This window comes from Delphinapterus leucas, chromosome 11 (genome assembly GCF_059928025.1).
Source record: "Delphinapterus leucas isolate spDelLeu-1000000601 "Yukka" chromosome 11, BTC_Dleu_Yukka2, whole genome shotgun sequence".
Classification (NCBI taxonomy): domain Eukaryota; kingdom Metazoa; phylum Chordata; class Mammalia; order Artiodactyla; family Monodontidae; genus Delphinapterus; species Delphinapterus leucas.
Window position 1 is genome coordinate 98,005,576 of NC_143139.1, and position 284,708 is coordinate 98,290,283.

Sequence of the window (284,708 nt, forward strand, 5' to 3'; positions counted from 1 at the left end):
ACAACACCACAGGCAGCATCTGAGCCAGGTGAAGACAGGGCTGGGCAGGGCCAAGTGTGCTGGAAGGCAGCCCCGCCGCTACCCACTGCCTAACTGCCGGCGACGCACCAACGCAGACCCCTGAGCCAGCTCAGTGTGGCACGTGCAGGCGACCCCCACCCCTGCCTGTGCAGAGGAGTGACCTCTGCAGCGCTGGCACCCTCGGCAGTGGCAATTCCCAGGCTGGACTCACCCGCCCTCCCTATAACTGTGGGCTCGGCGGGCAAAGGTGGGGCTGGGCACCTGTGTGGTCAAGGCTCCCCCGGCTGCTCTGGGGAACGACGCCTTGGCGTCCGGGTCCGGCCTCCACTTCAAGTGTTCCCCTCCTTGCCCCCAGGGCTGGACGGGACGGAAGAGGGTGCTAACACACCCTGGGAGTCTTCCACTCATGGCATTTCCTCATTCAACACCCCTCACCCCGTGCCCACAAAGCCTGTTACAAGTCCCTGGGACGTGGCCCTTCTCCACACACTGCAGCTGGATTCAGGATTTCAGCCTCTTGCAGGGGCCAATGAGGGCTGGCCGGACTGGCCCGAGGCACCCAGCACGCAAGGCAGACCCACCCTCCAGAGTCGGGAAGATGGAAAGAAGGGGCTTTACATTTCCACCCTGGGCGTGTCCACGGTGTGTCCACCACTGACCGCAGGTACCTGCAGGCGCCCGAGGGAACCAACGCAGCCCTGATTACCTCCAGGACAGGACGGGCAGCCGAGAGGGGGCCTGGCCTTCGGGCAGTCTGGTTTCCCCACGCTGTCCCGCCCGCCTGCCCGCTGGAGAACACAGACCCACCCATGCCCCCGCCACGTGCCCAGTAGACACTCTGTCCCCTGGGTCCCAGTGTGCCATGATTTGAGGCTGTGCTGACCCTTCACACACAGGGGTTGGGTCTGTCTCCCTGCTGGACCGAGGGCGCCCTAAGAGGTGCTACATCCTACAAGCCTCGCAGCCCACCTGGGCACTGGACAGGCGCCCCACAGCTGCAGACAGACAGAAAGGAAGCCAGCTCGGATCCTCGAGGCTAAGCACTCCCAGGTTTGGGCGGGGAGGGTGGGGTGAGGAAGAGGGTCCCGCGGGCTCACGACGGTGCTGCCCACACTGCGGCAGCCGATGCTGTAGAGTGAGCTCTGATGCCACTTCGTTCACACTCGTGAGCTCCCGGAGCTCCCTGACGGACCACAGCTGAGTCTTGGGGGAGCCCTCAGAGCAGAAAACATTAATGAGAGATAAAGGCTGGGCTTTGAAATTCAAATGCCTTTTCATTCTTCACCGACTTCTTCCAAGATGACTATGACCTCAGGTTGGTGTTTCCAGAACTAATCGCTTTGATGTTGTTAATGAAAATATGAAAGGTGATTAAGGAGAACTCCTTTTCTTTTTTTTCCTTTCTTGTTTTATTTCTATTTTTTGACTTTGGGAAAATGTATAATGAGTTGTGGATTTAGGCATTTTGACCTATTATGCTTTTCATCATTTTGTTAAGGGGGGGGGGAACCCTGAAAAGCCAAACAAGTCTGGAACCTAGTCCTGGCTGAGCTGACTTTCCGAGTGGGTGGAGGAAACGGGTGGGGCTCTTACGGCCCACAGGGTTGAGCCCAAACTCCTCTGCGTGGCATAGCTCAGGGGTGCTCTGGGCAGAGCCTGGTGCAGAGCTGGGATGTGCAAGCCCTCACTTAGTCAGTCAACAGACACTGAAGGAGCACTTCCTCCGAGCCTGGCCCTGGTGGAGCTGTCCCCCTGGGACTAATATGATCCCAGCCCTTTCCCTCTCCAAAGCAGTGTACCAGCTCCACCAGAGCTGTGTGGGTGTTTGCCCCGACAGACAGGGAGCTCCTTACTCAGCAGGGATGGTGTCTTTGCTGCCAGACAACTGGGGCCCTAGTACAGCCTGGTACCTGGCAGGTCAAAGGAGGGGAGGCAGGGGATGGAGGCAGGAGGCTGCCTGGACACACAGACAGACAGGTGGCTACAAAGAATCACAGCTTACCAGGAGCAGAAGCTGGGCAACTGGGTACCGGCAGGAACACTATAAGGTAACTTCAGCAAACTGCTAGAAGCTGAGTGGAGAAGAGTTTGAGAGCTAAAAACTCCTAGGGGCCAGTCTAAGGGTGGGGCCCGCATTTCTGGGTTTTACCTCCAGGAATCCCATCAGGTTCTCACAGTGAACCTGAAGAAAAGTCCTCTCACGTTTGGCAAGGGGAGGGGGAAAATAACTATTCCGAAATATAACGAACACATATTGAGCACCTACCGTGTTCCCAGCTTTGGCAAGGCACCATGAGAGGTGGATGGGGCACCATGGGAAAAGAATGTGGCCCCTGTTCCCAGAGCTGTGCAACCAGCAGGGGAAGACCTAGCCCAGCACTGTGCAGTCAGGGAAGACTTCTCAGAGGCGGTGCCAAATCAATTTTTAAAGGATTAGCAGGGGGATTTCCCTGGTGTCTCAGTGGTTAAGAATCCGCCTGCCAATGCAGGGGACGTGGGATCGAGCCCTGGTCGGGGAAGATCCCGCATGCCACGGAGCAACTAAGCCCGTGCGCCACAACTACTGAGCTTGCACTCTAGAGCCCACGAGCCACAACTACTGAGCCTGCGTGCCACAACTACTGAAGCCCGTACGCCTAGAGCCTGTGCTCCGCAACAAGAGAAGCCACGGCAATGAGAAGCCCGCGCACCGCAACGAAGACCCAACGCAGCCAAAAAATAAATTTAAAAAAAAAAAAAAAAAAAAGGATTAGCAGGTATGTCAGAAGAGGCAGGAAAGAGACAACACAGGCAGAATGAGCAGAAACAGTACCGGGTGCATATGTTTTGGACACTTGATGAATCATCCGAGTCTATGGCTTGGCAGGGGCAGTTGTGTCCGTGGAGCCCTGGACTAAGTTGACCCCTCCTTGCCCAAAAAGCACCATCAGCTTTGGGCTGGGGTCACAGCAGTTATGACAACAGACACGAGTGAAACATCAGTTCCACTCTTGGCCCTGAAGTGTTGGTGTGCGATGGTGTAAACACGCATATGTGTAAGGACACAGGGGTCTCACGAACATGCCCTGACGTGACCCACGCTTACCTTCTCACGGACACAACCTGCACACCCAAATATGCTGGTGCCACACAGCACTGGCTCCCTTGGACTTCGGTTGAGTTTTATCGCTAGACAAACACTGCCCACAGCTGGTCACTTCCAGCCCCTGTCACCACCTCACCAGCTCTGACTACAGCGTATGACACGTCAGGCCAGAAATCAAGGAGAAAGAAGGATAGGTCTTCAAACAGCAGGAATCCTTGCACCCACGCTGGGCTCATAGTTCAAAACAGAGCTGCCCAAGTGTGAATGTGATTTAGACTTCATAAGGCCAGGGTGGGATATGGAGATGAAGATGCCAACCACCTTGTTTCAACTGATGGAATGTTTTCCTTGCTATTGAGAGTCTACGTCATATGATACGCCCAGTACCCAATCATTGAACAAATAAATAAAAAAGAAATGTGCAGTAACAGATGGGTGTTGTTGTGACTAGAAACAGATGCCCCAGAATTTAAAGCTGAGGGAATCCCCTCCTGGACGGACGACTCCCCACCCTCGCCTCTGCCCTCATGCCTCCTCCACCTGCTCCCCAGCCGCACGCATGGTCGAGGGCCTTGCTCCTCCCCTCACTGAGGAAAGAGCAGAGAACTTTCCAGAAGCTGCTGCCACCACCGCTGCCGTGTGCATCAAGCCACCCTCTCTGGAGACTGATGGTCAAGGGTCCAAGCTCCTGGCCGGGACACCTCTGCTCCCTGCACCTGCCCCACCCCTGGGACAAGCCCGAGGCGACGCTGGCACCTTCCTGGCCTCGTCCTCCTCTGGCCACCCTGAGGCTGGTCCTGAGCAGGAAGTGCAGGTGGCAGACGGGCAGGTACCTTGCAGAGCGACAGCAGGGCTCCCCTCCGCCCTGCCCCCTGTGCCAGCAGCCTAGGAAGTGTGTGAAGAGCCTGGTGACACTAGTCACCACTCATGGTGTCCTCCACATGTCACATGACTCCCAGAGGCAGGACGAATCTGGCTTCTCCCACCCTGACGTGCTCACCCTCGCCCCCATAACCATCCTGTCACCTAATTAGACACTTCACAGAGACACGTGCTGAACCCACCTGTGTTGGGGAAAGGAGCCTCTTCCCCTCCCACAGCACAAAGGGTTTTCTAACCAGGACACCCACTCCCAGAGCACACGCTGGGGACCACGGCAGCAGCTTCCCGGCTTATCTCCCCTCCAAGGAAGGCAGGAGGGAACTGAGGCTCCAGGGCCCTAATATGCCCAAGCCCAAACAGCTAACAAGCGCAAGAGGCAGGATGCCAACCCAGGGCTCCAGGCTCCAGGCATCCTCATTGGCAAAGCTGCCCCACTCGGCAAGGTGCGCCTGCGCCAAAGCAGGGAAGCGGGGTCGCGGGCGCTGTCCGTGGTGCTGAACCAGCGAGAGAACAGCCCTCCTCCCGCTGGAGTCGCCAAGGCTCCTTCTCACCTTGCCCAGGAGGGGGCGCTAATCAGTTCTGCTTCATTTCCAGATACATCTTGGTTAAAAACAAAACTTTTAAAATGTGGCCTTTACGCTACTTTAGGAAAAAAAGCAAATTTATGACTTATGTTTCACCATATACGCAGCTGGCTTCATACACTTTTGACCATTCTGCCTTATTTCCAAAAGTTACACAACTTTTTTCCTCTAGGAAGCTGGAGGTGCCCTGTCCCTGTAGGTTTTATGGCCAAGGACAGCCCTGACCCATCTGCCTGCCTAAAGCACATAATCTCACAGTGGGTTTGAGGCAGGATGCCCCATTCCGCAGGTTCACTTTATTAAGGTTTTTATTAAGTACTGAAGAGATCCTAGAGATAATAAAGTGCATGGCATTTAAAGAGTAACAATACCATCTGTGTACAAAGTACCAGCTTAAGAAAAGAAAATGAGGGACTTCCCAGGGGCCCAGTGGTTAAGAATCCGCCTGCCAATGCAGGGGGCATGGGTTCGATCTCTGGTCTGGGAAGATCCCACATGCTGTGCAGCAACTAAGCCCGTGCGCCACAACTACTGACCCTGCGCCCTAGAGCCCGTGAGCCACAACTACTGAGCCCACGCTCCACAACAAGAGAAGCCACTGCAATGAGAAGTCTGCACACCGCAATGAAGAGTAGCCCCCGCTCGCCGCAACTAGAGAAAGCCTGCGCACAGCAATGAAGACCCAATGCAGCCAAAAACACACAAATTAAAAGAAAAAAAAACACTAGCTTTGAAACACCCCTGCCTGCCCTCCCTACTCCCTCCCACATATGAGTAACTATTATTTCGTATTTATCATTCCCTGACTTTTCTTTATGGTTTACCAAATGTTTATAAATATAATATACATTTATATATATACATTTTATATATCATATATTTATATGTATTTATAAATATATATAAATATATAAACATATATATATTGTTTTACACGGTTTGAACTTTCTATAAATGGACTCATACCAAAGCATTTTTCTGCAACTTCCTCTTTGGACTCAAGTACACTTTCCTAAGTTCACTGTGTCATTGCACGTAACCCGGCTCATCCCTTTCTGCTGCTACACGAGCCAGGCATGTAGCTGTTTATCAATTTACCGTCGGGGGGCATCCAAGTTCTCACCGCTTTTATTTGTTGGGAATGTGTGGGTCTCCTGGTACACCCGTGCAAGAATTTCTCTAAGGTATATACCTAGAAGTAGGATTTCTGGTCACAGGGTGTGTGTATCTATCTTCAGCTTTACTAGACGACTCCAAATTGTTTTCAAAATTAGCCAGTTTCTGGCCCACAAGCACTGCATAGAGCTCAGGTGGCCCACACGCCCACCAGCCCTGGACACCTTGTCAGCACTTTCCACCGAGGTTAACGTGATGAGGAGGAAATGGAATCTCACCGTGGTTTTCACCCGCGTTTCCTGAACTCAGGTAGGGCCGAGGGGCTTTTCACATGTTGATCAGCTATGCTTTTCCTCTTCTAGGAAGGCCTGTCCAATCCCCCAGGTCCGGTAGGAAAGCTCTGGACCACGGTTTCATTCCAAGGGACCAAACACGTGTCCTTCGCGGGACTGTACAGGCTAGGGTTCTGTGTGGGCTCTGCACAGAGTCCCCTAGCGAGGCAGGCCACCCACCCACCCTAGGGACCTCGCTTTACAGGAGAACTCGTTTTCGCAGTTCACAGCTGAACATTCCTTTCGCTGCCCCCCCCCCATAATAATCCCTTAAACTGAAATTGAACTTCAAGTTCACAAAGCATTTCCTCAAGCTGTACCCCTTCCAGCTCCCCTGACACTCCCACCACATGGCCTCGGGCAGCTCTGGACAAACAACGCCCCTGCCCGGCTCCCGTGGGCAGACCACATCTGTCTTTCTCTGCTGCACTCGGTCCGGACCCTCCTGATGGCTTGGGGGCTGTGGGGGTGGGGGGAGATGCTGTCTGGGGGCCGCCCCTCTGAGCAGCCCTGGCAGATGCAGCCGCTGAGGCCAAGTCCACCCGTGATGCCAGGGAAAAGGGTGGCCACACTCCAGAGGCTGCTCTGGTCCCTAATGTGCCCAGGCAGCCTGGGGCCATCGGGGCAGCCTCCTCCCAGCCATAAAGATGGCCCACACTGCTCCCTTCCTGCAGTCCCTGGAGGGCAGCCAGGAGCAGAAAGGAAACACGGTCTTACCTCTGCCGGCTTTTCTCTCCACCTCTCCCCCAAAGGATGCACCGCACCTCTGCGCCTGGGTCTTCCCTGCACCCCAGGCCTCATGGACACGCCTCTCCCCTCCTCTCCCTTCCAGCTCTTTCCCACCTCAGAGGCAGACTCGGCATCCATGATCATCTCCCCTTACGAGCGCTGAGTTTTCAGAAACTTTATCTCACTAAAGCCCCTGAGATGCGCCCAGTTTAGTGTTTGGACTTCCAAAATATCTCTTGGTGCTTTTTTTTTTTAAATTGAGGTGAAACTGACATAAAAAGAACCATTTTAGGGCTTCCCTGGTGGCGCAGTGGTTGAGAGTCCGCCTGCCGATGCGGGGCACGTGGGTTCGTGCCCCGGTTCGGGAGGGTCCCACATGCCGCGGAGCCGCTGGGCCCGTGAGCCATGGCCGCTGAGCCTGTGCGCCCGAAGCCTGTGCTCCGCAATGGGAGAGGCCGCGACAGTGAGAGGCCCGCGTACCACAAAAAAGAAAAAGAAAAAAAAATGTTAAAGTGAACAATTTAGAGGCATTTAGTACATTCACAAAGCTGGGCAACCACTACCTCCCATCTAGTTCCAAAACATTTTCATCTCTCAACAAGAAGCTCTCGGCTGCTTCTGCAGGATGGCTGCTTCTCTGGCGTCCCCATCGCAAGTCTGGAAACTCCTGGAGGACAGGTAGAGTCTTGGGCATTTCCATCCCATCCTCCATCTTTGTCAAGGTCACTGACAACACAAGTTGAGGTCAACTAACTTGTAAACATGCGGTTACATAGCTCCTGGTGTCTCCTGAGTCTATGCCAGCACCTTAAAGCACTACTGGCGTGCACCGCGTATCAGCAAAGGCACCTCGAGGTCCTCGCTGCAGCCCTGGCCGGGCCCTGGTCTCGGGGAGAGAGGCCACAGGTGAACCTGAATGAACAGCGTTGGGAGGGGCTGTGTTATGACAAAGGACCTATAAAGAGATGCGAAAGGAACGAAACCATCCACGGCTGCTGTCATCAGGGGTGCCAACGCAGGGCAGGCTGGGAGGGGCTCAGACTCCCCCAAAGTCAAGCCCACTGCCCCCCAAACATCACGAAGTCACTTTACACAGTACCAGCAGGTCTGGCACACGCCTGTGTGATGCGACTAATTAGCTGTTACTCAGACTTGCTGACAACTGGGCTGGGGTCCTAGGCGCTCCGGGGAGCCGAGTCCCTTCACAAGGGTAGAAGTGCCCTCCCAGTCTAACCCAGGACCAGGAAGCAGCATCTGTCACCCGGCACTGCCACCCAGAGTCATCAGCACAGCTAATTACCGCTAATTGTAATATCGTTTCTGTCTTGCTGCTAATACATTTAGACTTGCTAATCAAATCAAACCATTCCACCTTGCCGCGCTGCTTTCCAATAAACATTTCTGCAGAGCGAGAAATAAATAAGTAACTTCCGAGCTTTGTTCTCTCCCTTCTGTAGCCACTGTCTGCAGAGACATGGGGGCGGGTGCCATTTATTTGTCTCTGGGACCAAAGGCATAGAAGGAATCTGATGCGGAACCAGCGTTTACTGTCCAGAGCTTCCAAAGAGACAGAAAGAGGGAAAGACACACCTGGGGACTGGGAGGGAAGGGGGGAAGTAGACACAGAAGGAGGGAAGGAGGGAGGGAAGGAAGGGAGGCAAGAAACTGTCACAATGGAGCCTGCATGATCCGTTAAGCACCCTTCCTGTGTCACCTTCACCCTCTCGGGGATGCAGTCTCCTGCACCCCTGGCTGGACCGGTGGCTCCTTCTCAGGACCCCACAGACCTCTGAGCCCCCCACTTCCACTCACCAGTTGGGCTGCTCTGATCTGTCGCCAGACCTGGCTGTGAGCTCGTCGAGGGCAGGGGCCCCGTGCTGCTGGTCTGTTTTCCCAGCACTGAACAAACAGCCTCACGACTAGGCAGATGCCCCTCTGCCTGCCTGCAGATTGAGGAGACTGAGGGGCTGAGCATGCTAAGTACCCGCCTAGCATTTGTGATCAGTAAAGAGCAGGACCTAAGAGTCAGTCCTGGGCACGTCTGGCCCTGCACCTGTGCTCCTTCAGGAAGGGGAAGGGGGAGGAAGGTGGCGCTGGCTCCTCCGTGGGCCTAAACAATAGCCACACAGGGACCAATGAGGAAATGAAGGCTACAGGGTGCTCTGCTCAAGGACACACCGGCCTGATTCTGAGAATTCCGGAAAGGAAACTGACAAAGGGTTGACCATGAATGCAACTTAATATAAAAGCACCCAGTTACTATAGCGATCCTGCAGAAGAATTTCCTCACCCTACACATCCACCCAGTGCTGAGAGAGGGGCAGGTGATCACAGAGCTTCCCAGCCACGGCCCTCAGCCGGCTCCCTTTGCCTCGGAAAACGCCAAGTCCGACCACCCTGCCAGCTTCGAGAGCACAGGAGTGGGGTTGGTGGGAACAGGTCCTCATGGATGGGTCTGCAGGCCCGGCCTGGACCACGTCATTCCCCCACCCCTAGGCCAGTGCTTGTGGCCAGACGACAGGGACTGTCTGGCGTCCCTGTCCTCTCTGCCTCCTGTCAGCTTCTGTTTATCTGGCAGCAGAAGTGAGGGAGGGAGGGAATGAATGAAACCATGGAGACTCTGCAAGGCTGGTTTGCTGCAGGGAGAGTGGGGAGGGAGATGGGTGAGACCAAGCCCGGACCACTGACTCTGACCAGGCACATCCTTGCCATCACTGGCCAGCGATCCTGGGAGGCTGCTATTCCTAAACCCATTTCACAGATGAGGAGCCTGAGGCTCAGAAGGTCATCCAACCACCAGAAGAGGAGGCAGGGCTGCCAGCAGCGACTGGGCAACCCCAAACCCATGTTCTTCCCACTCCTGCATGGTGTCCTCCAGCAAACGCCCCCACCCGGCATCTCGCAGGCACGGCTTCTGCCCAAGCAATACCCACACGGCTCAGATACATAACTGAACAAAGAAGCAGCACAGCCTGCGTCAAATGAGGCCGTCGATTTTCATTCATTTCAGACTCTGTGCGTTTCTGGCAATTATCTGTAACAAGGTTTACAGAGGACATTTAAAATTAACTGTGATTTTTATCTAGAAATCAATGCTTATTTTTTAAGTAGCTCATTAGGGGTGAGTATGTATTACGGGAGCAGCATGCTCTGTGTCAGGAAGGAGGCACGGGGGGTGAGGCCAGCAAGAGAAGACGCGTCATCTGCGACGGCGAGATCAAAGCCCGCGGAGTTAGGGGATGAAGCTCCAGTGGACGAGACAAAATCTGATTTGGGTGGAGCAAAGGCAAAGTGGGGGGAAACCTTTTCAATAACCTAAAAGGGGAAAAGAGAGCCGGGCTTTCACTCCTCAGCCTTGGCTGGCGACGACCAGCCGCCCAAGCCACTCGGCCCGGGGAGCTCACCAACCCGGGCAGAGGCTGCGGCGGTGGCAGCACCGTGAGCGGCAAGGCCCCCGCGAGGAGAGCAGAGCCGAGGCTGTGAGGAGGGGCGGCCCGCGGGTACCAGCGGCCAGCCTGGAAGAGCCAGGACGGGGACACGGGACCCAGGCCAAAGGGCAGGTGATGACGACTCTAGATTATCTTTTGCACTTTCTGTGTTCGTTTTTTAAAGTTTTAAAAGGAATCTTTTAAAATTCAACCTAGAGGGACCGACGCAAGTGAATGGAAATGTCTAAATACATCAAATATAAGGGACAACAGCCTGACATCAGATTGTTCACAAACCGCTGGCCCTCCTTCCACCTCTCCCTCCTCACGTAAAGATGCCACACGATTAGAACCGAGCACGGTCCTCTGAGTTTGAACAATAAACCCACTAATATCTGCAGAAGCCTTACAGCTCGTAAAGGTATCGCTACTTCCACTTCGCAGGCAGGGCAAATGCGGTTCAGGAAGTTTCCACGCCTTACCCAAGTGTGTGAGGCGAGTAATCTGAGGACTCAGCTGGCCTCTCCTTCCAGGCCCTAATCTCCTCAATCTTTCCCTGAGGTTATAGCAAGGGATGACATCACCACCATCACCACCACCATCACATCACCACCACCACCATCACCACCTTCATCAACACCGCCACCACCATCACATCACCACCACCACCATCACCACCATCGCAAGCACAGAAGAGGAAAAGACCCAGTAAGGGCTGAAGAAGCATGCTGTCCATACCTTTCCGTTTGGTCAGGTGGCCAGGGGAAGGGTTATCCTCACCCTGAGCCCTGGTTCTCACACTTCAGGGGCTCCAGAATCTTGAGGGGAGCCTGTCACACACACTCTTGGGCCCAGTGGTGAAGCTCCTGGTTCCACAAGTGTGGGGTGACACCAGGCATCTGCTGGCAAACGAGCTCCTGGGAGATTCAGATGCAGGCAATCAAGGGGCAGGCTCTGAGGGACCCTGAGCGAAGATTCAAGCAGGGCCCGAGTCTTTGCCAAGCCTGAAACCACTAGTCAAGAGTAAAGGGTCACCTGAGAGTTAAAAAAATGTTAAGTAGCAATTATTATCAGTGAAAATACTTGTCAGGTATACTCATCTGTATTAAATCTTGCTCCACAATTTATCAAGTACATTTTTAAGGTGCAGGGTTACTTATCTTGTTGTTGTTTTTCACTTAAAGTTTTAATTTTCAAGAAAAATCATACACCATTTTCCACGCCTGTGATTTCCTTCCGGGACCTCAGCGGTGCCCACTGGCGGCCAACAGAACTGCAGGCTCAGACAGAAGAGGAACAGACAGCTTCCAAGGAGCTGGCCTGGGATGTTCAGACCTACTGAGTGACATCAAATGTCACAAACATAACTGCAAAGAAAGACGCGTTTGCATTGAAACACGCGATCTGAGCCCCACAGTCTTTCAAAGTAACGTTCGCAGCATTTTGTGTTTTACGTCACCTTGTTTTTAACTCTGTAGGGGGTTCCCAGGTGGTACACAAGGGGCTTTGTTGCCTGGGTGTCCACATCTTAAAGCTTTTTCCTTCTTCTTTACACAAACATCTTGTCTTCAGGACATAATATAACAGCAACAACGCTTCCACCACGTTTACCGTTTCTAAGGCACATCCACTAACCGTTAATTCAAACGTAACTGCTGTGAGCCTGTGTGTCAGACACGGACATTTCACTGAGTCTAATCGCCACCGAGTAATAAAGCCAAGACCGAGCAGCGCTAGTACCCGACACGCGTCTCTGTTCCCTCCAGTGTATAGCGGGGATGACGTTTCCTCATAGGGATGTGTTGTGACGGTAAGTAAGTTAAACTGGAAACGCTCAGACCTACCACAGGAAGTGGCCAATACTTGGTAGTTCCACCGTCACCACTGATGTTATCATCACCATAGTCACCATCCCCTTTATCACCACTAGCATCATTACATCACCATCCTCACCATCCCCTTTATCACCACTAGCATCATTACATCACCATCCTCACCACCAGTGTCACCGTCCTCACCTTTATCACCACCATAACCACCAGCATCACCATCCCTGCCACCCCCTTTGGCCCCCCCACCATCAACACCGCCACCACCATCACCAACACCGCCACCACCACCATCACCACCGTGACCATCATTACCACCAGTAGGACCCAGTCCACATGAATCCGGAGGTGCCTTTCTTGAGGGTAAGGAGCTAATCTGGGCTTTGGCGGGTGGGCAGGATCTTGTTCAAGAGAAGAGGGCAGTCCAGGCAGGAGCGCTGCCCTAGGTTAAGACCGGTGACCCACAGGCATTTAGTATGTCTGGGAAATGGTTAACAATTCCGTGTTGGGAGATGAGGGTGAAGAAGTTATCCGAAACCAGAAAATGAAAGGCCCCGTCTATTGACTGCAGAGAACTTCTGAACCTTCCTCCTCAAGTTACTGACTTACAGACTGTGTTCCCCGCTGCCCCAGGTGTCTCCACCTGCCAGTGGTCCTGGAGCTGGACCTGAGGCTGTATGGGGGGGGGGGGGGCTCTAGGCCCGGCCCCAGCTTCAACACAGCAGCTCCTCTGTGTGACTCAGCTCACCTGGCCAACAGGTTAAGGAAGATGTGAAGCTCTTGCTGTGGGCAGTGGGGTGTGGGACATGCTTTTTAAGCACAGAGAAGTCCCCGAAGGACTGTACTTTAAAAAGACAACCTTAGTGGTGGTGTGGAAGACAGACCCCAAAGGCAAAGAGAGCAGTCAGAAGGCTGCTGAGAGGTGAACTGGAGTAGCAGAGGCAGGAAAAAGTGAGAGAAACATTTAGGAGGTGAAATTGACAAGACGGTGGCAGGGATGAGAGCTGAGGCCAGTGGGACTCCAGAGAGATGGGTGTCTCCGAAACTCAGCAGCAGAGGATAACGGCCTGGCCTGGAGACACACGGTGAGAACTCGTTTCTCCGGAGCCCTCACTGTGCACCAGGCTCTTTGCTAAGCTCCTACCATCCATCACCCTGCCCCATCCTTCGAGTTCTATGGGCAATTGCTCGTATTATCTCCGCTTCTCAGGTGAGTAAAAGGAAGCTGAAGGATAGTCAATAACCTGCTCAAGGTCACAAGACGAACAAGAATCAGAGATGGGGCCTGAGAGTTGAAACCACACGGAATTGTTCAGGGTCAAGGTCTAGAGCAAGAAGTCTCCCCGTCTTCTGACCTCCTGGGGCACAGCTGGCTGCCATCTCTGGTCATCACATCCTGATCCCAGGCTGCTGCCTAACTGCCCTCCATGGTAATGAGTGGCTCCCTGACAGCAGACATTGTGGCTTACGGCTCTTAATTCTATGGAGCTCCCAACACACACACACACACACAGACACGCACACACACGCACTCCATTGCCTACCAGTCAGTCCATGGATCATAAAGGTCTCCCCCAGTGGGTAGATGGATGGATGGGAAGTATGAGAACTGATGGGCCTCAAAACAAGGTGGACTGCCCTGAAACTCAGAGCTGTCCAGGCCTGGGTGGACTTGTCAGGAGGTAGTAAGCTCCCTGTCACAGAAAGGACTCAACCAGCGGGAATGATGAAGAGGGAATCCTTGGAGAATTTGGTCAGCATCTGTCAAATTTATCTAGAAAGCAGAGCCTAGAGATGACATACTGCAGAACACCATGAACTACTGACACATCCAATCCCACCAAGAAAAGACTTTACTGTAGAAAACAGAACTGCATTTATCTGCACGTAAAAACAGACATCCTCCGAGTCTTCAAAATAATCACAGCCAACTGTACGTTTCTGTCTGCTACTTATGTCATTCTGTCCTCTGCTAGAGCCCAAACAACAAAAGTTTAAGAAACACTAATGCCAGAAAAAGAAGTTTAATTGCGAAGAGTCTGGATTGCTACTCTTTTCTGCACATCGGGAGGAGGCCTGTGTACAAGTTGGCGGTGGCGTACCTCACCCTGGGCCAGGCCAGGCCAACACAGCGAGGGAACCCAGATGAGGGTTCCCTCAAAGAGCCAGCCACTTCATTAGCAGACTTGGGGAACCTTTCAACAATGACACCCCTGAACCCCTGGTCAGGGAATGGGCAAGACTCGGCCGTGGTGACAGTGGCTCCAGGAGGCAGCCTCCCAAGCCCATGGGCCTCCCTCCTCTGGGTTCTTGCCCATGGGGGCCGTGGGCATGGCTTTTCACCCGTGAAGCGTGGCCTTCCAGTAGGTTAATATACGTGGCGGTGCTGGATACACCAAAACACCGCTGTATACGCGTTAGTCGTTAATGACTGAGGGGACCCCAGGGAGTCGGTCCCGTATCTGCATTAACTAATCATTGTAAGAGGAAAAAAAAGGGAAATAAATCACATACTGTAACGTCTGCACAAACTACCACAAGCAGGTTACATGTTTAACGTCCGTTGTTTTTTTTAAAAATCTATTTATTTCATTTATCTTTGGCTGCGTTGGGTCTTCGTTGCTGCGCGCGGGCTTTCTCTAGTTGCGGCGAGCGGGGGCTACTCTTTGTTGCGGAGCACAGGCTCTAGGCACACAAGCTTCAGTAGTTGTGGCTCGCGGGCTCAGTAGTTGTGGCTGGCGGGCTGTAGAGCGCGGGCTCAGTAGTTGTGGTGCACGGGCTTAGTTGCTCCGCGGCATGTGGGATCTTCCGGGACCAGGGCTCGAACCCGTGTCTCCTGCCTTGGCAGGCAGATTCTTAACCAGTGCGCCACCAGGGAAGCCCATTGTCCATGTTTTTAACGTCAACACAAAACTCTAGCGGGAGAAATCCTTGCCGACGCGAACTCCCCTTTGTAAAGTGTGCTCTGAAGGAGCCGACAGGCTCCATGGATGCTTCTGCTGCATCCACATGACCCACACCCACCTCCACGGTGCAGAGACTGGCCAGGGACTGGGAAGCCAGCGGGGACACCCCAAGCTCCCTAGAAGATGATGATGTCGAAACTAGGGATCCCAAGGTCACAGGACGTCGGTCTGATGGAGGGGGCTGACCCTAGACTGTCTACGCTCGGGACGACCCAGGCAACTGCTCAGGCTTCTCTCTGCCATGGGTTTGTCTAGGATGAAAAGCAAAAGTCCAGCCCAGCAATTACACTTCAGGTATGTACCCGAAATAACTGAAAGCAAGGACTTGAACAGATACCTGTATCCCCACGTTCACAGCAGCATTATTCCCATGAGCCAAAAGGTGGAAATCACTAAAACGTCCATCAGCAGGTGAATGGATAAACAAGAGGTGGTGTATACATAGGATGGAATGTTATCCAGCCTTAAAAAGGAACGAAGCACTGATACAGGCTACAACATGGATGGACCTCGAGGACATTATGCTCAGTGAAATAAGTCAGATACAAACGGACACACACTGTTATGATCCCACTTAGAGAGGGACGGAGAGTCATCAAATTCAGAGACAGAAAGTAGAATGGCGGTTGCCAGGAGCTGGGGGAGGGGGAGGGGCGGGGGAGCGGTGTTGAGTGGGGACAGCTTCAGTTTGGGAAGAGATGACGGTGAGGGGTGCATTAACATCGTGAATGTACTTAACGCCACTGAACTGTCCACTTGAAAATGGTTGAGATGGTAAATCTTACGTTTTATATACTTTTCCACAATGGAATATTCAGTGTTACTTACCAAATCCATGGCGTGTTAACAAAAAAAGAAACGGCAAAAGCCCACTAACTGCCCGTCCGAGGCAAGCTCTGTGCACCTCCGAAGGGAAGCTGCAACGGTCAACGGTGGGGTCAACACGGGTCCCCCTCCTGAGCCTACTTCTGGGCCTGCCCACCCCTCGGGGCTGTCACGGGGGACGGGACAGCCTCAGCTGCTGTCCACAGCAGTGCAAGCGGGCCTTACTCCAGCTGGGGCACGAGTCAGTCATGAACGTTTGTCATTCTCGCCTTTTGTGCGCCAAGGATGTGAAGTGAGGATGGTGAACCCGCCTGGAGAAAGAGGGGTCTTTCCAGAGGCCGTGTCCTGGCTGGCGGCTCTGTGCTGCCGCTCGCCTCCCCCGCCTCCCAGTTGTGCCCCATGTGGCCCCCTCCTCCAGCCTGACTCTTGGCTCTGCTGGCCTCCATCCAGGCACATGGCAGGAGGACTCACCTAGGGACACGGGACAGCGTCCCCACTGGTTTTTCTGTGCTGGCCAGGGGGTCAGCTGGGTTTGGAGGGGGAAGGGGCTGCCAAGAAGCCTGGCCTTCCCTTCCTTTGGTGCCTCCCAGAATGCACTCAGTAACATGTCGATGAGGTAGCTAAAGAACGGAGCCGGGGCCGGGGTCACAGACTGCTGCGCCAACTCCTGGTCGGAGGGGATCCCACTTGGCCCCGTCTAACCCCACGTGCAAATACCCCCAGCATCCCTCACTGTGGCAGAAGCTTGTTACCTCCCGGGGTGGCCAGCTCTCTCCATGCACACCCTGATCCTTAGAAAGTTCTTGAGGTTAGGACAAAATTCAGCTCCGTGCAGTTCCCGTCCCTCCACACCCTCTGCAGTCTCAGGAAGTACCGCTAACTTCCCCTCCAGGGAAGGATTCTGCAAGGGTTTGGACAGAGCCACTTGAAGCTTACGTGGCATGTAAGGACAGTGCTGCCCTGCCTGCCGGGTCAGAGGGGACGCTCGGGAGGACGGTGGTGATGGGCGCGCAGCAACGCGAATGAGCTGCAGCCTGAACTGGACTCTGAGCTGGGAGGGGCGCAGACAGCAGAAAGGGAAGGGAGCGGGCAGTGTGAGCACGGCCGAGCCAGCTCGAGGTCAGGACGGCAGGGCTCCTCCAACCGCGGCTGCAGGCCTCCTCCTCTAGCACAGCCCAGGGGAAGGGAAAGCTCTGGGGTCGAAGACCTGGCTGGGGGCCTGGAGCTGGTGACGTGGGAAAGTTACTTGGCCTCGCAGGGCCTCAGTTTCTTCATCTGCAAAGTGGGGATAAGAGGGCCTCCTACGGTCAAGCAGGTGCTTCCGGAGTCCAGGCGCTGCCCCTCACTCGCTGTGGGCCTCGGGCAGGTCACCTCATCTCTCTACCTTTCGGTTTCCTCATCTGTCAAATGGGCAGATTCACACCCTAATGCTTCCCAACAAGAACTGAGCGCCACCACCCCTGCCGGCAGCTTCACCCCAGAGGCTTGTGCCGGAGCCCCTGTGACATGGGTACAGCTGCTGTCGGCCTGCTCGCTCCCCCTCCCTCCCTCCCTCCCTCTCCCCCCAGCTCCCTCTCACTCTTGTTCTCAGAGGCTGTGTCTCGTATACATCCAAGTCCCTGACATCTGCCACAGGGCAGGACCTAGAGAATGAGGAGGGGTGGATTGAGCGGGGTGGGGGTAGGGGTAAAAGGACATACAAGCACCTACATGGGGTAAAGCAGACTTTTACCGATGACACCAATATTGATAATAACCATGACCCCAGACCACCTCCTCCTCTTTACCTCTCAGGCCACGGTCACCTGGCGCCGAGGACACAATGGTCACTCACTGAATACCGGCTGAATGACCAACTGAACGACCAATAATGGTCTTTCGACAAATGTTTCCGCAGGTCCACACTGAAACACCTGATTAAAGAGTGGCCCAGGGGAAAAGGATTCCTTTACAAACCACACACGGCCAGTCCCCCAGGGGCCTGGCCATTGGCCAGCTCCTGCAGTGTGCCCAGAGCCAGCGGGACAGGAGAGGCCTCGGGGGGGCCCTACCTCACGCAGCTCCCACTCTCTAGTAATCACTGGAGCAGCAGCATTGCGGGGGGGCGGGGGGGGTGGTACTGGAGGCAAAGAACGGGGCCCAGGGCAGTGGGTGTCAGGGAGGCACTGCCTAAAGGACGACGGTTGAACCCTGACCTGTTGGCAGGATCTGGGAGCCAGGAGAGCACACGTGCGCGTGGCCTGGGGCACAGGGCAGAAGAGGTCTCTACGGCCAAGACTGCAGAGGCAGAGGCAGGACGTGGACCCACGTGTGTCCACTAGGAGGCAACTCCCACAGCTCATCCTGAGTCTCGCCTGGACTCCAGGACCTTTCAGGGGAATGGGATGCACACGTGCAAAGGAGCCACTTGGGCAGGCGACTTGCTGGGCAACCAGCTACACAGTTTGGCGGGATGACATCCCGCCCTTTGTCACGTGACCCTTGGGGCCCTTGCTCATCCTGTGGGCCCCACACCCAGCCCTCTGAGCCCACAGGCTGGATTTCCCCTTGTGTTTTTTCATCTCACCCTCACAATTACCCTCTGAGGAAGATGGTAAAGTGTTAGCCCATTTTACAGATGCAGAAACTGACTCAGAAAGATCAAAGCTTATCCATCAGCCCTGGGGATGTGGCAGGGATTTGGCATCCTCACCCTCAGTGCAACAGGGATCCCCCCAGTCCCCCACTCGCCGAGGTGCCAAGGGCCACACGGCATCAGATACGGGGAAGGGGGGCGTTGGTGAACCTCAGATGCCGTACACACGTGTGGCGTCCCTGGGCTGGCAGCACGCTGGCCCTGCTGGCTGGGGCCAGCTGCTTGCGCAGGCTGGGTGTTCTGTCTTGGTGGCAGCCGGTATGATACACAGTCGGTGCAGGGGCCGGGGGCCCAGAGCACCCCGGTTCATGTCAGCCCAAACTAAGCCCCTGGATGAGTAACTGCACCCCTCTGAGCCTCAGTTTCCTCCCCTGAAAAATGCGGACGGTGGAAATCCCCTGGCGGTCCAGTATTTGGGACTCCGCGCTTCCACTGCAGGGGGGCCTGGGTTCGATCCCTGGTCGGGGAACTGGGATCCCGCAGGCTGTGCGGTGCGGCCCAAAAAAAAAAAGAAAAGTAAGAAAAATGGGGACGACAGTAAAGTTGTTGGAAGAAGTAAAGGCACATTCTCACCTGCCACAGCGGGGTGCAGGCTCCATCCTCCCACCCACAGAAGGTAACGTGTTCAGCAGACACAGCCAGCCCACTCCTGCAACGGGGCAGGTTACCTTTGTTTCTCCATCTCGGCTCCTGGCTGTAGGGAAGGCGGCCCTGGCAGGGTCAGCAGGGAGCAGCCTCCACCTACTTGGACCCCCAACCATAATCTGAGGCAGGCGTGACTAGCTTCAACTGGTAGATATAGTGGGTTAAACAGTGTCCCCCCCAGAATTCACATCCACCCAAAACCTCAGAGTGTGACCTTATTTGGTAATTGGGTCTCTGCAGATATAATTAGTTGAGATCATACTGGATTGGGGGGCCCTAAATATAATGATTCGGGTCCTTGTAAGAAGAGAAGACACAGATTCAGAGGGAAGACGGCCACGTGAAGACAGGGGCAGAGACCAGAGTGGTGCGGCCGCGAGCCCAGCAGCGCCAGCAGCCCGCAGGAGCTGGAAGCGGCAGGAAGGATCCTCCCCTTGGCTCTGGAGGGAGCGCGGCCATGCAGGCACCTGGATTTCAGGCTTCCGATCTCTGGACCAGGAGGGAGTACATTTAAGCTGCCCGGCGTGTGGCGCTCTGTTACAGCAGCCGCAGGAGCCTCATACAGCAGACAAGAGGGAGTTAAGACTCAGGGAAGGGAAGTACCGGCCGAGGTCCCTGGGCTCAGGAGCAGCCAGGCCGGAAGGTCCCCCCAGCCCAGTGCCCCGGCCCCGCTCCTGTGCTGCCCTCCCCCATGTCCACTTCATCTAGAACACCGCCCACCCCCACTTACAGGCTTGCTGATTACGAGGAAAGATTTGCAAATGTCCCTACTTCCGCCGTATCCAAATTAGTGTCAAAACAGGAAAGAAGTCCAGATAAAAATACCCAAACCCAGGGTGCGCTGGAGAGGGATTCAGCATGTCCACAAGGCAGCCTGCGACACCGGCATCCGAGCTGGGCGGCCGCCCACCCTCCAGGCTGGGGCCACCGCCCCTCCTGCCGGCCTGCAAGGTCCCCTGCTCCTGGCACCCTGTTTGCCTTTTTCATCAACTAAACAAAGCAGAAGGGATGCAAGCCCAGCCATGAAAAATCGGGTCAGTACATTCCTCCCTCCAGTCACCAAAGAAAGTCAGAGTGGGGGGAGCTGGGGGGGGATAAATTACCGTGCCCGAGTCCAGCTGCACCGGGACGTAATAAAATGTGTTGCTAAGATACAAGTGCCAAAGAAGTTCATTAAAGGACACTTTAAACCAAGCTGTCAGACTCTTCTCCCTTTAAAGCCTGCTTATTTGGTACCGTCCCTCGTGTTTATAATTAGATCCGCGATATGAGAGCGCAGCCCCCATTCAAGCCCACTCAGCAGGCTCATTAATAAAGTAACTTCAACAAGCCACCAACTTGGGCCCGGGCTGGGGGCGGGACTGTTTTATTTACAGAAATATATTTGAGCGCCACTTCTTTATCTAAATGAGAGATGAAGGCTCTTGAAGAAACACAGCGGCCCTCTAGTCGCAGCATCATCGACTGTTCCCCTTATAACAGCGCTGGGGGCTCCAGGGCAGCGGGCTCGCTGGACCTCAGGGCTCACGATCTGACTCCAACTCGCCCCATAGCTCTGAATGTAGGTACCACGCGGGATGGTGAGCAGGGGACACGGAGGCAGGGGATTACCAGATCACGGCCAGCCTGATGGAGCCGGACGAGGGGACTCGGAAGGGCGACCAGAGGATGCAGGTTCGGTCTGGGCTGCGGAGTGTCCTTTGGGCCAATGCGTCTAGAAAAGGCCGTAACGTACCACCCACACCTAAACTGCAGATTTCTCATATGCATGGGTTTCTGGCTCCTCTTGAAAAAAAATCAAAAAAGCAGGCTGCCTGGGGCCCACACCAAGTGATGGCAGGGGTGGCGCTGGCCTGGCTGCCCCCACCCCCCACCCGTCCCCTCACACCGCAGGGCATGACTCCCCAGCAGGCCCGGCCCTCAGCAGGACCGCTCTCCGGCCCGCCCACAGCGTCAGAGTCTGTGATCCTGCGAGGGTCAGCGCATCTCAGGTTGGGATTGGTCAGGGATGGAACCCTGATGAGCCTGGGCTTTTCTGAACCACAGAACCTCAGCACAGGGCCAGCCAGCCTGACCTCCCATCCAACTGGCGTTGGTGTCACTTCCCCTTTGCTATGAGGTGCTGGCTTGGCGGTCAAAGGTCTCAGAACAACCAATTCTAGCCCCAGGCAGATCCCTCTGTAAGGGAATTCCGCCAGCCCTGGAGCTGAAATTGGCCTTCTAGTACCTTCCAGCTTCTAGTCAAAATTCCGCCCCACGAAAGGGCCGCTTTCTCTTTTTTTTTTTTTTTTGAGGTACGCGGGCCTCTCACTGTTGTGGCCTCTCCCGTTGCAGAGCACAGGCTCCGGACGCACAGGCTCGGCGGCCATGGCTCACGGGCCCAGCCGCTCCGCGGCATGTGGGATCCTCCCGGACCGGGGCACGAACCCGCGTCCCCTGCATCGGCAGGCGGACTCTCAACCACTGGACCACCGGGGAAGCCCCCGCTTTCTCTTCTTCATCACGGCCAGTCGCTGATTTAAAGGTGGGGGTCAGCCGTGCTGGAGAGACCAGTCGCCGCCCTGTTCCATCAGCTCTCTGACCTCCCCCCTCACACTCACCTGTCACTCACTCTCCCGGCCGCACTGGCCTCCGTGGGAAACGCCAGGCATGACCCATCTCAGGACCTTTGCACGAGCTGTTCCTTCTACCTGGGACACTCTTTCTGCAGAGAGCCACAGGGCTCACTCCTCCAGCTACTCCTGCAGGCCTTGGCTCCAAGGCCTGAGGCCCCTCTCGAACACACTATTTAAAATAGCCACCTGCCCCCAGCCCCGCGCGCCTTGCCCGCTCTACCTCTGCCAGGGCACTGGTCACCTTCCCACCAACTCCATAACTCATTTACGATGGTTTTTGCCTGTTGCCTGTTTCCCCTCTCGGACTGTGAGCACATCTCAAGGGCCTATTCTGTCCACTGCTGTGTCCCCAGTGCCCAGCACAGACTGGGCGCCCAGTAGCATGTGCCAAACGTCACAACTCGGTACCGAGCTGTGGCTGCCACCCTCACCATCCAAGCGCTCACTTCTGCACACGCTGGTGGGCACACCCCGGAGGAAACACAAAGGAGCATGAGACACAGGGGCTCTGCCACCCTGTCCCCTTCCAGCCCCGGACGCCGCACCTCCCTGGCCTCCCAGGCCCCAGATCCTGCTCTAAGACCCAGCCGGGCACTCTTTGCCACGTGCCCACTTCCCAGCGCCTGCAGCCGTAAGAGCGTCCAGGGCCCCTCCGACCTCTGTCCACAACAACACGGCTGACTGTTTTGTCACCTCTCGTCGAGCCAGGACAGGCCCTTGGAGGACGCTCCCTGAGCCTGTGTCCCCTTGGCAGTGACGGCTAGGAGAAGGACGCTGGTGCTGAAGGTACAGAAAACTCTGCACTCAGCGGGGCCGTAGCTTAAGGAATAATGCGGCGTTCACCTGGGGTGCGTTCATCACCACTGAGACGCATTAATCACGGAGAAGAGTTAGTGTCACTGGTTGTAAGGAATGCGGCTTGTCACCTGGTAACCCGCATCTCACAGGAAATTCTGGATCACAGTCTCTAATATGTATATATTTTTAATTGCATTTTCAAGTTCATTTACATGTGCAGATTGGCTTTCCGCCTGAGTTACACTGAAAAGAAACACACCCCTCTCCCTTCCTCTCTCTGCCTGCCCCATCCCTGTCTTGCTCTCTTTCCTGGGGCAAAATGCTTCTCCCCAAACTGATGACGGTGTCCCCCACGACGGCCTGCTGGGATGTGTCCCCCAGGGAGGCCCCACCAGAACCCCCATCTGCCATTTCAAGTAACTTTCTGCTGCCTCCACCCAAGAGATCAAGAGGCAGCCACTGTTCCCCCTAAAGAGGGACCCCCCAAATTAGTGTTTTTATCACCTTTTCTACTTTGGAGGGTGACTTTGCAAAATCTGATAGACGCTTCGCTGTTCGTGAACGTGTAGGTTACGGCCTCGGCCATACACACGTCCACAACCAACCTCCACCCCCCAGTGCAGACACGCGTGCAGGCGGTCTGGGCGGCAAGCAGGCGCTCATCTTCCTGCAATGTACCTGCACCTACAGATTGACAGTCAATCTGATGCGGTAAGTTTCATTAAACGGACAGTTCCAGAATGCACCGTGTCCTGCTGGAGCTGCCACCCCGACTTGTGCCAACCGGAAGCCAGCTGCTCTGAAAGTACGACCACCTTCTGAAAACCACCGTGCTGTGCCCCCAGCGGCCCTACTGTCGGCACGAGGACATCGTGCGTGGGACCCCAGCATGTCTCAAACAGCGGCCACCCGTGTGGGCGAGCCGCTTCTGAAACAAAACACCAGCGAACAGAACTTAAGGGCTTAAAGGAAAACCACGGGCTGCCCGTGTGGCTGCGCCGCAGTCAGGAAGACTGGAGCCCTGGGACCCCCGGGTGTCATCACCACCTCTACTCAGGGCCGTAGTTCCAGTTGGAAAAAGGGGGCTTGGGGAGGTGCCCCGCAAAGGCCCCCCCGGCCTTGCACATCCTGTGTTTTACACCGTCAGACCAAGTCTCGGGTCCAAAGACCAAATTCCAAATTTAGGGCCCAGTCCCAACTGCGGACACACCCGTCCGTGGAGACAAAGAAGCAACCCAGAGGCCTCTGTCCCAACAAAAAGCTACAGTTGCCCGCCTACTTCTCCACGGCAGTAGCATCTCTGGGGCACAGCCAGATCGCTGCTTCTTGTATGACTGTTAATAAACTATGCTGATAACAGCTCCCCTATCACTCAGCTGCCCCGCTGCAGGCCAGCCAGGAATTACACCTGGCACTCGAGACACGCGTCCTCACTGACCCTTGGGACAACCCTGCTTGGGAAGTAGCACTGTCCCCACTTTGAGACAAGGACCCACACAACCTGACCTTATCTTACCCGGGGGCTAAGGACCGCTCAACCCTGAACTAAAGAAGAAAAATAAAGAAATCCCCCATGGACGTACTTCTTTCTGCTGCGCTTTAACAAGACCAACACCGGTGCCAAGCCAAAAAAAAAAAAAAAAGCAAAGCGCAGCCCATCTGAGGCTTCAGGGACACCCGCTGGTGGCAGTCAGAGGTCATCACCAGAAGAAAGCCACACCAGCGTTTCTCATCACACGCTCGGAAACTACTACCAAACAATAAGTGATGACCCAGAGGGGGAAAAAACTTAAGGAAGCGTGTTCGTTCCTTTGGAGAATACAGGCCGTTTCCAAATGAGAAAGATGCCTCCACCTTAAAGTAGAAAACAACAACAACAGTGATAACAGGAAATACTGAGGTAGCCAAGCCAGAGAGGGGCTCAGGCCACAGCAGGGATGACAAAGCAGGGGGTGGAGGAGTATTTGCTTCGGGGTCAAGTCCAAACCTCCCGCCTGCCGCCGGCTCAGCTTCTGCACTGCCGAGACCCCTCACTTCACCCAGCCTGCCCCACGCTCCCCAGCCCGGTGCCAGAGGCAGAGACCGGATGCAGACCCAGGCCCCCTCCCACGTTCCACGACGTTGCACTTCAGGGTAAAATTCCCACTCGTTATCACAAGCAGTTGCTAGCCTGCTGGTGGCGCTCTCTGACGTACCATCTCCACCTCCTTTTACTGGAACACATGCCCTGGAGTTACATGACACACCAAACTTTTCATACGCAGGGCACAAAGTGTTGTCATGTCTCTGCCACATGCTCCAGCATAGGCGCTAAGATCGTGAGGCCACAAGGGCCCAGAACTGGACTGCAGCTCCTGCCCTTGTCAGCCGTGTGATGTCAACAAGCCACTCAACCTCTCTGGGCTTCAGCCGCCCCCCAAGTAAAACGGTAATTAAGAGCGGGCCTTCCCTAAAGGGCTGTGTGAACAGTGACCGACTTGGTCCCTGGAGAGCTAGAAGGGGCCTGGCCCAAGGTCAGCATCAGATGGGAAAGCTGTGACTTGTGACGCCCGCATCCCACCTGTTGAGGGCTCACCATGGCCCGAGGGTCACGTCTCATCTCATTTAATCCCACCAGCGCTACGTGCGTGTCGTCTCCCGAGCACCCCACATGCCAGCACTCGGCTGTCTCACGGGCGCTGCACTGTTACCCCATTTTACGGCCTTTGAAGCGCGGAGCGGGGTTTACAACTCCAGTCTACCCAGTTGTAAAGCCGGTGCTTAACCTCTTTCTTACATGCTTCTCGGAGACAAAAGTGAAAAGCCTTCTTAGCGGGACTCTTCTGCAAGTGAAGGCAAACTCAGAGTCCTATTTCCTGAAAAGCTGTAAATTCCAACAGTGTGGAGAAGGTGAACAGCAGCTGCACCCTCCTCCAGAAAACCGCCTCTGCCCCCAATGCCCTCCCGTGTCTGCGGCAAGGGCCTTGGAGGGCGAGCCAACACACACCCCGCAAAGGGGCCTCCTCGAGCCCTCCGTGCGTGACCAGGGTGTGCCCGGGACGCTGCCCCGCGGGCAGGGCCCCCCACGTGCTCAGGCCCCGAGCCGGGCTCGCTGGAGGACCGGACAGCAGCCATGTTCAGGCATCAGCTCGCACAAGTGGAGCAGAAACGGCGGCAAGCCCGCGATTCGGTCCTGAAAAGACAAAGGCGTTGGAGGAAAAACTTGCTAAATCACAGGGCTAACCATCATGGCCAGCAGCTCTAATGAGGCATCACGGGATTTCCACAGTTATCATCAGAGTCGTCGCCTTGAAAAAACTCAAAGTTGATTGAAATCAATTGTACAGTTCCGAGAGCAGGTGTTTCAAGAGGCTAACGTACCAGAGCCAACTCCTTGGACTGGCAGAGAAGGCGGCGCAGTCACCGTCAACCTCTACCAGGAGGGACGAACAGCATACGCCCCGAAGAGGGACCAGCAACAGTGCAAAGGCTCCAGCCCCCCGGGTGCAGGGCAGGGCGTGGCAGGAGTGTCCCGGGGTCACTGATGCAGCCAACACAGTTCTCTTCAAATCAACCCCTTTGCTCTGCTCGGGAGTTTAGATGCACTTTCTCATCTTTGATCTGATTTCATCTCAATAACCCGGTGGGGTAGCTTTTACAACGACCACACCCACTTTACAGAGAGGAAACAGAGCTCAAGGAAGCAGAATGACTTGCTCGAGGCCACACAGCCGGAGGCAAAGAGCTGGGATAGGAGCCCTGGTGTCCTGACTGTCGGGCCTCTGCTCTTCCAGCTACGCTTTGTCAGACCCTAGAGGCAGGGGGCCAGCTAGACGCCAGGCAGGGACTGAAACAGAGGGCACCCTCTGTGGGGTCCCAAGCCGTCTGACCTTGGGAAGCTGCCCTTCTCTCACCTGCCCCGCCTGACCCAAGCCGTGAGATGATCACGACAATCAAATAAAAAGACGAGATGGAACAGGCCCACCGAAGAATACCAGTGCTGCAGAGAGCAGGGCGGGGTGTGCAATGTCTCTGCTTCCCCACAGGTGCAAATGTCACCTCCTGAGAGCAACCCCATGCACCTCATCACAGCACATCACCCCGTCTGCTGCTGGCTGAGCCCCCATGCTAAACCTCTCCTGCAGAGAGCTCACGGGAGGGGTAACGGTGGATACGCCAGCCTCCCCAACTACATGTGAAACTTTCTGCAAGCAGAGACCAAGCAAAACCACTTCGCGAGGGTAAAGCCTTAAAACGTGCGATGCCGCGATTACTAACCACAGCACATCACCCACCATCACCGCCGCATCCTCCACCAGGCAGGAGCCCATCATTAAACATTTGTGGAATTAAACTGCGTTGGTCCCAAGAGATGTCCGGAACACAATGTCAAGGGTCAAAAGCAAGTTTAGGCATAGCGTGCTTGGCAGCGTATCCACTAAGCATGTTTATCCATGTTACAGACGCCGCGTGCGCACAGAGCACATCCTACGAACGCACCTCAGGGCCAGCGCTGCTCTCGTCCACGCGTAGGATGGGGCAGAAGAGGGGTCACGCTTTATGACTCTCACATCTGCGCTGCGAACTTTTCCCCAACGAGCAGGTGTTGCTTTCACAATAAAAACTTTGTTAAAAGTCGAATTCTTCCTTAGCTCCTAATGTTACAGAAATAATAGCAAGAATCACCGCCTCCCTCGGCAAGATTTTACTTTAGCAGGGGCGTGGTAGTTATTTTACTTTAGCAGGGGCGTGGTAGTTATTTGTCTTATTTCAACAAATCCTTCCTCTCATTTTAGAAACATAATCCTGGACAAACTGTCAACCGATGTCATATACACTGCATAGACTTCACGCGTATTTACTGGCACAAATCAATACACAGTTGACCCTTGAACAATGTGGGTTTGAACTGCGCGGGTCCACTTATATGCGGGTCCACTTACACACAGATTTTTTCAGCAGTGCATACTGCAGTCCTATGTGATCCACGGGTGGTTGAATCCACGGATACGGAGGCCCTGCCTTATATGTAGGGCCAACTATATACACAGTGTCTGTGCAGAAGGTCGCCACCTCTGACCCCCGCATTGCTCTAGGGTCAACTGTAATTACTACTTGTTATTATACACTTTATAAATAGTAAAAAAAAAAAAAAAGTCAACAATAAAAATATAACCTACACGTGTAAATGTGTTATATACACACACACATTTTTTTCCCTTAAACCAACCGCGCAGAGATGCTCACCGAGTCATCTTCTAGAGGGTTCCAGAAGTGTCCCCCCACTAACTTCTCAGCTTTAAGAAGCTCTGGTGAAGGCAGGAGGGGGAGGGTCCGCACAAGTCCCTGCCCTCACAGCCTCTTATGTGCCGGTCACCCAGGGTCCAGCAGCCTCCCCTCCTCTCCCACGTCACACACGGGTGCCACCATCCCTGCAAGAGCCTCCTACGCAGGTGACAGGCATCAGGGAGCTCACATGGCCGGGCCAAGCTGGGAGTGGGTTCAGGCCTCCTTCACGCTCCTCCCTTCTAATCTCCCCTCAGCACCAGAGCCCTGACAGCCCCCGGCCATTTCCCAGCCCTGGCACAAAACCCAGGCCCTTCACCTGGCATTCGGTGCCTTCCTGGCTCCGGCCCCAGCCTGCCTTCTCTGCTGTCTGTCTCTCTCCCATGGTTCAACTGCCAGAAACTCGCCAGCACCTGCAGGTTTCCTCAGGCCATCAGCCCTCAGCTGGGCCACCGGCTCCTCCTGTCCATGACCCCAGGCGCCCTTGGGGACCCCCCTCCCCCAGGAAGCTGTCTTCCATCCCCAGGGGCCGCAAGGCGTGGTTTTCACAGAACTTCTCTGGAATTTCTTTGACACATGGTTACCTACACCACACTGTCCTGTGAGGTTTCCGAGACCAGGGAGCTTCCAGTCTTACCCATCTCTGCCTGCTCGTTCCAAACATATGATTTTAAGGCTCTGTTCACTGCAGGCCTAAAAAGGACGGCTCCCAGGGGCTCCAGTTGGGCCCCGCTGCTCACCACCACCGATCACACACCTATCTTCTTACGGTCACCTGCTCGTTCACCCCATAAGCATCCAGCCCGACAAGGCACTGCTCTCGGATCCCAGGGGGAGGGGCGGAGCAGCACGGCCCCTGATCCTCAGGGAGCTTACGGTCCAGCAGAGACGTCGGACGTTCATGAAAAGATGAGGACGGATGACGGTCAGCAGCCTCCAGGACAGGAAGATGCTTCCGGTACCCGAGGCCCTGCTGGGTAACAGCCAAGGAGCCGCACTGCTGGGGGCCGAGCAGGGGGGCAGGGTCAGCCCCCGCAGAGAGCGGCGGGGAAACCACTGGAAGGTCTCAAGCAAGGGAGCGCCGTGATCCTGTTCAAGTTTTAAGACACTTACTCTGGTGGAGGATGAACCAGAGGGGGCATGAGGAAACGCAGTACATTGTTCACAGGAGCCTAAAGGTGGAAACAAGCCCAGTGCCCATCAGCTGGTGAACGGATGCAAAACGCGGCCTCCCATACAATGGACTATTATTCAGACATAAGAAAGAATCGAGTACTGACACGCGCTACAACTTGGAAGAACCCTGAAACATTACGCTCAGTGAAAGAAGCTCGTCATATAAGACCACACGTTATATAACTCCATTCACATAAAAGTCCAGAATGAGTAACTCTATAGCGATAAAAAGTAGATTTATAAAGACAGAGAGTAGCTTAGCGGTTGCTTAGGGCCTGGGGGTGGGGTGTGCAGCGGGGATGATACCCAAAGGGTTTCTTTCTGAGATGATGAAAATGTTCTAAAATCGATGGTGGTGATCCGCTGCAAATATCTGTGAACGTACAAAACAATACTTAACTGTAAACTTTAAATGGGTGAATTATGCGATATGTGAATTATATTTCAATAAAGCTTTTTTTTAAGTGGATGCAGTGTGGAGGCTACTGTAAGCTTCCAGCTAAGAGATGATGCGGGAGCGACCAGAGGGGTGGACAGATGGAGGGGAAGAGGGGCCCCAGGAATATGGCTCAGATCAAAGTGTGGGTCTGGGAGACTCTGGCTGTGGGAGGGGGAGTCAGGGGTCAAGGCCAAGCAGGTGGCAGCGGGCAAAGCCAGGACTAGGCCCCTGCTGTCTCAACCCCATGCTCTTTTCCAGAATGTGAAAGGCGGAGCTTGGAGAGACAGCATTAGTTTTCTCTTTCACATGTAATGGTGCTATTTTAAGAATGCGATCTTGAACTCTAGGTCAGGAAGATTAAAATTTAGCCTCCTGGATGAGAGCAGACTCGGGGGCAGAGCTTGGACAATGGCACATCCTTTTACTGAAGGACTGAAAACAACTGGGGAGCTTTCAGAATAAACCCACCCTGCAATTTTGTTTGGTGGACGCTTCCACTGTGGAATCCCTCTGGTGTCCAAGGTACAATAGCTAGTGAATCAGTGAAGATGTGATGCAGCGCCTGGGCGAGTGCCACATACGTAATACCTTTCAAGAAGACGTTTTTATTGCTGCACTTGAGGACATCCCCTCGGAATCCGGAGTCCATCAAGTCGATGGATGGAGCGGCACACGAGGCCCCAAGTCCACTGGGGCGGAGGCCGGTGCTCTCTCTGCCACGCCAGCTCGGTCTGCAGTTGATACAGGAGGCTCCTCTCACAGCTCTGTGGGGAAGCTGGACTTGCGTGAAGTTCAGGTCTGAAGATGCCTGCTTCCCGTCGCAGCTACATGTTGTGCCGAGAACTCCAAAGAGGGAGGAGAAAAAAACACAAACCCTCCAGGATTTATGACGGGTCTGTTATTTACATGTGCTTGTTGCTTGACAATTTAGATGAAAATGTTACTGCCTCTCTGCATGTGCTGCAAATTCACGGCGTAAAACCACTGGAGCAACTAATGAAGTCTTCACACATCATATCTTGTTAAAGACAAGGAAGGGGTCCATCTTCCACCAGAATCACAACCCAGTGGTGAGGGGCCGCCACACCTGGGAATGCAGCCTGGCCAAAGTGGGCTGGCCCACAACTCAGATCTGACCAACTGCCCCACAGCTCTCTCATTATTTTTTTTTTAAGGAAAAAATATGAACTCTGTTTTCAAATAGCACGGTCCTATGGAAGCTGGTTTCTTGTTTATCCCCTAGTCCACCAATGGTGGGAGAAACGCTGGACACTTACACAGACTTTGTATCTCTCTACTGCTGACCAACAAACAACCCATCTTCTTCTAGGAGTCCTTGATAAACATCTTTAAGCACCTGTCCGTGTTTCTAGAAGTAACTAAATAAATTCTAGTGCCAAGGGCATGAATGGGAAATTGGTGGCTAGGCACCAAAAGGTGTCACTTGCTGCTACCGTATCTCTAACAAATGTGGATAATGGGGTCATCTGTCCGTTTTACTATCAAGCTCATCCTCCCCATGTGCACCTTTAATTGAAACGTAACCTTTCTATCCCATATTCCAAGCGGGAGCAGGACAAAAAATCCACATCTCCCGAGAGGAAGATGGTGTGAGTTCTTCCCCAAGCACATCACTAAAGGGACACTACCTTTACTCTTCTGTTGCGTTAAAAGCAAACTCTGAAACACTGGCTTTTTAATCCCTGATCCGGCATTTCCGCTCCTCCTGGGCAGGCGCTGGGGTAACTAAGCAGAGCCTACTTCTCCTCTTCAAAGCCCTGGGTGCAGCCCCAATCACCTCCAAGAGCTCATGCATCGACCTTTCCCCAGCCAAGCTGCCAATCTCCACCAAACTCTCCCAAGGAGAGAAAGACAGTAAATGTTAAGTCTGTCCAACTCATTTCATAGGTGACCTCTGAAGGATTTCACCGCGGAGCTTGGGAGAGACAAGGCAGCTTTATTAACATGCTACACCACAGCCCCAGGCCCTCCCTCCCTCTTTTATGAGCCCTTGCTATATAAAATGCCACAAAGGAAAAAGGAAAAACAACACACTTACAGTTACAAACACAAGTTCCAATGGCCACGACAAACGCCGGATACTTACCAGATGTTATTTTTAGTCATTTAAAAGAGAAATATTTTTAAAAGGCCAGAGAACAAAAGTTTCTGTTTTTTTCTTTCTTTCTTTTTAAACACACACTCTCACACACACAAAAAGATGGAGGTACATTCCGTTAACAAGCATCCTTCTCCGAGTTCAATTTTAAAGGCAAAGGCAGCCTGGAGTAGGACAGTTCCTTCGCCGAGCGGCACCGCAACCTTCAAACATGATTTTCAAATGTTTCTCTCTGCCTCATCTAAATTCAAGCATGACAGATAATAAATAGCCACTCATTTACTATCATCATAAAAATTTAAACAGCCTTGAAATAGTTGGCTACAATACAGAAATGATCAAACCTAAGCTCCGAAAAGCCACTCCAAACAGTAAAACTACTGCCATGTAGAAGCACACATAAAGAGACATTGTTGCGATAAAAGCTGCCGGATTATTGGATTTCCTCTCTCCTCTCTTTTAAATCTTCTACTCCGAGCATAAAAGTCAACAACTTGCCGTTTTACCCAGTGGAAAAAAGGCTTAGTAACCCTCGGCTATCACACTGTACCAGATTTGGTGGTGGATTTTTTTTTTTTTAAAGAAAGTATTTGATTTGATTCCATACAGTGATTAAACATCTTTGTGCTCAGCGGAGAAGGGTCTTCCAACCCCTCCCCCTCCAAAAATGGCATCAAAGCAATCAAAATGGTAATGCCGGGCCTGGGTCCCCTCCCCCCGCGAACTCCCCGACTTCGCCGGGGCCGCGCGCCGCCCCCCCACCCTCCGGCGGGAATGGAAGCTTCCACTCCTGAGCGGGGGCGCGGGCCGGGCGGGCGCGCGCGGCCGGGGACGGGGGCCGCGGCACCGCCAGAAAGGGGTTAATGCATTCGTCCCAACCCTCCCGTCCAGCCGGGCGCCCCCGACCAGGCGCGGACCCGCGGGAACAGCCATCTTTCTTTCCGCAACCCCCGGCCCCCTCCTCTCCCGCACGCCCCCTCCCACCACTTTTCAACTTTAAAGACTCGAAATGAACACCCGGCCTCCGAGTTCTCCCCCGCCAGTCTCGTCCACGTCTCTCCCCGCACCGCCAATCCCTCCAGGGAGGGGGCTTCTGCACGGGCCGCCCCCGCCGGGAGTTGGGGGAGGAAGAAGGGGGCCAGCTCAGCGGCCGGTGGGGGGGCGGGGGCCAGCGTGGGCCAAGTTTGATGCTGACGGCGGCGGCCGGCATTCCGAAGGAAGCACGATCGATGGCCCGGGGGCGCGGCGGGGCGGGGGCGGGCCCGCGGGGCGGGCGGAGGAAGGGGAGGGGGCAGCGGGGAGGGCGCCGGCGCCCCCGCCCCCGCCAGCCTCGGAGCCCCGAGAGCGCCATTGGCTGCGCCGCTCAAAGTTCTCGGCTCGGGGCGGCTCGGGGAAGGGGCGGGAGTGCGTGTGCCGGCAGGGAGCGCAGGGGGAGGGGCGGAGGGGGAGGGGAGCGAGCGGCGGGGAGGGAGGGGGCGGGGGCGCGCGGCCGGCCGCGCTCCGGCGGCGGCATCTGTTCGTGGTGCTGAAACCCCTACCGCTGAGCTCAGCGCAACTAAGTCACAATGGACAACTTTTCCTCGCCGAGGGGCCGGGAGGGGTCGGCGGGCGTGCCCCCCATCGCAATGAGCTTCTTGCGTGTCCCAGTCTACACCTGATGCCCGGAGACCAAAGTTGGGGCAGAACTGGGGGGTCCTGGGGGCGCCTTTCTTTTGTTCCCCGGGAGCTGGCGTCAGGTTCCAAGAATAAAAGTGATGCTGGAGAAGTGGAGGGGAGGGGGGCCCGGAGGAACGATTCTTTAAATAAGATTTGCAACGGAACCCAGAAATCGCTTCCAAGTAGTTTGGTGTCCAGGCCCGAATTACCGCCCCCTCTCCCCCCACCCTCACAACAGCGTGAGGCGGGGGACACTGAGCCGGGAGAATTTCCACATTCCAAAAACATGTCCACCAACTCAAAATGGACGCCGGGCTGCTCGCCGCCTTTTAAGTGCAGCTTCTCTCTTTCGGCCACCGCGGGAGCCGCGCTCTCCCCCCTCGGCCTCCAAGAATCCGGCTCTTTCTTTCCAGAAAAGGGGGTGCGGGTAACTTTGAGGGCTGGAGAGACTCCTTTGGGAGTCTGAGCGCGCGGCGCCGAGGCCGGCACTTTTCAGGGTGCTGCCAAAGTGCCCGGCGACCCCTCCTCCCCACCCCGGGCGGGAGGCGGGGGGCAGGCTCCAGCTCGCTTACTTGTTTGTCGCTGAGCGCGGCGATCCGCGGCTGCCTCTCGTGGAGCTGTTTCTTGAGGTCGCCGTTCTGCGGAAACACGGAGAAGCGGGCTCAGGCCGGCCGCCCCGGGCGTCAAGCGCGCCCGGAGCCCCGCGGGCCGCAGCCCCCGGCCCGGGCCGCCAGCCGCGCGCCCCAAGTTCCCCCGGCCGCGTCCCGCACGCGCGGCGGCCGGGCAGTGCCGCACGGGGCCGCTTACCTGTGGCTGCCGCCGCATCTGGGCAGCTCGCGGGGCGGGGCGGGGGCCGTGGCCACCCGGCGGCGCGGCCCGAGCCGTGCAAGTTTGCAGGCCGGGGTACGTGTGCGAGTGAGTGTGAGTGTGTGCCGGGGGAGGGGGGAGGAACAAAGAGCCAAGTAAACACGGCGAGTCCGTGTCGAGCAAAGCTCATAAATATTCAAGTCGCGTCCTAATCTCCCCAACACACACACGCGCACGCCGCAATACCGCTCGGGCTCCGGCCGCCACGCCGCTGCTCGCCCGAGCAACAATCGCCAAAACTACTTTTGCAAACTGTGCAGGATTGCACCGGAGGATGGGGGCCGGAGGGGGTCGGCGCACACACTCTCACACGCACCCCGGGCAGGCGCACCAAGGGGTCCCCTCCCGGGACCCCTGTCCTGCAGACCCTGCTCGAGAAAGAGAAGACTCCAGGCTCGGGTCCCAAGGGCCCTCGACCCCCAAACTGTGCAGGATTGTACGAAAGAAGGGGGCAGAGGGGAAGCCCAAAGGGGGGTCCGTTCATGTACATACGCCCCCCGCCCCTGGGGCAGGCTCAAGGAGGGGCCCCTCCGAGCCCCTCCAGCCCTGAAGACCCTGCGACGGGGAAGAGGACGCGGGTCTCCGGTGCCTGGAGCCCCGACCCCAGGCCCGCAGCCCCCGACCGCCTACCTGGTGGCGCGCGAGTTCCACGGCGAGCGCCTCGGGCCGGCTCTGCAGCTCCATCCCGGCAACTTGGGCAGCACTTTGCGCTCACTTTGGCCCCGGCTCCGGGGAAGTTGCGCGGCTCCGCGGGGGCTGGAGCGGACGGGGGCCGACCGGGTCTCCGGGGAGGGGGGACACGAGCCCCCTCCCCCACGGCCAAAAGGGAGGCGGGTTCTGGCGAGGGGGAAGAAAGGCGGCCGGGCGCCGCGGCGCCGAGCCCGCGGCCGCCCCAACTCCTCAGGCTGCCCGGCAAGTTGCGCCGGGTCCCCAGGCTGCCGGCGCGGCCCGGCGCATGGCCCCCCGGCGCCGGGAGCCCCGCGCAGCCCCGCGCGCGCCCGCCCCGCCGCCGCCGCCGCCGCCCGCGAGAGCCGCCAGCCAGCAGGGACTATATTTCCTCCGGAGCGCGCGCCTGGATCTCGCTGGGCCTCGGCAAAGTTGTGCCTCGGCGCGATGCTAATTCGGCAGTGCCCGGATGGAGCGGGCCGGGGCGGCGGGGGGCGGTGCCGGAGCCCGCCGCCCGCCCCGCCCCCGCCCCCGCCCCGCCCGCGCGTGCGCACTGCCGCCCCGCCGCGGCCCGGCGCCTGGAGCGCAGAACAAAAGTGGTGGCGCGGAGGGGCGCAAACTCCCGAGCCCGCGGCGTGGGGCGCCAGCCCCCGGACCGCTCGCGCCGGCTGCTCCTCCTCCGTTCTGCCCCCGCCCCCAGCCAAACCCGAGGAAAAGCGGACGCCCAGCTTGAGGCCGGGGTTGGAGATACTTTCCGGTGGGAGGGGAAATATCCACTTTTCCATTTCTGTTCTCTGGCTCTCGCCGATCCCTGTTTCCCGCTGCTCCCTCTTTCTCTGTCTCCGTCCGCCTCCCTCCCCTACTGCCTCCTGTGCACTGGCGCTGCGACTTGGGAGATTAAATTACTCATGTCGCCAGATTCCGCCACCGCCTGATGGCCACCGTGTTATTTAAACAGTATGAAAATTGATCTCTTGACTGTTCCTTTAATGATTTTTTTTACACTCACAATTAAACTCTCAACAGATGTCATTGGACTTTTTAAGACTGTTGTTAAAAATCGTAAACGTGCCCGGTCAATGTGACATTAAACAATTATAACTACAGCTGCCGAGATCGCATTTCAAAACTCCCAGCCCCGCAGCCAGAAGGTTAATGTCTCCGAGTCGATTAGCATCGTGGAGTTACCATCTTTACCAATTAACGTCGGAAAGCTTTGTGCCGTATCGGCAGCATCCTGGTATGTTTGAGAGATGCTGGGGAGAAATGGTGCAACCGTATTACTCAAAGTAAACGTTAAACGTTTACACCGATAAATCATTATAGCTTCGTATTCCTCTGCAGCACAAAAAATACCCAGGCACAGGCAGTTAACAAATGGCCCCTTTCAGCATGTGCCAACGTGCCGCCCCTTGCTTCTACCGTCAGCAGAAGTTGTTGGAATTTTTTTCAGGTCGGGACCCCAGTGTTGTTCTGACCTCCTATTCAGGACATTTGCCACAAGTGACTTGCTGTGTTTCTTGGGCCCCCCCGAACACCAGGGTCTTCTCCCCACCCCCAGCGCCTAGCCTTTGGGAAACACTCAGTGAGGAATCACTGATTACTTTGTGAGCTTTGTTAAAAACTCAAAAAACTAATGCGTGTGCTAAGTGCTGTCATCGGTTTCGTCTAGCGCCAGCTGGGGAGAAGCAGGGCTCACCAAATGCAAAACAAAAAGTCTGACTCTGGCTCCTTCCACTCCAGGTTCAGCCCAGCTTGGATGGTGTCCCCTCTACTTAGCACTTTAGCTGGTCTGGACGCCAGCCAGGGAAAGTGGACTGCCCAGGGACCAGTGTTCCCAGGGCCAGAGGGAGAGTGCATGCGAGAGGGTTCCTACTGTAATCTCTGTAAATGTCACTGGCTTTTTAGTAAAATTTCATGATCATTTCATTGGCCATGTATGTAATTAAATCAACAGGGAGGATATTCAAGCTGTCCGTGAGCTACACAGCCTCAGGCAGACGCTGACGGGGGGATGGCGCTGTTGGCAAGTTTCCGTCAATGATCCTCTTCTCTGTTGTTTTCAGTTACCTAATTCCTGAGCAGGTGACAAAGGCCTAGGGCTGGGTGCTCTCTGACAGTGAGGGAACTGGTCATGTGGAGAAAAAAGAAAACAAAAACAAAACCTACAAGGAGTCCTGTGCTGCTGCTTCAGACACACTTTTCCCTGAAAGCGTCCTGCACGCCGGGACACCTGCCCTTGGCCCATGCTGTCCATCTGGAATGCCCTTTCTCTCAGAACCCGCTTTTTAAAATCCTCTTCATCCCCCAAGAGTCACTTCAAATGCCACCTTTTCTGGGAACTTCTTCTCATTTCTACACATCAATTCTTCACTCCTCCCTCTGAAGACTCACCATGAAGAGCTTACTTAGCAAGGGGGACATTCCTCCCCAGAGTAAAGGTAACTGCTTCCCCGCTGGAGCCTGAGCCGACTCTGGGTCTGGCTTGTGGGCAGAGCACAGTATACGGGTGTTGACGGAAGGCACAGGGCCCTGGAGTCAAGTAGGTGCTTACCTGATGAATAAGTGAGCGAGGGGATGAATGAATGAAGGCTGAAAGGAAGGTAGGTTCCATTTTTGGAAAGGTGAGCTGTTAATCATGGCCATAGACATGAGCCATGTCTGCAATTCATCCCAGCGTCCACATTTCTCTCACTTGCATTGTGGTCAGGTGGACGGGGGCCTGGACTGGAGCCTGGATATCTGGGTTCGAGACTTGGGTCCACCTCTTGACAAGTTACTGAACATCTCCTAGCCTCCATTTCTTCGGATGTAAAATGGGAATTATCCACCCAACCACAGTTACCCCCAGACCCACTCGGCGCCTCCTGGCCCCAGACCTTGGCTGCTTGCTCAGTGGAGAGCCCCAATCACAGTCTCTGCCCACCCCCAGCTTAACTGGCCTCGAAGTGAGGGCTGGAGCACAGCCTCGGCCACGCTCCTGCCACAGGGGGAGCTGCAGTGGCTCCAGCACCGTGTCCAACCCTGTGGACCCTTAGGGGCCCTGCTGCTCCCGCCTGTTCTGGCTTCTGAGTGAAGCTCTGCACCTTGGGGTGGACCGACCAACGGGCTGAAAAACACAACTCAAAAGTCCAGGGGAGCGAGTTACTTCATCAAATGAACTTGGACCAACTAGAAACAGGATTCAGGAAGGAGCCAGCAAATCAACATCGCTCCGTCCCTAGCTGGTTAGAATGCTCTGGGGCCCAGTGGGCCCACCAGGAGGCCTGTTAAACATCCCACAGAACCCAACAAACAGCTGTCATTCGTGGGAAGTGGCGGACAGCCCAATAATCTGTCCCCGTGGTTTTTCTCTCCTTCTCTTTCCCTTACTCTTGCTGCCCTAGGATTGCACCTCAGAAACAGACTTTAAGCTCGATTTGCCCTCTGCTTTGGAAGGACCCGACTCAGAAGGGGAATAGCTGTAGCTCTCATAATGCAGCGTTCTGGTGAGGGTTAATGAGAGCCCGTCTACAAAAGCCCTTAGTCCACTGGAAAGAACCAAACATCTTTGTGAATATTCTCAGACTAAAGAATGAGTCTTCAGTTTCTTCAGTCTTCAGTTTCTCTTCCTGGGAAAGATTCCTAAAAGGCCAAGGTGAATGTTGAGAAAGGACTTCACAAGCAGCGCAGGGAGGCAGATTCCTGGGGCTACCACAGACTTGGCACAGAGGAAGTGAGGGTTTGGGGGGGCTTGAATGTCTGAACAGGCATATGAGTGAGTTCTCAGGGAGGGTACAGATTTGACTTCCATTAGTGTTACTGTTGTAGGCACCGTTTTCTGCCCTCTCTAGAAGGCATCCTGTATTTCATTTGATCCTATGAAGGGGAGTACAGCTATGCCCACTTTACAGATAAGCACACTGAGGCTCAAAGTGGTTCAGTAACTTTCCTAAGCTGCAGATGGGGTATCCACACATGTCAGGTGCCTAGGACTGTCCCGTTTATGCCTATTGTCCTGGGTAATATTTAACAGTGCCCCCTTCTACTCTCAAATGTGTCCCTGCTTGGATGATGAATTACAGGGTCAGCCAGCTGTAGGGATGGAGACAGGATTCGCCCTCCAGTTTTCGTGACTCCAGGGACTGCTGTCTTCCCAATGCTCCACTTCATCTTACCCTGGCACAGTTCCCCTTGGTCCAGAGCAGTGGCTAGAGGTCAGGGACAGCGCTGTCTAGAGCCTGGGACGCTGGTGCAGAGGACTCAGGCCTCACTCGCGTCGAGCCATAGAGCCAACAGCAGCATGACAGACTGTCACTCGGCTTCCTGCAAAGTGGGTGGCCAGACCCTGTCCAGTCACTTGCCTACCAGCTCAGAGGCTGCGCGATATCGTACCTGGGAGACACCTGCCGGACACTGGCAGGCTCAGACCTGTGCCCCAGCTGCCCCGGTGCATCTCCTTGGAGGTTGCTGGGCATCTCCACTCAACACATGCTAGTCTGAGCTCAGCAGCCCCACAGGGCATCGGCCCCACCCATCAGTTCCTGGAGTCATCCTCTCCTCTCTCCAGCCCCATATCACACACACTTCTGGTCATTAGTTAAGATGAAGTTGTACTGGATCAGGGTGGGCCCTAAATCCAATGTGACTGGTGTCCTTATAAGTAGGGGAGCGGAGAGAGACACACAGGGAGAAGGCCCTGTGACGACGGAGACAGAGGTTGGCGTCTGTAAGCCGAGGAACGCCAAGGATTGTCGGAACCACAGGAAGCTGGAGGAGACTTGGGAAGGATTCTCCTCCAAAAGGAACCAGCCCTGCTGACGCCTTGATCTAGGACTTCTGGCCTCCAGACTGTGAACAAAAACATTTCTGTGGTTTTAAGTGCCCCCTCCCCAGTCGGTGGTACCTTGTTACAGTGGCCCCAGGAATCCCACACACAGTTTAGTTCCAATGAGCAGGCACAGGCTCTACTCCAGGTCCCACTGCCCCGCGGCTCTCTGGCCTCTTGGGCGGTTTCTGGGACCCTCGCTCCTGCGTCTCCTCATTAGAAGACGGCGCGAGGTCTAGCAAGCACCCAGCACGGGGCCAGGTACGTTCTGATACACAGTGACCAAAATTTCTCAGATTTTAATAGTCACCTGAAGCGTGTACCAAACATTCCTGACCTCTCCAGCGGGTCACCTCGTTCCTCAATAATCAAACCTCGGTATTTCCACAGCCAGATGCACTTCTACTCACCAGAAGTGCAATGAGAGCAGTGAAGAGCCTCCTGTCAGCTCAGGGCAGGGTTTCCTGCCAAATAAGCATCCCACTTGGTGGTGGAGGAAACTCAGGACGTTTGGGGCCTCAGGATTCCCCCCTGGGGGGCTGTGCACATGGACGGCTCGCCAGAAACGCGTTGATATCCCTTGTCAACTCCACGCCCTGGCCCTCGGAGAGTCGCTGGATGCCACCAACACGGCAGCTGCAGAGGCCTGGGAGGGCAGGAGTGATGACCACCCCCCAGCGAGTGAGGAAACGCAGGCACAGTGGAGCTACCAGGACCTGCTCACGGTCACGGGGGCACGACCTGGGGCGCCACAAACGCCCTGGACACACGTCCAGCACAGCACAGTCCCCACCCCTTGGACCCTCGCTGACGCACTGGAGGGAGGGCTGCCCATCCCCTCCTCCAGGCACCGGACAGGACCCACTCGCCCTGCAGTGTCCAAGGCCTCTGCTCTGAACGCAGACTTTAGATGTATTTTTTCCTAAAGGTGCTGTTTTCCAAAAAAACAAAAAAAAGGAAATGATCTCCAGAAAGGAAGTTCTTCCCTTGAGCATCTGTCCCCTGCTGGTGCTCACTTAATCCCTCCCACAGCCTCTCAGTGGAGGGATCCAACCACCCTGGATGCAGCCTGGCTCAGGTGAGTTTGAGGAACTCTGTGTGGCTGATTGCTCCAGAGCAGAAATTAACACTTACTACGGGGCCCCTGTGGAAGTTTCCTGGGGCTGTCTTAACAAAGCACCGCGCACAGGGAGGCTTAAACAACAGACACGTACTCTCTCATAGTCTGGAGGCCGGAATCCGAGATCAAGGTGTGCACAGGGCAGGTTCCTTCCGAGGGCTCCCAGGGAGACAGTTCCAGGCCTCTCCCCTGATTTCTGAAGGTTTTCTGACCGTCTTTGGCGCTCCTTCGCTTGTAGACGCATCACCCCGACGTCTGCCTAGGTCTTGGCGCGGCCTCCACCCTGTGTGCCTGTGTCCAAATCCCACCCACTCCCCCCACCCCACGCTTTTTTTTTTTTTTCATTTATTTTGACCACGCCCCGCTGCACAGCACGGGGGATCTTAGTTCCCTGACCAGGGATCCCTGGGTGGTGCTTCCCCTCTCTGACCTGTAAGGGCCCTTCCTGCCCCAGCACTCAGTGGAAAGACCTTGTTCAAGGTCAGGGGAGAGAGGGACTGGAGCTCCGGCCTCCTGGGTTCCCCTCATGGATATCAGCCAGACGTTGGCTGACTACAGTTTGAAATTTTTGTTTCAAATACACTTATTCCAAGAAGTCTCAGAGCTCTTCCCTGCAAAAACCTTCGTTGATCCACAGTCGCATTTCTAAACTATACACCTCTTGATAAGTCGGCTGACAAGGAAGGACGCGTCCTCTGTGTTGTGGATTATAGGTTGACGATCAACCAGACCAGGTTGTTCCTGCAGTCCCAAGTCGCTTCACACACACAAGGCTGCTCTGGAGGGGCAGGATGGGGGAGGTTCTGATGGGTTGAGATGGAGGTCCTGAGGGTGCCAGTCTGAGGCTGAGGCTCCCTGGGTATTTAAAGAGGGAGAGATGAGAAAGGAAACCAGCATGGATGGGTTACCCATCACCATATGTGCCCACCCCCCCAGGCCGACTAGACCGTTTCACTACGTCATCATCTAAGTAAATCTCATGCCTCCTGCCCACCCGGGGGGCAGATGTAATTACTTGCTTTTTGTAAAGGACGTTTTAGAAGCCCAGGGAAGCTAATAACTTGTCCCAGGTCTTGGCCAGAGTGGGCTAGAGTCAAGATTCCAACTCAGCGGACTTCCCTGGTGGCACAGTGGTTAAGAATCCGCCTGACAATACAAGGGACTGGGGTCCAGGATCTTCCCTGGCCCAGGAAAATCCCACATGCCACGGAGCAACTAAGCCTGTGTGCCGCAACTAAGCCCGTGTTCCACAACTACTGAGCCTGCGCTCTAGAGCCTGTGAGCCACAACTACTGAGCCCGCTCGCCTAGAGCCCATGCTCTACGACAAGAGAAGCCACAGCAACGAGAAGCCCGCGCACCGCAACGAAGAGTAGCCCCCGCTCGCCACAACTAGAGAAAGCCTGCGAGCAGAAACAAAGACCCAATGCAGCCAAAAATAAATAAATAAAAATAAATAAATCTATTAAAAAAAAAAAAGATTCCAGCTCAGGGCTGTCTGATTCCAAACCCAGGGCGTTTCCACCATCTCTGGCCACCTGCCCTTCTAGTTGGGTCTCCTTCCTGGTGTTATTACAGGTTCAGGATCAAAAGCTTTGCGGAGGTGGGGTAGCTGTTTTCCTATTACACGTGCATTTTCTTACCTACACTGCAAGCAACAGTATGATTTTCAGAGGCAAATTTAAAACCCAGAGAAACCACATTATTGAGGTATGACTGGAATACAAAAAGCTGTATATATTTCCTGTGTACAACTTGATGAGTTTTGGAGATAAGGATACACCCATGACACCATCGCCACAATCGAGACCATGAACTTATTCATCCAAAAGTTTCCCTCCGCCTCCTTTATTAAAAACTTGTTTTTCGTTTACTTTTTTCTTTTGTGGTAAGGGCACATGACACCAGATCTACCCTGTTGGCAGGATTTTAAGTATTCCATACAGCACTGCCAATGATAGGTGCCAGGTTCTACAGCAGACCTCCAATCCGTTCCTCTACCTCAGCCCCAGTGGACACCTCTGTTCCCCCAAAACAGATGTCGGCTGGGCTGAGGTAGAGGATTAGAACCAGGAAGGTGGCGGCTGGGCGGGGGAGGAGACTAGAATTAGTGCTTGCAGAAGACGTTCAAGTGCTAGCACTGACTAAGTATTGTTACCTACGTTATTTGATTGTCTCCTCATAATAGCCCTGAGAAATAGTAACATGATGCCCCATTTACAGATGGGAAAACTGAGGTGCAGCGATGTGAACCAACCCAGCCACCCAGCTGTGTGTTGGGAGCCCTATATTTGAACCCGGGTCTGCCAGATCCCCAAATGCCAGCTCTCAGTAATTCGAGAGGAGGTAGCCCCAAAGGAAGACGCTCTGGGACGCCCGCCGGGACGAGCACGGGGAACTGGAGAGACTGGGGTTGTACGCAAGGTGCGGCCGCCATGCCCACAGCCTCAGGGGAGCATCCCCGCACCACCTCCCAGCACAAACTTCTCTGGGAAGGACAGAGTGGGAAGGTGGTACCTGGTCATCTTGGGAGTCAGAAACTGCTTTCAAGGCCTGGTTCCCCTGGTAAAAGTGGCTGACGTGCATCAAGTGAGAAAGTGCCCAGAGAAGGATAGGTGCTCCCCGGGCGCACCCCTGATGGCCCGCAGCCCCACTGCGGGTACCGCAAAGGCAAGTGCAGTCCCCACGGGAGCCGAGCCTCGGTCCCACCTGACACTGTCTCTGTCCCAAAGCTCCTATTATTAGAGCTCCATCCTAATTAGTACTTTCACACCCACATCATCAGAGGCTCTAAGCCAGCTGTGCAGTTCTTGTTCAAGAATGTGTCCATGTGTTGCACATACATGCAGGATGACCCTTATAAGGAGGAAGCGAACACGCAGGCGGGGAGGGGAAGGCGGACAAGCCCTCGGTCTCCCTCACCTTTGCACGTGCGAGACCGAACGAACCCGAGAGTGGAATTGGTTCTCTGGTTTCCTCTCTCATTTGGTGATGGTTTTACTTCCAGACTTATGACCCAGCTGTGATTCTGAGCCTGGAGGCTTTCTGCAGAGCAAGAGAGGAAGTTCTGTTTTACTTGTCTGACCCCAAGCCTGCTTCTCCTCTCCGTGGACTAAGCCAAAGTGCTTCCAGGGGAGTGATTTTCGGGGAGCAGAGTGAGAAGGAACTGGCTCTTGCTTCACGTGACAGGTGTCGTGCTGGAGGCTATGGGGACATTGGTACCTTCAAGGGGCTCCCAGGCTGACGGGGACAACACCGTCAACCCACCACCTCAGAAGAGGGCCCAGGATAGATGCCAGCAAGAGGTATAAACAGGGTGGGGAGCACCGAGAAGGCAGTCCCCATCTCCACTGGCGAGCCTCACACTCTATTATCTCCCTAACCCCTCACGACACCCTGGGGTGATTGCCATCACCTCCACTCTGCGTGGGGAAACTGAGGCTCTAGGCGGTTACTTTACTTGCAAGTCATCTAGTTGGTGGATGTCAGTGACGATTGAGATCCTGGAGGCTCGGGCTTGAGTCTGAGCTCCGTTGCTTTCAGAGTATAGCTGTGGGGCAGGGCATTGCAGGGCGAGGGGCCCAGTGAGCCCTGGCGTGGAGGAATAAATGCACAGGTGGGTGTGGACACAGCTATGCCAGGAGAGGAAGGAGGTGGTGGCTTAGCTTGGATTTAAGCCAGAAGCTGACCCTGAACTAGGATTCAGTTGAAGGAATTTAGCTGGGAGGTGATCCCCGGTGGTGATCCCAGGAAGCACCTGTGGGGTCTAAGAAGGAAGTCCAAGCAAGGTGACTTAAGGAGCAGTTTACCGCGATGGGACCCAGGGTTCCCGGCTTGTCCTACTCAAGGGGAGAGAGCTGAGCTACTTCTCTCTTGTTGATTCTGAACCCATTGGCCACGCCCACCCGGGAGACTGGAGCGTCCCAGGTGATCACAGAAGCCTCAGGGGGCACGGGAGGGACAGGGCAGGGCGGCAACTGCCCTATCGAGAGGATAGGAGATGTGCCAGGAACAGAGGCAGAGGCCAGACGCTTCCCAAAGCAGTTGGGTTGGTCTGTAGGTGAGGGGAGCCATTGACACGTAAAGTGCCGTGACATTGTCACTGTCTGCAGATTCCAGGTGTCAGGGGATGTGGGTCAGGGCGACAGGTTAGGATGCAGCCCTGGGAGGACGGGCCAGATCTGGCCCTGCCCAGGTGGAGAGGCAGGTGGGTTGAGGGGGTGAGGGGGTGCTTAGAGCTGAGGCCAACCTCAGGCGAGACCACGGGGACAGAGGGGACTCCCCGGTACTCCTGCGTGTCTGACCCGTGAGCCCAAGTGGACAGTGATCTTGCCCCGAACAAACCGGGTTGATGGGCCGAGAGGCAGGTCAGGGAGGGTTTGCGGCCGAGGGAGACTCTGATGGTTAGCGTATCTGGGTGGGATCCCAAGCAGGGGCTGCAAGTTTGGTCTGAGCACCGAGAGAAGAGCTCAGTAACCCTCTGTGGTCCCTGATGTGCTGCCCCAAATCTGCCCAGGCTTCAGCCTTTTGGGGGCTGGTGACGGGGCCCCACAGAGTGACGGGTCACTCTGGGATCCTGCGCGTGTCTTTTCTGCTGGCTGAGGCTGGGGGGTCTGAAGCTTGGCTGTCACCCACTGGCTGAATGATGTGAGCTGTTTGCTCTGAGTGTCCATATCTCCGTATAAAATGGGGATCATGCCCTTGCAGACAGTTACAGGATATGCACTGCGTGCCGGGGGAACGTTAAGTAAGCGAATGGAATTCCTCCTCCCGGGCAACACTGCTAGGTGAGCTGTGCAGTGGGTGCTGGGATGGACCAGTGCCCGGGCTGCAGTGGGCAGGAGGCAAGGTGGCCCCCACCCCTGAACTGCCAGTGCTGGGTTCAGCTGGATCCCCAAAGCGCACATGGCACCCCTGCGAAGCAGCCACCTGGAAGAGGTCCCGGCATCAGAGGCCAAGAGGACAGGCCTTGAAGGTTTGGGGCGAGGACCTGCTGGTCATCAGCAGTCACTCAGCCACCACTGGATGGAGGGGTTTCAGCCCCCGACCCTGGAGGCTGCGACGGGGACCCAGGATGGAGCGAAGCAGTGGGACCCATGGGGTAGGAAGGGTGAAAGTGACACAGGTTGACAGGGGAGGGGAGGGGAGCGAGACAGTGGAGGGCGTCCAGGGCAGCCTCAGGATTCTGACGTGAGGGACGGGACAGTGGAGCGGGTTTGCGTGAGCGGGGAAGGGGAGGCTGGGGAGATGACAAGGTTGGGGTGCTATGGTCCCGCCCTCCCCCAAGCTTGTTTGGGGGACATTTTGTGAACCACAAACGGCCGGATCCTGGTGCAGGGGCAGGCACGGGGGGAGCAAGGCTTGTGGTCAGCCCCGCTTGTTCCTTCTCTCCTTCACGTTCCTTCCTGTATGGGGTCGGATATGTCCCCGAAAAACTCACAGCCTTCCCAGAGCCTCAGAAGGTGACCTTATTTGGAAACAGGGTCTTTGCAGATGTTATCAAGTTAAGATGAGGTCGTCCTGGGGTAGGGTGGGCCCTTCGTCCAGTATGACTGGAGTCCTTACAAGAAGAGGAGAGACACGGAGACAGACACCGAGGAGAACGTCACGTGACATCGGACCTAGGACTGCCGGCAACACAGAAGCCAAGGGAGAAGCACGGAGCAGATTCCTTCCTAGGGCCTTCAGACAGAGCATGGCCCTGCCAACGCCTTGATCTCAAACTTCTGGCCGCCAGAACCTTCAGAGGATACATTTCCCCTGTTTGAAGCTGCCCACCGGAGGACTTCCCTGGTGGTCCAGTGGTTAAGACTCTATGCTTCCAATGCAGGGGCGCGGGTTTGATCTCTAATCAGGGAAAGGAGATCCCACATGCTGCACAGCTCGGTCAAAAAATAAAATAAATTAAAATAAAGTAAAGCTGCCCACTGTGGGACTCCGTTATGGCCACCCCAGGACACCAATATGCTCCCCGTCTTTCCTTCCTCAACCAAGGCTCACCCCTCACCCTATCTGAGAATTCCACCTCCTTCTCGGAGCCACCCTGATCAAAGTCCTAAATCTCCTTGGTTGGAGGGTTGAGGCTGGACCTGATTCTCCTAATTAGTGTCACCCCGGCCTGGCTTCGTCAGGTGGTACTTCCCATACTCTCCAGAGGGTTGGGTTTAACATTCTGCCTCTGGTCGTGATGAGGGGGTTCTCCCACATTCAACCTGGATACTCTGCTGTCCTCAAATCCCGCCACCTCTTCCCTCGGTGGCTGATGTATGCAGGCATAGAAAGCGAGTTCAATTATTCATTCATATATTCAGCACATATTTTTTTCCATAGTTCATCAAAAACTTTCAAGGACTTTCGAAAAAATCTCTTTTATTCTCTACCCATTCAGTTAGCTGAATGCCAAAGCAGCAGAAGAGAAGAGGGCCTTGCTTCCTGTCTCACCCACCCTGTCTCCCTGCTTCTCATCTCGCACGCAGATTCCAAATTAGAGAGCCCTTGTTAGCACCCGCCGTGTGCCAAGTACCTGACAGGCTTTTAAAGTTATCATAAGAATAAGCTGCTTATTGAATGAAGTGCGTGTCAAATGCCAGACATGACGCTAAGGGCTTTCCATGTTGTCTCATTTTAATCCTTCACAATGATCCATTGAGGTAGGTGTTAGCAACCCCATTATACAGATGAGGAAACTGAGGCCAACTTATCTAATGACTTAGCTAAGGAAGCACAGCCGGTAAGTAATTGTTTCTGACCGAAACTAGCCCAGGTTGATACCATGCAGTCAATAGGAGGAGATTTGGACATAGTACCCGTAGTGGGTTGAGCGGTAGCCTCAAAAAAAAAGGTATCCACATCACAACTCCTGGAACCTGTGACTGTGATCTTATTTGGAAAAAAGGGTCTTTGCAGATGCAATTAACTTACAGGCCTCAAGATGAGACCATCCTGAGTCACCCCACGACAAGTGTCGTTGTAAGAGACACCCAGAGGGAGCAGGGCAGGAGGCCATGTGAAGACAGAGGCAGAAGTTGGCGTGAGGGAGCCAAAAGGCAAGGAACTCCTGGGGCCACAGGAGCCGGAAGAAGCAAGAAGCATCCTTCTTTAGAGCCTCCGGAGGGAGTGCACCCCTGCAGACACCCTGATTTCAGACTCCTGGCCTTCAGAACTGTGACAGAGTAAATTTCTCTTGTTTTAAGCCACGAAGTTTGTTAAAGGCAGTCCTGGGAAACTAGTGCATCCCTGGAGCAAGAATTCAGGTGTTCCAACGGATTTCGAGTGCCAAGATGGGAGCCCCACTTATTGATGAGACCAACTGGACCAGGCAGATACAACCATTACCCCAAAGGTACACACAGGTTGAAACCCTTGCCCAGGGCCAACAGGAAGGGCCCACTCCCCCGCAGCGGCCTCCTCTCCAAACCGGGCCGGGGGCGGGGCAGGTCTTTTTCAGGGGGTGGAGTTTATGATGCTCGGTTCCTGCCTTGAGGGCAAAGATTGCTAAACTTGACAGAGCCGAACTCCCCTGAGATTTGAGCTCAGAACCCTGAGATTTGAGCTCAGAATCTGGGGAGTAGCCCCAAAGTACAGGGTGGAGATTTTAACAGGAGTTTGCTTGTTATCAAAGGGTTTGTTTTTCCCTAACTCCAGGTGAACAGGAGTGGATACAGTCGGCACTATATTTAGGAGGGAGGGAAGGAATTTAGTTTATTAAAAGAAATGAGGGCAGAGAGATTTGGTAGTTCTTACGTTATTTAAAGCCTTTCTTCTGCTTAATATTCTCCGTATGATATCGGATGTGTGACAACACGTATCCAGAGAAGAACCACAATGTAGAAGTCAGTCCATTTACACAAATCCAAGTCAAGCAGCCAGTGTGGACATGTCGGGACTTCCCTGGTGGTCCAGTGGCTGGGACTTCCCTGGTGGTCCAGTGGCTAAGACTTCGCCTTCCAACGCATGGGGTACACGACTGATCTCTGGTCAGGGAGCTAGGATCCCACATTTCTCGCGGCCAAAGGACCAAAACATGAAACAGAAGCAATACCGTAACAAATCCAATAAAGGCTCTAAAATGTTCCACATCAAAAAAAAATCTAAAAACAAAAAAAAAATGAAATGACGTGTTGATAGGCTACCAAGTAGAGGCACATAAGGAAGTCTTAGAGAAACCTGGGGCAAGAATCACAAACGGATTCCAGGGCTGAAGGGCGCAAGGTGGAACCAGAACTTCCAGGCATTCTCAGTCACAAGCGATGGACAGATGGATGGGGCAGGGGAGCCTGGGCCAAGGCAAGCGAGTCTGGTGACATCCTACCCTTGGCGGCAGTGTTGTGCTTTAAGAAATACTTCAACATCCTTCTCCTTTCCTTCACAAAAAGTCCCGTGAGCAGACGGAGGAAGTATCGTTTCTATTTTACACAAAAGACCCCACCAAGCTTCAGGTTAAGTGTGATTTCCCCAAAGTCTGATTCTAAATGGATGGTGTGGGAGATGGGGCTTGGATGACGTGTGAATTCCAGCCCAGAGAGTGGCCGAGAGCAGCAAATCCCCACTAACTGCAACTCCACGTCATGTTCTCTAGACTTTGAAACTTGAATTCTCACCAGAGCAGATTCCCCAGAGCTGCCCCGCCACACGGGAAATCGTGCTCCCTTCCTGTCTCAGGTGTTTGCCCGCTGAGCCGGGGACAGCCAAGGCACACGGTGCTTCAGACCGTCCAGAACTGTGATATTTGGTCCCATCTCACGCTGACCGTGGGACTCAGCCTTCCCACCTGGAAATAGAAGGTGACAGGAGGACCTGAAGGCCTGAAAAGTTTCCCAGCTCCAGACCTGCCCCAGGAACCCTGGTTCTACATGGAGAAGATGTAGACAGCCCCGCGTTCAAACACTTTCCGTGTAAAGGGGTGGAGGCTACACCTCACCAGGATCTTGAAGGCAGTATCACTCACTGCCCCGCTCCAGGGACATCGGCTTCTCTTTTCCCCCCGTTGTACTGATTATACTAGTTTTGTTTTATTAGTGGCCACCTTGACTCCTTTCTACAAGTTGGCAAGTTACAACTCCAAATACATGTGTGAAAGGAGGAAAGGGAGGAAGCAGGGCAGGTGGAGAGAGGTGTGTGGGCGGAGGGAGAAAGGGGGGGAGAGGGAGAAGGGGGAGAGGGATAACAGGGGGAGGGAGAGAGGGGGGAGGGAGAAATGGGGAGGGAGAGAGGGGGAGGGAGAAATGGGGAGGGAGAGAGGGGGAGGGAGAAAGGGGGGAGGGAGAAGGGGGGAGGGAGAGAGGGGGAGGGAGAAAGAGGGGAGGGAGAGAGGGGGAGGGAGAAATGGGGAGGAGAGAGGGGGAGGGAGAAAGGGGGAGGGAGAAAGAGGGGAGGGAGAGAGGGGGAGGGAGAAATGGGGAGGGAGAGAGGGGGAGGGAGAAATGGGGAGGGAGAGAGGGGGAGGGAGAAGGGGGGAGGGAGAAGGGGGGAGGGAGAGAGGGGGAGGGAGAAATGGGGAGGGAGAGAGGGGGAGGGAGAAAGGGGGGAGGGAGAAAGAGGGGAGGGAGAGAGGGGGAGGGAGAAATGGGGAGGGAGAGAGGGGGAGGGAGAAGGGGGGAGGGAGAGAGGGGGAGGGAGAAAGAGGGGAGGGAGAGAGGGGGAGGGAGAAATGGGGAGGAGAGAGGGGGAGGGAGAGAGGGGGAGGGAGAGAGGGGGAGGGAGAGAGGGGAGAGGGAGAGAGGGGGAGGGAGAGAGGGGAGAGGGAGAGAGGGGGAGGGAGAAAGGGGGAGGGAGAGAGGGGGAGGGAGAGAGGGGGAGGGAGAGAGGGGGAGGGAGAGAGGGGAGGGAGATGGGGGAGGGAGAAGGGGGGAGGGAGAAAGGGGGAGAGGGAGAAGGGAAGGAGGGAGGGCACACAAAGGCAGCAGCATCCTCTGAGCAGCCCCGAGACGCTGTCAGAAAGCCTCCGTGTTCGTGGCAAGTGTCATCTTTGCAGGCATCAACCAAAGCAGCTGTTAATTGAGCGCCAACTGTCTGCCAGGCGCTGGGCTGGGACCTCTGTACTTATCACCCCTCCCTACAACCAGCTGCCACCTCAGAGCTCTTTTTTTTAACATTCATTGTTTGTTTTATTTGAACTTTCTTTTCTTTTTTATATTTCTTATTAGTCATCAGTTTTATACACATCAGTGTATACGTGTCAATCCCAATCGCCCAGTTCATCACACCACCACCACACCCCACCCCCGCCGCTTTGCCCCCTTGGTGTCCATACGTCTGTTCTCTACATCTGTGTCTCTGTTTCTGCCCTGCAAACCGGTTCATCTGTACCATTTTTCTAGGTGCCACATATATGCGTTAATATACGATATTTGTTTTCTCTTTCTGACTTATGCCCATCAACAGACAAATGGATGAAAAAGCTGTGGTACATATATACAGTGGAATATTACTCAGCCATAAAAAGGAACGAAATTGGGTCATTTGCAGAGACGTGGATGGACCTAGAGACTGTCATACAGAGTGAAGTAAGTCAGAAAGAGAATATTCATTGTTTTTTAAAGAATATTTATTTAAGCTGCGCCGGGCCTTAGTTGCGGGCCATGGGATCTTCACTGCGGCACGTTTAGTTGCAGAATGCGCGCGGGATCTAGTTCCCCGACCAGGGATCGAACCCGGGCCCCCTGTATTGGGAGTGTGGAGTCTTACCGACTGGACCACCAGGGAAGTCCCCAGCTCAGAGTTCTTATCCTCACTTTAGAGGTGATGAAACTGAGGCTCAGAAAGGTCATTGTCCAAGGTCACAGAGGTACGAGAGATGGAGTCAGGACTGCAGCTCGGGGCTGCAGGGACATCACCGCCTTCAGAGGCTGAGCTGTGCGTAGGACAAGGACCTGGGACAGTGATGTGCCTGGTGGGTCGTGTGGACCCACACGTGGGCCCACACTTGGGATCAGCTGAGCTGGACTGGCCTCTGGACTTGGGGGGTGCTTGGGGGCACCTCTGAAGGGGAGGATAATTCCTGCCCCCTCCCACCCACAGACTACAGCGAGGGTTGAAATGAAAACTGCTTTGGGAACCAAGAAGTCCTGAGGCTGCCGTGACCTTATTTTCGCTAGAAACTCTGAATACTCTGTGAGGTGGGGAGTCTGGAATGAATTCCTTCTGTCCCACCCTCCAAGGGCACCGAGACCCCGGGAGGCTGGCACGTCCTCGAAGTGAGCTGACGGTGGACCTGGGCCGGGGTCTGGCCTACCCTGAGCCCACACCCCATCCTCCCCTTGGACTACCACACCAGCCTTCCCCGATGAAGTGGTGCACCTGGGCAAGCTGCCTAAACTTTCAGCCCCAGTGTCCACTCTGCAAAATGAAATCAGTGAGCAGGGGGCCTGCTGCATAAGAGGGACTCATCAAAATGTTATCTCTGTGTCCCTTTGGGGGACGGAGGGGCTGCTGAACCCCATGGCAGTCGGAGGTCTGGAGTAGACACTGAATTCACTTCCTGATGGCCGCTAAGGGGTGAACGAGAGCAGGGGGCTGGAGCCAGGCCAGCCCAGGGCACTTGTGCTCACAGCGTCTGTAAGGACTTATCTTACCCACCCCTGGTGGGGTCTCACGTGGGGGCCCAAGTCTCCCACCTGCCCGGGAAGGCGGAGACACTTGGAACAGGAGCATCTTGGTCAGGAGCTCTTTCTGTTCAGCCCATGGAAGGAAAGTCAGTTCTGTCCACATTCTGCAAATTTCCGCAAAGGAAACCAGATCACTGGCACCACAGCCTGTCCCAGCACGAAGAACATTCCTCGGCAGGTGCACGCGGAGCCCTGTTCCGGGCCCTCTAGTGAATGGCCTTGATCTTGGGTGATATTTACATGCTGTTTTCCTGGGCGGCCACAGATGCGTGTCACACCAATAACTCGCCTGGCGGCTCATCCTGGGTCTGCTTGACCTGGTGCGCTTTGAAAGGAGAAGAGGACACTCCAGTTTGCCAGCAACACCCATTTCCCTTGGGAACAAATGTTTGCATCCGGCCCTTTGTGTCCTCCCTTGTTTGGCTGCCTCTACCAGAGGAAGCGGCCTGTCCCCGCATTCTGTCCGGGTGGCCCAGGGCCCCTGGACAGCTTTGGTCTGGAACTTGCACGGAGGACCGCCCAGGCACCCCGTTTGGTCTGATCCCCATGTGACCCCGCGAGGGTTCGGAGCCGGAGGGGCCTCCGAGCCTTGCGGTCCAGGTGAGAACGCTGAGGCTCGAGAGATGAAAGCATTTGCCAAGGTCCTTGCAGGTAAGAGGTGCAGGGGGCAGCACCTCCAACTTCCGCCAGCACAAGGCCACGGTACCTCCCATTGCAGGACACGGCTGGGGACCGAGGGGGCGGACCCCGAGCTCGGAGGCTCCCCTCTGGTCCCTGCACCCTCCTTGCTGGGAGACTTTAGAAATGCTCTGCTGTTCTCCCCAAGCCAGGCTCCTCGTCTGTAAAAGGAAGGGGCCTGGCCACCGCCAGGGAAGCTGCATCACCCCTCCCCTTGGCCGTAGCCACTCCTGCCTTATTTTCTCAGACCAGCCTGCTCCCCCAAAACCACGGGCTGCCCTCTCCGCAGCCCCACAGGCCAGCCTGGATTTCTCTCACTGTCTGGCCAGTGACAGGGAAACGGAGCTTGGGAACAGACAAGGGACACCCCGAGCTGGCCAACACGGACACACAGTAGCTCTTTCTGAATGAAAAACAAAAGGGGAGAGATGCCACCTATCAGCCTGTACCCCAGGACCAGGGAGGGTAGTGATGCTCTAGCACTTCTGCATCTCTGACGATGGACTGGCCGTAGCCAGATGTGGGTCTCCCCCACCCAGGGGAAGAGATGGCCCTGCTTGTCCCATGGCGTCCGGGGGTCCCACACCGTCTGGTCTGCAAGAGGCTCTGGTCACGCGGAACTCTGGCTGGAGGAGAGAGGAGCAACTGTGGGAAATGAAACAAGTGCTGTCCTGACCCACTGAATAGGGCCTTCTGGCTTGGGGCCCTCAAAGCAGGTTCTCTGTGACACCGGGGACACAGCTTCTCCCCCTGAGACCTGACTTGGACCAGGCCCGTTGGACCCCTTTTCCCTTGACACCTGTCCCTCCTGCCCCGATCCTGAGATGTGATGGAGTGGGCAGCAGGTAAAGTCTTTTCTCCCCTCAACGCGTTCTACCTTCAGGACCCTCTGAGGGTCAGCCATCCGCAGGTCTTGTTTGCAAGCCTCCTACGTGCCAGCCCCCAGGGCCTCCGCCTGCCCGGGCCCCACTGTTCTCCAATGACCGTTACAGCGCCTCTCAGCTGCCCGCAGTTCCAGGATCCTGAGGCTCTGATCTGCCTTCCCATGGGCAGCTCTCTTCCTAGAACACAGCTCTGGGGGTGACACTCCTCTCTCCCCACTGCCCTATGTCTGCCTCCTCAGACTAGCACGAGGACCCTTGATCTGCAGCTAACCAAGCCGACCCCCCTCCTCCCCACACACAGGCCTGGGGTCTTCCCAGAGTCCCCCCCCACTTTCAAACCTCAGCCCCTGTGACAAGCTCCTCTGTCCCTGGAATTCGCATTCCTGCCCGCTTCCGTCTGGCAAGCTCCAGGGCATCCCATCGGGTCCCATCTGCATCTCCCCTGCTTTGGGAAAACGTCCCGGGCTCCCTGGGTAGTTGCACTCTTCCCTGGGCTCACACGCCCCCCTGTCCCCTTGCTCACCGCAGGGCGGGCCTCTCCCAACAGGCGGAGCTCCTCTGGGAGGGACCACCTTCTTTCCCTGCCTGGCCGGCCACAGTCCTTCCAGAACACTGCAGGGCCGACACCGAGTGGGAGTCAGCGCGCTGGTTAAATGAACAGACCCGGGAGGACTGCGTGTAAATAATTTTTAATATGTTGAAACATATTAAAAATGCATTAGGAAAGCGGGCTATTTAAAGGAATTCCATAGGGAATCATTTTCTAAAAATGAGAACGTCTTCTTAATGGGAATAATCACTCCCTAATTCAAATAGTGCCTGTGTTTGAATCTTCATTGACAATGTTGCCTCTCTTAATGAAAAGAACGCCTTACAAGGACATCCTTTGTTGCCAGAAACTTTATTCCCAGGGACAGCAATAACACTTACGAATGCTTAGGCCAGAAAAATGCAATGAAGTATTTACCAAAATTATGTCAAGTGTCCAAAAAACTATGACGTTCATTTCTAGGTGTCTTTGCTGGAGGTAAGGGGTTAGGGCTGGTCAAGAACCAGTGGCATAATTTACAGGGCTCGGTACAAAATGAAACGCAAGCCGCTTGTTCAAAAGTGATTAAGAGGGCTTCCCTGGTGGCGCAGTGGTTGGGAGTCCGCCTGCCGGTGCAGGGGACGCGGGTTCGTGCCCCGGTCCGGGAGGATCCCACATGCCGCGGAGCGGCTGGGCCCGTGAGCCATGGCCGCTGAGCCTGCGCGTCCGGAGCCTGTGCTCTGCAGCGAGAGAGGCCACAACAGTGAGAGGCCTGCGTATGCAAAAAACAAAAACAAAAACAAACAAACAAAAAAAATGATTTAGAATTTCAAGGCAGTGACAGCAGAGCATTCAATCCAGCATGGACTCCTTGTGAGTGCCAGACCCTGTGTAACTGCCCAGGGTACACACCCATGAGGCTGGCGATTGACCAGGAAGGGTTTGAGCGAGCCTGCTCCCAGGACCCCACAGACGGGAGTCCTGCCGCGGCTCGGGAGCTGCCTGTAGGCACTGTTGTGTCGCTCTCAACACTAGACTGTGACAATGATGAATGTCATTGGCACTGAGATGAGAGAGGGGTCCGAGTGGAGCCTTGTCAACGCCTTGGCTCTATCCCATGAAACTGATTTCAGACCTGTGACCTCCAGGGCTGTAAGAGAATATATTCGTGCTGTTTTAAGCCACTGTGGGGTTTTTTTTGTTTGTTTTTTTAATTAACTAATGATTCTACTCCTATGACTCATCGATCATGTTTTTAGCTATTTATATTTGTCCACTTTTTAACTGAAGTATAGTTGATTTACAATGTTGCATTAATTAAGCCACTGTTTTGGATAATTTGTAACAGCAGCCATAGGAGACAAACACAGATCTGGGGTCCAGACTGGATGTGGACTATGTGTGTCCTTCCTGGTTTTAGGGTCACTCGGGCAGCCCCTCACCTCTCAGTCACCAGCCTCTGCCCTTGCAAACTGTGGACACCCTTCAATCCCAAGGTTGCCTTTCCCTGGAATTCTGACCACCCTGGAGAGCCTTACTCACGAGGAGCTGGCCTGGCTTCCCTCTGCATTGCAAACGTGGAAACTGTTTTCTGGGAGGGGCTCCTGTTTTCTTGTCCTCTAACTCCACTCAGTTGCGCACACAAGGCTCTCCACCTCCGCCCACTCTGTCCCACCACTGGCCTTGTCATCATCTAAAGGGCCCTTCTGCTTTGCACGCCAGCCCTGGCTCAGTCAAAACTCACTACATGAATTCCTGGAGTTGGCCCTGTCTGCCCAGGACAGCTGATCCCAACCTCAGGGAGTCAAGGTCAACTACAGAGTATGAGGGAATCTTCTACACAAGGCCATCCTCCCCTCTGACACCAACTGCAAGTTCAGGGGTTCCCCAAATCACCACCAGTTTCAATAATTCACTGGAAGACTCGTAGAGCTCACTGGAAGCTGTTATACTCATGGTTATGGTTTATCAGGGGAAGGTACAGACTGACACCAGCCAAAGGAAGAGATGTGTGGGGTAGAGTCCAGGAAAGTTCCAAACTCAAAGCTTCCATCGGCCTCAGGATGCATTACTGGCCCAGCATCCATGTGTGACAATGCGCACGTAGCACGGTCAACCTGGGAAGCGCAACCAAGCTTCAGTGTCCAGAATTCTTACTGGGGCTCCATTCTGCAGCCCATCGTGAGCTTCCTTTATCAGCATAAACTGCAAGGTGTGGTCTGAGGGAAACTCCAGGAATAAGAAAGAAATTTATATTTCTTTAGGGAAATAAAAGAATTAAAGTAAAATAAAATAAAAATCAAATTTTACTCTCGGGAAATTCCTAGGGTTTAGAAGAAATCTAAAGTTTTGCCGGGGACAAAAGCCAGACCCGTCTTTGGCCAAGGCCAAACTCTTTGGTACACGATGACCTTGGGCCAGTCAGTTCACCTCTCTAGGACACAGCTTCCTCTCTGTTAAACAGAGATCAGATCCAACCATCAGCATGGTTCTTCCAATTCTAGGATTCCATCACTCCACATGCCATTGTTCTGGACGCTCTTTGTTGAATCATAACAGATAGCTCAGCGTCATCATTTTATCAGCCGGACGGCGTTATTTCCCCTCAAGCCACGAAGTGATGCTTGCGGACCTGGGGCTCCACTGCCAGCTCCCCACCCCCCAGCATCCTTAGGAGGCTGACTGAGTTTCTCCCTCTCGGCTTGGCAGGTCATTCCCAGAAGAGAGAGCAACAGGAACTCAGGTTTTTCCAGAGGCTGGATTAAATGTTAATCACTAGGAAGGGCCCTCCTACAGTCATACTTCTTGGAGGCTTCTCCAGAGAATTGCTTGATTATTCTGTCCCTTGTTCCCTGACTTCACACCTTTCTATTTATAACAGAAAGCTTTTTTCTTAAAATAAAGTTTTGGTTTCTTTTCTTGCGGTACGCGAGCCTCTCACTGTTGTGGCCTCTCCCGTTGCGGAGCACAGGCTCCGGACGCGCAGGCTCAGCGGCCATGGCTCACGGGCCCAGCCGCTCTGCGGCACGTGGGATCTTCCCAGGCTGGGGCACGAACCCATGTCCCCTGCATCGGCAGGCGGACTCTCAACCACTGTGCCACCAGGGAAGCCCCCCAAAAAAGTTTTTGGTGAAACAACTTATCTGTGGATTTTTTAAAAATTCATCAATATAGAACTTAGTTATACCCTGTTCACTATTTATCCACCACAAAACAACTCATATGCGTTACGTTCTATTTCTTTATTCAGTTAGAGATTATAATAACTCTGTGCTCTTTCCACAGGTCTGCTCTTGCCTTTGCATAAACTTTTATTTCTTGACACGCAGATCCCTGCAGGCGTTTATCCCAGCTAGACCCAGAAGTAATCTGGGCACCTGTCCTGCTGAAAGGCCAGCTCGCAAGAGGCTGTTCCTCAAATTCTAATAAAAAATGTCTAAGGTCTGTTTGGCTAAAGATATACCAAAAGAATGAGAAGGTACGTATCCCACTATTCACCCCAAAAGTTAACTCTTTTGAAGGTTAACTGTGACAGGCGGTGTGTTAGGTGATGAAATAAAAATTCATATTTTGGGCTTCCCTGGTGGCGCAGTGGTGGAGAGTCCGCCTGCCGATGCAGGGGACGCGGGTTTGTGCCCCGGTCCGGGAAGATCCCACGTGCCGCGGAGCGGCTGGGCCCGTGAGCCATGTCTGCTGAACCTGCGCGTCTGGAGCCTGTGCTCCGCAACGGGAGAGGCCACAACAGTAAGAGGCCCGCGTATCGCCAAAAAAAAAAATAAAATAAAATAAAAATTCATATTTTAAGGCAACACAAGAAATATTTAAACATAAAATTTTACTCGGCCCGTTTGGGCCTCCTGCCTGTCCTCTAGTGTGCATTGTGCATCTACATTAGCCAGACGTCCCCAGCGGCAGAAATACCTGCTCAACCATAAAAATCCATTTTTCTTCTTCTGGCCCCAGCCATGTAACTCCTTAAGAGATAACATTCCTTTCTCAGTCATGATGGGGTCGCGATGACCCACCACTCACCTTGTACGTGCAGATATCTCTGGTGAGCTTTACATACAGTGCCAACATAACATTTCCCTTAAAGATAACGACTGGTGCAGAACAGACTGGTCAGATGACCTGGGGAGATACTGGGCTGCACCTAACTGAAGTTCTTAGCTTAAATACTTCCTTATGACCTAATTAATGTCACCAGCTCTATTACTTGTATTCTGCCTATTTTGCATTACCAAATGCATGATTGTTGTTTCTTTGTTTTGGTTTTTTTTTTTTTTTTTGGCAGTACGCGGGCCTCTCACCGTTGTGGCCTCTCCTGTTGCAGAGCACAGGCTCCAGATGCGCAGGCTCAGCGGCCATGGCTCACGGACCCAGCCGCTCCGCGGCATGTGGGATCTTCCCGGACCGGGGCACGAACCCGTGTCCCCTGCATCGGCAGGCGGACTCTCAACCACTGCGCCACCAGGGAAGCCCTGATTGTTGTTTCTTGCATCACCAAATGTGTGGCTGAGCCTCAGATAAAATTAACGATGATCAGGCGACTTGCAATGATTGACCAAATATATAGTCCTACAAGATCAATGACTGTCATAGTGTAACTCTAGCTATGGGAAGGGGCAACGAGAGGGAACCATTTCCTTGACAGGCTAGTAAGACAGGTGGTTCAGAGGCTTGTGGCTGCTGTTAACAGTCTACCAACAGCACATCGAGTGGCCCGTCAATGAAATCCTCACCTGACCTGGGAATGAGCATTCCTAGGCCAGTGGGACAAACTGGTGGAGAAATGTCTCCCAAACTTTGGTCGAGATTAAGATCGAAAGGGAAAGGATTATAAACTAAAGAATGCTGCCCACCCTGCAGTTCTACAAGAATCAAGGCATTATGCACTGTAGTGGCCACAATACACCCTGAAAGGAATTCAGGGCAAAGATCGGGGTGAGGCCCTTTGTGCTCTGGGAAAACTGACAGAAGTGGCCCTCAGAGAGTTCGATATTTTCAGGAGAAATTTTTTATGAACCTGGATTCTTGCATCCTCCCATACTCAGAAAAGCACTAAAACCATTAACTAAGGTATCTGTTCCTCGAGAATAGCGGTAACCTTCTTCCAGGATGTGCGCTTGATGGTACTACCCCTTCGTCAAAATCACTAAGGGCATAATTTGTCATGTTAATGAGGCACCTTTTGGAAACCTAGGGCTGAGGCTGGTTACCAGGGGGTCCAACTGTGTGTGGTCAGAGGGTTGGAACTTCAAGCCCCACATCCAGGATTTCTGGACCAGGCAGAGGGGCTGGAGGGTTGAATCAACGTCCAATGCCATGATGTAATCAACCGTGCCAAAGCAATAAAGCTTCCATAAAAATCCAGGACAGGGTGCAGAGAACATCCAGGTTGGGGAACCAGAAGGCTTCCACGATGCAGGGCCCCAAACTCCACGAGGACGGAAGCTCCTTTGCTCGGGACCTCGCTCTGTGTATCCCTTCATCCGGCAGTTGACTGGTATCTGTTAATGTCCTTTGTGATACACTGGTAATCTAGCGAGTAAGCAGGTTTCCTGAGTACTGTGAACCACTCTAGCAAATTAATTGAACCCAAGGAGGGGGTCATGGGAACCTCTGATTTGGAAGCACAGGTAAGAACTTGGACTTGAGATTGGCACTGAAGTGGGGCGGTCTTAGGGAATGGAGCCTTAACCTCCGTTGCCATCTCTGGGTAGATAGTGTCGGAACTGAGTTGAATTTTAGGATGCCCCGCTGGTGTCGGGGCACTGCTTGGAGGGGTGGGAACCCCACTCCACGTCAGAATCGGTCCCAGAACTTTCAGTCACCTTCACGGGATGCAGGGGTTAGGATGTGGGCATATCTTTCGGGGGCCACCATTCTACCCACCACGGATGGCAAAGCCGGGGAGGAAACAAGGAAAGCCAAGCCTGTATGGTGTGCCATAAGGGTGGGTTAGGCTAGGGGGACTTACCCCAGGACACTCTGGGATATCTGATGTGAAGAGCGCTCGGGAGATCACCAGGAGGCCCCTGCTTTCCAGAGTATTTCATTTTGCTTCGCGTCAGGAGACAAGCAGATGAAGTGCTGAGCCAGAGGGATGGCAGGGCAAACCTCCATCACCTGGAGCAAGCCGGTCCCAGTGGCTCTGGAGTCAAAGCAGGAGGGGCCCTTGAGATGCAGCGAGGATGAGATGAGTAGTTTAAAGGGAATCAGGGGACTTCCCTGGTGGTCCAGGGGTTAAGAATCCGTCTTGCAAGGCAGGGGACGCCAGTTTGATCCCTGGTCAGGGAACTAAGATCCCACATGCCGCGGGGCAACCAAGCCCACACCGCAGCTACTGAGCCCACGCGCCGCAACTAGAGAGAAGCCCACGCACTGCAACGAAGAGCCCGCGAGCTCCAACTAAGACCCGATACAGCCAATAAATAAATACATATTAAAAAAAAAAAACAAACAAACTAAAGTGAATCGGAAATGGTTTGCCTCGAGCCCAGGATTAAACAAACAGTGCGGGGTTAAGCAGAGCAGAGCCAACTCAAGACTCCGGGCAAGGGAGCTAAATCGTGTACAGGAATTTCTTTAAATCTTGTTCTAAGTTAAAAATTTTTAAAGATTATTTAATATTTATAAATTTATAATATGTATTAACATATAATAGACAATATATTAAATTTAAGTACTTATAAACAAAAATTTATAAATAAGTATAAATATTTACATGTTGATATATATATTAAAGTTAATATTGCTTTCAGTGCTGTCATGTTTGGCTGTTAGGATTTTGTCTGAACTGGGGGAAGGGAAATGACCATTTGCTACCAGATCTCCGTCTCCATGCAGGTGGCCTCCCTCACGTGCACTTTCCAGGTATGTCTGTGAGGATGACCGCCCGGAGAAGCAAACAGAATGTGTCTAAAACAGAACACCCCGTCTCCCCCAGCCCCCTCCTCCCCCTGCATCTGGGACCTGGGTGAATGGCCCCCCACCCATGCTCTTCAGTAGCCTGGGCCAGACAGTGAGGCCCCAGGTCTCACGGCAAAGGGGCTCTTCCCGTGCCCACGCCTACCCAGATGCTTCTCTCACCTGGAGACCTCCTGTGGCCCCGCTGCCCCGGCCCCGCCTCCTTTCAGCTCAGTCACCACATGGGAACATGTCCCTCCCTGGCTCAAAGTCATCAGCCCCAGGATGGAGAGCTTCTGAGAGCTGGCGCCCTCCCGTCCCGGCCTCACCGCTCACTCCAGCTACACGGAACACCAGCGGTCCCTCATGTTCCCCAAGCTCACACTCATGTCACCCCTGGGCCTTTGCACTGTCTTCCCTCCCTCCCCCTCCTCCCCGCCCGCGGGGTTGCTGCTGCTTCTATTTGATTTCTGGCTAAGTGGTGGTTTCGTTGCAGAGCACAGAGATCTGGGTAACCCAACAGCACAGGAATCTACAATGGATTCTGCCCGTTGGAAGCGCTGTAAACACCTGTGACATCAAGGCGTGTGAGACAGCAGGCGGCCGGAAGGGGCGCGGTGTGGTGGCGGGAGCTTCGGGGGTGATACTGGTGGCCCTGGCCCGCCTGCTCCTTCTGCAGACCCGCCTGGCAGCAGTCTGTCCCCTCCCAGGCACATTCCTGTTCCTTTTCAGCCCCAGCATGTAGGTCTCTGCTGCCCTTGGTCCAGCTGGCTATCACCCCACCTCCTCCCAGCCCCCAGTCAGCAAGCACAGACATCCCCAAATCCTCATTCATCCAGCATGGCCCCCTGGGGCCCCCCTCCCCAACGACTCTGAATTCCACAGTTGTCCTCATCTCCCCCAGACGGTGGGCATCTTCACCTGTAAAACCGGCAGGGTGGGGATGAGATTAAGGTCCTTCCTAGCTCTGAGATGCTTGAATCAGAGCCTCACTCTGGGATGGAGGAAGCATGGCCGGCAGGTTCAGTTCAAATCTGTCCAGCTGTGTGACCTTAAGCCGTGTGATATCTCTGAGATATCAACCCCTAATCTCTCTCCACCTTTTCTTTTTTTAAAAAAAATTATTTATTTATTTTTGGCTGCGTTGGGTCTTCGTTGCTGCGTGTGGGCTTTTCTCTAGGTGCAGCGAACGGGGGCTACTCTTCGTTGCAATGCGCAGGCTTCTCGCTGCGGTGGCTTCTCTTTGTTGCGGAGCACGGGCTCTAGGCACGTGGGCTTCAGTAGTTGTGGCTAGCGGGCTCAGTAGTTGTGGCTCGCGGGCTCTAGAGCGCAGGCCCGGTAGTTGTGGCGCACGGGCTTAGTTGCTCCATGGCATGTGGGATCTTCCTGGACCAGGGATTGAACCCATGTCCCCTGCAATGGCAGGCAGATTCTTTACCACTGTGCCACAAGGGAAGCTCCCAATCTCTCGCCCTCGCCCTCGTCCTCGCCCTCGCTCTCGCTCTCTCAATAATAGTTCCTGACTTGCAGAGGTGTTCTGGGAAGCTGAGAGAATGGAAGTGAAGTGTCTAGTATATCATTGGTACTAACTAAACAGCAGCTGTAATTACAATCATTATAAGAACGCTGAGCTATTTCAACACCACCATTAAGGGGGGGCACTTTAAAAGTTCAAGGCCATTTAAGGTGAATCAGGTACAGTGCACACTGCCACTGTCTCCCAGGGTGAATTACTTGTCCTGAAAGGGGTGATCGGCAGGGATTATTAACTTGCAGAGGGAAATAGGTTTCAAAGAACCACAACAGCACATCTACTCTTAATTAGGTGCCATTTTTCTCTGTTCACCTAGAAAGAACTAGCTCCTGGGTGTGCAGGGGTGGGGTCGATTGCAAAGGGGGAAATAGCTTAGAGGGTTCCTGCAGGTTAGGAGGAGGGAGGGACTGCGGTGGGGAAAGACGTCAGGAGAAAACACTGCTCTCCTCCAGGGGTGGGTGCTCCCGCAGTGCTGGCGTCGCCGTCCCAAGTCACCTGTGCTCAGCGTCTCCTCTTCTTGGGACATCGGCGTGTTTCAGACACAGGACAAGGCTCCGTGAGGTACACGGTTTGCAAGCCCTGTGTCTCCCACTGACTGGCACCGAGGTGACAGGCACCCTGAGCTTGGGCTGCAAAGTGAGCTGCTAGAATGGCAATCGGGCGGCCCCAAGCACAAGCTGATGGGGCCAGTGGTTCGGAGGGGCTTCTGTCCCTTTCACCGATTTCTGGGTCCTCCACTTTCAGGGCCATTCTTCTGGCACCAAGTCCCTTATCCGTCTCCTCGGGCCAACTTCGTGGCTTCCCAGGAAGGGGACGCCCGTCCTTTTCAGGGCTCGACACACCTGTGCCTCCCTGCCGGGGCCTCTCCTGCTGCCCTGTCATTGCCCCATTGCAGCTCTGTCAGCCACACCAGGCTGCGGGCCCCTGGAGCCCAGGCACTGTGTCTGCAGCCCCTGGCCCCAGCCCTCGATAGATTCCAGGGATCAGAGAGGGTTTCCCCAAGGGAGTGGCATTTAAATTGAGATTTGAAATATAAGATGACTGGGGGAGAAGTTCTGAGCAAAAGAACAGAAAAGGCTCCAAAGTGAAATTGAGAATGGGGGTTCGGCAGGGAAAGACATTGGGAGTGGCGGGAGTGTGGAGTTGGCAGGGTGGGGCTGGGAGAAAGGAGAGCCTGGGCCCTGGTCCAAAAGCTATGGACAGTCATTGTAGGTGACAGATGCTTGGCCCGTTCAGGAAGAGAAGCACTTGGAGCATCAGAGGTTGGGGTGTGGGGCAAGTCTGGTTCCAGGTCCTGCAAGCACAAGAGGCCCTGCTAAGGGGCTGGTTTTCTTATCTTATCTTATCTTATCAGCCTTGCAGCACATGGCTTGCAGGATCTTTGTTCCCTGACCAGGGATTGAACCCCGGCCCTCGGCAGTGAAAGCTCAGAGTCCCAACCACTGGACCACCAGGGAATTCCTGGGGCTGGTTTTTAAGCAGGCAAGAGACAGGACCGTCCCTGCCTCCTGAGTCTAAGATTCAAAGATTCTACAAGTCCAGATCACTGTACACACCTGGCTGTGACCCAGACTCCATCCTGGGGACCCCATGTGGTATTAGGAGAGCCCCTGAGAGCATTTCCTGGCTTGAGGGCGTTGGGGGGCTTCAGAGCAAATCCCAGGGAACTGAACTCCAAGTCTCTTTGCTTGGACCACCCCGCTGCTCTGGTCCAGTGGGGGTCTCTGCTCAAAGGGAAACATCAGAAACATTTCCTTAACCTGAAAGGAAACCTCAAATCCCCCAGAGCTTCTCCCCGCCGGGGGTCTCCCTGGGGGTCTCGGTACATCCAAGTGGCATTTTTTCTTTCCTTTCTGTCCCTGCGACCCGCCTACCACATCAAACCTCAGGTGCTGGAGTCCTTGAATTAAGACCGGCGACTTTGCCACATTTAAAAGGAAATGAAATTGGTTTTAAATTAACACAGTTACGGGTTTTATGAAGATCACATACTAAAGCACATAGCACACGTTAGTTCTCTCAGCTTCCAGGAAAATAAAAACACCCCAGGGGCCTCTGCTTTGCCAGTTCCCCGAGAGAGAGGAGAAGGGAGAGCAAAGGACCGGGAATGCTTGTTCAGCGTAAGATTCCAGGAAAAAGCAAGCTGATTCCAGCCTGGCTGCACCGAGCAGCAGCTGGGTGTGTGGGGCTCTGGGATTCAGACCTTCCTGTGACCCATGGGAGCTGCTCAGTTGCTCGGGTTGCAAAGGGCCTGGGGTCCACCGCTGCCTGAGCTGCTGCTGGCCTCCTCGTGGCAAGGTTAGACGCCGCCTGGTGCCGAGCCCACCTGTGTAGGGCCCTGAATCTCTGCACCTTCTCCCCAGCATCCTGCGATACTCACCCCTCTTCCTTTCTCCTCCTCCCGACCTCTAAGGCTCAGGTCACATATCACTTGCTCAGTGGCAGGTGCCCATCTTCTTGTATCATCCAGGACTGGGGAGCGAAGGGACGGTGGTGACCAGTCACTGTACATCGTTAATCCTCGTAGACCCAGAGGGAAGGTAGGTAACGGGGGTGAACGGTCGGTCACTCCATGGACCAATCTGCTGTGGCCAGGGAGGCAGGTCACAGGACACACTCAGAGGGCCCAGGGACCACCCTAGTGTACCAGAGCCGTCTGTGAACCGAGTGGGCCACCCAACCTACACATGTTCAAACGGACGAAGCCACCACCCAGCCGAGAGTCTGGATTGGTACGTTGATTGACCAGTTCCCAGTACCTTTGCACAAAGGCACAAGTGGATTTTCACAAGCAAGCACGTGGCAGTATTTGTGTGCACTTAGATGTCAGGCAAGTAAAACTTCCTCATCCGGCGCTGAAATTGCCACTGTATCTTAAATACATAACCAAGACGTGTAAGGACCAACAGTATTTTCTTTGCAACCCCTTGGACCTTCACCTTGGCAGTCCCCTGAAGCTTGTAACAATGTGAACACCTGGGTTTTGCTGCAGCAGATCCTAGCCCTTGGTAGAAGCACCTTTGTGCCTCAGTAAAGAAAGAAGGATTCCAGGCTGTCCAGGTCCACTAGGAGAGTCAACCTCAAGGCTGGTGTGCGCCTGGCCATAACCACCTGTTCACTGTGTAGAGAATCTCACGATGACCCATCAGACACACTGGCAATCGGTCCACTGCAGGAGGCTTGCCTAACGGCTAGTTTCTGTGTGCCAAGCACTGATTAAGGATTATTCACAACAATCGTGATAGCAACCATCTGTGTAAAGAGGTCCTTTGTCCCAGCCACACTATAAAGAGGCAGAGATGATCCCACTGACAATAGGAACTCAAGCACCAGAGAGGTTTAGTAATTACCCAAGGACACAAAGCGAACAGGATAGCGGCAAACCCAGGAGTCAAACTTCAGTGTTTTTAACTCTATACCCCTCTGCTCCGCTGCCCTTTCCATCATGATTCAAGATGACCCACCGGGAGGGAGGGGAAGAGAGAGAGAGAAGAGGAGTATAATTAAACCCCCATGGGTGGGGTGGGTACTTAAGAATGATGCTTCACAGCCGGTTGACAGAGTGGAGATATTCTGCAGGCGCACGTGGACATGAAAATAAAACTAGCAGAAACACAGGTCTCCTTATCCCCTAAAGAAATTATTTGGAGGGCTTTCCCCAGGGAAATTCAGACAAAGAAATAAAAGGACAAAAATTAAGGAAGACAGAAACTGCTGAATTTACCGTTGCGTCATCCTGGGAGCTGAGGGAAATGCCATTTTTTTATGCCTGATTTACAAACTGTTTTTTTTTTTTTTTTTTTTTGCGGTACACGGGCCTCTCACTGTTGTGGCCTCTCCCGTTGCGGAGCACAGGCTCTGGACGCGCAGGCTCAGCGGCCATGGCTCACGGGCCCAGCCGCTCTGCGGCATGTGGGATCTTCCCGGACTGGGGCACGAACCCGTGTCCCCTGCATCGGCAGGCGGACTCTCAACCACTGCGCCACCAGGGAAGCCCTCAAACTGTGGTTTTTATTAACCAAAGAAAAACACATTGAGATCAGACATGGTACCTGTGAAACAATCCTTGCGTATGGACCTCCAAAAATAGTGAAGTATAATGAAATACAGAAACTCAAAGAATCTGCTGACGAAATCTAACTCATACGTGTAAAATGACAAGGTTAGAAATACAAGCTCCTTTTTAAAGAAAAAAAATTTTTTTAAATCAAAGGAGATTTTCCACTGGAATTTTTAACAAAGCAGATTCAGGAATGAGTGAAGGGGACGATGGCGGATGCTAACGCGTAGAGACGTGGATTACAAAGGTCGTGATCCAGAATGTAAAGGAGCCTCCCCACGGGTCTGATTGTTGAAAGTTAACTGCAGGCTGTGAGGTTTGGAGTCTGCCAAGCTGTGACAGTCACCCTGGCACCCAAGGCCTTGCAGGTGACCTCCACTCACCTCCCCAGCCTCTGGGAGCCGCCCTGCCCTGCCTGCATTAACGGTGGGCTCTCAGGCCTCATCCTCGGCAAGACCTGGACTTGAGACACGGCCGAGCAGAGCAGGACACAGGCCCAGAGCCCAGCTCCGGAGGATGGGGGGTCGGGGGGAGGGTTCTGTTAGCCCAGGGGCGATAGGAAGCTATGCGGCCTCAGTTTCCCCAGTGCAGGTGATAATAGCCTCCACCTCACAGGGGTGTGAAGGGCTTAAATGAATTATTTCACACATGGTGCCTCAGACAGTGGCTCGATCACTATCACCACAATCACCACCAGTTTACTCACGTCTGAATAGGTTTCGACATTTACTTTTTGCAAAATCAGCCAAGTAAACAGAGGTGTAGAGTACAGACTCTCCGCCAGCACCCTTGTCACCTTCCCGCCACACACACAATAGGTAACCAGCTTTTCCTGGTTTCTACCTTCTGTATCCTCCCAGGATTTAGAGACGAATACGAACACCAAGCCCCCTTGTGTAGGATGGTTACTTGCTGTATTCGCTTTCTGTTCCTCTGTGCTGAATCCCACGAACTTGGCAAAAATGCGCACGTTGGTTATCTCACAGCTTCTGCGGGTGGGAAGCCGGCTCAGTGGGCCCTCTGGTCGGGTCTCACAGGTGCCACCAAGGTGCCCGCCAGGCCAGGGTCCTGCCTCAGGCCCGTTCAGTGCTCTGTGGCTGCAGGACTGGGGTCCCGTCTTCTTGCTGGGTGTCAGTGGGGGATGTTCTCAGCTCCCAGAGGCCCCTGCAGCTCTCACTCCGCATCCCCTGCAGACCCTCTCAGCTCGGCAACCTATTTCCCCAAAGCCAGTGAGGGAGGGTCTCCCACTTCCTCTGCCCAGAGGGAGTCTTAGGCAAGGGGGTATAACCAAGGGCGTGACATCCTGAAACCTTTGACAAATGACTATCCCGATCCCAGGACGGACACTGTCTCCATATTCTGGGGAGAAGCGAGGCCCAGGGCATACCTACACCCAGGGAGAGGGGATGAGCCAGGGCAGACCCAGCGGGGGTCACCTCGGGTGTGTCTCTCTGCGGTCACACTATGCAGGAGTGTGAGTTTCTTTTTCATCTACATTCATCTACATTCTTTTGGCGGTTCCCCAAGTCACACCTACCCTCCAAAGAAAAAGACGTGATCCATGAAGAGATAACCGAATATGTTGCAGGCTCTGCATGGCCCCTTGAACAAGAATAGAGGTTGGTGTGTGTGTGTGTGTGTGTGTGTGTGTGTGTGTGGTGGGGATCTCAGTGGCCCCCAAACTTCCAGCTCATAAATTCCAGGATTCCAAGTTACTGGTTTCTGGTCTGGGATGTGAACACCTTCCCTCCCCATTTGCAGAACTTCTTTTCATGCTATGCTTTGTGTTCTAAAGACACTGATGTACTTAAGTAGAAAGGATGAATCACTACACAGAAGACATAGCATCCTACAAATAGTGCAAGCTGCCGACAGCACGAGTCCTACATGGACGGCTCACCCCCCCAGCCCAAACCCCGGTCACCTGGCTGTCATAAAGCTGGTCCCTCAGCCATCTGGCAGCCCCGGCTCTCCTGCCCCTGAAGGACCTGGGTGGGGGCTGGATGGGTGTTGGCTGCAGAGGAGGAGCTGGCCAGGCCCCCTGGGCCCCTGTCAGAGGGTCCCTGCTGTCACCAGGTGGTGTCTTGTGGCACAGGCAGTGGGTTCCCCGACATGGGACACGTTCACATAGAGGGGAGGGGGGTCCCTAGAGCTTTTCTTCTTTATCTTTCAAATACAAACGTCAACACACAGGGGAATGCACAGATCTTAAGAGTATAGTCCTATGAGTTTCGACAGATGTACACACTCATAGAATCCACACCTCAATAAAGATCTAGAATATTCCCACCACCCCAGAAAGTTCCCTCGTGCCTCTTCAATCCCCTCCTCCCCGGCCCCTGCACAGACAACCACTGTTCCGATTTCTGTCCCCATAAATTAGTTTTGCCTGGTCTGGGAACTTCACATAAGTGGAATAATGCAGTAATACCCTTTTGTGTCTCGTTTCTTTCATTTGACATAATTTCTGGGAGATTCATCCATATTCTTGTGAGTATATTTAGATCTTTTCTTAATTATGTTAAAACTTTATGATCTATTGAGTATAAAGTTGTATAATCTCATGGTTCTGCGAGTCTAATACGAACAGATACTTGCAAATGTAAGATTTGAAAGCACCTTAATGCTGTACCAATTGTCAACAGAAAATCTCAGATCGGAGCGTTACAAGACCTTCAAAATCTACGTGTCCAGACTGAACTTACCCTCACCAAAAAATCCAATGAGCGACACTAACATCCCAATCAGGGTGTCCACTCTCCACCAAGGACCAAGCAGGTGTCGTTCTAGTCTGACCATCAGCCAGAGCAGGATGAGAAAGGCACGCACCTGGCTCCCAGGTGTAGTGGACCCACTTACCTCACCTGTACAATGGGAACAATACCATCTTCCCCAATTACCTCGACCAAGAATATGATAATGTGGGGAGAGCCAATGGCGTGGAAGGGCTTTTACAGAGCATTAGAAGTCATAGATTCTACTTGTCTATGCATCTGTTCATGGAACAAATGTTTGCTCAGTGTTTATAGGGTGTCAGGTGCTGCACTAAGAAGACAGACCCTGACTGGGATTTGGGACAGAGACAGAAATAAGGGGCTATGGCGGCCAAAGGAGGGGCCGGGGATCCCCACCTGGTGGGAAGGTTGTGCTTTGTGAAGGTGGGGATGTGAAGATGAGCCTTGAAGAGAATGCCAGGAGTTTTCCCAGCTTGGAGAGAAGTGGATGGACTGAGGACCAGAGAGAAGCAGATTGCAGGGACTGGAGGATGTTGGTGGGAGGGCGGGGGAGAGGGGAAGGAGCGTGGCGTCTGACACTGGGGTTTCCACCGAGGATGATCCGGGCAGCGGTGGATGGCGTCAGGGCTGCACTGCGAGGGGCTCTCAAGCCCCCTTTGGGTGGGGAGTCACTTGTTCGTGTGGGATTGGATCCCGACCCAGGGAACAACCTCAGGAGGGTCTCTTGCATGAATAAATGAAGAGGTCTCAGCGGCAGGGAGAGATTTAGGATAGATTCGGGCATTCTCAGCCATGGGCCAGACAGCATGGAACCACACAGGAGGAGCGGGGTTGGCTGGGTGGGGTGGGAGAGGGGTCCCAGGAGGGGCCACAGGAGGGAGGTCACAGAGGGGCAGCCAGGGGGCTTTGAATCGGCGCTGGCTCGGCCTCAGGCTGCCCTCACCACCTCATTTCCCTCCTCCTGGCCTCCCCAGCGTCCCTAAGTTTCAAATAAGGGACGTCTGGGCAGGATGGTTTCCAAAGGCACTGCCTTGCTCTGTGTGCCATCTCTGACTTTTTTTTTTTTCTTTTAAGAATTTTTTGATGTGTGGGACTTCCCTGGTGGCACAGTGGTTAAGAATCTGCCTGCCAATGCAGGGGACATGGGTTTGAGCCCTGGTCCAGGAAGATCCCACATGCCGCGGAGCAGCTAAGCCCGTGCACCACAACTACTGAGCCTGTGCTCTAGAGCCCGTGAGCCACAACTACTGAGCCTGTGTACCACAACTACTGAGCCCGTGCGCCACAACTACTGAGCCCACGTGCCACAACTACTGACCCCACGTGCCACAACTACTGAAGCTCGTGCACCTAGAGCCCGTGCTCCACAACAAAGAGTAGCCCCTGCTAGCTGCAACTAGAGAAAGCCCACACGCGGCAATGAAGGCCCAACACAGCCAAAAAAAAAAAAAAAAAAAGATTTTTTTGATGTGGCCCATTTTTAAAGTCTTTATTGAATTTGTTACAATATTGCTTCTGTTTTATGTTTTGGTTTTTTGGCCCCTAGGCATCTTAGCTCCCCAACCGGGAATCGAACCCGCACCCCCTGCACTGGAAGGTGAAGTCTTAACCACTGAACCGCCAGGGAAGTCCCCCCATCTCTAACTCTTTACGGCTGGATTTTTTTTTTTTTTTTTTTTTGCGGTACGCGGGCGTCTCACTGCTGTGGCCTCTCCCGTTGCGGAGCACAGGCTCCAGACGCGCAGGCTCAGCGGCCACAGCTCACGGGCCCAGCAGCTTCGCGGCATGTGGGATCTTCCCGGACCGGGGCACGAACCCGCGTCCCCTGCATCGGCAGGCGGACTCTCAACCACTGCGCCACCAGGGAAGCCCTGGATTTTTTTTTAAACGAATCTAATGATTATGAAGCAGAGTGCAGCAATATGATAGTCAAAAACAGCCTAAGAAGATACCAAGTCTATTATCGACCGAATAAATAAATCCACAAGAAGTACATTCATATTCTCATCAACTGCATTGTGGATACCGCAGTTTCAGAGGGGAAGGTTCTGGAAATCAAGAGACAATGACAGGCTCTCTTTCTTTGTCTCACGCACATGCGCACGCACACACACACACAGATGATCTTATCGACTCAGCCACTTATGGGCAGAATGATGCTAGGTAATGCATTTCATGTCTCCGAGCGTCAGTTACCTCATCAGAGGGCTGGGGATAAGAGCAGATGTGGAGGCCACAGGGTGGTCGTTAACCAGACTAAACTCGTGAACCCAGGAAAGCACTAGAGTCTGCCGGGCACACGGTAAGAGCTGAATAAATATTAGCAACCATCAGCGTTAAAATCCTCATTCTAACTACAGGCGCCATGCATGTTGTTACCTGAATTCTGTGCTCACCCATTTCCACCACCTCCCCTGCCCCATCCCTCTCCTCTCCTCTCCGTCTGCTTGAGATTTTATCATTTTCTCTTGTTGGATTGTTCTAGTTAATAGTAGGGCTGGTTTTAAAGGCTTGTTAGTAATGACCAGAATCTTAAAATGACCCTGTTTACTAAAAGTGACAAAAGTGATCTTACAGCCCACATCTTCTGGATTTTCTCTAGGAGGGAGGTCAGGGAGTGGGGCACAGCAGGGCCGAGTCCAGGGGGCCTCAGAGCCGCATCTCTGCATCCGGGTAACAATCCCGCCCTACCCAGGGTGGATGGGATACCCTTTGACTCTCCTTCCAACTCAGGTCACTGGGCTCTCAGAGTCATTTTGTTACACTTTTCAGTACTTTATTTGGCCCTTTATGAGGAAGGCCCGTGCTGTTCGGGATGCTTTGCACTCCCGCATGCCCTGCCCCTTGGGGCCCCCCGACCGCGGTTGACGGGAGCCCCTTCCGTCTCCATGAGGATAGCACTTGGTGCTGCTCTCAGACCCAAGGTCAGGGAGCACCGTAGGTTCCTGTTGGGGCGGGTGGGGCAAAGGACGGCCCCTCGGGTGATGTAGTGGCCTCCACTTCCCACCCATCAGATAAGACCTCAGTCAAGAAGGACAGGACAGTCGTGATAAGGGGGTTTACTGGTGGACAGCACATTATTCTCACAAAGCTTCACAGCCACCCTGGAAGGCAGCCCGGACAGGAATGTCCTCCTCTTTATAAATGAGTACTCGAGGCTGACGGACTGTACGTGGCATATTCTGTACGACATAGTTGACCTGCCACGTCACCACTAACTTGTACCACTCCCGGTGTGGGAGGGAGGGGCCTTGCCGCGTGCAACTGACTGGGCTGCAGCCACAGGCGTCCATCAAGGGACCGGCTGGTTTGCGGGTAATGGACAAAGATAGCCATGGGCATTGTTCATTTCAGGGAAGCCTTGTCTCTGGCCACAAATAAACTGTTGCTTCTTCATTTTGCTCACAGACTGCTGTTTCCTGGGCCAATGTTTCCTTTTTTTTCTTGGAAAGTTTGGGGGGTGGGTGGTGACATTTTCAGCTGCTATCTTCACGCATCATTCTTAGTCACCGTGGGCAGCTTAGCAGCCAGCAGAAAGCCTTCCCACCGCCTGGGGCTGGTTATTCCCGACTCCCGGGCACTGGCTCCCCTACCGGCTGGGGACAAGCGCGTGCTTCTTCTCCAGGGCCCCAGGAGGACAGGGGCCAGAGCGGCACCTCCCAACGCAGGCTCAGGGCGAAGCCACCCCCAGAGTGACCCCTGGCCTCAGGAGACCCACCATCAGCTCCCTCACTACCTGGAACATTCTCTAGAACTGGAAATAGCAAAGACAGGTTGCTAAACATTCACAATAGACGCTCAGACCCAAACCTTGAGACTCACACACAGAACTCCCAAGAGGGCCCCTCCCGGCTCCTACTCGAAGCATTTATTTTTATTTTGGAGATAAGTTAACGGTTTGATCCTCTCACGGACGGCAGATTTCCCAAGCAACAGGTACCTAACATGCTACCCTGCACTCCTGCTCTGGAAGACGTGAAAGCACCGAGTGGGCGACTGTAGTAGGTGCATCCTGACGTACCGTTCGGTCTCCGTAGTCCACGTTCCCAGAATCCTCGGCGTACGTCATGATGAAAGAAATGTACATAATGCATAGAGTTTTATAATTCATTTCTCAACCCCCAGGAAACCAAACCTTTCTACAGATATTATAGTGATTTCAGGGCCTTTACACTCCCTCATCTTCTCTCTCCCTGCTCTTTCTTCTTTTTTGTCTTCCTAGAGAGACAGTTTGGTCCCTCAGAGGGAGCCCTGGAATTGGGTACCACATCTCGTATAAACGGTGTGACTTTTGAGTCGTCACCTAACTGCTCCAGGCTTGTCTGCTTTTCTGTGAAATAGAGATCCGTGCATCCACCAGTATTTATCGAGCAGGCACTGTGTGCCAGGAGCCCTTCTGGTCCCTGAGGAAGTGGGGAGAAGCAGGGCTGAGCTGCTCTCTGCCCCGTCGTAGCCCAGAGAACGCAGGGCGGCATCGGGGGCTGGAGGCAGCTGGGCGAGACGATTTCGGGTAACAGCACAACAGTGCGTGTCGTGAAGGGAATAAGGCAGGTCAGTGGGGAGGGGTGCGACCCCAGACGTCGTGGTCAGGGCGTGGGGCCACGTTGTGGTCACAATGGTCAGAAGGAGAGCTGGGGGACCCGCACTCCAGGCAGACGGTCAGCAGGGCAGGCATGAGTGTGGGGTACGCTGGGGGCCTGGGGGGGAGTAACAAAGCCTCCCACCCGAATGGGCCCCCAAAGGGGATGAGCCTGCTTGCCTGGGGTCCCAGGTGGCCACTCGGTGGCACATCGAGGGCCCAGGCTCCTTCCCAGTCTTTGCTCTGCCATCCGATGTGCCGTTCATTCATTTGTTTGTTTGTTCGTTTGTTCGTTAGTTCAACTGATAAATACATATTAAGGCCCTACTGGGGATTGAGCAATGAACACAACAGATTGCTCAGTCCTAGAAATCTCGTTCCCGTGAGACACAAGAGAGCAAACGCAGGCTGTCGGGCATGCAGCGTGCTCTGAGGAATTACGAGGCAGGAGGCATGTTAACCGTGACGGGGAGGGTGGGGGGCTTTGGAGTGGTCAGGGCGGTCTCAGTCCTGGGGATGCCTGAGTGGAGACCTAAAGGGAAGGAAGGATCCTCACGGGCTGCTGGGGAAGATCCATCCAGCTGGGGGGACCAGTGAGGGCAGGGCCTGCGGCAGGGGAGAGGGCCCTGGGGATGGTGAAGAGTCCCCGAGGCCAGAGTGGCTGGAACCTGGCAGCATCTCATCCAGACGGCAATGCCCCAAGGGAAAAGGGAACCGATGTGTCCCTTTCTATAGGAGCGTCTTGGTCTGTGCAGGCTGCTCTAACTAAACACCAAAGCTGGGGCGGCTGAAACAACAGACATTTATTTTCTCCAGTTCTGGAGGCTGGGGGTCCCAGATGAGGGTGCCAGTGTCCTATTCAAAGCAACCCATTAGGTGGCACGTGACGTCCGTGTGTCTGGCTACCCATAGGACTCCGATTGCGCACATGTCAGAACTTTCCAGCACATCCTAGACGCCTCAGAAGCTCTTTTCTAAGACTTCCGTTCCCTTTTCTCCGTGTGTCACTCGATACTTTATGGAAATGTGCCTTCCAGTTCATGAATCCTCTCTTTAGCTGTGGACGATGTGCTACTAAACCATCTATTGAGCTCTGGGTGTTAGTTACGGAGCTTTCCAACTCTAGAATTTTCATTTGGTTTGTTTTATAAATTCCTGTTCTCTGGTAAAATTCTCCACCATTACCTATATTCCTGAACATATTAATCACATGTACTTTGATTTTCACATCTGATGACTCCAGTTTCTGGATCAGCTGTGGGTCTGTTTCTATGAGTCAATGTTTTTCCTTCTGCTCCTGTTTCTTTATAGACCTGGTGATTTTTTTTTTTTTAATTGAATGCCAGACATCGTGTAAAAACTTCAAGGACTCTGTGTTCCCCCAGAAAGAAGATGCTTTCAGTTTCGGCAGGTCGTTAGATAGGGATTGAGCTGCTTTGTGGCTGTGGCTTGGTCTATTTAGAGTTTACCCTTTCCCCTAGGCCTCCCTTATACCTCTCCGTGCACGCCTGTCCCTTGGTTCAGGAAGAGGGCACATCACTGCCTGCCTGATGTGCCCTACCTGTCTCACCGCTGAGCTCGGCACACTAGCCTCCCATGCCCCTGGCTGCTGGCTGTCTCTCCCACAGGGCCTTTGCATGTCCCTCCTTCCGATCTCCTGCCTTCACACCTGGTCAGACTCCTCTTTACTCCCTGACCACAGCAGCTCCGGTGGGATTTCATTTTCTCCTGTTCGGGTCAGGTTGGCTCTCCTTGTTGACCCTTCCTCCCAAGTGCCTTCTGTCTTCCACATTGCTTTACTTGTCTGTCTCTCTCTTCCCTAGACTGTCGGCTCCTTGGGGACAAGGACCATCCTGTTGTCGCTGCAAGTGGGTGCCTGCACCTGGCAGAGCGCCTGCCACGTTAGCACTCACGAGGTATTCACTGAGGAAGCGCGTGAACGGGTGAGCGGTGAGCCAGGTGGTGATGTAGAGGGAGAAGGGAAAGGGAGGGGAGGAGATGGAGAGGAAGGGTGGAGGGGAGGGGAGGGGTGGAGGGGAGGGGAAGGGGGAGGAGGGGAGGGAGGAGGAGGAGGGGAGGGGAAGGGGGAGGCGGAGGGGAAGGGGACGGAGGAAGTGGGGAGGAGAGGGGAGGGACGAGGAGGGTGGAGGGGAAGGGGACGGAGGAAGTGGGGAGGAGAGGGGAGGGACGAGGAGGGTGGAGGGGAGGGGAGGGGAGGGGAAGGGAGGGGAGGGGACGGAGGAGGGGGAGGGGAGGGGAGGAGTAAGGAGCATAAACCCTCCTGAAGACACCCTGGCCCAGCTGGGGGGGAAGGATGGACCTTGCTGTCCAGCCTCTGAGGCTGCAGCCACACTCCTCCTACCCCCGGGGAAGGCCCCCTCCGGCGGGATTTGCAGGCACAGGTGGCGGCAGCAGCTGCACAAGGGCGCTCTTGGCTGCAGCTCCCGGTGTAGGGCTCGCCAGCGTCCTTGAAGCGGAGCGCGAGAAGAAAACCGGCCCTGGGCCAGGGGGCTGCCGGCTTCCATGGGGACGAGGGGTGAAGCGTGCAGGCTGCCTGGGTTCCGGGAGAAACTCTGCAGCCCTCGGGGAAGGGAGGCTCTACGCAGGAGTTCAGTCCAGTTTCCACTTGGACGGGTCTTCTAGAACCTTCTGCAGAGCCAGGGGTGCCGTTCTCAGCAAAGCACGAGACCGTCCCAAACACGTGGCTGCCCCTAATCCTTCCCAACTGTTCTCTGTGACTGATAACCCTGCTCTTTTCTCGGGTCCCGTTGACAGAGTCTTAATTAGGTTCCTGATGTTACAGTCCTTCTGGAATAAGGGGTGGGACCCCGTCCTCCCCTCCCACCCTGCCCCCCACATTTGTAGGGGCTGAGGACACACCCCTTAAGCCGTGAACGCTGGAAGCTCCAGGGCTTCCCCCTCCGCGTCTTTTCCTCTATTCTTTGTGCCTTTTCTCCAAAACTGCCCACAACCAAACTTGATGTTTTTCTCCCATCAATTCTGCTTCCCTTCTGCTCTTCCCACTTCAGTAAATGGAGTTCCACCCACCCAATTACTCACACCAGAGTCATCATGACAAATCCCCTCCCTCTACCTCCTCCCCCCCCCCACACAACTCCACTGGGTCCTGAATGACACTGGGATCCGCCTGCTTCCCTCCATCCCCGCAGCCACCCCTCCCCCAGCACATGCTGCCATCCTGCTTCCTGTCCTACCCCCTTGTCCAATCTGGCCCTGCTCACCGCAGCCAGAAGGATCTTGCTGAAGGCCCAGGAGGGCCTTAGAAGAGGCCTGTGCAGGTGAGATCACGCTTCAGAGCTTGGACCTTCCACAAACTCCCGAGGATACCCCGATGCCCACCACCGGCCCCCCCTGCCCAGGCCCCTGTAAACATCCTTCCTTCCACCCAGCTTGGCTCCGGCCTCATCTCTCCCTCCACTCTACAAAAGGCTTTCTGTGTTTTGTTGTTTTTTTCCCAATGAATCCTTACAATCCTGGGGGGGTTGGGGGGGGCTGTGATCATCCCCATTTTGTGGATGAGGAAACCGAGGCTGAGTGATAAACACACGTAGCAAGGTGGCAAGTTAGTAAGTGGTCAAGATGAGATTCAAAAGACTCAAGCCCCGTTCCCCAGCTTAGGGCCCCAGGGCTGAGCCACCGTGGTCTAGTCTAAGGTGGGCACATCCCTGCCTGCCAGCCTACTGCCCTCTGCCTGTTTTGTTTTACAAGTGGTCCTTGAGGCCCTACTATGTGCCTGGCGCAATCACAGGCACTGGACAACTTGAATGCCAGTCACTCCAACAGACTCTCCCTTCTGACTAGGACTCCACGTGTTTCCTCCATCTCCTTGTCAGTTTGTAATTGGCGTTGGTTTGCTCGACTCCAACTGTGTGTCTCCCTTCTAGACTGTATGCTCCAGCCAGCCACAGCCAGATGTCTGGATGCCACATACACAGTAGATTTGATGTGACACAGGGAGGGGCTTCCAGAAGGGAGGGAGCCCAGGGAGGACCTCCCCCTTTCCCCCCCGGGAGGGTCAGGAAGCAGAGGCTTTGGAAGGATTGGATGGAGAGGTTGGAGTACAGCAAATCCAGCCTTAGGAAAGAGGGTTAGCAGCAAAGGCACAAAGAAAGAAAGCACAGAATGCACCCAGAACTGAGCTAAGACTTATGGAGAAATGAATAGGCATGGAAAACCCGATGCGGACCCGTCATTCCGTGCTCACGGCAGCCCTACGAGGGGACAACCCAGGGGAGAGGAGGAGGCCGGAGAGACTGAGTAACTTGCCAGGGGGTCCAGCTGGGAGGGGAGGGTCCAGAGTCCAAGCAGCTCTGCCTCGGTCTAGAACCCACACAGGGCTGCTCCTTGCTCGATGGTTGAGCGGGACCATTAAGTAAAGGACACCCAGGAAAAGAGAATGGTTCGTGTGAGCTTTGCGGGCTGGTTCTCCATGTAGGTCAAGCAACTAATGTGGAATTCTCCCCAGGGACCCCGACATGCAAGGAAATGAGCCAGAGGAGGCACCGGTCTCTGATCTGGGGACCCAGCCCCCAGGCCCACAGCTGGAATAACAATTCTGCCAGCAAAGCCTTGTGCCCAGTGCAGCAATGCCCCTGAGCGGCACTCAGGTCCCCAACACAGATCTTCATAATTGCTTGCTTGTGGAGTTTTATCTCTGCACACCACGTGATGTGGAACTGGAGGACAGGACCCCAGAACCATTGTGTGATACAGAGGGATGGACCACGTGTCAGTGGGTGGGAGAGGGGGATGGACCATGGGGACACTTGTGGGACGGAAGGATGGACCATGGGGACACTTGTGGGACAGGAGGATGAACCACGGGCACACTGATAGAATAGGAGCAGGGACCATGGGAACACTGTAGGAGGGGAGAATGAACCACAGAGATACTGTGTGGGACAGGAGGATGGACCACGGGGACACTTGTGGGATGGGAGGTGGTCCATGGGGCCACTTGTCAGATGGGAGGATGGGCCACAGGGACACCAATGATGAATAAGAGCTTGCAGCTGGAAACAGGCTTCAGCAGGTCATTGAAGAGTGTCATCCTTTCACTTTTCATTTCTGTGACATCACATAAAGTCATCTGGGCTTGGAGTCCAGTCACCTGGGATGGACAGATAGAGGGTGTTGGACTCCGAGTCCGGGGGATGGTCCCAGTCTGGTTGTTCAAGTCCACAGAGGGTCCTTGAGAGCAACCTGCGTCACCCTGGACCTCCTGTCCCTCCTGTAACATGATCCCTGTCCCTGGACCAGATGCTGGGAGACGCCCCCAGGGAGCCTCCCGTCCTACCATCTGCCCCCTCAGCCATCGAAAAAGGTCAGCTCCAGCCCCACTTGTCACACGACCGGTCACTTGGCTGCAGCTACGCTAGAGCCTAACGGCGGCATTTAATTTGTCTTCTCTCACATGAGTGGGTGTTAATCATTGCGAGGTGACTTCCTGCGGAGGAAAATCTCTGCAGAGAAGCCTGTGAAGCCTTCCCAGCCTGTGAAGCTGGGAGAGGGCCCTCTCCCCTCCCCTTCCCCCAAGTCAACACCCCTGAATCTGAGCTGCAGAAGCCCCACCCCTGACCTTCCCTGAGGGAGCAAAGATGCTCACTGTGTCCCCCAGGGAAGGAGCCGCAGGGACAAGCCCTGAGGGTGGTGCAGCGGGAGGGGCTCGGGCTGTGGCTCAGAGGCTCCAGTCCCGGCTCTGCCACGGGCCAGCCCTGAACGAGGGCACTTGAAGCCACGCCTCCAAGCCTCAGCTGCCTATTGTGAGAATGGAAGCAGGAATCCGAAAGGGACCAGGTGGGCTGGTGGGGGGACTGGGACTGGAGACGGGTGGTGCAGACAGAAGCTGGGCAGTGTGGAGACCAAAGGGGAAGACGGAGGGAGGGGTGGTTGAGGCCCTGGCCAGAGTCCGGCCTGCAGAGGGGCATCACACATGCCATGCCCATCACACCTGGATGTGGGGAGCCTTGGGGGCTCTGACCCAATCCACACATCCCGGTTCTCCGTTGCGGATGGAGATGGGTGGGTGGCGAGCTTTCCAACAGGAGTCTGAGCCCTGTGGTTGTGCGTCAAACTGTTACCCCAGGGCTCCCCCAGACCTGTGGGGGCAGAATCTCCACAGGCGACACTGGGCATCTGTCAGGTCAGGGCAGCAGGGCATGAGAAGCACCCACACGTCTCAGGTGTCCTGCAAACATAGCCCACACCGAGGCTGTCAGCAAAGCGAATGGAGCCACCCTGAAGCCTGTTCCCCACGCAGGCCACCGCTGCCTCTCTCCACTTCTAAATGGTCCACAGCACGTATGTCCCCAGATCAGATCAGCACCCCAGCCATCACCCTTGTAACTCACGCACGGCTGGGGCCAGCGTGAAGCGGTTCCTCCACTTAGGAGAACCACTGCAAAGTGTCTTCTGAAGCCAAACACAGGCCCACCCAGGACCCTCGGCTCCACTCAGGTTTACACCTGAGAGAAGTGAGCGCTTACATCCCCAAAACACACGTGCCAGTATGTTCCTAGCACTTTACCCACAAGAGCCAAGAAGAGAAACAACCTACGTGCCCATGAACCGGTTAATGGATAAAGTGCAGCACGCGCGTACAATGGGACACTACACAGGAATGCAAAAGGGATGACCTGCTGCTACGTGCGAGAGACCGGATGAATCTCACAGACGTCGTGTTGAGTGAAAGAAGCCAGCGTGAAAGAGTACAGACCAGACTGCATGATTCCACTGACAGAAAGTACAAAATGGGTCAGACGAGCCAACGGCTGCTGGTCAGAACAGCGACTCCCTTTGGTGGGGAGGCTGGTGACCGGGAAGGGGACAAGCCAGCTCTCTGGGGGCTGGAGATGAGGGTGATTAGAAGGGTGTATACATAGGTAAAAATTCATCAACCTGTAGATTTAAGATTGGTGCCCTTTATGTACTTTCCAGCATGTATGTTATACCTCGATTTTTAAAAAGTTCGACGGTCACGTCCAAGCTGTGCACCCAGCCCTCCACAGCCCAGCCTCTGCCCGTCTGTCCAACCTCGCCTTCCACGCCCTCCCCATCTCATGTCCTGTCCCGGCCACACTGGGTTCCCCTGCACACCTGCTGTCCTTTCACACCCGCCCACCTTTGCTACTGCTACGCCCAGCTTCACCCCTCCCCCATTTCCACCTGGAAAGAATCAATCTCCGCCCCCATCCCTCTCTGTCTCTGCCTGCCTGTCTCTCTCATACACACACACACACACACACACACACACACACACACACAAACCAGGCGCCGTACTATGATCTTCAAAATCCTCACCTGACCTTGTCCTGACAGCCACTCTCGGAGGGAGACATCACTGTGACCATTTTACAAGTGAAGAACCAGCCTCAGAGAAATCTGTGACCAGTGCAGGGCCCCAAAGCTAAGAAGGCGCTGAGGGAGTCACGCCCAGGTCAGCCCAGCAGGTGGGTGTTGAGCGCATGTCTTTGCCGGCCGGGCAAGAAAGTTCAAGCCCACCCTTGTCTTCCGCGAGCTTCCGCTGAGCAGAGGAGGCCAACCGCCAAATGGAACATTTCGTACATGGAAGGGGCATGAGCGCTGGATTGGTCCCCATCCTACCACTGGACAAGTTACTGTCTGTTTACCTGTTAGGATGGTGATGATACCTCCCTGCATCTTGCCATCAGGTGGCGGGTGAGTGACAACTGACAGCAGCATGACTGCTCATCTTTCTGACAATATCCTCCCGATCCATCAAATCATCTAAGGTCAAGGTCACATGCCACCTCCTCTACGAAGACCTCCTTAGCTCTGCTCCCTTTCCAGACCCTGATCACCCTCCTCCTCCCTGTAACAATAATAATGAGAGAACAACAGCTGTCTTACATAAGAACTTACGATGGGGACTTCCCTGGGGTCCAGTGGTTAGGACTCTGCACTCTCACTGCTGAGGGCCTGGGTTCGATCCCTGGTCGGGGAACTAAGATCCTGCAAGCCACGTGGTGCAGCCAAATTAAAAAAAATAAAATAAAAAAGAACTTACTATGTGTTAAGGACCACGCACAGTGCTTTACACACATCTCACATGTGATCCCCATAACAACCTTGCGAGGTAGTAACTGTTGTCCCTACTTTTTTTTTTTTTTTTGCGGTACGCGGCAATGGGGAGCGGTGGGGAGCGATGGGGGGCGGCAGATGAAGCTTCGCTCGCTCGCCCGTCGCTCACCTCCTGCTGTGTGGCCCTGCGGACCGGTACTGGTCAATGGCCTGGGGGTTGGGGACCCCTGCTCCAGTTGACTGGCTGCCTCAAGGTCATTACTCAGCCCTCCACTCACACATCGATCCTCCGAGAGGCCTCCCCAGGCCACTGACCCACACCAGGAGTGCTCTGTCCCAAGACTTACTTTCCTTTTCTTTACAGCATAGATCTGGGTCTGTGTTTATCTTGTTTGTCCAAGTATTTATTTCCTTTCCCCAAGTTGAACGTCGGCTTCTGGAGGGCACGTCCTGTCCCGAGAGCCTTCTGTCCAGTGTCTGAAGCCAGACCGGCCCCGTGGTAGGTGCCCAGTCCCATTAACCGACTCACTGACTTGCCCTATTCTGAGCAAATAGACGGATACTTTCCAGCTCGCGGTGTGAGACAAAAGTGCATTCAGTGGGGGAATTATATGGAGGTCAAAGGACCTGGCTTTGGGGTTGGACATGAGTTCCAATCCAGGCTCACCTCGTTCTTGCTGTGTGATTTTGGGCAAGTCTCATAACCTCTCTGAGCCCCAGAGTGAATAATAATGTCAATCTCACGAAATTGTATAGGAGTGAATAAAGTCATGTGTATAAAGAGCCCAGCCCTGCCTGGCACCTAGTCACAGCTCTTAAAATGAGCTAAGAAAATAGAGATGCCCAGAGCAATGCTTTCAAAACGTTTTGAAATTATGCCTTGCTCTTTATTCCCTGTAATTGCCACGTAGAGAGTTTAAAAATTCTTAGTCATGTTGGCTCTGATCTCCCTTCCCAGCCCACTGGCACATCAAAGGGGTGGGCTGAGCACAGGGCTGTGAATGGTGAAGGTTAAGACGAAGAAGCACACGCCCAGCTCCCAGGCACTGTGAGCCACGCTCTGCCGCCTCCCGATAAAGGCACCAGTGACTCAGTCGGGAGTAAAGCAGTGGCTGCAAACACGTCTTCCCAGAAAGGATGATCATCTTTTGTTCTAAGACTTGACTCACAGGCCCCGCGGTATTTGCCTCTATAATTCTTTTTTTTTTTTTTTGCGGTACGCGGGCCTCTCACTGCTGCTGCGGCCTCTCCCGTTGCGGAGCACAGGCTCCGGACGCGCAGGCTCAGCGGCCATGGCTCACGGGACCAGCCGCTCTGCGGCGTGTGGGATCTTCCCAGACCGGGCCACGAACCCGTGTCCCCTGCATCGGCAGGCGGACTCTCAAGCACTGCGCCACCAGGGAAGCCCTGCCTCTATAACTCTTAATGGTAGCTTTGCAAAGAATCAGACAGGGAGAAAGTGGTGGAACCTTGACACTCCCGGGAGGAAGCCTGGGCCAGCCCACTGGGGATGGAATAGCATGTGGAACCGTTGGCCAGTAGTCCAGTCTAGGCCTGAGAGGCGGGAGAGAGACAGACGAAGTCAGCAAAGCTGCCTGCTCACCCCGGGGCTGCATGCCGCCGACGCATGAGAAGATTCCAAGAATGGAAGAACCACCCCGCTGAGCTGTAGGAAAAAGGAATGGCTGTTTTGAGCCCCTGACTTTTGGGGTCATTTGTTAGCCAGAGCTGACTGAGGCACTCAGCTCCCCTGAGAACACCCTCGTGCCTCGGTCCTCCCTCCCTGAGAGCAGCCAGGTCTGGCCATGGCCAGGGCAGGACAGGCAGAGGGGCCTCACTGGAGGGTTGTCTGTGCCTTGTAGATGAATGTGGAGTCGTTTTTCCCGTAGATAAAGAGAATTCGCAGTTAAGAGAGTTCCTTCCAGGGCTCCCCTGGTGGCACAGTCGTTAAGAATCCACCCGCCAATGCAGGAGACACGGGTTCAAGCCCTGGTCCAGGAAGATCCCACATGCCACGGAGCAACTAAGCCCGTGCGCCACAACTACTGAGCCTGCACTCCAGAGCCCGCGAGCCACAACTACTGAGCCCACGCGCCACAACTACTGAAGCCCACGCACTGCAATGAAGAGTAGCCCCCACTTGTTGCAACTAGAGAAAGCCCATGCGCAGCAACGAAGACCCAATGCAGCCAAAAATAAATAAATTAAATAAATAAAAATTAAAAAAAAAAAAAAGAAAGTTCCTTCCAGAACATGGATTGGCAGAGGGTTGGGTGGTCAGACAAGCCAGGAGGTTGTTGAACTAGTCTAGGCAAGACTTGATGAGGTCCTTACACATGATGGGGACCTTACGGCTGATGGGGGCCTTACAGATGTTGGGGTCCTTACACACGATGGGGACCTTACAGATGTTGGGATCCTTACAGATGGTGGGGTCCTTACAGATGGTGGGGTCCTTACACTAAGACTCTAAAAGTAAGAGGGAAGGATGGGGAGAGGTGAAAGACACCACGTTGTCACAGAGCTGGGGACAGACTGGCCAGGGAGCAGGTAGGGGAGGGGCGTTGGGAACCTTCAGGCCAGGGCGCCCGGGTGGCTGTGGAGTAGTTCGGGAAGACAAGGGCTCTGGAAAGAGCCCTCTCCAGGGAGGACGGTGAGGATGACAAGCTGATACCAGCTGTCTCAAGCGGCCCCCACTGTGGCCCTCAGGCCCTGGGAGTCAGTTCGGTTTGATGCTGTGTGGCCCCCTCTCCACCTAGAGCAGAGTCTGTCTCTAAGGAGATGCTGTTAATTTGGCTGAGACATATTAATTGGTATTTAAAAGCACTTACTATGCACCAGGCATACTCTAGCACTTTATATATATTTACTCATTTTAATCTTCAGATGGAATACTACTCAGCTTTAAAAAAAAAGAACAAAATAACGCCATTTGCAGCCACATGGATGGACCTAGAGATGATCATACTAAGTGAAGTGAGTCAGACAGAGAAAGCCAAATGCCATATGCTATCACTTACATGTGGAATCTAAAATATGACATAAACTGAACTTATCTATGAAATAGAAACAGACTCACAGACATAGAGAACAGACTTGTGGTTGCCAAGGGGGAGGTGGGTGGGGGAGGGAAGGATTGGGCGTTTGGGATTAGCAGATGCAAACTACTACACATAGAATGGATAAACGACAAGGTCCTACCGTATAGCACACAGAACTATATTCGATATCCTATCATAAGCCATAATGGAAAAGACTATATTAAAATAGAACGTATAGATATGTATCACTTTGCATACAGCAGAAATTAAACAACATTGTAAATCGACTCTACTTCAATAAAAAGAAATCCTCAAATGAACTCGGTGAGGATGATACTATCATTATCCCCACTTTGCAAATGAAGAGGCTGAGGCACAGAGAGGTTAGGTGAATTGCCCACCGTTCCAAATCTAGCGAGAGGCAGAGCCGCGATCCAACCCAGACTTTCGGCCCCCAGAGCAGGCTTCTCCCCTTCGGCACTGTTGACATCGACTGTTCTCTGTGGGGGGCCGTCCAGTGCACTGTAGGTCATGGAGCAGCATTCCTGGTGTCCACCCCCTATGTGCCTGTAGCACCCTCTGCCCAGTTGTGACAACCAAAGATGTGTCCAGACCCTGTACATGTCCCCTGGGGGGCAGAATGGCCCCAGGTTGAGAGCTCTGCTCCAGAATCGTCTCTGTTTTTCTTTCTTTCTTCAAGCCCCTTCCGTGGAGGAGAAGAGGGAAATGCCCTTCTGCCTTAAAGAGGATTCGCAACTGAGGAAGTCCACTCAAGCAGAGGGACTGGAGGAGGGGCCGGCAAACCAGCCAAATACTCACAGGATTCAGGAAACAAAGGTTTGAATGTGTGCGGTGCTACCCAAGGTCGCAACTTCTTGAGTAAGATAACCCACTGCACTTGAACTTTTTAGAGGCTGAAGGTAACTTCCCAGGATACAGAGGCAACCTCTGAGGATTCCTCTCTTGGAAGTATTTGCACAGATGGTTTATGATGCAGAATAATATCTGCTTTGCTGCAGCTGTAAAAGAGGGGCCCCCTCGTCCACATCTGGCTGAGGTCTCTCTCCAGCAGTCAGGAGAGGTTGTTTCAAAGCTGCGTACAGATGTGGTACCACCTCACGCCGATCAGAATGCCCATCATTAAAAAGGCTACAGGGAAAAATTGCTGGAGAAAAGGGAACCCTCCTACACTGTTGGTGGGAATGGAAGTTGGTGCAGCCACTACAGAAAACAGTAAGGAGGCTCCTCAGAAAACTAAAAATAGAATTACCATATGATCCAGCAATCCCACTCCTGGGCATAGATCCAGACAAAACTATAATTCAAAAAGATACATGTGCCCCTATGTTCATAGCAGCACTATTCACAATAGCCAAGACGTGGAAACAACCTAAGTGTCCATCAACAGATGAATGGATAAAGAAGGTGTGGTACGTACATACAATGGAATACTACTCAGCCATGAAAAAGAATGAAATGATGCCATTTGCAGCGACATGGCTGCAACTAGAGATTATCATACTAAGTGATGTAAGTCAGAAAGAGAAAGACAAATGCCACATGATGTCACTTCCATGTGGAATCTAAAATACAACACAAATGAACCTATCTACGAAACAGAAACAGACTCACAGACATACAGAACAGACTTGTGGTTGCCAAGGGGGTGGGAGTTGGGGGAGGGCTGGAGGGGGAGTTTGGGATTAGCAGATGCAAACTATTATATATAGAATGGATGGACAACAAGGTCTTGCTGTATAGCACAAGGAGCTATATTCAAATATCCTGTGATAAACCATAACGGAAAAGAATATTTTAAAAAGAATGTATAGATATGTGTAACTGAATCACTTTGCTGTACAGCAGAAATTAACACAACATTGTAAATCAACTATACTTCAATGAAAAAAACAAACAAACAAAAAAGCTACATACTGGGACTCTCTTAGCACTAACAGGAGAGGGGAAGAGACAAGGCTGGAGGCTCCGAGCATCTAATAAGGAAAGGAGACAGTACAGAGGAACACTGATACACTGAATGCGGCTCACGAAGTGTTTTGCATTGACGGTGGTCAACAAATACTGGTTAAGTGAACAAGACAGGAATTCAGGGACATAGGTCCCCAGGTCCGAGCGGAGCCTGCAGCACTGACCGATCGCCCAGCCACACCTCCGAGCCACCCACGAGTCTTGTTATGCTGGGGACAGGTGTGTGCAGAGTCTGAGCTGGGGATGGACTTCCACGTCAGTGAGTGGACCTTCATTTCTGTATTCCCTCTTCCCGCCTAGGAACAGCTAGTTCCAAGATGTCTTTGTCACCTGTCACTGCTGCATTGCAGGACTCAGCAAGTATGACAAAAAGCATGTAAAATACCTCATTTATCATTTCTATGTGGATTACACATTGAATGGATAATATTTTAGGTGTACTGGGTTAGATAAGATAAAGATTGGGACTTCCCTGGTGGTCCAGTGGTTAAGACTCCACGCTTCCACTGCAGAGCGCAAGGATTTGATCCCTGGCCGGGGAGCTAAGATCCCGCATGCCGCGTGGGGCAGCCAAAAAAAATAAATAAATAAGATAAAGGTTAACATTATTTTAACCTGATTGTTCCTTTCTTGATGTGGCTCCCAGAGAGTTTTAGGTGGCCCACAGGGCTCATGTTACATTTCCGCAGGACGGCGCAGGTACAGAGGGTTCAGCCCAGCTGTACAAATCTTTCTGACCTGTTTTCGGCCAAAATTTACTTACAGAGGACAAAACCTCTCCTGCCCTCCCCCCTCAACACATTAAGGCTAAAGGCAAGCAGAGAGGACTAATTAGCAAGTCTGATGGTCAGAATTTTTATATTTCATCTGTCAACTTGAATAATTTGTTTGCACTCTGCTCTCCCTGAGAACTGTTTGCATTTCCGGAATGGGCAGCTCTCTTAGGGACTTCTGCCCCATTGGGTTTTTGTAGGTTTGACCTTGCAAACAAGTTAACAAAAGCTTATCACTCACAACAAAAGTGGAAACAATAGAAAAACAACAACAAAAGTGGAAAGAGTGCCCAAGCAAGTAAGTGATTTTCCTACTGGTTCTTTCTATGGATATAGTAACCTCTTTGGTTCCAGTGGTCAAGCATATGCACACACACACATCCCTCCATTGGAGAAATATGTGAAATTCATACTTTCAGTAGTAATTTATGCACCGATTTTTTTTTTTTAGTTTGCATCAAAATGCACTGCCCTGCAAAACTTGGGTCCTAATCAATAAAACTAAAGTCCAGTTCCAGTAAAATCTATGGCTGCTAATTAAAATCACCTTAATCGAAACAAAAATACCTCTTGATTCTTCTAGCCATTACAGACGGATTATTTCATTTTAATTTATCCTAAAGCTGGATCTTACTTGCTGCCAATGATTTTGCGGGACCGTTGAGTGATCTGGTTTCCTTGGACACACACACACACACACACACACACACACGCACACCAGTACCCTCACACACAGCGGGTGGACTCCCAGAGCTCGGGCAGGGAGGTGTCTCTGGGGATTTGCTTCTGACGACATCACTTTACACTTTCTGATGGGACTTGTTCACTGGGTGTAGAGGCCTAGAGGTAGAGTCTGGGCCAGGCACAAAGTCTGAGTCAGCAAAAAGCAAGCTCGTGGCAAGGAAAACCACACCAACAAACAGATCTAGAGACAATGCTGTGTAGACAGGGCAGCACCGGTTCTGTCCTGCCTCTGCCTTTGCCTCTAACTCACTGGTGACCTTGGACCCGTCCCTAACTCTGGAACTGCTTCCTTTCCCAGACAGCAGGAGAGCTGGTCTAGAGGACCCATTGGATCCCTGCAAGCACAAATACTGTATGTTTGCTTCCTTCTCATTCAGTCAACAAGTAAACGCCTACTGTGTACCAGGCATTGAAGGTACTCAGACATTGCTGACATGTGGGTAACACAGAGCTGGAGAGGCAGACCTGCAACACTTGGCCACCACACAGAGTCTAAGGACAACAATGGAACTTGAGCAGAGGGAAGAGGAGGCAGGAGCTGGGTAAAGAAGGGGGTAAAGTGCCCCAGGCAGTGAGAGCCACAGCTTCTTCCAGGACGGCCTCCTGGGATCCTGAAAGCCTAGCACGGTGCCTAGCACAGATTAGGTCTCATAAATATGTTAAATAAGTGACTATAAAGTCCCAGAGGCAAGAAACAACATGGTGAGTTCAGGGAGGTACAAATTGTTTTGCTAGGCTGGGGGAAGGGGGGAAATGGCTTATACGGGAGGGATGGGGATGAGATAAGAAGTAAACAGGAGTCAAATCTGGAAGTTTTGTACACCAAGCTAAGGAACATGTATTTGATTTTAATCACTAATGAATGGTTCAAACAGGGTGTGACGCACTCAGAAAGACACTGGTGAAATACCGGCTTTATTTCTTCTTTTGGTTACGAAGGCTCTCTGGGCATAACAGTTTCTTTATCGAGAGGACTTTAATTACAAATTGTTTAAAGGATTATTCATGTTTTCTATCTCTTCTCCTGTCAATTTTGATAAGTTGTATATTTCTAGGAATTTTTCTATTTTTTTCCTAATTTATTGGCATTTTGTTCATAATATCCTCTATGATCCTGTTTTCATCCCTAACATTAGGGATTTGTCCCTTTCTCCTTTTTCCCTTTTCAATATCACCAGGGGTTCATCAACATCATTGGTCTTTTCCAAGGTGCACCTTTGGCTTTGTTGGCCATCACTAATATGTGTTTATTTTCTATTTTGTTACTTTCTACTCTCATCTTTATTTTTCCCTTCCTTCAATGGGGGGAGGGCAGATTAATTTGTTCTTTTTTTTTTCCTAATTTGATAACATAGCTTATCTCATTGCTTTTCAGCCTTTCTTCTTTTCTAAGATATGCATTTGAGGTTATAAATTTCCCTTGGAGCATAGCTTTAGCTGCATCCCACAAATTGGATAATATTGTCTTCAGTATCATTCAATTCAAAATATCCAGGTCAAAATATCATTTCAATATCACTCCATTCACTTTTCCATCACTCTTTCTTCTTTGGCTCATGGGTCATTTAGAAATGCAGATCTTAATTTCAAAGTAAGTAGAGATATTTTAGTTATCTTTACGTTATTGACTTCTCTCTTAATTGTGTCATTATCAAAGAACACATTCTGTATGAATTCAATCCTTAGACATTTGTTGAGACTTATTTTATGGACCAGCACGTTGTCTACTTTTAGAAGTACTCCTACGTGTGCTTGAAAAAAAGGTGTATTCTGTAATTATTTGGTACAGAATTTGATATATATCAATTAAATCAAGTTTTTAAATCACTGTAATGTTAATGTGTCAACTTGGCTGGGCCATAGTGCTCAGATATTTGGTCAAATATTATCCTATATGTGAGGGTGTTTTGGAGTGAGATTAACATTTAAATCAGTGGACTTTGAGTAAAGCAGATTGCTCTCCAATCAGTTGAAGGCTTGAATAGAACAAAAGACTGACCTCCCTGAGCAAGAGGGAATTCTGCCAGCAGATGGATTTCAACTTAAACTGCATCACCGGCCCCTCCCTGAGTCTCCATCCTGACAACCTATCCTTCAAAATTTGGACTTGTCAGCCTCCATAACCACATTAGCCAATTCATTAAAGTAAATCTTTCTCAGAGAGAGAGAGAGCGAGAGAGAGATATCCTATTGGTTCTGTTTCTCTCTAGAACCTAACACAATCATGTTGTTCAATTTACTGTACACTTACTGATTTTTTTGGGTCTGTTTGTTCTGTCAGTTACTTAGAGAAATGTGTTAAAATATTTTTGCTTTGATTATGAATTTGTTTATTTCTCTTTGTATTTCTGTTGATTTTTGCTTTATATATTTTGAGACCATTTTATTAGATGTATACAAATGTAGAATTATTGTATCTTCTTGGTAAGTTAAATCTTTTTATCATTATGAAGTGTCCCTCTTTGTTTATGGTAATGCAGCTTGCCTTAATGTCTTTGTCTGATATTAGTACACTTACACCAGTTTTCTTTGGGTTAGAGTTTACTGGTACACCTTTTTCCATCCTTTTACTTTCAAACTTTGCATATTCTGCTCTTTTTTTATGATTCTTTTTTTTTTTTTTTTTGGTATGCGGGCCTCTCACTGTTGTGGCCTCTCCTGTTAAGGAGCACAGGCTCTGGACGCGCAGGCTCAGCGGCCATGGCTCATGGGCCCAGCCGCTCTGCAGCATGTGGGATCCTCCCGGACCGGGGCACGAACCTGTGTCCCCTGCAATGGCAAGCGGACTCTCAACCACTGTGCCACCAGGGAAGCCCTTTTTATGATTCTTGAAAGCAACATATAGTTGGGTTTTATTTTCTTATTCAGGTTGACAGTTTTTGCTTTTAATTGGAGCATCTAGTCCATTTACATTTAGTGTATTTACTGATATATTTAGATTTAAATCTACCATCTTACTATTTTCTCTAATTTTACCATCCTTTTATATCCTTTTCCTCTCCTTTCTTGCCTTCTTTTCTATTAGTTGAATATTTTATTATCCCAACTTTCCCAATTAGCTTGTTACTGATACCATTTTTCCTATTCTTTTAGTGATTACTCTAGAGATTACTGCATACATTCTTGATGTATTGAAGCCTAGCATAAACTGGTATGTTTGCCACTTCCCAGGCAATACAGGGTGTCAGAACATTTCAATTCCATTCTCCCAATCCCAAATACTATGATATCTTTATTGCATGAGATTTATGTACAAATTTTCTGTTTTCATTCCTTTCTACATCTCTGACCTTCTCTCTGCTCGAATAATACTTTTAGTATTTTCTTTAATATTTGCTGCTGACAGATTAGCTCAGTTTTTGTATGTCTGAAAATGTCTTTATTTCACCATCATTCTTTTTTTTTTTTTTTTTTTTTGTGGTACGCGGGCCTCTCACTGTTGTGGCCTCTCCCGCTGTGGAGCACAGGCTCCGGACACGCAGGCTCAGCAGCCATGGCTCACGGGCCCAGCCGCTCCACGGTATGTGGGATCTTCCCGGACCAGGGCATGAACCTGTGTCCCCTGTATCGGCAGGCGGACTCTCAACAACTGCGCCACCAGGGAAGCCCTCACCATCATTCTTGAAGGATATTTTCAATGATATTAAATTTTAGACTAGCATTTATTTTCTTTTAGCACCTTAGAAATAAATCCTATTGTCTTCTGGTTTTCATTGTTTCTGTTGAGAAGTCAGTTGTTGTTACTTCTCTTTGAGAAATCCTTTGTGTTCTGAATTTTTCTTGATACGCCTGGATATGGTTTTCTTCCTGCTGTAGAATTTCTTTTTGTTATATATATCTCATTCTTTTGACTCTCCATCCTTTATTCTGGATATTTTCTTGTGACATTTTTCAATTCAACAACTCTCTCTTTAGCAATGTCCATTCTGCTGTTAAACCCTTTTATTTTTAATTCTGGTTATTGTATAGACAACATAGAATTTGGTCTATTGTCAGGCACAGAATTTCAATTTGGTTCTTTTTTATAGTTTCTAGTGATCTGCCATAACACTCATTTTTCTTAAGACTTCAAACATATTAAAAACATGGTTATTTTGGGGGCTTCCCTGGTGGTGCAGTGGTTGAGAGCCCGCCTGCCGATGCAGGGGACACGGATTTGTGCCCCGGTCTGGGAAGATCCCACATGCTGCGGAGCGGCTGGGCCCGTGAGCCATGGCCGCTGAGCCTGCGCATACAGGCTCCGCAACGGGAGAGGCCACAACAGTGAGAGGCCCGCGTACCGCAAAAAAAAAAACCATGGTTATTTTTAAAGTTTATGTCTGTTCTTTCCATTAACTAGAAGCTTTGTGAATCTGCTTTTACTGTTTATTGTTTCTCCTGGGTTTTGATCATATGGTCTTATTTTCTTGATGCTCTCTTATTTTTGATTGTCAGACTCGATCATTCTATATGAAAAAATTATAGAAATAATTTGAGGGCTAAAATGATATATTCCTCCACAGAGGATCTACTTTTGCTTCTGGTAGGCACCAAGGGCCTCTAGAAATCCCAGGTTGCCTTAATCCAATTATAGGGATTAAGATTATTTGAAGTTTAGTAGTGAGAATGGGAGCAGGAGATGGATTTGAAAACCCATCTGTTCTCTCTGCTAAGTACCAGAGATCAGAGCAAAACCAGCAGTCCAAGGCCCCATGGACCAATACCAGCAGCCTGGACACATATACCCCCCATCAAAGCGGCATTGTAGAGAAAGTGCTGTTTACTTGGCCCACCCCTTTTCGGCACGATAATCCTGTCCAACCATATGTAGAAAATAATATGTGAATGGAGTCTTTAATCCTAGGCTTTGTGAGATGACAAAAGGATTTTCTCAGAATGACTGAATCCAAACTCTGAAAAGAAACCTGTAAACATTTCTTCACAAACCCATGAACAATAGTCTCACTGAAGAATCATCAATGAGCCTTCATTATTTCATCCAAAGAAAATGCCCATCTACTCTGCCCCAAGCTCTTCAGTGCCTTCATACACACACACACACACACACACACACACACACACACACAAACACACACACACACTCGATGCATATGTTCTAATACTAGAACGTTCACTTCTTGTTTTAGAACCAAGATTATCCAGCTCGGAAAATTCTAAGTCCTCGTTCATGCCTTTAGGCAAAGCACGCTCTTTAAGAACAGAACCTTCCAGTGAGCACTCAAGCCCCTCCACAGTCCTGCCTGGTGAGGGCTGCGGCCCTGCTCGATGCCAAGGGGCCTCATTCTCCCTTAACCCGCAGGGTCCGTTTACATGCTTAGGACTCTGCTGTCTGGGTCACTGTTCTCCAGGCCAGTCCTGCTCTTTCCACAGCTGTGCTCTCTCAGCATTCTCAGACAGCAGTGCCATAGCAGAAGGGGAGCTATTTGAATGCTACTGGCAGTAGTAATCTCTTCTTGCTTGTGGACAAGATGCAACAGGCCCCCCCATACTCATGCCCTGAATATGGCCAAATGTCATCATTCACCCTGAGGGACACTGCTGAATATCTTTGCAGGATCTCAGGTGCCAGTGACCAGCTAACTTGTCCTCCATATCGTGGAGGCTATGGGCAGAGTTAGAAGAGGTGGGATGCAGGCATTTCATCATTTTCACAGGTTTTAAGAGACAGAGCAAGACAGATCATTGGAAAAGGCTGAGTGAGCAGGAACTTTCTCCCCCCGCCAGCTCCTACATGCACCTCCAGACTCAGCTCAGGCACCTCTCTTCCGTCGAGCTTCCTAATCTACTGCCCCTGTGCTTGTCTCTGGCCCCATCATAACTTGTCTGTTTGTAAGTCCGTCTCCCCAGCTTGGCCGCGCCTCCAGGGCAGGGGCACGTCTGGTTCAGTGAGTGTCCCCCAAACCAGAACTGGGGTGGCATAGCAGATGCTCACAAGCCCCGCCAACGAGCGTATGGGGCCACATGCGCACCCCCGTGTGGCACAGTGACACTGACCAAACCAGCTCTGTCTCTCTTCCGTGACAGGGGGTCTGGACTAGGGGTCGGCCCGAGAGGCTCTCCTAAGGTGCCTCATGGGGCAGGAAGCTGGCGGGGAGCCTCCCAGAGTGCGGGCAGCCCTCAGGGCTCCCCCAGGGAAGGGGAGCCGCACTCTCCTCCCTCCATGGGGCTCTCACCCTCGGGGACGCAGCCACCCTGGTACAGCTCCCTAGAGGGGGGCTTCAGGGCCTGAGCTTGGTGGAAGGGCAGGAGTGATGTGCAACCACCCGAGCCGCACTCCAGGCCTGGAAGCTCATCCCCTTTCTCCTCCGCACTTGGACTTTGGAGTGAGACTCACGCCTCATCTTACGGGAGAACAGCGGCCGACAGCAGGAGCACAGGTGTGTGGGTGGTGCTTCCCAAATTACCCGACTGCAAGCACCTGTGCAGAAGCCTGGGTGGGGGGCGGGGATGGGGCGGCAGGGGCAAGCACTCAGGTTATGAGAAGCAGAAGGGTTTCTGCCCCAAACAGTGCCAGGAGCCACAGGTTGGATGGGACTCAGGGGGTCACAGAGCCCACCCTCCCCGTGTGTGATGAATCGTTCCTCACTAAACGGTCACCCAGGCCTTGCTGAGCGCCTCCTGAGACAGCCCACGGGGTGGCTGGGGCTCTGCCATTTGCATCGGATGCCAAAGCTTTTCATTCCGCCATCAGGCCCTGGCACATCGGCCCAGGAGAGGCTGGAGCAAAGAAGACGGTGTTTCGTGGCCAGGTTTTGATAACGGGGGTTGGGAGGGAAGGAGAGGTTCCTGGAGGGGGAGAAGGGGGAGGTAAGAGAAGGGCATCTCAGGGGCCCCCGGCCCAGGACAGACTTTGCCCAATCCCTCTCCTTCCGGGGTCCAGGTCCGCCTCAACCTATGGATGGCCGCTGCTTTCTGGAGGTGAGGCGCGAGGAGGGGGGCGTTCTGCTTTGTCCGCGAGGGCAGGAAGAGGGGCTTATGATGGACGGAAACATCTTCCTGCTGCATAGTGACTATTCTTGACATTTTACTAAAATCTTACAAAGTATTTTCACGTGAATTAACACATTTGATCCTCACAACAACCCCACTGCAGAGGCAGGGAGGACCTCACGCCCACCTCCCCACCACTGCACACACACGTGCACCACTTTAGGGATGAAGAAACTGAGGCTAAAGACATGGCTGTAGAGGGAAGCTTCCCGGCCTCGCAGTGGCTGTAACGAAGGCACCTGCACCTCCGCCGTGGGGGGCACCCTGAATGCCCCCCACGGCCGCTGCTTACTCAGCTCTCCTCACCTATTAACGTTGGTCAGAGCTCAACCCTCACTGGCTGATGGAGGAGAATTTAATGAAGAGATTTTATGTGAAGGTGTGGGCAGGGCTAAGAAAACCCAGCAAGGGCCAGGAAAGTACCTGGGACCAGCCAGAGTGGGATGTCATTGCCACCCCCCAACAAGAGTGAAGGGAGCAGAAACTGGAACCCCAGGATCTGTGGCGGGGAGAAGGGGGTGCCCCAGGAGCTGGGGTCTCTGGCAGAGGAAAGCCACCAGGCTCGCCCTCTGCAAACCCACAGGGGCTCATAGGTGGCCAGATTTAGCAAATGAAGATACAGGATGCCGAGATAAATTTGAATATCAGATTAATGAATAACTTTTTGTATAAGTACATCCCAAAGATTCCATGGGGTATACTGATACTAAAAATGTTTTTGCTTATCTAAAATTCAAAACTAACCGGGCATCCTGTATTTTATCTGGCAACGATAACAGGGAAGGAGCCGGGGAATAAATACCCAGACCTCTCTCTCCTCCCAGTACCTCCCATTGGCCCAACCAAAGTGGAAACCCAGTGGAAAGAGAGCTGGTTTGATGAAGTCTGTAGAGATCAGCACCTAAGGGCCCAGGGAAGAAGGAGAAGCTGGGGGGTGGGGCTGGGGGAGCAGCAGGGACCTGCTCACACAGCATATTGTAAGGAGAGAAGCTGCTCAAACCCAGCTCGTGACAGCGACCCAAGAGGGTGGGTAGAATGGTGAAGACGCCCATCCCATAGCAACTCGCCAAGCGTCCTGGCAGCCCACTTAGCTGCTCTGACCTCAGTTCCCTAATCAATAGAAGGGGGAGTTATTAGACAAGATTTATTTCTAAGATCCCTTCTAACGTTAAAATTCTTTGACTTGTAAATGACAACAAAAGAAATATGTGCTCTACTGTTTAAAAAAAATCTTACTGCACAGCAGCCCAGGACCCTCGTGCAGAGAATCCAACCAGCCTGGCCCCAAGACAGATGCATGACCAGGACTCCAGGGTGCTGACCAGAAGTGGAATCCTACCCAGGACCCTCTGTTTAAGAATGAAAGAAAGTATGGGAATGTCAAATGGTGGAACCACTATGGAAAACAGTATGGTGGTTCCTCAAAAAATTAAACACAGAATTACCACACGATCCAGTAATGCCGCTTATGGGCATACACCCAAAAGAATTGAAAGCAGGGACTCAGTTATTTGTATGCCCATGTCCATAACAGCATTATTTACAATCGCCAAAAGGTGGAAACAACCCAAGTGTCCATCAACAGATGAATGAATAAACAAAATGTGGTCCTTACATACGATGGAATATTACTTGGCTTCTAAAAGGAAGGGAACTTTGACTCATACTACGACATGGATGAACCTTGAGGATATTATGCTTGGTGAAATAAGCAGCCACTAAAGACAAACATCGTATGATTCCACTTATGTGAGGTCCCTAGAGTAGTCACATTCATAGAGACAGAAAGTAGAATGGTGGTTGCCAAGGGCCAGGGCGAGAGCGGGTGAGGAGTTAGTGTTTAATGGGGACAGAGTTTCAGTTTAAGAAGATGAAACAGTCCTGGAGATGGATGGTGGTGATGGTTGCACAGCAATGTGAAGGGACTGAATCATACATTTAAAAATGGTTAAAATGGTAAATTTGATGTTATGTGTATTTTACCACATTTTGTAAAGGATGAAAAAAAATGTATCTTCTAGTTTAGAACAGTTTCTATCTAAAGCATTAAACTGGAGGACCTTAACCTTAAGTTAGGGTTAACCTTAAGTTAATTAAACTTAACCTTAAGTTAATTAAACTTAAAATCTTTTTGCACAGCAAAGGAAACGCCAACAAAATGAAAAGACAACCTACCGAATGGGAGAAAATATTTGCAAATAATATGAAGATAAGGGGTGAATATCCAACATATATAAACAACTCATATAACTCAACATCAAAAAAACCCAAACAACCCAATTAAAAAATGGGCAGAAGATCTGAATAGATATTTTTCAAAAGAGGAAATGCAGACGGCCAACAGGCACATGAACAGATGCTCGACATCACTAATCAACAGGGCAATGCAAATCAAACCCACAATGAGATATCACCTCACCCCTGTCAGAACGGCTATCATCAAAAAGAACACAAATACCAAATGCTGGAGAGGCTGTGGAGAAAAGGGAACCCTCGTACACTGTCGCTGGGAATGTAAATTGGTGCAACTACTGTGGAAAACAGTATGGATGGAGGTTTCTAAAACACTAAAAATAGAACTCCCATATGACCCAGCAAGTCCACTCCTGGATATATATCTGAAAGTAACGAAAACACTAATTTGAAGAGATACATGCACCCCAGTGTTCATAGCCTTATTTACAATTGCCAAGATATTGAAGCAACCTACGTGTCCATCAACAGATGAGTGGATAAAGAGGATGTAGTACATATATGCAATGGAATACTACTCAGCCATGAAAAAGAATGAAATTCTGCCATTTGCAACAATGTGGATGGACCTAGAGGGTATTATGCTTAGTGAAATAAGTCAGACAGAGAAAGACAAATACTGTATTATATCACTTATATATGGAATCTAAAAAATACAACAAACTAGTGAATATAACAAAAAAGAAGCAGACTCACAGATACAGAGAAGAAACTAGTGGTTACCAGCGTGGGGTGGGGGACAATATAGGGATCGGGGGGTGGGAGGTACAAACTATTGGGTGTAAGAGAGGCTCAAGGACGTATTGTACAACACAGGGAACATAGCCAATATTCTGTAATAACTGTAAATGGAAATAAACTTTAAAAATTGTATAAAAAAGAAAAAATCTTTTTGAATAAAAACAAAAAGTTAAACTGGAAAAAGGATTTTAGCCCACCAAGGAGTAGTCTTCAGTTATCTGGAAAATTCATTTGTAGCAAAAGCAGCGTTTTCTCATGATGTTGGATAACAGTGGTTTTATTGCAACTAGATCACCTTCATTAAAAATGTTTTGAAACATTAATTATAAAAATCAAGTGGTATGGAGGGCCCTGTAGTGTCTTCATCACAGGACCCTCACATGTTAGTATGATCAATGCCTAGATTTTGTGACACTAAGAACAAATAGCCCATAGGTATTTCCTTTCAGATCTTTGTTTTTGGAGTCTAGTTGATTTACAGTGTTGTGTTAGTTTCTGCTGTGCAGCAAAGTGATTCAGTTATATATGTACATGCCTCCACTCTTTTTTAGATTCTTTTCCCATATAGGGCATTACAGAGTATTGAGTAGAGCTCCCTGTGCTGTACAGCAGGTCCTTATTAGTTATCTGTTTTATATATAGTAGTGTGTATATGTCAATCCCAGTCTCCCAGTTTATCCCTCCACCCTTCCTCCTTGGTAACCGTACGTTTGTTTTCTACATCCGTGACTCTGTGTGTTTCTGTTTTGTAACTAGTTTCGTTTGTACCATTGTTTTAGATTCCACATATAAGCACTGTCATATGGTATTTGTCTTTCTCTGTCTGACTCACTTCACTGAGTATGACAATATCTAGGTCCATCCATGTCGCTGCAAATGGCATTATTTCATTCTTTCTTATGGCTAATAGTCCATTGTATATATGTACCACATCTTCTTTATCCATTCCTTCATCTCCTTTCAGATCTTTACATGTAACTTGTCTTCCGGATACATTATTCTTCTCTTCCCAGATCTTTCCAGAAAAGTAGGGAGTTCAGATTGACTTTCATTAATTTTCATGCCCACCTCAGTGGAGAGAGAGTGATCTTTTTTTTAAAAATTTTTTTGGCCGTGCCACGCAACATGCGGGATCTAAGTTCCTCCACCAGGGATCAAACCCATGCCCCCTGCAGTGGAAGCACGGAGTCTTAACCACTGGACCGCCTGGGTAATGTGTCTGTTCATTTCGAAGAGTGAAGAGTCAGCCCTTCCCCCTCTTCCGGAGCACCGTCATGTCCTTCTCTGGGAGGTGGGGAAGTCTTAGCACGGGCTGAAAACAATTTCACAGAATCCCTACAGGCCCGCTGTGCAGGGCAGAGCAGGGCACACACAGGTGAGGAAGAACTGGCTCCTGCCTCTGAGAAATTTCTAATCTGGTGATGGATAAGGCTCGCATGCAATAACAATTAAACAGGGGAGACCCTTTCGCTCATACCCCGTCAGGGGAATTTAAGGAAAAAAAGAGACGTATCCAGCTAAAGGGCTCGGGACAGGGCTCACAACTTCATAAGAGAACATATATGAATGAACACGTGAGAAGTAGCTCAATATCACTAACCATCAGGGAAATGCAAATGCAGATCACAGTGAGACACGTCCACACACACACGACAACGGCTACAAGTTTTATTTAATTGTAAAACCCAATACCAAGAGTTGGAAAGAACGTAGCAGAACTGAATCACTCACACATTGCAGATTCACATGGCAGTTTCACAAGCGAAAACATCTGTCAAAACTCATCAAAGCTTATGGAAATGGGTTCAGCTTATTGTACATAAATTATACTGCAATAAGGTAATTATTTTAAAAATTTATAAAGCCACAGTGCAAAAGGAGAAGAAAAGCAAACGTCAATACAGTTGTTTAACAGCTATTCAGATATAAATGATATACCCCAAACTGCACATATTAACTGCACATATATTTAATGTATATAATTTGATGAGTTTGGAGAGAGAGAAGGGAGGGAGGAAAGGAGGGAAAGGAAGGAAGGAAGGAAGGGAGGAAGGAAGGGAGGAAGGAAGGGAGGGAGGGAGGGAGGGAGGGAGGGAGGACAGACTCCCTTCCTGGATTGCAGACAGCTGCCATGAAAGGACACAGCAAGAAGGCAGCCGTCTGTAAGCCAGGAAGAGAACCCAACCTTGCTCGTACCCTGATCTCACGCTTGCAGCTTCCAGAACTGTGAGAAATAAACGTGTTATTTAAGCCCCCCAGGCTGTGGTATTTGGTTATGGCGGCCTGAGGAGACAAATCCAGGCTGTTGACCTTTACCCCCTCTACCCACCCCCAAGCTGCTCTCCTGCTCAGCCACTGTCCTTCAGCTCCCACCCAGACCACCCACTGAGGGTGCAGGGGCTAAGGGCGCCGGTTCCAAAGCCAGTGGGTGTATTGATGCCCCTTGACTTTCGCCTCACTGTGCACATTGTGTGACTCTGACTTCCCTCCAGGCCTGACTTCTCTGGCCATGGGACAGGTCCCCATGACAGCCCAGTGAGCGCCTCCCACACCCCAGACTCCCTAACTCAACCCTCCCCAGTCTCCCAGGTCCTTGCAGTCGCTCAGGCTGCAAAGCATGGTGTCCTCACAACGCCTCTCTCATTCGCACATCCAATCTATCAGACTTCTGCCTGAGGGACCTCAAGGTGTGGCCTCCGCTCTTACCTTCCCCAGCTTCCCCACCAGGGAGCGCGCCCACCTCACTCTCCATCCTGCAGGGCCCGCCGGGAGGAAGGCTCCGTCAGGGGACAGGTGGTCAAGCCTAGTGGTCCTGGGCCAGCCCCCTGCTGCCCCACCCCACGCCCCCACACCACACATCCCCGCTGCCTGGGGAGAAACCCCCCACCCTTCCTTCTCTTGCTAATTCCTGGTTGGCCTTCAAGACTCAGGTCTGGTGTCACTTTCTTCCAGAAGCTTTCCTTAATTAAACGAGGTATTTAATCAAACATTTGTTGAGCACCTAGCGCGTACAGTACTGGGGGACATTTCAAAGGCCTCAGAGCTGGACCTGCCCAGTCCCAAGGATTCAGGTTCGTCCCACGGATTCAGGAGCTCGGGATGTGGATCCCTGGGCAGCAGGTGTCTCGTGAGAGACCCCCTTTGTGTACCCCTGCCACCTGTGCTTTGAGCAAAGCTCGTCTAGAGGTAAGAGCGGCTAAGTCTGAGCACTGTGCCATGGGGTTGTACTCATACTGTCTCCTCTAATGATCAGGTACCATTATTATTCCCATTTTATACGATGAAAAAGCTGGGGCTCAAGAGGGTTCCTTGCTCCAAGTCAGCCAGCTGGTAAGGGACAGAGCCTCTTACAGCTAAAAAGGATTTCAGGGACCACGTAACCCAGGGGTTCTCCACCCACTGCATCAGAACCACCCGGGAGCTTCAAAACACATTTCTCCTAGAGATTCTGATTCAACCAGCGTGGATGTCCTCTCTACCCAGGGCACCCTCAGGCATGGCCAGAATCGAGAACCACTGACTAATCCAACTCTTTGACTCTACAGGTAGGGAAACTAAGGTTTGGAGAGCCCAGATGATGTTTCCAGGTCACACACAAATTTGACAGACCTAGGATTAAAATGGAGGTTTTTCTGACACCGCATCCGATGTTCTTTCCAACGTGCCGGTGTTTTCCCAACAACTTTACCCCTTTGAGGGAGGATAATGTGGGCTTCTCCAACTAAAGACATTAGACGCTCAAAAACGTGGCCAACTTTCTAGTCAATGTGACCCCAGGCAGGGGACACTGCAGAGCAATCCCCCCACCCTGGCACAAGGAATCTCTACCCCCCAGGAGAAGGAGACAAAAGAGGTCTTTCTCCCCAAGGAAAAAACCCAAACTACTCTCCGGCGCCATCTAGTGACACGGAGAGGTGTGTGTCAGAGCTTTCGGAAGCCGGGAAGGACAAACTGGCTCGGTTCAACACAACTGGAGCTTTGGACATAGAAGTCCTCAGGTGAGAGTCTCCGCAGTGGAGGTGGCCACAGAATTGTCACCAGGGAGGTGAGAGCTGAGGAAAGGTAGGAATTTACATTAAAACAAAGCACTTTACTGAGAAGGGATAAAGACAATTAGGTATGGCAGTTCTTCAAAAAATTAAACATAGAATTACCATATGACCCAGCAATCCCATTCCTGGGTATGCACACAAAAGACCTGAAAGTAGGGCATCATGCAGGTATTGGAACCCCATGTTCACAGCAGCTCTAGTCACAATAGCCCAAAGGTGGAAACAACCCGGGTGTCCATCGACACATGAGTGGGTAAACAAAATGTGGTCTGTACATAAGACGGAATATTATTCAGCCTTAAAAAGGAAGGAGATTCTGCAGTAGGCTACATCATGGCTGAACCTCAAAGACAGTATGCTCAGTGAAATAATCCAGAGATGAAAGGACAAATACTGTGTGATCCCACTGTACGAGGCACCTAGGGCAGTCATATTCATGGGGACGGAACGTAAACAATAGAATGGTAGTTACCAGGGGCTGAGGGAGCGGGAAATTACGGGGAGTTATTGTTTAGTGAACATCGAGTTTCAGTTTGGGAAGATGAAAAAGTTCTGCAGATGGATGGTGGTCATGGCTGCACAACGAGAACGGACTTAACACCCCTGAGCTGTGCACTCAGAAAAAGGTTAAAATGGGGAATTTTATGTTACGTATGTTTTAGCACAATAGAGGAGAGAGAGAGAGAGAAAGAGAGAGAGTTAGGTGTCAGGCTCCAAGTGCTGGGTGAGACTGAATTGAGCAGCGCGGCCCAGAACAGGGAAGGCATTCGCTCCTCACTCACTCATTCATTCAACCACCAGCAAATACTGACACCGCCACATGCCAAGAATCATTCCAGGCACTGCAAACCCGGTATCGAAACCAAGGGGATGAAACTCCCCACCATGCTGGAGCCTACAGTCTAATGACAACAACCAGATAAGCAAGTAAATACCTCAAGTGACAGATGGTGATTCTGCTGGAGAAAAGAGCAGGGCCGACGCAGGGGCCAGGCCAGGGCTGGTGGTTGAAGGAGAAGGAAGGGAAGGGTTTTCTGACATGAGGACATTTGACAAAGGATCTTGAAGACAGTGGGCTGCATCTAGGCAAACGGACTCAAGCGCACGGGCCCTGGAGGGGACCCTGCTCTGGGTGCTGGGGTGGGGATGGGGGAGGAGTGGCCAGAGGGGCAGAGAGGTGGCCGGGGCCAGATCCTGCAGGGCCTTGGGCCCTCGTGAGGCCTGTGGTTTTCCCCACAAATGAGCATGGGAGCCACGGGGCGCGGGAGTTTGGGCAGAGCAGGGTGTGAACAGGATCATGCGGGCTCCCGTGGGAGAAGAGACTAGCGGGTGACACAGGTGGAGAGGAAGGCCGGGGTGAGGCCGCTGCAGAAATCCAGGCCAGAGGCAATGGAAGCTTGACCAGGGAGGCCTGGTAGAGAGAGCCGACGAAGGGTGGTCCGAGTGTGGGTCAGGAGCCATGGGATTTCCCGGTGGCGTGGACACGGGTAAGAGGAGGAGAGGAGTGAAGGGTGACTCCAAAGTGTTTGGCTTCTGTCCCGAGTGCCTGGAGGGGGAGGGGCTGTCCACTTAGTGAGACAGGAAAGAGGTGCGGGTTTGGGGAGAGAAGCAACCGAATGACGCTCTGGGACATACTCGGCCTGAGATGGCTGTGCGATGTCCTCGGGGAGAGGCGGAGGAGACACGAGTGGGGTGTCTGGGGACCAGAAGCCATGATGTGACACAGGGAGTGCATGCAGATGCACGGGAAGGAGCCCCCTGCGTGCAGAGGTGGGAGAGATGGGGGGGCTGCACAGAGGGGCCTGAGAAGGAGAACGGCGTGTCCTAGACAGCGAGAAGAAAGCCTTTGCAGGAGGAGAGAGTGCTCGCTTTGAGCGCGGTCAGCCGAGTCAAATGCTGCTGACGGGTCAAGGTGATTAGGACTGAGAACTGACCATTGACCATCCAGCAACGTGCAGGCCACTGACCTTGACAAGTTAGACCTTGGCAAATGAGAACTGGAGTAGGAAGTTCTAGTTTTGTCATTCCCGTGTCCTTGAGGACCCGGATTCTTGTGGGGAAGAAGAGATGCACGTGCAACCTAGAAGAGGTTAAGGAGAACCGCTGCAGAGCCAGGACCTCCCACGTGAGCCGTATCACCAGGTGGCCAACTAGGAGGTGAGGAAGCATCTCTTCATAGAAATATTCCAACCAATAAGAGAAAGCAGGGAGAGGATATCACCGTTTTGCAGCACCCCATGTACTGGTGGACCTCAGCATGAACAACTGCCGACATCACCAAGAGGGAGGCAACCAGACATTATGATCCCCTCTGATTAAAAGAAAAAAAAAAAAAAAGGCACCAGCATTAAGAGTCCTGCCAGGGACTTCCCTGGCGGTCCAGGGGTTAAGACTTTGTGCTTGCATTGCAGGGGGGTATGGGTTCGATCCCTGGTCGGGGAACTAAGCTCCCACAGGCCACGTGGCACAGCCAAAAAAACTAAAAAAAAAAAAAAGAGTCCTGCCAAAGGAAGGCAACACAGGCTTCCAGTGCCAGCGTGCAGGAAACACAGCAGACAGAGGAGCAAGCTAAACTGCACCATGAGGATGCAATTAGAAGGATCCAGACAGCAGGAGATGCTACAGGTCAAACAGCCCCCATCCCCAGCAGATACGCTGTTAAGGGAAAAAATACTTTTAAAAAGCATGGAGATGAAACATAGATGAAAAGAATTGAAACACATATTAAAAATTTTAACTACACAAAAGTTAACTGTAGTGTCCAGGGATACATACTTGAGTGCTATCAAGAAACACGAGGAAGTGATTATTGTAAAAGTCAGGCTAACTGAACCCCAACCCTTGCGGGGGGAAGGGCGGGGGCTGGGATTGTGACAGGCTCACGGCGGGGCTTCTGGAATAGTTGCAGAGTTCTATTTGGGTGTTATTTGTTTTTAAGCGTTTATTAAGGTGCACATTTGTTTTGTGTTTCTTCCTGTATACGGCCCCCTTAGGGGGCATTTTGGAAACATGAAAAAGTTCCAGAAACGGATAGGGGCGATGGTTGTACAACAATGTGAATGTACTTAATGCCACTGCAGTGTGCACTTAAAAATGGTCAAAATGGTAAATTTGATGCCATATATATTTTATCATAATAAAAAAGAGGGGATAGCGTTACCCAGACAACTATTCAGAGCCCTCTTAGACCGAAGCTGTTGTTTTGTTCTGAGTTCACGGGAACATTTTATTCTCCGTTTTTGTTTTTTCCCTTCTTAATAGTCACGGGCCCCATCTTCCGCACGAGGATCACCTACGGAGTTTGCTAATGCAGGTTTCTGGGCCCTTCTCAACACAGATGCGGTCAGCCCATAGGTCACCCTTTGAGAAAGACCCTTGCAGACCCTCTGGTCCGCTGCAGGCAATTGGCCAAGTCACGTGAGCCAATGCCTAGGCCTACTTTCCTTCCTAGGAAGCTGTCCTCACACTTAGGGTGACAGCGTGGAATTGCTTCGTGCAGAAGCACGTGACTTGGGCTCTGTCCTTCCATAACTGCTCTGAAGGTCCATTCATTCCTGCGTTCGTTCATTCAACAAGCCTCAGCACCTACTTCGCGCGGGGCCTGTGGCTTGGCTGCCCGCAGCCAATCGGAGTGCGCAGGCCAGGGTCCCACCTCCCCCTCCTGAAGTCCCCGTGGGAGCCAGAACAGCCGCCTGTGTCCTGCCCGAAGACAGGAGCTCCAGAGCACTCCCGTTTCCCATTCGGTGCGACACATTCCTTCCAAACACCGGACGGCTGGCCTGGCAGGCTCCTCGGGCCGGCCTCCCTGCCCTCCTGTTCCCAGGGTCTCTCTTGCCCTCCAGGCTGCTGTCACCTGAGGACAAGTCAGGCTAACAGCCCCAGTCAGCTGGCTGGGACCGGACTCCGCAGAGGTCCTGCCAGCCCTGCAGCTCCCACACTGGGCCCTGGGAGACCTGGTCTCGCCTTTGCCCCACCCCCAGAGCTCTCCTCCCAGGGACGACCCTTCTTGTCCCTCCTCCCCTGGGGGTGTGCCTCCTCTCTGTGCCCCCAACCAGGCATCCCTGGATTTCTGACACCCCTGGGACCTGGGAGGGGGCCACAATGTTCCCCCTTAGAATGTGAGAGCCAGACAAGAGCCTGTTACTGTGAAATGAAAGCATTTCACCATCTGCCCGTCAGGGTCTTTGCCAGCTGATCGATGCTAAGTGAGCACTTACTGTGTACACTTTGGGAATACAAAGACTAAGGTGGCTTGGCTTTGAGAAGTGAAGAATGCACGTTAGCGGAGCCAGCCAGCTAATAATTCCAGCAGGGATACGGGGGCCAAACCAGTAGCTGTGACCTCGGAGAGGCAGCCTGTCTACTGGGTTCTGGGCCGGACTCCTAAGGCCTGTGGCCTGGGTCCAGATCTTCACTCTGCGTCCGACCAGCCGTGCGGCTGGGGCAGGTCACTTAGCCTGTCCTGCCGCAGTTTCCTGATCCAAGTAACAGGAAAGACATCAAGTGGCTTGGTGCACTGTTGCATTACGTCGACTAACGCAGATAAAGGATTTAGAACGTGGTGGTCCTAGGGCCTCACAGAGTGGGTGTTGGCTGTCATCATATCGTCATCGTCACTGGCATCACTGTTGGCACTGTCACCACCCTCAGGATCTGGAGGCAAGGGGAGCATCAGTGGGCTGGGGATCTTTCACAGAGGTGGGTCTTGAGTTAGAGCTCAAAGCAGAGGGACCTGGCTGCGTGCCTACACCATTAACACTTACATGGCCCTTCCTCTGTTCTTTACACACATTACAGAGGGTTTACTAAGAAAGAGTGGGAATTGGGTGCCAGTCAAACAAAAAGTTGTGCATGGAAATACAGAAAAGGGTTCAGGGATGTTTACGAGCCCATAGAGTATAGACGGAGTTAAGGATTGGCATTCCAGTAGAAGCGCCTGCCAGTTTTTCTCGTGCCGGCTTTCTAGAAGGAGTGACATGATGGGACGCCCCTTCTCACCCCCAGCCTCGCTCTTCTACCCCTGCCCCCTGCCCCCACTTCCACAGGCTCTCAGTGGACTGACTGTTCAGGCCTTAACCACTCTGGAGAGCTATTATGATCTATCAGGTGAAGAAAATCATTCACCTTTCAAAGTGGTGTGTGTGATTTTCACCATTGACTGTAACAGCAACAGAGAATCATTTCAGCTGGCTGAGTGCATAGTCTGTGTGTGCTAAACTTCTCTAAGTGTGGATTTACACAATGAAGCAATTAGCCCCCTGGGACCCGCTCAGTGCCGTGGAGTACATAGTGTGTGTTTCATAGACGGGCTAAGCAGGTGCCAGAACCATTGCTCAGGACTCACCGTCGGTCTGGAGACCAGTGAACACTCAGAGACTGTCTTCCCAAAGCTTCCATGGTGAGGCGGGGGCCCCAGCGATCACATACCCAGCCAGCAAACAGGCGTGATGTTCTGCTCATCTGCCACCAGCCACTGAAAGAAAAAGCAGAGGCGGGACCTCCCTGGCGGTTGAGTGGTTAACACTCCATGCTCCCAACGCAGGGGGCCCGGGTTCGATCCCTGGTTGGGGAACTAGATCCCGCATGCCACAAAGGAGGTCCCCCATGCCACAACTAAGACCCAGCGCAGCCAAATAAGTAAATAAATAAATTAAAATATTTAAAAAATGAAAAAGCAGAGGAGCTGCCCAAGGAGGCATGTGCTCCCTTGCTTCTTCCCGCTTCCCACATTCACAGACTGTGCCCGTGAGTCCAGAGCAATCGTCAGACCGCGTACGAGAAAGCATCCGGGCTCCACGGCTGTGGTCATGGACACAGGATTGTGGTCTTGAATAAGAGCATTGCGGTCGCGACGGCTGCGTTGTCTGAAAGTGTTTCAGGACCCGCCTGGCTCCTTGCCCCAGTCTCTCCTTTCCCCACCAAAGAGTCTCCTGGGTCCTCCGTGGAGAGCTCAACCTGGCCCCAGGGGCTGGTCACCCTGTCCCGAGACGGGACACTTCAAGGAGCCCCAGGCTGGGCTCCACTCAAGATCCTCGAGACAGAGACCTGAGGAACTTACAATTCTGAGAGAAAAAAGCAGATACCAAGTTACACATACAGCAGGGATGAAACTCACCCGGGTATAAAGAAAGAAATATGCCCCCCTGTCAGCCAGGGTGACCTCTCAGAGTGAGTCGCTTCCTAATTCTTTGCATTTTCTAAAATTTTCTTCGATGAACAAGCGAGAAATAAGGAGTTCCCTCCTGCGATTGACACTTGTTCTTTCTTCCCTCTCAGATTCCTCCCCCCCCCCGCCTATGTTACTGTCCCCCACCCCGCCCGCCCAGCCCTGCCACCCACTCCATGCAATTCCACTTGGATGTCCCTGCTTCTCCATCACAGGGGCTCATGAGGCAGCCTGGCCAGAGACAGATGTGGTCCCTGGTGGGGCAGGAGGGCCTGTCAGCTGGGCAGAGCTGGACGCTGGGAGAAAGAGAATTTCTCCTTTTGGGGGACTCAAGCGCCGAGGATCACGTAAGCCTGAAGCTGCCAATTGTGCGGCCACATGGAGAAAGCCTGCTTCAGAATGAAGCCAGTGAGTGAGAAAACAGAGCTGAGGGACAGAGACCGAGTCTCGGGGATGTCACTTGAGCCCCGAGGTCAGCATGACCAAAGCCAGCCTTGCAAGTTCTTTTTACTGAACCAATAACTTTCCTTCCGGCCTGCGCAAGCCTGGGGGGAGTTTCTACCCCCTTGCCATGGGAAGATTCCTGACAGCACTGCCTTACAGGGCTGTGGTGCGGTGACGCTGCTTAGAAACACGAGGCGCACCCGCCGGGGTGGCCGACAGGTGTCCCGGGTGCCAAAGGCCGTCCACAGATGGGTTTGGTTGGCCCACGTGGGATTAAAAATTTGAGTCAACCCTTTAGAATCTGGATTTTATCTATAACTCTAGATTTTCTGTGTCTCTGAAAGAAATAACAAGACCTGGGAACACTGGGCTTATGTCCTACATGGCAACATTTACCTGGAGCTGCAAAGGGGCTGCCCTTTTGGTTGGGGCATTCATTCTCTAACGGCTCCCACGTCTGCTTATTTTCTCCCCAACACTGTGGCTGGATGTCAGTTAGCATTTGTAATTGGCCTGCAGGACTGACGGCCCCCAATGAATCCCCGCTCCTGGGCTCTGTGCCCCTGCGTGGCCCCGCCCATGCTTACGCCTGCCAGGCCATGTGACTTGCTTTAGCCAATGAGACACCAGCGTGTAACAAAAGCAGAGGTTTGATAAGCCTTGGCGTTGGGGTTGATCCTCCTTGAAGATGGGGCTGGAATGAGACACCACATGGGGAGAGAGACCAGAGAGCCAGGAAGTGCTTATAGGATGAGGGAGACGCATCAACAAATACGGAATCTACTTCTGAAAAGGCTGCCATTGGCCAAATCTAGGATGATTTGAGCATAAAAATAAATAATGGTACCAATAATTAAAATCCATTGACTCTAATAGGAAAGCGTAAATCCATAGAGATATAAATAAGTAAAATGAATACATCAAGAGTTAATGATGAATGGAGATCCTTGCAGAGTTTCAAAGAACCTCCCCACAAAAATGGCAGAAAACCAGGGAAAGGAATAACTCTTATTATAAAAGAGAAGCCTGGCAGGCACCACCTGCCTCACACGGTCAAGGCAACATCACGGACGGGGCCAACTGAAATCACGAGCCACCCGTGGATGCGGTGAGAAAAATAAGGCAGCGTTTCTGTGACTATTTTACCAAATTGTCTAGCTGCTTGAGTAGGAGGGAGGGCAAACAAAGAGAATTACAGGGGAAGAAAAAAGAAATCACGTAGTAGTTCGAAAGTACTATCCTCCCAAGAGAACTGGAAACGGGTCCACACAGAACCCTGTACGTGAATGTTCATCACAGCATAATATTCACGATCGCCCCAAAGCGGAAACAACCCAAAAGTCCAGATGCAGTAGGTGTACCCAGACATTCCTCAATACGAAGGAATGAAGTACTGACATTTGCTACAACGTGGATGAACCTCAAAAACAATACGCTCGGCGAAGGTCTTGCCTGGGTCACTGTCATAACCTCCTGACCTCATGGCGGCTTCCTGTCTCACCTCACAACCCGCCGTTTCCCACATAGCAGCGAGCAAGCTTCTAAAAACATGAGTCATACTGTGTCATTTTCCTCCCTTCAGTTCTCCAGGAGCTCTCCAGATAATTACTAGGATAAAATTCAAGCCCCTCCCCATGGCCCACCAGGAGGCCAAGCGACCAGGCTCCTCCCCAGCTTCCAACTGCTCCTTTCCCCCCTCCCTGGCTCAGCAGGTGGCAGCCACACAGCCTCCTTTCTTCTCACCAAACACGCCAAGCCCTTTCCCACCTCAGGGCCTTTGCACTTGCTGTGAGAAGCACTCTAACTTGCCCACCCCACCTCTCCACCCCCTCACAAGCCACCTCTGCTGTTGTTCCGAGATACCACCCCATCTCCTTCCTTCATAGCAGCTGGTCATCTGCAGTTGTTACATCTATTCATGTATTTGCTGCATCTTTCCCAACCAGAGACAACATCTCCATGAGTTCAGGGACCTGCTCTGTCCTGTCTCCACCATGTCACCAAGGCTCAATGCAGTACCTGGTATACAGTCATACAGAGCTCAATAAATATTTGTCCAGTGAATGAAGTAACCAAGAGCTGATCATGTCTTATAACCTTTATAGCACTTATTACAGTGTGTTCATTTATTTATTTACTTGTTTATTTATTTACTTGTTGACTGTGGCTCTGCCCTGCCTAGAATATAAACTCCATGCAGGCAGGGACCCTCTATGTCTCAGTTCCCACCACACTCACGGCACCCAGAGCAGTGCCAAGCACAGAGCAGACCATTAATGAACAGTTGCTGAACATTGGGTGACTGTTGATGAAATCTTATCATTTCATCAAATTCCTGAAAAAAAATATATATCTTTTTACGTAGGCTCCTGAGACAGCATCTCGGAGTTACTCTGCTGGGTAGCACGGAAGCTAGGCTTCACCTGAGCCCCATCAACAACAGCTGAGGGCTGCTTCTGGGGCATTAACTCTGCTGCACTTCCCGCTTGGCTTGTCCAATGCCCAGGCCCAGTACAGTCTAAGAGCCAGGGGGAAAAGGCCTCAGGACTTGAGTCTCTGGGGCCCGTGGTCAGCAGCTCTCAGTGCGTAGAGACGAGGACTGAGGGAAAGGCAGGAAGCCAGCAGCAACAAACTCAGCCTAATTCTATTTAGTGATAATTAGAACAAAAATATGAGAAATCCGGGCTTCCCTGGTGGCGCAGTGGTTGAGAGTCTGCTTGCCGATGCAGGGGATGCAGGTTCGTGTCCCGGTCCGGGAGGATCCCACATGCCACGGAGAGGCTGGACCTGTGAGCCATGGCCACTGAGCCTGCGCATCCGGAGCCTGTGCTCCGCAACGGGAGAGGCCGCAACAGTGAGAGGCCCGCGTACCAAAAAAAAAAAAAAAAAAAAAAGAGAGAAATCTGATCTACTTAGGTTCCACCCTGTTAAATGTGGCCACTTGCATGATGGGAAGTCCAAAGATACTGATGCGGTGGGGTCTTGGTACAGAAGCTGGCTGACCATGTACCAAAGATGGCGCTCCAAGTTTCTGCTGGTACATGAGCTGTTTCTACCACCTTAATCCCTTCCTTTCGGGTTGAAAGAGTCCATGCCCTGAATCAGGAGCTGGAAAGTGCATACCAAGCCTATACCCTACAATAGTCTGCCCTATTTTATCCCTCGTGCCAATGTGCAGTTAGCATGTGGGGAAGAAAATGGGCCAGGCCTTGATACACCTCATTTCAAAGACTGCCAGCCACTCTAACAGAATCTAATCCTCCTCTTAGCTCTTACACATACAAACCCCAAGGTGCTCGAGTTGTGATGTAACTTGCTTCCTTCAAAAGTGATTAGAGCAAACTTACTCACTAGGGAAAGGCAACAAAGGAGGAGAGGAGATAGTCTAAATATCTTGGGCACATCCCTTGAGAGGTAATTAGTGTATCTTGGTAATCATTCATTTTTAGCTCGGTCATAATTTTCAGCAGCAGGTTAAGCTGCTGAAAATGAACTGACAGCTACTAATTAGCACATAGATTCAGCAAGTAATGATAAGAAATAGGAAAAAAAAATGGGTTTGGGGAATGGAAAGCATAAATCATTCTATACATCGATTCCCACCATAATTGTAACAGTCTGGCTATTGAGCTTAAGGACCAATGGCCTAGTTGCTGCACTGAGAGCCTGGCATGCTGCTACCACTGGAGACAGGGCAGTACATCCTCTTCTGGGTGAAGCCTTCCCACATGAGCTCAGCCCAGAGTCACTTTCCTGTTCTCTGAATTCTGAGACCTGCCATTGATGAGTTCATCTCGTCCCATCCCGGGATACAGCTTTTGCTCATGCCTTCTATCATTGCTAAATTCAGACTGTCGTTTAACTTCTACTGTCACATTTAAATATCCCCTATGAAAATATAAATTCGAGGGTAGAGACCACAGCCATTCCCTACGTACCCAGAATGGAGTCCTGGTATCAATAGAGTTACTTAAGAAATCATGACAACTGTAATTGAGGGATGTATTACCTTCCTGCAGAAAAGACACTTAGCCCATCGAATGGGAACTTGTATATCGTCAGCTTCAGGTGATTCAGAACTGAGGCTGTGGAACAGCAACTGACCAGTGCACAGGGATGGAGGGACCACTGAAACAATCTCAGGGTCGTGGAGGCCGAAACCCAACACTGACTCACGGAGAGTGGCTGTGGTGATGGAAATGGGAGCTAGATGTTCCTTGTTTGAACTAAATGTCTTTTTTCAAATATCCATAAAACTTCACTAGTCTCATTTGGGCTCTAATGAAAGTAACTGCTTTACCTTCATGGTCTAGCCCTTTTGGATACAGTGAAAGATCAATAAAGAAATCCTGAGTGATCCTGATTTGGGCCATGGAGACAAGCTTGGGTGTGTGTATTTGGATCTCTTCCATCAGGCAATGTATTAGAGGACTGTTCATTCTTTCAAACATCAAATATGTACTGAGTCCTAACAACGGGCAAAGGATGGTGCTAGACACCATCTGGGGAAGGGTGGGTCTAGTGGGTGGAAAGGAGGATGGACAGACAGATGACTCAAAGATCAAGCCTGACCTCGAGACACTTAGAGATGAAACTGGCACATAAATAGCTACAATTCTCAGACTTCCCTGGTGGCGCAGTGGTTAAGAATCCGCCTGCCTATGCAGGGGACACAGGTTCGAGCCCTGGTCCAGGAAGATCCCACATGGCGCGACGCAACTAAGCCCATGTGCCACAGCTACTGAGCCTGAGCTCTAGAGCCCGTGAGCCACAACTACTGAGCCCATGTGCCTAGAGCCCGTGCTCTGCAACAAGAGAAGCCACCGCAGTGAGAAGCCCGCGCACCGCAATGAAGAGCAGCCTCTGCTCGCCACAACTAGAGAAAGCCCAACACACAGCCATAAATAAATAAATAAATAAATAAATAAAATAACTACAATTCCATAGGGAATGATAAGGGGCCTGAGGAGTTCAGAGAAAGTTCTTGGAAGCACCGAGAAAATATGAAAGTAACTGAAATACCACAACATTGTGTAGACTACCTCTCTCTTAGAATTTCTAGCTGGAAAGCATTGAAACTAGAGAACCCTCTGGAACCAGGTAAGTGTCCATTTACGGTCCCTTAATCATTTCATTCATTGATTTAAATACACTGTGTTTGTTTACTATGTATCTGGATACATTGTGTTTATTTATATTATATTTGAATACATTCTATTTATCAATTTAAATACAATGTATTTATTGATTTAAGGATCATGGTGAGTAGATATTGTGCACACATCATGTAAAAGTTGATGTTCCATGACAAATAAAATTACTTTGAAGTGGTTGCAAATGTGCCAATGCTTAAATGGCCTCAGTGGTTCTTCTCCAACAAGGGAGAGTGATATTTAAGGACCTTGGCTCAGGCATCCACTAAACAAAGATTCAGTGCTAGACTGGGAGCAGGTCCCAGAGAGTTTCCTGTGGCCCAGAGTGCAGGCTCCGGATGCCAGCTGCAGCTCAGACATGGCCTCAGATACTCAACTGTGACCAGGGCAATCAGCTCAATCTCTCATGCCTCAGTTTCTTTACCCTTTCAGGTTGTTATGAGGGTTACATGAGCCAACATGTAGAGGTGGAGAGGGCTGCACATATGTTAGCTTGTTACTACCATCATCACCACCATCATCACCATCACCATCATCAGGACTGAGGCAGACTCTGTCCTGATAGCTCCTAGCACAAAGACTAACAGGCAGGTAAAGAGGAGAAAAGTCCAGAAGCAGCCAATCCAAGCTGATTTTAAACCTATAATCCTGAACAAGAGGTATGTGAGACTGTTCTTTCCTTTCTCCAAAAGATGGCAATGTCAGGAGACTGGCTGTCGTCAGTCTTGGGAGAAAGGGTGGGGGGGCAGCAGTGTGGGGCAGGGGAAGGACGTTCAGGACAGACTTGGCAGTGCCCTTCGAGAGCAATGCATGAAGCTCATGATGCGGGACTTTCTGTTCCCACCCTCTCTCTCCTGAGGCCTGCGGATAACCTGGGCACCAAGGCAGAGCTGACTGGGTCTGGCTGCAAAGCAGGGAGAGTTGATTGGATTTTTTCTGGCAGAAAGTATGAACTCTGATTTGCTTAGATTGGAAATCAGTGGAAAAAGAAAAAAGGCAGGGCGGTGGAGGGGGGAAATCTGGTCTTGGTGTGAATGGGAAAAACATTTTTGAAATAAAATCTAACCCCCTGCTATGGTCACAAAGAAAAGAAAAATGGTTGATGAAAGTCACATACATTTCCTTTTTTTTTTAAAATAAATTTATTTATTTTTTAAATTTTTGGCTGCATTGGGTCTTGGTTGCTGCACGTGGGCTTTCTCTAGTTGCGGCGAGCGGGGGCTACTCTTCGTTGCGGTGCGCAGGCTTCTCATTGTGGTTTCTTGTCTTGTTGCAGAGCACAGGCTCTAGGCACGCGGGCTTCAGTAGTTGTGGCACATGGGCTCAGCAGTTGTGGCTCACAGGCTCTAGAGCGCAGGCTCAGTAGTTTTGGCACACTGGCTTAGGTGCTCGGCAGCACGTGGGATCTTCCCAGACCAGGGCTCGAACCCGTGTCCCCTGCACTGGAAGGCAGATTCTTAACTACTGCACCACCAGGGAAGTCCCCCACATACATTTCTTTTTATATTAAAGACTTTGCCATGCATTTAATTTGCAATGATTGTTAAAAAATTATTCGGAGACACTTGTTAAAGACGGTAAGGCAGACTTTATTCAGGACCATCATGATATGTACAGGGACCACTGCAATGGGATCTGCAGTCAGGGGAAAGAGATTGGGCTCTGCTCTGAATACAGGGTGGGCAGGTGGGGATTTAGAGCCAAGGAGAGGTAGGAGTCAGTGGATAGAAAACGACTGAGAGGAAACATCGGGGTAAGCGGGATTCTGGCGAAGCCAACCTAACAGGATTCTTGCAGAAGACAGGTCAGGCTGTTAAGGCAGCACCTGGTGTGGGGCCGTGGGGTGGGCGGGTGATGAGGAACCAGATCAGATTATCGAGGGTGATCAAGTATCAAGGATGGGGGTCCTGGTCAAATCGACTTAGCAGGGTGCTTGCCAAGGCTAGATTTAACAGGGACCCCCAGATTGGCCTAGGAGGAGGTTTAGGAGCCTGACTAAAGTTTGACCAAACAAATAATCTTTATCATGGTAAAATGTCTTCTTTTCAAAAAAAACGTAATATTAAGAGATCCTATGAGACAAACTACATTTTACAGCTAAGTAATCTGCAGAAAAAGACAAGATAAATTAAAAAGATAAACTATAAAGAAAAGATAAGATAAACTAGTTTCAAAAATATCTCGAACTAAATTTGTTCAGAGGTAGAATGTTAACCTGTGTGCTAGTTAAATAATGCTTTGAAATTTTAACTTTCAAACGAAACACTTCAAGGGTGGAAAAATACAAAAGAATGCATAAAAATAAAGCAGACACAAAAGGGAAAACGTATGATTCCATTTCTATAGGTCCTATAATTGGCGAATTCATAGAGACAGAAAGTTTAACAGAGGTTGCCAGGGGCTGGGGGCGGGGGAATGGGGAGTAAGTGTTTAATGGGGAGAGAGTTTCTGTTTGGGCAGATTTAAAAGTTCTGGAAATGGATAGTGGTAAGGTTGTACAATATTGCGAATGTACTTAATGACACTGCATTATACACTTAAAAATGGTTAAAATGGTCAATTTTTGTTATATTTTGCCACAATAAAAGTTATCAATTAAAAAAATACAGGACTTCCCTGGTGGAGCAGTGGTTAAGAATCCGCCTGTCAGTGCAGGGGACACAGGTTCGATCCCTGGTCCAGGAAGACCCCACATGCCACGGAGCAACTAAGCCCGTGCACCACAACTACTGAGCCTGCACTCCAGAGCCCACGAGCCACAACTACTGAGCCCATGCGCCACAACTACTGAGCCCACGCGCCTAGAGCCCGTGCCCTGCAACAAGAGAAGCCACCGCAATGTGAAGCCCCTGCACTGCAACGAAGAGTAGCCCCCGCTGTACACAACTAGAGAGAGCCTGCATGCAGTAACGAAGACCCAATGCAGCCATAAATAAATAAATAATAAAATAATAAATAAAAAAGATATATTCATAGAAAAATACATAAGTACAGGGCTGTTGAATACCACCATGCCATTTTGCACCCTTGGACTTGTGCAGTGCACAACCTGTATATGGCATCCCTGTCCAGACATTCTATTTCCTGATAAAAAGATAGTAGTACTTGTATTCATATATTTTTTTCTTTAAGGCAAGACCCCAAGTTGACTTTTGTTTGAGAAAGAAAGAGAGGAAGGAAGGAAGAGAGGGAGGGAGGGAGGGAGGGAGGGAGGGAAGGAGGGAGGGAGGAAGGAAGGAAAGTTCATCAGTGCACCAAAAAGAGCAAGGGTTGCATTCAGAGATAATAGGTGTGAGAGGAAGAAAACCAGGGAATCTTTAAGCAGAGGAAATGGATAAAAGTAGTTGAATACGGCAGGTTATGTTTCGGTGTGGAGTCAACCAGAGTTTTTCTGTTTAAAAATGGGATCTGAGAGAAAGGGACGAATCAAAGATGCCCTAGCTAGTGGCAGTGCTGTCCACAGGCACAGGGGAGGCTAGGAGAGAAGCAGCTGCAGGATGGGGCTGGTGCGGGGGAGAAACAGTTGGGTTTCGGCAGCATTAACGTTGAGAAGCCTTTAGACATCCAAATGGCAATAATGAGAAGGCAGTTGGATATGAGTCTAGAATTCCTGAGAAAGGTCAGGGCAGGACATATACATTTTTGAGTTAAAGTTAAAGGGATACATGAGATCACCTGGAGAGTGCAGGTAAAACAAGAGGAAAGAGCAGAGGACAGAGCCCTAGGGAACTCCAACATTTAGAGATCTGGTGGAGAAGGGGCAGTCTCTGAGGCAGGAAGGGATCCAGACAAGTGCAGTATCATAGTGGCCTCCAGAAGGAAGTATTTCAAGGAGAGAGCAGTCAACCATGGCAAAGGATGCTGAGAGACTTGGTAACTCTGGGTGTGGGAAATGGGGTAGTTCTCGTTTAATTACATCTCTGTTCTCCATAAAATATTAGGCAGTCATCAACTAAGTAGTGTTAGATATAAGGACAGGTGAAAAGCTATATAATAGTATGAAAGTAAATTTACTAGGGAAGTGTAGCAGGATTGTCTGGTAATTTTGAGTTCCCATTTGAGAGTTGTGGTGAATAAATGAAAAAGAAGTACCCACCTCATTCCATGAGGCCAGGATCACCATGATATTAAAACCAGTCAAAGACATCCCGAGAATAGAAAACTATAGACCCATGTCTCTTTTGAATATTATGTAACAGTCCTCAACAAAACACTGGCGAATTGAATCCAGAAACATATAAAATGGATTATGCACCATGACCAAAATGGGATTTATCCCAGAATCAAATGGGATTCTTATCCCAGGAATGCATGTTTGTTTTAACATCTCAAAATCAATTAATATATCGTATCGACAGAATAAAGGACAAAAAACACACGATCATCTCAATAAACACAGAAAAGGCATTTGACAAAATTCACTTTTTTATAAAAATGTCTGGCAAACTGAGAATAGAAAGGAACTTCCTCAACTTGATAAAAGTATCAGTGAAAAACCCACAGTTACACCGCACTTAATGATGAAAGGCTGAATCCCCCTAGGATTCCCCCAGGGTCAGGAACAAAACTGGGATGTTTTCCCTTGCTACTTCCTTTCAACATTTTTACTAGAGGTTCCAGGCAGGGAAATTAGGCAATAAAAAGAAATAAAAGCCATTCAGATTAGAAATGAAAGGGTATGGGACTTCTCTGGTGGTCCAGTGGTAAAGAATCCACTTTACAATGCAGGGGATGTGGGTTCAATCCCCGGTCAGCGAACTAAGACCCCACATGCCGGGGGTCAACTAAGCCCGTGCACTGCAACTACTGAGCTCATGTGCCTCAACTAGAGAGCCCGTGTGCCGCAAACTACAGAGCCCACACGCTCTAAAACCCGCGCGCCACAACTACAGAGCCCACGCATCCTGGAGTCTGAGCACCACAACTAGAGAGAAGCCAGCGCACCACAACAAAAGGCCCACACGCTGCAACTCAAGATCCCTCATGCCTCACCGAAGATCCCACGTGCTGCAACGAAGACCCGACGCAGCCAGAAATAAATTATTTAATTTATTAAATCAAATAATACTTATTAATAATAATTTTAAATTATTTACTAAATATATTATTATTTATTTGATTTATATTTGGCTGCGTCGGGTCTTCGTTGCAGCACGTAGGCTTTTTTCTGGTTGTGGCAAGCGGGGGCTACACTTCATTGCGGTGCGAGGGCTTCTCATTGTGGTGGCTTCTCTTATTGCAGAGCACGGGCTCTAGGAGTGTGAGCTTCAGCAGTTGTGGCACATGAGCTCAGTAGTTGTGGCTTGTGGGCTCTAGAGTGCACGCTCAGTAGTTGTGGTGCACGGGCTTAGTTGCTCCACAGCATGTGGGATCTTCTCAGACCAGGGCTCGAACCTGTGTCCCCTGCATTGGCAGGAGGATTCTTAACCACTGCACCGCCAGGGAAGCCCAATAAATCTTTTTTTTTTTTTTTTTTTAAAGAAATGAAATGAAAGGGTAAAACTATTTGTATTCACAAACACGATCTTATATGTAGAAAATCCTAAGGAATCCACAAAAACTATTAGAACTAATAAACAAGTTCAGCAAAGCTACAGTATATGAGACGAATGTACAAAAGTCTACTGTATATCTATACACTACCAGTGAAAAATCTGAAAATGAGACAAAGACAATTGCAATTACAACAGCATCAATAAGAATAAAATCCTTAGGAAGGAACTTAGCAAAAGATGTGTAAGCCTTGAACACTTAAAACTATGTAACATTGTTGGAAGAAATTAAGAGAAGAGCTAAATAAATGGAAGAACAGCCGTACTCATGGATTGGAAGACTTAGTACTATTAGAACGGCAACAGTCCCCATCTACAGAGTCAGTGGAATCCCTGTCAAAAGTCCAGCTGGTGTAGAGCAAGACAGACAGCCGGGTGCTAAAGCTGCACGAAGGGAAATGACTGGAATGCTGCTAGCTGAAAGCAACAGGAAGGGAAAGTGATGGGAGCATAGTAGGTGATTAGTAAATGACCAATGAGTGAATGAATGAATACATGAAATCTTCTCTAGCTGTTTTGTGTAGCTCTTGCTGCATAACAATCACCCCAAAACTTATTGGCTTAAAACAATAACTATTTCTTTGTTTCTCATGATCTGGGATTAACTAGAGCTTGGCTGAACAGTTTTTCTGCCAGTCTCCCTTGGGATCTCTGATGGATGCAGCTGCTGTCCGACGGCAGCAGGGGCTGAAACCTCTGCTGTGGCTTTTCCCATGTGTCCAGTGCCATGGCTGGGACAACCGGAATGCTGGGTGGGCTCATCTGGGGCTCCCTCCTTCTCCTGTCACTCTGTCTGTCTCTCCCTCTCTCCCCTTGTAGCCTCAGGGCTTCTCCCTCTCAATGTGGCTTCTTCACATGGTCTCTCTGGGTAACTGGGCTTTTTACATGGCAGCTCAGGGCTCCCAGAAGTGCAAAAACATCTTTAAGGCTTAGATCCAGAATTGGTGCAGCATCCCTTGGGCCCCGCTGTATCGGTTAAAGTGAGTCACAGGGCCAGAGTGGGAGGGGCCCAGGCAGGGGGTGACTTCCAGGCATGGGGTCCGTCAGAGCCATTGCTGGGACAAGCCACCACACCAGGCTCAATGTCAGTCCCCCAATCCCAACCATACCAGGCCCCTCTTTTTGCTACTTCTATCACCATCTTTATCAAAAGCAAACATCCACCTATAGCTAAGTACATTTCACACACAAAAATAAATTGTCATGAGCCTCGCAGTCAGCACGATAAATGCCAAGCCGAGAATCCTGGGCCACCTTGATCCAGCATCATCATTCTTGGAACCTCAGCATCTCCTGCAGGTGAGAGAAGACAGAAATACAACGTAGTTTGCCCATCTCATCCCCTCACGTGTTATAAGAACTTCAATAAAATAACGTAGCTAGCACTTCCCTGGCGGTCCAGTGGTTATGACTCCAGGCTTCCACTGCAGGGGGTGCAGGTGTGATCCCTGGTCAGGGAACTAAGATCCCACGTGCCGCGTGGTGCAGCCAAAAACAAACAAACAAACAAAACAAAACAAACAACGCAGGTGAAGAATCTTTGGAAAAGCTTAGAGGACTGCACAGGTAGGTATTATCTGAAAAGGAAGTATATGAATATGTTAGCTCTGCATCTTCCGTTTTTGAAAGCCCATTTCTTTGGAGGGTCTGGTCCTCGAGGAGGATGCTGACTTACACACGGTCATGTCGCTGTAAATATGAGAAGCTACAGGCTCTCATCAGCTGATTTAATGGGGTTCTTCTGTGCTGACGGCTGTTTATTTTTCTCAGTCCTTTTTGCTGCCATCAAGTCACCCTGCGTGAATACTGAACAAGTATTCAACCTCACTCTTGGGTTTGGTCTTCATGACTTAATGGGAAGCATGGACAGACTCTGTCTCCAAAAGGAGACTTTTCTGAATCAACTACAACCACCCGTGGTCGCTGAGATACTTATTCAAGGAACATCCTATTTACAAGGCAATCAGAACTGTACTTTAGGCTACGCTCTGAGGCAAAACAAAAGACAAAGCAAAAAACTTTCTCGCTCAGGACACCATCATTACAGGGCTTAACAGGGAAAAATCTCAGGTTACAGGAAATAGACTTTTGATGTAGATTAATAAGAATAGTCATCTGAGATGCTCATGTATAAATAAACACAGTAAAAACCATGAATTCTTCTCATCGACAGTTGTCACTCCACGACCAAAGATTTTCTGTCCTCTGGATGCTTGATTTGACTTAGTTTTTGCATAAGAAACCCAAGGGTCTGTTTCTGAAAAATATCTATCTCCTGGGATTCAAGGGCCCTGAAAACATTGACTAATTTGGAAGACAGGTGTGGAGAGAGAAGTGTCAATGGATTGATGTATAGTGGCATCCTGAGAAGCCTCAAGATTCTCAGTAATTCTGGGAGAATGTTTCCTCAAGTGGTAGAATGGGGCTGCTCTCAAATGAAAGGGCCATCCAGGCAGTAGATGTGTTGCATCCCATGCAGGCCTCTGTCACCGTTCCCCAGATGGTACAGCAGCTTCCGAGCTCAGCTTCCTCTGTCACTCGTCTTATATTGCTCTTCAAGGCTGTTCACAGTCTGGCCTTTGCTGGTTCATGGGGCAAAAATGGGAATCCAGAGATAAGAGAAATGGAGAAGTCCGGGCAGTGGTGTGCTGGTAAACGTTTAACAATGGGCTCTCTGGGAAGAAGTCCTGATCTGTAATATTTACAGCTTCCATGGTGTCAATGCTCCACCACGGCCAATGCAAGCTACTAACTCAAAATAATTGGCTGCAGAGTCGGGAAGAGACACGCCCAGTCAGTTCTTGCAGGCCAGTACGAGCTGGCTTCAGCACAGCCCGAGTTCTCAGAGAGACGGGACTCGAATGTGAGTGGAAGTTACTAAGCAGAAACCAAGTTAATCACATTTTACCCTGAAAATCCTGAAAGAATTCTGTGCAAACTAAAAGAATGGTGCTCATAGAAAAGAGAGAAACGGGGAGACCAAGGAGTCAATTAGTGGTGCCTCCAGGGACAGGGTGCCGGTTCTAGGGCTTCAGCCACCCACCACGGAGCAGCCAGCCCTTGTGTCAGGCCGACCGCACTGGACTGGAAACATGCAATTCTGCCCCCACCAGAATCTGATTCCACACTCATCAAGAACTTGCTGATGAAGATCTGTCTGTCCAGGGAGGGGAAGGCATGGGCTGCTGAGCAAGTGCCTTACGGAACAGTTTTATTTCTCATTTATTGTTAATTAAGTGACAAACTGGGATTGTAAAACATGGCTCCATTCACAATCTTTTATCACATCCTCACTGCTTTGGTGGCAGTGGTCTTCAGTGTGTCCCCAGCACCTTGAGACTGCCGGAAGCTCTGGGCAGCACTTCTGCCTCTGGGCTCCATGCCACGAATCATCATTGCCCTGAAGGGAGAGGCAGAGACCATATCCTGGATGCTTTGGTTACTCACCAACGCCTTCAAACAGGTGTCTGGTATTTTATGCAGCTCTTATGATTGTTCATGGTAGGAAGGTTGGTCTGTTATAAGTACCCTTCGTAGCCAGAAGTGGGACCCCCTGAAAACACCCCTTTCCATGTTTGATGACGTTTACCCATATTTCAAGATCCTGTTGAAAGGATACCTCCTCTTATTTCTACCCAGCAAGAATGGCTGCCTCGGGAGCTGCCAACAATAGCTACTCGCTCCCATTGTCCAAGGAAGGGAAGGGAAGCTGCCATGGTGTGCTGACTTCTTCCAGCTGTGGGGAATTTCTCTTCGACTCCGTGGGAGCAGGTAGAGGGGATGAGGAACCTAGCAACAGGACCTGCCTTCAAAGTCAAGGTCCAGAAACGGGGTGGCCTCTGCTCTCCTGACATTTAGCTGCTCGAAATTAGACTGCGATCCGTATCAATGTTGCCACGTGCCACGGGACACTGTGCTTCCTGACAGACGTGGACACGTTAATTAAGACAGCAAACGCTTGCACAGTGAAAAGGCAGCTCCAGGGTGCTTTCAACATGCAGACACTCAGGGGGAATGGAAGAAATGACAGCTAGGAATCAGAGGCTCACAAAGGAGCAGCTCTATGAAAGACCATCACGTAGATTAGTGGAAGGCAACCAACAGCCTAACCACCGTCTGACTACCGGCTCCACTGATGAATGTGTTATTGTGAGAATGGTGATGCTTGCAAGGAGGTCTAAACGGTCTTACATTTTCAGAAATAACATAAAGATCATACGTCTGCTCAACATTCTTTTTTAAACTCAAAGCATAGGATCCATTTTTTTAAAATCTTAGCACAGTTGATGACTGGGCACCTTTTCCTTAGAATCTTTGGTACTGACAAAGGCAATACACAGCTTTAAAGGACTCCAAAAATGAAAAGTGATCATTCACTGCTGTGATTATTCCCATCTGGTTTGATCTCGTTCTTTACTATTTTATACTTTCTCATTTTGAAGCTCTGCAGCTGTCCTTTGTAGGTTTGCGAGAACGATTTGCAAAGCTTTGGAAACGTTTACCTCATTTCCAATCCTAATTCCCTACATAATTCTGGGGCCTATTGCTCGCGGGACCCCTTGGGTTCCCCCATCGTCTTTGGGATGTACTATGCACAGCACGGGGAAGGAAGGCATGGGACGAAACACTCCTTTGCTCTCTTGAAATGAGCATCCCTGCTTTGGGCGAGAGGAGCAAACTCAACACTGGTTGTGCTTTCCAGGATTTTGCAGATAAATGTCCAAAGCAGCGGGGTTGGGACTTCCCTGGCGGTCCAGTGGTTAAGATTTTGCCTCCCAATGCAGGGGGTGCGGGTTCCATCTCTGGTGGGGGAGCTAGGATGCCTCACGGCCGGAAAACCAGGAACATAAAATCAGAGCAATATTGTAACAAATTCAATAAAGACTTTAAAAAATGGGCCACATCAAAAAAATCTTTAAAAAAAAAAAAGACAAAGCTGCTGGGTTGCCTTCCACTCTGGGAGCACTCCCTTACTGCTGAAAGAAACAAGGGAAGGTAGCTATTCCTGGAAATAACAGGAGTGATGAGTAGCTGTTCTCTTAGGATAATGAAGCACATAGACCACTCTGTCATCCTTCTGCTGGACCGGACTTCAGCAAAGACATCTTCCCGTCTGGCTAGTGAGCCTGATGTGGTTACCAGCCCATTCTGGCTGAAAGGCAGCTTCTCAGAGGCCAAGAAACAGGGCTTTACCTATCCCTTTGTTTGGGTGATGGACGTCGGGTGACTGTTAAATATATAAATTATGAGAGAGGCATTGTTTTGACCAATAAAATAACGCCAGGGGCTTCCCCAAGCTACCTTGTGCTAGTTTAATCCACATACGGCTGCGCAATGCCAAAAGTATCCCACTTTAAGCAAAATTTCTTATGATATTCAACCAAAGCATGTCTTTTAATATACAAAGAGTCAGTCAGGGATGCCTTTAAACAGCCAGCTCAACTCCACAATCCATCTAAGGTACATCTAAAGGTAGTAAACATCCAGTTCAACATACAGATCTGTGGAAACAAGTGAGAGTCCATGATTAAGAGCAGTTACTTACTATACAAATCATTCCTAAAGAAGTGCCCGCTCTTGGAGTGTTTATGTTCTAAGTTGGCAAAGGGGAGGACAGAACATCATTTCTTTTTTTTCCCCTCTGCTTCCTTGATGTGAAACTCTATGAAAGGGAATAGCTGTTTGTTGGAGTAAGGGGTGTGGTTATAAAAGAAGGCTCAAGTATGAGAAAAGAGTAGTGTGCCCTCTTGCAGCAAAGAGGATGGAGGAGCCCTGCAAGAGGTTTCTAGTCCAGCAAAAAGTTGTCCTGACACACTCCCACCAAAAATCCCAAAGTTCTAGATTAAATGTAAAAAGCGTCCTCTTAAATGCATGACTGGGCTTATAAAAAAGAAAAGGAAATTCTCAGATGCTAAAAACAAAGCAAGAGCAGGGGTGCTGGGAGGAGAACCAGCCCTGAGGCCTGAGGCCAGCCCTGAGGCATCCTGTGTCAACTGTGGGAAAGAAGAGCTTCAGTTTTAGAAGACTAGTCTCAGGTGCACACAAGGTGGGCATTTCCATCAGAAACCACTGAAAGTGTGAGCAAGAAAGGATCTGCCCTGAAAAGGGGTCAGTGAGGAAATGAGTCTGTCTCAGCTTCAACTCTGGGTGGAGGGGGAACGGCTGCCCTGAAAAATCTTAGCAGCAAACCAGTCCTCACACAGGTTTGTGGCTTCAGTTAACACTACCTACGTGGCCAGAAAAACGTCAAACTGAGAATTTCATCCAAAGTGGTCCCAGGCTGGCGGTGTACTCGGGAGCCTGACAGAATCAAACTAAAATCTTCACCCTCAAGCAAGTCCTCAGAGAATTCCCAGTGACAAGGTTTCAAGGATCTTGAACCTTTGATCAAAACACACACACACACACACACACACACACACACAAAGAAATAAGTCTCCATGAGAGAGAATGAGCAGATACAACATAGACTAGCAAAAGCTCCAGATTTTGAAAATTATCAGATACAAAACAGAAAAAAGTATATCCAACGTAAAGAGAAAATTGAAAATATGAATAAAAATGAGAAACTATACAGAAAAAGACCATGCAGATTTGAAAAAGAATCAATTAAAACTTACAGAAATAAAAAGCATAAAACTTGAAATTGAAAACTCTATCAATATGTTAAACAGCTGGTTAGACATAGGTGGAGAAATAATTAGTGAACTGGATGATACATCTAAAGAAATTACACAGAATACAATACAGACAGAAATAAAGATGGAAAATATAAGAAGTTGAGAAACAAGGAAGAGGTTCCAGAAGATGACAGAAGAATAGGGAAGAGAAAGTAGTTGATAATTTTCCTAATTTAATTAAAGAAATGAATTCTCAGGTTTGAGATTCTCAGTGAATTCTAACCTGGGTTGTTTCTTTTTTTCATTCATACTTTGAAATATCACTGTGAAACTGCAGAATACAAAAGACAAAAAGGTCTTTTCACCAAGTGTGAAAACAGAGGCCACTTGTAAAGGGACAATAATTAGACTGACAGCTGACTTCTGAACAGCAATAATATTGATAAAAGACAGAAGCCAGTGGAAAGCTATCTTCTGAAAAAATAAATAACAGGATTGTACATAGTATGAAACCATCTCTCAAGAACAAGGACAAAATTAATTCAAACAAAATTGAGAAAGTTTACCAGAAGTATATCCTGTCAAAAGGAACAAATAAAAGATAATTTCAAGGGACCTCCCTGGTGGCGCAGTGGTTAAGAATCCACCTGCCAATGCAGGGGACATGGGTTCGATCCCTGGATCCGGGATGCCACGGAGCAACTAAGCCCATGCGCCACAACTACTAAGCCTGCACTCTAGAGCCCGCGAGCCACAACTACTGAGCCCACGTGCCGCAACTACTGAAGTCCATGCACCTAGAGCCCATGCTATGCAACAGGAGAAGCCGCTGCAATGGGAAGCCACACACTGCAACGAAGAGTAGCCCCTGCTCACCGCAGCTAGAGAAAACCCATGTGCAGCCAAAATAAATAAATTAATTAATTTTAAAAAAAAAGGATAACTTCAAGAAGAAGGACAGTTATCCCAGAAGGAAAGTCTGAGATACAAGGAGTAAAGGTGAGCAAAGAGTACGGCAAATACTGAGGAAACCTTAACAAATTACTGTATAAGATAATAACAACAATAACAGAAATTTGTTAAGGTTTTAAAGATCCCAATAAAAAGCATTTCTTTTCCATATATGGATTATGAATGGATTGTAAAACAAGAACGTACAAGAAGGCAGAGAGAAGGACAAAATTTTGCTTTTATTACCAACGAAACTAATGTTGGGAAATGTAGCTTATATCTGCAGGCAAATACATCTCATAATATTGAACCCTAGAATTAGGCCAACTTACCCAGCCAGTCACAGGCAGTTCCAGGTCTCCACAGCTGCACCCTCACCCTCCCTTCTGCCAAGTACATGGGAACCTGCCTCTGTAAGACTTACAGCTTGGAGGAAAAGAATCATATGTGTTCTTCCCGAAAACAACTCCCTCTCAAGAAAAGACAAGGCTACACATGCCTAGTTTCCCTTCCAAATTCACCCATTAGTTTAAGTCAGGCAGAGAAAGGCTAGAAGTGTCATGCTAGTGAATCTCCGTACACATAAAGGGAAACAGAAGGAGTAATGAATAAACCATGCTACCTTACAATAAAGACTAATGTCAGAGAGAAAGGGGTAAAGCTAAAACACTCAACAACAACAAAAACACATAAGCTAAAAGGGAGGTGCCTGGAGTTAAAATGTTATAAGGTCCTTATATTATTTGGAAGGAAGTTAAAGTTATTAAATTTAGACTTCAGAAAGTTAAATGTGCCTGTTAAAGTATTTCAAGGCTAAGTATTAAAAGGATAAAAACAAAGTTTACCCCTTTACAACAGCAGAAGGAAAATAATGGAATGAAAAAATAAACGAATTCCCAAGGATTTAAGAAAAGAGAATTTTTTAATTTAAAAAGGACAAATAGAAAACATAAAATAACATGCCATAATTAACTCTATACTAATTACAACAATAAATATGAGTGGACTAAACATTCTCGTTAAAAGACAAGGATTGTCAGAGTAGATATGAAAAGAAAAATTAATAATTTGCTGTTTCCAAGAAACTCACATAAAACATTAGGTCACAGAAAAGTTGAAAGTAAAGAATACAAAAATATGTACCACACAAATATTTACCAAAAGAAAACTCTGTGTGTTAGTCAGAAAAATAGAACTTTCATTTTAAAAATTACTATAAAACCCACGAGATGTCACTTTACACTCATAAGAATGCCTACTATCAAAAAAAAAAAAATCCAGAAAATAGAAGTGTTGGTGAGGGTGTGGATAAATTGAAACCTTAGTACATTGCTTGTGATAATATAAAATGGTGCTGCCACTGTGAAAAGCAGTATGGCAGTTACTCAAAAAATTAACTGGAATTACCATATGATCCAGCAGTTCCACTTCTGGGTCTATACAAAAAAAACCCAAAAAAACCTGAAAGCAGGGATTTGAACAGATATTTGTACACCCATGTTCATAGCAGCATTACTGACAACAGTCAAAACGTAGAAGCAACCAAAGTGTCCATTAGCAAATTAATGGGTAAACAAAATGTGGTCTATACATATAATGGAATATTATTCCACCTTAGAAAGGAAGGAAATTCTGACGCGTGCTACAAGACGGATGAACCTGGAAGATATTATGCTAGGTGAAATAAGCCAGACACAACAGGACAAATACTGTATGATTCCACTACATGAGGTACCTAGAGCAGTCAAATTCACAGAGACAGAAAGTAGAATGGTGGTTCCCAGGGGCTAAAGGTAGGGAGAAAAGGGGAATTATTGTTTAATGGTGACAGAGTTTCAGTTTTGCAAGATGAAAAAGTTCTGGAGATAAATGGTGGTGATGGTTGCAGAACAATGTACTTATGTCACTGACTTCTATACTCAAAAATGATAAAAATGGTAAATTTTATGTTATGTATGTTTAACTACTATGTAAAAAGAAAGAAAATTGCTACAGATAGAGAGCTAATTTGGGAAGTTAAACACAAAGATGGAACAATTCTAAATTTGTGTGCATCTAGTAATATAGCTTCTAAATATACAAAGCAAAAACTAAAATAATTACAAGGAGAAATTCACAAGTCAACCATCACATTTGGGAGATTCTAACATATCTTTTTCCATGACTGAATAAGCAAAGGAAAAATCCAGTAGAGAGATTCTATAGTTGAAAATCAAAATTAACAAACCTAAACTAAGGGACATATACAGAACAGTATACTCCGGAATACGCTCTCACATACACAGGCAGGAAACAGCTTCCGCTGTTTAAATGTTATATTTAAAATAAGGCAATAACAATATATATTAATATAAATAGATAATTCTCTTTTTCATAAGGATAAAAACCCATCAACAAAATCTATATATTACTCTCCACTCCTTCATACTTAAACATTCAATACAGTTCAACTTAATGCTCTATTTGTTCAAAACTATTAAATTTTTTAAAAAACTATACTAAGGTGTTTATAAAATGTTATAATAGCTCCTTGGAGACATGGTTGACTCTAGGGCTTGGGCAGAGAAAATAGGAGATAACCCTGGAGCATCTTGTAGTGCCAGAAAGAAAGGAAGTGTTAGAAAAAAAATGCGGCATGTTGAACAAAAGAAAGAATGTGGTGTTGGATTACAACAAAAGTATAAAATAAATAGATATGCGTGTACACTGATATAAATAAATGATTGAATACAAAAAGGGGGAAGAAGAGACAAATCTTCCTTTCAGAAGAATTCCAAATAATATATGTAGATACTCCCCCCATAAAGAGGTGGCACTTCATTTCCTAACCCCACCCCTTTGAGGATGAACTTAATGACTGTCCCAAAGAACAGAGCATTGGAAGACAAAACCAGTAACTTCACAGTGGAAATGTCCAGCAGATACCACCTCAACCAAGTGATCAAAGTTAACATCACAGTGTTGTCATGTTGAAATCATGTACCTCTGAAATCATGGGAAAAGGAGGGCTTTTCATCTCTGTTTTGTATTCATCCCCAAAATCCCAAACACCAGTCTAAACATGAGGAAAACATCAGAGAGATTCGAATTGACGGATATCTACAAAATACTTGACCAGTACTCCTAACTGGCTAAGTAATGACAAACAAGAACTATCACAGACCAGAGGAGACCAAGAGCCCATGACAAGTCGATGCAACGTGGGATCCTTCATCGGATCTCGGAGCAGAAAAAGGATGCTAGTGAGAAAATGGTGAAATAGGAATAAAGTCTAGAGTATAGTTAATAGTAACGTACCAATGTTAATCTCTTAGTGGTAACAAGTGCGTCACGGTTATATGAGATGTAAGATTAGGGAAACTGGGGAAAGGGGATGAGTGAACTCTATTATCTTTGTAACTTCTATAAATCTAAAATTATTGCAAAATTTAAAGTTTAGCTTTTAAAAATTTTATAATCTAATATTGTAGTATCAACTAGTAAACTGGTTTAAATCTTTTTTTTTTTTTGCTGTATGCGGGCCTCTCACCGTTGTGGCCTCTCCCGTTGTGGAGCACAGGCTCCGGATGCGCAGGCTCAGCGGCCATGGCTCACAGGCCCAGCCGCTCCGCGGCATGTGGGATCTTCCCGGACCGGGACACGAACCCGTGTCCCCTGCATCAGCAGGCAGACTCTCAACCACTGCGCCACCAGGGAAGCCCTGGTTTACATCTTAAATACATGTATTGTACAAAAGAAAAATTTCCAAAACTCCACCTGGCTAATTCCATGCAAATTAACACAAGGGAAGAAGTTGGTGGGGAAAGTGAAAATAAGATAACACTGAGTTTCACAAAATACTTTTATCTAAATAAGACAACAGTCAATTCTGAATAATCTTCCAGGTAAAGCTTTCCCAATTAGTAACCAAGCTGAATTTTTCTGTGTAAGAACTTCACTGTATGTCCCAATCTGCTCCTCCTCCCCCTCCCTGTCCAGTTCACTGATGTTTCGGAGTGGACATAGCTTGCCCTTTCAGAACTATCCATGCCTTTGTTTCTGCAATTTCCTCTGTCTAATGCCATTCTGCTGCCCCTTCCCCACCTACCAGGTCCTTGTGTCTCCTTCAAGGTCCAGCCTACATATTCCCTCATTGATTTATTCATGACTTAGGAGGCTTTTGCAATAGTCCGGGTAGAAATGTTGGTGGCTTGGACCAAGGTAATCATGGAGGTGGTGAGGAATGGCCTGTGCTCGAGCTCTCCAGAGAAACAACCAAGAAGATGTGTATAGTTCTCCGGTTGTCTAGTAGCCAGGGTTCACGAGTCCAGGAGTCAAGGGGTGGAAATGGCATCACTTACTATTACCCCTAGGGTCCTACTAGCAGAGATTTTTGCTTCCTATACCCGTGACCTATGTTCAGCTGGCTTTGAGGTCTTAGTTCCAAAGGGAGGACATGCTTCTACCAGTAGATGCAACAATGATTCCACTGAACGGAAGTTAACACTGCCACCCAGTCTCTGAATCGAGAGGCAAATAAGGGAGTTGCTGTGCTGGCTGGGGTGATTGACCCTGATCACCAAGGGGAAATTGGGTATGTCTGGAATACGGGAGGTCACTTAGGGCATCTCTTAGTATTATCACGCCCTGTGATAAAAGCTGATGGAAAACTACAACAATCCAATTCAAGCAGGACTACTAATGGCCCAGACCCTTCAGGAATGACAGTTTGGGTCTCCCCACCAGGCAAAGAACCACAACAAGCTAAGTGCTTGCTGAGGGCAAAGGAAATACAGAATGGGTAGTAGAAGAAGGTACTTAAAAATACCAATGACAGCCATGTGAAGAGTTACAGAAATGAGGACTGTGGCCGTCATGAGCATTTCTTCTTTCTCCAGAGAGGGATTTACTATAAGGAAATGGCTCACACAATTATGGAGACTGGCAAGTTCAAAATCTGCAGGGTAGGCCTGCAGGCTGGAGACCCAGGGAAGAGCTGATGTTGCAACTCAAGCCCAAAGGCCACCTGCAGCCAGAACTCCCTCTTCCTTTGGGGAGGTCAATCTTTTCTCTTAAGGTCTTCAACTGATTGGATGAGGCCCACCCACATTAAGAAGGGTAATCTGCTTTATTCAAAATCAATTTATTTAAATGTTAATCTCATCTAAAAAAATGCCTTCACAGCAACATCTAGACTAGTGTTTGACCAAATACCTGGGTACCATTAGCCAAACTGACACGTTAACCATCACGTGGACAGATGGTGGATGGGCATAATTTGGAGAGCCAATGGGATGCATCCGCTGATTATGTGTGGGGCCTGAGAGAAGGACAGGCTTTCTATAAATAGAGTTGCCACATGATCCAGCAGTCCCACTCCTGGACACACACCCAGACAAAAATATAATTCGAAAAGGTACATGCACCCCAATGTTCATAGCAGCACTATTTACAATAGCCAAGCCTTGGAAACAACGTAAATGTCCACTGACAGATGAATGGATAAAAATGATGTGGTACATATATACAATGGACTATTAGCCATAAAAAAGAATGAAATAATGCCATTGGCAGCAACATGGATGGACCTAGAGATTATCATACCAAGCAAAGTAAGTCAGAAAGAGAAAGACAAATACCACATGATATCATTTATATATAGAATCTAAAATACAACACAAATGAACCTGTCTAAGAAACAGAAACAGACTCACAGACATAGAGAAGAGACTTGTGGTTGCCAAGGGGGAGAGGGTGGGGGAGGGAAGGATTGGGAGTTTGGGATTAGCAGATGCAAACTATTATATACTGAATGGATAAACAACAAGTACAGGGAACTATATTCAATAGCCTTTGAAAAACCATAATAGAAAAGAATATATATCTGTATAACTGAGTCACTTTACTGTACCGCAGAAATTAACACAACATTGTAAATCAACTAAGCTTCAATAACATTTTTAAAAAATAAAAAATAAATCAAGAAGGAGAGGTTTTTTCCCAAATACCTGGGGTTATGGAGATACCATTAACTGAGATGGGGAGACTGCAGGGGGCAGTAGACAAGGAGGTAGAGTCAAAGATGGAGATCAGGCTTTGGGGGTTCAGGCTTTGAAATCTGACATCCAGATAGAGATGTTGTGTAAGCAACTGGATATATGGAGCTGGAGTTCAGGGTAGAGGTTCAGGCTGGAAATTAGAGTCTCATATCATCATCTCTGTGAGCCTTTTGTAAGATTTCCCACACAGATTCCTAAATTAAAACAAGTCCTTTGTGCCCCAGTTTGGGATGCAGAAAGGAACTATAATTAAAAAACCAAGAAGGATTAAAACATAGAGAGACCAGCTTTACAGAAGAAGCAGAGGGTTAACAGGCTGGATTATAAAGGTTGACAGGAACGTGCAGCTGAAGAGATGCCAGAAGGAAAGTTAATGAATTGCCTTCGCTGAAAAGATGAGAATGACATTAAACCAGGATTGCCCTGGAAAACTGGTGATAGCTGGGCGCCTGGCATTTTGGCGAGTTGCTTTCCTGAGACATGATTTACGAACGAGGGCCAGCACGTGATGTTGTCATGAAAAGCACACCCTCCAGAGTGATTTCTCTGGGTTTTCATTTCAGTCCCACAATTTCTTTTAACCTAGAATGAGTAATTTAACTTCTCTGCACCTCTGTTCCTTCGGCTGTTAGAGCAGAATCACACGGCTGCTCACTTGCTGGGCTGTTGTGAGAACTCAGCGCTATGACTGCGTGGCCCGGAGTCCATGCTCCATGAACATTAGCTCTGATCATGGTTACCTGTCTCCCCCACTTCTCTCTGACTTCAAGAGAGCCTTAGATTCGCTCTCACTTACCTCACCAGCTCATAGCCTAGTGTCTGGGAACAAGGATTTGTGGAGTTGAATCGAACAGAAAAGTGGCACCTTCCATAGCATTAAGGACGGGACTGTCACTACCCAGACTCACCTGTGCCCGCGAACATCCTCTCCTCCTTCCCTCCTGCTCTCCTGGGTTAAGCACCCCTGTGTGCCCTGGGTCCCAGCCCCTCTCACCTTCTCAAGAACTGCATTCTATTATCCGTCTCCCTTCTTTATTTTCAGCCTCTTCTTAGATCATTCCGCTCTGCATGTTAACATGCTCGGGGCTCTTCTACTTTGAAAGGCATTAAAACAATCACCCCTCCACCCCACTGCCCTCTCTGGCTATTTCCTGATCTCTGAGCTTCAGTTCTCAGCCAGACCTCTGTAAAGTAATGTACAGTGTCTCCGCCCCTCATTTCTCAAACCACTGCAAAGGGCTTCTACTCAAACTTCCCTTCTCCAAAATGGCTTCCTGCAGGGTCACCAACGACCAATGATTTTGCTAGATCCAGTAGATATTGTACAATCTTCATCTTACTTAACCTTTCAGCACATTCAAGACCCCTAACCATTCCCTCTTTCTTGAAACATTAGACACCTTCCCCTAGTTTTCTTCTTATATTTCGAGTTGACCGTCCTCATTCTCCCAGGCTGGCTCACCATCCAACCAGCGATTTTTAATACAATGGAACTCCTCAAGAACACGCCTTCCTATGTACAATGGAATACTACTCAGCCATAAAAAAGAATGAAATAGGGACTTCCCTGGTGGCACAGTGGATAAGAATCCGCCTGCCAATTCAGGGGACACGGGTTCGAGCCCTGATCCAGGAAGAGCCCACTTGCCGCGGAGCAACTAGGCCCATGCACCGTAACTGCTGAGCCTGTGCTCTAGAGCCCGTGAGCCACAACTACTGAAGGCCGTGCGCCTAGAGCCCATGCTCCGCAACAAGAGAAGCCCCTGCTCGCCCCAACTAGAGAACGCCCACGCGCAGCAACAAAGACCCAACACAGACAAAAATAAATAAAATTAAATCTTAAAAAAAAAAAGAACTAAATAATGCCATTTGCAGCAACATGGATGGACCTAGAGATTATCATACTAAGTGAAGTAAATCAGACAAAGACAAGTATCATATGATATCAGTTATATGTGGAATCTAATAAAAATGATACAAATGAACTTATTTACAAAACAGAAACAGACTCACAGATCTTGCAATCAAACTTGTGGCTACCAAAGGGGAAACATGGGGGGACGTGATAAATTACGTCCCAGGAGACTGGGATTAACATATACCCACTAGTATATATAGAATAGATAACTAATAAGAACCTACTGTATAGGGGACTCTACTCAATACTCTGTAATGGCCTATATGGGAAAGGAATCTAAAAAAGACTGGATATGTGTATATGTATAACTGATTCACTTTGCTGCACACCTGAAACTAACACAACATTGTAAGTCAACTATACTCCAATAAAATTTGGAGGAGAAGGGGTAGCACTTGCAGGGGCCCGGCCAGTGGGGTCCCCCTCGCTTGTCTGTTCTGAGTCCTCCTCCAGGGCTCCTCCTTTCAAGGCCTCTGTATAGTGTCCTGGGGGGGCAGGGACAAAGCTCCACAGGCTGTGTGGTTTGCACAACGGAGACTTATTCTCTCACAGTCTGGAGGCCAGAATCCGAGATCAAGGTGTGCACAGGGCAGGTTCCTTCTGCGGGCTCCGAGGGAGGCAGTTCCAGACCTCTCCCCTGGTTTCTGGGGGTCTGCTGGCCATCTGGGGTGTTCACTGGCTTGAAGACTTATCTCCCCGATCTCTGCTCCATCTTCACGTGGCCTGCCTTCTCGCTGTGTAACTGTGTCCAAATTTCCTCTTTATATGGACGCCAGTCGTGTTCGATTAGGGGCTCACCCTACTCCAGTGTGACTGCATCTTAACTAATTACACCTGCGGCAACCCTAGTCCCAAATAAGGTCACATTCGGAGTTCCTGGGGGTTAGGACTTCGCCGTGAACTTTGAGGAGATGTGATCCAAAGCTCCCTGTTAGGAGTCTTTATGTCCCCCACCCGCCCACTCAGACCTCCCCTCACTGGTCCCGAGGGGTAGACTTCTGCTCTCTCCCCAGGAGGGGGTACTGAAAGCCGCCCATCACTCACTGCTCCCTTCTCTCACTGGCAGGACCAGCAACGAGAGGACAGAGGACACTGGGCCTCGTCTACCAGGTGACGCTAATTCCTTCTCCCTCAGATCGCTGCTCTCCCTGCGCCGAGCAAATCAGACCAGGCTGCTCTGGGTGCTGCCCCTCTGCCTGTGATGGGGGTGTCAGGGTTATGGTGGGAGGTGGATCCACCAGCTCCAGTCCAGCGGCACCTGGAACTCTGCTCTTCCCAGGCTACCGGGCACTTGCGTGGCCCGTTAATAAAGCTGATATGTACCTTGGTTTTCAGTGGCTCCTTGTGAATCTGTTTCTCAGTTGGTTAGAATCTGATACATTTATTACTCAGTATATATTTAACGAATGGATTAAGCCTTGCTTTGAATACAAATGAGTGTCCGTGCGTGCATGAGACTGCAGGGAAGCGGGCAGAGAAGAAAAGGGAGGCAGGAAGGGGGTAAGGAGAAGAGAGGGAACACTAAGTATTTACCCCACACCAGGAATCCCCAGGAACCTGCAAGGCCTTAGAAATCACCTGCCTTATGGCTTTAGACACCAAGACTTTAAACTGTGATCGTAACACCCTCATCATGGCAGACCTCCCCGGCCTTAGGAGCTTCAGGGGTCTCACTCAAAATTGACCACAGCTTTCCCAAACTAGCTTTCATTTCCTCAACCTTGAGGGTCAGAATCGCCCAGCACCTCTCATCTTTTCCTCCCTCCCATCAAGGTCAGCAATGCTATCATAAACCAAGGACTGCTGTCTTTTCGCACCTTCTCTTTCGTAGTGAACTAAATCTACCCCGTCACACACACACCTCTCAGAATCGGAAGAAGAAAATAATCCTAAATAATCACTCCTAAAAGGAATGTGAAAGTACTTTTTAAACTTCCTTTATAAATCACATTCCTTTTAGAGGGAGCCTCAGATACCTTCTGAGAGAGTGGGATATAAAGTAACTCAAGCAAAACTTTTTAATAACGGATTCTCCCAAATTTTTCTGAGGAAAGAAATGAGTATTTGTGAACAGTGTACAAAATGCCCAGAAATATGCAGGAGCCCTTTGTCTCAATGATATGTGATCTCCCCAGCAACCCTTGGAAGCAGACAGTGGTGCCCCATTTAAGAGCGGGATAAAATAATAAAAAGGGACTTGGGGAGATTAAGTGACTTCACTGTTAAATGATAAAGTTGGAATTTGGGCTTAGCTCTGCCTCATGTTTTCAAGTGCATTGGGCTTTTCCCACTCTAGGAAAATTTCCTCAGCCCCAATTTCCAGGCAGACTCTGGTTAATAAATGTGTGTCACAGAAAGTCCTGGCCAAGGCCACGAAAAGAAAAGCAGGGGTGTCGTTATATCAGCTCCACCTTCTCTGCCCAAGGTTTCACAAAGAAGATGGTTTAATATGAGCTTAACGCTTTCGTCGAGTTATTCTACAGGAATGCAGGAAAGGCAAGGGCTGTCCATCCTTCATGTATCTGGTATAGAACGGTCCTCAGTGTCTCCTGCCCCCTCCAACGTAACATCCTCACTGAGAGAAAATTAAGGCCAAATGATTCTGGCCCAACATGAGTTTAGTGTCAAAGGAAGAGGACTTCGTTATATGAGACTCACGCTGACGCCGTACTCATAATAACAGGACAGAGTCCAGGCTGCAGAAACAGAGAGACTCTAACATAAAGGACAGTGTCTTAAAGAAAAGTTGATTGCCTTACCACATAACAGGCCCAAGGTCCAGATGGTGAGCCAGGCCCTTTCCAGCTTGTTGCCGTGCTAGCTGCGGGCACCGTCTTCCTCCCGAGGTCAAAGCTGGGTGGTGAGCACATTCACGTTCCAGCTTGCGAGGAGGGAAAAGAGCTGCATTCCGGGCTGGGGCTCGTTGTCTATGTGGGAGATGACCTAGAAGTTGCACCATCGTCTCCGCGTGCATCCCTGTATTTGGGCACAAGGCCACACCAGCAACAAAGGAGACGGGCAGGGCCATCTCTCGCTGAGCCCCACGGCAGTCCATTCCTGCGGAAGACGGGGGAGCAGATTGTGGTGGCCAGCTAGCAAACTCTGCCGTGGTAACAATCGCAGCCCGCAGCTGTGCTCGGCTTCACAGCTGTTAGTGCTTTCACACCCACCACTCCGTGTAATCGAGCAATGAACCTCTGAGTAGGTAACATGTACCTCATGTTATGCATGAGAAGATGGGGCCAAAGGGTTAAGGGACTGGGGTAAGGTCTAACCGTAGAGGTATTTTTTGTTGTTTTTTTGCGGTACACGGGCCTCTCACTGTTGCAGCCTCTCCCGTTGCGGAGCACAGGCTCCAGACGCGCAGGCTCAGCGGCCATGGCTCACGGGCCCAGCCGCTCCGCGGCATATGGGATCTTCCCAGACCGAGGCACGAACCCATGTCCCCTGCATCGGCAGGCAGACTCTCAACCACTGCGCCACCAGGGAAGCCCTAACCGTGGAGTTTTAAAAGCACGATGAGAATGGACCCGTATGGTAGAGTCGAAAAGCAAAGCCTGTTCAGTTTGTTTTAGCCACATTTATTCAGCAATTAATAAGAACCACAGAACTGAGAAACAGGAAGAGAGGGTGGATCCGTGGCCTCAAGGCTTCATGGCAGCTGGGAGAGTGAAACAGTATTCTCAGTACCGTGTGGTCATGAGGATTGCAGGACAGAAAGACCGACAGTGACATCCAAGGGCAGAGGGGGTCATTAGTACAGCAAAGACATCGGTGGTTTCTGGAGGGTAACAAAAACTAAATGCTTTTCCTACCATGAGTGGGAGAAACAGTAACTCTAAAAGTCTCCAGTAGAAAATGGAGAAGAAGGGTGTTCACTGAGGAAAACTAAGGTAGTGAGAAGGAATTATGACTCTCTTATGCCCTGGCCTTATATTCTCCCATCCTACCTTTTATTCCAGCCAGTGCTGGTGCATCCTGCATGTGTACCCTGAGGCAGGTGTACCCTGAGGCAGGTGTATCCTGATGCTCCTGGCCACACTTCTGACCCAGGCATCTCAGGCGTTCTGCCCCAGGGTTGCCCTGACACTACAGTGCAGGACGCCTGCAGGAATCTGCCCCAAATTCATGGATCCACAGGCAAGAAGGCCTTGGCCATGGGGCACAGCACCAGCAGACAACTGCTCCCTCTCTGTCCCAGGTAGCACCGTCTGAGGCACATTCTACACACTGCTAGGTGGTACCGGAGGACCAAGCCTGTGATGGTTAATTTTATATGTCAATTTGGAGAGCTTTTTGGATGAGATCAACATGAAAATGGTGAACTTTGGGTAAAGCAGAGTGCCCTCCGTAGTATGGGTGGGCCTCATCCAATCAGTTGAAGCCTTGAAGGGAACAGGGACTGAACTCCCTGAAGCAGGAGGAGTTCTCCAGCACGACGCCCTCAGACTTTGTACCATCAGCTCTCCGGGGTCTCGAGCCCGCCAGCCAACACTGCAGATTTTGGACTTCCCAGCCTCCATAATCGCACGAGCCAATTCCTTATAGTAAATCTCTTGGTTCTACTTCTCTGGAGAACCCTGGTTAAGACAGAGCCCCAGCACCAGCTTGAGAATGCACTCTTGTATTGGTTTTCCTTTTTCCCTGTTATACTCCCCCAGTCTCTGGAATCACTCACTTTCCCAAATCAATTAGGTATGTGCATGCCCCTGTCCAGGCTTGCTTTCAGGGGGCTCCTCAGCCAGGGTACAATGTTTGCATATGTATTCCTGAGGGTAATCAGTATACAAGCACATTTATACCTCAAAGAGAGCCTGACGCGTTTGCTATTCCCCAGCATCACAAGACCTAGAACCCTGGCTGGGATGCTGAAGTGTGTTGGAACAAATGCTGCCACTGCTTCCCACCTCCCCAGGGAGACTGTGCTGCCTCCACCAAAGCACAATACCTTTTTGTATGCCCCGTGCTGCTTACCATTTGAGAAGTTTGCAAAACATGCTTGCTGCACTGGACTGAATATTGTATTTTAAAATTTGCCTATGTGTTGTCATGATGTAGATACACTGTGGACCTGTTACTGTTCACATTATATTATTTGATGAATCCAAATACAAAGGATTCGGCTGATAACTTCAGCTCTAGTGTCACGTGGGCATGGATTCAAGCCTCCGTTCCTCCGCTAGGTGGCTGTGGCACAGCATAATCTCTCTATAAAGAAATATACGTAAATTTTTCTGCTGAGAGAAATAAATGTCCGCCTAGAATTACCTTCCCAGCTAAATGTCGATACAACAATGAGGAAGAGAAGAGGTTTGTTTTTTTCTGAAGAGCCTAAAAGAATACCACCATAAAGATTTTCACTGAAAGAAATACTATGGCATTTATTTCAGAAAGAAAAGATTTGAAAAAGAGATGTAAGAAAAAATGGTAGCAAAGTAATTCGTAACTAACTACGTGGTGACTCTAAATCAGCACCGACTGTTTAAAAACAACAGCAATAGTAAATAATTTGAAGAATATAAAAATGAGCTGGGGCTTCCCTGGTGGCGCAGTGGTTGAGAGTCCGCCTGCCGATGCAGGGGACACAGGTTTGTGCCCCGGTCCGGGAGGATCCCACGTGCCGCGGCGCGGCTGGGCCCGTGAGCCATGGCCGCTGAGCCTGCGCGTCCGGAGCCTGTGCTTCGCAACGGGAGAGGCCACAGCAGTGAGAAGCCCGCGTACCGCAAAAAAAAAAAAATGAGCTGTAAGTAAAATGATGGACAATAATGATATATAAGACAGGAGTGGGTATGTATTTGGATTAAAGCATTTAAAAATCTTGGATTTGGACTTCCCTGGTGGCGCAGTGGTTAAGAATTCACGTGCCAATGCAGGGGACCTGGGTTCGAGCCCTGGTCCAGGAAGATCCCACATGCCGCTGAGCAACTAAGCCCACGCGCCACAACTACTAAGTCTGCGCTCTACAGCCCATGAGCCACAACTACTGAGCCTGCGTGCTGCAACTACTGAAGCCTGCATGCCTAGAGCCCATGCTCTGCAAGAAGAGAAGCCACTGCAGTGAGAAGCCTGCACACCACAACGCATAGTCCCTGCTCGCTGCAACTACAGAAAGCCCACATGCAGCAATGAAGACCCAAAACAGCCAAAAATAAACAAATAAAATAATTTTTTTTAAAAACAGACGCCAGAGAGAGATCTCTTTCCTTCTTTCTCTTGCTCTCTCTCCTTCTGCAGCACACCACACATCAAGGAAATGCCATGTGAGGACTTAGTGAGAAGGCGGCCATCTACAAGCCTCAAGAGACTTCTCAACTGGAACCCTGCTAGGGCTTGATCTGGGATTTCCAACCTCCAGACTTGTGAGAAAATAAATGTCTGTAATTTAAGCCACCCAGCTCATTTTGTTACGGCAGCCTGAGCAGACCGATACACCACATTTGGCTCCAGACACATGATGGTGACTCCGACAAAGCCCTGTGCTTTAGGAGCAAACTGTCTACCAGGAAGAGACATCTCATGAAAGTACACGATGAGCGCTTCCACCTCGGCCCGGGAGATCTGAAAGGCTCCACAGAGCACACATTTGAGCCAGGTTTTCAGAGAGGCCCGACCAGGAGAAGAAACAGCAATCCAGGCAGAGAGAACCCCCAGCAAGGTCCGAGAGACTTTAAAAGGCAGATGTATTTGGTGAACACTGAGAGGCTAGGGGGTATAGAGGGCATGACAGGGAACGCTGGAAGAGGCTGAAAAGATAGAGTGGGGCAAGATGCGAAGGTCCCTGAGGGCCAAAACCAAAGACTTTAAATTTCAATATAAGAAAATAGTTATGGGGGCTTCCCTGGTGGCGCAGTGGTGGAGAGTCCGCCTGCCGATGCAGGGGACACGGGTTCGTGCCCCGGTCCGGGAGGATCCCACATGCCGCGGAGCGGCTGGGCCCATGAGCTATGGCCGCTGAGCCTGCGCGTCCGGAGCCTGTGCTCCGCAATGGGAGAGGCCACAACAGTGAGAAGCCCGCGTACCGCAAAAAAAAAAAAAAAAAAAAAATATGATAACAGCTCTAGAAAATTTAGCCATTAGTTTTCCTTTTGCATTGAAGCCTGAAATATGAAAATACAAGTCAATGGACTGCAACCTCCAGGACAAAATAAGTCAGGCATTGCACAAAGTCTCAGGAGAATCCAGCTGACTCCCAGTTTAACATTAATTTTTAATTTTGAAGCTAACTGTGTTGACATTGAGAAAAATGTAGTCTAGAACCTACGAAAAGGCACAGGGATTCTCTGACTCATAAGTAACGTTTCAAAGAGCCTACTGGAAATCATAAGTCTAACTCATCATAAAACTGCTCCAGCTATAACATCATAGTTCTTTGCTTTTAGCTGGAATAACAAGAACCTGGTGAGATTATATTAGTTATGGTAAGGAGGCAAAAACCTCCGCATGTCGGTTACATTTCTGATTAGTAAAGGGAAACTGAGTTATCATTTCACAAATACAATCTTTGATAGTAAACAAAATCTTTTAGAACAAGAATCGTATTTGAAAAAAATAATGAAAATCCTTTCAGTGTTTGAGGAGGGAAAACCTCCAAGGAACTTAAAAACAGGGGCTATTGTCTTAATAATAATGATCCATTTATACCGAGCCCTTACTGTGTGCCTTACATCCATGTTCTCCTTTAACGCTCACAACTCCATGAAGGCACTATTACCTTCAGCTTACAGATGAGGAAACTGAGCTCAGAGTTCAATAGCTTGTCTGAGGACACCCAACTGGTATGAGACATGTTGAAGAATCAAACTCAGGGCTTCCATGGTGGCAGCAGTGGTAAGAATCCGCCTGCCAATGCAGGGGACACAGGTTCGAGCCCTGGTCCGGGAAGATCCCACATGCCGCGGAGCAACTGAGCCCGTGAGCCACGACTACTGAGCCTGCACTCTAGAGCCCACGAGCCACAACTACTGAAGCCCACGATCCACAACTACTGAAGCCCACGTGCCACGCTACTGAAGCCCGTGCGCCTAGAGCCTGTGCTCCACAACGAGAAGCCACGACAAATGAGAAGTCCGTGCACCGCAATGAAGAGTAGCCCCTGCTCTCCGCAGCTAGAGAAAACCCGCACACAGCAACGAAGACCCAACACAGCCAAAAATAAATAAATAAATAAATAAATTGATTAAAAAAAAAAGAATCAAACTCAGGACAATTAACTCCAAAGCTTGTTCTTAATCACCATATTTCCTGTTTTATTCATCTTCCTTCCCTCAGTCGGTTGGATAACCTTTGCCTGCCCAACAACTAATGGAGGCGGACTTTCCACTAGGTTCAAACTCGAGCAAGAGTCTGGGAGGAAAACAAGACTCTTGGTGCCTGTTAATACACACATCACCCACCAGACGTCTGGCTCTCAGACCAGGTCTGGGGGAATGCGAATCTTCCAAGAACTCTGTGAATTCCTGTGGCACAACTATTGAAGAATTCCATGCTCTGTGATCTGGTAACGCTAACCCCAAATTCTTCATTCTGCTGCCTTTAGTACTTACCTTCTCTTGACTGTGGAGGTCGTTTTATCAGTATTCAGCACCAAACTCATGAAGAACTGAAGAACAGGAAGAGAAAAGCAGTATACAACATTCTTTAAGGCAGTGCATGCTATCTGCCCATCTGTCCTAACCTTTTTTTTCCTATTCTTTAGGTACAACCTACTCTAGGACAGGGCACAGATATTGGTCAACAAATGACCCAAAATAAAGAGACAAGTGCAATTGCATTTCTGGATTCAAAGAGGTCCCTTCAAACACAAAAGAGGTACCGATTTCTATTAGCTGGGATCTTCAGCCAGACCACTCCATGACAGCAGCCCCGCTGCTGGGCTGATGATAGAAAAACACTTCCTTTTTCAATGCCTTAATATTTGGAGCACAGTGTGGTCCTATAGGCTTCCTGTTGTTGTTTTCTGTTAAGTCCAAACAGAGAACGATTCCAATCTCACGGTTCTCCATCTGAAACAAAGGCCAGGACACGGCTGGAATTCAACAAATGTTATCTTCCCCTTTTCTTCATTAGGGTAAACTAGGCTTGAATTATCTGAGACGTTTATGACTTGATCACAGTGGCAAAGCTGACACAATGGTGGTTCCCGTCATGGAACTCAAGCAGGAGAAAGGAATGCAAGATTACATTGCCATGAACTCATTCTGAATTAGGTTAAGAAGGGAAACTGATGCGTCTGGTTACTTATTGACTTAACGTAAAGATGAAAGTGACCTAACCTGGCAACCATAAAAATCCTCAGAGGTTAAGCAAATTCAAAGAGATTTTTGAAAGGTAGATTTCAGGAAAAAAACTAGCTAATGCTCTTGGAGGACTATTTCATAAAATGAGTGACAAATGGAAGCTGAATTCAGTGGAGGTAGGGGTTGCATACAGACTGCCTTCATTCTCCTGAGTTATAGCCTGTTTAAAGCTGCCATTTTAGTAAAGCACTAAAATCCACCACAGTTTTGTGCAAGTCAGCTAAAGTGCTATTGTGCTATTATATGCATAAGTCTTTATTTGCATTAGAAAGGCATCAATTACCTCATACTACAATATGTAATTAAGAAATAAATGTACCAGCTCAGTCTTACAAGATAAATAATGGATTACTGCAAGAATAAAAGTTGTGATTTTAACTAGCCACATTTCAATGTTGACTATAAGAAAGCTTAGCACTACCTAAGCTGGGTCCTTTATGTAGTAAGGACCAGATATTATATAGCAAGTTCTCTAGTAATCACACTTGCCTGTGAAAAACAAAAATTACCATTCAGTTTCTAAGCCACTAATAAGTTTGGAATGAATGAGCTTCACACAGACAGAACCAAACATGAAGATTCACAAACTACTAGTCAGAAGGGAATCCAGAAATATCTGGGATAATGTCTCTCAATGAAGAAAAATAAAAGGGGTTCATTCATTTGGTAACTAGTTGAATGCATAGTATATGTATTAAGGATGGTTAGGCAGGAAGTGAGGCTGGGGGTTGGGAGGTGGAATATGGAGAAATGTGGCTAGTGAGGTTTAAGTGGTAAGGACTTAGAACAGCCAGTGTGACGTGTGGGAAAGCTGACCTGGGACAGCTGGAAGAGATGAGGGGCCACTTGTAACATCTGTGGAGTGTCCAGCAGTAGGCATTCCATGATTGTTGAAATGAACGATGGGCTGGAAGTGAGACCTGGGCTCTGGCCCTAGCTCTGCCACTAACCAACTGCATAGCTTTGCCAAGTCATGTATCATCCTGAAGGGTATTATGTCTCTTTTTGTAGAAAAAAAAAACACTTAAGAGCATGCCTCTGGAGATCTCTCTTTCTGTAATACACTGTCAGTCAACATTCTCTGACTAGTCATACCTACAGTTCGCATTCCATCCAATTTACAAGGACGGTGTGAAAGATACACAACACAGTTCCCTGGCTGGGTATGTATCACGTACATCCTCAGAAAAAGAACAAACACCTAGCAACAACTGTTTTGAATGTCTCATTCTAGGAGAAGTAAACATAATAGGGGTCACCTTTGTTCTTCTTTAAACCCTTATGATGTGTAATCCAGTACCTAGACAAGCAGTCTTTAACACGCTAGTCAGTCCATGGATAGGCTTTTAGGGAGGACTCACAAACACCCTGAAATTATATGCAAACTGGTTTCCTACATGAATGTATGCACAAACTTTCTTCGCATTTTCAAGTAATCCATAAACCCTTCCTCCCCAAAAAGGTTAATAACCACTGCTCTAAGAATGTTTCTTTTATTTATTTATTCATTTATTTATTTTTATTTTGGGCCGTGTTGGGTCTTTGTTGCTGCGCGCAGGCTTTCTCTAGTTGCGGCGAGTGGAGCACGGGCTCTTGGCGCACGGGTTTCAGGAGTTGTGGTGCGTGGGCTCAGTAGTTGCGGCTCACGGGCTCTAGAGCGCAGGCTCAGTAGTTGTGGCGCACAGGCTTAGTTGCTCCACGGCACGTGGGATCTTCCCCGAGCAGGGCTCGACCCCGTGTCCCCTGCACTGGCAGGCGGATTCTTAACCACTGCGCCACCAGTAAAGTCCCAAAATGTTCTTTTTCTGAAGCAACTTTCCTGATGCGTTAATAATGGGCCAAATTCCCATAGCGTCCTATTAACCGTTAGGCAAGGAGAGTTAAAGTTGAACCGCTTTGTACAGCTTAATCTATTACTGTACGTGATATTTGAGACGCTATACTGCAGTAATCAAATAAAAGCACACGAACACAAATCCTGACACTGGACACATGTATTAGTCCCACAGTTTAAAAATGTGTTTGCAGACTTCATCTTCGTTGACCCCGACTAGGTGTGCAAATGGCAAGTTACTTGGCCTCTAGGGAACCCACCACGGAAAACAAATACAAGGTGGCCGTGGAACGGCGGACGGGTCCGGTTTTCTCATCCACGCCCGCGGCCGTCCCTCCCGGCTCCGCAATCCCAGGCCTTCCGAGCATCCGCAGCCGGCGCGTCGCGGACCCCCGGCGCCGAGGTCCCGCCGTGACGCTACCCGAATTCACTCACGTCTCTGGGAGTCACGGCCTATCTCTCCTCAGCCCTCCAGCACCATACACGGACACCACGAGCCCCGGCCACACTCCCTGACTGACCACGCTCTCCCTGGCGCCTCGCGACTCCCAGCCGCGCCCACCACCAGCCGCGACCCGCGAGCGGACGTCTCAAACGCTTACGGCCGCCGACACGTGACCGACGCGCGCTAACGCCTGGCCGCCGGCACCCGTTGTCCTAGAGGCCGGCGCGTGGAGTGCGCGCATGCGCGCGCGCATGCGTGAGAGGGGAGCTCTCCGGCGGCCGTTTCAAAGCAGTTGGGCGCATGCGCTGCGTGACGCCCCGCTACCGCCGTAGGAGGAGCTGCAAACCAAGGCTCCGGCGCACTTGCGTAGTAGCTAGACGCGGGCGTTTCTTTCCTCCCTTTTTTTCGAATTGGTCGTGAGGGGTAGATTCGAGTTAGAAAATGGCGGCGTGGGGCGTGTGGGCAGCCGTTCTCCCAACTGTCTCCTGCTGAACGGACGGCTCTCCTCCTCACTGCCCAACGCAGAGAGACGAGGTCTCCGAGGGACATGGTGTTTGAGTCTCAGGGCTTGCCGACCACCGAATCCTTCGAGGCTCTCAGAGCACCGGAAGCGACCGGGCGCCGCTTCAGACCCGAGCGCCGCGGCCGCGACCTCGCACCTGCTCGCCGCTACGCACCCGGGCTTCGCCGCACCCACAACCCAGCGAGGGCCGCGGTTGCCGCCGGCGAGGTGAGAGGCGGGCGGGCGGCGCGGTAGGGGCGGGGGCCGAGCGCGGAAGCCGTGGTGCGGGGCCCGGGTCTGGGAGGAGGAAGCCGGGATCCGGGTGCGGGACCCGGGCCTGGAATGGGGACCCTGGGAGGGAGGAGCTGGGTGCGGGGCCCGACTTGGGTAAGGCTCGCCCGGGCGCAGGGCCCCTGCGGCCCTGGTGGAGGCAGGAGCCGGAACGGGCAGGGACCGTCCTGGCGAGGCCCCCTCGGTTTATTTCCTAGCGGTTCCTCTCGGTACTCTTCTCTTTCTTTTAGCTCCTTCCACCACCCCCTTGGCCTGGCTTCACTTTCTTATTGCAGTCTCAGGCCACTGATCACCCGTTAGGCTGTCCGATTAAGAAGCAGTGTTAGAGGGTTTCCCTGGTGGCGCAGTGGTTGAGAGTCCGCCTGCCGATGCAGGGGACATGGGTTCGTGCCCCGGTCCGGGAAGATCCCACATGCCGCGGAGCGGCTGGGCCCGTGAGCCATGGACGCTGAGACTGCGCGTCCGGAGCCTGTGCTCCGCAACGGGAGAGGCCACAACAGTGAGGGGCCCGCGTACCGCAAAAAAAAAAAAAAGAAGCAGTGTTAGAGATTTCGTTTTTCCTTAGCGTTTCAGCCTCCGGGGTCCGGCCCCATGTTCCCTTTTTCCTCCGGGCATCACACCGTCGAGTATGTTCAAATCTGTTTCCATCTTAAAACTGATGTGGACTGAAGTTAAACCCCAAGGGTGGGGCAGCACCAGGTGGTAGAGATCGCATACCTCACTATGTCGGGCACAAATAGTTTTCTCCAATTACCAAAAGTTTCAGTTTGCTGTCACAAGGTATGCTTCATACCTAGTAATCATTTCATAATTTGGTGCCTTTTAAACCACAAGCCCACATGTTTTTTAAGTTCTTCGTATAGCACATAAGACTCTAGCTGCCAGACTTTGTGTTAAGTACTTCACAGGGATTTTTTTCCTTTTTCTATTCTGGCATAAAAAGAAGATTATTGTCTGAAATATCATGCTTTGAAATAAAATATGGATTTGGTAACGTATTTTTTAAAGCCAGACTCATAATTCAGGTTAATTCTTTTTCCACACTACAACTTTTAAGTTAGGGAGGAGAAGTAGTATTTTGTAGCCCTTGCTTCTAACAAAACTTGTTCCATTAATAATATTTATTGAGTCCTTCCTCTGTTCCAGGCACTGTTCTAAACTAAGCTTTTTGTGTATCCCATTTAAATTTCACAACACCTCCCTGTTCTACAAATGAAGAAACTGAGGCACAAAAATTAAATAATTTGCCCAAGGTCTCCAGCAACAAAATGGCCAAACTGTATTCTAGCATTTTGTAGTATTTTCTCAAATACATCGTGCCCCAGATCTCTGATTCTGCAACAGCCGGACCATTAGCCATTGGGGGGGCGGGGGGGGGGAGTGGATTTGAGGTACATGAGTGAGTGAAACAAAGATACCCGCCCTCTGGTTAGTCATTGATGGGATAAATATGGTGGAACAAGAAGCAGTTACATTAATTTAGGTTGTTTCAGTATGCCAGTTGTCTCTTCAGTTGTGGATATGAGTTAGGTGTTACAATTTTACGCTTATCACAGGTGTCGCGCTTTCACCTCCACCCCTTTTTGCCAGTTAATCTTAATACCTATTAAGTTATTAAGTTAATAGTTGATAGCAAAAAAATGTCTGTTTCAGATTCTCCCCTCTTCCGCCCTCTGGTGGAGGTGCTAGTTACTGAGTAGGAAAATGGCCCAAAAGAATCCATACAGAGACCTGGCCTCTGAACAGTTCAAGTTTAGTAAGGATTTATGTGTAAGGGTACCTTGTTTGTTTTCTGGATGACAAAGATTAATAGCAAAACTTGACCAAGTGTTTGGGAGGGAGGCATTAAAAAAGAGGATTTGCAGGTAATGAATGAAAATTACGTTAATTCTCATTTATGTTTTAGAATTTAGGACTTTAAAACCATTTATTCTGTAATCAGAAAGAAGCACTTGTAAAAGAAAAATTGAGAGATTATTAGAAGAGTATTAAAAGCTGAAAGGCCCTATGTGATTACCCTACAGGGGGTCAGATTTTTGAGGACTTTGGAATGCCAGCATTTGAATTTTATTTTATAGATACTAACAGGCAATGGGTGATGTGTAAGTTTGTTCTTTTTTTTTTTTGGCTGTGCTGCTGGGTCTTCGTTTCTGTGCGAGGGCTTTCTCTAGTTGCGGCAAGCGGGGGCCACTCTTACATCACAGTGCGCGGCCTCACTATTGCGGCCTCTCCTGTTGTGGAGCACAGGCTCCAGATGCTCAGGCTCAGTAGTTGTGGCTCACGGGCCTAGTTGCTCTGTGGCATGTGGGATCCTCCCAGACCAGGGCTGGAACCCATGTCCCCTGCATTGGCAGGCAGACTCTCAACCCCTGCGCCACCAGATGAGCCCCCTGGCAGGAGTTCTTTAGACCCAACCGAGTTGTCAGTTACTTGCCGCACAGTCTTAATTTGGATGTTTGGTGGTCGTCTGGGTGGATCTTTTCAAGTCCAAAGAGATAGAGCAATAGGAGAATGAGAAAGACTGAGGGGGAAAAGCCTTGGCTTCAGTGCGCTTCTTCACGGCCAGAGAGCTGCTCTCTGCCAGACCCTGCAGGCAACGTCAGCTGCCACTTAACGGGCTACTCGAATCTCCATGGCTCAGGAGAAGGCCCAGCCACCCTTCAGAGGGGAGCCATAGCCCAGTAGGTGGATCGAGATTATGGCCTTTGAGGCCCCGCATTGGGTGCCAGAAAAGATGCTGCAGGAAAGAGAGTGGGATGCGAGAGGATGGTCACATCCCAAGTCATGTCTGAGTCCCTGGGATGGCCGCCAAGTGTGTGTTCTTGACTTTGTGCAGGCAAGAATTCAAGAGCAAGACATAGTAAAGTGAAAGATTTATTCAGGGAGATACACACTCCATAGACAGGGTGTGGGCCATCTTGGAAGGCAAGAGACCTGTTGTGTAAGTTTGTATCTTAATGACCCGGAGGTTCTAGAAACTTACTCTGGTGGGTTGTGGTGTTGAGGGCAAATGAGACTGGGGAAGGACTATAGGAAGGAAGCTAGGCTGGTTTTCAGGAATGCTGGCTAGTGTTCGAAACTAATCAATAAATTCCTGGGCAAGGTAAGTAGCAGAGGAAATGGAGTTTTTTGGTCCATTTAACTGGTAAGTTAGGGAAGAATCCAGCACAGCACTCACAGTGGAGCTCTCCATTGATTGTTTCTGTTTTTAATAGCAAAGGATTTATGATCTTAGGATCACAAAATAAATTGGAAATTTTAAGGGATGGATACAAATACCCACCTTGAATAAGTGCTCGTAGAGATAATACTGTCAATCCCTGACTCTTATTCCTCCCCGTAACACCATGGTTTTTGAGGAGTTGAGCTGATGGCTTTTTTTTGTTTTATAAATTTATTTTATTTTTATTTTTGGCTGTGTTGGGTCTTCGTTGCTGTGCGCGGGCTTTCTCTAGCTGCGGCGAGTGGGGGCTACTCTCCATTGCGGTGCGCGGGCTTCTCATCGTGGTGGCTTCTCTTGTTGTGGAGCACGGGCCCTAGGCGTGCGGGCTCAGTAGTTGTGACGCGCAGGCTCTAGAGCGCAGGCTCAGTAGTTGTGGCGCACAGGCTTAGTTGCTCCGTGGCATGTGGCATCTTCCCGGACCAGGGCTCGAACCCGTGTCTCCTGCATTGGCAGGTGGATTCTTAACCACTGCGCCACCAGGGAAGCCCTGATGGCTTATTTTTGAAGAGTTAAAAATTCTAGGAATGTTAACACATCCATATTAATCATATTTTAAACTTTTAAATGATGTCCTAGCTTAGAAATATGCAATTTGGGGTAATTAAATGTTCAGTCTTGGGAAATAGATTACTATCAACTTGTCTGTAGCCTAAAAATGAATAGAGATCTTCCTCAACATATGTTGGGGTTTCGTCACAATAAACCCATGGTAAGATGAAAATACTGTAAGTCAAAAATGCATTTAATACACCTACCCTACCGAACATCATAGCTCAGCCTACCTTAAATGTACTCAGAACACTTACATTAGCCTACAGTTGGGCAAAATCATCTAACATAAAGACTGTTTTATAGTAGTGTTGAATATCTCATGTAATTTATTGAGTAGTGTACTGAAAATGAAAAACAGAATGGCTGTATGGGTACAGAATGGTTGTAAGTATATCAATTGTGATGGCGTGGCTGGCTGACTGGAAGCTGTGGCTTGCTGCCGCTGGCCAGCATCACAAGAGAATATCATACCGCCTATTGTTAGCCTGAGAAAAGATCAAAATCTGAAAGAAGGTTTCTACTCAGTGCGTATTGCTTTCACACCATTGTAAACTTGAAAACTTGCAAACTTGCAAGGCGAACCATTGTAAGTCAGGGACCATCTGTACTCATGTTGGGAAGGTAGTTCCAATACCTTATTCAAATTCTTAACTAAGGTTGTACTTTGTCATCCTTAAGAGAATTTTAAATATTAAAAATGTCTTGCCTGTAGCAAGACTCTGTAAGTATAAGTTGCATGGAATAAGTTAGTTAAGTATTTGTTGATTATTATTCAGTTCTTTAGATTTCTGGTTTTTAAAAATCAGTGTTTCATTGTAAGTTTTTCAAATGCAGTTGATTTAGTATATTGTTCACTGTGCCTTAGAGGACCTCACTGCCTCCTCCAGTAATCTTTATTGGATTCGTGACACTAGGAGCCCCACAGTGCTACAGAGTTCTCGTTAAAGCAGTGCCCACTGGTATCAGGAATGTTTTTATCTCATTTCATGCTAGAGTGAATTTTAAAAATTCTTTGTAAGAGTTAAATCATATTCTAGAAAAGTAAACTTACTACTTCTAATCTTTTTGCTTTTAGGTTCGAAAAAATGGCCAAAAGAATTGCCGAGAAGGAATTGACGGATAGGAATTGGGATCAAGAAGATGAAGCAGAAGAGGTAAGAAATAATTTCCCTAAGAATGATTTCCTTGTACTTCCAAATTTAAATTCATTTTGGGATTCCTCATGGAGACACTGGTAAAATTAAAAGGCCTTTTTAAGAACATCCAGAACTGGAAATAGTCTGGTTTCTTATGATCTGTACTTAGCCTAGAAATTGATGACATTTGGGTGTGCTTTTCTGTTAGCAGCTGTTCCCTGAATACTCTGCTCCTTTGTAGAAGCGCCTTCCTCCTGAATTTCATGTAGCATTTCATTGGAGCATTCTCAGCCCATGGTTTTAGCCCAGATTGTAGGGTGAGTGAATGATCTAGTCATAAACTTAGCACAGTGCCAGCACTCAAACTTGAAAAGTGGTTCACCACCACTGTCTTAGTCTGCCATGCTCACAGTTTTAGATTTTAGAAGATTGAGGTCGCCTCCTTTACTGTAATGTAATGCTTCTTGGAGGCCCATTTTATTTCATATTCTTAAGACACTCCCGGTCCCCTACCCCCCAACAACTGCGTTAATAGGAATAGAATTTAGATGGCCTAGTTTCTTTCCTAACAAAATAAAAATGGTCTTCCCTGAGGAAATCTTTTAATTTTTGTCTTACAAAGAATAGAACACGGCTGCACTTCTAAAGTGCCGCATCAGCAGTTTGATGCTCCCAGGCCAGTTCACTAAGGAAGCCTGCACAAAGTTAGCCTTTCCAGTTAGTAGACGTGTGCTAGGTTACAAAACAGACGTGTATTTTCAAGAGTTTGCAAAAGTGTTTCCAAGATAATTCTTAGGTTGCTCTTCTCCTTCTTTCTCCATCTGTTTTCTAATATTAATATTTTTTCCTTTACAAATATGTGTACCGCTATGTTTGGGGAAACCAAAATCACAAGTATGGGCTTTTAAAAGAGCTTTTAACAATTCTGACTGACTTGGTACTTTTTAAGCAAGTGTTTGGTAACTTTAGTGCTTTCCAGGTTTTAGGCACAGTTACATTCTGGGCCTACCATATAATGATTTGTTTTGACATTAAAATACTTCAGGAATGAAAAAACTTCCATTTGGACAGATTCTAATGAAATGAGTGTGGAAGGACATTACATTTAATTTGGGTCAGGTGTAGCCAAATGGTCCCTTCTGTGGGTGTAGAGATCTCTTTAAGTTTAGCATTATCTGAAATAAGTACAGATGAGAACTTTTTACAGAAAATATTTTATGTCATTCCTCCAGGGTAAAAAGAAGGGTTGAAGTAAAGCGAAAGATTTTCAGCAGGTTTCCAACAGGTTACTTAGAGTCCCCGTCTCAGTGGTCTTCTGGATCATGGACAAATGGGCGAAGCTCTTCTTTAAAATAATATGTATTATGAACATAAAATTTATGTTTGAAAACCATAGTTGTAAGAGATTAGATTTGGGCATCTGGGTAATGTCTTTGAATATGTTTGAAATATTGGAAGAATTGATCATGAACAGCTTTTCACCAAAGTTTTGATGGCCTTGGTCTTCTTAGAACTTTGATGTATGCACTCTTGTCTCTGAATTGTGATAAAGTCTGGATTTGTAGTTTCTGGAAGGTTTCTGATTCGCCTCACTAGCGCTGGAATTCACAAGATACTAGACGTAAACTTTAACGTGCCCTCTCCATAATTTGTGTTACTTAAAAAGCAGAAGAAGGCTTCCCTGGTGGCGCAGTGGCTGAGAGTCCGCCTGCCGATGCAGGGGACGCGGGTTCGTGCCACGGTCTGGGAGGATCCCACATGCCGCGGAGCGGCTGGGCCTGTGAGCCATGGCCGCTGAGCCTGCGCGTCCGGAGCCTGTGCTCCGCAATGGGCGAGGCCACAACAGTGAGAGGCCCGCGTACCGGAAAAAAAAACCAAACCAAAACAAAAAGAAACCAGAAGATATCGATCAGTTTGTCTGGTCTAGCTTTTTTGTTCAGCATTTTATCTCCTTTTTGACCATATCTTGTTGCTGTTTAATTTGTACACTCCTGCAGGTGGGAACATTCTCGGTGGCCAGTGAGGAAGTCTTGAAGAATAGAGCCATAAAGAAAGCAAAGCGTAGGAATGTTGGATTTGAAGTGAGTGTTTTCTTACAGCTTCTGGTATTAAATACTAACTTGATTTCTGAGCCGTAGAATATTTCCACCTCTGGGAGCAGTCAGATGAATAAATGCTTTTTTTTTTTAGTTATTGTCTTTTATGTAATCTATTAAGAATGTCTTTTTTTTTTAATACATATAATGGTTTTTCATTGTTAAGTTCATTATTACAAGATATTGAGTATAATTCCCTGTGCTGTACAGCAATTCCTTGTTTGGTTATTTACTTAATATATAGTAGTGTTGTATATATGTTAATCCCAAACTCGTAATTTATCCCTCCTCCCACCTTTCCCCTTTGGTAACCATAAGTTTGTTTTCTAAGTCTGTGAGTCATATTTCTGTTTTGTAGGGAAGTTCATTTGTATCATTGTTTTAGATTCCATATATAAGCGATATCATATTTATCTTTCTCTGTCTGGCTTACTTCACTTACTATGATATTCTCTAGGTCCATCCATGTTGCTGCAAATGGCATTATTTCATTCTTTTTTATGGCTGAGTAACATTCCATTGTGTATATATACACCACATCTTTATCCAGTCATCTGTCAGTGGACATTAGGGTTGCTTCCCTGTCTTGACTCTTGTAAATAGTGCTGCAGTGAACATTAGGGTACAAGTATCTTTTCGAATTATATCAATAGTTTTGTCCGGATATGTGCCGAGGAGTGGGATTGTATGGTAGTTTTTAGTTTTTTTAAGTAACCTCCATACTGTTCACCATAGTGGCTGCACAAATTTACATTCCCGCCAACAGTGTAGGAGGGTTCCTTTTTCTCCACGTTCTCCAGCATTTATTACTTGTAGACTTTTTGATGGTGGCCATTCTGACCGGCGCGAGGTGATACCTCATTGTATTGATAGTTTTGATTTGCATTTGTCTAATAATTAGCGATGTTGAACATTTTTTTATGTGCCTGTTGGCCATCTGTATGTCTTCTTTGGGGAAATGTCTGTTTAGATCTTATGCCCATTTTTTGATTGGGTTGTTAATAAATGCTTTTTAAAATGCCTAGTGCACTTGTGAAAATCCTTGGTGTAGACCATGGGAGATAGAAAAAGATAATAAATATGAGATCTGGGACTTCCCTGGTGGCACAGTGGTTAAGAATGCACCTGCCAGTGCAGGAGACACGGGTTCCAGCCCTGGTCCGGGAAGATCCCACATGCCACAGAGCAGCTAAGCCCATGCACCACAACTACCGAGCCTGCGCCCCAGAGCCCGCGAGCCACAACCACTGAGCCCATGTGCCACAACTGCTGAAGCCCACACGCCTAGAGCCCGTGCTCCACAGCAAGAGAAGCCACCACAATGAGAAGCCCGCGCACCACAACAAAGAGTAGCCCCCCCCTCACCACAACTAAAGGAAGCCCACGCACAGCAACAAAGACCCAACTCAGCCAAAAATAAATTAAATAAAATAAATAAATTTATATTAAAGAAGAAAAAATAAGTAAGTAAATAAGAGATCTGTACCTTAAAGGGAACTTATCCAATTGCAGAAATAAGATATAGATGTAGACAAATTTGAGTTGAGTGACAGTATGAAGAGGGAAAAGAGTATAGCAGTAGGAAAGAAGGGAAGTGGGTGTTGGAAGTAAGAAAGGAAAATGCAGGATATTCTCAAAGTGTTGTCTGCTCCCTAGGATCGAGCTGTGGGTAGGCTGATACCTTTGAGAATAATAGAAGCGTTGCCCATTTTGTTTTTCCTTCTAGTATAATATGGTATATTAAAAAGTTTCATTCCTGTGTTCCAAAGGATAAAAGATGAGTTATAACTCGTGAACTGAAATCATGTGGTCAGTATTCAGCCATCGCTCCATGTTTAATAACTCTTCCGCAGTACAGTCCTCATCCCTCAAATAAATTCCAGACACGTGAGTGCTGTCTTGGTGACCTGGACATCTGTTGTCAGGCAGGAGAGGCTGGTTTGAACATCTTGGGTGGCATCCTCGGAATAAACCTACAGAACTGCATGTTCTGTGGTGGCTCTGTTCAGTTTTTCTTTATTCCGAGTTCTTTTCTGGCCTGATTTCGTTCTTGAGACTGGTGACTGGCTGGATGTAGGTGTTGAGCCAAGTTACATTTGGTGGCTCTTTCATGAAGAAGATACCGGGGGGAGGGACAGCTTCATTAGGGAGGAGGTGATCGATTTTGTTTTAGAAATGTATTTCGGGACTTCCTTGGCAGCCTGGTGGTTAAGACTCCGCCTCTCAATGCAGGGGGTGCAGGTTCGAGCCCTGGTCGGGGAACTAAGATCCCACACGCCTCCAAGTGTGGCCAAAAAAATAAATAAACTGCACATCTCTCTTTTTTTTTTAAACTTTTTATTTTATATTGGGGTATAGCGAATTAACAATATTGTGAGTTTCAGGTGCACAGCAAAGCGACTCGCCCCATATCCATGTATCCATTCTCCCCCAAACTCTCCTGCCATCTGGGCTGCCATGCACATCTCTTAAAAAAAAAAGGAAAAAGAAAAATGTATTTCAAGGGCCTGTGGTACATCCAAGTGGAGTTCTCTAGGAGACCACTAGGTGTACTGATTGGCCACTCAGAACAGGAAGTGGTGTGAGAGGTGGGTGCAGCTCTGAGAAATTTCCCCATCAAGGAGGTTGAAGCCAGGGGAAATGAGAAGACGTCTAAGAGTGCAAACTCATGATGAAGAACGAGATGCCTAGGGGAGACAGGCTCAAAGAGGGACAGGCCAGCTGTGGACAAGTGACAGTGAAGAGGCAGAAACAGTGCAGACCACAGCCCAGGGGCAGAGAGCAGCATTAGAATTTCATAAGGCATGCCAAACATTTCCAGAGCATCTTGGGTTAGAGATGGGAGAGAGCTACCAACAGCAGGATAGGTCTGCGAGAATGACCTTGCTAAAGAAAGCAGAGAAAACCTTGGGAATAAAATGTTGCCTCTGGGGCTTCCCTGTTGGCGCAGTGGTTGAGAGTCCGCCTGCCGATGCAGGGGACGCGGGTTCGTGCCCCGGTCTGGGAAGATCCCACATGCCACAGAGCGGCTGGGCCCGTGAGCCATGGCCGCTGAGCCTGCGCGTCCGGAGCCTGTGCTCCGCAACGGGAGAGGCCACAACAGTGAGAGGCCCGCGTACCGCAAAAAAAAAAAAAAAAAAAATGTTGCCTCTGGATTTCTCAGCTAACGGAAAATCTAGAATTGGGACTCAGTCAACTTTGCAAGTTCCTGTATACTGAAAGCAGGCTGAAAGCAGCAAAAGTTCTTAGGAAATTATAAGTAGTGGGTAAAGTACTTTTAGTTAACCTCACTTGATGTTTCTACAACTTCCTTAGGCAAAGGGTCTTTGAGTAGTATATGAAAAATCTTTCATTTGGGGTTTAGTTGTGTTGAGAATGTGTTTTTAGTTACAGTTCTGTGCCTCGGTGGTGAGTCCATCAATTTATTTGAATTAGTCTTTTTAACCTTTTATATCGTAAATATATTTTAAAACATTATTTCACTGTAAATTACATCTGTCCTTCCTGTTTTAGGAAGGCAGCTTTGGGCTGCAAAGCTGTCATGAGTAAAATCCATGTTCTGTTTCTGCTTGTGCTGGTAGTTTCCTTTAATGCTGGTTGCATAAGGATTCTGGGTACTATTTAGCCAAGATGATACTGTCACTCACTTGCTTATTTGGAGACAAAAAAGTAGAGTTATCTAATGTGTGCTCTTTCTTTATACTTCAGTCTGATAGTGGAGGGGCCTTTAAAGATTTTAAAGGTTTGGTCATACCTTCTGGAGGAGGAGGGTTTTCTGGATTTGGTAATGGCGCTGAAGGGAAGCCTTTGGAAGGACTGTCAAACGGAAACAGCATAACTAGTGCCCCTCCCTTCTCCAGTGCAAGGACAGCGACCGAGACCAAGGCCACCTTTGGTGAGTAGGTTCTTCTCCCCCGAGTCACATCTGTGTAAAGAGGATCTATGAAAAATAACTTTCAAAGATGTTTTTCTTGTACTTTTTCTGGTTCCTGAGGCTGTATGAGCAAAAACAGGGTAATGGTGAAAGGGATGGAAGTTAGGGAGCTTTTGGCTCTTTACAGAGTAACTGGGTAGAGCACAGGCCAAAATAGACCTGGGTTCTGTTCTCAGTTCTGCCAGTTACCAGCTCTGTGTGACCTCGGTGAAGTTCCTTAACCTTTGAGCCTCCAAATCTTCAACTGCGAAATGAGAATGACCTCAGAATCAACCTAAGGGTCAAAGGAGAAAAAGAAGCTCTTAGCAGACCCTCTGTAAAGGCCTCCCATCCCACCCCCTCATTCATTATAAATGTACCAAGAATTTCCTGTGTGCCACATACCTTACTGCTCCCAGTCTAGATTTATTTTGCCCAGGACATGTTGATTGCCTAATCCTGTTTTGAGGGGATTGGTCAAGAAGTCTTGGGATTAACAACAGAGAATGGGATCATGGGTTAAAATCTTTGGTTCTTAGAAATGATCCTGACTCATTGGATTATACTTAGCTAGTTATTCTAAGAGTATATACTGTTTCATTTAAGTTAGGCAGAATGTTTAGTGTGATTAAGATAAGTACTTTCTATTAAGATTTTAACTGCATTAATATATGTTCCTCCTTACAACCTTGGGGATTAAGTTTTGTACTAACATAGTATTTTGACAGTTTTAGGTAAAAAAAGCCATCCTTTTGAAGGAAGAGATTATTTTAAAATTATAGCGGTTTAATGCAAGCATGTAAAAAATAGGTATATTCATATATATGTTTGATTTGATTTTTGTAATAACTAGTTTCCACATACTGTATGTGCACATACTTCTTGAACTGTCACAAAAATGGGATACAGTAAAAGCACAAAATACGAAGACAGAGTGGTATGAAAATCAAGATGACTTAATTAAATCAGCTTCTGAATAAATTCTTAAAACTGTAATTTCCTGTAGGGTCTGTTGCTGTAAATGGCCCTACCTCCTTGGTCGATAAAAAGATCTCAAATCCCAAAACTAATGGCGACAGCCAGCAGCCTGCCTCCTCTGGCCTCCCCTCCAGTGCCGCCCGCCCCAGGAATGCCTATCATAAGCAGCTGGCGGCCTTAAACTGCTCTGTTCGGGACTGGATCGTGAAGCACGTGAACACGAACCCGCTCTGTGATCTGACACCTATCTTTAAAGACTATGAGAAATACTTAGCAAGCATCGAACAGCAACATGGGAACAGTGGCAGCAGTAATTCTGAAGGTGAAACCAACAAAGTATCAGTTGAAACACAGCCTCCTTCCCTGTTTGGTTCAACAGAATTAAAGCAAGAGTCAACATTTTTGTTTCATGGCAACAAAACTGAGGATACGTCTGAAAAGAAGGTGGAGGCTGTGTCTGAAAAGAACAAGGACCCGTCACTAGGAGCAACAAGTGCCTCATTTAATTTCGGCAAGAAAATTGATAGTTCTGTTTTGGGCTCCTTAAACTCTGGCCCCTTGACTGGATTTTCATTTTCTTCTGGAAACTCCAGTTTATTTGGCAAAGATATTACCCAGAGTAAACCAGTTTCTTCACCATTTTCCACTAAAACGTTGGAGAGCCGAGCAGAAGGTGGCGGCAGCGACTGCAAAGGTAAACACAGAGTCAGCCCTGGAAATCTTCTAGGTTTGTGGGAGTTCTGTATTTGGTGGGAAAAGTGTAGCCTTGTGCACAAGGTGGATCTGGATTCGCGTCACAACTCCATCATTTCCCCGACGTGAGTGTGATCCCGGACAGAGTTGATTAACTCCTTTGAGTCTGTCTCCTTGTTCATGAAATGGAGCAAGACCGATTTGGTAGGGTTATTTTAAGGATTAAGAGTATAAAAATAAAAATAATATAAAAACATCTGGCATAGTGACTTTGAAAATTATCAAGTACTTGGCTTTCCATTAAAAAAGTTGTATTTTATTGAAAAATTCATGATGGACGTTCACTGAATTGTTTGTTTTTAAGAGATTTGCTTATAAATAAATTCACACGGCAAAACCATACTCTAAAAAAGGTAGACTTCATAGCTGTGGGGGAACAAATTGACCGTGTTTTCCCAAGATGCGTCTGGATTGCAGCCACCTTTCTAGAAGTTTCTGTGGTGTGTCATGTTAGTGCCCCAAACCAGGCCTTAATCCCAGCCCCTCCACTCCCTATGTGGTTCTTAGCTCCCTGAAAAGAGGGGTTGTATCATAATCCCTCTTCACCACATGGTGGTTGTGAACAAACTGTGTGTATGTAGGCTCTTACTTATAAGCAGTTAAAAGTACATCTCTCAGGCATCGGCATATTGATCCTTGAGAAGGAAGACTGCAATTGCCAGTGGGCCGTTAAATACTGTTTTCCTACCCGGAGGGAAACTCTCCTTATGTTGCCTTGCCCTCTTCACCTGTATCCTCAGGTAAGGGCCCTCCAGGGCAAAGCATAGAATAAAGAAGTCCCCTCTTCTCTGCCCTAAATACGACAGAGGGAGAGTCTGTCATACTCACAGGGACTCTGCCGCTTGTGGAAGGGATGTCGAGTTTGAATTAAGTCTCCATCTCAGCAGGATGCCCCTCCATAAAGCACTTATTCCTTATCTTGCGGTTAACACATCTTACGCACAGGAAGACTTGGAGAGCTTGTTAAAATAACAGATGCCCGGGGCTTCCCTGGTGGCGCAGTGGTTGAGAGTCCACCTGCCGATGCAGGGGACACGGGTTCGTGCCCCGGTCCGGGAGGATCCCACGTGCCGCGGAGCGGCTGGGCCCGTGAGCCGTGGCCGCTGAGCCTGTGCGTCCGGAGCCTGTGCTCCACAACGGGAGAGGCCACAACAGTGAGAGGCCCACGTACCAAAAAAAAAGATGCCCGGGCCCCACGCTGGAGGGCCTAACTCAGGAGTGTCTTCTTAAAATCGAAATGAGCTTGTGACGTGAATTGTTTGAGCACCAGAACTGTTTTTCTTAGTCGCTAGTCAGTTTTATGCAGTTGCCTTCTCCTTAAGGGGATTGTAATTTGTGTCCAGCAGTGACTTAGCTCTCCCCTGAGGTTGCGGCACTGGAGTGAAGGGAAGTGCTGTTGGACTCGGCCCGGGAGGGTGCCCGTGGTACCAGCATGTCCAGGGGCTGGTGGCCCAGACAGAGCTTAATTGCTTACAGTTGGCTTTGGACTAATTTCTCTGACAACTTGTCCTGTAAAGTTGTTATTTTCTCCATTGTCTTTGGTCGTTGCTCTCATTGGTTATTCCTTGGCGTGATGCAGCTACAGCCACAGGAGCATTCGGGGATGAAAGTGTTGGAAGCCCATCTGAGATTTTTATTTCCCAGTGGGTAATCTGAGTATATGTGAGTGTTGACTGATTGTTTTCCTGTGTGAGTTTGCCTGTTCACTGAATACAAGCACAGACACTTGGATTCAAAGGCTTTCTGCAGAAGTCCAGTGAGTGCCTCCTTATCCCCGCCCCCGCACGATTAGATTGTGTTTCAGTTTCTGTATCAGCTTACATGGAATTTGTAGGTTGGGGGGGGTAGGTAAGGAGCTTCTTTTGTCACATTTTCAAGCTCCTGATTTGCATCTTACTGAGTTAGTGTTGTTTTTATAAAAGGTGGAGATGAAGAAGACAGTGATGAGCCCCCCAAAGTAGTAGTTACTGAAGTAAAAGAAGACGATGCTTTTTACTCCAAAAAGTAAGTAATGGTCACGGGAATTCCACTTTGCAAAGACGTGGAAAGAGGCTTCTGGCTGGAGAGCGCAGGTGACATTGTCCCTGCAGAACTTACTGGGCGTCCCATCCTGGGGTCAGGCTGTGCCCATTCTTTGAATTGGAACAAGGAAGAATTCTTAGCCTGTTTATTTAAAAATAATCCGACTCTAAAAATTTCCTGCTGGGCGTATCCTACTTTTTTCTGTTAATTTAGCTCTCTTCTGCTTTTCAGGTGCTTTAGAGACAGTCTTTTCTTTCTGATCTTCCTGCCCCAGTCTCATCTCATCATTCTCTCCCTTTTTCTCCTTTCTCCTCTTCCCCTCCTCCTTCCCCTACAAAGACAGTCACCTAGTCACTGATTTGAGGTTTGGTTTTACTTCTGCTCTTAAATTAGGTGGCATCTCGGATTCCTTCCTAGAGACACATTAACCTTCGTGGATTTTCTCACAGCCAAAAAGTTCTCCATAGCAGCCATTCCTTCCCGTTAAGGATGTGTAAATACTTTATCTTTCCCTCAATGATGAGAGCTGCTTTGGGGTTTTTGTTTTTTGTTTGTCTAATGAGAGCTGCTGATTTCAGTAGAAGGCTGAAGAGAAATTTTGAATTATCTCTCAGTGAAATTAGTGCTTTTTAACAAAGATATTTACTGAAAAACATTTGTGCCCTTTTAGAAGCTTCCCTGGATGTGTTTTTCTAATACAAACATTGCAGACTTAAGTCAGCAATTTTTATAGTGTGAATCACCAAATCCTGTGGGATTCCCAAATGATGTTTATTTTTGAGAACTTTTAAAAGAGACCAGCAATTCCTTTTGCCTGTTTAAAAATTTAATTACACAGGTGAGGTAAAAAGAATGACCCTGACTTGAGATTTTTTTTTTTTTTTTTGTCCACGCCGCACGGCTTGTGGGATCTTAGTTCCCCGACCAGGGATTGAACCCAGGCCCCAGCAGTGAAAGCGCCGTGTCCTAACCACTGGACCACCAGGGGATTCCCAAGGTTTTTTTTCTAATCAGAGTAAATCAAAGGAACAGGCAGTAGTTTTGTTTATTAATAACCTAAGGAGATGTGTGACAGGAGGCTGGGGAAACATTTGACAGCATTATTTTAGGCCTTGCTTAGGCATGTTTTCCAGACTTATTTCAACATCTTGGGAGATCAAAAATTGAAGGAGTCCTGAAGAGAATTCAAAAATAAGAAGTAGGAAAGGGGGGTGGTGTTTGTGTGGCAGAGTGTGTGTTCTCTATTTGTTCCTCTTCTTTAAGGACCAGGTCAGTTCTTTTGAGCTCAGGGCCGAAGGAGCACGTCAGGGAGGTGTGGGATGCTTGGCTGTGATTTTGACTGACTTTTGAGAAAAGATGGTTTCAGAAGCGTTTAAGAGCTGTATAGGGCCCACTGTATAATAGAAAAAAATATGGAGGGACTCCAGCCTGTCTCACCAGATTCTCTTACCTGCCTGTGTCCAGACCTGATCTGGGTCAGTAGAAGGCTCTTCCTAAGCTTCCTCTGCTGTCATTTAATAACAGACTTCCACACAAGTGTGAACAGGGGCTGTTAGAAAGCGGTGTGACTGTCGTGATCTGTCATTGAGTGTCTGATCATACCTATTGTTTTTCTCTGTAGGTGTAAACTATTTTACAAGAAAGACAATGAATTTAAAGAGAAGGGTGTAGGCACCCTACATTTAAAACCTACGGCTAATCAGAAGACACAGCTTTTAGTGCGGGCAGACACCAGTTTAGGTGGGTATCTTTTCTTCAGGTGGCACGGAGTCATCATGATCACATAGCATGTAAAAGCCCTTCGCTGGTTTAGTCACTGAGACTTTCAAGTATATTAACGTGTTCTTTGGAACGGAATAGAGTTTGTTCAGGCCAGATTCCTCCTGTACTTGCTGATTATAGATTTAGCCGAGTACCAGGGTAGTAGTGTATAAGAAAACCTGGATGTATTGAAAGCTATTGCCAAGAAGTAACCGAAATGGTTTTCAGTTTCCTTTGTGCTAGGTATGTGACTAAGAAGCTACAGGTAAATCGGATGGTTTAGTAAACACTCAAGGGAAATGAACTGTTTAAAGGAATCCTTTTTATGTACCAAATATTCATTAACTCGTTGCTGTCCACCCTTTACCCCATCCTCCAGCTTTACCCTTAAAACAGTCCTCTGAAAGGAAGAGGTAGTGGCTGGGCTCAGGGCGGGTCTAAGGGGAAGTGGTCAGTGGTGGCAGACGACACCAGACTGTCCTGGAAAGAAACTTCTGTGAGTCTTCTTTCCTGTGGACTTGACTAATTTGTGATACTATCATAGCAACATCACTCTCACCCTGTGAGCGGTGCTGGCCTCTGACAGAGCCGTTTTTCTGCTGACCGTTCTCTGTTCGAATGACATAGTGAAGCCTCCACGTCATGCTGGCGTGTTTTTTCTGCAGTGCAAGAAAGCACAGTGTGTTCTAAAGCGCTGCTGGTTTAGGGCTGCTGCCATGGTTGTGGGAGACTTGGGGCAGGTGTGCAGAAGGTGGGTCCTCCTCGGGGAGGCCCAGTCCACTTCCTGCCAGAGGCCCACGGTCCTCTCTCGGGGACACCGTGCTGGCGTCTGGCAGGGAACTGTGGCCGTCCTTAGGACATTCCTGTGGCTCCATTAAGTATAAGTTGCTCCGGTGTTTAATGTTTAGCCTGTTAAAGCTGTAGTTTCACGGACTATAGTTTATATGTTTTGATGCGCTTTTCCCCTGTGTTTAAATGCAGGCAACATACTGCTCAATGTTCTGATCCCGCCCAATATGCCGTGTGCTCGCACAGGGAAAAACAACGTGCTCGTTGTCTGCGTTCCAAACCCACCCATCGATGAGAAGAACGCCACCACCCCAGTTACCATGTTAATTCGGGTAAAAACAAGCGAGGATGCAGATGAGCTGCACAGAATTTTACAGGAGAAAAAGGATGCCTGAACACACTTCGGCTGAGGAGTTGTTGCCAAGTTGCTGCTTCCCCACCGCCCCCTAAACTTAGTCTTCTTCTCTTCCTACTTTGACATTCTAGGACTTATAGATAACTTAAAAGTTTTGTGAGGAAGATTAATAATATGGCCAATAAAACCTTTAATGTTGAGTGTCAAGAAACTGTATTCTCCCTTCTTAAGAACTGTCTAATGTGTGAAATACATTTGAAAGGAAATTTTTGGAAGATTTTTAATGTTCATTTATTAAACTAACCACAGGTGATTTCTTAATGGACTGAAATCAGGGTATCGATTAGATTTCCCAAAGGCTTTTCCGATCCAGGGGTTTGGGGTCAGCTGCCACCACCGGCGCGGCTTCTCACGGCGGTGTGTCCAGAAGGGAGCTTGCCTGTAGCGGCCTTCTTTCTGGCGGGCTTGGCTGATGTGTGTCCACGTGAACCGTGCTGCCGTGCTGTGGCGGAGATGTTTCTTTGCTTTATTGTGTTATTTTACAGCTGAAATGTGAGCACTGAATGTTTGCCTTCAGCTTTTTCCGTGTGGACGCTGGCCTCTAACCCCATCGGCTGCTTTACTGTGATTCTGGAACTGCTGTTTCATTTTAAACGGAAATGAGTAGCTTGTTCTTTGGTCTTGTAGGTTTATTCATGAGGTGCTCTTACTTCTGTATCCCCCTGGAGACAAATGGGGTGGGGGGGATTGCCAGGAATGAGATTTAAAAGCACAAATTTGTAGTTTGTAGACCCTTACAGAAAAGAAAGGGTTAAAGCATACAACAAAAGGAAGAGAATATGCTCTTGGTTATTTGTCCCATGGTGAACCCTATGGATCTGAAACCTAAACTTATTAAATCATAGGGGTTTTATTACACAGGAGCCGTGTGAACTAACCAGGAAACATGCAATGAGGGAATGGAAGAGAAAACTGTGTGTGTAAATGTTGCCTTTAACTTTTAGACAGCAGTGTATTCTGCATTTGATACTGAAATTTCCATTTACTTTTTAAAGTGTAAGCTATTCAGTATGTCCATTTGGAAGGGAGCCATGGGTACACACACGAATACCCACGCCACTTCTCCATAGCTGTCAGGTAACTAACACCAGGGTTCTTTGAAGACTCTGGTCATATGAACTAGAGGTAAAGTTCTAAATGTCCACTTTCATTCATTCCTCATGAATCACTTAATGCTGGTACCGGATGATCCTGTTTAAAGGCTCAGGGTCCGTGCCCAAGGGCTCCCATGCGTATATTCTGATCTTCAGCACGTGATGTCTCTGACTTTAAAAGAAGTCAAAATCAGTGTAGATAGTACAGCTGCTTTTATTTAAAAAGAAGAAAAGCTTTAACTTTTAGAGGTACAGGAGGCGGGGAATCCATTTTGCGATGTGTCACTCTTACGCACCTGAGGTCAGGTAGTCGCGCCAGTGTCTCACGACGCCTGCGCTGCAGCTCGCTGCCCAGTGTGCGACCTCGTCCGGACACTCACAGAGGGAGGCGCTCGCTCTGTTGGGCGGGGGTGGCGTCGACCCGGGCGTGGCGTGAGGTTGGGGGGAGGGGCGGTCACCTCGCTCGCTCTTTTTACAACTGGGAGTGTTCATGAGGAGTTTAGTCAACAGGCGGTGGATGCCGTTAAAGTAACCCTGGCCCTGCCCTGTTGACCTTAGGGTTATCCAGCTGCTAACGGGCTGAGGAAATACGGGGGACAAACCTCAGCAGGTCACAGCTTAGCTGCGCGTGCTCCTGGGTCCCACCAGAAAGTAAGGCTCACACACCTCGTCGGGGACCCTTCAGTGCATCCTTCTGCTTGCTTTTGCATGCGATGTGGAATGTTCACCAAAAATGGCATGAAAGTCATGATCGGATTAACTCTTCACACCCCCATCCACCCCCCCACCCCTGGGTAAAAATAGTTTGTCTTTTTAAATTGCTGGATATGTGTGGCTTTCTTTTTCCTAACATTCCCAGCAAGTTCTTGCTAAGACTGTACTGTTACCGTGAAGATTACAGGGGGAAATGTGATGTGCCCACCGTAAGTCAAAATGTGACATTTTCTTAAAATCACTCTTACACTTTAGGAACTTGCCAGTCTCCACTTTAATTATGTATTAGTGTAAAAGAGCCTAATACGCGTATGTGGATTTCACTGTAAACTCTTAAGTCCCGGTATTGTTACTGGGGGAGGGGCTCCTTGGCCCCTGGAGGGCTTGCCTTTTCATCCCCTGTGTAACACCTCAGTTCTGCCCTGTGGGTTTAGATTTATTTTTAACAAATTATTAGCAATTAGGCTTTAAAATGTTTAATGTGGACTAAAATTTTTGTCTTTAGTTTGAGAATCTAGAAAGAGTGTGTCATAAGTGTGGCCTAAAGGGTGTATATATCTTTAATTCTAAATCAGATTGTGTTATCTCTCGACAAACACTGAGTATCCCAGTGGCCTTTTTGTTTTTAAACTGTTCGTTCATCTCCTTCTGAGCATTCCCATTAAGCAAAACATTGAATGTTATGTTGTGTGTAAATGTCTTCACTGTTAGAATTACAGGCTAAAACGCGTGTCCAGTTTTTAAAGTTTAGATTGTGTTTTCCATGGAAGGACAGGTCTGTTTATGGACTGATTTTCCTTAAAAGGATTATTGTTTTACAGTTTCAATTCTAAATTGTATTTTTGATATGCTGCATGCCAAAAAATATCTACCTGTTCTGGGGTAGAGCAAAAAAAACTAACATTCTACCTTACTGTCAAGAGTTCAGAACCAGTTTTCACTGAGACAGCTCTTTTGGTTTAGTTTTAAAGGTAAACAAGTTGCTTGTTTTGAGCATTTGGCAGATACCCTTATATTTCAGAACAATCCAAATGTAGGCGCAGTGCATTTGAAGGCTTTGCAGATTTCCAGACTAAAGGGCTTTACTCCCAAACCCCTAGGATCCATTCTCGTTCTGGAAGTGAGGGCTTTTCAGTAGAAACGGATTTGTCCAGCTGGTGACGGTGAGGAGCCCGTCAAAACTTTTCTTCCCACTCGGTGTTCTGAGCACAAGGCCTCTGTGTGTCGGTGGCGGGTGGCAATGATGGTCCAGGCTGAGGGCTCTCCGTTTGACGCGGACACAGCTATGGCAGAGGCAGGAAACTTCTCAGCAATCAGATGGATAAATTGTTTGCTTTCTATTTTAAATCGGAAATCGTTCTCTAAAATACTTGAATCGTCGGACAATGTAATTAATCTCAGTTCGTATTAGTTTTTGAATGATCCCATTGAGGAAGTGTATCAATCCATGAAATGTGAATAAATGGAAAGTAAACAGAATCACAGTGTTTGACGCTCTCTGTGTTCCTCTGTGCTGCACCTGGCCTTAGTACGAGGCAAGAGGCAAGCCAGCCGGCGGGGGAAGCACCATGCAGAAGCAGTGCCTAGAAGAGGTGAGGAGAGACCCGGACCCTTTTATCATCAGACCCCTTGTGCCAGATGAGACCAATTCCAGGCCATTCAGGAATTTGTCGGATGCACGTTTTTACAAACTAGAATGGGAATAACAGATCTTACGTTGGATAATGTGCAAAGCATTGCACTAGGGGCTTTTTATATATTCTCTTGTTCAGTGCTTGCAGCAAACCTTCCAGACAGGGGCTCCTGGGTGGGCTTTCCAAAGAAACTGGAGTTGAGGCAGGCGAGGCTTCTTCCACAAGTAAGTGGAGTTGGGATCTGTGTCCAGGAGGACATTTTAAAACTAAGGATCAAAATGAAAGAAGAAATGTATTTTAAGTTTATGTTACTTTAAGTTTTTGGTGATTTAGAAAATCACTATTAAGGCATTAACAGATTACACTGTAATATACTTTTGAAAGTTTTAGAATAAGGTTCATATCTTTAAAACGTTCCTGAGTTATTCAGCACTTAGCTGGTTTTGAAGAGGTGTCTCCTGGTAAAGAAAATATTATAAAGACTGAGTTACCCATCGGAGTATTTTTCGTGAACTGACGACATCTGGCGGAAACTACTGAAGACACTAAGCGGTAGGTACTGTGTAGAGGAGTGCGTCTCCGCTGCGCTGAATGGCCGGGCTGGAGCAGTGGGTCTGCAGTGTGGTCCGTGGGGGCGGCGGCGGCAACACCCAGGGACCTGTTAGAGATGCCAGCTCTGGGGCCCCACCCTACACCCACCCAGCCAGATCCTCGGGCAGGGGCCCAGGCATGTGTTCTGGTTTTTATTGAGGTATAATTCACATACTATAGAATTCACCCTTTTAACGTGCACAGTGCAGCTGTTTTTACTATATTCAGAGTTGTGCAACCATCACCACTATCTAATTCCAGAATATTTCATCACCAGCCGTCTGGGTTTTAACAGGTGTTTCTGACACAAGTCAAATTTGAGAACCACTGGGCTACATCTGTGCTCTCTTATGACTTGTTTAAAGATAATCTATGGAACCCCCTTTGGGCACATATTTCAGGAGGAAAGTGATTATCACAGTTGCCAGGAACTATGCCAGCCTTTGTACATGTCTCCAGCTTCACTGCATCTGGGAAGGTAGGTGGTGATTCTACTTTACAGTTCACAAAACCCTAAGGAGATGCAGCGTGTCGAGGGAACAGAGCCACGCGGGCTCCCTCCAGTGTGACTTGAAGGTACGTATGTGCCCATTGAAGGACTATGCTTCACTGGTTTCTGAAACTGGCTAAAATCTTTTTAGCAAAATTGTTTATTTAAACTGTAATCACTGAAGTTTACTAAAAACCATGGTATTTCAAACTGAGCAGTCTAATTGTTTTATTAAAGTCAGGTTCCAGGATGAAAGACCCTTAACCCACAAATAGGAAAGAAGTATCTTGTTGATAAGCCTGTTGGCTTACGTGGAGGCCAAGTCAGGAGGGAAGTTAATGTTGCTGTGGGCAAAAGCAAAGACATCTTTTGTTTGATCACCCGCAGAACAAATATTTTTCCTTCCTCATATCAATTTTCCAGCTGTTCTGTCATTTTAACAATCGAGCACGAAGTACAGCATGTTTACACATCCAACACGTATATATACAGTGAACCGTGTTACTGTCTGGAGTCAGTTACTTTACACTTACCCCTTCTGCCGGTATAAAATTCCCAAAGGTTTTCCCTTCCAGTCAACATTTTTTTCCTAAGCCAGGGCATGACAGTAGTTCCTAAAGGTGCATCTAGGTCAGACTAAAAACGCAAACAGCAGCACAGCCCTCAAGAGTAAGCAGTGAACAGGAATGCAGTTACCGCAGGTGTAGCTTCCAGGGCACAGACTGTCTCCCCACCTCTACTAATCGGGTGACTGTCTTAAAAGGACCTCCTCATTATTAACAACAAGGGGGCTGATCTGGGTGAGAAGGAAGTCGCCTTTTTCACCTACTAAACTGCCTCCTTTCTAGGTACCGTCTGTACGCCTTCCGAAGGACAGGCTACCCTTGGTGACGCCAGTTCAGAGAATCCTGGCTCCGGTGTTTCTGAGAGAGGTGTGCTGTGATGACCTTTACTCTATTTCTAGATTTGTGGAAGTGTCCCTCGCAGACCGCCCCCCTTTCTGTTGTCATTTTCTATAACCTTCTACAGTGTCTTAGGCCTTACTTGTGCCCATCACCCTATGACGTAAGAGTGCACCTGACCACGGAAAGAAAAAGCCCACTGCCTGAGCAGTGCTTCCACCTGCAGGAACCGGAGTAGGAGGCTCTGGCAGAGTCAGCCTGAGGGGCTGTGAGCATTCTCGGTGTCAACCCGATGAACCGGGGCTGGGAGGCAACAGCCAGCCACGGTCCAAAACCACCTTCCAGAAGACCAGTAGCTCATGCGAAGCCTGCCAGAACGTGAACTTGGGACTCCTTTTATTCTAGTCACTTTCCCACTTCCCTCAGGGCCTTTGCAGAGGTTCTCTGGCAAAGGCTTGGGAATTTTATAGTATAACTGACTTCACAGGGGCTGAGAGAGCTGACCCTGAAACAATCTCTGATTTCATTTTGCAAATACAGCATCTGACCAAATTGTAGCTGCTGGCCTCCAGAACCCCCTGCTGACTCCCAGGCCTGCCAAAGCCAGGGTATGAAAGCTCCAAAAGCAGTTTAAGACACCTCTGGGGGGAAATTAAGGTTCAATCAGTAAATTAGCACACTGCTGTAATATCTGTAATCTGAAACACCCACTGGAGAAAAAAATAGGTACAGATTCATCAGAGAAGAAATAAATAATACCCAACATGCAAATCAACTTTCAAAAGAAATGCAAACTCATAAAGCACAGCTAGCAGCCAACCACAAACAACTGCTTAGAAATTATTTCTCTTGTATGTGGAAGATGGTTAATCCAGAAGCTGTTGACAGTGCTTATGGGAACAGCACTGCCAGCTAGATCCTCATATAGTCAATGTATGCCGTCCTGGTGTTTCTGCTAAAATATATTTTGTAGAAATCATTTTAGTTAGGCCTCGAAGTAGTGAAAAATCTCAACAGGTTTTCTTCGCAGGTTTACATATTCTCCCACACAGAACTCGTCTGGAGACCATACAAGATTGCTATTTACACCTAAATCGTCCAACCTTCTAGGAAGTGGGGGACTGAAGACGACACTGGCAGCCGCTCAGCAGCGTTGGAGCGTCGCTGTTGGTTTTCATCTACTGAGCTCAGGGCTGGAACCGCAGCCACGAAGATGCCCGCCTGCCCTGGGAAGAGTAGAAAACTAAACACCAACGGCTCCACGCGGCTGGCTGCCTCTGCTTCTGAGGCTCTACCCGCTGTGGACTCTGAACCCAGCCCCAGGCCGCTCGGTGTGCAAGTGATTTGGCTTCTGTGCGGTGTCCCGAGGAGTTGTCCAGGGCTGTCTGTTCCCGGGGCTCAGACGAAGGGCTGCAGGATTCCTTCTCCGCTGAGGATCACGTCCGTCAGTGAACAGGAACAAAGGTAAGAAGCCCCGGTGCACCCATCACCCGACTCCCGGGGGGCTGCTAACGCCTCCAGAGGCTACTTCCACTCCAGCTCCAGGGCCCGATGTCGGCTAGCATCACATCCCTGTCGGAGTCTGTGTCCCATTAGGGCGGTTATCTTTTTGAAGGGAAGTAATTCTGCTGTCTGATACACAGAAGAGAGAAGGCCTGCACAGGAATAATCAATGTACTGGCAAAAGACACTTGGTTTTGTAACTAAATTCCAGCTACGTTGGAAAACTGAACAGAATTATCAGAGTGAAACCTATCACCAAGGCGCATTAAAAAGTTGACAGTTTTATAGGTAAATCTATATTTTCAAGGTAAATCTTTGAAGCATTTTGGCCAGCAATTTAAAACCCCCTCATTATGATAATGTCGAATGTTGTTCAGAAGTCAGTCGTTAGAATGTACCAACTGCATAGGGACTTCCTCTGGAATGTCTTTTAAGAAATAAAGTTTTCACATCATTCTTCAAAAATCTCTACTGACTAGTTTGTCTGTGATTAAAACAGCAAAAATAGGTCCTGGTTCGATTCTAGCTAGATTCTTTGAAAAACAAAATCACATCAGGAACATGCCTGTCTGCCGTTACTGTCATTGACAGAAACCTAACTGATTTCTGATGATTTGTTCACAGTCCTTGCGAAACCCAAACGTTAGCAAGGCTCTGACTCGCCAGAAAACCCACGCTATCTCCAAGTTGACTGGCTTTAGAATATTCTGCCCTTTCTTCTCTTTGACTACTTCTCTGTTACTTAAAAATAATATCCTTTTGAAATAACAAGCCTCAGCTGTTTGCACAGACAACTGAAAGTTCCTTCCATCAGACATCGGAATGGAGACTAAACACTGCCCGAACCTTCGGGTGCTGAAGGAGGTGGAAACAGGGAAGACACGGGTCTGACTCTAAAAAGAAGATAACTTTCTTATTAATGTCCTAAAAGGCTTAGAGGTTACAGGTTTCTTCAAAGGAAAACTGCACTTTAATTCCAATTCCCGTTTAAGAGATGTTCACGCGCTCTGGCTGTCCCCTCCTTATACAAGAGACAGGCACGTTCCCAGAAAACGAAAGATGGCCCTACAGGAAGTAAGATGTGTCAACACCAGGACGCCCTGGGATGTCGGGGCCCCGGTTCTGGCCCCGTCACTTGTCACTCTGTTACTGATGTCATTTGTGACTTTGAGAAAAGCAAAACTCAGAGTAACAGCTTACTGCCTAGTTACCAAGTGCCTCTAAGCATGTTTTAAATTCAGTGTCAGAAGTAGCCTCTGGAGGATTTAAGACTGAGAAAGGTCGATTCCACGGAACTTTCGTGCATCAGTCCTGGGGCAGCACAGTGTCGAGGCTCAGTGTCGACTGGGGCCAGACTCCTGGGTTGGGCTCCTGTTGTCCCAACCTCTCCGTGTGTGGCTGCTCCCTCATCTGTAAGAAGGGGGTGATGACAGCAGCTAAACGTTTAGCACGGTGCCTGCACATGCTAGGTGCTACCTACGTTCACGCGCTTTACCAGTGAGGCGTGATCTCTAAGACCACCGTGGCCCGCATGTCTAAGCTCTGCAAAGCACGTTAACGCGTTCCTTGCAACTGGCCCTCAGTTACCCTTCGAGGCAGGACACGTTTGAGGAGGAGCCGATTTCTGGCTCCAGTGCGGGCGGACCCTTCTCGGGCTCCTCCCCCATGAGAACGGGGAGGGCGGCTGCACTGCGCATGTGCGAAACTACCTCATCCTTCCGCGGCAGATACATTAGGACTGCATTTCTCCCAAGAACTGAGCCAGAGTCTTCAGACCCCAGAAGACCAGGAAGAAAAGGAGCCTGAAGGAAAAGCTGTAATTCAGCTGCCTCGGACACAGACGTGGCTGCAGAGTTGGGCTCCCCAGAGAACACTCACCCGGCACCTGGGAACACCGGGCCAGGCTCACGGCTCCCTGAGGCTCTCTCTGCTCCAACACTCTGGGGCGTGACCTGACTCTGCTGCCCTAAGACACAGTTTTGGAACGTGAAGCTGTGCGGGGAGCTGAGATGCAGCCGAGCATGAGCCGGGCACTGTCAGAGAACGCAAGAACGTTTGCCCCGACCCCACCACTCGCCTCCCCGGCCTGGTGACCGGGGTGTGGGGTAGGGTAAGCGTCCCGATGGTCTGCCACCTGACCTGAGCTGAGCTATGCAGGAGGGCTGGCCATCTCGCCCTGACCCGGTCGTGCACCGGAACCCTGGAGACTGCGGTGAGGTAGGTGGTATCAGCCCCATCGACAGGTGGGCAAACTGAGGCAGAATGAAATGCAGTAGCTCGCTTTTAATAACAGCATACAAAATCTGGAGAAGCCCCAAAGTAGTCCCCAGTTCCCGGAGCCCAGCGCAGACCCTTAGAACGCGCAGAATGGAAACAGACGGGAAGACGCGCCCCTCCTCCTCTCCCTCTTCTCCCCCAGAGGATCTCTAACCCTAGTACACCAGGAACCCTTCAAACACTCCTGAGGACGCAAGCAAAACAGAGCAGCAGAGACCCAGCTGACGGCTTATTCCCGTGGGCAGGGGAAACGCTTCTGTACCCGAGGGGGCTCACGGTTTTCAGAAGAGTGCAATGTGTCACCACAGGTGGAAACCCCTCAAGCTGGAACGGTGCCTGACAAGCCACATGGAAGCCAGTTCCCCTTTGCCTCAGTGACTGGTCTGAGAAATGGGACCAGCACGCCCATTCAAAGGAAATAAGCTCTAAGAAACCAGGGAAGATGAAACACCCTATCGCCTCCCCTGGCCCCAGAGGACGGAGGTTCTGCCTGGAACCTTCCTGGGAGAACGCAGACCCCTCCTCACCCTTTGGCAGGGACCCCCACCCTTCTCCTGTCTGGCTACCAAGCACCCTCTCCTGCCCTCAGAATCCGAAGTCCACAGGCCACGCCAGCTGAGGCGCAGGTGGGGTGACTGTCTCCAAGCTGGAGGTGTGTGTGTTGGTGATGCTCTTTGGCTGGAAGCAAAGGCCATTCTGGCAGGATGGGGGCCTGTCTGGAACCGGGCACGGGCTGAGGTATTCCCAGCCCAGGGCAAAACCATCAGACAGCCGTGTTCCCCGCTCCCCGTGGAAACCCATCTACAACCAGGAGTAAACGAGGGAGGACAGACGACCGGGACTAACTTGGATGCTGAAGGTCATCGGTACAGTGTCACAAAATCTGAAAGCACTGTTCCTTAAGTGCTGACAGTCTGACACACTGCGTGCCCCCAGCCAGTGGTTTCTGCCTGCCGCCCGTCGGGATGCACACGTCGGGTCCGTAGGGCTGGACTCTCTCTGGATGCTGGCTGCTCCTCTGCTCTCTCTTATGCCTCTTGGCATCTCTGGTCCTCTTTGGGTGCAGAGGGTTCTCCAGAGACGGGCTGAGGGTGCCGGGTGGGTGGGCAGGAGCAGAGCCAGCGGGGAGGAGAACGAGGCACTTCAGTTTGGGCTGGTGTTGGTGGAGCTGGCCCTGGCCCCGGGAGTCGAGTGGTCCCACCTGGCTCCGGCTGCGGCGCTGGGTGGTCCCGGAAGACCCCAGTGACGGTGGACAGGTAGGCACTTGGCAGCACTCCCAGGACTGGGCAGGGCTGGAGGCTCCGCGTGGGCCCCGCACACGGCTAGGTCATCAGGATGGGCTTCTGCCGTACTTCCAGGATGTCTAGGGCGGCGGGGAAGACGCGGGTGGTCACACCCCCAGTGCTCCATTTATGAAGGAAGCACGCCACGTCGTTCACGGGCATTTTCTCTTCCAACCCTCGGGTAACTGCGGTGCTGTGACCACCCTCCGTGCAGACGGGGAACGAATGGGCTTGGAGCAGCTGCACTGCCTGGCAAGGCCACGGGGAACGGGGAATGGGGCTCACGCGGGGACTCTGGAGCCACTGCCTGGCACCGCCCTGCAGCCCGTCAGTGACAGCTCTGCCTCCCCCTCGACTATAACGGGGTGGGCGCCAGGGCACGGCCCAAGGGGACACCTTCAGGGGCCATGGTTTTCCCAGAAGTCCCACACAAAGTCAAAATTACCTGTTAAAATCCGGTGCAGCGGCAAAGTGACGTAGGTTAAATGTGCATAAAGAAGGAAATTCCCGTCTGTTCTGCTCAGCTTCAGCCAGGACCCGACCAGGGAGCGCCCCGTGCCGGACAGGGACCGAGACCGCAGGTTGGTGGCATTGTGCAGGTCGGCTGGAGGGGAGAAGGCCGGTCAGGCCCAGGCGGCGGGGAGAACACCTCCCATTCCAGGTGGCGCCTCCCTGGCCCAGCTCGACCCTCTGCTGGGCGCCCCATCGCCCCGGCCTGCAACACCCAGTGCCCCTTCCTGCCTATCCAGCCCAATCCTACCCCTCAGGGCCCACCCCTCTGAGCCCTCCCTGACACCCCCTTCTCTGTCCTGGAGAGTCTCCTCTGTGGGGTCTGGCCCATCGCCACACTGTGTCACTTCGCCGCTCCCCTCTGGTACTGTCTGTCACTGGGAGGCCATGGGGGTGAGGCTGGGATCACCTGTCACCATCGGCCAATCTACGGGTCGCCCGGGAAGGCAGGCTGGGGGCTACGAGTGCTTTCCTGCTGGTCTGGAAGTAAGCCGAGGTGAGGAAGGCGCTCGCCCAAGCTCACTCAAGAGCAGGCTGAGGCCGGTGCCGGCGTCTCCTGGCCCTGGCCAGGGTCTCGTCCAGCAGGCCCTCTGCCTCTGGGTCCTGCCAGTCAGGACCGTTCAACGCCACAGCCCAGCTCCTCCAGATGGCTTCCCGCTGCTCTTCTGACGAACGTGGACCCGCCGCCCCGCCGCACGGCTGGCTGACGGCGGGGCCCACGTGCACAGAGACAGCAGCGGGAAGGCGCAGGCCAGCCGGGAGACACTGCACACTGAGTGGCTGAGAACCAGGGCCTCTGCGACATCCGGGCCGAGACGCCCAGCAGGCTGCCAGACAGACAGGCCCGCGGGCTCGGGGAGGGCAGGTGAGCCCTGAGGGGACTGCACGGAACAAGGAGAGACCCTGAGGGATGCCCCCCTCCCACCCGGGGTTCCAGAGCGACCTGAGAAGAAAAGCCAGGGAGGGAGGTGACAGCATGTGCACGCGGACCACGGAGCTCCCCTCACCCGGCAGGCGTTTCCCCCACCCGCTCGGCCGAACAGGCAGACCAGTGATGTCGGGAAGGCTCTGAAACCCTGAAATCAGTGCAGACTGCCAGCTGTGCCTCGCACGCTGAGCGCTGAGAGCGCCGGGCTGGGGGCGCCTCTCGGTGGGCCTCTGTCTGTCTGTCCATGGCTCCGTCCCCGCCCGGGATGGCCGGCCCTCTAACTGTGGATGGGGGAAGGAAGCAGCTCGGGGAGGGGCAGCGTCACCTCCCCCATCATCCTCCCGGAAGAGTTCCTCGCTGTCGTTGGCCGAGTGAGACTTCTTCATCTCCGCCATCCGGCTCCGGGGCACCTTCCTCCTGAGGGACGGGGAGAAGAAGGCGGGCCGGTGGTTGCGCTCGGGCGTTGGGGGAGTGCTGAAGGAGGTCACCTGGGAACAAGGGGCGAGTCACCAGAGCGGCCCACCGACCCGGGGTCCCAGTGCCCACCCACCTCCCGCCTCGGACGACAAGGACACCCGCCCTGCTGGGGCCCAGCGGGTGCTGGCCGCCAGCGCTGCCCCGGGAGGGACCGGGCTGCCCTCCTGCGGGCCTCAAACACCAGTCAGAGGGTCGTCAGAGCCCAAAGCAAGCCTGGCCGCTGACGCGGCTCAAGCACCCGCCACGGCACCGAACCTTCCCAACCTCCCACAACGGGAACCGGCATCAGCCCATCTGACAAAGAAGAAACTAAGGCGGGACAGCGACCCTGACGTGCCCGAGGTCACCCAGCAGGATGGTGGCCACACCGGGTTGCAACCCAGGTCTTCTGCCCCTAAGGCCATGCTCTTCACCCTGATTTCTTCTTTTGGCTACTATGTCCCATCCCCCCTCTCTCCCAGCATCCTTTCATAGATGTGCAGTGGCCAAGCGGTCCATGCGTCCATCTCCTCCTCTCCTCTCTTCCAGCCACACTGCCAGTCACCACCCATTCTCCACACCCACTCAGGGCAGCACTAAGGACAGACAGGCACGTGACAGTGGTCCCTGCCCTCAAGGAGCTCACAGTCTGCTGGGGGCAAGAGACCCAAAAGTTGACAACCACAGACCGAATGTTGTTGTTGAGACAGAAAAACGGAAGCACAGGATACAGGGGAGCACAGAGGCAAAAGGAATCAACAGCCTGGGAAATCAGGAAAGGCTTCCCGGAGGAGATGCCGCTTGAGCTGGGTCTTGAAGGACGAGTAGGAGTTCGCTAGGTGAAGAAGGGGGGGAAGGGCGTTCCAGGCAGAGGGAACGTGGCCCATCTCCTCCCTCCTCCCCATGCAAACAAGAATCTGAGGAACAAGACGAGCTGGGACTGAGACTTCGGGAGCCCCATCAGCCTCCTCGTCACGGCTCCGACATCCACCAGAGTCCCGGCGGCCGCTGGGCTCCAGACGGTCCTCCCACAAGCCAGGGAAGGTTTTTAAAAGATAAAAAAACAAACACCAGAAACCACAATACACACAGAGTCTGCATTTGTCATGCGCTGGTTACAAACGACCCCTCTGGAAAAGGGAGGGGACAAGCGACAGTGAGCACAGAGGTGGAGGGGGCCCGTGCAGTCCTGGGAGGTCAGGGCCTGCCACTGACAGCTGCGTGACCCTGGCAAGCCCCTCCCCTTGACCCCAGGCCTCCCTGCTACTATGGGCCAGGGACTTTCCCAGGCACCGTCTCCTTCACCCCCGCAGCCACCCTGAGCGAGAAAGATCATCACCCCCATTTGACAGATGGAAAATCAAGGCCCGGGCAGGTCTAGTAACCGATCTGTGGTCACTCGGCAAACAAGTGGCTGGAACGGGCACCCAGGTTTGTCCAGCCCAAGCCCAGGCCACGTCTTCACAAGGGGTTTCACATACACATTCGTTAGGGCCTCAGTGGGCAATTCAGGACCAAGGAGAAGAATAAGCCTCCTTATCTCGACTGTAAACCACCTCTATTCCCAAGACAACAGAGGCCCCTGCCTGGAATTCTCACCCATCATCACAAAAAAGAGCACTTATTGTTTCTGTTCTGCTTATAAGACACATTTACTGCAGAAACTCCAAAGCAAAAAAAAGACATACAAAGAAGGAAAACCGCCATCTGACTACCTGGAGATGTGCAAGGTGAACGTAATTTTACAGAATTAGAAGTATTTCACGTATGCGCTCCCCCGTCTAAGGCGCGCCAGCAGTGATGCGTGACTTACACGCTCAGGAGCCATTTTCCCAGGCAGACCAGCCGCCGTCCCCACAGCGGCTGTGACCTGAGGGCCCCATCTGATGTTCAGCGGCTCCTCTGAGCCCCCAGCACCTCGGGAGGCAGGTGTTTTCACCCCGTTTCTGGATGAGCAAACTGAGGCTCAGGAGAAGAGACCTGTCCCAGTTCACGCAAGCAGCAGCACCTGGATTCCAGCCCCCCAGCAGCCCCTCTCCTGGAGGTGCCCCCAGTACCCTGTCTTCGTCCAAGACGCCCAGCTCCGAGCTGTCCCCTCTGAGAAGACCCAACTGGGGCAAAGCAGCCAGCGGGCTGGAGACTTTCCCCTGCCTGAGCCCTGGGGGCCCCTGGAGGCTCTGCAAATAAAGCTGCCACTGACCTCAGCTTCCCACCCCTGGGGAAGGACAGTGGCTAGAAAGAGCAGGGCTCAAAGGCTCAGTGCTGTCACACGAGAGCCATGTGACCTGGGACAGGGCAAGTAAATCAGGCAAGCCTGGGTCCCCAGGCCTGCAGACATGAAAGCTCAGGCCCACCCACGGGCTGCTGGTGGCCTCCCAGCAGTTCAGGGGCACAACACCTTGTAAACAAGTGGCCCGGGCAGAGAGAAGAGCCAGGCGGCCCCAGGGCCTCTGCACTCTCCGGCTGATGCTGCTGGGGCAGGAGGGGAGGCTGGCTCCTCCTCACCCCTGGCTCACCCTCCGGGAAGGCCGGTCACGTGCCCACACTCGCCCAGCAGGTCCACTGAGGCAGGCGCCAGGACCCTGGAGACGGAGCCCCGCCGCAGCGGCAGCTCAGGGCCCAGGCGCTAACCTGCTGTGCGACCCTGGGCAAGTCACTTGCCCTCTCTGAACCTCGGCCTCCTCCCCAGAAGGCTGGGGATGATGACACCTACCTCACCGGGGGCTGTAAGGATCAGGGAGACGGTGGGAAGCAGATCTGAGGGACGGGAGGCCCCTCCCCGAGCTGCGCAGCCCTTACCCGCTCGTGCATGGGCGAAGCCGGGCTGGAGTCCTCTTCGGTCCCGCAGGGGGACGTGTCACCAGTGGACACACGGCTGACCGCCATCTCGGCGTGGCCCTTGCCCTGTGGCCCCTTCATGCGCACAAACTCCATGTTGTTGTACTTGTAGAAGCCAAAGGACATCTTCTGTGCCATGCGGGCAGCCACACTCACCTGCGGACGGGTGGGAGAGGGCCTGAGTCAGGCAGGTAGGGATGCCCGCTCCCTGGGGGCACGAGCAGCCCCTGTGGACTGCCAGCCCACCTCCAGGGGGACCGAGCCCTGGCTGACCTGGGCTCGCCCACGAGGCAGGGCAGTGCCGGGGCGCTAGGGATCCCTGGCTGATGCCCCTCTCAGCCCGATGACCATGCCCCACGCAGGGCCAGCACAGGCCGGGAAGAGAGCCCCAGCCCAGTGGGACCTGAGACCACCTCCCCTGTCCCTTCCTCCCAGGCTCCAGAGAGAGGACGTCCTCGGGACAGTGCTCAGCTGCGGGAGAGTGGCCCGTCTACCTGGGCTCCTCTCCCCTCAGTTCAGTCTAGCAGGGGCTAATCCCAGGAGGGTCTTCCCTCGGGAGCCGGAGTAGGCCGGAGTGGGCCGAGACGTGCTGTAGAGAGCACAACACAACCGCCTAAGGGGGCTCCGGGGGGCTGCGGGCGCTCCGAGGAGGGGCAGGTACAGCTCCAAGCCGGGCGAGGGCAGAAGGGGGCCTGGGGGGCGCCCGCCCCTGGGCCCTGCACCCGCCCTGCACTCACGCGGTTGTCGTACACCTTCTTGAGCGCCTCGTAGCGGATAGAGCCCTGAAAGATGACCCCTTGGAATGTGTTGGATTTGTCACTGGCCACCAGCTCCACACAGACCATCTCTCCTTCGCCCACGGTCATGTCGCTGAACACCTGGGGTGGGGCACGAGGCAGAGACGGGTTCATCGCCTGCCAGCTGCCACCACCCAGCCGCAGCCCGGCTCCCGGCCCAGCACCCTCTCACTGGCCCAGGGCGGACTGCTCAGGAACTCCCACTTTGCAGGTGGGAACACTGAGCCACAGATGTCAGGGTATTTGCTCAAGGCCCCCCGCGGCTCCACCAAGACCAGCACAGGAAGGCGGACAGGCTACCGTGGGGTGGGGGCAGCGTCCAGTGACTCTGGGACCGGAAGAGGACGCACCCGCCCTGGCCACCGGAAGGACACTGCCCCCATCACTCTTCCTCATGCCAGGGAGTTAAACGGTCCACGGGGACCGTCTGGCCCGCTTTCTAGGGTCTCCTCCACCCCGGCTGTGGGCGCTCAGCCCACCCGCCCCGAGCTTCACGGTTCGCGTGCAGGCACCAGCTCAGGCGCCCGACGGATGGACCGCCCGACCGCCAGGGTGGCCTGCGGGGGACTCCGCACCCCGCCCCTGCTCGAGTCACCGCTCCCGGGGGCCAGCGTACAGGCCGAGCTCTGAGGTCACACAGACTGAGGTTCAAATCTCAGCTCTGCCACGGACGAGCCATGCGAGCCTGAGATGCCTCAACACACCAATCCAATCGAGAAGAGCCCTGAAACACAGGCCCCTTCTTCCTGAGTCCTCCCAGGGCCCCGACCCACTCCGGTGGGTACCGGCACTGCTGCCAGGGCCTTGACAGGGGAGAGTGGCTGGACAGGAGCTGGCAGGGTCGCAAGTGGGATGCAGCTGGGTTCCGGGCACCCCACATTTCCCAGTCGAGTCACCTGCCTTGGACCCCAGTTTTCCCAACCTTAAAATAGAAGCTTGGTCCACATGACTTCTAGAGCCCCAGCCATCTTGGACATCCTAGGATCCCAAGGTGTGGAGGCTCTGATTCAGAGTTTAAGGGCCATAACAATGATTCCTCCCACCTGGGAAGCACTCTCTGTAGGCGTTTACGGTGCATTTTCCCATTATTCATGAGCTCTTTGATCTTTCGACTCTGATGCCCATTTTACAGATGAGAAAACTGAGGCTCTGAGCCAGGTGAACTCACTTGCCCCGAGTCAAACAGCAGGAAGAGCGCGACCCCAGCCCAGCGCCCACCGCCTTTCTGAAGGCGTGTGGGGCCTGAGGGAAAAGTGTCTCGTATTCCCTCGTATTCCCTGATGAGGGGGAACTAGAGGCAGACAAAGCCCACCTCCTCGAAGCTGTCGATCATGAAGAAGATGTTGGGGTAGCTGATCTTGGATTCTTCCCCTTTGCTGTCCATGGGATGTTTACTGGGGGATGCAAACACTTGCTGAAAGAAAGGAGATGCGAAGGACTGAGTGTGGCCCCGGCCCTGCACCCAGACCAGGAGCCACTCAGTGGGGTGGAGTGTGCTGCCCAAGGCACAGGTCACCGCGGTCACACTGCCCACAGCCAGGCCACGCTCAAGGTTGCCACTTGGGAAGAAGCCGTCTGGGATGACTGGTTTAGCGCTCCTGAGCAGGACATAGGCCCCCGGGGGCTGAATGGACTTCTGGAGCCGGACGCTCACTTCGGGGCAGGGAAGGCAGCAGGAGGACTTGCCTCCCAAGTAAACATGGGGCGGCCAGAGAGGGCTCACCTGGGATTTCTTCTTATGGACGTGGATGTCCCCGCCATCAGCTCGTGTGCACACAGCACATGTCACCACGTAGTCCAGCTGGAAGAGAGCGCAGGACAGGGGTGTGGAGGGGTCTGCTGTCCCTCGGGGCCTTCTGACAGCTCCCCTCCTGGAGCCCTGCCCCACGGCTCCCCTGTACCTTCTGCAGGATGAGGTTCAAGCAGACGCTCTCCTCCCAGTCGATGTCAGGGTCTCCGAGGCCCGGCAGCTTCTTGGAGTCCCGCCGGTACACCTCCACCTCCACCTCGGGCTCGGCCTCAGCCAGCTGCGAGGCCCAGGGCAGAAGTGAGTCCCAGCCCCACGGGGCCGTCTTCTCCCTCACCACTGCACCCGCCAGGTGCTAACACAGACGTGGACTCCAACCTTACTGCTGGGCTCTCTAGCTATGCGACCCAGAGTTCACCGAGAACTCAGCCTCCAAGGTTGTCCCTCAGGCCCTGCAGTGGGTGGGGGGGGGGTCCCAGCAGCCTGTGCCGCCCACGCTGCTCTCCTCACCTCGCCTACAGGCGGCCCGTCCACCCATCCACCCTCCACCACTGGCCTAGCGCCGGCAGCCCTGGGGTTGCTATGGTGACCGGGTACGCTAGGCTGCAGTTGCGAGGAGGGGGCCGGAGGCAGCCTGGGCTTGCCGCAGAGAACCCGCAGCGCGCAGGTGCTGCGGTAGGGCCCGCAGCACGCCTGCCAGGGGCTTGCCTTTCTGTTCTTTTGAGCAGTGCGGGCAGAGAAGCTGCCTGGGGGCGGCTGTGTGGTCTCCTCACTCCCCCTCCCTGCCCACCTCGCACCCCCAGGCCTGCGGGATCTCGCCACATCGCTGCCCGCCGGCTGCCTTCCAAACACTACCGGCAGATGTGACATGGCCCAGCCCGGCAGGGCGCCGTCGTATGTGCGCCTGACACGCCCCTCCCGCTCTGCGTGTGCCGGTCCCTCCACACGAATGTCCTCAGTCCACTGCTGTCCCCTCTCTCTGTCCTACAACATTCCGGCCAGGTGTCACCTCCTCCTCTTTGTGGGTCCCCAGACACCCGCACTCTTCCCACCATCACAGCACCGACGGCTCCACGTGCCACTGGCCACGCTGTCTGTCCATCCCAACAGACTGCGGGCTCCCCGAGGACCGGGCCAAGTCTGAGTCATTTTGTGCTCCCAGTGCTGGGAGAGAGGCATCTGTACAGAGCTCAAGGCAGGTGTTCGATGGAACATTCCAGCACGTGAACAGCTAGACTGCCACACACTCCCATGGACTCAGGCTCCCCCCCGACCTCAACAGCCCCCAACCTTCAGGAGAGCTCGCACGTGGCCCCGGGCCTCCTGCTTCAAACTCCTCAGTCCTGAGTCCAGGGTTCTTTCCCCGGGAGAAAGAGACCATCGTCTGCCCATTCTTTTCGCCTCCCTGCCTGGCCACTCTGGGAACACGCAGACCTGGCCTCTCCCTGTTCCCGCCTGCCCGCCTGGAGAATTCAAGGCCAAGTCAGGCTAAGAAAACCCTCCCTGACTAGAGGCGGGGCCTCTCCAGGCACCGAAATCCAAGGCACAGCTGAGAGTCTCAGATGTGCCCAGTCCTTACTGGAGCCTCTGGTCTCCCTGCCTTTGAGAAAACACCAAGATTTTGCAAAAAAAAAAAAAGTCATCTGTAATCTGAACCCCAGCAGATGCCAACAGGCCGGAGAGGTGGCGGACAGAAGTCGGAGCCCACAGCCCTGCTGCCTCCCGGCTGTCTGCCCCCAGGCTCCAGTCTCCCCGCTGGCGAACTGTGGAGGGAGCAGTGCCTGCACCCCAGGAGCTGTGCCGAGGACAGAGGACAGCGTGCCCATCACGGGAGACACCGGCTCCGAGGCACCCAAGACTCTCACCACCCTCTGCCAGGGGACTCGTGTGGTCACATCGCCCAAACCTCTGGCCCCCCAGGTGTGTGCGATGGGACGGCCTTAACCCGGCCCCCTTTTCCAGGAGAGGCTGAGCCTTAGAGAGGAGCTGACTGGACTAGGTTACAAGGCCAGTAGGGGGAGATGATGCTGGACCGGAAGGGTGGGTGTGGTGACCGGGGACCTTGGGCCAGGCTCCCGAAGGCGCTCAGCTCAGGACCTCTCCACCCATACCTGCCCCCAAATTCCACCCCTCCATCCCTCCCAGGGCTCCCCCTGCCCACACTGAGTGTGGCTCGGGTCCCACCCAGCACCAAGGCCGTGCAGGCGAGGCCTGTGCCACAGCCTCTGGTCACCAGATCCAATGGCCCGTCCCCCACTCGTCCTGCATCCCCACGCCTGCCCACTTCTGGAGCCCTCCACCTCTCCAGCCAGTTGCTCAAGGTCTCCAGCTGGTCCCTCCCACATCAGGCTGGCTCAGGGCTCTGTCCTAGGCCTCTTTGTTACTCCCCCGAGGCTCCCTCCTCTTCCCATGCCATCCTGGTGCCCATGGTCCCAAATCTGTAGCTCCTCCCTGACCTCTCTGCTCAGTTTCACACAGGAAACCCACTGCCTGGAAGACACCGCCATCTGGATGTCCCACGGGCACCTGCGACTCAACCCGTCCAACACCTGCCCTCCTCCTGTGTCCCCTCCAGATTCACCCCAGGCCCAAGCCAGAGACCTGGCTGCCAGGCCAAGTCTTCCCTCCGCCCCACATTCAGTCACCTGAAGCCCTGCTAGTTAAGCCCACTTCCTGGGCCTTCCTCGGAGTTGACCCCACCCTGACACCCCTCCCTCCGCCCGGCTTGGCGCAGCACGGCAGCTCCTCACTTCTACTCTGACGCCCCCCCAACCCTTCCCCCACCTATGCCCGAGAGCCTGCCACATGGAACTCTGACCACGTCCCCTTCGTTGGTTTGTCAGGCTCAGTGGTTTCCCAGGGCTCTGGGGATAAAACCCAAGTTCTGGTCACTACAGTTGCCACACTGTGTTGGCGCCACGCGATGCACTTCAGGGTCCCAGTGCCCACCGGCCCCAGTGACAACGCGGCCACACAGCCAGCTGCTGCAGACACCAGATGGACACCAGAGGACCCTGGCCCACCCCTGGGCCTTCCTGCATGACACGCAGCCCGGCCAGACCAGCCATACGGCCGCCGGCATTGCAAGCCACCATGCCTCCTTTGCAGCGGGCACCAGGCCTGTCCATCTGCAGAAAACCCATCACGCGTCAGGCTCAAAGAGCAGGCACACGGCAGGGGAGGCACAAGCCCCAGGTAACAAGCCCCGGCCCGGGGCTGCAGGCCCTGCGGTGGGCACGCTGCAAAGACCTGCCTCCACGGCCCTCCCGTTTCCGTGTATTTAAAGGGAAGCAACGTGTTTCCATGTTTGGCATACAGGTTGCTTAAACATTTTACAAAATACTAAATAAAGCTTCTGAAAAACATGCAAAGTCTAAACTTAGCTGATGAAACACCTGAGGTGACTCATTCCACCTGTGAGCCCTCGGCTTCCTCTTCTGTAAAGTGGGGATAATAACCCCTGCCCTGCTGAGTCGCTGGGAAGACACAACGAGATCGGGAGGCAGAGAGCTCAGCACCGTGTCGGGTGCGTGGTGAGCGCTCAGGGCCTGGTAGGCACCAGCATCGTCCCCAAGCTGGCTCAACTGCCCGCGGCCAGGGAGGACCCCAGCTGCTGGGGCCAAAATCTTTGCTCCCCCATTTATTTACTAATTATGAGATGCTGGCCAAATCACCCAGCCTCTGTCCGTGTTTCCTCCAAGGTACTACACTGATGATAATCGCTGCTTTCCAGGGTCGTGGTGAAGATTAATAATGATGTCTATCTACACAAGCCCAGCGCATCCCGCCATCAGACACGTGTGTGGCCATCCCCGCACAGTTCCTGAAGCCTGGCAGGTGCTAAATGAACACCATGTTCCCCTCTCGACTCGCACAAGGACTGCAGGGAAGCCCCTCTCTCACACGAAGAGCAGACCTCCAGGGAGGCTTGGCTGGGCCCTGAGGGGCCACCCACCTTCCGCCCGTCGACGGCGCCCTCGCTGCCCATGTACGCCAGCTTCCGGCGCACGTAGAAGAGCATGTCGTCCTGCCGCGGGGCCCACTTCTCCATGAAGTAGGTAGAGAACATCCAAGTCCAGAAGACGATGCGGTCATCCTTGAAGCACCCTGCACAGGGAGGCCAGAGAGGAGTGAGGAAGGATGGGTCAACCTGGCCCCAGCCCCGTGACCTTGGCCGGGCCCGGGCCCTGTCCCCCACCCCGCCCCCGACCTATGTTTCTGGTCAGAAAGCAGCCAGGACTGTGTGATGTTCAGAGCCCCCTTTTCCCTCACACCCCACCATGGGGCACCCAAAGAGGCTCAAGGCCACGAGACCCCCCCCCCCCCCATGGCACAGTGGACTCCAGCCTGTGGATGAATCAGTAGCTTCGGTGCGGAAGGAAAGACGGAATCAGAGGGAACGTCATGGGCAGGCTGTCTGGCTGGGAGCCGGAAGGGCTTAGGATGGGAGATCTGTCAGGCAGGCACCTCCCTCCCCCCATCCCCACCCCAGGCTGCCGCAGCTCCCACGGAGAATCCGACTTAAAGGAACAGCTGCCCCTTTGCTAACCACGCTGAGCGGCAGGCAGGAAGCAGGGAGGATGTCCACCCTACCCTCACCCTGGTGCCACGGAGCCTCTCGGCATGCCAGACTGACTGACTTCTTTTTATTACAAACAGGATTCCTTTATGATAAATCTTTACGGTACTCTTTCCCACACAAGGAGAAAAAGCCCACAGGCTCTGGTAGGAAGGACTGAGTTTCCACTCCAGCTCTGCACTTGCCACGTGACAGCGGGCAAGCATCGCAGCCTCTCTGACCCCAGGTTTCTGGGGGTGAACACAGACTGAGACCATGGGCGTGGAGAGCCCGCGCCTGGCACAGAGGGGGACCCACAAAGGCGGGTGTCTACACAGATCCGACAAAATTCCAAGATGTGCTGCAGAGCTGTTTCTTAGAAACCCAAGATATTAAATTGCTCCTGGTTTCTTTCTCTTCTCCAGAAACTACTTTACCACCGTGACTGAGCCCTCGCACTTGGGTCCTGGAAGGACCTGACCTAACCCAACCCTGGAGGCGGGAACCTGGGGGCCGCTGATGCGGGGCTCTCCCTTGTCCTCACAGGCGGTACAGGGACTGGCCAGGCCCCCTGACTTGCAGCCCATGCCCCCTCCTCCGGGGAGTCGGCCATCAGGCTCTGGAAGACTGAGCCGCAGGCAGAAAACCCCAGCCTTTGCTTACATCACCATGACCAGAGACCCAGGCTCCACACCAGCTCCTGCCCTCTGCCCTCTGCAGGGCTGCCACGGGCAGTCTGCAGCCCGCCCACTCCCACGCCCTGCCTGGCTCCCATGCGAGGGAAACAGAAGGGTCCTCATCAGTGAGGCGTCCAGGTCAGCGAGCCTGATTAAGACAAAGGCCACCCATCAGCCTTGGCGGCAAAGGCTGGAAGAGGCCACAGGACTGACGGCCGCATCCGCAAGCTGGCAGGCAGCAGGTGGAATGTCGCCGCTGTCCGCATCATTCTGCATCACCGCCCGGGCGTTCCTGCCACACCTTTTCGACAGGCAACACCCAGTTCACGCCCCTACAGATCCCTACAAAACTAAGCAAAGGGGCCGTGTTATTCCGAACAAAACAGGAACTCTCCCGTGACTCTGTTTACTCGCAGCTCCCTCAGCCCAAAGCCCAGCAGAAGGCCCATCAGGCGAAATGCTCAAAGACTGCCCACGCCGACTGCTTCCTGGCCCCGCGGGGGGTACAGAAGTGACAAGCAGTGGGTCAGGTCTCCAGTCCCCACCACCTGCCACAGTGAAGTACAAGTTCACCATCAGCGTCACTCAGGGTCAAGCGCTGCCCCCCTCGGGCGGCACTCTCTGTTTATTCTGCAGGCAGAAGGAGCCTCGTGGTACCTCGGGCACCCAGATGGTTACGATTTGTTACACATTTGCCATGTTGAGTGAGCACCAGGTAGAGCTACGCAGATCATCTCACTAAACTCTGCCTGCATTCTGTTATGTCTACTGCCCCGTTTCACAGACGCAGCTGACCCTCAAGAGGTTAAAAAGGAGGCCAAGATCACAGAGTTAGAACCCGCCAAGTCCTCAGACCTGTCAGACCCCCGCGCTGACATTCTTGGAAAATGCTGGACCCAGATAATGAATGCAAAGCGCTTAGCAGGCAGCTGGCAACCCCGGGAGCGCGATGAGGGAGGGGTTCTGGGGTTGGGGGAGGATGCAGGGTTTGCATGCAGGAGTGGAGTGCTGGAGGTGGCACAAAGTACATGCCACTGTATTCTCTAGGATTCCACCAGGCCACCAGGCCTGGCCCAGTGGGGGCCACACAAGGGGTCCCATGTCCCTGCTTTAAATGCTGAAAAATCACTTTCTTCACAGCTCATCCGGCCCGGTTAGTGAGGGAGTCTGCAGGTCCCAAGAGTCTGAAGCAGACTGCCTGCCAGTACTTCCTCCTAACACAAAGGCTCAGCTCACACAGGGGCTGCTGGCGCCCAGCCCGAAGGTCACCCCGGGCCGGCTGCCGGCCCCCCCACCCCGACGGGTCACTCCCAAACAACCTCTCAGAGGGGACCAGCCCACCCCCCGTACGCTTCCAGCCCACGTGGCCATCAGAAAGTCCCCCTCACTGCCAGCTCCCCACCCGGGCTGGTGCCATCACCCCTAGAATGCACTGGTTGCCCCTTCCACCCCCATCCGACAGTCTGCCCTCCACACCACAGCCACAGGATCTTTATTTAAAGATCGTTCCCTGCCCCCCTTAGACCCTTCCCAGGGAATTCGGAATAAAACCCAAAGTTCTGAGAAAGCTCTCCAAGACAGCCCCTCCTCGTGCTGCTCACCAGCCCTGCTGGCCTCCTCCCCCTCCGATTCTCTGCCCCGGTGCCTTTGCACAGGCGTCTCCTTCCTGTCATTCCAGCTGCAGCTTAGACGACTCTCACCTCTTCAGAGAGCCTCTCTGGACACCACATTCAGTGTGGCCCGAGGGGCTTCCCTGTCACAGCACCTTGTTTTACTGCCATCATCACCACTGGTGTTTCATATCGGTTTGCTGTCTGTCCCCCACTGCATGAAAGCAGCTCAGGAGGAGGGACTTGTGTGGATGACCATCAGATTTCAGTGCCCAGAGCAGAGCCAGGCACATAGCAGGCGCTCGATAAATGCTGTGTGAATAAATGGGTTCTCCCAAGTTAACAGGAAGCAGGTTCAGTGAGGTGGGTGACTTGTCCAGGTGACCACAGCAGGGACGTGGCCCAGCCACTGTCCACCTGAGGCCTGGGTGTCCCACGCAGGACACAGGGCATGGACTTGCCACTTTATTTCAGTCGCAAGGGCCCTGACTTAGAAAGATCTTCCGAAGATGCCCCAAACACCACACGACACAAGGGCTGCAGCCCCCTCACTTAGCTCGCCCAGGCTCCACAGGCAGGCTCAAAGCAATGGCTCCACAGGCAGGTGGGCCTGTCACGTGTGCTAAGAAGACCCCTGGGCGTCCAGACAGGGCCCACCCCGACCCCGCCTTTCTGAGCACCTGCAGCCCCTGTGCGCCCGGCAGGTGCAGGTTGGGAGACCCAGCACCAACACGCTCCAAAAGGAACAGGGGGGCTAGACGTTCGCTGTCAGCTGTGGACACCACACGGATGTTATCATTAGCGTAACTACTTCAGTACCAATGACAAACTCATTGTCATTGAGTAGGAAGAAACTCTACTCTCTCAGGGAAACCCCACGCACCTGCCTCTCTCACCCATGAGGTGGGGAGACGCCTGCTAGAACCATCGCCAGGACCAGCCGTGGGCACCACACCCAGAGACGCTGGCAGAACAGACACACCCAGGACGCCCAGTTTAAAGCCAGAAGAGAAATCGCAAAGGTCAAGAGCTGCCCCCGGCCCCGAGCACTCAAACTTCCCCTCATGCCCAAGAGAAGCATGGCTGAAATCAAAAGGAACATGAAAACCAGGGGAGGGAAATTCACAATAAATAACTAATGTCCATGTAATAAAGAATTCATGGGGCTTCCCTGGTGGCACAGTGGTTAAGAATCCACCTGCCAATGCAGGGGACACGGGTTTGAGCCCTGGTCTGGGAAGATCCCACATGCCGCGGAGCAGCTAATCCCACGCGCCACAACTACTGAGCCTGTGCTCTAGAGCCTGCGAGCCACAACTACTGAGCCCGCGTCTCACACCTACTGAAGCCCGTGTGCCACAACTACTGAAGCCCGCGTGCCTAGAGCCCCTGCTCCGCAACAAGAGAAGCCACTGCAATGAGAAGCCCGCGGACCGCAACGAAGAGTAGCCCCCGCTCGCTGCAGCTAGAGAAAAGCCCGCGTAGCAACGAAGACCCAATGCAGCCTAAATAAATAAATAAACAAACAAACCAAAAAAATTAAAAAAATAAGGAATTCACATCATAGCAAGTTATGAAAGAAAATGCATAAGAGCCCAATAGATAAATGGGTAAAACACCAAAACAGGTAACTGCCAAAAAGGAAACATAACCACTTAACAAAAATGTGGGAAAATATAAATCTCACTAGTTTTTAAAAATTCACATTGAAAGAACAAGTTGTCCTTTGTTTTTTTTTTTTTGGCCACGGCCCGCAGCCTGCAGGATCTTTGTTCCCCAACCAGGGATCGAATCTGGGACTTCGGCACTGGAAGCATGAAGTCTTAACCCCTGGACCACCAGGGAATTCCCCAAGTTGTCATTTTTAAGAAGGCAAATTTGGTATTTTAAAAATACCACTTAGGACTTCCCTGGTGGTGCAGTGGTTAAGAACCTGCCTGCCAATGCAGGAGATAAGGGTTCAAGCCCTGGTCCGGGAAGATCCCACATGCCGCGGAGCAACTAAGCCCATGTGCCACAACTACTGAGCCTGTGCTCTAGAGCCCGAGAGCCACAACTACTGAGATCACGTGCCACAACTACTGAAGCCCGTGTGCCACAACTATTGAAGCCTGCATGCCTAGAGCCCGCGCTCTGCAACAAGAGAAGCCACCGCAATGAGAAGCCCACACACCACAAGGAAGAGTAGCCCCCGCTCGCTGCTACGAGAGAAAGCCTGCACGCAGCAACGAAGACACAACGCAGCCAAAACCAATAAATAAATGAATAAATAATTTAAGAAAAAAGAGTGCAAAAAGAAAAAAAAAATACCACTTAGGAAAACTGGCAGATTCGACAAAGTTAAACACATATTTACCAGTGATTCAGCCATTCCCAGGTACTTGCCCAAGAGAAATGAAGCATGTGTCTGGCACAGACACTGGTATACAAGTGTTCACAGACACTTTGTCCCTAGTAAACCCAAACTGGAAACCAGGAGGAGGTACACGTGAAACATGACGTAGCCACTCAATGTTCCTGGCAATAAGAACAAACTACTGATCCGCACTGCACTACGGATAAATCTCAAAATCATCATGCTGAGCTGAACGTCAGGCATAGAAAGAGCTACACCTGAAAGGCCACGTTCACATGACGCTTCAGAAAAGGTACAACTACAGTGACAGAAAGCAGACTGGTAGTTGCCCCAAAACGTTGTTTCTGGTGGTGCTTTCACAACCATCAAAACTCACCCAATTACTTACTTTACACGGACACAGTTTATTTTACATAAATTATACTCCAATAAAGTTGATAAAAAGTTACGACAGCCAAAGCTGGGAAGAGTACATTGAACTGGGAGCTCTCCTATATGGCTAGAGAACAAAAATCACTCTATCCTTTGTGAAAAGCAAGTGAGCATTTTCCTGCTTCTGTGAATCTATCTTATGGAAAAGAAAAAATAGGAGTAAAGTAAATAAATGCCTTTTGCAGAAAGACATTCTCTCTGTATCAATGAGAGCAAATAATATAACAACGATAATCATAATAATAAGGAAGGAGAAAAAGAAAGTAATATTCTGTAATTATTGACATTTAATCTAGGTAAATTATGCTGTATGTAGTAAACCTAATCTCCGTCAGTCTTTTAAAAGGATGCTTATGAAGACAAGTAGGTACACGGAAATGCGTGTAATACGTTTGGTGAAAGAGCGGAAGCTCAGGCTGTACACACACTGACCACAACTACATACGTCACACGCCCAAAAGGCGGGAGCTGCTCTACCTCACAGGAAATATGTTTTCTTTTTTCTTTGTTTTTACTTTTAATATGTTGTGGGTTTTTTTTTTTTTGCGGTACGCGGGCCTCTCACTGTTGTGGCCTCTACCGTTGCGGAGCACAGGCTCCGGACGCGCAGGCTCAGCGGCCACAGCTCACGGGCCTAGCCACTCCGCGGCATGTGGGATCTTCCCGGACCGGGGCACGAACCCGTGTCCCCTGCATCGGCAGGCGGACTCTCAACCACTGCGCCACCAGGGAAGCCCTACTTTTAATATTTTTAATAGTAAGATGATACCACTTTTTCCCATGAATGTACGACTTTTGATGAATGTCATAAGGCTCATTAAAGTGAGAGGAGGGGGACAGAGAAGGGACTCCCCATCTTCAGAGGGAGGAGAGGAGGGTGGGATAGGAGACAGTCCAAGTCCAAAAGCTAGGAAGGGTCAAGGTCACAGAGAGAGTTCAGACTCGAGGAAGCACAGTGCAGCGTGTGGATCTACAGCCAAACATATCTGAGTTCAGGCCCTGACTCTCCTGCCCCCCAACCAGGTGGCCACTGCACCCCTCTGGATCCCAGGAACTCCATCTGTCAGAGGGGTCTAACCTGCCACCCTCCCAGAACCAACAGTGAGGACGGGGGGCGGGGGGAGAGGCCAATACGAAAGTCCTTTGTAAGCCGTAAAGTTCTGTCCACATGTACATTCGGGGGGACCCTCTGCACTGCTGCTTCGTGTGTCTCTGTCGGCAGTGTGGCTCACTCAGATGAGGTCATGGATCCCAAACCTGCCAGTGTCCCTAAACTACGTGGTGCAGTAACTGTGTGAACAGACACATGATGGGTAATTGGACCCTTGTGTGGCCTGTGAAATCAGTACCAGCTTTTCCCAAGACCTGTCCAGCAAGAAATCCCCTGGGTCATAAACCCTGAGAGCCGCCAGTCCAACAGAGAGCTCCCTAATCTCCATGACTCTCTCCGTCCCTGTCTCCCTGCCATCTGGCCACAGGGGCAGCAAGTTTCCGGACCCTTGAATCCAGTGGATGACAGACTTATGGGAGAGATGCAGCCCCAGATGCTGAGTCACTCACTGGGGCAGCACCACGGACAGCTCCATGCCCCCAGGCCGCTCCCTGCTGGGCTGTGGTCCTTACAATCTGTTCTCATAATCCATGGTAGTTATGTTCTATAAAGTAGCCACAGACAGTGAATTAGCAAATACCGAACGACTGCTCCTAGGGAAATACAGAGTTGAGTTCTTGCAAGTCTCTGGTTGCAATTTCGTCCACCGATCAATATGTATAACCTTGTTTTACGTGTTTCTGTTTAAAGACACCTTATTTAATATATAGTTGGGTTATTAACATTGAACTCCAGGACATCAGCACTGTAACTCGTGCCTGAACGAAGCTTATCTAACATGTATATTCTCCATAAGGCCCATCACAGCCTTCTCTTGCTTGAGACTATACAGCACTTCAGCTTTACGCTTGAGGCCACTTTAAACAGCAAAATCACCACCAAAAAGTACAAAAATGCAAATACATGGCACTATATAGACCACAAAAATGATGAGTTGAAACAAGGAGGCGTGGTGTCACCTTGCTCAACCTCAGCTGGGACCGTGCACCTACCTCGGGTGACTCAGAGTTTCCCACCACTCTGCACACGTCTGTGATTAACCACAAAAGCACCAAAGGTACTGACGACTTCGGGGGGTTATGGATAAATTTCTGTTGAGTAGGTAAATCTGTAATACAGAATCCGTGAATAATGAGGATGGGCTGTATCAGAAAAACTGGTATCTTCCAGCTCGAAATGGGACTACGGGGATCCAGCCACCTCCCCTGCCTGCAGTGAGTGACCTGCTTTCACAAGCTACCGGCTTTGAACTTCAGAACTGGGAGAGCCCTTTATAGACTAGTGAGTCTGGGGACGCACGGAAGAAGGCACGCAGCTGTGTGAGGAGAAGAACCCGCGCCTCCCAGGCCCAGCTCCGTGCTCTACAACCACCCAGCCACAGATTCTCTACCTCATTCTGCATGACACTGAATGGGGGATGTAATCGTGCCAAAAGCTCAACAGCACTGACAGTGATGACGGCCCACGTTTGCCCTGCACTCTACAGTTTATAAAGCCCTTTCACCTGTTACCTCTTCATGGCAACTTGATGAGGTGGGGATAACCTCAGTTTAGTTTAAAACCTCAGTCTTTGGTTTAAAAATAAGGCAGGGCTTCCCTGGTGGCGCAGTGGTGGAGAGTCCGCCTGCCGATGCAGGGGACACGGGTTCGTGCCCCGGTCCGGGAAGATCCCACATGCCGCTGAGCGGCTGGGCCCGTGAGCCATGGACGCTGAGCCTGCGCGTCCGGAGCCTGTGCTCCGCAACGGGAGAGGCCACAACAGTGACAGGCCCGCATACCGCAAAAAAATAAATAAATAAATAAATAAGGCAACTGAAGCTTGGGAATCCAGTGGCTCGATAGCATCTGGGGCTCAAACCCTGCCACTCATATTCTTTCCAAGGTCCCAGATGTAGACATATGCGCCTGAGTCTTCAGCAAGTCAATCTTTTTACGGTAGTGACGTCAAAGATCACTGAGCACAGATCACCATGGCAAGCATAATAATAATAGAATATTCAAATAATAGAGGGAGCAATTCTAACTAATTTGATCTATTAATTTAACATGACCCAATAGAAAATGCCAAGAGAATGTTTTAAAATAAGAACAGCCAGGAAAATTCAGAGTGATGTGGGATCATGATTCTTATCAGATATTAAAACATACTAGAAAGCTAAATCCTCATGTCACCATCAACACAAACTACACAACCCTTCCGCGTTGCAAACAAAAAACCCACAGACTGTTGGCTGCCTATCCTGCCACGTGGACGAGGTCGACTTGAAGGCTGGAAAAGGGCCAGAGAGAGTGGAGATAGGAGATGGAGACAGTGGGGCCACTCAAGTCCTTAGTATTGGGCATTCCTAGTCTTCTGGAGGCTTTAGTTTTCAACTCTTCTACAGATTGTTAGCCAAAAATTTTGTTTACTTTTTAAAATTTTTTTTATTGAAGTATAGTTGATTTTACAAATTTTTTTATTGAAGTATAGTTTCAGGTGTACAGCAAAGTGATTCCGTAATATATACATGTACATATATATGTGTATATATTCTTTTTCAGATTCTTTTCCTATAGGTTATTACAAATACCGAGTATAGTTCCCTGTGCTATATAGTAGGTCCTTGTTGGTTATTTTATTTTTTTAAATTTTTAAAACTTAAAAAAATTTTTAAATTATTTATCTTATTTAGTTTTGGCTACGTTGGGTCTTAGTTGAAGCACGCAGGATCTTCGTTGAGTCACGCGGGATCTTTCGTTGCGGCACGCCGGCTCTTCATTGTGGTGCATGGGCTTCTCACTAGTTGTGGCGTGCGGGTTTTCTCTTCTCTAGTTGTGGCATGCAGGCTCCAGGGCGCGTGGGCTCTGTAGTTGTGGCGCGCGAGTTCCAGAGCGCGTGGGCTCTGTAGTTTACAGCACAGGGGCTCTAGTTGAGGCGCGTGGGCTTAGTAGTTGAGGCACGTGGGCTCAGTAGTTGCGGCGTGCGGGCTTAGCTGCCCCACGGCTTGTGGGATCTTAGTTACCCGACCAGGGATCGAACCCGTGTCCCCTGTACTGGAAGGAGGATTCTTAACCACTGGACAGGGAAGCCCCTTTGTTGGTTATTTTAATAAATTTCTTATTGTCTAAGCTACCATGGATTAGTTTCTTCACTTCTAACCCTAAGAAAGAACTCAAGAGTCACCCAACTTTAAGGAAACAGACCAAAAACCCTCCCTTAATCCCACATCACCTCTAGCTACTGTCTCACCAGAAGCTGTCTCCAGCGGAAAGTTTTCAGTCCTCTCTTACTTGGACAGATATGTTAATTTACAGATCTGTTAAATTCTACCATTGATTTTCGGTTTTGGTTTTTGCTTTCCTGCAGAACTCTCTGACTTCATCTCTGCATTGTTTCACTGATTCTACCTTTAAATGTACCTGGAAGCCAACCACTTCTCACAAACCACTCTGGCACCGGGGCCAAGCACCACCATCTCCTGCCTCTATTCCTGCCCAGCTCCCTAACTGGTCCCCATGCTTGAATCAGCTCTTGCCACACCCCTGCTCTCAATCCTCCATGAGGCTGACGTCCTCACCTCCCCTTGGCTCCTTTCTCAAACACCTACCTTCTCAGGGAGGCCTCCCCAAACCACCCTGCTTAAAATTGTAAATCCACCCCAACAGTCCCTACCCCACTTCCTGCTTTATTTTTCTCCATAGCACCTATCACTCTATAGCATCATATATTTTTTACCTATCTTCTTTGCTCTCAGTCTTTCCTGAGTACAGGAACCAGCAAACTTTTTCTGTTAAGGTCCAGATAGAAAATAGTTTAGGCTCTGCAGACCACACGGTCCTGTCTCAACTACAAAATCATCCACAGCGATACATAAAGAAATGGGCATGGCTATGTCCCAATAAAAGTTTATTTACCAAAAGAGGCAGCAGGCTGGAGGTGGCCTGGGGCCATCGTGTGCCAGCACCTGCCTTACGAGAACATATCTCTTTTAACAGAGCATCTTCCCTCTTTGATTATTTTGTTCACTGCTGTACACTTAGCTCCTAGAATAGTATTTGGCCTATAGGAAACAATAAATATTGGCTAACTAAGTGAATAAATGAAATGAACCGAATGATTAATGAGAGCAAGGTGGTACTGGTACACAATTAGATCAATAGAACAGAATAGAAAGTACAAAAGCAGAATGAAAATACATGGTAATTCAGTTTATATAAATATTCATCCTTCCAATCAGTAGGGCGAAGACAGTTCTTCAACAGTTGGTCTTGGAACAACTGGCCAGCTGGGGAAAAAGAATAAGGTTGGGCCCCTGGTCACGTCAAAACCAATTCCAAAAAAGAAAAACTTCTGATGCCAAAAGTAAAATCATAAGAAAATCAAATAAACCTTGAGTGAATTTTTTTATTCTCTCGGGAAGCGGAAAGCCTTTCTAAGTAGAACACAAAGGCTATCAAAGAAAAGAACGATATTAAAAAAAAAAGACAAAAAATAAATAAAAGAAAAACGAAAAGAATGATAGATAAATCAAACAACATAAAAAATTTCCATAGGAAAAAACCCCCATACAACAGAAACAAAGGCAAAAACAAACACCACCACACTGGAAAAATCACTGGATCTCTTAAATGAGGGTTAATTTTCTCAACAAGTAAGTTTCATACACTGCACAATAAAATGAAACAGGACGGAAAGGCAAAGGGAGATGTAAACGTCTTCTAGACAGGAAAGTATGCTCAGCTTCACACAGTTAGAGACACGTAAATGAAAACTGAAAAATTCTATTTTTCACCTATCAGATGTGAAAAAAATCAAAACACCTGACAACATTCCGCGCTGAAGAGGGTGTGGAGAAATGGGGACTTCGTATCAGGCAGCAGGATAATAAACTGATGAAATCTGTAACGAGAGAGCTGGGCAACAAAACCACAACTGCTTCTCCCTTTGACCCAGCAGCTCCTCCCCTGAGGGGTTTTTCCTACAGTCTTCCACCCGCTGGTGTAAAATTCTGTAATGCCTACAGCACTGCTTACAAAGTACTGGAATGGTCCCATCAACAGGAAAGTTAACTGAATAAATGAGAGAGCATTCACAGAATGGGATACCGTGTAGCTTTCAAACACGAATTGAAGCAGCTCTATCTGTACCGCTAAGGAAAGATCTCTAGGGTAAATGAAGCGAGGGGAAATATGAGGGGCTAACAATATTAGAGGTTTTATATAAAAGTGAATCGTTCATAATGACCCAAGTGCTTGTGGGGTGAGAGGCTGGGGCACTGGGATAATGGAACCCAACCGTCGGGGCTGTTTGGAGTTTTTAATTAGTTGATACCCTGGAAGCCCAACCAGGCTGCCACTGAGCAGGGGCCCAGGGTCAGCAAGTGTTATTCACATCATTGCCAGTGTTATCACGGCCTCTGGAGAGAGGCCAGGGAGGAGAAAGGCGTCTTGGCCTTTTCTCTATGACTCTTCTCAGACATTTGAATTTTGTGCCCTGACCATGTTTACCTATTCCAAGAGTAACAAACATTTTTAATCACAATGCAGTTACTTGGGAAAATGCCTATGATAGAAAGCTAAAGAAAAAAGAACAGCAAAAAACAAAGAGCAGGCCACAAAAATTGTACATAACGCTTGAAGGAAGGAAATTGCTTTTTTTAAAAAATGCCTAAGAAGAAAGACTGAAAGGAAGTTGAACCCAAACGCCCACAGTGGTTAGTGTCGAGAGTGGGGGAATTACAACTATTTCCTGTTTTTCAAACATTCTGTAGTGTATCAATAACCCGCTGTGCATCTAAACAGCACCAAGGACTCACCGTGTGCCAGGCACTGTGCTAACCACCTACCATCCTCACCTCGGCTGCAGCTGGTACTTGAACCCAGCCATCCACACCTTGCTTATGCTGAAGCAAGCATTTACCGAGTGCCACCATTCAAGGCTGGGTGCTCAGTGCTGGGTGGGACGGGGACCAGAATCCAGCACGGACCCTGCCCACCTGGCGCTGAGCGGGAGGAAGATTTTTATCAGCAACTCATAAAGACAAGCAGGACGCTGCCTCGGGAGGGTCGGGAGGGCAGGCTGTGTTCCCTGAGCCTGCACGACAGGCGCCGCGCCTCGTTGGGGCGTCAGGAGCGTGCCCTGAGGAGGGGAGTTTCCTGCTGGGGGGGTGGGAAGAGCATCCAAGGTCCTCCTGGTGAGGCCGAGATGGGAAAGGGTCCAGAGCCAGGATGCCACGTGGGAGCCCGAGCTGGAAAGGATGCGACCGCACAGGGCCTCCTGGCTGGGTTGGGGGCTTTGCGTTTATCCTCAGAGGACCGGGGACCCCTGAAGGGTTTGAGACAGAGTGTCTCTGCTGTGGGGAGAAGGACGGGGCAGAGGTATGACCCACGGCCTGTAGATGCCCGATGCCCAGCCCGTCCAAGGGCCACCTGGGCCAAGGGTCCCGAGAGGGACCTCCTGGGAGCCGCCTCAGCTCAGCCTGGCCCCTCCCAAAGGCTGGGGGGGGGGCGTCAACTGGCCTCTTTGGGGAGAGTCCAAGGCAGCCCTTGGCCGCTTCCGCCCCCCGGCAGCCAGGGCAGCATGAATAGGCTTCTGTGGCCCCTCAATAGGCCTTTCATCAACTCGTGCCTCTCAGTGCCCCTCGTGGGCTGGAGACCCTCCCTCAGGGCACAAAAGACAAAGAAGCTGCCCAGGGAGGCCCAGGGCTGCCCTGATGAGGCACTTGGATGGAGAAGTACTGGTCAGACGGGTCCCCACGTGAGCAATCCCACAGGCCAGACTGGTCCTCCGCTCCAGCCTAAGGGAAGCACGGGGTCTCAAGGACGGCAAGGCGGCCGGGTCAGGAGAGCCCATCACCTGCCTGGCCCCCTTCTTCTCCAGGAAAAAGTCGAGCCTCCTTCCCCAGATGAGCCAGGCCCTACAGACAGCCCCTCCAGTCTGCGCTGTGGTCCCCCATGCTGCAGCCCCTCCCTCCGCACCTGACCAAACACCCTGCGTGTCCTCAGGCCACCCCACCCCTCACCTCACCATGGAGTCTTCCTGGACCGAACCACGGGGCCCTAGGCCCGTCCCAACCCAGCCTGTGCGAGTCAGCTTGGCCATCATGTCCCTGGGGCCTGTTCCCACCACCCGCCCCACGCACCTCCTCTGACCCACCTGAGCCACTTTACCTCATTTGATCTTCACAAAGACCCTGTGAGATAATGTTACTACCTTCATTTAACTGACGAGGAAATCGAGGCTCAAGGTTTGATTCCCTTATCTGATGTCGCACTGCTGGCATGTGGCAGAGCCAGACCACAGCCCAGAGCTGCCTTCTAAGTCTGCCACACGAACACACTAGTGTGTCCCTTCCCACCATGACAAGGCACCTCACTGGCAGGGTGACCAGGTGCCCACCATAGGGCAGGGCCCACGGCGGGGAGTCAGTGAATGTTGAACAAACAACCGCATGACTGCACTCCAGTTTTCCAGTTTACTCAGAGAGCACCACGGCAGCTCTGAAACCCAAAGCCACTGTCCCTTCTCACAATATGCGCGACGTTGCGAAACCCTTAAAGTGCTCCTGCGGCCCTCAGGTCACCCCCAGGAGGCCCTCGGTCCTGCTTACCCAGCAAGATCACGATGGGAGCTGGCACTGGAATCCAAGTCAGGTTCAGCACCCACTCTGAGCCTGCTCCGTGCCGGGCATCACCTGAGGCCCCAGGTGCAGTGAGAAACAAACCCTGACCCCGATCTCAAGGTCACTTTCAAGGGTGGGGCTTCAGTCCCCACGGCCCACAGTTCGCCAAAGCAATCCTCTGCGTTCTCCAGAACAGCAGTGCCTGCAAACCCGCAGCCCTGCGGCCACTTCGCTCCCCACCACCTCTTCCCAGGGGGCTTCAAGCTCACCTAAGCAGTCATCAGGCCAAAACAGGAGCTCCACATTCAAATTCCCGTCTCCTAGGAGCTCGTCACCGACGTGGCCTTATTCAAACTCCTGACTCACTGCTTTGCTCTGACACATAAACGGGCCTCCAAGACGAGGTGCCGTTCTCCTGAGGGATCTTCGGTGGACACCCACACAAGGTGCCCCAGCCCCGACAGGAGCCGCCACCCAGCCACCGCGGCTCCCGCCTAACGCCCACCCTCCCCACCTTCCTGGGCTGCGATCACCTGGTCACCGCCCTGATCACTGCCCTGGTCCCTGTTCCACCTCCTCCTGCCCCCGCCCCACCGCGCCACGCAGCACGAGGCGCGTGACAGAAGCCCAGAAGCCTGGCCAGCACCGCAAGAGGCTCACAGCCCACCTGCTCCCACCACTGTGCCAGAGCACATGCTGAAACCCAGCAACCCCAGGCCGTGTTGGTGCACCCATCCTGGCCCACGGAGCAGGCTCAGCTGGACCAACCCACCCAGTGAGTCCAGGCAGAAGGGACTGTCTTGCTCACCGCTGTGCCCCAGCACCTACTCCTGCAGGCTTCGGGCTCCAGGCTGACGTTTACCAAGCGCTTCCAGCGTGCCAGGATGCAAAGCTGATGACACACTGCGTGAAGCTAGGATTCAAGTCCCCCCACCCCCGGCCCCTGGGCAGACCCAAAGGACACCTGCCCCTCAGGTGTTCTGCCTTCAGCGTCACCTAGCGTAGTCCCTCCAAACACGCCCCCAGCCCTCCCCCAGGGGCCGCTTGTCTCATCTCTCCTCGCTCCTGGGGTCTTGGTTCCCTTGCGCAATTCCAGCTGCAGCTTCTTCGCCAGGAACGCCCACTCCCGAGCCTGTCTCCTCTTTCATTTCCCTCCTTTATTCTCGCTTCTTCTAAGACTTCCTTCTCTGTGACAACCATGGGGTGGGGTTCTTCTTCATACACTAGACCGGGGCGAAGCCACACGGAAAAAAAGGCGCCAAATGCCTCTCCCTGGAGAGGTGGATGTCCAAGCGTGAGAGGGACAGGCCACAGCCTCGAGTCCAGGAGAGCTGGGCCCAGAACCCAGGCTGACTACCTGGGACGCTGAACAAGGGCCTTCCCCTCTCTCAGTCTCATCTTCTTCGTCTGCCGGCAGGGGTGACACCCCCCTTCACCACAGGCTGCTACGGGAACGACCCAGTGCTGGGCCTGCAGTAACGGGGCGGCAGCCGGACTCGCAGGGAGGCTCCCAGACACGTGCCCCGCCTGAGATGACGCCATCCCCGCTCCCTGCGCGGCTCAGCAGCTCCAGCCTAAGTCGACTCCTTGGGGTTTGCCACACGGAGCGGGGGCGGGACGAGGGCTCCCAGGAGCTGAGCAAGAGCTGATGAGCCCCACAGGGGTGGGCAGCTCCCTCCTCCCCGGGGGCCGGAGGAAGCTGGAACGCTAGGCCCCCGCCTCCTGGCAGGGGGCGCAGTCTTGGGGACCACCCGAGGCAGCACCAGCCACCAGGTGCTGTGGATCGGTAGGATGGACCTGCAGACAAAGCTGGGGGGCTCAGCGGGCATGAAAGCTACAGCCCCGAGTGTGACGGTGTAGCTCTGGGTGGTGGGACGACCGGGTTCTTATTTCCATCTCTGGGCTGCAGGGTGGCGTATGCAATTCTTCCTACTTCTGCTTCTTCCTATTTCATTTCCGCTGTCCCTGAATCAGAGCACAGAGCGGCACTGACCTCCCTGAGGCGCAGTGTAACTGGCCCTGCTTTTGTCAAGTGGCTCGGGTTTAGGCAGTAATGCCTGTGTACTGCTGACCACACATCCCAGAACCACGGGCTGCAAACAGTGGTCCACGTCAACCTTCCTCTCCCCATTTTACCTAAGAGGAAACTGAGAGCTGGAAGGGGGAAGGGCTCTGCCCACAGAGACTCCCACAGGCCCCCTGGACTTGACCCAGGGCCGTCACCTGTCACGGGCAGCCTCCGTGACACTCTCTGATGCTCCAGGTCTGGAGGCTGACCTCTGCCCGAGGTGGACGCAGGGCAGTAATCAGTCCTACTCTACCAGGAGAACGGAGGCCCAGAGAGCTGCAGTGACTTCCCCAAAGTGACACAGCATTCAGGGAAAATTAACTTCTGAGCCTCCTCTGCCTTCTTCCCTGCTCTGTCTCTGCCCAGCAGGAGCCCCCGTGAGGACGGCTCCAATCAAGGGCTACCTCCCCAAGAAATGACCACCCTCTTCACTCAACAGATACCAACCCATCGATTCATCACCCACACTCCCCTCACAGCCCCTTCCCTGGGCCTTGCTCCACCATCAGTCCCACCCTGAGCTGGCACAAGGGATGCAGAGCCAGTGCCAATGACCCTGCAGGGGACCCCAGGGGGTGAGGGAAAGGAAGTCACACACAGGAGGCTATGCAGCGTCACAGGACCGATGGCAGAAATCAGTACAGGTGCCGTCAAGAACAAAGGCGGGGGGCCCAGCTGATCCTCTCAAGGGGTCAGGAAAGGGCCAGACGGGCCCTTGAGCCGAGAACTGAGAGGTGAGGCTCCCCTGACAGATGGGGCGACAGAGTGGCAAAGTGTGGAGGAGCCCCCGAGAGGACTCGCACGGCTGGGGCTTAGCTGTCAGCAGGGCCAGGTCAGAAAGGATCTTGAACTCTGACTTGTAGGCCTCAGAGGTTTCTAGGGGTGTAAGAGGCAGAGTATGACACAGTCGGGAGCGGCAGCCGTGGTGGGACGGAGGGCCAGGCGCGGGGGCTGGTGTCACCAGCCCACAGGTGACCCAGGTGGGGATGAGGGATGGCTCAGGGCAGACAGAACTCGGCCACAGCTGGAGCGGCAGGTGAAGAAGGGCTGACCCTTGCCCAGTCTCGGTCAAGCTGAGCTGGAGGCGACACACTCTGGGGAGACGGGTGTCCGAGGGCAGTCAGCAGTGGGGGCTGGTCCAGGGAGTGTCTGGGCTGGTCCGTGATGGGTGTGGGCGGGATCAGGGGGCGGCATGATCAGGGGGCGGCATGATCGGTTACCCTCTACCCACCTGCCCCTACCATCTCCCGGGAAAGCTCTCAGCCCCGGGAAGCAGGGCCAAGCCCAGTCCAGCTCTGCATCCCCGGGTGCTCAGTCGCTATGGCCTGCACGAGAGAGGCAACAGTGACTACGGTTACCTAAAAATGTACACTGAGAGAGGGGTGGAGATCGCAGAAAAGGTGAGCAATCAACTGGCACGAGGGTCTTGGGTGGCGGTGCGGCTGCAATGGTGCCCGTGAGCAACGTTCCAGAAAGAACGAGAAGGCAGAAGCCCAGGCCCGCCTCACTCGAGGTCCCCGTCACTCTGAGCCTCAATCCCCCTCTGTAAACAGGGACAAAACCCGCCCATGATTCCACTCAGCAGCTGTAAGCACCAGTGAGGACGCGGCAGAGCCCTTTGTAAAAGTCGGGCTCTTTCCTGATGATCTTGGTAGTACACGCTCCTCGTAAAGAGTAGTTTGTACTCTGCTTTTCTCATTTGTTCTGTCCTAAGTGTTGTCCCAAGTGTAAACAGTCACGATTCAAAGCACGTCCCAGACCAAAGGGTTTTTACACTAAAGATAAACAGCGACAGCACCTCCAACTACAGGACTAAAAATTAAGCCCCTCTCCTTTTCACTTTGCCAAGAGACATTTCTCACATATCCACTGGTCGTTCAAGGGAGGCAAAGAACATATCCTTTAAAACAGGGGTCCCAACCCCCGGGCCACGGACTGCTACCAGTCCGGGCCGCACAGCAGGAGGTGAGCGGCGGGTGAGCCAGCGAAGCGCCACCTGTATTTACAGTCGCTCCCCATCGCTAGCATTACTGCCTGAGCTCCGCCTCCTGTCAGATCAGCGGCGGCATGAGCTTCTCGTAGGAGCGCGAGCCCTACTGTGGAACTGTGCATGCGAGGGATCTAGGTTGTGCACTCCTTATGAGAATCTAATGCTTGGTGATCTGAGGGGGAGCTGAGGCAGTGATGCTAGTGCCAGGGAGTGGCTGCAAATACGGCTTATCATTAGCAGGGAGGTCTGACTGCACAGAGACCGTAATAAATCAGTTGCTTGCAGACTCATATCAAAACCCTGTCAGTGAGTGGCAAGTGAAGACAAGCTCAGGGCTCCCACTGATTCTGCATTATGGTGAGTTGTATCATGATTTCATTATATATTACAATGTAATAATAATAGAAATAAAGTGCACAATAAATGTAATGTGCTTGAATCATCCCCAAACCATCCCACCCCCACACTCCGGTCCATGGAAAAACTGTCTTCCACGAAACCAGTCCCTGGTGCCAAAAAGGTTGGGGACTGCTGCTTTAAAAGACTCAGGCTAACAGGGTATTTGTTTTGTTTCCCATCAGACAAAGACTCCCTTTTTAGGGACTTCCCTGGTGGTCCAGTGGTTAAGACTCCACGCTCCCTATGCAGGGGACCCGGGTTCGATCCATGGTCAGGGAACCAGATCCCACGTGCCGCAACTAAGAAGCCCGCATGCCACAACTTAAAAAGATCCCACATGCCGCAACTGCGGCCCGGCGCAGCCAAATAAATAAGTGAATATTAAAAAGGTGGTCCCTCCCAAGTGAGCTGATGCTCATCCTGCACGGCCTGGACCATGCAGAGGGTCCTCCCCCAGCTGGGCAGCCCCTACCTCGGCCCCCAGACGCCCTGACCCCTCGTCTGCAGGTTCACCAACAACCTCTCAGTTCCTGCTGCAGCCAGCTGGGCCCTGAGGGGCCTCCTAGTGCTTCTCTCCCTCCACACCCCAGCCCGGTCACTGCACACGGAAAGTAAGGACACCCTGCCCTGCCCCCAGTGGGCCTCGATCTCTTTACCTGAACCGAGACAACAGGCGGGAGGGCCCATCGGGCATTCTGGTTCTGGTGCTCAGTCTGCCAGGGCCCTCTCTGAGCTTCACCTACCTGTCGGCACAGCAACAGCGACAGCCTGGTTGAATTCTGGATCTTTCTTGTCCATCTCGGCTCCCCCAGGACGGCTGTGACCCTGAGGATGTTCTGCTGCCCAAGCCAAAACCAGGAGGTAGGGAGCAAGCTGCCAGATCAGCCCCGACGCCAGGAGGGCGCGACGTCAGGCAGAGGGACATCACGTCCGCTCTCGGAAGAACCCCTGTCCCAAAGCCGCGCAGCAGCAGCAAGAGGACACACTGGAGGGCTGCCGATCACACCCAGCACTGTCTCCCCGCCCACACTAGCCCCCGGAGGGTAAGAGCCAGGACCAAGGCCTGCACTGCACCCACAGGCAGCCTGGCACCCGTGCGGATGCGGGGGCCACCGTCTGTTGTCCCCGAGGCTGGGCGGGCAGGGGCCGCGCAGAGCTGGAAGTGAGAGGGTCTTGGAGGCGAGGAGCAGCCTGGGCCACTCAGTTCCCAGGCTTCCCCGTCCCCAGCTGCAGGACAAAGGACACCTGCCTCCCCTGCTCAGCAGGCAAGCCTGCAATCCCAGGGAGGAGACGGGCCTGGAGAATCACCGACCAGCGGGCAGCCGGCCCCAAGCCCCACCTGAGGCTGGATCCTCTCTCAGCAGCTGGCACACCCGGGTGCCAGGAAGCCGTCACCCGCCACTCACCTTTCTTCCTGTTTGTACCAATGCCAATGATTCAGAAAGTTTTCCATGGCACTTCCATGAGAGTCTAGTCGTTAAGAATCCACCTTCCAATGCAGGGGATGCAGGTTCGATCCCCTGTCAGGCAACTAAGATCCCACAGGCCGTGGGGCAACTAAGCTCACGCGCCACAACTACTGAGGCCACGTGCCGCGACTACAGAGTCCGGGCACCGCAACTACTGAGCCCACACGCCACAACTAGAGAGAAGCCCATGCGCTGCAGCAGAGGATCCCACATGTCGCAACTAACACCCGATACAGCCAAAAATCAAAATAAATAAATAAACAACAGAAAGTTCTCCATGAGCTTGGTAAACATCTGTCTGCCACCCGCCACATCCACCTATGGTCCTAGTCCTGCCTTGGGGGTCAGACAAGCAGCCTCTAAGAAACGGCCTCCCAGGTTGGCAGCCGAAAGAAGTCATCCAAATGCAGAAAGCTTCGCACAAATGAAGAGGCCTGTTGCAAGCTATTTATAAGAGTGAAAAACTGGATCCAAGCTAAGTTTCCCACAAGACAAAACCGATTAAGTAAATTGCGGCACACCCACTCAGCTGTCCTGTATCATCTAAATAATGCTTGGAGTTTGAACACCACGGAAGCGCTTTAGGAATTTTAAGTGAGAAAGCATATGGTTAAGAAGCTTTACGCGCAGGATATCAAGTCTTCTTTAAAGGGGCTTTAAAAAGATTGGAAAGCAAGATGTTAACAGTGTGACTGCGTGATTGGAACTATGAGTAATTCTTTTCCATTCTTTATATTTTCCAGTGTCTATATTGTACATGTAACATTTTTTTTTTTTTTTTTGCGGTACGCGGGGCTCTCACTGTCGTGGCCTCTCCCGTTGCGGAGCACAGGCTCCGGACGCACAGGCTCAGCGGCCATGGCTCACGGGCCCAGCCGCTCCACGGCATGTGGGATCTTCCCAGACCGGGGCACGAACCCATGTCCCCCGCATCGGCAGGCGGACTCTCAACCACTGCGCCACCAGGGAAGCCCATGTAACATTTTTTAATTGGAAAAAACTTGTCTGGGGATTTTGATGCCGTTTTTTTAACAAGCGTCCCGCTCGGGGCTTCTCTGCAGTGGCCTCATGGCTCGGCTGGTATTCCTGAGCCCGCCCAGCCCAGTGAAGGAGGCAGATGTAAATAAGGAGCCAGCGCTGCAAGGAGGGGGCGCGGCTTGTGCAAGGCCTCAGGGCAGCGGCAGAGTGGGCACTGGCGCCCAGGCCAGGGGAGGGGGCGAGGATGCCAACACAGCTGATGGCCCTCTCGCTTTGCCAAGAATCCCTGCAGCCATGACCCTCAGTCTCCTTAGAGTGCGAGGTCCAGCGTCCTCAGCGTTCTCTGGAAGGATGCAGAGTCCCTGCCTTGGGAGAGGACCACTCCGGCAGCTGCCTGGGCTGCTCCAGCCCCAGAAACGGATAGAGGCCAGAACCCACAGGCCTTAAAAATAGGCGCAGGAACCGAAAGAGACACCACTGCCACTCTAAACGGCCACACTTCCTCCTTGCTGCACTGCCCCAGAACCGGCTCTGCCTGCCTTGGGGACGGAGGGCCCGGGGCCCCAGGGGAACCCAGAAAAACTGGCACCAGCCACTGCAAAGCAGTCTGAACTTCAGAGCTTGAATCCAACCCTAATTCCACATGCGGGCACTGGGCCAGATGTTTGTGTCCTTTATAACAACAACAGCATAGAGGGTCAATGCCGTGCCAGGGCTTGTGCTGGGTCTGTTCCTACCGCATCTCCTGCAGTCCTCACGGGGCGGCATGAGGCTGTGCGTGTCACTTCTCAGACAATTTCCATGACCCTACAGGCTTTGTTGTCTCCATTTTACAGATGAGGACCCAGAAGCTCCAAACGGTGGCATGCTTAGGCCCCCGTTCTTCCCTTCCAGCCACACCTCCCATGAACATCCCCCGCCCACCACTACGCCCAGCTACACTGCACCGAGCAAGACAGAGGGCTGGGCCGAGCGTGCAAGGTCCTCTTCCCGATTCACAGGGTGGTGTCAGGTGCCTGGCACGTGTAGGTGTTCAGCGCAGAGGCGAGGCTCACAGGAAGGCAGTCTCCCCCGTACTCCTCTGGCTCATTCCAGAACTCTCTACAGGACGGCTACTGGCACCTGACATGCCTCGGCTGGAACCCCAGGAACCCCAGTTCTGCTACCTCCCAGCTACGTGACCTTGGGTGAGTCACTTTCCCCTCTGAAGCTTCGTTTCCTCATCTGCAAAATGGGCTTTTAACAGAACCTGCCTCCATAGGAGGTGCTGCTGCAGGTCCAGCGGGGCTGGCACACGGCACGTGAGCAGCATCCCTCGTGCTAACGGCCTCTCCAGTGCTGGCCGGTCCACGAGTCAAACACCCGCCGAGCTGCTGAAGGCCAGGCCAAGTGAACACCAAAGTCCCAGCCGGGCACTCAGAGCCCCAAACACCGCTCCAGCCTCAACTCCCACAGCCAGGCTTCAAGCCTCCCCGCTCCTCCAGGCAAGTCCTGCCCACCCTAACCCCCTCTCAAAGGCCACGCCTGCACGAACCCCGCTGGTCGGCCAAGGTGGCTCCCTTCTCTGTGCCCCTCACAACCCCTCACACCTCGACTTGGGCCCTTCCTCAGCCCACCTCGTGCCAGGCAGCTGAGCACACCTATGGTGGCCAGGCCACACGCACCCGAGGACAGGTGTGAGGGCTTCACCCCTGCTAAGAGCCCAGACAGATTCTGCCACTTACTGGCCATGGGACTGGGGCATGTTACTTCACCTCTAACCCTGTGCTTCTTCACCAGGACAAAGAGAGCAGTTTAATGATACCTACCTTAAAGGATTATTTTGACGATAAAAGGAAATGGTGAATGTGAAACACTCCTTTTGTCCCACAGCACTCCAGAGAGAAAATTCCCCAGGCCACCTAAAAGGGGGCGAGGGCCCAAGAATAAACAGCTCTAAAATGCTCAGCCTTGGGGACTTCCCTGGCAGTCCAGTGGTTAGGACTTCGCACTCTCACTGCTGAGGGCACGGGTTCAATCCCCAGTCGGGGAACTAAGATTCCGCAAGCCATCCACGGCCATGGGAAAAAACAATACAGTAAAATAAATTGAAAAAATAAAATCAAATAAAACGCTCAGCCTAGGCAGGGTCCAAAGACAAGCAGCACGGGGAAGGCCCCTCCACTCACAGCACCCCTCCGCCACTCAGACCCGAGTCGTGTCCACGTGACTTGACCAAAGGCCAGGGGTGTGCTGCCCCTGTTGAAGGGAGCCTGCCCACACAGCATGCATGCGCTGATGTCCAGAGCCCATTAGAAGGCCCAAGCCCCAGGAGGAAGTGTCAGGCAGGCTATCTCCACCTTTGGTACAGACATCTGCATCACACAACATTTGGGCATTGGACCACCCGATTCTTCCCAACTCAGAGATTCTGGAGCCCCGCTCAGGCCGCCTCAGCCATCAGCCTGGCTCACCTGTTACCTGGAATCACAGGCAGTTTCCTGTGGATAAAACACCAAAATCCTGCTCAAAATCCTGCACAGCCCTGGCTGCTTCCAGCAGGATTTTTACTTCAGCCAAGTCACCTGTGTATCTGGCTCTCTCCCCCCACTCAACTGCACCCACACCCCACGCAGCACGGATCAAGGCTGATCCCCCCACCTGGCATGGAGCAAGTCCTCAAAAAAATGCTTCTACTGCAGAGGCCGCAGTAGACAGATTCAAAAATCAGGTTTGGATCTCCAAGGTACTTTTCATCATACAACCAAGAGACAATGCGGGCAGGGAGAAGGGGGTAGTCGCTTTCTCTCATCTCATAGACAGACACCGTGACTTAAATGATAACAGCGGGACTTCCCTGGTGGCGCAGTGGTTAAGAATCTGCCTGCCAGTGCAGGGGACACGGGTTCAAGCCCTGGTTCGGGAAGATCCCACATGCCGCGGAGCAACTAAGCCCGTGCGCCACAACTACTGAGCCTGCACTCTAGAGCCCGCGAGCCACAACTACTGAGCCCGCATGCCACAACTACTGAAGCCCGTGCGCCTAGAGCCCGTGCTCCGCAACAAGAGAAGCCACCGCAATGAGAAGCCCGTGCACTGCAACCAAGAGTAGCCCCCGCTCGCCGCAACTAAAGAAAGCCCACGCACAGCAACGGAGAGCCAACGGAGCCAAAAATAAATATATAAATAAATAAATTTATTTTTTAAAAAAAGAGGGATTTCCCTGGTGGTCCAGTGGCTAAGACTCTGTGCTCCCAATGCAGGGGGCCCGGGTTCAATCCCTGGGTCAGGGAACTAGATCCCACATGCCACAACTGAGACCCTGCGCAGCCAAATAAATAAATAAATAAATAAAAGAAATGACAACAGATTGTCCAGGGTCAAGCGTCTCCCCCAGAGGCTCCCTTATACCTTCAAAACAACCTGAGGTTAGCTCTGAACAACCTAAGCTTTAATTAAACAACAACAACAAAAATCTGGGAGGTTTAAGTTAATTCATAAATGGAACAGGTTGTCCCAGCTGCAAAGTGGAGATGAGCAGGTGACATGGTGAAAGTGCTTTGGGGAGGGTGTTCTGGGCTCACACCTGGGTGCTCGGGCCAATCATTCTGTCCTAACTCTACTTTGGGCGTGAAGTCACTGTTTAGCTTGTCCCTCTCTGAACATCACATTTCTTCTCATCTGAAAAATGAAAGAGACGGGCAACGTGAGCCCTTCTAAGACTTTAATTTTCCAACTTCCTTGCCCATCCACACCCTTCATTCCCCAGCCCAGAAAGTAATCCTCTCATTCATTTGCTGAGTGTGCCCTGGGGCTCTGCTCTGCATGGGCCCCATGCTGGGCACTGAGGAGACTCAGACTTGGGCAATGCCCTGTGCGTGTGGGGGGTGGGGGGGGTCACCTGCTAACTGGGGAGACAGCCACACAGACCATCACAGTGCCACAGTCGTCCGTTCGTCCACCGGACACGAACCCGGTACAAAGAGAGCACAGGCAGCAGGACAGGGGGCGGAGGAAGGGTCCCCGGGTGGCAGCATTAGCTCTGAGGCCTGAAGGGAGACCTGCACGTGCTTGCAGGGCAGGTTAAGTATGAGGTAGCTTTCCAGGCGCAGAAAAGAGCAGAAATACAAGTGCAGCGCATCAGAGCACTACAGGGACTGAGTTCTGAGAGGCTGGGGGTGGTAAGATGGGAAGAGCTTGTGCGTGAGGGGGGACTAGAGGCAGGAGGGGAGACGCAGCAATAGAGCAACCACCAGGCTGTGCTCTTGGCCTACTATGGGCAGGTCCCCTCCCCAGACGCAGCGCAGTAGGTGCGGCAAGGCCTGGTTGGGACATTTGCGGGGACAGGCACTGGGTCCCACTGACCAGGGGTCAATCCCAGCTATACAACTTCCTCGCAGGCTGTCCCTGGGCTAGTGTCTTGCCTCTCTGAACTTCAGGCTCCACATCGGTGAAGTGGAGATAATGTTCCTGTATCTGGCAAGGTCAGTATCGAATTGACAGAGCCTGCGTAAAGCACCTGGCACACACTGAGTACCCAGGAAATGCCAGGTGCTACAGCAAATTATTGTTCTTAGGGGGTGGCAGTGCAGGCTCCTGGGGGCAGGGACTGTCTAACAGGGCAGAGAGATGCTCAGAGGACAGTAGGACCGTGTTGACAGGGGAGTGAGGAGGGGTGCCCGGAGCTGCTGAGCAAACAGGGCTGAGGGGCCTGAGCAATGGTCCCTCCGACCCCTCCCCTCTCAGACACTCTGTGCCAGGTGACAGGCGGCCTGCCAGGCGGGCATGCAGCCGGGCACACAGTAGGTGCTCAATGAACATGTGCTGAATGAACGAATGAGGACCCTTCCATTTCTGCTCGAAACTAATTAGTGACACCTTTTCAGAAGAGACCAAAGAACCTCTGTCCTTGTCCACCCCGGCTTGTAGACACCCTACCCCCACCCCCATGCTTGAGGAAAGCTTTGTTCCAGGGCAGGCTGGGCTGAGACCTGCTGAGGGGAAGTATCTTGTACCAAGTCCGCCTCCTGCAAAAAAGGAGGCCGCAGATTTATTTCCTCTCGTCTTCCAGCCTCCAGGGTGTGGCCTGCTGAGGGGCCTGGAATGCCTTGTGACCTTAGGTGGGGATGCGCTGGCTCTTTGGGACTCCGTTTCCCCAATGGTGAATGAAAGGGAGTGGGTCTGGCAGAATCTCCAAGGTTGACATTCCCTTCTCCACAAAATGCTGTCGCCCCCTCAGACAGCCCCAGCCCAGACTGGGGACGAGGGTGGGGCTGGGGGGTGGCTGAGAACGTGGTATGAAGTCATTCCCGCAGGAAGAAGGGAGGGGTCTTTTCAGAGAGAAAACGGCCTCCTCGGGCTTTAGTCTGAACACGATCGTCAGTAGCCATCACTTCACGCCCAGCCATGCCGTAAGACCCCACCTACACCTGGAGCCCCAGGCTCTCTCAAACCACACGGGGCACCTCCACCCCACGTCACCGGCCCATCTAGGACTTAGGGCCTCCTTAGAGCAGCATCACACCCAGAGAGGCGGCCGGCCCCGCTCCCGCTGCCAAGCGGGTGGGTTCATGGGGCGACGGTCCAACAGGTCCCCAGTTAGAGCCAATGTGCAGAGAGAGCGGTACGGGAAGACAAAGGCTTCAGGACGCCGGAGACCTGCCCTCCCGGCGAGCTGGGACGGTGGCCGGGGCAGCTGGCAGGGAGGTCTGCCCGGAGCCCACGGGGCCCCGGCCCTGCCATGTCGGGCTCCGGGTCTCCCCAGATCCAGCGCCCGCACTCCCTGCAGCGGCACTGAGGCCCCGGGGAGGGCTTCTTGGAGAAGGAAGAGGCCTGTCGGAGCCACGGAGGGGAAGGAGGGAGACGGACAGACGCCCGGATGGACAGACAGAGGGAGACGCCGAGTGACCCGGGAGACAGACACACAGGGACGAGAGCGTGCCGGACCGCTCTTGGGACCAAAATCAGAGACGGAGACGCGGAGGCACAGGAAACAGCCGGACGCGGGGAGCCGGGGGCGTGAGGGGGATGCGACACGCAGGGAGCCCCAGAGACACACGCAGAGACAGAGACGCGCAGAGACACCCAGAGGCGCGCACACCCCGACGACGCGGCGGCCCCGGCCTCGACCCCGGCCGACCCCACTCACCGAGGCCGCAGACCTCGCGGCGCAGGCTGAGGCGGCCGCGCTCCTCGGCTATGGCGCGCAGCATGTGCTGCAGCGAGCGCTCCTCGGCCTCCGCGCCGCCCGCAGGCTCCGGGGAGGCGGCGGCGGCAGCGGCGGCGGCGGGGAGGGCGGGCGGCCCGGCCCGGAGCCCCGCGGGCGCGGGTGCCGAGGCGCAGGCCCGGCCCGGCGGCCGCGCGGAGGCCATGCCGGGCCCCGGCTCATCGCCTGCGCCGCACCCGCGGGGGCCCCCGGCGCGCCCCGCCGCCCCCGCCCCGGCGCCGCCCGCCGCGAGCACCAGTGAAGCCACAATCCGCCTTTGTGCGCGTCACCGCCCCCGCCGCCGCCTCCGCCGCCGCCTCCGCCGCCGCCTCCGCCTCCTGCCGAGCCCAGTGAGGCGAGCGCACCTCCGCGTTGCCGACACAGCCCGCCCGCCTCCAGGCCGCCGCCTGCCCCGCCCCGCCTCGCCCGGCCCCGCCCCCAGGCCATCCGGACCCCGCCCCCGGTAGCTGCCCGCCCTCAGGCCACACCCCAGCCATCCAGGTCCCGCCACCGCCCTCAAGACCACGACCCCGATCAGCTAGACCCCGCCCCTTGCGCGTCAGGCCCCACCCCAGACCCGCCCAAGGCCACGCCCCGGGCCGCCCTCCTCTGACCTCCCGCCGCGGACCTACCGGGCTGGCTCCCTTCCCCATCCTCCAACGCCCGGTCCGCTCCGGCCCCGCCCCGCCCCGCCCCAAGCGTCTAGCCTCCGGTGACCTCCGACTCCGGCCAAGCTTTTCCTCAAATGGCTCTCGGGATCCCGCCTCGGCCTTCGCCGGCCCCTCCACCCCTGCGCCCACTTTCTCCAGGCCCTCCCTGCAAGGCCCTCCCCAAGACCGACCTCAGCCCCTGTACGCCCTCGGGCAGTTTGGCGTCTCTGAGCTCCTCCCATCGCCCCTTCCGGGCCGTACCCCCCGCCCCCGCCCCGCCTCGCCCCGCGAGAGACTGACTTTGTCCCCTGCCCTCCCCATTGCCACCCTCCGTTTCTCCTCAGTCAAGTTGTCAGGACCGGTTTCCCCTGGGAACTTCCTCTTCAGAACCCAGAAAGAGGTCACCCTCCGCCATAAAGAGGTCTCATGGGGGGACGGTGGCAGAGCCTCTCCTGCCCCCAGACTCCTCCGCCTGGCGCAGTGCAGGGCGTTGAGAAAGGCTCTGAGCCTGTTTCCTCAGCTGTACGATGGGGTCTCGCTCCGAGTGTTAACTAAGTATGAGGGTGTTGAGGCGTGGAGAGGTATGAGGTCAGCTGGCCACATGCTCCTGATGAAGGTCAAGGTCCAGTGGGCATCCATCCGCGTGCTGGCCTCCACTGAGAGAGGAAGATCTAGGTGAGAGGCAGCTAGAGGCCCTTCCCAGACCTCAGCCCCCGTGGCCCATTTCTAAGGACCTGGGAGATGCAAATGGAGGGAGAGTGCTGAGATTTCCCAACTAGCTAAATGGCCAAGGACATCCCCCTGCAGTCACACTAGCCTCCGTCCACAGACCCATCAAGGAGGGGCCTGTCTCCAGGCCCCACCCCCTTCCCTTCTCCCCCATCCTTGTCACACACGCTTCCTCATTTCCTTTGGGTCCCAGAGTCACCTCCTCTAAGAGCCTGCCCTGACCACCTTACCTAAAACACCAGCTTCCCTCTCCTCTAGCCCTTTACCCTGCTTTATTTTTCTTCACAGCGCAGCACTTACCTCCGGTGACATCCCATTATATAGCTCTGTGTTCTGTTCGTTGTCTGATTTCCCCACTGAGGAAGGGGTCTGTCTTCCGCACAGCTGTGTTCCCTGTGCCTGGAACATTGCCCTGCACGAAGTAGATGCCCAGTAAATACATGCGGGATGTGCAAATGAAGAATGAATGAGAGGCCTGATAGGGAAGCGGGGAAGTGGAATAGGCAGTAAGGGACTGTGGGGTATGGCAACTGCCCTGGAGGAAGAAATGGGTGGTCTGGATCGTGTTTCAGGCCTCATGGCTTGTTTTGTGCCACCAGGCCTTGCGTGCCTCAGGGCAGGGCCGGAGCCTGACACCTCTGTGTCCCCAGCACCAGGCACAGGGGAGGGTAGGGGTTGGGAGGCTCTGTAGAGAGGTGTGGAGTGAGAGAAGTAATGAAGCCAATGACCAGCAGTGTGTGTATGTTCTCCTCTGGGCCTGCTTCTGCATCTGTGAAATGAAGACGCTGGCCTGAGGGCTATGGCCTCTGGTTCTGAGTCCGGACAGCTGGGATTCGGGCTGGTAAAATGGGAAATGGGAATGGCTGAGCAAGGGCCCAGAGGCTGGCAATTCCAGGGGTCATCTCTCTCTTTGTTTCCCCAAACTCCACCATGACCCTGCCTGCCCCACTGCCACCCCTATGCTTGTGCTCTCCCCCTTGCTGGAAATCCTTTCTTCTCCTCGGCTGTGTTCATCTTCGGGACCCACTTTCCCTGGGAAGCCTTCTGGTTAGGGCTGGTCGATGCATTTGTATTCTTATCTCTTTCACAAACTCCCTCCCCACACCCCCCAACACACACACACACACACACACACACACACACACACACAGAGTTACCTCCATAGATTCTGTGCCAGAGGACCCTCATCGAATCAACGCATCCCATTTTCCCTGGCATCCAGCCCAGGACAGGTGCCAGAAAATATTCGTTGAATGAATAAATGAACAGTGCTTGGGCTCTTTCCTTTTCATTCAATCATACTCCAAGTATTGCCCACATAGGAATTTTTTAAAATATTTATTTATTTGTTTGTTTGTTGGTTTATTTAATTGGCTGTGTCGGGTCTTAGCTGCACACTCCGGATCTTTCGTTGTGGCATGCAGGCTCTCCAGTTATTGTGCGAGGGCTCCAGAGCGTGTGGGCTCAGTAGTTGCGGCACACAGGCTTAGTTGCCCTGCGGCACTTGGGATCTTAGTTCCCCGACCAGGGATCGAACCCGCGTCCCCTGCATTGGAAGGCGGATTTTTAAGCACTGGACCACCAGGGAAGTTCCAGGAAATTTTTTAATGTCAACAAATGTTGAATAATATTTTGGACTTGAAGTTGGCACGAGCAGGGCTTCTGGGGTCCCAGGGCACGTTCTGTTTCTTGATCTGAGTGCTGATTTACATTGGCGTGGTCAGTTTCTAAAAATCAGACTGCAACTTTTTGAGTTATGGACTTTTCTGTATATATGCAGAATGTAAAATAGAATTAAAAATAAAAAGATTTAAAATCCTTGAAAAAATTCTGGTTTAGCCATATTCCCCATGACAGTGAATATGTTCTTTTCTGCAGAGAAGTGAAATGTATTTTTTAGAGAGACCACTGAGGAGAAAAGAAGAATACATAGGCAGAACAATGGCCCCCAAAGATGTCCAACCCCAATCCCTGGCATCTGTGAATATATATTACCTTACATGGTAAAAGAGCCTTCGCAGATGTGATTAGGTTGAAGCTATTGAGGTGGAGAGAGTATCCTGAATTATCCATGTTTGCCCAGTGTAATTACATACATTCTTTAAACTGGAGATTTCCTGGCCGTAGTCAAAGAGACGTGACAACAGAAGAATGATCAGATAAATGCAACGCTGCTGGTCTTGAAGGTTAAGGAAGGGGCCACAAGTCAAGGGATGCAGGCAGCTTCTAGAAGCTGGAAAAGGCTAGGAAACGGATTCCCTCCTAGAGCCTCCAGAAAGGAACACAGCCCTGCCTGCGCCTTGATTTTAACCCAGTGGGTGCCACCCACCCCCACTTCCTCCAGACGTATTTCTAACCCATGGAACTATAAGATAATAAATTTGTGTTGTTCTAAGGCGCTTACTTCGTTAGTTTGTTATTGGCAGCAACAGAAAACCAAGACAATGGGCGAACCTGAGGTGGAGGGAATCACGTAAGCTCTCCACTCCAACGATTCTTTCCCCAAGGTTTATTTTGCAAACAGCCCTAGAGCAGCAATAAGGCAACGTTTAGCGAAAAGAAAAATCAACCACAACCGATCTGCTTTGACAGGCCTGTTGCTTCATTCCCCGACATCCTTGCCCCGTAGACCTGGACACCATCCTTGGGTGTATGAGGGACAACAGCTTTGATGGTTCATGTCTTTCTCTCTAAACGTTTTGGGCTGATCTCATTCAAAGGGCCAGTCAGTGTTAGAAACAAATGTTGCCAGAGAGCTCTTCTCCCAGGCACTGGTCAGAGAAGCCGCCAGTTCCTACACGAGTGCCTGGCCGCCAACCTCCTCTTCTCTGAGCATTGTTTACTGCCCATAGAATGGCACGCGGGGCTGGGTGATCTCCGAGAACCCCCCTGGCCTTAGAAAAGACAATTTCTGGAAGTAGGTCAGGAGTAAATAGCCTCGCCTGGGGTGGATGAGCACAAGGTCCAAGGGGCAGGTTCAAAGGCTCCCTCATCCACCCTGATAATCTGTTGAAACTTTTTTGCGGTCACGTGAATGTGTTGTCAGCAGCTTCCCAGCCTGACTCCTCCCCTTCTTGTGACTCAGGTTCTTGGAATTCCTGTTCCTCAGGCTTCGTTTTCATCTGGAAAATTCAATCCAACCGCCCCCAGCTCAAGACTGCAACAGCTTCTCCAACACTGGGTGCTTCTCACGTGCTACCAAGACCGAGGAGCCACCTGTAAAGGTTCAACAGCCTTCATTCTCCCCTCCTCTGACCCCTTCCACCGTCCGCCTGACACACGAGATATCTTCTCATCCTCAGCTGTTGGCAGAAACTCTACCTTTAGCACTCCACTTTTTTTTTTTAATAGATCTCTGCTAAAATTTCCCCAGAGGGGATAACCTTAAAATTATTATTAGACACCGACACACTGGGGAGAAGAAAGGATTCAGAGGTTTTGAAAGAGGGAGTGCCTGATGGGGTTGGGGGCTGGGGAGATACATAACTAACGTTTCTTGAGGAACTGCTTTATGCCAGAAGATTCACGAACGTGGACAAGAATAGTCCTGAGCCCCAGAAGGCAACTGGTGTCATCTTCTGTGTTAGGTGAGACAAGCAGAAACCAGAGAGGCTGAGTCACACTCAAAAATCACACGGCAAATTAAACCTGGAGGCCAGATTCGAACCCTGGAGCCAGGAAGACAGCCACCCACACACCATCTGGCATCAGCTCGTCCTTTTTCTGGTTTCAGGAGGGAAGGCCCATTGGAGAACAGACGTGGGATGGCAAGTTTTGAAAGGAGAAGCCCTTCCTCATGGAGCTGCAGGGCAGCGGGCTGTCCCTGGGAAGAACAACTGGACCCCGGGATAAGGAGGAGGGGGTGCTGTGCTAATGTGAGAGGGGTTGAAGTAGGGAAAGAAATTTGATCATCGGAGGGAGACCTGGGACCACACAGTTTGAAACTGGGCAAGTCCCTTCTGCTCCAGAGCCCCGGGCCTCCCATCTGTCAACGAGGAGGCTGAACTGTATGTCCCCTCGGGCCTGTCCAGCCCAGACATGATGCGAGGACAGGTCGGGTGAGCCCGGCAGAGAGCTGGAGAGCCTGCCCTCCTTTTCCCGGCTCTTCCAGGCCCCTGCTCTCAGAGTTCCTGCTGAAAGTTGCTTTCCTTGCCCATGAACACACAGCCTTTGTCCCCTTGGGGCGGTAGAAATTGTATTAGCAACCAACATGGTGTACCACTGCAAAATGCAAAAATAAAGTGACAAAATTAAAGAGATGCTTCGCTAAATACCTACAGGATGTGATATTATGTCATCATTATTTTCAATGTGGCAATTATGAAAGTTTCACCACAGTGGGGAACTCTCAAGTAGTGAGAATTCTGAGAATTCGGGGTCATTGATAAGAAATCAGAAATGAAGAGTTACTGGCATTTTATCTTATTTAGCAGACGTGTATGCAGGACTTGCTATGTGTCGGGCTCTGTCTTATGACTTTACAAATGTTGACATTGGACCCCGTGACTTATAAAGGAACATCATTATCGCTTTCACAGATGAGCCAGCTAAGGCCCAGAGAGGTTAGGTATCTGCTCTAAGGTCATCAAAGGCAGAGTCAAGGAACCAATTCAAGAGCAAAATTACAAAAACCGTTTCAAAATCTATTTTGGAAAAAAAATTACATTTTGTAAGGGTATATTCACGTTTGCGATGATGTGAGCAGAGCCTCCAAAAGCAAGAGTGACTGAGGCCAACAAATGCCTGAAAATGGTGCTGTCCTCCCAGACCCCAGCATGGGTTGTGGTCCACTGGGGGGGCAGGGATGGGGGTGGGGGAAGGAGAAGGGAGACAGCTCTTCTTAAACACCCAGCAATGGGCCAAGTTCATAGCGTCCAGCTCATTTAACCCCCACTCTAACTGCAGGATTGCAATTTCTTTCTTTTTTAAAGAAATTTATTTAATTAATTAATTTATTGTTATTTTTTGCTGCGTTGGGGCTTCTCTGTGGCATGCGGGATCTTTTTGTTGCAGCGCGTGGGCTCTTTGTTGCAGTGCGGCAACTAGTTGTGGCATGCAGGTTTTCTCTGTCTAGTTGTGGCGAGCAGGCTTCAGGGTGCGTGGGCTCTGTAGTTGTGGCGCGGGGGCTTAGTTGCCCTGCAACACTGGGGGATCTTAGTTCCCCGACTAGGGATCGAACACGCGTCCCCTGCGTTGGAAGGCAGATTATTTACCACTGGACCACCAGTGAAGTCCCAGGACTGCAATTTCATCATCCCCATTTTGCAGGTGAGAAAACTGAGGCTCAGAGATGCCAAGTGGCTTATTCACAAGGCCAGGGTGCAGCACAGCTGGGATTTGTACCCCTGAGCCTTGAGAAGAAGGCAGTGATTGTATTTGTATACTTAGATCTCACTTCAGTGGGGGTTTTTTGTTTTTGGCCACTCTGGGTGGCTTGTGGGGTCTTAGCTCCCCAACCAGGGATCAAACCCCAGCCCTTTGCAGTGAAAGCGCCGAGTCCTAACCACTGGACTGCCAGGGAATTCCTCACTTCGTCATACTGATATATTTATCTAACACCTACTTTGCGAAGGCTCATTGCAGAATGTTTAGAGCCCAACAGCTGTCCACATCCACTGCTGTCCTTTTCTGATGGCAGTGTTGGGGACAGTGGTACATCCTGAGAGCGACAGGTAAGGGGCTGGATCAGAGAGAAAGTTTGGGCATGTTTGAGGCCCGGCCCCTATGTAGACTCTCAACCCTTGGGGTTACAAGGTGCTTCACGATGAGACTGGGGTGGGTGTGTTAGTTTCCTGTGCCTGCCGTCACAAATGACCACAAACTGGGTGGTTTACAACAGAAATGTATTCCCTCATGGTTCTAGAGGCCAGAAATCAGAAACCAAGGTGTCGTCAGGGCCGCGCTCCCTCTGAAGGGAGGATCCCTCCTGCCTCTTCCAGCCCCTGGTGGCTCCAGGGAGTCCTTGGCTTGGGGCTGTGTCACTCTAGTCTCTGCCTCTGCTGTCACATGGCTTCCACGCCTCTGCGTCTCTGTGGCTCAAATCTCTCTCTACCTCCCTATTATAAGGGCACTTGACATTGGATTCAGGGCCCACCCTAAACCCAGGACGCTCTCATCTCAAGAGCCTTAACTTCACTACATCTGCAAAGACTTTGCCCCACAAAGTCATTCACATTCACAGGTTCTGGGTGGACATAACTTGGGGTGGGGGCACTGAGGGGCCACTGTTTAACCCCTTGCGGTGGCTTTTGCTACTTTTGTGGGTGAAGCATCCATCCACTCCTTCCTCTTCTTACCACGGTCCTAGAATTTCCTCTGGGGCCCACTCAGCCCCCATTTCAGTCCATGTGGGGTGGGCACTTGACCTGGCCTGCCTGTCAGAAAACAGCATCTCCCCGGCTACAGTGATTGGTCCAGGGCTGGTCCAGTCGGAGCCAATCCCAGGACTTGGGTTGTCTTTGCAGTGGGGCTGCCTGAAGAGAGCTTCTGACAGCCACCCGGGTAGCAGAAGGGGCAGAGAACGGAGTCCATACAGAGGAGAGCAGGGCTGAGGGATGGGAAGGGAAGTCCAGCCTTCCTGGTAGCGGAGCCAATACCCTCCCCTTCCCACCAGAGCCAGTTGAGAGGCATTTCTGTTCTTGCTTACCCGTGGGTCTGAGGGCAGGTTCACGATGAGCCCTCGCTTAACCAAGGGGAACATTTGGATGGCACGTTGGTTGTCAGGGTCCTCCTTACCAGAGGTGAACTGTAGGCCCTGAGAGGCCTGGGAACCAACCTGCTCATCACACAGATGGGGGATGGAGGCCCAGAGAGGTGGGACCTGCCTGGGGTCACTCATGGGGTGCCCTCTGCCTAGAATGCCCTCTGACCCTCAAACTCAGCCCAGACCCTCCCACGCTGCCTCTTCCTTGCAGGCAGGCTGGCTGTCAATGAACTTGTCTTCCTGCTTAAGGAAGACAATCTGTCCTCCTGCACTCAAAGTGGCCCTGCCGAATCTGCTGCCACTGCTTGCTGACAGTGTCTTCCTTCTTGGCCATGCACCAATTTATGTGTCGTTATGGATGGAGCTCCAACCCTTCATCTTGGGGTTGGTAGTTAGGATTCAGGAGGTCTGTGGACTTGAGTGGGGAAAAAAAATCACATCTTTATTCTCACAAACTCCTATCTTAAATTATCTTTCCTTTCAGTATGGTTGCAGGCTGCAGACCACAGAAATATCACAAACCACAGTAGTACCTGCAACTTTGTCACCAGCACCCACATAGGACCCAGTAGCAGGTGAGTCAGACTTGGTTCCTGCCCTCCCAGGGCTGCCCTGGGAGCTCAGGGAGTCCCAAGCAGGGATGTGATCTCAGACATGAGTGTATAAGAAGGACCCTGGAGAATTGGCAGGGACTGGAGTCAGGGAGGCCAGTGAGGGGGGTGAGGCTGCTGAAGGAGGCCGGGGGAGGGCCAGGAGTCCTGGGCTGGAGTTGTCCAGTGGTAGTGGGGAAGGGGAGAAGACAGAGTGCAAAGGTCATGAAGAGGTCATGATGGCAGGCCTTGGCGGCCCATGACACGTGCAGCCTAAGCCCCTGCCCCTCGCCCTGAGGCGTTTCCCTTCCCCAGCTTTTGGGACACCACCCGTGCCTCCACCATCAGCCCTTCCAGGCACTTTCAGAGTCAAATCCCCAAGGCTCCGTCCTGGGCCCATCTCCTCATGCCCCTTGGCGCTAGCCTCTGTTGCACACCAGCGACTGCCCATGTTGCTTCATCTCCAGCCCACACCTTCCCCGGGCCCAGCAGCCTGCTTGGCAAGCTCTCTTAGATGCCTGAAGGGACACCTAGGCTGTCCCTCTGGCCTCGTCCTCCTGCAGGCCCGCCTCTCAATTGCTCAAGCCAGAAATCTAGGAGTCTTTCCAGATGTCCCACTGCCTCACTCTCATATCTAATCCATCTGGCCGATTTGAACCTCTAAACACTCTCAAGCCTACCCCCTTCCCACCATCCCCACTGGCACTACCCTAATCCAAGCCTCTGATTCTTTCACCTAAGCTCTTTAACAGTGTATTTGTTGCCTGTTGCTGTGTCACAAACCATCACTAATTGAGTGGCTTGTTGTCTCACAATTGCTGTGTGTCGGAAGTTCAGGCCCAGCGCAACTGGGCTCTCTGCTGAGTCTCACAGGCTGAAATCCTGGTGTCAGCCGGGGCTGTCATCTCATCTGAGGCTCCAGGTCCTTCCCCAAGTTCATGTTGCTGTCAGCAGAATGCATTCCCTTGCAGCTGTAGAACTCATGGAAGCTGTGCCTTCAAGGCTACAGGAGCTCATCCTCCTGACTTCCTTGTCCTTGAAGCTCCTGCTTTGAAGACCCACCTGATTAGGTCTGGCTCACCTCGGAAAATCTCTCTTTTGATTAACTCAACTGATTAGGGGCCTTAATTACACCTGCAAAGTTCCCTTTTGCCATCTAACATAACGTAATTATGGGAGCCATCCCCCATCATATCTATAAGTCTCACTCATACTCACAGGGAGAAGATTATACAAGGCTACTTGGTGGTCATTTTAGAATTTACCTGCAATGGACAGCGTCCTCATGGGCTTGCCCAGCCTGGGAGGCCTGGCCCCTCCAACCCAGCCTGGACAACCAGGGTTATCTTTTCTATCTGTCTGTCTGTCTGCCCGTCTATCTGTGTATCATTGATCTACCTATTTGTCTTTCCTTCTTCTTTCTTTGCTATTCTTTTTTTTTTCTGTTTAATATGAAACATTTCAAATAAACCCCAAAGTAGAGTGACTAGTATAATGGACACTCCTTGTACCTATCACCTAATTTAAACCATTGTTAATTATCTTGCCATTTTTCTTCATTTGTCTTTTTCCTTAATATTTTAAAGTCAATTTCAGACATGGTGATTGTTCAGTCCTAAATGCTTCAATATGTGCCTTGATTTTTAAAAATGGTTATTTTTTTCCATAACCGCAGTATCATCGTCATCACCCCTAATGAAATGAATATTAATCCTCTAATCCTTTCTAAACCTCAGTCACATTTCTATTTCTCTTAGAAGAATGTTCTTTACCAGCTGGGTGTTGAGAATCAGGATCAGGGTGATCTTTCCAACATCCAAATGTGAATATGTCACTTCCCTGCTTAGCACTGTGTGCTCCCCCTGGCCCGAAGGCGGCAGGACCCATCAGGCCCCTGGGTCCCTCTCCTCACCCCGCCCTCCTGCTCACTGGCTTTCTTTCTATTTCTCAGTGAGCCATTGTCCTTCCAGCTGCGAGAGCTACACATCTGCCTTTTCCTCCACCTGGAACTTCTTTGCACCTTCCCATACTTCCCATCCAGTTCAGCCATCATTTCTCCAGGGAAGCCCCCAGGAATCCCTGAACTAGGTCCAACTCCTGTCTCATCTGATCTCTTGGAACCCTGTTTCTGCCCTGACCCATTTCTGTGCTTCAGAGCACCCACTTCAATTCACAACGACCCACTCAGGGTGTGATTTCTTGATTACTCTCTCACTCCCCCACCAGCCTGGGGCCCTGACAGCAGGGACACGTCTGCTTACTGTCAGGTGGTGGTATAGCTCCACCACCTGGCCCAGAGCCAGCATATAGTAGGTGCTCAATAAACACATTCTGAGGGAATTCCCTGGTGGTCCAGTGGTTAAGAATCTGTGCTTCCACTGCAGGGGCCATGGATTCGATCCCTGGTCGGGGAACCAAGATCCCACAAGCCATGCACTGTGGCAGAAAAACAAGAAACAAAAACAAAAAAACATACACACACACGCACTGAGTCTGTGAATGCATGAGTGGACCAGGGTGTGGATGAGGACTGTGCCATCATCAGAGGAGTTTGCAAGCCCCCGCTGGCCAGAGGGGCGTTCATGACAGAAGGGCGTGACCCTGAGGGACAGGGCCAGCCATAGGAGTGCAGCTACTCCGGCGGGCAGCAGGGGACAATAGCGGCCCACCGCACCCCCTCAGGACACCCAGCCCCTGCTTCTCCTGATTCCCACCACCTGAGACCCAGAGCGAGGCCGACCAGGGCTACTTTCATTCTCGCGGGTGCTTCTCTCAAAGGGAGGGATGGCTCTGATGACGGGACTGCAGGCAGCGTGAGTGGCCAGCGGGGTCTGTGTGCCGGCCAGGGTCTCCACACTGTTTCCTTCAGTCCACCTCCATGTGACGGCCAGAGTGACATCCCCAGACCTGAAGTCTGATCCTGCCACCCCTGCTTCCTTCTCACATAGAATAAAACCCCAATTCTTCACTTCTGTCTACACAGCCCTGTGCGTGATCCGGTGCCTGCAGACCTCGCCGAGCTCTCCTAGAACCAAACCAACAGAATGATGCCACAGAGAGGGGCCAGAGGCTGCCTGTGAGCAGGGGCCTCCCTCTTGGAGGAGGAGACACTGACCAGGAGATCATCTCGGGGCAGAGGGTTTTGGGCCAGGACGGAGGTGCAGCTGCAGGCCTGAGGCAGGAAGTTCCTGGCTAAGGCAGGCCAGGGGGTCTGCATGGGAGACAGAGGACAGGCAGGACCCATGGCAGTTGGATCAAAGATGGGCTTCTCTTTGGTCTGCACCATATACTAAAAATATTTGAGTTAGTTGGAACAGAATTGAAAGTCCAGAAATAGACCCACACATATACGGTCAATTTATTTCATTTATTTATTTTTGGCTGCGTCGGGTCTTCGTTGCTGCACGCAGGCTTTCTCTAGTTGTGTCGAGCGGGGACTGCTCTTTGTTGCGGTGCGCAGGCTTCTCATTGTGGTGGCTTCTCTTGTTGCGGAGCACAGGCTCTAGGCACGTGGGCTTCAGTAGTTGTGGCTCACGGGCTGAGTAGCTGTGGCGCACGGGCTTAGTTGCTCTGCAGCATGTGGGATCTTCCCGGATCAGGGCTTGAACCCGTGTCCCCCACACTGGCAGGCAGATTCCTAACCACTGCATTACCAGGGAAGCCCTGGTCGATTGATTTTTAGCAGAGGTCAAAAAGCAAAGCAATTCAGTGGGGAAAAAAAGTGTTTCAACAAATAGTGTTGGATCAATTTGGACGTTGAAAGGAATAGTTGATAAATTGGACTTAACCCAAATTTAAAATTTTTGCTCTTTGCAAAACAAATATCCAACGAAGGACTTGTATCTACAACGACGTTTCTCAGCCTTTTTTCACCCCTCCCTCCCTCACGGAGCCTTTTTAGGCATTTTTTTTTTTCCTAATTGCCCCCATCAGATTTTAATAGCACAGATACTGCTTCTGTACTGTATGTATATATTCATGCTTTCTACATAAAAAGAACGTGATTTTTTTTCACTCCCTCCCTCAGAACGAATTTTCACCCCCTTGGGGGCAATACTGCCCCCATTGAAACTGTATGATCTAGAATATAAAAAGAACTCTATGACTAGACAATAAGACAGACAAACCAATTTTCATTTAACAGGCAAAAGATTTGAATAAACCTTTCACCAAAGAAGATATAGGGATGACAAATGAGCACATGAAGAGAAGTACAACAGTATTAGTCATTAGGGAATGAGCTCTCATAACGAGGTAGCACGGCACACACACCAGGATCGTCAAAATTAAAGACTGACCGTTCCAAGTGTCCGTGGGGATGTGAGGAACCAGAGCCCTCATGTGTGGCTGGTGGGACTGGAAACGTACGTCCACTTTGGAAAACAATTTGGTAGTTCCTGAAGAAGTTAAACACATGCCTTCCACATGACCCAGGCATTCCACTTCTAGGATTTACCCAAGAGAAATGAAAGCACACGTTCAAACAAGAGGTGCACATGCGTATTCACGGGAGCTTTATGTGTAACAGCCAAAAGAACAAAAGGGAAAACAACCCATCGTCCACCACAGGTGAATAGATCAACTAATGGTCTATCCTTACAATGGAATACTGTTCAGCAGTAAAAAGGAACGAACTCGATACGTGTAACCACGTGGATGAAGCTCAAAATAATTATACTCACCGCCTGCCGATGCAGGGGACGCGGGTTCGTGCCCCGGTCCGTGAAGATCCCACATGCCGCGGAGCAGCTGGGCCCGTGAGCCGTGGCCGCTGAGCCTGCGCGTCCGGAGCCTGTGCTCCGCAACAGGAGAGGCCACAACAGTGAGAGGCCCGTATACCGCAAAAAAAATAAATAATAATAAAAAATAATTATACTCAGTGAAAGAAGCCAGGCAAAAAAAGAGAGCAATCCATATGACTCCATTCACATGAAATTCTAAAAAACGCAATTGCATCCATAGTGATAGAAGCAGACTTGTGGTTGGCTGGGGGTGGAGTAGAAGGGGCGGGAGGACGAAGAGGATGGATTACAAAGGGGCAGGAGGGAACTTTGGGGGGTGATGGAAATGGGCATTGTCTTGATTGCAGTGGTAGCTTCACAAATATATATATATATATAAACATATATAGATATGTCAAACTTGATATATATGTCAAAACTCATCAGATCATACATTTTAAACATGTGAGGTTTATTATATGTCAGGTATACCTCAAAAACCTGTAGATTAAAAATAGGGTGATTCTAATTTTTAAAAAATCTGTATTTCTGATTTTACTTGAAAAACATGACTGACCGGCTGCATGTGCCTTGCCCATCGGCCAGAGCAGAGGACCCAGGGCCCCTCTGGACCTGGCACGGGCTCCCCAGCTGGCCTAGGTCCCCACCTGCCAGTTTTCTCTCCACTTCTCGGCTCCCCGGCCGCTGAGTCTGTGGCCTGGGCAGAGCTGGGGGTGGATTTTGAGCAGGGGACACAGATTTGTTCCTCCAGGCCCTTGTCAGGTGGCCCAGAAAGGCCCCTCTCAGTCTGGCGGCAGCTGAGGGTTGTCAGGGGTGGTTAAGGAGAGCCTTAAATGCCAGGCTTTGGACTTCACCCTGGAACAGTGACAGGTCCCTTAATTCATGACAGACATCACACCCGAGAATGCAGCATCATCACCCTGTTTTACAGAAGATCCTAGGAGGGGGACCATCTGATGGGGTGAGGCGTGGAGGGTGGCAGGGATTGTGTGGGAACCCCCTTGGTCATGATTTCTGGGTGTGTGATGCAAAGCCCGGAGCCAGGCTGGCCTGGAGTCGCTGTGAGACAAGCTCTGCCCGCATGCCTTCTCCCCTCTTCCTGAGGGGCGCAGGGGACTGGCCTTACACAGGCCTGCCGCTCAGTGCTTCGATTGGTCCAGTTGTCAGTAAATATTTGCAGAACTGGCCTGCATGGCTTCAGCCACATCCCTTCCCCTCTTCCCTGCCTCGGTTTCCCTGCCTCCAAGGGGGAGGAAGGCTTGATGCTTTCCAGAGGCCATGATATTCCAGGATTCCTTGAGGATGCACCTCCTCTTCACGGCTTCCTCCTCGGAGCTGCTAATTACCGAGATCAGAAACATGACTCCTTGAAGGTCCATCCTGTGACCCAGAATTTGCCTGAAGCTCTGTGCTCTGGTGGTCCAACCAAATCCACTCTGGGGGAACTTTGGGACCCCAGGAGCCTTGGGGAGTCAGGGGAATCTTTCACCTTTGACTCCTCACTATTCCTGTGCACTGAACCAATAAGAGAAACAGACCCTATTTCCTTCTGTGCTTTGGTCTCCAGGAAGCTCAAAGCACTTCTCCTTGACTTTAGAAACGATGGAGGATCTCCCGTATCTACTCCTGGGTTTGCTTCCTTTTGAGCCCTAGGGAATGAGGTGGGATGTCTAGACACACATGTCCACGTTGGGTCCTTCCTGCTGCCACACGGAGGCAGCAGCAGAAGCAGGAGGGCCTGGAAGGAGTTGAGCCGCTTATCCCAGGAGAGACGGAGAGAGCCCAGGCAGCAGACATTTCAAGTTAAGCCTCGTACGTACCAGAATGACTTCCGCAAACCTCAATATGTGAACATTTCTTCATCATTAATTAAAACTGTTTTACGACTGCGTTAGTATAGAGACAAATATATCAAAGTTATACGCTAAAATATTTTCCTCCTCCAAAAGCTCGCTCTCTTTCTTCTGATTCGAACAGAACTGGGATAAGTCAGCCTGATGGGTCTGGCCCATTCCCAGCACCGCCACCACCCCGCCCGGTCCCTGTCCGACCTGCGCGCGGGGCGCCGCCAGGGGGCGCCCGACACCAGCGCGCGGCCCCACTGACCGCGGGAAGGACACAAGGGAGGGGCCAGCGCTCCGCAGGCAGGGCGGTACTCTGGGGGCTCCGGTCCATTCCCTACAGTCCCCGCTGCACCAAAAACCCACTCCATGCACCTCATGGCCCCTCTTCTCCCTATAAGACCCAGTTGAGGTACCACCGCCTCCAGGAAGTCTTCCCTTGAGCTCCCAAAGCGCCCTGGGGCCCTGTCCACACTCAGTCACTGTTTCCTTCTCCCAAGACAGTGGACGGTGAGTCCTCAGGTAGGGATGGGCCTGGGTCACGTATGACCCCAGTATGGCCACTTGGGAAATGGTTTTCAGGTGAATAAATCTGGGAGCTGGGAGGCCCACACAGCTTTCCTGGGTGGTCGGTGGTGGAGGCCCTGGCGCCCCCACCCCACGAATGCTTAGGTGGGCACAGATGCTCAGTAACTGGGCTCCTTGCCTCCAACCCCGACCCATCACTTCTGTCTGTAACTTCTGAGGACTGATTCTTCCTCTTCCAGATCCGGGGCGGGGGAGGCGGGGGACTCGCCCTCCTAGCCAGCAGGCCGCCCTGAGCCTTCCCTCTGGGCGAGCTCTCGTATCCGACGCTCATCGCCCCGCCCCCTCCACGGCCCCACAGCAGACCCTGAGTCCCCGAGACCACAGCGCCACGGTCTCCCCTGGACGCGGCCCCTTGTGGGCTCCTCCCTGCACTACAGCTTCCTCCTCCCTGTTTCTCACGCTTTTCACTGCCACACTTCTTGAAAGCTCTCCCCGTATTTCACCCCCTGCTCACTCTTCCGCTGCTTCCTGCATCCTGGCTAGCAGCCCCTGATCCTCTGAGCCGGCTGGCATAAGGCCCCCGCGGGATCCCACGTCACCAAGTCTAATGTGCGCTCATGAGCCCCGAGCCATGTGGCCTCTGGCAGCACATGGCACAGCTGGTCATTCTCATCCCTTGGTGTCCAGCACGCTGCACGCTCAGGATTCCGCTGCATCACCCCGAAGCGGACCGCTAGAGCAGACGCCACTCTCCTCCAGGTGCTGTATTTTGCCCAAAGCTGAAAGCCACCCAGAACTGAACTACCGTTGTATTACCCACCGGAATGGGAAGCAAAAGGGAACGTGGCAGTCGCTGTCTGTTAAGTGACTGCTTACAGGCTACACAGAGTGTGGATGACATATGCCTTAGAGCAGAGTTTCTCCAACTCAGCACAGTGGACCTTTGGGGCGGGATCATTCTTTGCTATGTGGGGCTGCCCTGTGTACTGTAGGATGTATATTGGCATTTCTGGACTCCGCCCAGTGGATGCCAGCAGCACCCCTCTCCATCACCCTGGTTGTGACAGCCAACAATGTCTCCAGACAGTGAGAGGGGTTGATTGATTTATTTTTTGTTTTGTTTTGTTTTTTAATGAAGTATAGTTGAACTACAATGTTGTGTTAATTACTGTGGAAGCTAAGCAGGGTGGGGCCTGGTTAGTACTTGGATGGGAGGTTGATTTATTTTTAATAAATTTGTTCATGTGATCCTGGAGGCTTGGTAAGTCCAAAATCTACAGGGCAGCTGGCAGACTGGAGACTGCAGAAGAGCAACAGGGAAGAGCTGCCGTTCAAGTCCAAGGCCATCCGGAGGCAGAATTCCTTCCTGCTCAGCAGAGACAGGTCAGTCTTTTGTTCTGTTCAGGCCTTCGACTGATTGGACGAGGCCCACCCACTTTATGGAAGGTAATCTGCTTTACTCAAAGTCCATTCAATTTAAACATTAATCTCATCCCAAAAAACACTTTCACGGAAACATCTAGAATAATGTTTGACCAAATATCCGGCCACCGTGGTCCAGCCAACTTGACACATATAATTAACCATCACAAAGGGATGCGTAAAAAGGAACTTCTTATAAAATCCTGAACTTGATTCAGTAGTTTTCTTTTCTTTTCTCCCGTATGAATCTGGCAGAGTTCTTTTGGAACTATTTTATTGTATTGTAAGTGAAAACAACTAAGTACATACGTTCATATGATAGGAGTCAAGATTTTCAGATAAGAACATAAGTAACAATTATAGAATCAAATAATGTAAGTGGGAGTACTCTAATGTTGGAACTATATTGGAAATATTGACACAAACTCATGATTTGAAATAACTACATTAGCAATTATTAATGATGATATATAAGTATCTTCCTTATCCCCACGTGTGGGCCAGGAGCCTCCTGGTAAACCTGGGCCATCTTGATGAGTCACAGGGGAAGGAAGCTTTAAGGATCACTCGGGGGGGGGGGGGGAGGCTTCCCTTGGTGGCACAGTGGTTGAGAATCAGCCTGCCAATGCAGGGGACACAGGTTCGAGCCCTGGTCCAGGAAGATCCCATGTGCCGCAGAGCAATGAAGCCCGTGCGCCACAACTACTGAGCCTGCGCTCTAGAGCCCATGAGCCACAACTACTGAGCCTGCGTGCCACAACTACTGAAGCCCACACACCTAGAGCCTATGCTCCGCAACAAGAGAAGCCACTGCAACAAGAAGCCCGTGCATCACAATGAAGAGTAGCCCCCGCTCGCCGCAACTAGAGAAAGCCCGTGTGCAGCAGCGAAGACCCAACATGGCCAAAAATAAATAAATTAAAAAAAAAAAAAAAGGTTCACTGGGGTCATGTCAAGAGGACACAAGAGCCTACTTAAAGGGCCTCCCACTGGCCAAAGTCTGAGCAGTTTGAGCACTAAAAGAAGTAAATTGACTGGGCTTGATTGAAACACGTTGAATCTATGAAATACCATGACTCCATAGTGACACATAAGATAAAAAGTTACCATAATATGCCCAGAAGGTGACCCTAATAGAATGTACTTGTGATGCTTATCATTCATTTAATTATTATATTGATAAGGAATACATTTGTTTGAAGACATTTTCCAACTCAAGGCGAAGACTCAATGGAATAATCCAATATTTCGTAATTTCCATTAATTGTAAATTGGGACTTGCTTCCTAATCGTCTCTGGGGAGGGGCAAATGGGTGTGAGTATAGACAAAATAATTGCTGAAAGAGCTAATACTTGTTGAAGCTGGGGGACTGGTACTGGAGATTCATTGTTCCATTGCTCTACTTTTGCAATATATTTACAATTTTCCAGGATAAAAAATTATTTTAAGTCAGGAGGATGGATGGAACAAAATTGGCAAAATGCTGATCACTGATGAAGCCAAGTGATTACATATATTCTACTCTTTCTATTTCTGTTTGTGTTTTAAATTTCCATAGCAAAAAAAAACATCTTTTCTGGGAACTCCCTGGCGGTCCAGTGGTTAGGGCTCAGCCCTTTCACTGCTGGGGCCCGAGTTTGATCCCTGGTTGGGGAACTAAGATCCCGCAAGCCACGTGGTGTGGTCGCCCTTCCCCCAAAAAGAAATCTTTTCTCAGTGTTCACATTTGATAGAGTCATACCTCATTAGAATCTAAGATTTACAAGCTAAGCTCAAAGGCTGGGGAGGACACCCTTAGGTGGCCACTGCTCCAAGGTACCTTCAGCCATTGGGCACAGACCAGGCAAAGACCAGGCTCTCTCCGTGTGTCCCTCCCGACTCCCATTCCATCCTTCCACCCTGCCTGCGCCCTCGGACCTCCATGGGCTGCACTGATGGGCTCCTTTCCCTCTGGTATTCTAAACCCCCCAGTGGGGTTACTTGTCTGCAGTAAGACTCTGCTAAACAAGGAAATGCCCAGGACTCATTTATTTATTTATCAAGTACTCATGATATGCACCATCTCATTTAATCCTTGCCATTGAGTCCTTGTTATATACATTAGCTTATTTAATCCTTAGAGCAGATCGTGAGGGAGAGATTAAGATCATTTGCAAATAGGACACAGCGCAAGGTACAGTCAACGTGCCCAAGGCCACAGACTGACAGCAGATCTAGGGGCTTGACCTGAATGCCTCCCAACCTCTGTGGGGAACTATCCCGGGACCCTCCCACCCCCCCAGAAGTTCACAGAGTCATGTGCCCTAGCTTTTCAGGCCTTTTAGAGTGGTGACCATTAGAGGGGTGGGTAGGATGAAACAGAGAATTCATTTGACAGCTGAGGTTACTGGCAGGGTGTTCAAATCAGGCACTGGTACCCAAAGGGCAGCGTCAGAAAAGACCGGGTTGGAACTGCTCTATATCTGTGCTGGGAGAGGCTGAGAAACGGCCTGGGCTGCGGCCTGCGTGTCGATGGAAATGGGAGCAGAGATGGGACAAGAACACAGCCTTCTGAGATGACCCTGCTGGGGCCCGACTGGCTGGCTGCACTCAGCTCTTCCCTCCAGGCCTCGGTGTCCCCACCGCAAGGGGGTGGACTTGGATGTACTCGCAGACCCCTGCCGGCTGGCCGGGCCGTCCTGGGGTGGATGGGACCGGGAACGGGGCTGAGCGCCAGTCAGATCAGGCAGAGGCCTGGAGTCCAGGTCCCAGTGCCCGGCTGTTCGTTGCCCACGGCTTGGGGAGGCCCCACCCCATCCCCTCCATCCATGGCTCCCATCCCTCCTGAACCCCTGAAGCACATCCTCTGCGAGGCAGAGCCGGCAGCCTGGGGCGCAGGGTCAGTTCGGGCAGGAGACTTGAGGAAAGGCACTGCAGCTGGTAACCCCTGTTTTCTCCTCTGTAAAGTGGGGGTGATGCCAACCACCTCCCCAAGCTCCTGCAGGCATGAAGGGAAGTGATGGAAGGGGGAGGAGCCTGAGAGCTGTAAAATGCCCCCCTTCTGCTCTCACCCTCCAGGCTCTGACCCACAGGGTTGGCCAGAGTGAGGGGCCACTGGGGAGTGACCGGGTTGCCCGTGGCCCTGTGACGGAGAGAGAACAATTCTGAGCCGACCCAGGCGTTTCAGGGCCCCCCATGCCTGCCAGCCTCCAGGTCACACAGACAAGGAGAGATTAATGTCTAATCTGGGCTCCATTCCAGAGACGGACAGACCAGTTTGTCACTGCTCAACCGGAGAAGGCTCACCTCGCCCACCACAAGGCGGGGGAGGTGGGGGGTCGTTGTGACGCCAGAGCACCCCTGACCCTCTTCTGCCCCAGAGTACCCCCTTCGGCCTTGACACCGGGGCTCCAGAGAGCTCCTCCAGGACCCGTGGGTCTGACGGCCCTCAGGCCGCTGTGCCCGCACGGGACTGGGCAGCTAGCTGGCGGCTCTGGGGGATGTTAGTTACTCTCAGGTTGTAAATCAGTCCCCGCCACGCCCCTCCTGCCACCCTTCTGGTGTCACCGGGTGGGTGGGAGAAGCTGCCACTGGCTCCATAAACTCTCCGAAGCCCAGGGGTGGGGCCCTCGTCAGAGAACCGGCCTCACAGACCTCAAAGTGGAGACCACGGTGGGGTGGGAAGATCACCAGAGTCTATCCACGCCTCCGAGTGGCTGGGTGGCTTAGCCCAGCCACTCGCCCTCTCTGGGCTCCAGAGCCTCAACTGAATTAGGTCTAAAACTGACGTCTGGATTCCCGCTCGGCTCCAAACCTGCTCTTCCCATCGCCTTCCCCGTTCGCTTAAGGGCGACTCCAACCTTCCAGCTCCTCGGGCCAGAGCTTGGGACCACCCTGGGTTCCTCCCTTACCCACACCCTACATCCAGTCCATCAGCAGCATCCTGGTGGCTCAGCCTTCAAAATATGTCCACGGTGTGAAGACCCCTCCCGCCTGCCGTCATGCCAGCCGGCTGCACGCCTCGCTACAGCTCCTTCCTGGAGGGCGTCTGGTGTGAACCGAGATGAACTTGGCACCTTCAAAGAGCCACCTCTCTTCTACTTATATTCATTAAAATGCTTTTTTTTTACATTTTGACTTTTATTAAATAGAACATATATATATATATTTTTTTTTTTTCGGTACGCGGACCTCTCACTGTTGTGGCCTCTCCCGTTGCAGAGCACAGGCTCCGGACGCGCAGGCTCAGTGGCCACGGCTCACGGGCCCAGCCGCTCCGCGGCATGTGGGACCTTCCCGGACCGGGGCACGAACCATGTGTCCCCTGCATCGGAAGGCGAACACTCAACCACTGCGCCATCAGGGAAGCCCAGAACATTTTTTATTAAATAAAAAAATTTTATTACATAAAAACCAAAAACATCTCCACTAGGCTATACCAAATTATAAGGATAATTGAAAGTGCTGGTTTCCCCACACCCTCCCTACTGCTGTCATTCTTTCTTTTTTTTTTAATTTTTATTTTTGGCTGCATTGCGTCTTCGTTGCTGCACACGGGCTTTCTCTAGTTGCGGCCAGCGGGGGCTACTCTTCATTGCGGTGCATGGGTTTCTCATTGTGGTGGCTTCTCTTGTTGCGGAGCGCGGGCGCTAGGCACGCGGGCTCTAGGCATGCGGGCTTCAGTAGTTGTGGCACGTGGGCTCAGTAGTTGCGGCAGATTCTTAACCACCATGCCACCAGGGAAGTCTATCTTTTTTTTTAAATTGAAGTATAGTTCAGTTACAACGTTGTACCAGTCTCTCCTGTGCAGCAAAGTTCTTTCACGGCGGCGCTTCCCTGGTGGTGCAGTGGTTGAGAATCCGCCTGCTGGTGCAGGGGACACGGGTTTGAGCCCTGGTCTGGGAGGATCCCACGTGCCGTGGAGCAACTAAGCCAGTGCACCACAACAACTGAGCCCGTGTGCCACAACTACTGAGCCTGCGCTCTAGAGCCCGTGAGCCACAACTAAAAGAGAAAAAAAAAAAAGCAACCACTGGACTGGTGGTCCAGTGGTTAAGAATCCGCCTTCCAGTGCAGGGGACACAGGTTCGATCCCTGGTCAGGGGAACTAAGATCCCACACGCCGCCTACAGAGCCCGTGCACTCTGGAGCCCATGCACCACAACTAGAGAGAAGCCTGTGTGCCGCAAGGAAAGATCCTGCATGCCACAACCAAGATCCCGTGTGCCGCAACTAGGACCCAATGCAGCCAAATAAATCAATTAATTAAAAAATATATATATAAATAAAGATTCTTTCACTTATTCATTCATCAAACACTGCTGGGCATGTGCCCTGTGCAGGGCATGGGAGTCACTGTAACAAAGAAGATCCTATCACAGCATGGGATGGGCTCTTACTCTGGGGTTTGAGGAAGCAAGACACATCGCCAGCATGATATCATCATAGTAGCCATGGCATGTGTGGAGAGCCATGCAAGGAAGCCTTCCTGGAGGAAGAGGGATTTAGGCCGGGCCTTGGAGGACAGGTGGCTTCCATGGAAGAGTGTGGAGCACAGGCACTCCAAGCAGTGGGCACAACATGTGCAAAAAGGCCTTGGGCAGCTGTCTGAGGGCAGCAGTCAAAATCAGTCTTGAGAGAACATCAGTTGCTGATATCAAAGCTGGGGGCGCTGCAAAAGGCCGCATCTGTGGCGCAACAGAGGGCAAGAGAGAGCGTGGTGAGCTCGGGGACCTGCCAATGTTCAGGGGGGCTAGTGCCCCGAGTTGGGGGAGAGAGGGAAGGCAGAGAGGTTAGCGGGAGCTAACCAGCCATGTGAGGCCTTGGATGCCGGGGTAAGAAGCTTGGACTTTATCCTGAGGATGGTCAGGGCCCCTGAAGGGTTTTACATGAGGAAGTGACACCCAGATTTGCATTTTAGAAATGCCACTCTGGTTTCTGGGGGAAAGGAGACCAAGGAAGAGGCAGGTCTGTGCAGTGGTTAGGGCATGTATGATGGGGTCCCATGACATGGGTTTCAAATCCTCTCCCTACTTCCTACCTGGGGGACACTGGGCATATCTGTCTGTCCTGCATAACAGCGTCAGGCACTGTGCTGGGGTTAAAGACAAGGTTCCTGCCTCCACAGAGCTTACAGTCTAACAGGCTCAACCTCTTTGAGCCTCAGTTTCCTCATCTGTAAAATGGAGGTAAGAATCGTGCCTGCCTCTCAGAGTGGATGTGATAAATGAGTTAACGTGTGTAAAACACTTAGCATAGTCCTCGACACATAAGGGCAATTGTTGTTATCATGTTATTCGTCCAGGCAGGAAGGCATAGACAGGGCCAAATATGTGTGTCATGGGTGAATGCTGGAGTCCCAACCCCCAGTACTTCAGAATGTGACTGTATTTGGAGACAGGGTCTTTAAAGAGGTGATAAGGTGAAATGAGGTCATTAGGATGGTCCCTAATCCATACGACAGGCATCCTTATAAGAAGAGGCGATTAGGACACAGACACACAGAGGGAGACCATCTGAGGACACAGGGAGAAGGCGCCCACCTGCAAGCCAAGGAGAGAGGCTCAGAAGCAGCCAGATCTGCTGACACCTTGACCTCAGACTTCTAGGCTCCAGAATCGTGAGAAACTAAGTTTCTGTTGTTTAAGCCCCGCCTCATCCCCGCCAGTCTGTGGTATTTGTTACAGCAGCCCTAGCAAAGTAATAGCATGTGCCTGGCAGCCGGGGCAGGACCAGAAAGGAACAGATGGATCTGAGTCACTTGGGAGACTATGTGGCCAGCACATAGTAGGCGTTCAATAAATACCTGCAGAGTAAGGTTGGATTCTACCTGAGCGGGCACTGAAAGGAAGGCCTCTGATGGCCTGGAGAAGGAGGGTGAAGGTCTGGAGGCTCTAACTCCCCACACTGCCCAGCACCCCAGTCATGTTCACCCCACGACCGCACTTCACGCCTCTGCTCTGCCAGAGGGCACCTTGAGTACCCCCAGTTCACTGAGAAAGAAATTAAGGCTTTGGAGAAAGAACCAGAGCCAAGGCCCTGCTGGGGCTGTTCTGCAGGATGTGGGGGGGGCGCGGCGAGAAGAGGCTGGGGAACGTGGAGAGAGGTGAGGGCTGCTGAGAACAACCTGGAGCCGGCGGTGGATGGGTGAGCTCCTGGGGGCTGCGGTTTCTTTGTTCACATTTTATATCGTTTCATTTTGTTTGAAAGTGACTTAATGTCACCACAGCTAAAAGCTTGGCTTCCAGGACATCTCAGATGTGGCCGAGACTAAGACCAAGTTATCGCTGGGGTGACATCGAAAGAGAAGAGCTGTGGAAACCAGCTCAGGCCTCTCTGGCCTCTCTGGCCCTTGGAGAAACATTTCTGGGTCAAGAATTTCCAACCTATAAACTCTCCACGTTTCAAATTCAAAGGAGGTCTGTGCAGGGCTGGGTTTGTATAACCTTTCCCATTACAGAACTTCCTGCTCTGTGGCCTCCTAGCAAGCACGTAGTCCAGGCCAGGGTTCAGAAAGATGGTCCGATGGATTGAAATACACAAACAGATTTAAAGTCAGATGGAACTGACATAGTGCTGTAGTTGATTATACTTCAAAAACAAACAAACTCATAGAAAAAGAGATCAGGTGTGTAGTTACCAGAGGTGGGGAGTGGGGCTAGGAGGAACTGGATGAACTCGGTCAAAAGCTACACACTTCCAGTTATAAGTTACATAAGTACTAGGGTTGTAATGTACAACATGATAAATATAATGAACACTGCTGTATGTTACATATGAAAGTTGTTAAGAGAATAAATCCTAAGAGTTCTCATCACATATATATGGAATCTAAAAAAAAAAAAGGCCTGAAGTACCTAGGGGCAGGACAGGAATAAAGACACAGACCCAGAGAATGGACTTGAGGACACGGGGAGGGGGAAGGGGAAGCTGGGACGAAGTGAGAGAGTAGCATTGACGCTTATACACTACCAGATGTAAAATAGATAGCTAGTGGGGAGGGTGGGAGGGAGACGCAAGAGGGAGGGGACATGAGGGAGGGGATATAGCTGATTCACTTTGTTATACAGCAGAAACTAACAAAGCATTGTAAAGCAATTAGACTCCAATAAAGATGTTAAAAAGAAAATTGTTTTCCTAATTCTTTAATTTTGTGTCTCTGTGAGATGATGGACGTTCACTAAATTTATTGTGATAATCATTTTATGATGTACGTAAGTCAAATCATTATGCTGTACACCTTAAACTTATACAGGGCTTTATGCCAATTATATCTCAATAAAACTGGAAGTAAAATATTAAGGCAGACGGAAGACTCAGGGCCCTGGAATGGGCCTGATCAAAAAAAGGAAATTTTTTAAAAATTGGTATTTGCAAAACAAATTTTTGGAATGTCCACATGGGACGTTTGGGCTGAAGCGGGAGGACGCATTGGCAGGTGTCAGGGCCTCTTTGTCACCCCAGTTTCCCTCCACTGATGCCAGTATGAGTATCACCCAGGAAAATGACTCGTATCTCCTGCACTTTTCCCTTCTTCAGAATCTGCAAACAAAAGCCAGTACTTTGAAGTGGAAACTTGTTTATAAATCCAAAACTTTTTTTTGCAGAATGTTTCTGGGCCTCAGTAGATTATTATTTTAACTTTTTCCCCCAAATATTTTCTCCATATTTGGGCAAGAGGCTAAGGATTTTTGTTTGTCTTTTCATAAGAAACTGCAGCGCCTTGGAGAAGACAGTGAGACCCTGCCTGCGCTCTCTCGTGGGGGATTCTGGACTGAGCCTCCAAGATCAGCTCTGCTGGCCTCTGACAAACTCTGGTTCACACACACACAGTCGCTGGACAAGAAATGTCAGTCCATAAAAATTCCTGGAGGAAAACCCCACCCCTTGCTCAAGAGTTCCTTATCTCGGGGCATTTTCTGTTCCCCGGAGATAAGGATCTGTTCTTCTACTCTTGGCAGGTCAGAGCTGAGAGGCCATCAACCCCCCACCCCATTTTACAGAGGGGAAACTGAGGCCCTGGGAGGGGATCAGTGCGTTTGTGGCTGAGCATAGAATCTTTTTCTCCCAACGTTTTTACTTTGAAAAATGTCAAATCTATAGGAACGTTTCAAGAAGAGCACAGTGAACATCCATACTTACCAATTGTTAACATTATGCTACATTTGCTTTGTCTCTTATTTTCTCCCTGTTTCTCTCCTTAAATACGTGTGTGAGTTTCAGATATCACGACCGACGCCTCACCCACAATAGTCCAGCATGCATCTCCCTCTACAGAACCACAATAAGGTGGTCACACTCAGGAATTTTAGTGTCTAATCAATATCATTATCCAATACACATTCTGTAATTCAAATTTCTCTCTTTGTCATGCTAACTACCACAGTGTTCATTAGAGATTCTTTGTTTTTACCCAAGAATTCATCAAGGGTCACTCAGTGCCTTTATACAATAGTTGTTATGTCTCCTTCAGTCTACAGCAATTCTCAGCTTTTTGTTTTGTTGTTTTGTTTTTGCTTTTGCCTTTTATGACAGTAACATTTTAAGAGCATCCAGGCCAGTTAGTTTGCAGAAGATCCCTTGGTTTGAATGTGTCTGATTGTTTGCTGTTGATTAGATTCCAGTTAGACTTTTTGGCCAGGAAATCCATAGATGATGCTGAGCCCTTCCCAGAGCCATGATGCCGGGAAGCACGTGAGGTCTGTCCGTCCCATTATTGGTGACATCAGATTTGACTGTTTCAGTAAGTTGGTGTCTATAGATTTCTGTGTATCTTTTTCCCTAAAAATATTTGACCCTATGATTTTAACGTCTTCTGAGATGATTCCTTCTCGAATCAGTTATTACCAGGCTGGTTGTAAAATAGTGATTTTTGGTTTTGTCATTCTCTCTACATTTATTAGTTGGTGTCTCAAATTTCTGTGTATCTTGTTCTCTAAAAATATTTGACCCTATGATTTTAACATCTTCTGAGGTGATTCCTTCTCGAATCAGTTATTACCAGGCTGGTTGTAAAATAGTGATTTTTGGTTTTGTCATTCTCTCTACATTTATTCGTTGGTGTTCTTCTTTAAAGAAGAATTTTCCCTTCTCGTATGAAATGTTTTTAAAAATATCAGTATTGGGACTTCCCTGGGGGTCCAGTGGCTAAGATGCTGTGCTTTCCATGCTGGGGGTCTGGGTTCGACCCTTGGTCAGGGAACTAGATCCCACATGCATGCCGCAACTAAGAGCCCACATGCCACAACGAAGATCGAAGACCCCACGTGTTGCAACTAAGACCTGGCTCAGCCAAATAAATAAATATTTTTTCAAAGTATCAGTATTGACTCATGGATTTGAATTTTATCCAATGGGCTAAATATGTTACTTTGGTTATTTATTTTGTGCTCAAATTTTCCCCAATCTGACCATTGGGAGCCCTTTCAAGCCCCTTCTGTGCCATCGTTATTCAAGAGCTTCTTTACTTTCTAAGCTCCTCTGGACTTTCCCTGCCCCAGCCCTGAAGTCGCCATCTCTCCAGGGGCCCTGGTGCGGTTTGCTGGCGGATGAGGTTTCGGGTCCAAGAGTGCTAAGTGAGCTCCTTGCAATAGGCTGTCATCCCCTCTATATCCTCTCAATAGACAGAGCTTGGGAGTCATTTTGTTACTTTTTCATAATAATATTGCTGATTGAAAATACTCCCCCTTCCCCCACTCCAAATCCCCTTCATCCTATGGCGGGAAGCTGGGTCCTGACAGCACCAGTCCTAAGGTGCTCCAAAGTTGCTTCCCAGCTGCTCTGTCTCCCACCGTCACCACTGCCTCACCAGTGAGGACAAGGGTCTCTTTGTCCTTAGAAGATTCTCCACCAAGGGAGCACAGGCAGGCAAGCCTGTTCCAGAGTCCCTCAGGCACAGTCCTTATCTTCAAGTGATTATACCAGCAATGTCATACACAGATTCACTAGTTACTGTTGGGCTCCAGTTTAAAATTTTCCCATCCTTTTACTTTTTTTTTTTTGTTTTTTGGGGTTTTTTTTGTTTTGTTTTGTTTTGTTTGTGGTATGCGGGCCTCTCACCGTTGTGGCCCCTCCCGCTGGGGAGCACAGGCTCCAGACGCGCAGGCTCAGCGGCCATGGCCCACGGGCCCAGCCGCTCTGCGGCATGCGGGATCCTCCCGGACCGGGGCACGAACCCGCGTCCCCTACATCGGCAGGCGGACTCTCAACCACTGCGCCACCAGGGAAGCCCCTCCCATCCTTTTACTTTTATTTTTAAAATGTAAAATCTAAGGTGTACTGGGAGATGTGCACGCTTCCTGATGCTGGAGGGAACCATCTGGTCCAGGTGAAGACCCCAACACTATTCTCAAAAGCTCCCCCAGGAAGCACGCCTTGAAAAGCTGATCCACCCCTTTTGAAACAGCCTTGGGCTGGGGGCAGCACTCCAGCGCTCCACCAGCCCCGGAGCCCACCTGCAGCCTTGGCGAGTCCCTGGCCTCCCGGGGCCTTGGCCTTGCGCCTGTGAACTGAAGGGCCACACCAGAGGTCTTCAGACAGCTCACAGACCCAGGACTTCCAGGTTTTCCATGACACCACTTTCACCCGTTAACCCGTTTCATCTTCACAAGAGCCCAGTGAGTGGCACGTAGTAGGGTTTCCATAAATAGAATTCCATAAAGGAATCAGCGTCCTCACTTTACAGTGTGGAAACTAAGGCTCAAAGAGGGCGTGGTTTGCCCCCAAGGTCTCATTAGGCGAGAGACACCCTGAAAGCGTCGCTCCAGCCTCGGCACACAGTAGGAGCTTCGGTCAGGCGACGGGGAAGGTCCGGCGGGGATGGATTTGTGCCCTGAGCACCTCGCGGTCCGGGGGAGCCCGGGGCGGGGTTTATGCAAATATCCCGCGAGGAGGCGGAAGATTGGCTGGCTGCGGCGGGGGCGGGGCGTGCCGGGGGCCCAGGGCGGACAGGTGCGCGGCGGGAGAGGCGCGGTGCACGCTCGCCCCCTGGACCTCCCGCCCTGTCGCAGCTTCTCTCAGGCTATGCCTCCGCTCTGGGTCCTGCTGGCCCTCGGCTGCCTGCGACTTGGCTCAGGTAAACAGCGGATGAGAGGAGGGGGCTGTGCCCGGGGAGGGCGGGCAGCTGTGTCCCGGCGCGTGTCCTGCACCCTGATCCTCCTGAAGGGTCCCCAGAGGAGCCTGGATGGAAAGTGGCATTAGGAATGGGAACTTATTCCCTCCAGGAATGGGCACAGATGCCTGCCCTGTGCAGGCTCTGGGGACCCAGATATTAATAATAATAGCCAATGTTGATTAATAAGCTTCTTCTGATGGGGATTCGAGGGCTCTGTGTTGGGTGATGCAAGAGAAACACAGGGGACTGTGGGAGAGCAGAGAAGGGACTGGACTAGACTCATGGTGATGCTTGGACTCGGGACACGGAGGGATATTTCATGTGAAGGGGCAGCATGGGCAAGTTCAGGGAGGAGAGGGGTGGCATTGTCTATCCTGGGAACCTCCCACCCATTGTCCATCGGTATGACCGGAGCATGAGGTAAGGGGGTGTGCATGGAGGGGAGGCTGGAGACCTACGGGGCAAGGCCCAGAGCTTCAGGACCTCACTGCCCCTCCAGAGAGGCTGGACCGTGTTGGAGGGCAGTGGGGAACCAGGAAGGGGCCCAGCAGGAGAGGGATGCAGTCAGATTTGCACGATAGAGCGCAGAGGATCGGGGAGGGCTGTTTCCTAGGGTCCAGGTGAAGAGGGTGGACTCAGACCGGGATGACGGGGTGGAGAGATGCATAGGAGGAGCAATGGGGTTCTTGGTGACTGAATGTCTGTTGGGGGGAGCGAGAGAGAAGTAGTTCAGCTGGATTTCCTGGTTCTAGTCAGGATGGCTGGGTGGGGACGGGGATGCTGCCCGTGTCTGCAGGTGTGTGTGTGTGTGTGTGTGTGTGTGTGTGTGTGCGCGCGCGCGCGCGCAGAGCATGCCCATGGGTGTGGACAGTTCTGCTGGGGGTCAGCTCCTGGCCTCATTGCTCCTCCAGGTGTGAACCTCCAGCCCCAGCTGGCTAGTGTGACCTTCGCCACCAGCAACCCCACACTCACCACCGTGGCCTTGGAAAAGCCTCTCTGCATGTTTGACAGCCCGGTGGCCCTCCATGGCACCTACGAGGTGTACCTCTATGTCCTGGTCGACTCGGGTAAGGGTCCTGCTTCCTCTGGGCTGCTCTGAAAGGGGCTTTGAGCTGTCTGCAGGCAGGAGGGAAGGAGACAGGTAGAGGGGTGCTCCAGCCCTGCAGTTAAACCACCCATGCACCTCACTGACATGCACTGGTACCCGCTGTGTGCCAGCCCTGGGCTGGGTGATTGCGGTCCCAGGCGTACATCTGCCCTGGAGGGACACCCAGCCTAGCGGGGGGAATGATAACAGCGTCCAGCGCTGAGGACTTACGTTGTGCTTCCTGCTTCGCACACCTTAGAGCTGATAGTTGCAACCTGCCTGCAAGGTTAACTGTTAGGATGCTCACCACAGGGGCAAATAACCGGGGCTCAGAGAGGCTGAGCAACTCATGGGAGCTCCCGGAGCTGGAGAGCAAATCAGATTCTCTGGTCCTCAAGCTCAAGTCCTGCCCAAGGCTTCCTGCGGTAGTTCAAGATCGGTGTTTGGGACGGAAGCCACGCATTCGGGCTTGCTGGCTCTGGGCCAGCCCCGACCTGTCCACTGGCAGCAACCCTGGGATCTGAGAGTGGGGACCCGACGACGACCTCTTACGTTTCTAGCCAGCAGCCATTTACAGCAGCTCCTGTGGGGTCATCATTTTATTCTTTTAGCAAAAGACTGCCTACCTGCGCCCAATCCCAATGAGCAGGCACTGCGAGGTATTTTCCTCTCATCTCACAGAGGGTCCAGAGAGGTAAAGTGAGGGGTCCAAGATCACCCAGCAAGTAAGGAAGAGACCCCAGGGCCCAGTGCAGCACTGGCGCAGAGAGGATGCTTAGGGATGTTTGTTGAATGACTGAGTGAGTGACTAAGCTGGGGTGGCCAGGAACCTCACTCCCGGCACTGCCTCTACAGCCAGCTTCAGGAACGCCTCTGTGCAGGACAGCACCAAGGCCCCGCTCAGCTCGACGTTCCAGCAAACAGAGGGAGGGAGGACAGGCCCCTACAAGGTGGCGGCCTTTGACCTGACCCCCTGCAGTGACCTGCCCAGCTTGGATGCTGTCAGGGATGTGTCCCGGGCCTCGGAGATCCTGAACGCATACCTGGTCAGGGTGGGCACCAATGGGACCTGCCTGTCTGACCCCAACTTCTGGGGCCTCTGCAACCCACCCCTGTCAGCAGCCACGGAATACAGGTGGGTGTGAACGGCTGCGGGAGAGGGGCAGGTGTGCCCCAGCCCCGAGGTGGGGCGACCTAGAACCGGTGAAGTGTGAGAAGCCACATTTCTCCTGGCCTACCACATGCCAGGACCGTCCCGGGTGCCATAAAGGATTCCTGGCTTCCTGGGCTCGTGACCGTGCACAGGGTCCTGCACTCAGAAGGACCCCCTCTTGGCTTAATGCTCTGCCACTGCCATCTTGAAATTCTTAACTTTTAAACTAGGGGCCGCATTTTCCTTAAACACTGGGCCCTACAAGTTATGCACCTGGTCCTGGCCCATCACCCGTGTGGCAGTTCGTTTGACAGGGAAGGAACTGTGGTCCAGAGAGGGAAGGGGGTCACCTCGAGAAAGGCTGGGGCTCAGCGCAAAGACTTCTCCCGCCTCCCTGCAGCGCGCCCTTTCGTGGCCCACCCATGAAAGGGTGCGCTTGCAGGGAGCGCACAGCGGCTCATTTTCACACGTATTTCCTGAGCATCTTCTCTGTGCCGAGCTGGGGGCTCAGCCCTGACCCAGGGCCAGGCGTCTTACCCAGTGCCAAGCCTTGATTACACTCACCCCTGTTACCATGGAGATGCCTAGGTTGGGGTCTCTGTACCCTCTAGGCCACATCTGGGGCCCAGGCCATCCCTTACCTCCATCCTCTCACAGGGCTCAGCCCTCCTCTGGCCTCGGCCACGGGGCAGGACCTGAGTCCTGGCTGTCCTCTCCCCCACCCTCAACCCTTACTTCTGACCTTGGTCTTAATGTGGGAAAACTTCTCCTTCCTACTTGAGCCCACCCTACCTAGGGGACACAGGGCACACATCCCAGCCTCTGGAATTCTCATCTTCAAACCTAGAGAAGCAGGGATTAAGCAAAACGCTGGATGCTACAAAGATTTTAAGGGTCTTCATTTTTTTTTAAGTGTCAGACTAGAGGCTGTTGATTTCTTTGATCTCAGAACATCCATCATTTTTAACTAAGGGTGAAGAAGACCTAAAGTAGGCCATGGGTATTCTGTACTGTGTCACCTGATCTTCCTTTATGTTTTGTAACACTTGATTGGGATTTTCTGCTTATAAAGTTAGCCTTTATCACAGGGCATGGGGGTTGCACATGAATATTATTCCTTTTTTTTTTTTTTTTAAGTCACTTTTGTGAGACCAAGGACCAGGCTGGGAATAGAGGAAGGCAAAAATGCAAGAAGGACAGATGGGTCAATACTCAGCAAATCTGCTATGTGCACAATATACACGGCAGAGAAACAGAGGGGCTCCCGGAGAGAGAGCCTAGGCTCCAACGGCTTCGTGGATGAGGTGGCATCTGAGCTGTGGAAACACGTGGGCAAAGGTGCTGCCAATGCAAAGTCCAGCAGCATCCTGTTGCCAGAGCCCCCCACCGCCTCACTGGGGCCACCTAGATCTCCATCTCCTACGAGTCCCAGCTCTGCCCCGGTCCCTCCCCCTCCCTGTGGCAGAGGCTCACAGGATGGAGAGAAGTCATCCCTGCTCCATTTCCTTCCAGGTTCAAGTACGTCCTGGTCAATATGTCCACAGGCTTGGTACAGGACCAGACCCTGTGGTCGGACCCCATCCGCACCAACCGACGTAAGTGGTGGAAGTGAGCTGGGAGTGGTCCTCAAGGGAACCCAGGAAAGCACACTCATGCGGTCACTTGAAAAAGTCTCCCCAGATACAGGCAGGTTATTGCGTTATGAGGAAAATGCATCTTAAAATAGTTTAACCCAAGACTGCATCCTCCCTCCCTCCCTCCCTCCCTCCCTCCCTCAAGGACCAGGTGCCATGACAGAGGAAGGTTGAGGATTTGCAGGTGTTTGGGCTGGCCGGCTGGATGGGTGTAACTGAAGACAGAGTCAGCCGGCATTTCCAGCCCTGATGGTGCATTTGCCTCCAAAGGGCTCAGCGTTTATCCTGCATTTAGACCCTAACGAGCCCCCTTGTTGAGCCCTCACAAGGACAGCATCATTATTCTGTAAGGTGGTTCCAGAGGCATCTTAGCCACAGGGGCATGAGCCCTGGAGGCAGCAGGAGTGCCGTTCTCCTATGGTTTTTCTGAAATGGGGGGTCTTGCAGGCCCAGGCATCTGCCGTTGGTCCTGCCCTGTTCCCCTTCAAGCCTCCATCTGAGTTCTCAACACAGATCCCAGGCTTATACACACCTAATCATGTCTGCTGAACCTTAGGGGCGGCAGAAGAGATTTCCTACGGTAATTTTGACGACCTGTGACCCTAACTTTAGAACTCCCTGGGAATTCCCTGGCAGTCCAGACTCTGCACTTTCACTTCAGCTGTCCTGGGTTCGATCCCTGGTCGGGGGGCTAAGATCCCACAAGCTGCGGGGCACAGCCAAAAAAAAACAATTCCCCTGCCACCCATGGTAATCTTATGGGACAGTTAGGGCTCTGTGAGGTTGCCTGAGGTCACACGGCTAGTGAAGGTGTAGCTGGGCAGGCATGCATGTGGCTGGAGGCTCCTTCCTACCCTCTGCTCACCCCTCCAATGGCACGCCCATGCTTTGTGGTCCCACTGAAACAGCACTGCCCTAGGACTGAGAGTCCCAAGTTCAAGCCCAGCGTCTGAGCCTCACTGCTGGGTGGGACCTCAGTTTTCCCATCTGAAAGGTGGGAAGAAGAATCCTTGCTCTGCTTCTTCAGCAGGGTTCCTTTGGGTAATCCAGATAAAAACGCCAGGCCCAGCTCTCTTGGGGCAGGGAGACAGACCTACAGGCTTGAGGCTGGAGTCTGAGTGCCCTTGAACAGGAACTCAATCTCCCTGAGCTGCAGGGAGCAATCTGCAGAACGGGGGTCTCACGGGATTTACAGGAGACACTGGATGAAAAGTGGCCACAGCTCACAGTGGGACCTATAAATGGTTTGTCCACTTAGTTCCAAAAGGGTGACACTGGCCAGAGCAGAGGGAGGGCACAGTCCTCCTGACTCCGTTAGACTGGGGACCTTTGCTCCGCCTTTATTTTGTTTATAATCTGTATCCCATCCGTCTCGGAAGACTTGAGTCAGTTCACAATTTAAAATTATGCAAAAAGACAGTTAAAAGAGGGTGAGAGGGCTTTCCTGGTGGCGCAGTGGCTGAGAGTCCGCCTGCCGGTGCAGGGGGCACGGGTTCGTGCCCCGGTCCGGGAAGATCCCACATGCCGCGGAGCAGCTGGGCCAGTGAGCCATGGGCGCTGAGCCTGCGCGTCCAGAGCCTGTGCTCCGCGACGGGAGAGGCCACAACAGTGAGAGTCCCGCGTACCGCAAAAAAAAAAAAAGAAAGAGGGTGACAGCAGACATGCAAGAGAAAGTTGGGGAATGGGATGTGGTAGCAAGTCAGATAATTTCACCTGAAACCCAGGGAGAGGCACTGACCTGGGTCCTCGCTTCATCCCTGAGATTTTAGGCTTCCAGGGCAGGGGGCCCCCTGTGCGTCCCTGGGAGGAGGCTGGGGGGTGCAGCGTCTGGAGAGTAACCAGCCTGCATCCCACAGTCGCTCCGTACTCGGCGATCGACACGTGGCCGGGCCGGCGGAGCGGGGGCATGATTGTCATCGCGTCCATCCTGGGCTCCCTGCCCTTCTTCTTGCTTATTGGCTTTGCTGGCGCCATTGTCCTCAGCCTCGTGTGAGTACCCGCCAGTTGTGGGGAGGCGCGGACAGGGCTTGGGGACACACTCCACCAGGAGGGTCTTCTGAGGTGGGGAGAGCCCGGGAGCAAGAGAGCTGCCTTCCACCCTGGGTGGGGTGGGGTCTAGTGAGAGGGGAGCAGGGTCCTGAGGTGTCCAAGGTCAAGTCTTCAGCTGGGTAGGGGGTTGCTGAGCACTGGGGCTTTGTGGGCAGATCCTAACTCTTACACAGCTGTGCGTCTTGGGCAAGTATCTTATCCTTCTATGCCTCAGTTTCCTCTTCTGGAAAGTGGAGATTCTAATCAATATTATCTGTCTCATGGAGTTTCGAGGGTTAAGTAAAATATTCCCTATAGAGTCCTCAGGGCAGTACCCAGGTACTAAATGGGTATTAGCTTCTGTTGTCATTATAATTCACTCACTTGCAGTACAGATGGGGAAACTGAGGCCTGAGGGGGGAAGGGTGGCCCAGGGTCACACCCCCAGGTAAAACAGAGCTGGACCAGAGCTCCTGAGTCTCCTGACGCCACTACCAACTCTGATGTGCATCTATTTAGATCAGGACTGGAGGTGTCCCATGGGGTGTCTGGAGCAGCTAATGGGGCTGCCTGGTGGGAAGACAGGAATCCACTAATCCTGGGAGGATGGAGCAGGGGGTGAATCAAGGCAGCCGCAGGTGCAGCTGCCATGAGAATCCAGAAGAGGGCAGGGCAGATCCTACCTGGAGCATCAGGGTGGGCTTCCTGGAGGAAGGAACAGCAGGAACAAATTTTTATCAGGACTGGGATGAATTGAAAACTCACATGCAGTGTGCATCTCAGCAAGAGAGGCAGGAGACCCAGGCGGCTTTAAAGATGGGGGGCGGGAGGGGGGGTTGCCTGTCCCAGCGCGGGTGGAGAGAGTGGATGGAAAAGCTCCTTGGAGTAGGTGAAATTACGTGGAAAGGTAGAGATTAGTCAGGCAGGAAAAGACGTGGGGTGGGTGAAGGATGGAGTAGGGAGCGGGCAGTGAACTTGGAAATCAAACTGCCCTCTGACATTTAAGTTAAAAACACAGATAATAGATGAGATTAGCCACCAAGAGACTGGTCTGTCTGGCCAGACCTGGGAGCAGTCGGGATGTGGTGATGTCCTTCCCTCCCTTTGGGCAGCACCCTGATCTGGCACCAAGGTCCTGTTATCTGACTTTAGCCTGGCTCTTCCATTCGTCCCTCCTACCATCCCCACCCCAGCTCCAGCTGCACACAACTTCCCACTCTTTCCCCGCTCCCTAGTCCTTCCTATCAAATGCCTGGAATACCTTTCTGTGCCTCCACTCTCCTCCTTTAAGGCCAGATTAACTGCCCCCTCCTCCAGGAAGCCCTCCAGTGGACTCGTCCACTCTGTCTGGTCATTGTGTGCTGTGGTCTGTCTCCCCATACAAACTTAGCTCTTTGGGGACATTTGTCCAGCTCACGGTAAGACCTGTAAATTGTTCACACAATTCCAAAAGAGTGACACTTTTCTTATCCCAGGGCCTGGCACACAGTAAGTGCTCTGGAAAGATTGGTCTATTGAATGAAGGCCTAAGGTGACCTCTGTGAAAGCAATGTCTAAGTAGAAAGGTCCCTGACCAGCTGAGGGGTTGGGGTTTGCTCTGCGCCCCTAACCCCGGCACTGTTCATCTCCTCCTTCAGGGACGTGGGCAGTGCTGACGGGGAAACAGCCCACGACTCCCAGATCACGCAGGAGGCCATCCCGAAGTCCCTGGGGACCTCGGAGCCCTCGTACACGTCTGTGAACCGGGGGCCGCCCCTGGACAGGGCCGAGGTGTATGCCAGCAAGCTCCAGGACTGAGCCCGGATGCCGCTTCTGGGCAGCCACAGTCTCCCCGAGGGGCTTGCTCAGGGGTCTGCAGGGGGCCGTGTTCACACCCTGACCCCAACCAAGGCGAACACAGGGCCTGTTGGTCCAACTGCAGGAAAGCACTTAATAAAATCTTCCCAAGATTTTGAGTTCAATAAAGACTTACAGAATGAATGAGTGAGATGCTGAATGAATGAATGAGTCGTCATTTTGAGGGTTTGCATTGTTTCTCTGGAGGGTGGGGGCAGGGGGCTAATTTTCAGTCAAAGCGAAGGTGGAGAGGGTAAGGAAATCAGGGCTGTTAGGGCACCGGGGTTGTCTGAGTCTCAGGCTCCTCCGGAAGATGGGAAATCAGCACCTCCCCTGAGGGCTTCGCGTGAGCTTCAGGGATTATTAGATGCCGTTTTGGGGTTTGCTGGCTGTGAGGTACCAGAAGCTGATCTGGGCCCAGGGTACGGCTCTGCTGGCAGCTCGTCCTGTGTCCCCCACCAACCCTGTATTCAGCTCTTTCTCTTTGGGGCTCAGTTTCCTCATCTGTAAAATGGGCTGATGTAAACAAACAGTTAATTTCAGGGCCATGCACTTCTGGGTCCCTTCATAGCTTTCTCTGAGGACCCCACCACAGGCAGGCAAAAGAGGCTGCAGGACACAGGGAAGGGGCACCAAGTCCTCCTGGGGGGCAGACGGGCTCTCCCAGTCCTGGGTCTGTGAGTCTCTGCTCAGATAACTCAATTCTGTCTTCTGAGCCAGGTAGCAAGACTGCTTTCCTTTCTGGGATGTGCAAAGCAAGTCAGTCCCACTTCCCATCACTGAAAGAAGAGGTTTGTCAGGGTACTTCCCCAGCGGTCCAGTGGTTAAGACTCCGTGCGTCCAGTGCAGGGGGCGCAGGTTTGATCCCTGGCTGGGGAACTAAGATCCCACATGCCAAGCGGTGTGACCAAAACAAAAAAGAAGAGGTTTGTCAGAGCAGGGTTGGTTAAAGAAAGGACGCTACCTGACAGCAGGCTGATGGGGTGCTCTCAGGGCACCAGATCACGGATGCTGAGACATGTCCAGATGCACCAGAGGGGGCCATAGCTGACAAGGCAGGAGGCCTTTGGCCCCTTTGGAACGGCATTCAGGCCCCTTCTGTGCAGCACAGGGGAGGGGAGGATAAACCTTCATCTTTGGGCAGCATGGGGCTGGGGGGTGAGCTTGGATTCGAAGGCGGAAGCCAAGCCTTGGCCAGCTTCCAGCCAGTTCTATCCAGTCTGCAGAATAACCCAAGCTGGTGGGCGGGGGTGGGTGGGAGAGGCTGGGCTTGGCTCATGGATTCTGGGCTGGACTCAAGCTTCACAGAAACTTCTAATTATAAATACCCACAGAAGCAATTTTTCTAGCTCACTTCTCAGATTCTGAAGGATCCTCTCCTCCCATGACTGAGCTGGCAGGGCCTTCAGAGCTGAGCTTTCCACCTCCACACCGATGCTGCTTCACCTTCCCTCCCATCTCAATCATGGTTCATCAATGAGCTGATCACTGTAGACATGCTGTGTGACCTGGGGCAAGGAAGTACCCTCTCTGGGCTCCTCTGACCTCATCTGTGCAAAGAGAGTCAGAATGTTTGTGAAGGTTGCTCCAAAACAGGTGACTTTTTCTGAGATCTAATCAATCACGAGGTGATGTCATTCAGTTAAATCCAACCAAGCCCTGAGCTCCAGGCTTGGGAAAACTCAGAGCCACCCATCCGGTCAGAATAGAAATGCACAGAGGAATTGTCAAAGCAGAGCCCTGGACAGAGCATGGTCTGTCCTTCGACACACAGTTCAGTCCAGAAATGCTAGAAATGCTGTAAGAATCAGAGGTAGGATTCCCCTCCCCACCCAACCAGGGCTGGCATAGCCAGGAGGGCTTCCTGGAGGAGGAGGTGATTTTCTCAACTTTTCTCAACATATAACCTTGTGAGATTTTTTTTTTTTTCTGGCAGCGTAATTCCCTTGGGGCCCATCCAAGTTGTTGCAGGTATCAACAGTGCATTCCTTTTTACTGCTGAGTAAGTGTCCCGTGATGTAAATGGACCACAGTTTGTGTATCTGTTCTCCCACTGAAGGACATTTGAGCTGTTTTCAGTTTTTAGCTGTTATGAATACAGCTGCTATGAACATGTATGTAAAGTTTTTACATGAACATAATTTTAATTTTTCTGGGGTGAATACCTGAGTGCTATTGCTGGGTTGCATGGGAAGTGCATGTTTCCTTTTTTTTTTTTTTAATTTATTTTTGGCTGTGTTGGGTCTTTGTTGCTGCACGCAGGCTTTCTCCAGTTGCAGTGAGCGGGGGCTACTCTTCGTTGCGGTGCTTGGGCTTCTCATTGTGGTGGCTTCTCTTGTTGCAGAGCATGGGCTCTAGGTGCGTGGGCTTCAGTAGTGGTGGCTCGTGGGCTCTAGAGTGCAGGCTCAGTAGCTGTGGTGCACGGGCTTAGTTGCTCCTCCGCATGTGGGATCTTCCCGGACCAGGGCTCGAACCCGTGTCCCCTGCCTTGGCAGGCAGATTCTTAACCACTGCGCCACCAGGGAAGTACAGCACTGTTTTTTATTTTAGCCATTCTGATAGGTGTGTAGTGGTTGTATGCCTTCACATTCCCACACACAGTGTGAGAGTTCCAGCTCCTCCACATCTTCGGCAACACTCGATATGGTCAGGCTTTTAAATGCTGGCCATTCTGGCGGTGTGTAGTGGTTTTGATTTGCATTTCCCCATAATAATGTTGAACACCTTTTCAGGTCCTTATTTGCCGTTCATATATTTTCCTTGATGAAACGTGTTCAAAGCTTTTGCTCAGTTTTTTAAAAACTGGGTTGTTCGTTTATTATTGAGTCATGCGTTCTTAGTATATTTTAGATTGGGTCCTTAGTCAGATACGTGTTTTGCAAATTGCTCCCATCCCGTGTTTTGCCCTTTTATTTTCATAGTGGTGTCTGTCCCTGACCCAACTTCCCTTTTCTTTATAGCCTCCCCACGCCCTGACACGTGTTTTTTTTCTTTATAAATTTTAATAATGGTTATGTTTTTTTTAATTAATTAATTAATTTTTGGCTGCATTAGATCTTCATTGCTGTGTGTGGGCTTTCTCTAGTTGTGGTGAGCGGGAGCTACTTTTCCTTGCAGTGCGTGGGCTGCCCATTACAGTGGCTTCTCTTGCTGCAGAGCACGGGCCTAGGCATGTGACATGTGTTTATTGCCCATTTCCCTTCTACACCGTCAGCTCCATGAGGGCAGGGGCTATTTTCCTGCTGTGTCCTCAGCTCCTAGGAGGTATTCATGCTGGTCCCCCTAGCCTTATCATGGCTGCTGGGGAGCAGGGGCCTGGATTGGTGAGCCGAGACCTCAGAGTGGCTTGTTGCAAACTTCCAGGCCAGGGGTGAGGAGGCCTGAGCTGGGACCTGGGTGTGGGCAGACGGAACAGCAGAGAAGGAGGGCCAGAGAGGCTTCTCCAAGCTTCCCTCCTCCCTTCTCCTGCCAGCAAAGCCTTCCTGCTAGCTACACACGCCCCACCGGCTGCCCAGCACTGGCATCACAGTCCTACCTGCCAGCCTGCCCAGACATAGGTACAGCACCAGGAGTTTCTACAGGAAATTGATGTGGGGGAAGGTAGGGGAATTCCCTGGCGGTCCAGTGGTTAGAACTCCGTGCTTTTGCTGCCGGGAACTAAAATCCCACAAGCCATACGGGGCGTAGTGTGTGTTATCTATGTTATCTACGTAGGGTGTGGTCCAGAGGTATGCATACCTCAGGCCTTTACACCCGTGCAGGGCATCTTTGTGTTATGATGTGGGTCTTTCCGTGGCAACAGAACAACAACTTCCTTTCTAGGATGGAAGGATTGTCAGCTCATCCCTGATGTCTTTTCCCTCTTCCGGGGCCCGCCTGTGACTCTGTCCCTTTTCTCCATTCTGCCAACACCATGCCCTTTCTGTAGCCAGGGATGTCCTGCAGCGGTTCCCAGCAGTTGCCTACCCTCCAGCTTGGCCTGGTTACTGTAAGTCTTCAGTGTCTGTTTTTCAGTCTGTTAAAGGGAAATAATAATACCTACCGCATAGGACGACTGATGGTGCGGTAAGATGCATATGGAGAGTTAAGCACGTGGCACGTGGTAGGTGCTCAATAAACAGTAGTGTAAACACGCACACAAAAGCATGTCCGCGAGAGCAACTTCTGCACAGAAGTGAGTGGGGTCTGTCCAGGGAACAGAGCCTTGTGGGTTCACGCATACACATATTCACTCCTGGGTTCAGTACACGCTGAATGAGACGTGCTCACACCCGTGGGTGGAGGCTGGGATGCGGACTCCTACACCCTGCAGCGCCCACACCATGTGACATACATCCGCACCCCAGCACCATGCCGGCTCTGTGTCTACCTGCCCCGCCACTGCCTTATCTGCTCTGAGAGTGTGCAACGCGGCCAGGTGGCAGTGCCTCCCAGTAATTTTCCACAGCTTGAGAGAAGCTGTGTCTCTCTTGGATATGGGGGAGGGGAGGGGAAGGCATTGTTCCCAAGGTGTCCCTTCTGCTGGCTTTGTCCTTGTAAGGCTGCCTAGCTGAGCTTTTGGGTGGAAGGGCTGAGACTTCCAGCCTGCACCTCGCCTGGAGCTGAAATGATTACTCTAGCTCCAACGTCCTGGCACACCCTGCCCGGGGCCCCCGCTGTGCCTTGGGTCTGACCTCTGACAGCACCGAGCCCACAGGGTTCTGTTTATCAAGGTCCACGCTGGGGCCTGGGGGCCTTGAGGGCAGGGGCTGTCTCCTACAGATCCAGGTGTAAGCAGATAGGTTAGGGGGTCCCCAGAGAAAGAGAACCAGGCATGTCTTTTTTTTTTTTTTTTTTTTTTTTCGGTATGCGGGCCTCTCACAGTTGTGGCCTCTCCCGTTGCGGAGCACAGGCTCCGGACGCGCAGGCTCAGCGGCCACGGCTCATGGGCCCAGCCGCTCCGTGGCATGTGGGATCTTCCCGGACCGGGGCACGAACCCGTGTCCCCTGCATCGGCAGGCGGACTCTCAACCACTGCGCCACCAGGGAAGCCCTAGTTGTGTCTTTTGGCTCCACGTTCACCAAGAGGTGAACCTGGTTTTCGGGTAACACAGGTGCCCAGCACTCAGCACAGGTGCTCAGGAAGTGAATTGCACTGTGTTCCGACCCTGGGTACAGGGCATTAGGAGCTGCAGGCAGTGGTGGCTAAATGTGCCTCAGCTTCCCCATCTGGAATAATAACGATGGCGACTTCCTCACCTTGTTCCAAGAACTAAAGGAACACAGGTAAGTGCCTGGCACCACATAGGAAGCCCATCTCTGCTCCTCCTTCACTCCTGACTCACTGGCCCCCACGGTGTTCGGGGCTCTGGGGCCCCAAAAGTTCACAGGCTTTTGAAACTTACAAGCACGACTTCCCTCACAAATGGGAGGCTCCCTGTAGGCTGGGGGTGGGGTGGGGTTTGTTAGCCAACTTTAAAACCCGCGGGGGGTGGGGGTGGGGGGATGGGGGGTGCTGAGGAGAGAGGAAATAGCCATTAACTCTGGCTTGCTTGGGCAAGGCAGGGCAGGGAGGGCGGACTCAGGAAGGACGGGACGGCTGGCTAGAGGAAGTGGCTTTTGATCCGGTTAGGTTTTCTTCAGGGAAGGGAAGGGCTTCCAGGGGCAGACAATGGGAGGAGGGGGCCACCAGAATAATAAGATCACTAGGGGACACTAAACCAGCTGCGTAACGCTGTGCCGAGCCCATCTATGCGCAATCTCATTTGGTTCTCTCAACCACCCCAGGAGGCGCGCACTAGCATCACAGGTTTTACAGACACGGAACCTGGGACACGGACGGGCGTGTGGTCACTGGGACTCACGGGAGTCGAACCCAAGCTGGTCCCATTCTCAGCTTCCGGGTGAGAGTATTTCTTGATGAGGGAAGAGCACGGGTGGACACTCATTCACATTTGGGCACCGATCGTGTGCCCAGCCCCCTTTTAGCTTCTGGGTACCCAGGGATGGACACGGCGGACAAGGTCCCGGCCTTCCCGGGGAGCTGGGGAGAGACAACAAGTATACGTAATTTCTGGTAGAATTCTGAAAGAAAAGAACGCGGGGTTGGGGGAGGGGACTGGCGATTTTAGGTCCGCAGGGTCTTTGGCAAGCAGGGCGTGTTTGGAGACCCGACATTGGCCCGGGTCTGGACCCAACTCGGGTTGGAGAATAGAAGCTGTGCATGAGTGTGATGCAGGGCCTGGCTGCAGAGAGGCGCCTCCGATTGCACTTAATGGTCTCTATATCCCTGCAAAGTGCGCCCGCGCCCATTTTGCAGATGAAGAAGCTGAGAACGCGCGGTGAGCAGCTGCAGGCGGAGCGCGGACGAAGGCTCGGCCCAGAGAGAGCCCTCGGCGCACTCAACCGCGACTGCGCCGGAGGTGGGGGCGGGGCCTCCGCGGAGGGCGGGGCCGGCGGCTAGGGAGCTGTTGGTTTTGGGGCGGAACCTTCGCGCGGCGAGGGCGGGCGCACGGGGCAAGGTTTTGCCGAAACGCCGCGGCCGGCCTCCGTGGGAGTCGCGGCTGAGGGCTGCGCGTCATCTGCTCCGGCTCCGGCTCCGGCTCCGGCTCCGGGTGCGCGCGCCGTCCCCCCACACGCAGACTGACTTCCGCCCGGCCTCGCCCAGCGCGAGGGGCGCGCGGCCTCCCGGAGCCCCCGGAGACTTGGACCGCTGAGCGGGAGGAGGCGGCGGGAGCGCGAGCTCCGACCAGCGTCTCGGCGGCGCCGCGGGTGAGCTGGCTGGTTGGGGAGGCCCGGGGGTGCCGGATGGAGAGCCCCTCAAGACCCCCGGCCTCTCTCGGGATCCACGGCCGCCTCAAGGACCCCAGAAGCTCGGTTCCCAAGACCCCCGTCTCACCCGCCCTCGGGAGCCCCAGCCCCCAGGACCCCTCGGGATCCGCCCCGGCCCCCGAGACCCTGTCGGAGTCCCCGGCCACCTCTGGCACCTACACCTTCAGGACTCTCGAGCCCCCAGACCCTTCAGGATTTCCCCTAAACCCCGAGACCACCTGAGGCCCTCCCGCCGTTTCAGGGCCCCGGGACCCCTTAGGATCCTCGGTTCCAGAAACCCCCCAAGATTCCCTCAGGACCCCCGAGACCGTCCCTGACTTTCCCATCCCCGGGTTCCCTGAGGCCTTCCGCGCCATCTCTCCCTAGCTCCTCCCCCGGCTCCCTGGGCCGCCGTCCCCACCCTCGGCGTCTGCCCTGCCCTCTGCCACCGGCCCCGAGGTTCAGTTGCCGTTTGCCTCCCTCTCCTTGCTGGTCTCGATGCTGGGCTTCTCAAACCTGAGGTCCGTGGACCAATGCGGTGTCCGTGAAAGTGCTCCTGGGGGCTTGTGAATTCTTGATAATAGAAAAGAAGTAGAGGCATATGAGTCACTGATGACCCTTTGTAACCAGGTAGGGGGTGTGACCTCAGCGCAGGCCGTGGCCTCGTGTTTACTGTTGCATTGAGGCCAGAGCAGGACAGGGTTTAATTTTCATGCTCTGCGGTGAGACTCATGGCTCCACAGAAGCGCCTAGAAAACAGATCCGATGTGGTGCAGGGTGGCCCAGCTAAGTAGGTGAGAGCCTTGGGGCGGATCAGGACGCTTTGAGCTTGTCTCCTAATTTTGTCATTCATGGAGCTAACTTTTTTTTTTTTTTTTTCTTTAAATGGCTGTGGTGGGAGAGAATTGTTTGGAGGAAGCAAGACCACATGAGAGGTGGAGGTGACCTCGACCCAGGGTGGTGGCAGTGAGGACCGTGGCTTCTTCAAGCACGGCTAAGCTTCTTAAAGTCTAGACCCAAAAGACTAAGTTTCCAGGAATTGGCACTGGAGCCAGAGAAGACACAGTCCCTGCTCTCAGGGCCACAATGGAGGGCGGTAGTTAAGCACCTAGGTAGTTTTTATATGGCCTTGAACTTAGCTGGGGTGAGGGTCAGATTCTCAGGAAGGGGTGTTATGGAGAGCTTCTTGGAGGGGAGGAAAAGTGACAGGTAATAGGTGAGCTGATTCTTGAAGGTTGAAATAAAGAAGTTTGCCAGGGGGCGTCCCTGGTGGCGCAGTGGTTGTGAGTCCGCCTGCCGATGCAGGGGACGCGGGTTCGTGCCCCGGTCCGGGAAGATCCCACATGCCGCGGAGCGGCTGGGCCCGTGAGCCATGGCCCCTGAGCCTGCGCTTCCGGAGCCTGTGCTCCGCAACGGACAACAGTGAGAGGCCCACATACCGCAAAAAAAAAAAAAAAGTTTGCCAGGGTCACTCCAGGCAAAGGGACAGTATGTGAAAAGGTAGAGAGGCATGCCACAAAGCACATGAGATTTTGGAAACCAAGAAGTGGGCTGGAGCATAGATTCATCTTGGGGGCGTGGCTGGAGATGTAATACCTCCTTAATGAGCAAGGTCCTCAGGGGCTATTAGAGGGAATCCTAAGTGGGAAGAATCCAGCTTTGTTCCCTGAGGCCCACCATGCCCTTGGCCCTTTCTTGAATTACTGCTTCTCCCATCCCCCTGCGTGAGTGATGGTCCAGCTCCAAGCTGAAGAAAGGGGGGCGTTGTCAGTGGAGAGGAGTGAGGGAGGTGTTCCGGATAGAGGAGACCAGAATGGGGGAAACTGGGAAGCTTGGCAGAGGGCGGGGTTTCAGGCGTGGAGTGGCAAGAACTGGCTGGGCCAGGGTAGTCAGGACCAAAGCAAGAGGAGCTCCTGAAGCCTGGTGGAGGATTTGGTATTTGAAGGGAGTGGGGGGCCATCGAGGGGTTTGAGGAGGGGAGTGAAGAGGGATTTTGTGATTTTGAACAATTGCTGGGTCTGGTGTGGGAGAATTGTTTGGAGGAAGCAAGACCACAGGAGAGGTGGAGGTGACCTGGACCAGGTGGTGCCAGCGAGGACCTCAAGCACGGCTAAGCTTCTTAAAGTCTAGACCCCAAGGACCTTTCCAGCTCTTTCTTGTCTCAGCCCACCGTTTTCTGCCTGGGGACTGATGCTGGGAACTTGTTAGTCCTTTTAGGGGAGGTTTTGGTCTTTTGCCCATAGGTAGGTCACCTAGGGCTTCATCAGGGTGACTGCGTGTCAGAGTGAGCCCAGCATCCACCCCGGAGGTGCACATGTGGCACAGTGGGCAGGGAGAGGAGAGGCTGGGGCTCAGAAGTGGAACCAGATCACGGAGTGTTTGGAAGCTGGGCTTGGGGGTCCTGAAGGAACTGGAAAACCCTTGAAGGAGAGACGAGTTCAGATGTGTTGTGTCAGAAACGTCACTTTGGAGACAGTGTGGGACCCGAGGGGCTGAAACCGGAAGCAGGGTGGCTGTCAGTCCAGACAAGTTGTGAGGACTGCAAGGCATGGCGGAGGGTATGGATTAGAGATCGATTGAGAATAAATCCACAGGACTTTTGTTTGTTGAGGTCTGGACTTGGGTGAGGGGCAGGGAGACTCACCAGGTACGATGACGCTGTACAGTAGAACCTTCTGTGATGATGGAAACGCCCTGGATCTGTGCTGTCCAGTTCACTCGGCACGTGTGGCTGTCAAGCATTTAAAACGTGACTAGTGTGACCGAGGAACTGAGTTTTAAATTTTATTTAATTTCAATTGATTAAATCCAGGAAGGATACCCATCGCGTGCACATGGTATAGTGGGGATCGCACTGTTGTGGGCTCTGCTGTTTTAAGTGTTACCCCTTTTAGTGTTTGCAGCGACCCTGAGATGTAAGATATTATTCCTTTTTTACAGATGAAGGAAACACAGCTCAGAGAGACGGAGTAACTCAACCCCATATTAAGTAGTACAGCTGATACGGTTGTTTAACTTCTAAGCCTGGACTCTTTCTGCTGGATCCTACTTCCTCCCTCAAAGAGCCTCAAGGTCTCTTTCCCAGGAGAATGAAGTCCTCTCCAGTGGTGGCTTTGTTTCCCAGCTGAGCCCTCCTTATCTGTTCCTTATCTTATATTTGCTTGCTAAAGTTAACCGGACAGCTGTGTGGTAAGCTGCCAGCCCGGAGCAAACAGAAAGCTCTTCTGAGCTCGTTGTTTCGCCCGAGGCTTCTTGCTGCCTCTAGTATCTTCCTAATGCTGGCTGTTTCTCTTAGAATTTCTGGAAAATGAATGGAACAAGGAAGCAGGTGAACCTGCAGATCAGCCAAACTGTGTGGCTTGGTATTTATAAAGATATGGCCGTAAAATGAGGCACAAATGAGCACCTCACATGAAGCTTTGGGGTCACAGTGGGCCAGCTGGTGCCCAGGGTAGTGGCAAGGGTATGGGACGTAAGCCAGGAATGAGTTTATAGCTTGTCCCCGGACTCCCTAGGGGACCTTGACCAAGTCACTGCCTCTCAGTCTCAATTTTCACATCTGTTATTTAGGGTATTTGACATTGCGGAACCTTTAAGATCCCTCCAGCTCTAAAATTCTGTCATTTTAGATTTCACTGGAGGTTTACTTTCTAGAACATCTCTTATTCCTCTTGGGACGGATAAATGCTGGTGCTTCAGCATTTGGCCTCTGCACTGATACATTTTAATAAGCCGTTATTGGCTTATTGTTACGTAACGTGTCTATTTGAGTTGTGCAAGCCTGTCACATCTGATGGACAGACTGTTAAGCAGTGACCACTTCAGACGTTGGCAGTGTTCCTGGTACAATGTCACGTATGTTTGCTTGCCCTCCCGAGCTGCACTGATAATTGGAGAAAACGTGCAAGACTCCATTTAGCATGGTGGCTGGCCTCTTAAAAGGGTTTAATGTCAGCGCTGGCCAGGTGAGAGGTAAGAGGAGCCGCGTCACAGGGTTGTTGAGAGCTTTACGTGAGAACGCACATAAGGTGCCTAGTGTTTGCCCTTGAATCTAACGGGGGCGTAGAAAGTGTCAGCAATTAATGTTGCTTTTTGAACTAAACTGTGGCCTTTAAATTTTTTATCAGTGGCGGGTTTTGTTGTTTTCTCGGTTTGAGCTTATGTGCCCAAGCAACTCTGTTTGGAGGCGCTGGTTTCAAGAAGCAAATGAGCACATTTTGATCATTACAAAATAAGGATTTTTTTCCCCCTGCAGTTTATTTTGACTGAATAAAAAGTGATTCGTTAAGTAGCATGTTTTCAAATTAAGGTTTTGTATTTCCTGTAACTTGAAGAAAACAATTCATCCTGAAGATCTCTTACTAGTAATGACTGGGTTAAGTTTTACCAGAATCCAGGTTAAATGAATATGTCATTGTGGAGAAGTAGTGTTGAACTGAAAGCTTCCTGTTGCTGAGGGAGAGCAGCTGGCTGCTGAGGTTGTTTATAGTAATAGATAAACGTCTTAAGGTTAAGTGCCTTTCAGATATTTAACTCGCTCAGAACCTTCACAGCAATCAGTGATGTGGATGATGGCATTCCCATTTGACAGATATGGAAACTGAGGTTCAGAGCGATCTCGGGGCTGGGGGATATGGTGGTGTCTCCTGTCTCCAGATTCTGTATTTTCTCCACCAGAGCCCCAGGTGTTGTGGTTTCAGGGCAAGCCTCTCCTTTGCAGTTCTGGAAGCTTAATTATTCAGGGTCCATTTGCACCTTGTTTTCAGCTCAGATGAACCTACTTAGGCTAACCAAACTCGCCAGAAATACCTCTACCAACTAGATCCCAGATGATTCGTTAGTGGTTAGAAGTCTGTCAAATGTACTTGAAAACTTCCTCTTGTTGCCGAATGATTTCTGCTTCTGTGGCCCCCCCTCCCAAGTTAACACCGGGAACCAGATTGCCATGAAAAAGGCAGTTGGAGGGACTCAAGTTAGAGAAAAGGGTGAGGAGGAGGATGTTAAGGACCAGGTGTGTCAGTGTCAGTGAGCTGTAGCCCCAGGCACTCCTGCGATACTCGGATGGAGCTGGGAAGAGCTTGCTTGGTGGCCGGAGGCCTCCAGACCTGCCTGGGTGTAGTCACAGGGCAATTGGTTTGGCCTCATTTAAGGACATTCCAGTCCTTAGGAACCACACTGGCTACAGGGGTTCCATTTAATACTAGTATTAATATTTCAGGTCTCCTGTCTCCTGTGAGTAGCAGATTTATAAATCATTTCTTAGTGTGGGTTACTTTTGTAACAGTAGCAGAGTGTAATACCAGAGCTAGCTGTGTTGCCAGGCCTTTAAATTAATCAAGTCATTTGTAGTCACAGTGACCTGACGTTTTCCACAAATTCTGGGAGCATCTTATTCCATCACTATGGATTGGGTACAAGTGAGTTAAAAGCGAGCATTTGGAAATTTTCATGAATATTTGCGATGTCCCTGTGTAAGAGGAATATGTTTTGAGCGTATGTCTACTGTAGGCCCCTCTTCCTTCATTGTCATCGGGGGCTGTACAACTTGGGAGCTCTCATCTCCATGCTCTTATATACCACTCAAAACCCATGTGATTATTTATAGGAAGAAGTTAAGTTTTCTTAAGAATATCTTTGAGGATCCCACAGACTGGAAACTTCTAATTCAGGGTTTGTACTTAAGTGAAGGTGTAATTTATAATAGAAAGTGATTCGTTTTAAGTTTTTTATTATGCTACTTGTAATAAAATACTGTTCTTTTAAAAAAATATTTATTTATTTATTTGGCTGCACTGGGTCTTAGTTGTGGCATGTGGGATCTTTGTTGTGGCATGCGAACTCTTAGTTGCGGAATGCACGTGGGATCTAGTTCCCCAACCAGGGATGGAACCCGGGCCCCCTGCATTGGGAGCGCGGAGTCTCACCCACTGGACCACCGGGGAAGTCCCTAAAATACTATTATTGACAAATATTTTCTCCCTCCCCCCCTCAAAACTTTATGGACCCTTTTCACTCATTGATCTGTGCTTTTTTTTTTTTTTTGGTCTTGATACTTTTGTCTTTTATCCCATCCCTCTGCTCTTTCTGGCTGTGTAGAATGGTGATGAGCGCTTCAAAGAACGGCCAGTTCTGTAGGTCAGCACCTGGGCCTGGTTCGGCAGGACTCAGGCTGGCCTCGCTGGGGTCGCTTACGCAGTTGTGGTCATCTGGCCGCTTGCCTGGCGTTGAACGGTACCTCGTAGGCTCTCATGCCTGTCGAGTGGATGGTGCTGGGTTGTCAGCTGGTGTGCTCTCCATCGGTGGCCATCCAGGAGGCTAGACTGGGCTTTAGGAGGCTGAGTTCCAAGAGGACAGGCTCCAGTGTCAACATGCTTATCAAAGGCTCGCTTGCTTGTTTGCCGACATCCCATTGGCCAAAGAAGTCACATGACCCAGCCCAGAGTCAGTGAGAGTGGGACTGACTGCACAAGGGCCCGGGGACCAGGAGGCATGATGGAGCGGGTCGTGGAGGTCACTGACAGTCTGGTGCAGTGGAGTTAGGGAGCTGGGGAGCGGGACTTCGTTTTGCTAGCTGTAAGTAACAAGTTTGGTGTTTGTAGTTTATTCTGTTTTGCATTAGACTCAGTTTGGTGAACATTTATTTAGTGCTGGACACTAGGGATTCAAAGGATAAGTAAGGCAGTCTCTGGCTACTCTGAAGTTCTTAAATACTCATGATCTCCGATTTTAAGCAGAAAATATCCTATTCAGACTTTTATTCATGGCTTTAAATAAAAAGGACAGGAGCTGCTGATACAAATCTGTGTTGGGGCCTGATTTTGCTTTCAGAAAATGCTGATAGGTCCTGGAAAAAAAAAATGGGTTACCATGGTGACTTGGCTTTGGGCCTGCAAAGTGTGGTGACGACACGGTCACCAAGGAAGCCAAAAGGTGCCGTGTCTAAAAGGTCTCTGAAGGCTTTTGTTCCTGTTGTCTGGAACCTGACTGGGTTGGAGGACTGGTGTTGGGGATGTAAGCAGAACCCCAGAGGCCTGCCCACCTACAGGAACTTCTAGGATCGGGCACTGAGTGCTTTGGAGGGAGATCTCCTGCTTGGCCCTTGGTTTAAAAACAAGGAGAGAGTTGGGGTACTTTCTAGGTCATTGTGAGATTTGGCTCAGGTAATTATGCTGCTGAAAGAACAGGAAATGAGGTAATGTCTTTCAACATGCAGGGTTACAATGAACTGTAAATGTCTAAATATGGGCAGCTGTGCAGTTCATCATTACATAGTTATTGTGTTGAGATTTAATGTAATTGGGTACTTCCTGTGTTGGCTACTTTGATCCTTACAGACACCCATCGGTATTAAAGCTTGGAGGCTCACCTGCCTATTGAGTTTGGAGCGTGTGCGGTTCTGTTGGAAGTGCTGCAGAGCCAGCGCCAGGCTCTCATCATGCTCAGGAGGAGAGCGGGTGTTGAACGCTCAAGCCGGCAAGCCACCAGCCAGGAGTGCAAGCTGTCGCCTGTTCCGTACATGCTCAGTGCTTGCAGTGGTAACTTGTTCTTTTGGAAAACTTTGAAATCACTTAATTCTGGAGTTAAGTCCAGCCCACAAAAGTTTAATTTGTTCATACTTTTTTGCAGATGTGTAAATGCAGTGTTTAGGTTTTCCATTTGTATCTATCTTCGTACATATATGGAGCATCGAAAGCAGCTGAGCAATAATTGAAAGAACTAGAGAGAGATTTTTAAAGTTCTTCACAATGGTGACAGTTTGGGGCATGTGATTTCTTAAGCCATTGGTTGACCAGTGACTGTTCAAAAAATATTCTGAAATGTCTTGTAGAGCAGGATGAGGTAAAAGACTCCTTTCCAGGTGGAAAGGAGTAACTATTTTCAAGTGATGTAGATTATTTGGGGGAGCAGGATTGGGGGGCAATTGGATTAGTCAGCCAGTAAGCATCTTGTATTAACCTTTCACACAGGCTTGAACAGGAAGGACTCTGAGTTCCGTCATGCGGTGGAAGGTTGAGAAAGGAAGTCTGCGGCCTCCTGAGCTCTGTGACTCCAGAGGTTGAATCCAGAGCATCTTTCCTATGAGAGGTTCTCAAGCTTTCAAAACTCGGTCAGTTAGCAGGATTTCCTATTTCATAGCTGTTAAAACTGAGGATCGATGAATAATTAGGTCAGTCATTGAAATCTCCTGGCCGGGGCCCAAGGTTGCTTATTCTCGGGATTATATAATACAGTGGAAAACCTCAATATTTATTCCTTTCCTTAGGAAATATCTAGTAGATAAAAACAGAAATGGAACAACCTGACCTTTGATGACTCAGATAGTAACTCCACAGTGGGAAGGAGTTAGGGCCGAGCGCCAGCCTTGGGCAGGTGACGGGCATCAGGGAGCCGCACTTTCCTTGCCTGCAGACTGGTCTCTTAACATTTGGGGGAAGGTCACAGACACCTTTGGGAGTTTGAAGGGCGCTCTGAACCCTTTCCCATGAGCGGGGGCGGGGGGGACATGTGCACAGGCGCCTACACAGAGCTCTTCGTACATTTCCAGGGGATATTCTTGCCACCCTGTTTAGCTTTAAAGTCTAACGATGCTCACAGAGTGACTAAGCCTTGGTTCCTTCCCCTGGGAAATTATTTTTGGTGACCTAATTCTAACTTAGGGGGGAAAAAAAGATTATGCATGTGAAAAGGTGGTTTTCAATGAGTGCTGGTTAGGCTATGCAAAGCAGACACTTACGTATTCTGCTGACCACTTTTCTGGAAAGCAGTTTGGCGGTAATGTGCTGAGATACTTTACAGAGTTCATATTCTTTAACTGAGCAGTTCTGCTTGTCAGAAATCTCTCCTAAATAAATAATTTCAAAATAGACGAAAACTTTGTGCACGGAGATGGTTGTCAGAGTTATAGTAATGCCCTACATTGGGGAGGTAGGTAAAGTAAAGGATAGCATATCAGTAAGATAGAATTTCATGTGTGTTGCTATTACACTTATATTTAGGAATAGTTTTGAATAACATAAGAGAAATACTTTTATTAAAATGCATGAAAAAAGTAGGATATGACCTATGGTCTCAAATGATGTAAAAATTTTAAAGGAAAAAGTCTAGAGGGAACTCTAGAAATGCTAACAGTCATTGCTTGTAGGTAGTAGGATTATGGGCTTTTTAATCTTTTTTTTTTTTTCTGTATATTTCCTTCTTTGCAGTAAATGTTAGGTAGAGAATTGGGGGGGGGGATATGATTCTGGAAAAATGATAGAACACGGAGATAGTCTGGCAATAGAGACCTGGCTGATTCGAGAGTCGCGTTTTATGTAAGCTAAGAATTGACCTTTTACTTCGGTTATTCCTTTGGACTGGATTTCAGCACGGCCAAGGGGGGCCTGGCGTCTCCTCAGAAGACTTGCTGGGCGTGTCCTGGTCCCTCTCAGTGCACTGCTTGGTGCCCTCGAGAGCTCGGACAGTCCTGGAAACCCGTGTGTGGCTTACTTTGTCGTGCCGTTGCGTTGTCTTCCTTCCGTGATAAGTCGTTTGTGTTCGTGTCACCTGGAAGCGGTTCTGGAGCAGAGTCATGAAGGGGCGGTGAAAACACCCAGCGCTGAACCGCTGCACCACCTGCGCTCCCTCACACTAGTTTCCCTTCATTTTCCCTTCCAGTGTCGGGCTTTGCAGAATCAGGGTCTGAGACTTTGCCTGGCCTGTTAAGTCACAGAATTAGGAATGGGGGCTTAGGAACCATTTTGGATGTATGTTCTTGTATACGATGCTTTTCAGTTATTCTAATTTAAAGAAAGCTCCAAGACCTTTGATTTTAATTCCGCCTCATCTCTCTTCCAGGGTACTATTAAGAGAACTTTCATCTGGGAAGTGGAAGTTGCTTCTGACCGATTGCTTCTGAATCTCTTTAGGATTTACAGATGGATTCCGTGGAAAAGACAACAAACAGAAGTGAACAAAAATCAAGGTAAATGAAGTCAACTGCACCCTCAAACAGTGATGGATGTATAGCTTCCATCACAAGTCTCCTTACATGTTATCTGGTACCTGGGAGGGTGAGCGAGGTGAGAACACCAGCTGGGGAGGGCGTCTCCAGGGCCAGGTAACTACCCTTTGCTCCAAAGTAAGGAACGTTCGCAGGGGCAGCTCTCTTTCCGCCCAAGGAGGCGACTGTCGCCTGGCCTCCATACCGAGCAGCAGGTGACCAGAGGGTCGCGTCTAAGGCTGGGGGTGCCACGTTTCACAGGAAAGAAACCTCTGACTGGGAGTGGGCGGGTTACACTTCTGTGAAGTGATGCAGGAGAAGGAGGTGCTTGCCGGGGGGTGGGTTGCAGAGGACCAGCATTTTGCCAGGAGTTTTCTTTCCTGTCCTGTGATCGGGGATCATTTCATCCCCACAGTTTGCATTTACAAGCCCTTTGCAGTTTCAAAGGAATTTAAATTGCTGAGCTTTCTTGTGCACGAATACATATCACTTAAGCGTGTGCTCGACACTATGGGGGACTCGAGATGAAGAAGACAGTACTGTCCCAAGTCCCTTAGGAATGAGGATAGAACATGTGAGATTGATACCCCAAAAGAAAAAGACACAGGCTCTGTCTTGCGGTTAGTATAACTGGGGGGACGCTGCGTGTGTGTTTGTGTCCAGCACGGGCTGTGTTTGACCTGACACCTCATGGATGTTCCCAGACTGCATTGTTTTCTTCGTGGTTGCAGTACTTCCACGTTGGCTTTCATTCTTTCCCTCCCTTGTTTTTAAGTAGAAAGTTTTTAAAAAGCCTCATCCGGAAACAGCCCCAGGAGCTGCTCCTGGTCATGGGGACGGGAGTCAGTGCCGCCGCGGCCCCAGGGATCCCCGCCCTGTGCTCGTGGAGGAGCTGCATCGAGGCCATCATCGAGGCCGCGGAGCAGCTCGAGGTGCTGCACCCCGGGGACGTGGCCGAGTTCCGCAGGAAGGTGACCAAGGACGGGGACCTGCTGGTTGTCGCCCATGACCTGATCCGGAAGATGTCCCCTGTAAGTCTTTTCACACAAGTGCGTCAGGTCTCACTGGGGACAGCTTGGCTGTGGGCCAGGTTGGTGAATGAGTCTAGCGTTTGGACTTCTCCAAGCCTGCATCGTGTCTGTTTCTCACTGAGTTGGGCTGACAAGCCAGAAATCTTTCAGTTCATCAGAATATCGTCCCTTTAAACAGAGGGGGTGCCGAGCACAGTGTGGGCTCCTAAAACAGTCCTTGTTAAACAGAGCCTGGATAGGGGGCTTGTCTCAGGGAGGTCGCCGTGCTGCTCTGGGGACCAGCCTGGTGATCTCACCCTCGTTTAGCGAAGGGACAGGGCAGACAGGTCTGTGTTTGGTCCAGGCAGGCCAGCTGCGTCCCTTCACACAACCAGGGCTTCCCAGACACTGTAAGATGGGAGAAGACGGAGCTTCTTTGTCTGCAGGTGGAAAGGATCTAGCAGAGGAAGAGCGGTTGGTGATACAGGGGACACTCACCGAGTGATGCCCTGGAGCCAGTGGGGCGGGTGCGGAAAGGGCTGAGCTCACACAGGTCACAGCCAGGTCGTCATCGGACAGGACGCACACAGGGAGCTAGATGTGTGGCCGAGGCCCGAGGCAGCTTTCTTCCCCTTAGGTTTGTTGAAGAAGTATAGCCGTCATCTGAGAGTTGGGGTGGGGAGATAGATGTTGAGGGTTAACCGAGAAGAAAGCCTGAGAACTAGTATGCAGAACTTCGGCTGCTGGAGAAAGAAACCCAAAAGTACGTGGCTCGACTGTGATCGCGTTTACATTTCTCACCTAAACATCTGGGTAGGCAGCCCCAGTGGAGCACAGGGGCTTGACGGTGTGGGGAACCCGGGCCCCCGTTTATGGCTCCGCCGTCTTCACCGTGCAGCCCGCACCTCATGCTCAAGGTTAGCTGCCCCGACTCCTGCCGTAAATGATGTGTGCCTGCCAGCTAGTGGGGAGGGGACAGAGGGGCCGTGCGTCCTCCCTTACGGGGGCTGACGTGCAAGCCGCTCTGTTTGCATGGCATTGGCGGGAGTTGTACATGTGGCCATCCATGGCTTTACCAGAGTCTGGGTGACGATGCCAGGTACGGGTGTTGTGTTAATGGGGAACTAGCACCATGGGGCAGGGTTTTGGTGCTGCTTGCTTTGTAAGTGAAGCTCTGCGTTCCTTTGCACAGCGTCTAGGGCGGCTGCTTTCATGCTTCAGGGCAGAGTCGAGTATTGGCAGCAGAGACTGTGACCCGCAAAGCCTAAAATAGCTTGCTCCCGGGCCCTTTCTAAAGGAAGTTGCTGAGCCCTATCAGGAGAGGGAGGGGCAGAGTCGATGGACCAGAGAAGGACCCCTCGGATGAGGCCATTCGTTCAAATAGAGGCCAGCCAGGTGGATGCTTGTTTAGTCAAGGAGGTGAATATTTGGAGCTTTATCTGATTCTCCTCTTTACTTTTGTGTATTTTTGAGAACTTCCATTAAAAAAAGAGTTCAAGTGAGGCAGTCAGAATGGTTGCGTTTTCCTCGTGTTCAGCGGGTTGGGAACAGGTGCAGAGCAAGTGGAGAGTTGGTTTTCCCAGGGTTGGGGTTTTGCCCAAGGATTCCAGCAAAGGCAGGGAAGGGCGGGGAAGTTGAAAGCGAATTTCAGGAGTAACTGTAGTGTTACATTATGGAGTCTAGGCTGCGTGATGGGAGAAGTTAGGCTGGCGGGGGAGGGAGAGACAGTGGGTCAGCGCCGTGGGTCCCGGTGGGGTGAAGTCCCCTGGGAGCCGCGGTGCTAAGAGTTGGGCAGGTGGAGGGAGAGGCCGGCCAGGGCTTCTGGAAAGGGTCCTGCTGCTGGTCATGATAAGGTTTGGGGTATGGATGGCGGAGATGGGACAGGATCGCTGGAGGAGGGTGATGGAGGAATTTAGAGGCTGTGATATAGGAAGGATCAGCTGCGTGGATGTGAACCCAGCGTGAGCTGTGACAGAAGCGCAGCTGGAGAGACTCGGCAGCGAGTGGGTGCCACCCTCGCATCCTCCCTGGTCCGGAGTGTGCGGTGCCAGGGATGTGGGGAGCTGGTCTTCAGGGCAGAAGGAGGCGAAGGCTCACAGAAGCGCGTGAAGATGCGAGGGTGCAGCCCGGGAACAGTGCGGGGTCTCCAGAGCGGGGAGGGACAGGAGAGTCTCGGAAGAGGGAGCACCGAGCCCTGGGATGAGCGACCACCTGGGAGGACGTGGCGGGGCTCTGGTGGACGCTCCTGAGGCCGATGGCGGTGGTGCCGGGGGCGGGCAGGGGCCGGCAGAGGCGTTTCATGTGAACGCACGGGTCAGGCTCTACCGCCGTCCTGCTGGCCCTGCGGCAAGGCTGGTTGAGGGGCGCTCATGCTGGGAGTGCGTGAAGCATCCTCCTGGCGCCACACCCCATCTCTCTGAACCCCTTCACAGCACAGCTCTTCAGGGGCTGTCGTATTCGCTCACCTCCCCTTGGAACCCAGCCCGGCCGGGCTCCCCTGAAGCCGCTCTGGTCAAGGCCACCAGTGACCTCTGGTGCTACATCCGGGGACCCAGTCCCACTCGGTCTCTCAGCAGCATGACACGCTGCCTTTCATCCAGTTCCCCGGAGCGGCAAGGCGGAGGAGGCCAGTGCCTCTGTGGCTCCCGCGGAGGCGGAGGGGGAGGGAGCCCCGGTCTTCACTGTGGGCTTCAGGGCCCCACGTGATCTGTTTCCAGGTCAGCTGTCTGGCCTCACCTGTGGCACGTGCCCTCACTCCTCTCCCGCCCTCGGCCCCACCTGTGCTCTGACCTCGGTGCCTGGCGCTGGCTCCTCCCCCACTTGGACCACCCTCTCCAGAGCTGCCTCCCTCCCTCCGGCGCTCTGCCCGGAGGCCGTCCCAGGACTGCTGCGCGGAAGCGAGCCCCCTTCTCCGCTGGGCTTCCCAGCAGCGTGTATCACTGCTGACGTGTTTGCACGTTACCTGCCTCCCTCCCCCAGGGTTTCAGTAAACTCTACAAGGTCAGCCGTTTTCCCTTTTTTAAAAAACGACTGCATCCCTGGTGCCTAGAGTACTGTCACCTGCCTAGGTGCTCGGTGGTGGCTGAGAGCTGGCGGTTTTGTAACTCCGGGTCCACCTCTCCATAGCGCACGGGCGACTCCAAGCCCAGCTTCTTCCAGGACTGCCTGCTGGAGGTGTTTGACAACCTGGAGCAGCACATCCAGAGCCCGCTGGTGCTGCAGTCCATCCTCAGCCTGATGGAGAGGGGCACCATGGTGCTGACCACCAACTATGACAACCTGCTGGAGATCTTCGGGCAACAGCACAACAAGCCCATGGAGTCTCTGGATCTGAAGGACAAGACCAAGGTGCGGGCCGGCCGCCGGGGCGGGAGGCGGGAGTAGAGGCGGAGGCGCAGGCGTGTTTGCACTGCTGCTGTGGTGTGGCACGGGCTGTCACCTCCCAGCAGAGGGCCTGTCATAGGAAGGGTGCTGTCTGCTCGCGGCGGCTCCTCTCCCCGCTGGAACGAGACACGAAGGGCCTGGGACAGGGCGCTGCCACCAGCTCCTCAGGAGCCCTTGTCTGCCTGCCCCGGCTTCCGGTCTGCTTGTGTCCTGCACACCCGCAAGGGCTCTGTCGTTGTAGGAGATGTGGGTGGTAAAGGCTGTAGTTCAGGAAAGCAAGATCACCTGCGGTCCTATCGCTGTGAATTTTGGTTAATTGGCTTGTTTATTTATTAATGAACACACCGGTCTGCAGCGCACGCCAAGCTTTTGTGCTGACATTTTCCCCTTAGCATTTACTGTGAGCATTTTCCTGTCATCAGACTGTCTTTAAAAGCATGGTTTTAAACGTAATTTCATTGTGAGACTAGATTATAGTTATCATTGTGAGCATATTTTCACAACTATAAATAATGCTACAGTGAAAATTCCTACACTTTTGATAAGTTCCTGGAGAACTTGTTAGGGTCAAAGGGTATGACCATTTTAAAGACAAACGATGTAAATCACCCACGTGTTCTCCAGAAAGATTTCCAGTCTACACTCCTGCAGCTGTGTGAGGGGTTCTCCGTCTCCCATGTCTTGCCAGCACGAGGCGTTACTAAAAAACCTAACAAGACACATTTCTCCTGTTGGAAAGGTGCACATTTTACGCGTTTATTTCTTTTATTGCTAAGGTTGGCCACAGTCTCGTTGCATCCCTTGTATTTCTTGTGCGCCGTGTGTGCCTGTGGATTTGTACGATCCCTGCCGGCTACGGCCGCTGCCTGTTCCTGCTTCACTGCTGGCGGGCAGGGGGTCCCAGCCCCGCTCCACACGCAGGGTCATCGAGGCCCTTTGCGATGCTGTCTTACTCGGGACCCGGGGAGGTGTGGGAGCTGCCCTTAGGCAGCCTGTCTTCCGGCGCTTGGCCGAGGAATTGTGATGGGGCCCCGGGCGACGCCTCGAGCGGGCCCCCCGTGACACGTGGCAGGACACCTTGCTCCCGTGTCGGAGCAGCGTGGCGCCGTCTGCGGGGCTGCTCCCTGCTGTACCGAGGGCCTCTGGAAGTAAGCTGCATGTGGCAGGGAACAGAAGTGCTGGCTCCTCTGCCTGCTCGTGGCGGGCAGGGGCGGGGGTTAGTCCATTTGTCTGGGGTCGTCAGCCCGGCCCGCTGATGGGAGAGCCCGTGGCGTGGAGATAACAGGAATATACGTGATGTGCATCTCCTATTTGATAAATTATTTTTTCTGTATATGTATATTTTTTCTGGGTGTACAAACATTGTATACCTAGCCGTAATTAAAAGAAAACACGTGGCTTAGAAGTGAAAGCCTTCGTCGTCTCCCTAAACTCATCAGTCTTGACCGTGTGCTATAATCTGAGATGTTAAAGGTATTTTCTACACAACAGTGTCGGTCTCTGAAGAAGTTCTTTTCGATATGGCAGGACAGGAATAGCTAGCATTTAACACCTGAGTTTCTCTTAGGTTTAAGGATATAAACTGAAGCATCTCTTCCTGTTTCCCAGGTAGGTTTGAGAGGCCATGAGTCACTGTGGGTGTTTTCCTCTTACACCTGTTTTAAACACCAGTGTTCTTCCTCTGTCTGGCTTGTGCTTTGCTAGGTCCTTCAGTGGGCTAGAGGACACATCAAATACGGAGTTCTTCACATTCACGGCTTATACACAGATCCCTGCGGGATGGTGTTGGACCTATCGGGATACAAAGACGTTACCCAAGACCCGGAAGTCATGGTATGCGCATCCTGACTAGGCACTGGTCGTACCCCTGGGGCTGCGTGGCGGCGCTAGCCAGCAGTGGCGGCGGTCTGAGCAGGTTCCTGGCCTCCAGGCCTCCTGCCCCTCGGGTCACACCGCTGCTCTCAGCTCTGTCTCCAGGGCCCGGCACAGGGCCTGGCACCTTGAATAGACGCTCAGTGGACTTTCCGTGATCCTCTTACTCAGGGTTCCAGTTACGTTGCCTCAGCGTGACTCACAGGCCCCTGCACGGCCTGCAGCGCTCTTCTCTGGCCACTCCTCTCTACTCATCTTTTTTCTCTGTTCATTCAGGCATCTCCTTCCCCTTCTCTATTTAGCAATCTCTTTTAGCTTTCAAATCCTAGTTTTAAAGTTTCGTTCTCTGTGAGGCTTGTCTGATGTCCTGGACAAGTGAGGTGTGGACAAACTGCCTGCCATTTGTTACGGCGCTTCAGAGACCACAGGTCCTCACTGATGCGCCGTTGAGCGCAGCGCCAGGCCCTCGCTCCCTCGCCCTCTGCCCCGGGCACAGGGGGGACGCCCTCACCTTGCCGCTACTGCACCTCTCCCTGAGGCGTTTGGGTGTCGGAACTGGTGACCCCGCTAACAATCTCTGTTTCCCTCTACGCCCACTCCCTTGGGTCCTTGTCACTGGTCCCCTCCTCAGCTCTCCTGCCCGTGCTCCCCAAAACCCTATTCTTCCGAGGCCAGGCCCCTCTCCGCAGAGTTCCCACCTGTGATTCACTGGGACAGAGGTCAGTTCCAGGGCCTTACAGATGCACAGCTCGGAGCTGAAAGAAAATTTCATGCCCTTATTTTATGTTTTAATCATTTAAAATTGTACATAAATGTAGAAGATTTGAATTGAGTGACTACGCTGACAAGATGGTGGGTGGGGAGGGGTGGGCAGTAGCGCATCTGCACGGATTTGGGGACGTGGATTTGGGGCCTGGGCCGCTTGCCCTGGCTTGGAGAGGAAGGGGCTCCCTTCCTTTTGCTGCTTTTCTAACTTTGCTCCTCTGTGGCTCTTGGGAAAGGCCGGTTAGGGAGCAACGATTTAACATCACAAATATCTAGCTTTACATCGTAAGATCTCACTCACTTTCAGATGAGCATCTCGATCTCCTCGTTGGTTCTTTCACAGGAAGTTCTTCAGAACTTGTACCGCACCAAATCCTTTCTGTTTGTGGGCTGCGGAGAGACCCTCCGTGATCAGATATTCCAGGCCCTCTTCCTTTATTCGGTGCCGGACAAGGCGGATTTGGAGCACTACATGGTTGTGCTCAAGGAGAGTGAAGACCATTTCTTTAAGCAGCAGGCAGACATGCTTCTGCGTGGGATCAAAGTCGTGTCCTACGGAGACTGCTTTGACTATTTTCCGGGGTACGTGCAAGACCTTGCCACTCAGATCTGCAAACAGCGAAGTCCAGGTATGGGATTTTTTTTTTTCACTTTTCAATATACAAATCTGATAGGATTCTTCCTTTTTTTTTTTTCCCCTTTTTTGTAGATATAAATCACATACCATAAAATAAAATTGAGAGGTAATTCTACGTACCGTGAGATTTACCAGTCTCCTAGTTATTATTTCTCTTAATGTCTCTGTGCTTTAGAAAGAGACGGTTAGGGTTACTGGTATGATAGTAATAGCGTGTAAATAGAATGTTACCGTCAAAGCTGTGCATGTAGTTGTACGCATCTGTTCGTCACAGATGACATGCCATGCTTCAGATTACCTTAACCGAGAAAGAAAACTGCCCAGCCGGCTTCATCAGCTGTGGTGCTGACAGCCTGAGAAATGCAGACGCCTCACGCCTCTATCCTGTCGCTACATTTTAAAAGTTAAAACACAGCAGCGCAAAATGGTTTCATGAAGACTTTTCTTTTTTAAATAACATCTTTCCCCTGCTCTGCTGAGCGCAGCACAGCTTTTAAGTGATTCTCCTTGGCCCTTTGGGGAGCTGGTCATCTGCCAGGAATGGCCAGGAGGAGCGGGCACTTCTTAGACTGGCCATCTCGCCCTGAGGGCAGTTCACGGCTTTGAGTTTGGTGTCATAAAACATGGATGACGGCAGACTTCAAGAGGTCTGTATTGGCTGTCATGTCACGGTAATAGGAAACCCAGACGTAGTCACCCACGCTAGTGGAATTGGGTTAACCACAAAGCCGCCTGCATGTGACCGGCCATGAACTTGAAGACTAGAGATAACGCGAAGGTCACGGGAACCAAATGCACAGATACTCCAGCAGTCTAGCTTCTTCCCACTAGTCCTTTTCCAAATTGCTAATAATTAGCAAGATGGACTGACTTAAGTTGCATTCACATTAATAAAAGCGTCATTAGGGTGGCAGTCTACTTTTTTTTACTAAGGGAAAGGCAGGGAGCCGACACTTGCTGTGTTACACACTGCTGTGAATTTTACATCCTTGACCTTATTTCACTTTTGGTCACAGTATCCACTGCTACTAAGTAGATGGTTTTAGAGCTGATGAGATAGGCTCAGAGAGTTAGTGCCCAGGTATTTTGAAGCTGGGGCTGGGGTCCTGGACTGACAGCAGAGTGGAACATGCCTTCAGGGTGTCCCTGCGCGGGCCTGCGCGCTGGCGCCGCCGCTCCTGACCCACGGGGCCTCGCCCGGGGCTCCCGCGCCTGCCGCCGCTGGCGGGGCCTCCTGTCCCCACCCAGGCCCCCTCTTCCAGACCCTGGCAGCTGAGTGGACTTGACAGGCTGCTGGGGGCTGAAGGCCGTTTGGCCTTGTAATGTGTGACCGTGTCCTTAGGGACGTCTGTACGCGTGTTCTTGAGGCGCTTCTCCTGCTGGGAGGGGCTGGTGGGTCCGCAGCAACCGCAGTCGTGGTGGCAGCTCCCCGTGCCCGGGCCGGCTCGGGGGCTTCACACGTCGGGGTTCGGCCCTCACGTCGGCCCTGGGGGCGGAGAGGAGGAAGCGCTGTGGGGTGGCCTCTGCTGACTGTTCTCCTTTCTTCCCCAGATGCCGATCGAGTGGACAGCACCACGTTGTTCGGTAAAGCACATCTTGGCTTTTGCCAGCCTGTTTTTTGCCTACGTGTTCCAGTGTTTTCCTGCTCTTACTTATAAAATCATAGATGTGTTTCTCACATTGAATGCTTAGCCCGTGTTGCGTCAAGACAGCCCCGCCAGAGATGATAGATGGCAACACCTGCGTGACGGTCCCTTGAACTGGGAAGCAGCTCTGTCAAACGTGGGCCATCCACTGGCGCCAGGAATAATTTCCTGTCCTGGAACCAAGAGTCCGGGGGAGTTAGAACAGGAGTCTATTTGTATCATACCGTTGGGTCTAAGATGTAGTTAATTTTTTTTTTTTTAAATCGGATATAATTCCTTTACAGTTTCTGCTGTATAATGAAGTGAATCAGCTCCATGTATACACGTACCCCCTCCCTCTTGGCCCTCCCTCCCCCCCGCCCCCCGACCTAGGTCATCACAGAGCACGGAGCTGAGCTCCCTGTGCTGTACCGCAGGTTCCCGCTAGCTCTCTGTTTTACACGTGGTAGTGCATAATTTGACCCATCCCCTTCAGAGATTTTAATTGCAAAGGTTCTAAGCGTTGGTGTAAAATTTTCTATCTACTACGTGGTTGAAATGTCCATACTCGTCTTGCAGGGCTCGACTCTGCCCATTTATGAGTTGACCAGGTACGACTGCGCTCAGAGGCTCCCGGCGTCCACCCTGGGGTGAACTTAGTGCCAGGTTTCCCCACGCTGGTCAGTCACTTGGGTTAGAAGGGGCTCTGGTCAGTGGAGCCGGAGGCCTTGCAGCCCCGGTTTCCCTGCCCCTCTCAGCAGAGCCACAGACAGAAACTTGGTAGTGCTGCACGGGCTTCAGTTAAGGAATTGTGGAACAGGCGCGCTCAGCTTTCCGTTTCTCCCTTATCTCCGTGGGAAAGGACGCATTTGTTTTAGCTGCGTTCTCTGACTCCCAGGGTCATCCATTTCTTTTGAAAAAAGCATTAACTTGATAGACGTCTGTAGCGTATGGTAGGGATTAGTTGGTCAGTGCTTCAGTAAAATCAGATAGGTGTTTTTTAAATTAAAACAGTTTTTTAAATTGAAGTATAGTCGCTGTACAATGTTATATGTTACAGGTGTACGATATAGTGATTCACAATTTTTAAAGGTTATACTCCATTTATAGTTATTATAAAATACTGGCTATTTCCCCCGTGTTGTACAATATACCCTTGTAGCTTATTTTACACCTCATAGTTTTTACCTCTTAATCCTCTACTCCTGTATTGCTCCTCCCCCCTGCCCTCTCCCCACTGGTAACCACTGGTTTGTCCTCTGTATCTGTGAGTCTGCTTTTTTGTTACTAGTTTATTATAGTTTTTAGATTCCGCGTGTACGTGATACCATGCAGTCTTTGTCTGTTATTTCACTTAGCATGGCGTCCTTCAAGCCCATCCATGTTGCTGCAAATGGCAACATTTTGTTCTTTTCTTATGGCTGAGTAGTAGTAATCCACTGTACTCCAAGACCTACCCCACAGCTTCCGGATCCGTTCACCTGCTGACGGACGCTTGCGCTCGCGTCCGTGTCCTGGCAGTTGAAGGCGTGCTGCTGGGAACACCGGGGTGCACGTATCTTTCCCAATTAGGGTTTTTGTTTTTTTCGGATCTATGCCCAGGAGTGGGATTGCCGGGTCATATGGTAGCTCTGTTTTTAGTTTTTTTGAGAAACCTCCATACTGTTTTCCACAGTGGCTGCACCAGTTTACATTCCCACCAACAGTGTACGAGGGTTCCCTTTTCTCCACATCCTTGCCAACATTTGTTGTTTATGTTCTTTTTGATGATAGCCGTTCTTAGATAAGTTTTTTAATAAAAGTTTTCATCTTTCAGGTAATGCATGCCAGGACTGTGCAAAGAGGAAGTTAGAAGAAAATGGAATTGAAGTTTCAAAGAAACTCAGACAATCAGATACTGGTATAACGTCTTATCTTTTCTTTTTTTAAAAAAACTCTATTTATTTATTTATTTATGGCTGCGTTGGGTCTTCGTTGCTGTGCACGGGCTTTCTCTCATTGCAGCGAGCGCGGGCTTCTCATTGCGGTGGCTTCTCTTGTTGCACAGCACGGGCTCTAGGCGCGCGGGCTCAGTAGTTGTGGCTCGCAGGCTCTAGAGTGCAGGTTCATTAGTTGTGGTGCACGGGCTTAGCTGTTCCGCGGCATGTGGGATCTTCCCAGACCAGGGCTGGAACCCGTGTCCCCTGCGTTGGCAGGTGGATTCTTAACCACTGCGCCACCAGGGAAGCCCTGTAATGTCTTTTCTTTTTTGCGGATTGGCCTTATTTGGAGGTGTTTTCAGTCATAGTGCTTTGCTTTAATACCCCAGCCTCTCAGTGGAAGGAATGATACATAGATCATTCCAGCTGCCCAGAGGTTCCTACTTTAACAATTTCTGTTTATTTAAGTTAGCCCGTTATTGAAGAGAAACTCGCCAAGTACACAAATTGTAAGCAGCCCAGTGAGTTTCCACAGTGAACACACAATTGCGAAAACTCACTGGTTACCTCCAGTTCAAGAAACGAAAACATGTCAGGAGCCTGCCCCTGCCCGCCCCAAGCCCCATCACTTTTTAGTCACACTCCCTCACCACCCGAGGGTGACCACTATCCTGATTTATGTCACCTTAGTTTCCAGAGAAAACCACTTTTAATCATGTTTTTTGTGACCTCTATCACTGAATGAGATTTATGTAAACTATTTAAATATTTAGTTGAACTGTTTATTTAAATAGACAATCTCTGTCACCCCCAGGAAAGGGGAGCTAGCATCCCCTCCCTCTCTTGCTTCCAGGTTTCCCTAGTCTGTACCTTCTCATTCTTTAAATAGTGCACTTACGTTTTCTGACCTCTCGATATGAAGATGCGGCTGTAACGGCCCCTACCCTTCTCGCCTCCCCTTCCTCGTCTCACTTCCCAAAGCCCACCAGTTTTTACGTCGTCAGTGTTGATCATCGTGGTCACGGACTGAGGGGCAAGAAGCCCTCCAGTTTGTCTATAGGTCGGTTCTAAAAGTTGGAAAACAATAGTTGCTTAAAAACACAGGAAGTATTTTTCCTGGCTAGCCAGCTGTGTGTTGTGTTCATGGGTCCAGTGCCATGACTGCTGTGCCAGCTGCAGGACGTGTTCTTAGTATCAAGGTCCAGTGTGTTTCTTTCCCTAACGTTCCATTAATCACGCTCCCACTTTTGGTTGTTGCGTATTGGTGGTGTTTGTGTTGCTTTCATTTTGGGGGGGAGTTTCTAGATTCTTTTCTCCTTATTGTCCCCCCAAAAATCACATTCCACAACGTTTTTAAATGTACGTATTCTGTCAGTCATACTGCCCCTCATTTTCCGAGTCATCCCCTGACCACCTGCAGACGTGTCACCCTGGAGCCCCCTCCCTTGCTGTCCTGGATCACCGCCCAGGTCTGCCTTCTGCCCACCGCACCCACTGCTGCCAGAACCTCCTCCGGTAGCCCCCACAGCCCCCGGCCCCCCGAGGACCGGCTCATCACTGTTGGTTGGAGCGTGGGATTCTTCATTCATGATTCCCCCTTGGAACTCCGCTGTCTTAAGCGGCCAGGTTTCCTGTTGAAGAGGGTTTGCTGCAACCCAGGTCTCTGTGATTTGTAGGTGACCTGTTCTTTCTTTTCTGGAAGCTTTTAGGATCTTCTTTTTCCTTGCTATTTAGAATCTTCATGAGGATGTGTATAGGTGAGCAAGGTTTTTATATACCTTGCTCAGTGTTTTCTTCCCTCCAGTTCTGGAATAATCGGGCTCCTCTGTTCCCTCTTCCTTCAGTCGTATTAGTTGGGACCTCCTGGACCGATTTCTACTGTGTTTTCTCTAATGTCTTAATTGTCTTCAAAAACTTTCTGGAGGATTCTCAAAGTATGTTCCACCCTTTTCTTTTTAATTTTGGGTGTTAAATTTTTATTTTGGGTGTTATTGTTCATTTCTGAGAGCTCTTGTTTTCTGATTTAGTTTTTCTCATAGCATCTGTTGTTTTAGGACTACGGTATCTTTTCAGATCTCTAAAGATACCAGAGACTTCCCTGGTTATCTGACTACTCTATTCCTGAAAACATTAGAATAGAGGATTTTCGGATAACAGAGTTTATTTTTTATTAGATAAGAAAACCTCAGTGAAACACTCTTAAACACCAATGTAATAATCCACCAAGAATTTCGGAGAGCTATGAAGCATTTAACATACTACCGGTTACTTACGTAACATTTAAATTAGGTCCTCAGTGCGTATGTTTGAGCAGTACTGTGGTACTGCATTTTCCTTCCACACCACAAGGAACGCGGACTGTTGAAATAGTTTGTTATGGATATAAAAATTCATAATAAACGTTAAACAAATAAGCAAACGTGGCAGTCCTCTCTGGCTGCCTGCAGAGTGAGTTGGGCCCGGCGGGAGGAGACAGGTGAGGTGGTGGCTCCTGCTGGCGGGCGGCGGTGGCGGTGAGTGTGTGTTGGTGAGCCTGTTGAGGGGCCGGCTGAGTTCAGCCGCGGCTGACCCTGCGCCCACCCCCCTTACATTTTGCCCAACTTCAGTGCACATATCTTTAGAGGAAGAATTCCGTTTTGATAGTATTTTGGATAAAATTCTTGGCAGACTTTTAGCAAATATCTGGATTGTGAATCCAGTAGTTAGGGACATCTGTGACTAAATAAAAAAAAATAAAACTAGTGTTCTTTGAGTTGTTCCCTCCGGCACGAGAGACTCTCCTCCTCTAGTCTCCTTCCTGCTGCGTGTTTCCCCCATGTCTGGGGCTCCTCAGTTGCCTGCCGGCATTTAAGAAGAAGGTGGGCCCGGGTGACTGTTCCGCAGTCTGCCGTGTGGATTTGCCACGGCTGCTGCTGCACGTGCGTAGCTTTTCTGCCCCAGGCCGCCCTCTGGATTGGTGGTGTGTGTATAGGGCAGCAGGGCGGACTGCCTGGTGGACTTGGCTCCAGAGCAGTGGGCAAGCCAGTCCGTGGGCTCCTCGGGGATCCCCTGGATGCCAGCACCCACACCGGCGGCCTCCTCTCCAAGCAGGTCTGTCTGTGTAGAGAGCGCCCTCTGGTCTTTCTTACAGAAAGCTTTGTCCTGCTCTGCATGTGGGTGAGACCAAGGTTCATCTTCTCAGTGCTGCTGGCCATACCTGCAGGCCGGAGGGCTCAGAGCAGCACGGCAGGCTCCCACCTGCAGGCAGTCCCGTTGTGCACATACCCTGAACCTTCGCTCTTCTCTGCAAGTCAACAGGCTCCCGCCGTGTGTGTGCTGAAATTGCCCCTCACTGTTGGCAGCTGCTCCCTCTTCCAGTCCGCTGAGAAGGGGAGAAGCACTCACATTCTCGGGTCGAGACTTCCGTAGAGCTTTGCAAATCTAATGTTATCATTTCCTTTGTCCCGTGGTGGTATTTGTAACTCAGAAAGCCATTTTTAGACAGTGGCCACTACTTCCATTATGGGGGTATTTTCAAAGTCTTCAGCACATAAGAAAACCCATCATTGGTTTTTGGAATGAAAATCCCATTGCAGGCACTTTTGTAAGACCAGCTTTAATGTTCTTTAAAGAATTCCTTTCTTTTTGTTTAAACAGATGATGCTGGAGGGTCTTGAAATCTTTAAGACCAATGAAACCTGCAACTTGAAAACCAGCCTTCTGTAACCACAGAGCCATCCCAAACGATGAGGAATGTTAGAGAACTCCACACAGGACCTCTTGATCTGAACCGTCAAATACCCCAAAAGAGCCATGCGGGTGTGTGGCCCTCAGAGGCTGGGTGAGGGAGTTAGGCGTTGTGTTGAACTGCTTGGGAGGTGACGCATACACGGCAGGTGTCCTTTGTCAGGACTGATACACAGCTACCTCGGGGACCAAACCAATGGGCAGGGACATACCTGGTATTCCCGACTCCCATTTGATATGCCCTCTGTCAGGTGGTGTTTTTCTCTAATAAAAGGGGGAAAGTAAAGACTGTCCAAGCAACAGTAGTTGCCAAAGAGAAAATAAGACACTAGACACTTAGATTTTATAATTTTTGTGGAAACACCCGTTAGTGTAGAAAAAAAATTAGAAGTGTGTTTGTTACGTTGTTAAATAGTAAAGAAGGAGTGGAGACTGCAGGCACTGGGTCCACCAGTGAGAGCGTATGTTTTAGGAATGACTTGACCTGTAGGCTTCTTTGGAGTTGTGTAATTTTTTTTTGTTAGTACTTGGTCTCTACAGAATGGCAGGTCTAACTGTAACTAAGAAGTGAAGTCTCCAGGAGCCAGAGGGCCTTTTCAGAAGCACAGGTCAGTGTCCAAGTGTGTCATGCGATGGATAACTGAGAAATTGTAAGTGGAGCACAAGACTGAGTTCTAAACTTTTAAATTCCAAGCTTTCCAAGCCTTTTTTCTACGGGGTAAGGTCCAACCTTTCTGTTCTTCTCAAAATCCTCTCCTCACAGCCCATATTAAAGGATTTGCACAGAGTGAAGTAGGCAAAACTTGCCAAGGGTCTGTAACACTTTAGACGTTGTCAGGGTTCGCGCAGGGCAGATGGCGTGCCGAGCTGCGTGCTCGTGCCCAGGGAGTTGCTCTGCGGCCCTGGCGCTGTCCCTGCTTGGTTTCTGTGTCAAGGCTGCCTGTCTTGTAGCTCCCCACGGGCTTAGGGAAAGTGAAGCATGAAGTTGGGATGTGTAGGGAATGAGAGACAAGCCAGAGAGTTGCTTAAGACCTTTTTTGTTTCTTTTCTTTTTGAAGCATGGAAAACAAATCTTTTATGTTATTCTGGTCAGAAATAAAATTTTATCTTCAATTCCGTTTGCTCAACTTTTCTTTAGTTATGACAAGGTATGGTATCAT

General features: G+C 51.4%; 4 protein-coding genes and 2 long non-coding RNA genes across 28 annotated transcripts; 3 read left to right on the forward strand and 3 right to left on the reverse strand.

Moving 5' to 3' along the window:
- Positions 1-23,321: 23,321 nt before the first annotated feature.
- Positions 23,322-35,010, reverse strand: LOC149748097 (uncharacterized). The gene is made up of 4 exons (XR_016395076.1): positions 34,643-35,010; positions 33,718-33,783; positions 29,959-30,101; positions 23,322-29,304 (listed from the first exon to the last, which is right to left on the reverse strand). It is a non-coding gene; the product is annotated as an uncharacterized LOC149748097 (long non-coding RNA).
- A 49,877-nt stretch (positions 35,011-84,887) lies between these two features.
- Positions 84,888-148,277, reverse strand: LOC111186311 (uncharacterized). The gene is made up of 4 exons (XR_002647808.2): positions 146,995-148,277; positions 138,364-138,661; positions 108,107-108,235; positions 84,888-107,415 (listed from the first exon to the last, which is right to left on the reverse strand). It is a non-coding gene; the product is annotated as an uncharacterized LOC111186311 (long non-coding RNA).
- Positions 147,534-173,005, forward strand: NUP50 (nucleoporin 50). 2 transcript variants are annotated; one of them, XM_022597074.3, is made up of 8 exons: positions 147,539-147,909; positions 152,823-152,901; positions 154,881-154,964; positions 158,688-158,874; positions 159,899-160,564; positions 162,546-162,627; positions 164,267-164,385; positions 165,388-173,005. In XM_022597074.3, exons 2-8 carry the CDS (start codon positions 152,833-152,835, stop codon positions 165,588-165,590), a joined length of 1,410 nt encoding a protein of 469 aa, XP_022452782.3. In that variant the 5' UTR covers positions 147,539-147,909; positions 152,823-152,832; the 3' UTR covers positions 165,591-173,005. The 2 variants fall into 2 exon arrangements, with proteins under 2 accessions (XP_022452783.3, XP_022452782.3); XM_022597075.3 differs by lacking the exon at positions 164,267-164,385 and having other exon boundaries at positions 147,534-147,909.
- Positions 170,345-214,988, reverse strand: KIAA0930 (KIAA0930 ortholog). Of its 8 annotated transcripts, XR_002647847.3 has the most exons (12): positions 214,751-214,988; positions 187,330-187,481; positions 183,529-183,654; positions 183,351-183,428; positions 182,940-183,041; positions 181,568-181,708; positions 180,792-180,986; positions 177,862-178,024; positions 176,544-176,702; positions 174,678-176,178; positions 174,417-174,504; positions 170,345-173,948 (listed from the first exon to the last, which is right to left on the reverse strand). XR_002647847.3 is itself a non-coding variant. In XM_022597077.3 (10 exons), the coding sequence occupies exons 1-10, from the start codon at positions 214,971-214,973 to the stop codon at positions 176,138-176,140; spliced, it is 1,380 nt and encodes a 459-aa protein (XP_022452785.2). In that variant the 5' UTR covers positions 214,974-214,988; the 3' UTR covers positions 170,345-176,137. The 8 variants fall into 8 exon arrangements, 1 of the variants encoding a protein (XP_022452785.2); XR_002647845.3 differs by having other exon boundaries at positions 170,345-175,900; positions 176,017-176,178; XR_002647848.3 differs by lacking the exon at positions 174,417-174,504 and having other exon boundaries at positions 175,662-176,178.
- Positions 214,989-243,793: 28,805 nt separating this feature from the next.
- Positions 243,794-251,803, forward strand: UPK3A (uroplakin 3A). 2 transcript variants are annotated; one of them, XM_022596995.3, is made up of 6 exons: positions 243,794-244,065; positions 245,016-245,171; positions 246,047-246,326; positions 247,857-247,939; positions 249,835-249,967; positions 251,644-251,803. In XM_022596995.3, exons 1-6 carry the CDS (start codon positions 243,810-243,812, stop codon positions 251,801-251,803), a joined length of 1,068 nt encoding a protein of 355 aa, XP_022452703.2. In that variant the 5' UTR covers positions 243,794-243,809. The 2 variants fall into 2 exon arrangements, with proteins under 2 accessions (XP_022452703.2, XP_022452704.2); XM_022596996.2 differs by lacking the exons at positions 246,047-246,326; positions 247,857-247,939.
- A 6,523-nt stretch (positions 251,804-258,326) lies between these two features.
- SIRAL2 (SIR2 antiphage like 2) lies at positions 258,327-284,661 on the forward strand. 14 transcript variants are annotated; one of them, XM_089921439.1, is made up of 10 exons: positions 258,328-258,592; positions 265,966-266,738; positions 268,466-268,592; positions 269,386-269,641; positions 272,747-272,968; positions 274,709-274,837; positions 275,949-276,270; positions 277,830-277,862; positions 279,720-279,803; positions 283,459-284,661. In XM_089921439.1, the coding sequence occupies exons 3-10, from the start codon at positions 268,546-268,548 to the stop codon at positions 283,476-283,478; spliced, it is 1,113 nt and encodes a 370-aa protein (XP_089777565.1). In that variant the 5' UTR covers positions 258,328-258,592; positions 265,966-266,738; positions 268,466-268,545; the 3' UTR covers positions 283,479-284,661. The 14 variants fall into 14 exon arrangements, 13 of the variants coding, with proteins under 13 accessions (XP_089777570.1, XP_089777565.1, XP_089777568.1 ...); XM_089921442.1 differs by having other exon boundaries at positions 266,599-266,738; XM_089921441.1 differs by lacking the exon at positions 258,328-258,592 and having other exon boundaries at positions 258,601-266,166; positions 266,599-266,738.
- The last annotated feature ends 47 nt before the right edge of the window (positions 284,662-284,708 follow it).

Excerpts from the sequence above, each read along its gene's own strand:
- NUP50 (XM_022597074.3), top strand. The coding sequence starts at position 152,833 with ATGGCCAAAAGAATTGCCGAGAAGGAATTGACGGATAGGAATTGGGAT. Across the intron at positions 152,902-154,880 it reads AAGAAGATGAAGCAGAAGAG|GTGGGAACATTCTCGGTGGC; the intron begins GTAAGAAATAAT and ends ACACTCCTGCAG. Across the intron at positions 164,386-165,387 it reads GCGGGCAGACACCAGTTTAG|GCAACATACTGCTCAATGTT; the intron begins GTGGGTATCTTT and ends GTTTAAATGCAG.
- SIRAL2 (XM_089921444.1), top strand. The coding sequence starts at position 268,546 with ATGGATTCCGTGGAAAAGACAACAAACAGAAGTGAACAAAAATCAAG. Across the intron at positions 272,969-274,708 it reads ATCTGAAGGACAAGACCAAG|GTCCTTCAGTGGGCTAGAGG; the intron begins GTGCGGGCCGGC and ends GTGCTTTGCTAG. Across the intron at positions 276,271-277,829 it reads CTGCAAACAGCGAAGTCCAG|ATGCCGATCGAGTGGACAGC; the intron begins GTATGGGATTTT and ends TTTCTTCCCCAG.
- KIAA0930 (XM_022597077.3), bottom strand. The coding sequence starts at position 214,973 with ATGGCCTCCGCGCGGCCGCCGGGCCGGGCCTGCGCCTCGGCACCCGCG. Across the intron at positions 187,482-214,750 it reads CCGCGAGGTCTGCGGCCTCG|GGTGCTTCAAGGATGACCGC; the intron begins GTGAGTGGGGTC and ends CTCCCTGTGCAG. Across the intron at positions 183,429-183,528 it reads TGAACCTCATCCTGCAGAAG|CTGGACTACGTGGTGACATG; the intron begins GTACAGGGGAGC and ends GCTCTCTTCCAG.
- UPK3A (XM_022596995.3), top strand. The coding sequence starts at position 243,810 with ATGGATTTGTGCCCTGAGCACCTCGCGGTCCGGGGGAGCCCGGGGCGG. Across the intron at positions 246,327-247,856 it reads TCAGCAGCCACGGAATACAG|GTTCAAGTACGTCCTGGTCA; the intron begins GTGGGTGTGAAC and ends ATTTCCTTCCAG. Across the intron at positions 249,968-251,643 it reads GCCATTGTCCTCAGCCTCGT|GGACGTGGGCAGTGCTGACG; the intron begins GTGAGTACCCGC and ends CTCCTCCTTCAG.